The sequence below is a fragment of the Mesoplodon bidens genome (assembly GCF_964165515.1).
Source record: "Mesoplodon bidens genome assembly, chromosome: 8".
NCBI lineage: Eukaryota > Metazoa > Chordata > Mammalia > Artiodactyla > Ziphiidae > Mesoplodon > Mesoplodon bidens.
Genome location: NC_138165.1, coordinates 20288039 through 20538874, shown reverse-complemented (window position 1 = coordinate 20538874; position 250836 = coordinate 20288039). Strand labels below are relative to the sequence as shown.

Genomic DNA, 250836 nt, shown 5'->3' with positions numbered 1-250836 from the left:
TGTTCCAAAGGTCCCCTAAGGTATCTTTGCTTTTTAAAATCCTTTTTTTCATTTTGCCGCTCTATCTGGTTGAGTTCCATTGCTTTGTCTTCCAGCTTGCTGATTTGTTCTCCTACCTCATCCAGTCTGCTGTTGAACCAGTCTGGTGTATTATTCAGTTCAGTTATAACTTCCTTTTGGTATTTTCTTATATTTTCTATATCTTTGTTGTAGTTCTCACTGTGTTAATCCACTTTCCCCCTTAGTCTAGTGAGTATCTTTACGACCATAACTTTGAACTCTTTATCAGGTAAATTGCTTATTTTCATTTTGTTTAGGTCTTTTTTCTGAGGTTTTCTCTTGTTCTTTCTATTGTAACATATTCCTCTGTCTTCTCATTTTGTGTAACTCTCTGTGCTTGTTTCTGTGCATTAAGTAAATCAGCAATCTCTTCCAGTCTTGGAGTGGCTTTATTTAGGAGATGTCCTGCGGGGCTCAGAGGTACAATCCTGACTGTACACCAGAGCCTGGTGCTCAAGGGGTGTCCCCTCTAAGGGCTCTGTGTGCCTTCTTGTTGTGGTGGAGCCACAGCTGCTGCTGTGATGCACTGGTGAGTGGTGCTGGCTCCCAGACAAGCTGCAGGGCCCAGCCATGGCTGCTGCACTTGATGGTAGGTGGGGCTACTGGTTGGCTGGCTGAGAGGACTAGCTGAGGTGCAGAGGTGGGTGATGCTCTCAGTGGGGCATGCCTACTGGCACTAACAGGTTAGAGGGAGAATTTCAAAATGTTGCCTGCCAGTGCTGCATTAGCAAGGTAACCTGAGGTTGCAAAAATGTCTGCAGGGAGAATTCCAACTGGTTCCTGCCTCTCTGGCAGATGCTTCAAGATTAGTAAGTGTGTCCCCTTCACCTATGATCCATGCACTTTTCAATCTGGTGGGTTTTTTTTTTTTTTTTTTTTTGGTGGTGGTTTTCAAGTTGAGTGAGTCTGCAGGTAGGCCCGTTAAGAGTGAGTTTTCCATTCTCTGCAGTCTATAGTTTTCTTGGATATATTCCCTGTTGGTTTTCAAAGCCAAACGTGTTTTGGGGGCTCATTTCTCCAGTGCAGGATGTAAGGGTTGAGATGCCTGGTGTGGAACTCGAATCCCTCACTCCTCATGGAGAAGATCCATAATGTTGTGATCCCTCCTGATTGTGGATTGCTGTGGCTGAGGTGTGGTTTTTTCCCCTTGGTGAGACCTTATCTCAGTCCTCCTACCTGTCTCAATGCTGTCCTTTTATCCTGTGTTGTGGAGGCTCTGCCCATTCAGTTTTCAGGTAACTTCCTGAGGGAATTATTCCATATGTAGTTGTAGATAACTTGTTGTGTCCATTGGGAGGAGATGAGTTCAGGATCTTCCTATGCTGCCACCTTGAACCCTCTCCTCTTGCATTTATATTCATCAGGGATACTGCCCTATAGTTTTCTTAAAGTGTTTTTTGCAGTATCCTATAGATTTTGGTATGTTGTGATTCCACTTTTTTTTTTTTTAGGGCATTTTAAAATTCCCCTCTTGGGGCTTCCCTGGTGGCACAGTGGTTGAGAGTCCGCCTGCTGATGCAGGGGACATGGGTTCGTGTCCCGGTCTGGGAGGATCCCACATGCCGCAGAGCGGCTGGGCCCATGTGCCATGGTTGCTGAGCCTGCGCGTCTGGAGCCTGTGCTCCACAATGGGAGAGGCCACAACAGGGAGAGGCCCGCATACCACAAAAAAAAAAAAAAAAAAAAAATTTACCTCTTGATTTCTTCTTTGACTCATTGGTTGTTCAGGAGATTCTTCTTCCTACTTTTAAAATCACTTTTGTCTACTTTGGTTTGTAGATACCTGGACAAGACAGGAGGGTGATTTGGCTGTATCATCAGCCACCCATAGGTCACAGGGAGATTTGACTGAATGGGCCAAACAGTCCAGGTCAAACAGGTGGTAGAACAAATAATACGGTTAATTTGAGTTATTACTCAACTCAGGAAATTTGAGTTATTACTGCAACGTGATATCCCCTCTCACCATTAGCATCCACAGACGGGTTAGGTTTGAGGACACATGAGTTATGTATTTGGACAGTTTCCTTAATTTTCTCCTTCATGGCTGTCAGGAGGCCTGGATAAGTAACATGGCTGAAGCAAAGGCACATTCTAATCAAACTGAAGTATGAATTCAAACTCATTTCTTTAAAAACAGAACTTTGAGATTAAGGAATTGGAAGGAAGCTTTTTGGTTCAGAATGTATGCTCCAGAATAATAATGAATAGGGTGTATTTTATTTAGAATCTCTCCACAGAATTCCATCTCCTAAGTATATTTGGATGTGGAAATTTTGCAGAATAAAACAGGCAGACCAGCTCATGGGGGATTGCAAGGCAGAGGTCTGTTTTTGCACCCTCACAGTCTCTGCTCCTTCCTGGTCTCCTCTGCACACCACCTACCATGGGCCCCTTGCCTCAGTGCCATCCACTTCTGCCCTTACCTGGTTATTAACCATTTCCCATCAGGGGGTTCTTAATCTAATGTGTTAGTTGATGCTGACTTAAACTATGGCTCCTTTTAGATGAAGCTGCATTGAGAGGAGTCTCTTGACAAGAAAAGATGGCATTTTTACATTCAGAGAGTAGACCCTCAGAAAGCAAACCTGTGGTCTTGTCCTCTCTCTCTCCCCTATCATCATACTTGTATCCCTTATAGAAAAGCCCTGTAAAATGGTCAAATGGGTTAAAAACAAAACACAACAAAAACTTGATGGCATATTAGATTCCATGCAAATATTCATTAATTTTTTCAACAAAGCACTTCTGATGTTCCAGGCATTGATTTAGGCACCAGCAAAACAATGGGAAGGAGACCCATGGGGTCTTTGCCCTCAAGGAATTTGCAGTCTAGGAAGCTCACAGAAAAAAACTTTCAATATAGGGCACTGCTCATGTGCCAGCTAACCTCTTATTAAAGAGTTTATGATTTCATATAATTACCAGAGAAACACTTTCAGGTATTTCCTATTGTTAATCTCATTTTATTAGGGAAATTGACCTAGATACATTAAATAACTTATCCAAAATTATGAGGTTAATATGGCTTAATTCATGTCAACCCAACACCAAAAACAAGACTGTTAACCATTGGCTCTTGTATAACTCCAAAGCATACTTACAAACTGAAAACTTATACAGCTAACCCATAAACAACATGGGTTTGAACTACATGAGTCCACTTACATGTGGATTTTTTTCAATAAATATGTACTACAGTATTACAAAGTCAGCACTTGGTTGAATCCACAGATGTGGAACTGTACATATGGAGGGCTGACTGTAAAATTATATGCGGATTTTCAACTGCAGCAGAGGGTTGGTGCCCCTAACATGCATATTGTTCAAGGGTCAACTGTATATTAATAATTTCCAGGTAAGTGCTACACTTGCAAATTCTTTTTACCATCAATCTGACCACAAGAGAGAACTGGTTGTGGTTTGCTAGTCTGGGGACCTGGGTTCTTGTTTCAGTCTATTTCATCTGTCATTAATGTTGATATAACATGCTGTTCTTGTACATCTTTATTTACCCCATGGGTTGGGCCTTGTTATATGTGTGCTTTACACTTTATATGGAAATATTCTACTATAAATATATTTTATATATTTATATTGTAATACTACAATCCTTATTCTCTTCTTCTTGCAAAACTTCATGTTGTTTCTCCATTTTCTCCTACCCTTCCATTTTCACTATTTTCTGGCTGTTTTGTACTTCTCTCTTATACTTTTTCTTCTCTGCAGTCTGCATACCAATTTGTTCTCTCTCTCCATGCTGTGTACTGTGCCCATTCAAGTAACACAATCTATAGCTACTGCTTCTTCACTTCCCTTCTTCTTTTGTCTTAATCATCTTTAAGCATATAACCTTTTCTCTTCATTCCTTTAAATCTGATGACACCTATACTCATCCAGGGATTTTTTTCTTCATTTACTTATGCCATGAAAAAAAATTCTTTCAGTACAAAAGAGCTGCTTCTATGTGATGCTATTAAAAAGAACTTTTGATTTCTGTTTCGTTTTGAAAGCACTCCTAAAAGCAGTGTGGTACTGGCAAAAGAACAGATACACCAATCAGCAGACAGAACAGCAAGCCCAGAAGCAGGCCCAGGAAGCTTAAGAACTTATTTTCAAGGGAGTATCAGAAATCAATGGGAGAGATAGATTATTCAATGAGTAATGTTGACAACATTTGATGTTTGGAAAAATCTATCATATTAGATCATTATCTCATATAATGTGCCAATTCTTTTGTATTTAAAAGTGAAAAATTAAAACTGTACAAGAGGAACAAAATTTAAGCTGAAGGAGCAGGATTTAAGCTTTAAGGCAATGTAAGAAATCAAAAAGAAGACTGGTTAATAGATTTCACCATAAAAATAAACATACTAACATCACCAAAATTCATAAAGATTAAAAAAAATGACAAACTAGGAACATTACTGCTCCAAGTATGATAAAGGATTATTTAAAAACTTCTACAAACAAATAAGAAAAAAGGCTAAGACTCCAGAGGAAAAGTACACAAAAATAATAACAGGCAAATCATCAAGGGGAAACACAATAAATGATACCAAATTATTAAATTATTTTCAGCTTCACTGGCAGTTAAAGAAATGTAAAATAAAATGCTTCTTTCAAAAATTTGCAAAGACTTTTAATAAATAACACTTCGTGATGGAAGGAGTGCCGTGAAATGGGCACGCTAGCTTTTGATGGGAAGCATAAATTTGCTTCTGGAAAGCAATTTAATCATAGCTATCAAAAGTCCTAAAATATGGATACATTCCAATCCAATACTTCCACTTTAAGGAAGCAATCTCAAGGATAGACGCAATCACAGTTAAATACAAGAATGTTGACTGCATTACTTATCAAAGCATAAAGAAAGAAAGAAAGAAAGAAAGAAAGAAAGAAAGAAAAAGAGGGAATGAACTAAAATGTTTTGCCTAATAGTAATAATAGTTAAATTATGGTATCATTGAATATTACACAGCTATTGACTTGCACTGGAAAAAAATTAATAAAGGGAAATTTTTATGTTACAATGATTGTAAAAAGCATAAAATAAAGTTGAATAATTGTATAATATTGTTAGGTAAAATACAAAGGAAATGCATCAAATATAAACTGTATATTTTCTGCATTGCCAAATTATGGGCAGTTTTTAATTTTTAATATTTTTCTCTATTTCCTAGGGTACTTTTTAAAAACAATAACTATACTTTATTCTTATATTTAAACAGAATTTTAAAGAATAAAGCAAAAAGGGACAATTGACCACAATCATCACTCAGTTTCCAACTAATGAATGAGATATGTTCTAAAAATTTACTGGTAGGTCAGTTGTTCATAAATTGCAACATACAATAATATTAATACTAACTAAGTTTCTAGGTCATCCAACAGAGTAACTTGCTTAATCCACAATGTAGCTAAAGAAGACCAATTGCATTTTAATCGTTTTGGTGGGAAAATATGTCCCCAGTTCTAAAAGAATACTCTAGGAAAGCCTGGTCCTGTCATCACTACAGGACTTCCCCAAAGATTCAACTGTGTAGACAAATGGGTAGAGCAAATAGTCCTATTCTGAGAGTATTCTAGATACAAGAATAAAACAGATTAGAAAGACAAGAAAGTCAAAAGTTGCTGCTGACTCTTTCAGGTTCCCTCCCAGACTTTATTTTTACTAAGGATAGACACTGGCAATATTACTTATCTTCAGGGATTTGGAGGAACGCATCATCCTGGGATTGAGGTACTTGACCCTTCCAATACAGGCATGGCTTCATTAGCATCAACCTGCAGCAACAGAGTTACCATTGAAATCTTCAGAGTATTTTCTTTGCTTACCCATTCTTAAAATGGATCTTTGTCCTATACAAAATAATTTGTTTGAAATAGACCTGAAGAGAGGCATGTAAGCAGATTTAAATGCACATTGTTTTCTCAGGGTATTTAAACCCATGATGTTATCTTCTACATATCTGAGGTATTAAGACTTCAATGAGATTTACTTTTTGTAGAATTTTGAAAATAAAAAAGGTATATTGAGGGCTTCCCTGGGGGCACAGTGGTTGAGAGTCCGCCTGCCGATGCAGGGGACACGGGTTCGAGCCCCGGTCCGGGAAGATCCCACATGCCGCGGAGCGGCTGGGCTCGTGCACCACAGCTACTGCGCTCTAGAGCCGGCGAGCCACAACTCCTGAAGCCCGCGCGCCTAGAGCCTGTGCTCTGCAACTAGAGAGGCCACAGCCATGGGAAGCCCGTGCACCGCAGCGAAGAGCAGTCCCCGCTCGCTGCACCCGCTCGCCGCAACTAGAGAAAAGCCCATGAGCAACAATGAAGACCCAACGCAGCCAAAAATAAATAAATAAATAAAAAATTAAAAAAAATTGTTTAAAACAAAACAAAACAAAAAAAAAAAAAAAAAAAGGTATATTGAGTTTTAAAATTCTATCCCCCCAGATTTTCATATTTTTTTCCTGCTTCACCTTTGTTGCAACAGATATTTCAGAATATACTTACTAATACTTGCTAGACATTTAATATTTAAAAGCTCTTTAAAAATACCCATTTTAACAAAAAAAATCAGAAAATAAAAGTAACAAACATAAGAAAATTATGATGACCTATTAATTCCACACCTCAAAGATAACTTATTCAAGTTCTAAAAAGTTATTTTTATTTTTAAAATGGAATAATATTTCTATAGTTTTGGAACCTGCATGTTTTCACCCAATAATATACCATAAAATCTTTCAATAGACTTTTACCAATTTCAAAAAACATACTTCTGTAACAACAACATAATACTCTAACCTTACAGAATAAACTTATTCAAACCTTTGGATTCTTTGCAATTTTTTATTCTTATAAACATATTTATAATTAAATCTTTTCAAGATTAGACTCTTTAAGTGGAAGTTAAAATTCCAAAGGTAGCTAAGTTACAGTTTGGTGCAGTGCAAGGCTATTTAATAAGGGAGTATGATTTACTAACCATTACACTTTATTTAATCGTGGTTACAAACTAACTTTTATGCTTATTGTTCACTTCTTTTCCAGTTTTTCCACCTATTGTTTTTTAGATACTTTTTTTGACTTCTTCCTATCACTGTAATTCTCTTCCTCTTGGTCCTGGCAAAAACTGGGTATTTCTTGTGCTTATTTTAACTTTCACATAAGAGTTTATGCTTATGAGAATACTTTTGGGTAGATTTTATGCAGAAGGTGGAACAACTTTGTGGATACATGTGACTAATGGGAAATCTAGAGATGAGGGTGGATACTGTAACTAGTAAAATGAAAATATTAATAATAAAGGTACATTCTTTTTCATACACATATTCTGCTTGTATGTTGAACTGTCACTCAAATGTACTTAAATTCATTGGACAAGGTATAAGGCATGCCAACTTCCAAATTCTGGCAACTCTAAATTCCTGGTCATTCTGGAGCTGCTACTATGTATAGCATAATATGATTAATTGTGTTATTTTTAAACACAGCTAACTTTGTTCTAATATGCATTCCCCAGCCCCAAATACATATTCACCTTTTCAGTCTTTAAAATGGACTCCTTGAGGGACTTCCCTAGTGGTCCAGTGGCAAAGAATCCACCTTCCAATGCAGGGGACGTGGGTTCTATCCCTGGTCAGGGAACTAAGATCCCACATGCCCCAGGGTAACTAAGCCTGCACGGCACAACTACTGAGCTCGCACACCTCAACTAGAGAGTCTGCTTGCTGCAAACTACAGAGCCCACGTACCCTGGAGCCTGCGCACCACAACTAGAGAAGAGAAAACCAGGACACCACAACTAGAGAAAAGCCCGTGAGCTGCAGTGAAGAGCCCATGCGCCGCAACTAAGACCCAACACAGCCAAAGATAAAAATTAAAAAAAAAAAAAGGACTTCTTGGTAGGAACAAAAGAAATTTAACTACTACCTACCATGATAAGAACCTAGCAATTTCTGACAAAGTAGGATTTAGAGAAAGCCCTGAGTTTCTGTGCCAAGCTTGTGGGAAGGTAGGATGGGGGCTATTGACAAGGGAAGGAGAAGCACAAGGGAAAGTGTGCTTAGCCTCTGTCTTCTAAGAGTCCAGATTATTTCAGAATAAAGGAGTTACATTTTTGTTTTAATCAAAGATTTCAGAGAATATTGCTAGAAAAAATTTAAAGTTAAAAAACTATTTTTTTTTTTTTTTTTTTTTTGCGGTACGCAGGCCTCTCACTGTTGTGGCCTCTCCCGTTGCGGAGCACAGGCTCCGGACGTGCAGGCTCAGCGGCCATGGCTCACGGGCCCAGCCGCTCCGCGGCATGTGGGATCCTCCCGGACCGGGGCACGAACCCGTGTCCCCTGCATCGGCAGGCGGACTCTCAACCACTGCACCACCAGGGAAGCCCAAAAAACTAATTTGAATAGATTCAGAAATGCAGAATTCATCAGATTATGTTATACAGACTAGTATGACTTAATTCTCCCTAGATGGCATGAACAATCTTTATTAACAGAAACCAAATTTACTGTCCAAAGTGATAACATACAAAGAAATACATATCAAAATCTGTTGCCATGAATTATAGTTTTTAACATTTTTATTACATTTACAATGTGTGTGGAACATTATAAGGATTTACAGTAGAAGCCAAATATCCCAGCCCTTAAAAATCAAATAGGAAAGACTGGATGAATCATACATAAATATCTTTGAACACAAGCATTGGAAACATACGTATGATTATAATTTTATAGCCTTATACAGGTAACCACTATATGTAACAGAACAGGCAGGAAGGGTAAGACAAAGGGGATAAAAGTCACTGGGGTGTGAAATAACTATAGCTAGGTGGTACAGAATAAAAAGACAATATTGAAAACATGATTTGTAAAGGGGAATGACTAGTAGTTCATGTTCTTTACTACCACCATTGAACAGAATCTTTTCTGTTCAGTTATCAGTCTTATTTTACCTACTGAAAATGGGTGGCAAAAGTAACATAAACTAATGTTGTTTCTTCTAGTTAATATATCACCATGCTTGGGTAAGTACTTTAATCTTTCAAGGGATAGGAACCATTTGGGGAGCTGTTTCGGGCAGACAGGCATTTGCTTCCCTCAACACCAACTGCCAACCGTGAAGAATGCCATTTCTACCCCAAACCCACTTCTAATACTTCAAATATGGGTCATAAAAATAGTTTACACCTTTCTACACATTCAAAATATGGTGAAAATCCAGGACCCAGAACCACCACAATGAAAAAAGGTATGGCAGTTTCTTTTAAAACTACCCTGTGACACAGAAATTCTAATCCTAGGTATTCATTCAAGAGAAATGAAAGATTATGTTCACATAAGACTTATGTTAAGAATAATCATAGCAGCTTCATTCATAATTGCCAATTCTGGAAACTGCCCAAGTATTTATAAATAGGAAAGTGAATAAATAAACTGTAATATAGTCATAGAATGGAATACTTCTCAGCAATAAAAAAGGAACAAACTATTGATACACCCAACCACATGGATAAATCTCCAAAACACAGTAAATGAAGAAGCCTTCTAGAAAGAATACATGCTGTGTGACTCTACTTATACAAAGATCTAGAATGCACAAATCTGATTTACAGTAGAATAAAGAAGAGGTTGCTTGTGGGGACAGGGGGCGGGGGGAACAAGGACTGACTGGAATAGCCATATGGGAATTTTCTGGTAACATTTTATATCTTGATAGCACTGTATGCATTTGCCAAAACCCAGCAGATACACACTTAAGATTTATGCATTTCACTGTATGCTAATTTTACATAAAAGTAAAAATGTAAGCAAATATTGAATTCTAGTTAATGATATGTATGCTAAAGTATTTAGTAGGAAGTGTGTAGATTTCTGCAATTTAAAATGCATCAAAAATAATCTGGATTGGTGAATTGATAGATGGATAGGTATGTGATAAAGCATAATGCTAACTTGCATCTGGGAGGTGAGTACACTGTAAATTCTTAACTTTTTTATGTTTGAAAAATTTTATAATAAAATGTTGGGGGAAAAAATCCAGGGTGCAATGCTTGACAAATAATGTCACTGAGAATTTCATCATTGATCTCATAGCAACATAACCATCAAATTCATCCAAACAGTGTCAACTTAGAAACTTAAGAGTTTGTGAAAGGATATTCCTGAGTGTGAGGTGAGCAATCAGTTTTCAAATCTATGCTGACTGAAAATTGTCAAAGTGATACTTCGATCTCCTCATACTTTAATAAAAATAATACATACATTGATAGTATATTCTGAGCAAGTTTGTTGGCTGTGTAGACTAACATAAGAGTTAAGATGAAAAAGCATTAAGGGAAAAACCAAGCATAGACATTTTTACTGACTTCTAAAACAACCAGGGTAACAATAATAGAAGAGATGTGTAGAACCAAAATGTGATGTGAGGCTTGATCATAGTGAACAGGTCTCTTTTTCTGAATGGAAGGACATCTGAACCATCCTCCTGCCTCTTCAGGGAGCAACACATTGGGGACACCCTAAAGAGATGGCATTTGACTTGTAAATACTTCTAAAGTGGCACCTTGAGATTCACCAAGAATGGCTTCAGAATTTAGCCTTTTGACAGAAATAGTTTTCTACATGCCTTGGATCCATAACAACGCTGCTCATAATACCTAAAGCTGGTAACTATTTTTAGTTATTTGCTAAGAATTGCTGTATCATGATACGTGGGTATTATGTGTATTGCCTCCTAAGAGTTTTCTAACAAAAATAATCTTCTTTTAAAATTTACTTACTGCTTTCACACTACGTAGTCAGGGTTGTGGCTTTCCTGTGATCTCTTAAGTTCTTCATGCTCTAGTACAGGCTCTGCTTTTTCTTGAAGCACACGGACTAGTTTTGACATGCTTTCAAGTCTGCTTTAAAATATTACGGTCATGTTATTCAGCATCATATCTAGGAGGATTTTCAGTCTTAAACATTCCCCCTTATTTATGCTATCTCATGGAGCACCCTTTGTTCTCTCAGCTTCTATTACAGGACCAGTCTTTTTCTGTTACTATCACCGCCCAAGTTTACCAGGATTACTCGTCTAACCGTAACAGCACTAACGGTGGTCAGATTCATGCTCTTGTTTCTATAGGTTGCTGCTGCCTCACTAAGATCCTGAGTATGATTTTTACTTACTTTCTTACTTATTGATGGAACTGTGCCGTGTCCTGTCAACCTCAAAGTAGATGACACTCCTCATTTGTCCTCCATCTGGCTGGCCTATCATCCTGTCATAAAAGAGTTTATTTGTCAGATTTAAAAGGCTTGCTATTTACTGCCAAGCTCACTGACCCCACCCTTGGCATTTTCAGTGTACAGAATGGAGGGAAACGGAGCGTTGGGAGGTGAGCAGACAAGGTTCCCTTTCCCCCAAGACCCCATGCTTGCCATCTGTGACAAGAGCAAGGTTAAAGAATGCTCCATTTTCTATTCTGAAAAGATAATACCTTCCACTTTGAATGACATTTTGGCTTTCAATACTTTAACATGATTGTACTTCATTCTTAAAATTATTTGATATGATTTCTCTATTTTACAGATCCAGAGAAATTTAGTGATTTTTTTTTTACCAAGGTCAGTAAATGGCAAAGCCAGACTTTGAAGTCAGGTATTTAAACTCCAAACTCTTTGCATTATATTCACTATAGTTCTTATTTTAGCCTTTATGATCCTTCCTCTACTATTCTTGCCATTATTCATGTATCTCAGCTAAAACTAGATTTACTGTAGCATACACTAAAGTCAAGTAATGTCAGGTGTTACATCTGTGCATTTTGCCTCATCAAGGTATTCATTGCCCTACATACCAAAAGCGTATTTTCCACTCCCATCTGGAGCTTTTTATTTTTAGAACTGAAAGTTAACACTGGTTAAGTTTGCTAATTAGGTTAACTGGTCAGCTATGTTCCAGCCCATCTTCTTAATCCTAGAGATTTTTTCCTTTCAAGGTTTAAGCAAAGACACCCCAATCATAGAACTCTTGTCATTGATGATATTTACCGACGTTAATTTCCTCTACCGTTTTCAATAGGCTCAAGATGGGGAGGACTTTAGCAATTATAGTATGCTTGGTTTTTAGTAACCACAGTATTTTATTATGGTCCTGTGAGGACGGGAAAAGTACACAGTAATTTCCAAACTCTGGCAGAGAACTTACAGTGTAGTAGAGAATTCTGAATTCTTTCTCCAAATGCAGATGGTACAGTGAGACAGGTTCACAATCAATCATGACATTTGTTACAGTGGGTTTATGAATGATTTACTCAGCACCATCAGAAAAGTAACTGTCACGTTCACATTAAGGAGAATGCACTAACTATAATAATAATACACTAAATAGCACACCCCACACATGAACTGACAGGGTAATGAAACAAACAACAAACACGTTAATACTAGGTAACGCTTTGGAGCACTGGCCAATTTAAAGGCCTGTGAAGTGAGAGAAATATCCAACCTTCTACACAGCAAGGAAGTCTAGAACTGCCATTGATATCTTAGCTGGCAGGCTGAGCAGTTTCAGCAACATGACCAATGAGTTACCATAGTAGAACAAGGTCACCACAATGTGGACTGGGAATAAAGTCAATTTCATCTGAAATGAAGTTATAATCTTCACATATCGTAACTCTGCCGGGTTAGACATGTGTGAAGAACAGAGGCCAAAACTATCCTTAGATATGGCGCTTACACGGGAACAAATACATGACATGAAGACAAAAGGAAAAAACAAAACAAAATGAAGCTGGCCGAATTAACATTTCAGTAGTTCCCTGAGATGAGCTAAAGTAATGTGGAAAGTTGTAGCATATACCAATTAGAAATGATGGTTCTTTCTCCGTTATATCTGCGGGGCTAATGTTAATTTATGATGTACAAAGAACTTGTCATTTCAAACAGACTGCAGTCACTTCCTTCACAGGTATTCCAAGTGAACTATGACCCTATGAAAAAAATCACATTAGGACACTGTTGGGTTTTCATTCATAACTATGTGTATATGGAAACACAAATAGAAAGTAGCAGCAAAGTTACAAATGAAAAGCAACAATATTTATTATGTGATAAAAACATATTCATCTTCATTTGAACTACTCAAATTACAAATATTTCCAGATGTGCCTTATTTCACTCTTGCTGTAGACTGGATAGCTTAAGGCATATAAAATTAACTCATTTGACAATCAGTAGGCGAGTTGATGGTAGAACTAAAGAGTCTCTTTACTTACAAATTCCTTTCTGGCAAAGTCTTAATAAAAACATTCGAATTCTGTGAAATTCAGTAGGAGAAATAGATATTGAATACAACTAAGTATCTAAATTAGCCAGTATTTAAAATACCAAATGACTTCGTGATGAATAGATTCACTAATAAGTCAGTTCTAACTTTAGGAAATCTGTTTAAAACATACTTCAGACTACAATACAAGAGGGATTATTGCTAATGCTTACAACAGACCATTCACATACAGGGGAACTGAGAAACTATTATGCATGAGCAAAAGGCTGGGAACAGAAGTCAGGCCCAAAAGATTCCTTCCCTCAAAAGAGCTTATAATGGGGCTTCCCTGGTGGCGCAGTGGTTGATAATCTGCCTGCTAATGCAGGGGACACGGGTTCGAGCCCTGTTCTGGGAGGACTCCACATGCCGTGGAGCAACTAGGCCCGTGAGCCACAACTACTGAGCCTGCGCGTCTGGAGCCTGTGCTCTGCAACAAGAGAGGCCACGATAGTGAGAGGCCCGCGCACAGCGATGAAGAGTGGCCCCCGCTTGCCACAACTAGAGAAAGCCCTCGCACACAAACGAAGACCCAACACAGCAAAAATAGATTAACGCCTACCCCCAACATCTTCAAAAAAAAAAAAGAGCTTATAATGTAGCAGGTACAGACATAAACAACTGTAGCGCGTGGTTAGCACCATCATGAAGACTGAAATAAAGAATCACAAACGTTTACACTCACAAAAGTTAAGCCCTAAAAGACTGAGGATTATCGAATATAGAAAAACCTTCCTGGATGTTCTCAGAGCAGTGGCAGCATGAGAGGGAACAGCTGAACGTGGCCCCAGATTTTCTGGCATGTCTGATTATTTTAAAAAGGCTGCATTTTTTACCAAAATTACTCCAAGAGGCGAAAGGTGGAAAATATGATAAATAACTTCACCTAGGTTGGAATGTCAAGTAGGTAGCTGAAAGTACAGGCTTAGAATTTTGGACCAGATACGTAACCCAGGACACTGGGATAAAATAGAAACCCTAAGGATGAGATACTTCCAGAAGCATTCTGAAGACAGAATCAGAGAGAGCACATTTTAGTAGATGCATTTTAAGTAAGAGTTATGTGACTGGACTCAGTTACAGCAGAGGATAACATCTTCAAGGGAGGAGACACTGTCTAGGAAAAGTTGCTCAATGGTATAAATGCTGCAGAGGCAAAGAAGGATAAGGGATGCAGACTGAGAAAAAAAAAGTCATTCAATTCGGTAACTGGGAGCCCATTGAGAACCACTGCATTGCTGGTCTGTGTAAAACCAGACTGCAAGGTGCTGAGCAGTGAGTGATGAGGGTGCAGGGTCAATGGATATGGATTTCTCCAAGATGTCTGGCAGTGAAGAAGGCTGGAAAAACCAGCAGGCTCAGAGGGAGCTTTTTGCATTAGAAGATACACGAGCATTTGTGTAGACAATGAAAGGAACCAGCATACAATTCTTTGCATAATTTTGTATTGATCACAGACTACAAATTATTTTTAATCTTTCTCAAAAACATTTTCTGAAATAAAAATTAACAAAAAATTATGTTTTTACCATTTAAACTTAATATAAACTTAAAAGCACTAACATTTTATAAATTTTATTTCTAAAAGAGTTGTACAATTTTTGTTATCATACTACTTCAGAATCTTGCTTCTAGTCTATCTTGAGAAATTAAATTTTATTAACAATTGCTATTTTAGTTCCTGAAAGATTACTCTGATATAAAGGATGACACTTAAGTAACTATGTAGGCCTTCTTTCCCAGCCCTCCTCCCCCAGAAACAAAATATCTTCAGGGTAGTTAATAATTTGGATAACATTTTTCAAGTTGAAGAAGAGAAAAATGAGAAATAGTATTCCATTATTCGTAAGTTCTTAAAGATCTAAATTGTTCTTCACAATAATTTTTCATGATAAAACATGCTTATTTATTATATACACATGCTTACATATAAATTTCCTGGCTAAAATACATGCAACCAACATGAAAAAGACAAATACTAAACCATCCTCACAATGCTAAGAATGCCCTTTTAAATAAGGCACTCATGTTTGGAAATAGATATAACCACCAAATTAAATAAGATGTTTAAAAGAAGCCTTTTATTAAGCACAAACAACTTTTATACATTATCAATACAAATAGGAAAATGTTTTTTAATGAATATGATATATCAAAATTCTGAAGGTTTTCTCCATACTGACACAATAAAAATAATCAATTTTGAAGGAGAATTACAAAGTAAAATTTTGAGGACACCACTGTCTACTAATAACAGTTTAACTATAGTCTAAATTTACTACATCACTTGGGGAGGAAGGGCAACCATTTTTTATAGAGAGAATTTCTAAACTCTTATTAGCACCATTCAAAGCTTATTATCAGTTATTCATCTACAAACTGACAGGTCAGGTAAAGCTTTAAAGCAAGTTTTCAGTGCAATGTTTACAGTTCCTTCTTTTAAGATACTTGGAGTCTATGGTCTCAAAGCATGTTAAATAATTCTGCCTTGGTAGTTACAAGATGTTAACACGTGGAGAGAAGTGTGTAATAGAAAGAAATGAGGCTTATCCTGGCTGTGAAATGCATCTTAACATCGTGTAGCTGATGCTGCAGTATGCCAACGACATGCGGGATTATGAACTGCAGATCTCCGGGAAGAAGGCAGCTATTAGCTCTCTGTAGTCATCATTTCGGGATGTCTCAGCTGCTGCCTTTTGAGACTAACTAGTTTCATCCTGTCTCTGATGTGTTCTGCAGTAGAAGCCATGTCACTTGGACTCCCAAAATATTGTTCAGTTCTAAAAATCAAAACAGAAAAAGCCCAGTCAGATTAATACAAATCCATTGACTGTAGTGAATGCAAAAGGAAGCAAAAATTACCATAAAAATTACCTACGTGGTATGGTGTTAGTTCTTTTTGCAGACCATACTGTTTACCTCTGAGTAGCAATTTGGTAGGAGAAACATTTTTTAAAATGGCATAACATATATTAAGACATGTTGAGAAACATTTATTAGAAGTATAAATGTCCTATCATGTACACTTATGATAATCTCAATAAACCAAACAATTCAACAAATAAACAAAACAATGCAACAGTATAAATGTTATACTTTTAGCTTGGGGCCCATAAGCATACACAAATATAAAATTTGTATGTGTACTTCAGTGCTAAGGGCTACGGACACCAGTTGTCTAATATAACTAGCAAGTAAAATATCCATTTAATGTTAAGCCATCATTTGGGACATTAATAGATAAAATTATTTAATTTTATCCTATCGGCAAAGACACAGTATTCAGAGTCACAGAATCTTTTAGAGCTCTAAGAGTTCTTGGAAATAATCTGGTTAAGCTCCTCATTTTTTAGATCAGGAAACTAAGACCTAGAAAATTAAATGACTAAGATAACACAGTGGAAAAAAACAGAATTTGAACCTGGGTCTTCAAGCAGTGAATCCAGAGAGACCACCTAATTTCTTTTATTGTTCTAGGAGAATATTACAAAAGATAAATCTGACTAAGCTTACTGTCAAACTTTACACAGCATAAACAAATTATCATATAAAAGGGAATGAAATAATAATTGCAAATATTAAAGTTGTGAAATTAGAATATACAGCCCTAACTTGCTCTTTTATCTTAAAAATGAAAACGACACATGAACTATTTGTAGAACACAGGAGGAGAAGCCCAGGCAAAAATACCAGGGGTAGATGCTCCTAGGATGACTTAAGTAGAATGAGACCGACTTTATGACAACTGGTTATGAAACACAGAAATGAGATTTTGGCGGGGGGGCGAGTCCTGGAATGGAACAACCAGAAGCACCCTACTAATACTGTTACCAGCTGAATTTATAAACTTTTAGATTTTATTCTCTTTTAAACATTGGAGATATACATGCCTTTAAGCTACTTCCGATTGTTCAAGTTTAGGTACGACTAGAGATTATCTAAGTATAGACTATGAATAGTATTTGTTCATGGGCATAAAGTTATATCTTCTCAATATCAATTCCAAATAATCATTTGAAGTTCATGACACAGTAGTAGTGGCACTTACCATGTGTCACAATTGTTTTAAGTAGTTTATATACATTTAGCTCATTTAATTCCCTCGCTCTTGTAACCTGAGGAGGTATGGAAAATATATCCCTATTTTTATTTTTATTATTTATTTATTTATTTATTTATTTTTTGCGGTATGCGGGCCTCTCACTGTTGTGGCCTCTCCCGTTGCGGAGCACAGGCTCCGGACGCACAGGCTCAGCGGCCATGGCTCATGGGCCCAGCCGCTCCGTGGCATGTGGATCTTCCCGGACCGGGGTATGAACCCGTGTCCCCTGCATCAGCAGGCGGACTCTCAACCACCGCGCCATCAGGGAAGCCCCATATATCCCTATTTTTAGATGAGGGAATTGAGGCACAGAAAGGTTAAGTGGCTTGCCTAAGACGTCATAGCTCATAAGTGGCGGAGCTGAGATTTAAACCCAACAAATCTGGTTCCAGAGTCCACAATCGTACCCATTACACTATGTTACAGTGGAAGGATACCTGTACTCAATGGTTTGGTTTCTCTATTGTCTTAATTCAACGTCCTCTGGATTACTTCTAAATTATTTTTACTGAGAAGGTCTAGCTCCTTGTAGGTAAAGCTCCTTCTGATTCATTTACTGGTCTGTTTATTTTCAAGAGGCTATTTCATATTTTTATGAGCAACTACTTGAAATGGAATGTGAGAATCACGACCCCATCATTTTACAAATGAAGAAATTAGGACTCCATACAGCACAGTGAAAAGAGAATGGATCTGGTGCCAGACAGACCTGAAACTATATTCTAATTCCACTCAGAAGCTGTGAAATCCTGAGGACCTTACTTAATCTTTCTGAGCTTTAGTTTCTTCACCTGTAAATCAAAATAATCATACTGCTCTAGCCCTGGTCAAAAGTAATTAAGGTGAAATGTTTAACTTGGGGCTTGGTATATATTTTAAGTTACTAAACATTAGTTCCCTCCCCGTCCCCTCCATGAATGAAGCCCAAAGTCACCCAACTCCTTACCATCAAAGTCAAGGCGAGAACCCAAGATGTCAACCTAGTCGATGATCTTTATTCTACAACAAGCTATCAAGAGCAATACATCTGACAGCAGCAAGTACCAATTGCTACTATTGTTAAGAGCCCAGTATGGATTTCTTTTCATTTTAAACTAAACTTTTGTAGAAATTGAAAATGTGAACCAAAGCTAATTTACCAGGACTTTTAAGAAACAGACTTTCTTCTCTTGATATCCCTTTAAGACCTTACTGATAAAAACACAGATTATAAGAACATGCACCATACCCATCAGGATAAACCACAGGAACAGTTAGTCTATCTAAAAGTGATTTCCCAACTGCTTCAACTTCATCAAATTGCTCCTCATCATTAATAGATTCAGGCTCTTCTGGACAGTCTTGCAAAATCTGCAACAATAAAAATGCAACATCAATCAAGAGACACAGAAAAGGAATCAAGTTCATGCAAATTTAGTAGATTGAAGGTGCTTTTGCTCTGTTCTTAGCATCTTCATGTACACCATTATAGAAGATTGATCAAAGCTGGCCCAAGAAATTCAAACAAAATGAAATACAAAATGAAATACACAATCCCTACTAATAATATAATACTAATAATATAACTGGAGTATGAAGAGGTTTATAGTGATTTCCAAGAAAAAAATAACACTAGACTACTATTTGGAATCTAAGCTCAAACTGTGCTTAAGTAACTATTTATTGAATACTTACTTACTTTATGTTTATGTAGCAGCTTGGGATATGAATGAGATACAGATTTTGACCTCAAAGAGCTTATAGACTTCAAAAATGAAAGAAAATATAAATACATAACAACATATGCTCAGAGTACAAACACATAATTGATGTGATTACCTAGATAGAAACTTTACAGTTATTTAAAAAAGTGATCTGCTGACCTGAGTTAAATGATGTAAGCAAACAAACAAAACAAAAATAACAACAAAAAAGATGTAAATTGATAAGGTTTTAATTCAAACACTGGGAGTTCTACAGTCCTTGATATTATTTTTTCCTTAACTATTACCATTTAAAGTTAAATGGTACAAAAGAAAAATGGTACAAAACAAAAGAAAGAAAAAAAATGCTGTGATTTGTAATAGTTATGTCTACAAGTACAGACCCACACATAGTAGCCGCTAAGTACATGTGGCTAGTGAGCTTTTGAAGTATGGCTAGTCCCAAATTGAGATGTGCTATGGGTCTAAGATACACTCCAGATTTAAAATAATAATACTAATTTAAAAAAATTACCTCCAAGAAAAAAACCTGCAATATTCGGGGCAGAAGAAAGTATTTATTTTTACAACTTTTTTTGCATTATAGTTTACTTAATCCAACTATGTTTACTTTAGCATTACTCATAAAGGACATTTTCATATTGTAAAATCCTAGATTCAATTTAAATATTTTCCCAATCACTATCATTTGCTATACAATTTGCTTATAGTTGTGGTTATATTTATGCTTACTGGTATAAAATACAACACACTCAAAAGAAAAATAACATCTGATAACAAAAGGCTTTACATAGGTTAGCACAATAAAATAACCTTAAATAGAGTTTATTATAAGCATGATAAAGGCCATGTACCAGAAAAAATAAGAACATTAATTTTCTATGAAAAAAAGTCTCAACCATATTCATTCTTACATAACTTCTTAAAGAGATCTAGGTTTTAAAATGTCCTTGCAGATGCATTTTAAAGCATGATCCTAAAAAGTTATCAGTGGTGTTAGAAACCAGGCCAGTGGTCACCCCGGGATGGGCAGCAGAAGCAGGGTGATTAAAAGAGGGCGGAGAGCCTCTGGGGTACTGGTAACGTTCTGTTGTTTGAATAGTGCACTGATTACACAGGCATGCTCACTCTATGAAAATTCAGTGAGCAGAACATTTGAGCTGTACACTTTTCTATGTTAATATTATACTTCAATAAAAAGTTTTCATTAAAACAATCAGTAGATAAACAAGTCAAGCCATTTTGTGTACTTTCATTCATCATCACCAGGCCCATTTTACACTAAAACACTGACCTGTGGAGTTCAGTGACCAGCTCAAAAAGAGTTAACTGTGGACATTTCCTAACAGATGTACTGCATAACACAGACAGAAACTGCTTAATTCCTGAGGTTCCTGGCAATTTCTCTTCTGTCCTACAGACTAAGGCTATCACATTTACATCTTAGGTTTCTCATATCTTAAATTGTATTGAACATTCCCTACATATAAACTGTGATCGTTAAGAGATCAAAACAAAGTTAACTACTTAGTAAGACTCCTCTTTGGAATGGAAATATAAGGCTTGGGTGCTATAAATTTTCACTGTGCAGTTGAGAAAAAGGTTCTATTGAAAATTTGCCTGCATATTTCATTTTTGGTTTCTGGGACTAACGAATTCATTAAATAATAAATTCTAGAATGAATCTTTAAAGATAACACATTAAAAAAGAGGTTTTATTTTTATCCTTACTCTCATAATTTTAGCTGGACAGTCTCTAAACATTATAAAAGTCACAAATGACCTTTTAAAAAATTTATGACAATTAGTAGTAGTTGCCAAAGCAAAGTTTCCTTTCCTGGCATAATGAAACAGATGGGAGTCATGACACCTGAAAGAACAGACAGTACATTCTGGGCACCAGATCTGGTGAGGAGAGACGTGCTGCTGAGAGACGACTACTGGATAGTTTCAACTCCTCTAACCATAGTACTCTAGCACTGGTATGGCTTACTAAGAATCTGATTTGAACTTTCTAAGACAATACATTATATCTAAACAAGCTTTAAACAATGGAATTAATATAAATTTTAAAAAAACAGACTAATAACAAAATTACAAGGTTAACACATTTTAAACAAACACTACTGAAACTACATTTTTTAAAAAGCGAACCTTTTCAGCATTTGAGTGAAATGCAATAGCCATTTCCAGCCTATGTACCCTCTCTTCAGATGCTATTGTAAATTGTTTCCATACTCTGTTCAGTCGAGGAAGTGTATCCCCAGATGATCGAGAGGTGCAGCGCAAAGACTGGCACAGCACAACTGTGGCCTGTAGCAACTGTCTTCCATAGTCATAAGTGCTCTAAAAAAGAAAAAGTCAACATGAAATTATAATAAAAGAATTCTGAAAAGAGGGATGGGAAAGTGTGCAGGAGGACTGAGATTACAATTAGGCAACACTACTAGAAATCAATAATGAGTAAGTCCACTGGCACTTATTGCTACAAATTGTCTGCATGCATAAATGATAAAGGGGAAGCAATACTTCCAGTTAATTTTCATTAAGTTTATTTCTTGTCTGGCTTCCCTCTCTTACTCTGCTTTCCCCACCTCGGTCTGCTCAACCATGACCCCCCACCCCACAAAAAAAAAAAAAGGTTTGCTCCTTCATTGATCAAAATGAATGGGTGGCAAGTGGGCACTTTATATTACATACAGGAAACCACACTGTTACAGTGTGAACTCAATAGTTAGGGAAAATAAATTAAGATACTTTTCACATGCAAAAAAAAAATCTGTGTTGTTATGCTAACACTAGTGAGATGCAGAAACTAGGGTTTGTCATTTACTGATTTACTTTCGTGAATGAACAGTTACTGCCTAAAAATGTCATAATATATACCATAAATCAGAGGAAGCATACAGAACCTGTATTCAGGAAAACATAAACCCTCTCAAGTTTATGCAGGCTAGTTTTGATTCACCCACTGACATTTTCTTAGTTCTGTAATATTTCTGGATTAACGTAACCAATCTTCTTGGACTTGGAAGGTTAAGTTACATTACAATCATGCAGAAAGCTATGCAAACACAGAGCCTGTAGAAAAGGAAGATAACCAGTTCTGCACCTGTGCAACATCAACAAATTTTCTATGCTTCTCCAGTAGAACTTTCGTTTCCTGAGCATCATCACCCAATCTGATGTGGGTCTTAAGAAGAGCATCCAGAAGTTCACTTAGCCATTCTACTGCCTAAATGAAAATAAATAACAGTGAAGCTGGATTCATAACTCTTTATGTCTTATATCAAAACATCATATTTATATAAAGAAAGATTACTATCATGTGATTAATTAATCCATTAGTTATAACCTTAATAGCTTATTTCATTCAATGCCAAGCTACATGAATTAATGACCTCTTCCCACTCAGAATTTTTAAAAATCTAAAGACTAGACCTATTAAAGAGAAGCACTCATTTAAAGTTAACATCACGATTTATATTAATAGAACATCATGTGTTTATGTAATATAATCTTATTGGAATCTCATTATAGATTTATGTTACTACTTAAAATCGTAAGTTTCTTCTATGTCAAGCTGGAATCATGTTCTTTGATGCTAACTACACAAAGATAGCAAATTGTTTATCTAGCTGAAAAACCTTCTTGTGGGTTAAAAAGCAATAAGCTACACCAGCCTTCATCCTGAGATGTGTAACTGACAACCAAATCAACAGTAATAAGTAACAAATAATCCCAATTTCTAGCTCAATAGAGCATTTCATTGAGAAGATAAGTCAAATGAGACCAGTAAGGGCTTCCCTGGTGGTGCAGTGGTTAAGAATCCACTTGCCAATGCAGGAGACACGGATTCAAGCCCTGGTCCGGGAAGATCCCGCATGCCATAGAGCAACTAAGCCCGTGCACCACAACTACTGAGCCTGCACTCTAGAGCCTGCGCACCACAACTGCTGAAGCCTGGGTGCCACAACTACTGAAGCCCACGCACCTAGAGCCCATGATCCACAAGAGAAGCCACCACAGTGAGAAACACGCACACTACAACGAAGAGTAGCCCCCACTCGCCGCTATTAGAGAAAGCCCGTGCGCAGCAACGAAGACCCAATGCAGCCATAAATAAATAAATTAAAATAAATTTTTAAAAAATGAGACCAGGGGGCTTCCCTGGTAGTGCAGTGGTTGGGGGTCCACCTGCCGATACAGGGGACGTGGGTTCGTGCCCTGGTCTGGGAGGATCCCGCGTGCTGCGGAGCGGCTGGGCCCGTGGGCCATGGCTGCTGGGCCTGTGCGTCCGGAGCCTGTGCTCCGCAGCGGGAGAGGCCACAGCGGTGAGAGGCCCGCGTACCAGAAAAAAAAAAAAAAAAAAAGAGACCAGTAATGTAAGTGGGAATACAAAACTTTATTATTTTGACAGGATAAACTAGAATCTGACAATCAATTTATTTGCTTAGGATCATGAAAAGTACACTTTTGTTTATAGTTAGGTGAAATCAATCTTCTAAGAAAAGACAAGTGCATAATGTGCCTGATTGATCTTTACCTGGGCAGCATCTTCTTCACATTTAAACAACTGCACCATCTGAAGCATCTTTAACCTTCGCACATCTACCATGTCTTCACATCTAATAAATCCAAACATAAATTTAGGACATTTCAGTTTTGTTGTTAACTAGTATAACACCACCATCTGGCACAAGTGTTTTACAGTATACTAAAATACTCAGTCCTACACTATGGAGACTGTAACTATTTTGTATTGATTTGTAAGAATTTTAAGGATATCTGTATCTGTGTTATATCAAAACCTTAAAATACCTGAAATGGTACTAAATCACAAACCCTTCTGAGTATAGTATGGATTCTGCAAAATACTGAAGCAAAGCACAAACACAGCAGTACACTAAAACCTGAAGCAATATCAACTGCCAATTAACATTACACAACCTTCAAAGATAAAAATGTAACGTTTCTAAAATACTAATGTAGAGAATGATGCTCCAAGGGAATAAAAAAAAATAAAGCTTTTCATTACATTACACATTACCCAGAGTAATATCTAATTTTGAATTTTAAAAAACCTCCATCTATGTTCTTAAGAAAGAAAAAAAATTCTGTTGATCTCTGGGTGGAGAGAAACACAATTCAGAGTATTCTTAAATTTTACTGTGGTCTGCCTGGATAATATACAGGTTACAATTTTAAGCTGACTTGATCTAGCTCAGCTCTGATCCCTTCATTCTGATTCCCTTCATTCCCATGCAATTCCATGAACTTTAGATGGGAAGGTGGAAACTCAGTGCAGTACCAAATACCAGTAACAAGCTACCCATGAGGCACTGGACTCCACTATAGTTGATATTCTTAAGGAAACTTGATAACAATAGGTAAGTCATTGTCACAAGGCTATTTTTTATAAGGATGCCCTCAACAAAAGCCCATAACATATTGTTAAAATGCAGCTTGGTTAAACAATTCTACAAGGGACTGAAGGGAAGTAATCATGATAAGTATTTTTACAATTTGAAGCTAAAAGACAATGTAAGACACTTCAGTGATGAAGATGGTATCATACACATATTCAACACATATTGTCAGGTATGAATAATGTGCTTGAAAAGGATAAGACATGGTTTCTACTATTAAGATGATGGTCTCATTTGGGGAGATGGACTTTTAAATAAACAATGTGATAAACACTACTGCGGAGCTGTATGAGAACAGGGAGGAACAAGTAACAAACTTGCCTTGGAAATCTAAAAAGGTTTCCAAGGATAAGTACCCCTGAGTCTTAAAGAATAAGTAGGAATCCACTCGGCAGAAAACAAGGAAAGACGTATTCTAAGTCATGGATGCATGAAATAGCATGATGCGTTCAGGAAAGTGAAAACAAGTGTGTGGTTTTGTAGAAAAATTAAAGGAGGTAAGATCATGCAGGATTGGATTATGAAGGGTCTCCTACACTATTCCAAGGAGACTGAACTTCATCTGAGAAAATAGGAAGTCACTGAGAGGGGTTTATACGAGGAAGTTGGGGATTAGATGTGCACTTTACAAAAGACTGCGCTCTTGCACAACAGACTGTAGACAAGCAATGCCAGAGGCAGCTAAGATCAGGAAGAAAGAAGTGTTCCTGATTCAGAGACAGCAGAACTTGGGCATCTGATTAGGTTGTAAGGGATGAGGAAGAGTAAGGATTTTAAGAAATCCTTGGGATAAATTCCAAGTTTGGTAGCTGATGGTATTTGGAACCTGGATAGGAAACTAAAGGAGAAGAGCAAGTTTTGGAGGAGAATGATTCTGATCTGTCCGTATTAGTTTTTTTGAGTAGTGTATGGGGCATCCAGGTGGAGACATTCAGTAAGTAAGAGGAACTACGGGTCTAACATACAGGAGAAGGGTCTGGGTCAGAGTCATAACTGCTCAATCACGGTCATATTAAAGAAGGTCATTAAAGTAGGGAGAAGACAAAGAGTGAGAAGAGAATTTGGCCTCAGAACAAACCCTGAAAGCAGTGAAATTAGCTAGAGGACAAGAAATCAGTGAAGAAAACCAAGAAGAAACAGAGTGCCAGGAGGAGACTCATAAGGGTGTTTTCAAAGAAGACAGGTTGTCAGGAAGTTTCAAGAAGAAAGAAAAAGTCATTTGTGCCTAATTCTATTCAGAGTGGTCAAGCAACGTCAGGACCAAAAGTATTCCCTGCATTTTGAGCAAGATCAAGCATTTATTACACATGGCAATTACAAAGTCACTTGTGACATCAGTAAGAGTATGTCCAGTGAGATGGTGAGGGGCGAGGGGAGACTGAGAAGTGATGAAAAGTAACTAGAAGCAGTGAGGAAGTATGAGTGCAGATTAGACCATCAATGACAGCTGTCAGGAAGGAGAATTCTAGGGCTAGAAGACAAAGGGTTGAAGGTATATGCATGTGTGTAGTTGTCTAATTTTTTTTTAATAGGAGAGATTTAAGCATTTAAATGAAAGGCAGGGATCAGAGCAGAGAATGGGAATTGATGGAGTGAGAAGATGATGGGGACACACGGCTTTGATAAGAGCAGACTTGTGATGAGAATAAATAATGAAATGGATACATTTGCAGATATGAGGATAGAAGGAATTTCTGTCTAATGACTATTTTCTCTGTGATGTAGGGGAAGAGTTTCTGTGAGGTTTTTGTTGATGACCTTAGAATTTCTAAGTGTACAAAGATTTCACACAACCGTGCTAGCCTATATATACTAGCATATGTTAATTTAATCCTTTACTTTGCAATACTCTGCAATTGCTATTGCAAACTGAGTTTTCAAAGAACCCTTTAAATTCCTAGTTCTGCATCAAAGGAAACTAAACATCATCTTACCCAGAGTTTACTGTCTAATCCTTCTACAGCAAATATGAGAACAATGGATGCATGAAAATTTCTGAGACATTTAGATGAAGAAACACATCAATGTAAATGACAGATTTAATAGCAACTCTAAACTAATGAAAATGGAAAAGCAAAATTCTCCAAAAAGAGTTTTCTTAAAAGATAGAAGAGTCATAGGCTACACTGGGGATATGGAATGTGATGTACTTGAGCGGAACCGAAATTTTTACCACTGAGTAAAAAGGGAAAATGTACCCATTAATTGAACAAACTGCCATTATTTGTTAGTACAATTATATACAATAATCATTACATTCACCAAAAACCTACTACATGCCTACTATATAACAGGTAAGAATTTTTACTTTGTATGGAAAATATAATTACATCACTTTTCATTTTAATTAATATTAGGTTGTCTTAGCAAAAATTAACATGAACAGTCAAACTTTGCCTTTGTTTCCTAAGCTGCATATCTTCCATCACTCCTTGTATGTGGTCCACATTTTCTTTATTTTCAATGGTTACATCCTTTCCATAGGCCCAGGATGCCTGATTGGAGATCTGATCCAGAAGACCTTGACCTTTTTCACGTAAACCTTGCAATCCTACATCTAAAACAAAAGTTACTATATTTAATCTCTTAAACCAGAGAAGCTTTCCCTCCCTTAAGTAAATCCTCTCAGCAGATACTATATTTGGATTCCAAGTATAACAACTTTGTACATTAAACTACTTTGGGGTGGAGCCCTCTGAATATTTTGATCAATAAAACCCCTTTAAATGTGGCTCAAACTGGAGCTCCCTCTCATTCAAATTCTCCCTAAAGAGAATTTCCAAAAGGTGAATTTCCACAGATAACAATTACTTTTCAAAACTGCAAATAGGAAGTGTGAGAATTTCTATTTTGATAAGATTTTCAATTTTTTCCTTTCTGTTTTTATGTAGTCCAATTTTTAGGAGAACAAGGCAAATATTCTGTTCAAAAAATGTGTGAGTTACAAGACATTAAAACATTCAAGCAATGTATTCTCACTGTAAAGGACACTGAACATTTTGAGTATAGGCGCTGTCCAGCTTACACCCAACGAGAAGCAACACTTAGGATATGTTTACAAGACTCTAAATTAGGTACATATACCAGAATTCTTTTAGCATTTTTAAAAGAAAAATATGGTTTAAGAAAACTTGTGACATTTTGAAATAAATTTCATTTGGCATATTAAATACTAAACATGTATTACTCATATCATCTGTTAAAAATAACGAAGACTGTAAGCAAGTAAAATGCCAATACAAACGTGATTTTTCAAACCCATTCCCTCAAGTCCTTTTCAAAATTAATTAAATTGGTTCAATCACATGTCACCATTTCCCACTAAATCTCTGCCTTAAGTTACTGCTTTCCTCTCCTCCATTCTCCTTTGCCCTCCTGTCCCACTCAGTACAACCCCCCTCCCATTTTCACATCCACTATCCACCTCTCCCAGTCACATCTTAAGGAAATTCACTGTATTTCCTACTGTAGTAAAATGTAAAAAGCCTTGGTGTCAAGTAAGGGTACTAGCTTAATGAAACTGGACCACCTCTCCTTGGAGAGTATGTAACCTTGGCAGTATTCCCAGTTTGGAGAAACAAATGCACAGAACCAAATCAACTATTTTTTCACAAGGTTAGGATATAGCAACAACAAAAATCATTGCATAAAACACAGTTTGGGGCATACAGGGTTTACCACAGAACACTTCACAGCTAATTACAGTTTATGCATGCACTACAAATAACTGTTCATAGAATATGCAAGACATAGCACCTGTAGATTCGGCTGGGTAAATAAGAAAGGCTAAAGGCCCTGTGAAGGAAGGGTGACTGACCAACAATGAAAAATAAAAACTGTAGCATAAATTACACCCTTTAAGGGGATAAAGCCTTTTTTATACCATTTTTTCCTATGGTCCCTGTAAATAATTATAATTAGATCAGTGTAAGTTGACTTGTCTAACCATGGTAGTGATATTTTTAAAAAAAAGAACCCTTATGTTTCAGCATTTTTAAAATCTGCTTACCAACACTTTTCAGCTTCTCTTCAAGCAGTTTTAAAGTTTGCTGAATCGATGCTCCATCAGCTGGTGCTACATCTACGCACAACATCCCTAATAAGCCATCCAACTGCTGAGACAACTAAAGCAGAGGGACACCAAAGAGATAACCCTGATGTAATCAGCATCTAAAGTGTTTAATGATTAATGAGGTTTATATCTAATGAGGTTATCACAATTATACTTGAAAAAGACTCTGCTGTTAAAAGACAAGGACAAATAATTAGAATACATGTTATGTGAATGACAGAACACACAGATGCATGCACCAGGAAGACAAAGTATGTCCAGGTCAGCAGAATGTTAAAAAGTATTGAAACTTCCATTTCAATCTATGTTATAAAGCATGAAGATTGAAAAACTATCCAAATGAAATATATCTAAGAGGTTGGGACACTCTATTTAGACACACACAAAAAAGTTTAGCTGCATGCAGAATGACTTAAAATTTTTTAAAAAATCAAAGAAGTGTATCTTATTTCCCCCACCAGTAAATTTTACTGTTCCAGAAAAATAATTAGGAGACATGCAAACCTGCAAAAATGATGTGCAGATAAGTATTCAGATAATTTGAAGAAAAGAAAAGCAATCAGAGTAGACACTTACATCTTGGGCAACACCATGAAATTCAAGAGCTGCTTGTAAGAGATTCTGCCTAAATTCCAGCTGACTGGCCTGTCGATAACAAACATCACTAAGTTGTTGCTGCAGCGACTTCAGTTCCACAAGATCTTCCTCATCCCCAGCATTTAAGAGTGCTGCAATTTGCTGATTAAGTTCCACATAAACTGCAAACCATTCCTGTAATATAGACGTTGTAAAGTAAATTAAGGATCAAATCAGTTCCTGAAGAATACATTACATTTTACAATATCTCCAGACATACTAAGTAACATATATGAGAGTTTTCTAAAGCAAAATTATTTAAATTGAGGATGAAAAGTCCCTGGCGCCCAAATCCTTCCCCTGCTATCCCTGGAATTCATTCCTGCCAATAGCAGGATCTATTTGCTCATCCTGGCCTCTAAACGTCCCCTTCTCTTTCCTGTTGTATGTGAAACCTGTCACGCTCAGAGGAAGCAGTTAGCTCTGCAGCCCTTCTGACAGCTGTTTTTGCTTGTACAGCCAGCCTACCACAAGCCTGGAAGTGGGGGAGATGGCTGCCTCACTCCTCATTACTCTTTCCAAACCATTTCTTCTGCTCCTTCTCTCAAAAACCACATCTCCAGTGAAATGCATGTAGTTGGATTACATCCTGCCAACCTTTTCTGTTGCGTGCCCTCATCTCAGAGCTAGCGGACTTCCCTGAACTTCCTCTCAGTGCCAGTCTTCTTCCTCACTTCCACTGAGTAGACATCCAATCAACACTGAACTCTTAGTTCCTTGACTGCCTCCCTCACTTCCAACTATCCTGTCCTCACCCCACCTCAGCTACCTACTCCAATAGACACAAAATTTTGTCATTATCATATACTATTATACAGCCCCCAAATCTTAATGTCAAGAATCCCATTCTCTGATCACCAGTTGCTGACTCTCCAATTTACATCCTTTAGTATGCCTGCTCCTACAGCCCCATGAGGTCCACCAATCCATTGATCTCAGCACGTTCTACTGTCCAGCACTCAGGAGCCTCATGTCCTCCCTTCGACCCTTTGTCAGAGGCTATAACCACCTCCCAGGGCACAACCCATGCTCATGCCCTGTTCTCTTTCCTTCCATCAGATTCACCTGTTAAAAATGAAGAACAGATGCAGAAAAGGCATCCATTTATGAGAAAAACTCTCCAGAAAGTGGGCACAGAGGAGACAAACCTCAGCATAATAAAGGCCATATATGAAAAACTCACAGCTAACATCATACTCAATGGTGAAAAGCTGAAAGCATTTCCTCTGAGATCAAGAACAAGACAAGGATGCTCATTCTCACCACTTTTATTCAAAACAGTTTTGGAAGTCCTAGCCACAGCAATCAGAGAAGAAAAAGAAATAAAAGGAATCCAAATTGGAAAAGAAGAAGTAAACCTGTCACTGTTTGCAGGTGACATGATACTATACATAGACTATCCTAAGGACACCACCAGAAAACTACTAGAGCTCATCAATGAATTCAGTAAAGTTGCAAGATATGAAATTGATTACAGAAATCTGTTGCACTTCTATACACTAAAAACAAACTATCAGAAAGAGAAATTAAGGAAACAATCCCATTTACCATTGTACCAAAAAGAATAAAATACCTATGAATAAACCTACCTAAGGAGGTAACAGACCTGTACTCGGAAAACTATAAGACACTGATGAAAGAAGTTGAAGACGACACAGATGGAAAGATGTACCATATTCTTGGATTGGAAGAATTAATATTGTTTAAATGACCATACTACCCAAGGCAACCTACAGATTCAGTGCAATCCCTATCAAAGTACCAATAGGATTTTTCACAGAACTAGAACAAATAATTTTAAAATTTGTATGGAAACACAAAAGAACCCGAACAGCCAAAACAATCTTGGGAAAGAAAAATAGAGCTGGAGCAATCAGCCTCCTTGACTTCAGAATGCAAAGCTACAGCAATTAAAACAGTATGGTACTGGCACAAAAAAAGACCCATAGATGAATGGAACAGAATAGAGAGCCCAGAAATAAACTCATGCTCTTGTGGTCAATCTGTGACAAAGGAGACAAGAATACATGATGGAGAAAAGACGGTCTCTTCAATAAGTGGTGCTGGGAGAACTAGACAGCTACATGTAAAAGAATATAATTAGAACATTCTCTAACACCATATACAAAAATAAACTCAAAATGGATTAATGACCTAAATGTAAGACCAGATACTATAAAACTCCTAGAGGAAAACACAGGCAGAACACTCTTTGACAGGAATCACAGCAATATTTTTTTGGATCTGTTTCCTAAAGCAAAGGAAATAAAAGCAAAAATAAACAAATGGGACCTAATGAAACATAAAAGCTTTTTCACAAAAAAGTAAACCAACAAAAATTACAACCTACTCAATGGGAGAAACTATTTGGAAATGATATGAAAAATAAGGGGTTAATATCCAAACTACATAAACAGCCAATGTAACTCAACATCAAAAAATAAATAGCCTGATTAAAAAATGGGCAGAAGACCTGAACAGACATTTTTCCAAAGACATACAGATGGCCAACAGGTACATGAAAAGATTCTCAACATTAGTAATCATCAGGGAAACTCAAATCAAAACCACAGTGAGATACCACCTCACACCTGTCACCTCACACCTGTCAGAATGGCTGTCATCAAAAGGAACACAAACAACAAATGTTGGCAAGGATCTGGAGAAAAGGGAACCCTTGTACACTATTGGTGGGAATGTAAATTGGTGCAGCCACTGTGGAAAAGAGTATGAAGGTTTATCGAAAAACTAAAAATAGAATTAACATATGACCCAGCAATTCTACTCCTGGGTTTATACCCCAAAAACCCCTAAAACGCTAATTCAAAAAGATACATGTACCCCAATGTTCATAGCAGCACTATTTACAATAGTTAAAATATAAAAGCAATCTAAGTGTCCATATACAAAAGAATGGATAAAGAAGATGTGGGATACACACACACACACACACACACACACACACACACAATGGACTACTACTCAGCCATAAAAAAGAACAAAATGTTGACATTTTTAGCAACATGAATGGACTTAGAGGACATTATGCTAAGTGAAATAAGTCAGAAAAAGATAAATCTATATGATACTGTATGATAATCCATATAAATGTGGAATCTAAAAAAATACAACAAACTAGAAAATATAATAAAAAAGATGTAAACTCACAGATATAGAGAACAAACTAGTGGTTACCAGTGGGGAGAGGAAGTGGGGGGAGGGTAAGATGGGGGTGGGGATTAAGAGGTACAAACTATTAGGTATAAAATAAGTCACAAGGATATACTGTACAACATGGGGAATATAGCCAATATTTTATAATAGCTATAAATGGAGTATAACCTTTAAAAACTGTGAATCACTATATTGTACACCTGAGACTTATATAATATTGTGTATTAACTGTACTTCTATTTGAACAAACAAAACCTCAGACCTGGTTTCTCTGCCTGCTGTGTGCTTCCAGCAGCTGAAGGTGGCTGGATCAAATCAGCTATGTGGATAGGTGTCTTTTTAAAGTTGTTACCAAATAACCTCAAATGGGCCTTCAGAAACCCTATTGTATTTCTCTAGTTATTTCACCTCCCTATTCTTATGTTTTTTTCACTTCTTAAATATCCAACTCCCTTTCACCTCTTCACTCTAGCCAAAAATCCAACTTCATAATTCACTACGACGCCATCAGAAGAGAACTCTTTCATCCTCTCACAGACAAATCTATGACCTTCCTTGCTTCTGTAGCCCTAGGCTCTGCCTTCTCTGCTAAAATAATGAAGGAACTCTGCCTGATTCTAAGGCCAACTGCTCCACTGCACTCTATAGACTAACCTCTGCTGCCTATGCAAGGCTTTGCTCTTGCAATTATCTTCTCTTTTCAACTGGATTACTCCCATCAGCGTACAAATAAACTGCATCTTCTACTAAAAAACAAAATATATACTTAAGATATGTGCATTTTAATATATGTAAATTAAAGATAAAAAACCTTCCCTTAAAGGAGATCGTTATATTCACTCTATCTTATTTCCTATTCTTTTTTTAATTCACTCTGATCAGGATTTTGTCCTTCCCACTCTTATAAAAAAATCTCAGTCTTTATCTTATTGGACCTCTCAGTTGATTTTAACAATGGTGACCACCTCCCCCTCCTTCTTCACTTCATTCCTGAGCCACACAGATCCTTTTCGCCTCTTCTGCTGGCTCTCCTTCCTTTCCTTGCCCTCTAAATTTAGGAGTGACCCAGGGTTCAGCTTTCCAAAGGCTCTTTTCTTCTAAACCAATACTCATTGGGTTTGGATGATTTCATCTTGTCCCACGCCTTTAAGTAACATCTATAGACTAATAGTATCTTCAACTTTGACCTCTTCCCCAGATACTGATTCTCCAGCCTCCCAAACCTACTTCTCTCAGTTTTCCCCACCTGAATAGTCATTAAGGCTAAACACATGACTCCTCCAAGAGCCAGTCCTGCCGGCTCAACCTCCTAAGCCTGACAACTTCTCACCACTTCTGTTGCCTCCATTCTGTTAGCCCCCTGTCTTCCTATTTCACTGTTTGTCCCTACTCCCTATCTCCTATACAATAGCTGGTGATCTTTTAAAAACATAAATCAATTATCTGCTCAAATACTTCTCCAATGATTTCACATAATATTTAAAACAAACTTGAAGTTCCTTTTTCTGGGCTAAACTCACATGACATGTTTTGGCCCCTGACTCCCTATCTGGCTCACTGCACTCCAACACTGCCAACGTACCTGCTGTTCCTCTATCATGGCAAGTAAGCTCCTGCCACAGAGTGTTTCTACTGCTGTGTCCTCGATCTGAATTGCCCTTTGCTTGGATTACTCCTTCATATCATTTCAAGGTCTCTGATTAAATGTCATCTCCTCAGAGAGGCCCTTCCGGAAAGCCTTACCTACACTGCTCTCCACTCCCTCTTTCCTCAACTTGAATGTAAGTTCCATATGATAAGACAGTGCTATATTCTCAAGAGCCCAGAACAACAAGTGACATTTAGTATGTGCCCTACTAGCATGTACTGAGTGAACATATAAAACACTTTTTATATTAGGTATCGTAGATTTGCTGACATTAAATTAGGTAGGTAACAGGTACTGTTCCAAATGTGGTCTCTCTTATGCCCTGTACCTAAAACTTGGGTTTCCCTAATTTGTCATATTGTCTTATTGCCTGAACTACTATGGGATTTTTGAGTATGATTACAGAGATGATGTAGTCATACGTAATGCAAAGAACACTAGACTTGAAAGACAGACTCAAGGTCTGTCTTTTTCCTTCCTAAGGGTGTGATCTTCATCAAGTCACTTAATCTCTCAGAATCTTTTTCTTTCTTTACAGCAGTATGTTCAACTGGTGGCGATTTTGCTCCCTAGAGAACATTTTGCTATATTTAGAGACATTTCTGGCTGTCACAACTGGGAGGGAGGGATGTTACTGCACCTAGTGGGTAGAGGCCAATGATACTGCTAAACACCTACGATCCCAGGACAGTCCCTACAACAAAGATTTATCAATAAATAAATCAATAATGCCAAGGTTGAGAAAACCTGTTCTCTACAGCTGTCCCTCCGTGTCCTTGGGGGATTGGTGCCAGGGATTCCAAATTCCAGCCATGCTCAAGTCCCAATTTATGTAAAATACTTTCTAACCACACAGTGATTATAAAGCTTAATGGAGACTGACTGATTTAAAGCAGAAAATATTGCCTGAGAAAGTGATCACTGTTGTGTTCTAAATAGAAAGGGATTTCACAGTCTTATCTATAGTACTTACAAATTTAGTTAATGCTCTAAATAAGTTGGTCTAATTCTTTGAAGAAGTAATCACAGTGATTCAGAGAAAAATAGTAAACTAAAGGATAAAAGACCTGAGATATAATTTCTTGCAGTGAGAACTCTCTGCATCAGATCACCTGGGGTGCTTATTAAAAATACCTAAGTGCCCCCCGACCTACCAAATCAGAGTCTGTGGGGGTGGGGCTCTGCCACAGGCCTTTTAACAAACACATCAGGTGACTCTCATGACCATTAAGGGTTAAGAACTACCATCCCCAAGCTGATTTTTTTTTCCTGGTTTAAACTTGCAAACTATAGGCCCTAATAACCAGACCAGAGATGCAAACAATTTAAGAACTGGTATGTCTCATGAAATTAACACCTGAAATTAGAACTGATGTTGTCACAGAGAAATAATCAGTCTCTCTGGGATGTGGGGAAAAAAATCATACACACACACACACACACACACACACACACATTTTAATCAAAATGTTCCTTCCTAGGAAATTGGGGAACATAAAATTTATAGAACCTCAGATGAACAGGCTGCATTCAGTTCAGTTATGGTCATTCTCTGGTTTACCTCTCAAAAACATTTAACTGTATAGAAAATGATTATTTCTAGCCCCACCCCCCCGAAACACACACACACACACACACACACACAGAAACAAAAACAAACTTAAAAAAACAATCCACCATCAAGATATGGGATTTGGATTAAGATGGTAAATAAGAAATGAACCTGGATGTTCACATACCAGGAAAGAGCAGTCATCAGGACTGACACTGGAAATGTATGTGAATTGGTGGTGATGCACAGTTGGTGAAATGATGGGTATTTATACTTTATACTATGATATAGGAATCTCCATCTAGGAGGAAAGAAACCCTGCCAACACACTTAGGCTAATACCTTAGGAAGAAATGGGGTCTTGATTCTTTATGCAGACCTGTTTTGCTGCTTACTATAAGGCACAACACACCAGTATTCTCCTCGGAGACCAGAAGTCAGTACTGTGGGATGGGGAGACACTGACAGAATCTAAAGCAACGTCAGAGATTTATGCTTCTGCACCTTCCTATTCTGTGCTTTTCCTACCGCTCACCTAACTCCACCTAAAAGCTAAAGTAAGATTACTGGACTAAAATACTTTAAAAATTATTTTAAGTTATTATAATCATTTTCATACACCTTAATATTCTTTCTGTTGTGCTTCCCTACTATTCAAAAACCAAGGAAACTTCTCACTGCCACTCCTTGACAAAGAACTATATATTAGTAGTATTTTCATTTTCTATATATTAGCATTGAATATCCTAATCAATTTGGGTTTATTTTTAGCTTTATTTCTGAATTATGGTTTTATAAAGAATCTAAAATTTAATACTTGACAGAGTGCTTTAACACAAAATGGTATATTAAAAGTTTCTCCAAATTCTACCCATATTAAGCAATCAATACACTAGAAATTTGTCATTATAGTTTCATAAGACCTGAACAATTCCAAAATAGGCTTTAAAGTGTTGACTTTTATTTACAAAGAGAAAACTTTTAATAAAATATTAGAACGTCTTAAAAATCATAAGCTGATATACATGTCCTGCAGCAAACAACCTATTCTCAAGGTGACAATGCAGTGCCACCTATTGGTTAAAACAGCACAATTCAAGTTTTGCCTTTTAGAACTTCATGGAATTTTTTTTTCTGAATATTTTCTCTCTCTGGTTGGTTGAATCCTTGGATGTGCGTGGAACCTGTGGATACGGAGGGGCCAACTGTATATATATTATCTTTGCAATTTTCCTAGTTAGTACTTGTAAGAGACTTAAATATGAAATTCCATAATTGAAAAATCTATATATTTTATGCGTTTCACAGGTTCCAACATAATGGTTTTCCCTTTTATGCTGAAAAATACCCTGAATACTTTGTATTTAACTTACAACTCCTGTACCTGAGGTTATACTTTTTAAATTCAGGACTAGATAAAGGTTGTATTTTTGTACTATCACTCTTTCTTCTGTTACAGTAGTTCTTAAAATTTCACATGAATTGTGTTTCTATAAAAATATATAATTAAGCTATACTGGAGACAAAACCAAAACCAAACTTCTAATGAATATGTACTAAGTGGTCAAAATGTACTTGATAGCCATTAAACATACTGTACTTTATGCCCCTAAACCAAGGTGTACAGCAACTTATCACTTACTACCACACATGCTATTAATTATGCACATTAATAATAGCTCTGTAACTTGCAGAGGAAAAAGCCTCTCACACTGTGCTGGCTCTCGATCTCTTCATGCTTCTGCTGTAGGGCTTGGGAAGCCCGAATGGAGTCTCCAATCCCCCACTGGGCTCTCAGCTGTTCTGATCCAGGCCCTTCAAGCCAGTTCACAACCTATGAACGGAAGTTGAGATGAAATTTTAAAATAATCAAAAACTTTTCAAACTTTCATTCTAATTGGTTTTCCCTTCCCAAAGTTCCTCGAGTATTTTTAATTTAAATTCTTTAAATTCTATTGTATAGGCAGTAAATGTTTCTTCTGGAACTATACAGCTATAATGTGACAACTTTTCCAAAACCTAAATTTGATAAAATGTACACTACAGCACCTTAGGCTTTCAGTTATCTGATCACCTGCCAGGCTAAAAGAAATGTGACATGCTCCCATAAGAGAGGCTTAAAAATTAACTTATGATGATAAGAAAATTAGAGAACTATAGGATTTAGAATTGGAAGGGACACCAGAAATGACATTGGTCAAATTTCTTATCTAATACTTAAGAAAACTGAGTTTCAGAGAGATTAAGTGACTTGTTCAAGGTAACATAATTCATTATTAAAAAACTAGGACTAAAAGCCATGTGTCCTGACTCATACTCTAAAGTTCCTTCCAAAGCACTTATAAAACAGAATCAATTAACTGATATAAAGTTAAAATACTATTTTTCTCACTTTGAAAAGAAAATTAAAAACTGTAGAATTATACTACTACAGTACCCTCTAGGGGGTCTTCTTAGGATCAGCCAAACATTCAGACCCACAAGACCATCTGAAGTCCCCCTGGCACCAAGTCTACTCAGAAGGATGAAGGTTAGGGACTACAGTCTGCCAGGGTAACAGCACTGGGTGTTTCTCTTCTGCCGGGTCCCTGAAGCAGTCCAACAGTTCAGGAGATGAGATCCATATGGGACAGATACAGGAGACACACTGGCATCAAAACCTCACACCACACAGGCATCATGCCCATTATAAAAGTCACTGAGCTCCAAGATGCCCGAAGTTATGCCTTCCATCAAGTATTAAGAGTTCTCCCAGTCCAGAGCCAGAATAATTTTTACTACAAGCAATGTCGCCTGGTAACACAGTTGGCATTTTTATCAGGTTTTCAAGGGAACAGACCTAGATAGTTAAGCAAAGATCAAATTCTCATGCAGAAGAAAGGGTTTTGTTTTCTCTACCCACAAACATATATACTCTAAAACTACACAGATACAGTGAAGTAATTCTAACAGAAAAAAATATTGCCCAGCTTTACCAAGCTGAATTATTATTTATCAAGCTAAATTACAATCAGGAAGTCAACAGCAGCTAAACTTAGGATAGGTCCCAAGAAGTGAATGAGAATGTCTGTGCAGCATAATATTAGAGACTCAGTGGATAGACAGGCTTACCTTATCACAGACCCACAGTGCATTCCATAGTTATTACCAGGGTAAAATATATTTAAAATCTAAGAGTTTATGTAATTTAAATAATCATATAAAAGTACCACATCATAGGGGAAAATCGTGTGTGTTTCCTTCCATTAATTTTTCACATGCACTGCATTTTCATGTTACTCCAGATTTAAGTGCTGCAGCCAATTGTCAGAGTACAAGTAATTTCTATCCTGTGTTTTTCACTTCCTTGTGACTACAGTTATTACCATTTTAATGGCTCAAAACCCCTTTTTTAAGAAGGCCAGCCTCCTTGCCTGCCTCCCTCCTTCGCTCCCTCTCATCTGTCCGAACAACCAACCAACCCACCCAACTAAGAGATAAGTAAGCAATGTTCTACCTCAAGTAACTATTATACCTGCTTTCACAACTCCAGTTCTCTATTGTTGAGCATCTAAGTAATTTTAAGATGAACATATATATAGCAGTTATGCAACAGAATTTTTCTCTAATTCTCTATTGCTTTCCTAGAAAACATTTTCAATTGTGATCTTGGGTCCAGTGATGATACAATGTTAATTGCTAATAGTATATATTATAAAATTACTCTCTAAAACACTTGTTTCTATTTGAAACATCCAAGTCACGAAAGTTTTAACTGAGAATAACCTTTGCAAGGTATATAAACTGACTACTGCTTTTACTTTATTTTATTTTATTTTTATTTTCTGAGATTCTCAGTGCAATTTATTAAGAAACACCCACGTGGGGGCTCTGGGAGAAACAGTATCTCTTTCTAACAACAAATGTATTTTGTCATTTCCAAAAAAACTCTGGAAATGGGGTTCTTGCCCTCAGTCTACTTCAAGCTTAATGTAAGAGATGAGGTGGGGAGTCAACCAAAATAATGCAGCAATGATTACATTTAATTTGAAATCATTTATATTTATTACAAAAGTGGGTTAGAAACAGTAACTAAGAAAAAAGTTGCTTAGATCATAAGAATGTTGGTAAGTTCCTACGTGAATGATACTAACTTTGAGTAAAATTAGGGGAAAGTTTCCTGGAAAACAATGTAGACATGATCTACTTTTGGATTTTATATCTTCTTACATAGATTGGTAAAAAACACCAAGACTTCTTGTTTTCTTAATAACCAGAGGGGAAAAACAGAACTACATGCTAAATAAAAATCTTTTCATGAGGACCCAATACTCATCTTTGTTTAAATATTTCTCCCAGTGAGAAATCCTACACTGCTTCTGCATTACATTCAGGAGGAAATGTGGCTATCTGGCATGGCCATACTATGCCATGGATGATGGGGCCCTGCCTATCCTTCTCCATTTCCTTCTTTAACCGAGCCCGCGTTGAACTTTTAGTGCTCCCCAAGGGCGCCATGTTATCTCACTAGTTTTGCTTTGACATGGGTTGTCCTCCTACCTGAAATCTTTTCAGCCCCTTCTCTTCGTGACCTCTTTTTCATCTTTCAAGACTCATCTCGTGCTATAGATTTTGATGATTTTGGTTTTAAGTTTTCTACTGAACTGTTTATTTCTCTTTTGATCCATTTTTTTAAATGAGTTATTTTTCATTTCCAAGGGGTTGGATACTTTTGATCTGTTTGAACTTACACTATTGATTTCTAGTTGTCAAACAAATTCAAATAAAGATGACATTCTTGTGATTATTCTCGCTATTTCTTTTTAATTTTGAAACTGCCTACATAATGAGAATACTTTAAAGAGCATTATTATAAATTATGCATTTTAGAGTTATAATTTAGAGCAATATTCTCAAACCAAAAACCCTTAGAGTCATTCTTAACTCTTCTTTTTTTCCTTTTACACCCTGCATACCTGATATCCCTGGAATCCTGTTGTTTTGACTTTCAAAATAAACCTGTTCCAAGCCTACTTCAGGCCTTACTTAGATCCTTGTGGTAGCCTCCAAACCAGGCTTTCTGCTTTTAGTTTTGCCCCCTACATGGCTGACTATTACTTTTAAAGTACTTCCACCAAGTTTAAAACAGAAATGTCTTCAGGTGTATTTCTAAATATTAGTGAGAATGAATAAATTGCGAATGCTTGCTTACTAACAATATATGATCTTTTGGGATTTCTCTCTTTATGTGTGTGCCCATTTATGTCCTAGTATCTTAAATATTAATATATTCTTAGCTTCCATCTTCTCTTTACAAGGTTTTAATACTAAAGAGCAAAAACTCAAAAACAAAAAAGTCCACGTATTATTTTTGACTCACTGGAATAGCCTAACTGCTATGATTTTCTTTGCTAAATTCTGTTTTCAGAGTCCTAAATTCATCTGCAAACCTCTACTGCCAGGTACTCTTTAGAATACAATGCTTTGTTCCTCAACATCTCCACTTTTTCTGCTTTACTCTTTTGTATGAGCTATATTTGGAGGGGCAGGGTACTAGGATCCTGTTTGTCTCTGCTGGCCTGTGGAAAGTATCACTCTTTCACAAAAGAGACAGATGAGCAGTTCCATCTTAAGGAAGCACTAGGCATGACTGAAATTCTGGCTCTGCTCCTAGGAGTTGAAAGACTTTGGTCCATCACCTTTGAAATGGTGTTAATGCTACATCTACTGTACAGGGCTATTGTCAGGATTATACAGTCATTATACGTAAGACACTGAAGCACAGTAGATGATACCAATAGTTGTTAGCCTCTTTGTTTTCCCCACTTTTTCTGAAGAAAAAAGCCTAGCTCCTTCTATTTATTCACTCTTTATAAACTATGTCTCACATCTGCATTTTACAGTAAAATCCATATGCTTTTTAATCCTCGAACTAAGTGTTTTTAGTCTATGCTTTTAAAAAATGGAAATAAAAAGAGTAAGTTTTAAGAAATCTCATGTAAACATTTTGAAACAAGTTTCTACTCCCTTTGGGGGACTTAATTGCTTCTCACTGATTACTATGTATTACGAATATGAATATAGAAACAGATGTACAATGGCATTTAAGTATTTTAAACAATTAATATAATAAATTATTTCACTAAAAATGTCTAAATTCTAAAAATAAGGGTGGAATGAAAATAACTCAGAAATTTTAACTAATTAAAGTGTTATATATTATTTTTTAAAAAGTAAGGCAACATTATTTAAAATTTAAACTTTGAAACTCTAGAAAACTTTTAAACGGTAGAAACAAAAGAAGCAGGTTAATATAAATCATGATAACTGGGGAAAAACAATTCATTAGCAGGAAACTTTCAAAGAGTTATAATTTAAAAATAAATTTTTTTCTCTCTCTCTTTTTTTTTTTTTTCCGCGGTACGCGGGCCTCTCACTGTTGTGGCCTCTCCCGTTGCAGAGTACAGGCTCCGGACGCGCAGGCTCAGCGGCCATGGCTCACGGGCCCAGCCACTCTGTGGCATGTGGGATCTTCCCAGACCGGGGCACGAACCCGTGTCCCCTGTATCAGCAGGCGGACTCTCAACCACTGCACCACCAGGGAAGCACCAAAATAAATTTTAAATAAAGCAAAGACATCTCCTTGGCACACACACACACAAAAACAGTTACACAGTCAAGTGTACATATAGTTTTAACGTATGCTGAAAGTAATTTCCCTTGGAATGCAACATCAGTAATGTAAACACCATAAATGTATGACTATTTCTAATAAAAATGATGCAAATTGAGGTTGATGCCCCAGTAAATAAATCTATTTAAATGTATTAATGATGGTGGTTTGCCAAACCGGGTTATAAAACTTAATTTCAATCAGGACATCTTGCTCATCAGTCAATCTGAATATTAACTTACTGCAAAAACAGTTTCATGCACAATCCATATGAATGTGACCTCTCAAACGGTTACATTTATATGCAAAGTATAACCTTGGAGATGTGCTCTTAGAATCCACCATGACAAATATTTGCAGAGGCCAAAAATGCATGTGACTGTCCATCATTTTTCCCTGGCCAGGCTGATTTCTAAAGACTGCATGAGAGAATATCTAGAAGCATGTTAGGTCAAACAAGGTAGAAGGGCATATCAAGCAGATGTCAAGCATCTGACCAGAAGAAAGAATATGGAGAGCTGGGATCACAGCCTCCAGCTGTATACTTTAGCAACTCAGAGTTATCCTATTTTGCATCTATGGTTCCTTTCTACAAAGGAAGAAAATCACATGGATGATTCTAGAAATAACATTTGCAATGCTGGCAGAAATTACTGCCACAATAAATAATGAGAATAACGATAGCTTATTTCAGTGAAGTGGCATCATCTCCTATCCAGAAGTACGTGAAATCTGATTTTTTTTTTTTTTGCAGTACGTGGGCCTCTCACTGCTGTGGCCTCTCCCGTTGCGGGGCACAGGCTCCGGACGTGCAGGCTCAGTGGCCATGGCTCACGGGCCCAGCCGCTCTGCGGCATGTGGGATCTTCCCGGACCGGGGCACGAATCCGTGTACCCTGCATCAGCAGGCGGACTCTCAACCACTGCGCCACCAGGGAAGCCCGAAATCTGATTTTTAAGTGTAGCGGCAGCAACATGGAGAACTTCTGCATTCCACATGAAGTCTAATGCTACCGATTTGAACTGTGGGGAATAAATGGCTGACAAACAATGGTTATTACCATATAGTTTATCTATTAGAGCTATTGGTTTCTTCTTCATTATGTTCTGTTTTCAGTGATAAATCAGTAAAAAAAAGAGATGTGGAAAATTTCAACTTTCATTAATTTTACACAAGCAGAGGTAGTCAACTTTATGATTATCTTTACATAAACATCAAAAAATTTCATTTTCCCCCAAATTTGCAAGACTGAAGATGGTAGTTTATATTCTGTGTGTGCAGACATGGTCAATATATGTTACTAAATAGCTAAACTTAAGTAATCATTTTGGCAAGAGAAATAGATCTTTCCCTAAAATGTGACCTGTGAAAAACAGAGTGTAGAAACCATCACCTGATGAATATTAATGCTCTAACCAATTCACATGTAACGCTTATAAAGAAAATTGAATTGCAATGAGGTTTATTTGTTTTTAACAATAATCTCATGACCATCACCACCATCACTGTAAGTATCATCATCATCTCCTTTCTCTAGTTTCTTTATTCTTTATCCAGTTGAGCTGGTCCATCATTTCAAAAATGCATGCCAATACATTAACTCCTTTGCCCCTGATGTCACATAGCAAAGCACAAATGCTGGGGGAATCCCATCACCCACGTTCTCTGGTGCCTGCACATCAACAGCCAGCCACGAATTGACAGGGTCACATAACAGGCTAGAAAGTTTTCACCATAAGTTCAAGATCAGCACTATCTAAAAATACATCTATACTTCCATGGTAATTTCACTCTTCCAATCCCCAAAATGAAAATTTTGAATCATTTCCACTCCATTTAAACCTCTAACCCTCTTTAACCACTGCCCTCCCCATCCCCACCCTGCCTCCAAACCTCCACCACCAAAGAGATTCCCTTTGTCTCTTACTTAAAAACAAACAAAAAACAACCAAAAAAACCTAATCACTCAAGAACTACTTCATCTTCTTGATGCCTGACTTATATATATGGAGGCAACTCTGGATCATCCTACCATCTCCCTCCTGTTACAAAGGAAGAGTTCTCGCTCCTCCATTCTAAAGCTAATCCCTTCAGCTCTGCTTTGGAGTCCATTCACTTCCACCTTGTCACGAACTTGATAGTATTAATTATTCTCTCTTCCATGCTCAACTCCTCCTTCCAAACATATACTTCCCCCCTAGAATTTAAGCCTCTTAGTTTTCCATATTACAAACACAAACTAACAAAAATAAACTACACTTGACCCCAGCTGTGGGCTGAATTGTGTCACCACACTCCCCATATGCTGAAGTCCTAACTCCCAGTGCTTCAGGATGTAACTATATTTATTTGAAGACAGGGTCTTTAAAGAGGCACTTAAATTAAAATGAGGTTATTAAAGTGTGCCCTAATCTTATATGACTGGTGTCCTTAAAAGGAGAGGACATTTGGACACAGACAGGTATAGAGGGAAGATGATATGAAGACATAGGGAGAAGGCATCAGTAAGCCAAGGAGAGAGGCCTGGAACAGATCCTTCCCTCACTGCCCTCAGGTGGAATCAACCCTGCTAACTCCTTGATCTTGGGCTTTTAGCCTCCAGAAAAATGAGGAAATACATTTCTATTGTTAAGTCCCCTAGTCTGTAGTACTCTGTTACAGCAGACCTAGCAAATTAATACACCCTCACTTCTAGGCATTGCTCTGTTTCTCATCTTTCCTTCAGAGACAAAATTCTCAGCGAGTTCCCTACACTCCACGTCTCCTTCACCACACCTCACTTTCATTCCTGAATTCACTCCAGTGTGCTACTGGCCCTGCTACTCCATACCCTGGGATCACCAACGACCTTGACCTTGTGGATTCTTAGTGAACATGTTAAGTCTTCCTCTTTTCCAATCTTCCAGCAGCATTCGACAGGGTTCCCAACTCCTTCCCTGACATGCTTTCTTCTTTTGACTTCCATGACACAGAGCTCTTCACACTTGCCTTCTTCGTCTCTGGCCAATCCTCCACTGCCTTCTCTTCAGGACTATGCTCCTCTATCTTGTCATTAAATGCTGGAGCTTCTCAAAGCTCAGTTACAAAGCCCTCTTCTCATCTACTCTCAGCTCTTTCCTTGGGAAATTCTCACCCACATCAATGCTTTAATTACCATTCATACACAGATGACAAACAAGTATGTCACCAGCCCAGACTTCTCATTTCTGGACCTGTTTGGGACTACCTTTATATATCTTCTCTTAGATGTCTCAGAGTCTCCTGAAATTCACCATGTCTAAAACCAAACTCATGATTTTCCACACCTTTTCCATCTGCACGTAAACCCAAACCTGTCCAATTTCCCTAATTAGACAACACCATCATCCATTAAGTCTTGCAAGCCAGAAAAATGCTTCATCTCTGATATTGTCTTCTTTCTCACCCTTCCTCCCTCCACTCTCCTTGGGACTTGAGTGGTTGCAATTTTACAACTATTTGTGTAGTTATGTAGCCATGCACCAAAAGGTGGGACACCCTGTCTGCTTTTACTCACCATTACATTCCACCGAGCACAATGTCACACTATTGTAGATATTCATTTCTTTAACGAGTGAGCAAATAGATAATACTAATAAAAACTCGTATGTGCCAAGCTAAACATTTTATTAAAATTATCTTCTTAATCTTCGTAACAGCCCTATTAAGTAGGTATTATTATTATTATTGTTTTCCTCACTTTACTGAGGAGGAAGCTAGGGCATTGAGGAGTACACTTCCTTCCCAAGAACAAACTTGAAAGTGACAGAAGAGAGTGGACTCAGGTTACTGGGGTACTTGTATACCACTATGCTATTCCATCTTTATGGTTTTCAAAGATACTCTCAAGCTATTTAACTAAAGTTTACCCGAGTTTAATACAAGCTATCTTTAATTTATGAATATATTATGTAGAAAAAATTATATATAATTAACATATGCTCAGAAATCTTGAGTTTCTATGTAGTTATCATGAGATAAAGCCTAAATCCTGTTGCCTGGAATTCAAGATCTTCCATGATCCAACTCCTTCCCTCTTTTCAAGCCTTTTTCCCCATGACACCCTGATGCTCTAGTCAGGCAGCGTTCAGCAAACTACAGCTTGCAGGCCAATTCTAGCCTACCACTTGTTTTTATAAAGTTTTACTGAAACAGCCAAACACATCTGTTTACATAATGACTATGCATTACAATGGCAATTAAATAGCCACAGGTTCAAGAAAAACTGTATGGTCCAAGAAGCCTAAACATTTACCATGTGGCCCTTTACAGAACAAGTTTTCCAACAGCTGAATTAGAATTCTAGGCTACAATCTAGTTCAATGGGAACAAATATAATAGCTTCCATTAGCTGAGTGCTGGGTTCTTTCAACAAATCTTTCAAAAGAGGTCCTGTTACCTCTGTTTTATGTAATGAAAGGAAGGAAGGAAGGGAGAGAAAGAGAAGAAGGGAAAAAAGAAAGAAGGAAGTCAAACTGAGGCTCAGGTGGGTGAATAATGCGACCATGATCACACAGCAAATAAGTGGAAGAACTGGGATTCAGAGCATGCTCACTGACTATGTTCCATGACTCAAAGGCTAAACACTTTCCCTGGTGCCTACTGCTGCCTGTTTCTTCAGTAGAACTTGGGATTTCATGTTATTGTTTATTCATGCTATTCTTTCTCCTCCACAGAATGCCAATTCTCCTTTAAAACCTAAAGGAGATGCCTGGTGAAATCTTACACATTCTTGGGGACAAGCTCAAGCATTACCTCTTTCCACTAAGTATTCCAAGATCACCTGCAACCAGGGGAATAATCCCTCCGTTGAATGCCCACAGCACTTCAGGCATTCCCTTGTGACACCTAACACTTTCTCTCCCCTCTTAAGTTTAATGTAGCAAAACCCAAGTTTACCTTTATATCCTGTAGAAAAAGCAGAATGCCTTCTATATAATAAGTACTTAACAAATACTTATCTAATGAATGAATCTAGATTAAAAACTTTGGGACACTTCTAATCTGGATTTTTAAAGTGAAATATTTAAGATTTACTTCTTAATAATTCAACAGATCAAAATTCAGAATGTAGTCTAAATACAGAAATGTCTTCCTTAGTATCGATTTTTAGCATTTTTAGCCTACTTATAAAAATCAATTTTAAAAGGAACTAAAAATTCATAAGAATTAAATATACTTAAAGTTTCCTATCAGTATCATAAATAAGGAAACTTAATATTATAATTACTTATATTACACATTAACATTTTGCTAGGATAGAAAAACTCTTCATAATGCCCAAATTACCACCAACAACAACAACAAAAAACTTAAGTCATTAGAAATTTAAAATAAATCTAAGGTCAACAATAAAATGTTATTTATTACAAGAATACAGGAACCACAAGTGATGTTTCCAACAGCTAGTTATTTTTGAAATTCTGATAGAGTGAGCTGAATGCTCAATGTCATCACTGTAGAAATAATATAATTTAAATGCAAATACTAATTGTAAAAATAGTTTGAGAGTCTGGTTTGACATTTCTAAAGTTCTCTATATAATGTAAATAAGGCTTAGTATAAAATCAGGTACAGAGTAGAAATTACACACACACATAAAAAAATTTAGATTTTAAAAAGAGTTTAATATGTTGGAATCAGACACCTACCTGCATCACCTTCTGTTGAATCTCTTCTAACTGTGTACGCTTACTACGTTGCCTACAAACTTCCTGGTAGCGGGTATATTGCTCTCGCAGTGAATCTAATAATTTCATAACCTGTGGCTGTGCTAGCAGCTCATCATCCATAGGAGACCACGAGACCCCTCCATCTGAGCCATTAAATCGACGCTGCTGTAGTTCGGATAACAATTCATGTCCTTTAAGGAGGAAAGATACTTATAATTAATATCCATAAAGAAATATGAATCTTACTTCTCAATCTTCTCAATTCTAATTCCTTATTTTTAGAACGTATCTGCCTATATATTTACCTACCAGGTCTTAAGTACTGAAATGCAATTTCTCAATTTATATAGAAATAAATAGGAAAACTGCATGCATACATATACATATGGATATATACTATGTCGTATATCATAGCTCTATCATATACTGACAGTCCTCGATTAAACGACAGTTTGATTTACAATTTTTCGACTTTATGATGGTGCATTCAGTTGAACCCGTACTTCAGCTTTTGAATTTTTTCTTTTTCTGGGCTAGCAATATGCAGTACGATACTCTTTTGCGATGCTGGGCAGCAGCAGTGAACTGCAACTCCTAGTCAGCCACATGATCATGAGGGTAAACAACTGATAGTAATACTGACAACCATTCTGTACTCATACAACTGTTCTGTTTTTCACTTTTAGTACATTATTCAATAAATTACACAAGATATTAAACACTGTATTATAAAATAGGCTTTGTTTTAGATGATTTTGCCCAACTGCAGTCTACTGTAAGTGTTCTGAGCACGTTTAAGGTAGGCTAGGCTAGGCTATGATGTTTGGTACTTTAGGTGTATTAAATGCATTTCAACATGATATTTTCAGCTTACAATGGGTTTATCAGGATGTAATCACATTGTAAGTTGAGGAATATATATATTCTATATACACCATACCAAATAGTAAGTATATAGTATATATGGCACATATATTTTCTAGACCTATCTTTCTATCTATCACATGCTTGTTATTGGTGGATTCACTCCTCAGGACATTGTGCCAACCATTTCTCTGTAGAGCACAATTACAGTCTGGGATTTCTGTCTGATGGTACTAATTAGTATGTTTTGTCTGATAGTACTAATCAATACTAAGCGTTATGTTGTAGGATTTCACTGTTAATCCATAACCTTAATCATAGCACCTAAAAGAAATGTTGGTGTGTAACAAATGTATGATTAAAGGGAGAAAGTCTTTACTACTGGTACAAAATAACATTTAAATAATCTCTATTTATATAAATTTCTACAACATATTAACTGTGAATCATGAGGGGCCACATTAATGTAAGAACTGCACTCAATGTTATTTGATTACAGCAAACTCATGGAGAAAATCACTCATGCACAAGAAGTTAAAATTATAGAATGTGCAACATCTAAAGCTGTAAGTGTAACATTAACAATTTTACAAGATGACGCTGGTCAGACCACTGATGACCAATTTCAAGATGACTGTCAGAGCTGACTGTGCTGTTTCTGCATGTAGCTCCCTCCCTCCATCTGTAATAGCTCCTGCCCACTGATCATCAGTGGGGGAAGAGGGAGTTGGCCTTTGGACAGGAGTCTGCCCCACCCCCCAGTTGCCGGCATCCAAAACAAAGAAAACTATCCTTTCCACCAAAAAAAAAATTTTTTTTAAGTAAATAAATTGCAAATTGTTTTTCTAGGATAATACTATTCCAATTATCATTAAGGAACCCAAAATATGCAGATATTTAAATTCTCTTCTCTTCATCTCTATTCAAGAAAATGTCCTAAACTTAAATGGCTTTAAATAATAGAAACAGTTTTTATTATGATTTGGAGGTACTTCCAATTTCTGAAGAATATCCAAGATTGTTTTAAACGTCCCCATTTTATACTCTTTCTACTTTAAGAGTCAATAGCATATTAAAAAGGACTTAGTGACATATAAAGATAATTCTAAAATACAAATGTAACAAGTTTCTGAATTCAATGGCTTAAGCAGCTTTTAAAATGTTAAATATAAACAGGGAACTAAGTTTTGAATCTAAAGCAATATTTTTACTGACAGTCCTTGTACCTTCTAAACATGTAGTAATTCACAGATTACAATTATTTCTTTGTTCTTTCAGGAAGTAAGATCTAAATCGTACTGAAAAACCTCGGGAAAACTGAATCGATACAATGAAGATATTCAGAATTTATTTCTTTACTATTTATTACACTTCATAATTGGAAGGACACCTGTTTTGAAGACTTATGGAAAGTCTTTCTATACATATATACACACACATTCATATTCTTTATATATATATTTCCATAAAAGTCATTAAGATCAGAATATATATTTTTTTCTTCTTTGATGACTGTTACCTTTAATGTTTTCCTTGTGGATACCATTTACATTAGAGAAGCAGCACCACATAATGATTTCAAAGACGATACTTCGAAGCCAAACTGCCTTGGTTAAAGTCCCAAATCTAGCATTACTAGTTTGTAATCTGCCTAAGTTACTAAACTTTTTTTTTTTTTTTTTTTTTTTGCGGTATGCGGGCCTCTCACTGTTGTGGCCTCTCCCGTTGCGGAGCACAGGCTCCGGACGCGCAGGCTCAGTGGCCATGGTTCACAGGCCTAGCCGCTCCGCGGCATGTGGGATCTTCCCAGACCGGGGCATGAACCCCTGTCCCCTGCATCGGCAGGCGGATTCTCAACCACTGCGCCACCAGGGAAGCCCTACTAAACCTTTTAATGCCTCAGTTTCCCCATCTTAACACTGGGATGACAACAGTACCTACTTCAGTGGGTTGTAGTGAAGGATAAATGAGTTAGCATACATAAAGTGCTTAGAATAGTACCTGCTATGCAGTAGGATTAGAACTATGCCCTATTAGAAAAATACATTAGAAATAAAATTAAGGTATTTTCATTTAAAGAATTCCAATGTGTTCTCTAGAATCTGTGAAACTACTACTAAAGCTATTTGGGCTGGAATATACAAACCATGCAGCACTGAACACACACTACGTGCAAGGCCATTGCAAGGTGTTAAGTGTTTTTACACAGATGATTGTAAAACAGTACAACTAGTGGCTTTGGATTTAGACCTTTTTTTAGTGCTATGGTGGTAGAACTTAATAGTTATTTGATCTTGAACAAGTTTTTTAATATCTCTAAGCCTTGGCTTCCTCAAGTAGAGAAAATAATACTAATTATCTCAAGGAGTACTTAGAAGAATGAAATATGAAAATACATAAAAGTACAATGCTAGAAACATAATGCATATTCAATAATCCTCATAGCAAACCCATCAAATAGAAATTTTTATCTTCATGTCATATATAAAGAAATAAATTCAAATTCAAATATTTCAAGATAATTGATCATTATTAATAATTTTTAATACTGTAGAGTCTATTAACACACTCTTAGGTTAAACCAAAGAGCAGTTTGAAATACTTCTCCTTCAGTTTCTACGACATAATACATACTCAAATCAATGTTTATTTCATAAGCCAGTTAATGTATGGTTGGTTTAATGGATTATGATTATCACTGATAAATATATTTTTTCATCTTACCTGTCTGAAGAACAGTTTCAGGATCAACTGATGGAAGAAAGTTTAAATCCACAGACCTGGCAAGCACCAAAAGAGTATTTTTTTAAAACTATATGTATTTCTATTTATATAACTTAAAAAAATCCTTTACATATACTTACCAAAACAGGGGCCTACAAATATGACAATCTGAAGCATACTGTCCTACCAGGCTAATTTCTCTTAAGCATCGGGAAACCCATTACAGATAATTAAACACTAGTAGCCAAAGAAATATCTATGTGATAAATAACAAAATATACTACTTGGAAAAATATAATTTATCGTTATTAACTACAGTATTATTTCAAGTGTATCAAAGGAATCCATTTTATTATTTTTCCACTGGATATCTGCTTCAAACTGAAATTTGTCACTATATAATAATCCAGAAACGTTAACATTAAAATCGTGTGCAGCCATCCTCCAATCCAAAGTTTACCTATCTATAGCAATCTTGATATTCGTATGTATGTGTACCCTAGCAGATGTACACTCTTTATGTACTAATTATGTTTCATTTGCAGCTGGACTATGGGCTTTACTTTCTTAAACATAATGGAAAGTGCAGAAGATGAAGGAAAGATAGAGTACCTGGCAAATCAAAGCCTAGGGCCTTGCTACTGTAACTGACAGGTCTTGCTCTATACCTTTCACTTTTGTCAACTGATCTAGGCCTTCACCTCTTGTATAGCCCAGATGTTTCCTGAGGACTGACATAAAGAAGGTGATGAAAATTTGCAAGAGGGACTTCATTGTGTGGGGTTTAAAAGAGACTAAGTAATAACACTTGAAAACTTAGGGAGGGATTGGCAAATACAAGATTTCACTTGACACTTCATGTAGTCACACAAACCATCGTTTCCCAGTGTTTCCCAAAACACTGAATGAGATACTACTGAGCAGAGAAGATGGGGTTCCACTGTCATGTAAGTACAAGAAATTTTAAGAAAGCAATTAAACAGGTTTCTTTACTGCAACACTTCTCAGAACATGTAATCTGTAAATGTTTACAGTCATTCCCAGGGAAGGAAACATAGTAAACAGCATTAAACTCTATGACCATGAACTCATTTTCTACCAGTACCCTCTTAGGATGTCTTTCCTGGAGAACATGATTTTGAAAAACACCAGACTTACTCTGCTGGACTACTCAGAAAGCAAGAGGTTTGGCAAATTTTTGTCAAGTAACCTGAGTGATATTTTCAATTCCATAGTATATAAGTGTGTGTGTGTGAGGTCTATACACACACTCACATATTTACATATATGTAAAATTGTTATTTACATTTTATATGGCCTCTATCTATAAGACAGTAATGTTCCTAAATGTTTGTTGTAACTTTAGATATATATTCAAATCATTTGTTTTCATATTTTTACTTTGTTTTAAATCAAGATTTGGTGTTAAACTATGATCTTCTCACATCCCTCCTATATTATTATCTCAGTTAACTGGTCTGTGACTATATTTGGATTCATGGAATAACAAGCTGCATTCTATCAAGGTTCCATTGTATTTTCAAGGTCAGATTCAAAAGAGATAGACAAGGATGAGTGCTGATCCTTTCAAATTTCCTAATGAAAAATTACTGCCTAGTGACTACTTTGTTACTGAGGATTAATTTGCTTTCTACAGTACTTTTTACCTGGGGAAAGGAAATTGGTCTGAAAACTGTTGAGGTTGAAAAGTTCAATGGAAATCTGTAAAATGATAAATCTAGGTAGCTACAATTAGATCCAGTGTCATGAAATACTAAATTCCTGAAGTTAAACTCATGAATATCAAATATTTTACAAGGACGTAGGAGTTCCACAAGATAGGCATTTAAGTGCTAACATATTTAAATAAGGTTATAATGATTTTATTCCAAGCTGCAACCTTTTCCATATTCTTTACAAGCAAAGTAAAACTCTAAAAAGGCAGAAAATTGTTTCATTTTGAAAACATGTTCTTGAAAAATAATTATTTTACAGTGTCAGAAAAGGTAAATATATTATTATTCAACAAAATTAAAAGTCTTCTGTAAAGAAACCTGGATTCAAATCAATAAATTTTATATGTAAAGCAAATTCTCAAGTATTAAAAAATAAATTTAATACAACTTTTATAGGCCAAGTTTGACTGAATGGAGGCTTGCTTACCTTAGTTCTCTTGGCTTGCATTAACAACAGAGGTTATCTTTTAACACACTAATCATAGCTTTGCAAAGGTGTAATGGCAGGATACTAGACACTTACCTTTCTTTCTCTTGCTGATTTCCTTTATCACTTCCATTGTTAATCAAAGCAAGTTCATCTAATAATGATGTAGATTCCTTTGTAAACTTCTCAAAAACCTAAAGTATGAGATTTTATTAACATGTTAAGGATGATCTTAAAAGTTGATATGTACATAAGGATTTTCAACTAAGAGCAACAGGATTAGTCAAGCAGGATTCTGGTTCCCTCTCTGGACCTCACAGCATAGACAATGCAGACAATGAAGACAAAATTAAAACAGTGAAGACAAAACTGCTTCCTAAAACAATCAATAGTTTCAATGGATAAAGAATTTTTTTAATTTAAACACATTAAGAAATTATTTTTATTCCTGAGACAAGTTTATATTTATTCCTGTTCCCTTGAGAAATATGTGTACCAACAACAGTTTTAACTACATGAACATTATTCAGACCAGTTCTAACCCTCTAATTCCAGTTAAAGAACTTTTCTTTATGTTATTCTATTAATCATTCTGGTTGCATGTTAATACTTAAAAAGTTTTATATATAAGCATGTAGCATAAAAATAAGTTAGTTGTAATCTTAACATGATTTCTTAAAATATTTCAAAAAAGGGATTTGGGCAAGTCTGCTCAGAATAAAATAGACACTCATTGGTTTTATATCATCGTTCAAATACGGTGAAAATAGAACTGGTTATCCATTCTCAAATATCCAAAAGTTCATAATTCTTAAAAAAAAATTAGCATATAATCTAATGTGAGTAAATTTTATGTTTTTTCTTTTAGTCCCAGGCAGTTCGATTAAACAATACTATATTATACAGAGCGGCAAATTTCCAAAGTCAGCCCTGAAAAAGAAGATATATTTTCAGAAATGAAAACCTTAACCTGTCAAACTGCTTTTCAACTCAAATTGATATATAAATATCCTCTCTGAAAATGGTGTATCAAGGGCAGACAGAAGAAACAAGAAGAACTACAATCCTGAAGCCTGTGGAATGAAAACCACATTCACAGAAAAACACACAAAATGAAAATGCAGAGGACTATGTACCAGATGAAGGAACAAGATAAAACCCCAGAAAAACAACTAAATGAAGTGGAAATAAGCAACCTTCCAGAAAAAGAATTCAGAATAATAACAGGACCTCGGAAAAAGAACAGAGGCAAACATCGAGAAGATGTAAGAAATGTTTAACAAAGACCTAGAAGAATTAAAGAACAAACAAACAGAGATGCACAACACAATAACTGAAATGAAAAATACACTGGAAGGAATCAATAGCAGAATAACTGACGCAGAAGAACAAATAAGTGACCTGGAAGACAGAAGAGTGGAATTTACTGCCACAGAACAGAATAAAGAAAAAAGAATTAAAAGAAATGAAGACAGCCTAAGAGACCTCTGGGACAACATTAAATGCACCAATATTCATTCAAATGCATTACAGGGTCCCAGAAGGAGAAGAGACAGAAAGGACCCGAGAAAATATTTAAAGAGATTATAGTCAAAAACATCCCTAATATAGGAAAGGAAATAGCCACCCAAGTCCAGGAAGTGCAGAGAGTCCCAGGCAGGATAAACCCAGGGAGAAACACTCCAAGACACACAGTAATCAAACTGACAAAAATTAAAGACAAAGAAGAATTATTAAAAGCAACAAGGGACAAACAACAAATAACATATACGGGAACTCCCATAAGGTTAACAGCTGATTCTCAGCAGAAACTCTCCAAGCCAGAAGGGAGTGGCATGATATATTTAAAGTGATGAAAGGGAAGAACCTACAACCAAGATTACTCTACCTAGTAAGGATCTCATTCAGATTTGATGGAGACATCAAAACCTTTACAAACAAGCAAAAACTAAGAGAATTCAGCACCACCAAACCAGCCCTACAACAAATGCTCAAGGAACTTCTCTAAGTGGGAAACACAAGAGAAGAAAAGGACCTACAAAGACAAACCCAAAACAATTAAGAAAATGGTAATAGGAACATACCTATCAATACTTACCTTAAATGTGAATGGATTAAAAGCTCCAACCAAAAGACACAGGCTCACTGAATGCATACAAAAACAAGACCCATATATACGTTGTCTACAAGAGACCCACTTTAGATCTAGGGACACATACAGACAGAAAGTGAGGGGATGGAAAAAGATATTCCATGCAAATGGAAATCAAAAGAAAGCTGGAATAGCAATACTCAGATAAAATAGACTTTAAAATAAAGAATGTTACAAGAGACAAGGAAGGACAGTACATAATGATAAAGGGATCAATCCAAGAAGTTATAACAATTCTAAATATATATGCACCCAACACAGGAGCATATCAATACATAAGGCAAATGCTAACAGCTATGAAAGAGGATATCAACAGTAACACAATAATAGTGGGGGACTTTAACACCTCACTTACACCAGAGGACAGATCATCCAGACAGAAAATTAATAAGGAAACAAAAGCTTTAAATGACACAATAGAGTAGATATATTTAATTGATATTTATAGGACATTCCATCTGAAAACAGCAGATTACACTTTCTTCTCAAGTGCCCACAGAACATTCTCAATGATAGATCACATCTTGGATCACAAATCAAGCCTCAGTAAATTTAAGAAAACTGAAATCATACCAAGCATCTTTTCCGACCACAATGCTATGAGATTAGAAATAAATTACAGGGAAAAAAAAGTAAAAAGTACAACACACGGAGGCTAAACAATACCTTACTAAATAACCAAGAGATCACTGAAGAAATCAAAGAAGAAATCAAAAATACCTAGAGACAAATGACAACGAAAACACGATGATCCAAAACCTATGGGATGCAGCAAAAGCAGTTCTAAGAGAGAAGTTCATAGCAATACAATCCTACCTCAAGAAACAAGAAAAATCTCAAATAAACAATTTAACCTTACACCTAAATGAACTAGAGAAAGAAGAACAAACAAAACCCAAAGTTAGTAGAAGGAAAGAAATAAAGATCAGAGGAGAAATAAATGAAAAAGAAATGAAGGAAACAATAGCAAAGATCAATAAAACTAAAAGCTGGTTCTTTGAGAAGATAAACAAAACTGATAAACCTTTTGCCAGACTCATCAAGAAAAAGAGGGAGAGGATTCAAACCAATAATATTAAAACGAAAAAGGAGAAGTTGCAACAGACACCTTGGAAATACAAAGCATCATAAGAGACTACTACAAGCAACTCTATGCCAATAAAATGGACAACCTGGAAGAAATGGACAGATTCTTACAAAGGTAGAAACTTCCAAGACAAAACCAGGAAGAAATAGAAAATATGAACAGACCAATCGCAAGTAATGAAATTGAAACTGTGATGAAAAATCTTCCAACAAACAAAAATCCAAGACCAAATGGCTTCACAGGTGAATTCTATCAAACATTTAGAGAAGAGCTAACACCCATCCTTCTCAAACTCTTCCAAAGAACTGCAGAGGAAGGAACACTCCCAAACTCATTCTATGAGGCCACCATCACCCTGATACCAAAAACAGACAAAGATACTACAAAAAAAGAAAATTACAGACCAATATCACTGATGAATATAGATGCAAAAATCCTCAACAAAATACTAGCAAACAGAATCCAACAACATATTAGAAGGATCAAACACCATGATCAAGTGGGATTTATCCCAGGGATGCAAGCATTCTTCAATATATGAAAATCAATCAATGTGATACACCATATACAAACTGAAGAATAAAAACCATATGATCATCTCAACGATGCAGAAAAAGCTTCTGACAAAATTTAATACCCATTTATGATAAAAACTCTCCAGAAAGCAGGCAGAGAAGGAACCTACCTCAACATAATAAAGGCCACATATGACAAACCCACAGCAAACAGCATTCTCAATGGTGAAAAAATGAAACCATTTCCTCTCAGATCAGGAACAAGACAAGGATGTCCACTCTCACCAGTATTATTCAACATAGTTTTGGAAGTCCTAGCCACAGCAGAGAAGAAAAAGAAATAAAAGGAATCCAAATTGGAAAAGAAGAAGTAAAACTGTCACTGTTTGCAGATGACATGACACTATACATAGAGAATCCTAAAAATGCCACCAGAAAACTACTAGAGCGAATCAATGAATTTGGTAAAGTTGCAGGATACAAAATTAATGCACAGAAACTCCTTGCATTCCTATACACTAACAATGAAAGATCAGAAAGAGAAATTAAGGAAACAATCCCATTCATGACTGCAACAAAAAGAATAAAATACCTAGGAATAAACCAAGGAGGTAAAAGACCTGTACTCAGAAAACTATAAGACACTGATGAAAGAAATCAAAGATAACACAGATAGATGGAGAGATATACCATGTTCTTGGATTGGAAGAATGAATGCTGTGAAAATGACTATACTACCTAAAGCAATCTACAGGTTCAATGCAATCCCTATCAAATTACCAGTGGCATTTTTTACAGAACTAGAACAAAAAATCTTAAAATCTGTAAGGAGACACAAAAGACCCTGAATAGCCAAAACAATCTTGAGGGAAAAAAACAGAGCTGGAGGAATCAGACTCCCTGACTTCAGACTATTCTACAAAGCTACAGTAATCAAGACAATATGGTACTGGCACAAAAAAAGAAATATACATCAGTGGAACAGGATAGAAAGCCCAGAAATAAACCCATGCACCTATGATCAACTAATCTATGACAAAAGAGGCAAGGATACACAATGGAGAAAAGAGAGTCTCTTCAATAAGTGGTGCTGGGAAAACTGGACAGCTATATGTCAAAGAATGAAATTAGAACACTCCCTAACACCATACACAAAAATAAACTCAAAATGGATCAAAGACCTAAATGTAAGACTGGCCACTATAAAACTCTTAGAGAGGAAAACATAGGAAGAACACTCTTTGACATAAACCACAGCAAGACCTTTTTTGACCCACCTCCTACAGTAATGGAAATAAAAACAAAAATAAACAAATGGGACCTAATCAAACTTAAAAGCTTTTGCAGAGCAAAGGAAACCATAAACAAAATGAAAAGACAACCACCAGAATGGGAGAAAATATTTACAAACAAATCAATGGACAAGGGATTAATCTCCAAAATATAGAAAAAGCTCATACAGCTCAATATTAAGAAAACAAACAACCAATCAAAAAATGGACAGAAGACCTAAATAGACTTTTCTCCAAAGAAGATATACAAATGGCCAAGATGCACATGAAGAGCTGCTCAGCATCATTAATTATCAGAGAAATGCAAATCAAAACTACGATGAGGGGGCTTCCCTGGTGGCACAGTGGTTGAGAGTCCGCCTGCCGATGCAGGGGACACGGGTTCGTGCCCCGGTCTGGGAAGATCCCACATGCCGCGGAGCGGCTTGGCCCATGAGCCATGGCCATTGAGCCTGCGTGTCCGGAGCCTGTGCTCCGGAATGGGAGAGGCCACAACAGTGAGAGGCCCACATACCACAAAAAAAAAAAAAAAACTACAATGAGGAAAGAAAAAAAAAAACTACAATGAGGTATCACCTCACACCAGTTAGAATGGGCATCATCAGAAAATCTACAAATAACAAATGCTGGAGAGGGTGTGGAGAAAAGGGAACCCTCTGGCACTGTTGGTGGGAATGTAAATTGATACAGCCACTATGGAGAACAGCATGGAGGTTCCTTAAAAAACTAAAAACAGAATTACCATATGACCCAGCAATCCCACTACTGGGCATATACCCTGAGAAAACCATAATTCAAAAAGAGTCATGTACCACAATGTTCACTGCAGCACTATTTACAATAGCCAGGACAAGGAAGCAACCTAAATGCTCATTAACAGATGAATGGATAAAGAAGATGTGGCACATGTATACAATGGAGTATTACTCAGCCATGAAAAGGAACGAAAGTGGGTCATTTTTAGAGACGTGGATGGACCTGGAGACTGTCATACAGAGTGAAATAAGTCAGAAAGAGAAAAGCAAATATTGTATGTTAACGCATATATGTGGAATCTAGAAAAATGGTATAGATGAGCTGGTTTGCAAGGCAGAAATAGAGACACAGATGTACAGAACAAACGTATGGACACCAATGGGGGAAAGCGGGGGGCGGGGTTGTGGTGGGATGAATTGCAAGATTGGGATTGACATATATACACTAGTATGTATAAAATAGATAACTAATAAGAACCTGCTGTATAAAAACAAAATGGTGTATCAACTAGATTACCTCTCAGGAAATTATGCTGCTGTTATTCAACTCAAAAGATTTACATCTTTTACTATAATACTGCTACTAATGACAACAGTAATAGCTAATATTTGTGAGTCTGACTCCAGAGTATATGCCTTCAAGCATTATGCTATCATGTGGTATGCATTATATTTCTTTAGCTTTGTAAAAAGTAAACTATCTACCTTTCAGTTGATTAAAATTAAAAAGCTATCAAAATATGTCTTATTTATATATAATAACATGTTTCTCATTGTAATATACCAACCAGCCTCTTATTTAACCAGTCCATATGATCATAAGTGAGACTCCCACCAAAATCTTCTGTTAACTGGCATGGTTCTATATAACGAGTCAATTTATTAGCAGACACTAAAATAACCTAGAAAGGTAAAAAGAAAGAAAGAAAAAAACTTAGTCACTATTAATGTCCATGAAAAGTAATGAGGAGGTTAAAATTGATTAGCATATGCAATACCATTTCCAACATGATGAAATATTACATGTTTATTTAAATAATACAACAGCATTTAAAATCAATTCAATAAATTGTGGCTATCTGTTAAGAAATAAGCTATCACAAACCATTTATAATAACACATTATAGAAAACAAGAGACATTAGTAGCTCAGATGAAATATTTTCAAACCTTATCAATATGAATAATTTCTTGGTAGTAAAAATCAATTCCTTTAGTACAAGGATGTATTCGTCAAAGAATCTTCACATTGTCTTAAAATTAGCTAGGTACACTACAATAATAAGTACAAATGAATAATAAATCTGGAAATCAAAAAATTATATACTTTTCTAATATGAAATTTCTCTATCATTCCTTTGATTATATATTAACAAAACATATCCTCTAAATAGTAGAGTAAAACTCAGAATAACATATACTAATATTTAATTTGAAAAACAGAACTAGATAGTAGGGAGAAGTTCAGAGAATTCATAAACTTGAAACTTACCTGTTAAAATGATACTCTTTAAACTTTAAAAGATTTCAAATAAAAATTACAAAATGAACAAAGATACCATTTCAGCACTAAATAAAACTTCAATGAAGATACACATGAGTATTAAAAAAATACATATGTGGGAGAAAGATATTCAAAGTAGTGTTAATGCAAAAGACTTGATAAGAGAAATAACGTGTCCAACTGGAAAGAGCACCATTCCCACCCTAAACAACAACAAAGTCCAGATAATCTACAAAATTAAAACTTTTCTGAAACTCCTCAGAGAGCTGAGGTCACAGAAAAACCAACTAGTCTGAATATGCAGAGAAGACAGACACCATAGAGAGAGTGGTAGAAGGAGTGACTATCAAATGTGAGGAGCAAATCTTTGGGGATGATGGAACTATTCTGTATCTTAACTGTGATGAAGGATTTATGACTATATCTGTTTGTCAAATCTCAAGATTGTAGGCTAAAAAAGGAATTTTACTGTATGTAAATTATACCTTGATAAACTTAACTTTAAAAAAAAGAGGGGGGAATAAACTCAACAACATAAGGAGGACTTGTGAAAGAACTACCAGAGAAAGAAAGAAGGAAAAGAAAAATTCAGAAACATTCCCAATATGCAAAACTAGGTATATCCATACTATATATGAAGTTGTAATGTTAACAGTAAATAAGGGGAAATAACCAAGACTACAAAATTTGCTAAAAGGGTGGAAGGGGAGTCACCTTAGGAAGATAACAAAAACATGGTATCAAAAGTTCATAAAAGGGGACTTCCCTGGTGGCACAGTGGGTAAGAATCCACTGCCAATGCAGAAGACATAGGTTCAACCCCTGGTCCGGGAAGATCCCACATGCCGCGGAGCAACTAGGCCTGTGCACCACAACTACTGAGCCTGTGCTCTAGAGCCCATGTGCCACAACTACTGAGCCAGTGCGCCTAGAGCCCGTGCTCTGCAACAAGAGAAGCCACCGCAATGAGAAGCCCACGCACTGCAATGAAGAGTAGCCCCCACTCAATGCAACTAGAGAAAGCCCACACGCAGCAACAGACCCAGTGCAACCAAAAATAAATAAATTAAAAAAATAATAAAATAATTTTTTAAAGTTCATAAAACTATCAGAGAAAAATAAATCCTGTCATAATTAGAGTTCATAACAAATTGCTATTGATAACAACACATTAAATGCCTTGGATGCTTATGTTAGAAAAGAAAGGCTAATGAATAATAAGCTAAGTGACCTACCTAAGAAGTTGGGGGCAGGGAGTGGGAGGAGAACAATAGAATACATCTAAAGAAAAGAGAAGGAAGGGGAGAAATTAAGAAATTAATAAAGCCAAAAGTTGTTCCTTGAAAAGACTAAAATGAAATCAACAAAGTTCTGATAACATAAAGCAAGAAGAAAAGGAGGGTACACATAAATTACACTAAGAATAAAAAGAACATGGCTACATAGACAGCAGTGATTTAAAAGATACAGATGGACACAGGACATGCTTTTGTCAATAACTGCAAATTTAGAAGAAATGGACAAATTCCTATAAAAAAAGTAATTCATCAAAACTGACATTAAAAAACCCCAGAACACCTATAATCAATGAGGTGAAGTGAATCACTAGATTCTTTTCATTTTCAGTGATCATACTGTTAGTGGTAGTTTTAGCATTGCTATTCAGGGATCACTTGATGAAAAAGACAGAAAATGATTAATATGGGTTATTCTTATTCTCCTATCCCTCATGTCCTTGAGAAAACAGAATTCTTGAGAAGGAAGACATGAAAGGGAAAAAGTTACCCTTATGGTCTTCAATTTGAATTGGAAGTATCAGATTAAGCTCATGATGTATTTCATTTTAAATAAAAACATGCACACTCACATAATATAAATTTTCTAATTCTGTCCACTGAAACATTTAGAAATAATGACGAAGGCATTCTGTAGAAACGCACACTCCTAGAATCCCAGACTGTTGTCTTCAAATACTGTTTCCCCCAAATGGAATCAAGGTTCCTTGGAGAAATGGCCAATTCTAGGTCTGGGGCTGGAAATACACATGGTGAGCTTGTAACATCTTCCCATTCAAGTATCAAGAAAGCCATCCAAGATTTTTAGGGTTGTGCCAAAAGGTCCGGAAAAGGCTTCCATTGGCCAAATAAGTAACAATTTGCATATCAATTCAAATTCTTTAATAAACTAAAGGATCTAGGCATTGAACATCAATGGCTGCCAATATCACAAAAAAAGAAGACAACTATTACGAGCCTCATGATCAAGGAAACATCATCACCAATGAACAGCCTTGGAGAAAGAAATTCAGGTCTTAATCTAATCAGCTGTTTGAATCCAACTATGAATTCATGGAAATACAGAGATGCAAAAGAGGAGAATAATATGTTAAACTATACCACGTGTATGCTCACTGAAACAAAAAATCCTGTAAAACACATATCCTGGTCTCCCCAAGGAAAAAAAAATTGGATAAGAGAAAGAGAAATTAAGATGAAAAAGCTTAATTTAATGGACTAACACAAAATTCCACAACCAATAATAAGAGAATTACATATTCTTTTTAAGCGAACAAGAAATATTTAAAAACTTGAGTGTATATCAGGTCATAAAGAAAACCTTGGTACATTTCAAAGGAAATAACTCATAACGTTCTATCACCACAATGAAACTAAGTTAGAAATCAATAACCAATCAAATCAGAAATCATTAACAAGATTTTAAAACCTATCCATTTGGAAAGGCATCTCAAACCAATCACAATATCTAGACAGTATCTGGATCCTATTTCAAAGAAATAAATCAATCTGTGTGCATTCACAATTTATGTATAAATTTATGAATAAATTTTAAAATATATTATTTATACAGAATATTTTTATATATTACTAAATCTTTTTATAACATTCATCAAATGTGAAACCAGCTGGCTCTTTGATATTAAGGAACTGTTTATTTTAAGGCATGACAATGGTCTTGGGCTATATTTTTTTAAAAAGAGTCTGCAGACATTCAAATGTCTTAAATTTCCTTCACTATAACATCCCCAGCCTTCCTTGGGCGCAGTGGATAGGGGTAAGGATGGGGCAGGTGGACCATGGGTTGACAGTTGTTGGAACTGGGTATAGGGATACATGGAGTTAACTATAATATTCTGTTTACTTTTTGATGTGTTCATAACTCCTTATAATAAAAATACTAAAAAACTAAGACACATATAAATCTCTCTTTTAAAAAAACCTTCCCAGAAAGAAAATACCAGGCCCAGCCAATTTACAAGTGAGTTTTAAAAATTAAAGAACAAAGGATCAATCAAGATGGCCAAGGAGGAGTATGTGGAACTCACTTCCCCCTCATGAACACATCAAAAGTACATCTACATGTGAAACAATTCTCACTGAAGATGAACTGGAAACTGGCAGAAAGACCCCCATACAAGAAAGGCTATAAGATCCACATGGAATCAGGTAGGAAGGGAAAAGACATGATAAGGTCGGGAACCTGTGCCCCTGAAAGGGGACACAGAAGAAAAGAAAGATTACATGGGTGGAGACCCACCCTGGGGAGTGAGCAGTTCAAGCCACAGACTGGGCAACTCACTCTTGGGGTCCAACACAGGGGAGACAGGCCCGTGGTTGGCTGGAGGACTGCTGGGACTAACTGGAGGAGTATGGGAAGCCTGGACTCCATTTGTGAGAAGCGTGCATGCTGGTTTGCCCATGAGGCAATGAGGAGAGAACAGAGTGAGGACCGTCCAGTGGCTGCAGGGTTTCCTGTGACTGCCTCAGTGCATATCCCAGCTGAAGCCAAACAAAGGTTCCAGGCCTGCTTACTCCAGGTTGCAAGTGGTACTGGATCTAGGGGGTCACATGACCAGGAGAAAGCTCAGCTGTGGATTCAGAGGCAACTCGGTTGCAGAGCAGCGACAGCCACTCTTGGCACTTACTCAGGCAGTGCATCAGAAGCAGCCCAGAACTCTGACAGCAGCCTCTCCCCTACAGCTCACCTCCCAATACACACTGAGGCCACAAGGCCCCACCTGCCCTGTGGTGTGGCTTCATGACAGGGCAATGGTGGCAGAGGCTGCGGGTGTGATTGGCTGACGCTGACAAAGGGGACTTGGACCCCAAGGCTGTGTCTGAATGAAGGGGGAGAAACAACTGCTGGCACCTGCAAGGCGTTGCAGTTTAGAATCTGTCTGCAGGCAAAACAAGCCAAGAGAGCACACAGGCCCCACTTGCTTCAGCACTCCCCCACTCTGGGTCAAGGGTCATGGTGCTGGGAAAGTAGAAAGCACACACTTAAGGGGAACAAAGTCAGAGCAGGCCTGACCTTCAGGGCTTCTGCTCCACCAACTTGGGATCAGACCCCACACCTGAAAGGCCAGTGATGGCCACTGAGCAGAGGAGAAGCCTCGTCTCATACCTAGCTACAGCTCTGCAACCTCCATCTCCAGCACCACCTCTTACCAAGGTGATAGTGGCCAGCATACCCTGAGGAAAGACAAGACTGGCATCCACGTCAAATCCAGCTCTCCAACCACTGGGCACTGGGCATATGCAGTCTGTACATGAACGATCCCACATAAGGACAGCCCTTTAAGACCCAATAGGTAACTATTTCACCAAAATTCATAGAGACAGAGAAAGTTAAGTAAAATGAAAAGGCAGAGGAACTGGTCTCAAATGAAATAGCAAGAGAATAACCAGGAAAAAATAATGAAACAGAAATGAACAATTTACAGAAAAAGAAATCAAAGCATTAGTAATAAGAATGTTAACTGAACTAGGGAAAAGAATAGATTAACACAGTGAGAATTTTAACAAGGAACTAGAAAAAAGCAAGAAAAACCCAATCAGAAATGAAGGATTCAATAACTGAAATAAAAAACACACTAGAAGGAATGAATAGCAGACTAAGTGGTGCAGTCTTCTGCACAGAATAATGGCAATCATCCAGTCAGAACAGCAAAAAGAAAAACAAATATTTAAAAATGAGAGCAATTTAAGAGATCTCTGGGATAACATTAAACATATCAACTTTCACATTATAGGGGTCCCAGAAGGAGAAAAGAGAAAGAAGAGGATCAAAAATGTATCTGATGAGATTATGGCTGAAAACTTCCCAATCCTGAAGAAAGAAGCAGATATCTATGTACAAGAGGCACAGAGGGTCCCAAATAAGATGAAACCAAAAAGATCCATACCAAAACATACCATAATTAAAATGGCAAAAGTTAAAGAGAGAATTCTAAAGGCAGCAAGAGAAAAACAGAGATTCATATACAAGGGAATCCCCATAAGGCTATCAGCTGATTTTTCTGCAGAAGCTTTGCAGGTCAGAAGACAGTGGCATGATATACCTAAAGTGCTAAAAGGGAAAAAACTGCAACCTAGGATACTCTACCCAGCAAGATTATCATTGAGGAACAAAGAGGAGACAAAAAAAAAAAAACTTCTCAGACAAGCAAAAACTAGAAGGGTTCATACTAAATCAACTCTAAAAGAAGTGTTAAAGGGTCTTCTCCAAGTGGAAAGGAAGTAAGAATCCATGGAAAAGGGAAAATCTCACTAGGACAAGCAAATATACAGTAAGGGCTGAGGAACAACCACTTAAATAAGCTAGTACAAAGATTAAAACACAAAAAATTATAAAAGCAACTATAACTTTATATAAACAGTGAAGGCATAAAATGAAGATATAAAATGTGACATCAAAAACACAAAGTGTGGGGCTTCCCTGGTGGTGCAGTGGTTGAGAGTCTGCCTGCCGATGCAGGGGACACAGGTTCATGCCCCGGTCTGGGAAGATCCCATATGCCGGAGTGGCTGGGCCCGTGAGCCATGGCTGCTGAGCCTGCGCGTCCGGAGCCTGTGCTCCGCAATGGGCGAGGCCACAACGGTGAGAGGCCCGCATAGCACAAAAAAAAAAAAAGAAGAAGAAGAAGAAGAAACAGACAATCTGAACAGACTGATCACTAGTAGCAAAACAGAATTTGTAATTTAAAAAATTCCTAGCAAACAAAAGCCCTAGACTGACTGGATGGCTTCACAGGGATATTCAGGGATATTCTACAAAACATATAAAGAAGAACTAATACCAATTCTTAACAAACTATTCCAAAACACCGAAGACGAAGGAACAATCCTAAATGGATTCTACGAGGCCAGCATTACCCTGATACCAAAACCAAAGAAAGACACTACCAAAAAAAAAGAAAATTACAGGCCAATATCTTTGATAAATATAGATGCAAAAATCCTCAACAAAATACTAGCAAACTGAACCCAACAATATATAAAAAGGGTCATATACCATGATCAAGAGGGATTTATTCCAGGGATGCAAGAATGGTTCAATATTTCAGAAATCAATGTCATATACCTCATTAACAAAAGGATAAAAATCACATGATCATCTCAATAGACACAGAAAAAGCATTTGACAAAATTCAACATGCATTCACGATTAATACTCTCATCAAAGTGGGCACAGAGGGAACATATATCAACATAATAAAAGTCAGTTATGATAAACCCACAGCTAACATCATACACAATGGTAAAAAGCTGAAAGCCTTTCCTCTAAATTCAAAAACAAGACAAGGATGCCCACTCTCACCACTTTTATTCAACACAATTTTGGAAGTCCTAGCAATAAGTGGTGCTGGGAAAACTAAACAGCTACATCTAAAAGAATGAGATTAGATCATTTCCTCACACCATATACAAAAATGAACTCAAAATGGATTAAAGACCTGCATGTAAAACCTGAAACCATAAAATCCTTAGAGGTGAACATAGAACATCCTTTGACACAGATTGTATAGCAATATTTTTTTGGATCTGTCTCCGAAGGGAAAAAAAAGAATTAGTAAATAAAAGCAAAAATAAACAGATGGGACCTAATCAAACTTAAAAGCTTTTTCACAGAAAAGGAGACCATCAACAAAACAAAAAGACAACCTACTGAATGGTAGAAAGTATTTGGAAATGATATGACCAATAAGGAGTTAATATCCAAATAATATGACCAATAGGGTTAATAAACAGCTGATACAACTCAATATCAAAAAACCCAAACAGGGCTGCCCTGGTGGCTCAGTGGTTGGGAGTCCACCTGCTGATGCAGGGGACATGGGTTTGTGCCCCAGTCCGGGAGGATCCCACATGCCACGGACATGCCACGGAGCGGCTGGGCCCATGAGCCATGGCTGCTGAGTCTGTGCATCCGGAGCCTGTGCTCTGCAACGGGAGAGGCCACAACAGTGAGAGGCCCATGTACTGCAAAAAAAAAAAAACAAAAACAAACAAAAAAAACCCAAACAACCTGATAAAGAAATGGGCAGAAGACTTGAATAGACATTTTTCCAAAGTCATACAGACGGCCAACAGGCACATGAAAAGAGGCTCAATCTTGTTAATCAACAGAGAAATGCAAATCAAAACTACAATGAGATATCACCTCATATCTGTCAGAATGGCTATCACCAAAAAGACCACAAATAACAAATGTTGGCGAGACTGTGGGGAAAAGGGACCACATTACATTGCTGGTGAGAATGTAAATTGGTGCAGCCACTGTGGAAAACAGTATGGAGTTTCCTCAAAAAAACTAAAAATAGAACTACCATATGATCTAGAAATTCCACTCCTGAGTATATATCCAGAAAAAACAAAAACACTAATTCAAAGATACATGCACCCCAATGTTCACAGTAGCACTATTTATAATAGCCAAGATGCAGAAGCAACCCAAGTGTCCATTAACAGATGAATGGATAAAGATGTGGTGTGTGTGTGGATATATGTGTATATACATGTGTGCATGTGTGTAAATACACACATGCACACACATATATACATATATAAAATGGCATATTACTCAGCCATAAAAAAAACAAATTCAGCCATTTGCAGCAACATGGATGGACCTAGAGATTACGCTTAGTGAAATAAGTCAGACAAAAAAAGACAAATACTCTATGTTATCAATTATTTGTGGAAGTTAAAATATAAAATGAATGATTATACATAGCAAAACAGAGACAAACTCATAGATACAGAGAACAAACTAGTGGTTACCAGTCGGGGTGGGGGGACAAGATAGGGGTGTGGAACTAAGAGATACAAATTACTATGTATAAAATAGATAAGCAACAAGAGTATATTATACTGCACAGGGAATTATAGCCATTGTTTTGTAATAACTCTTAATGGTGTATAATCTCTAAAAATACTAAATCATTATGCTGTACACCCAAAACTAATGTAATAGTGTAAATTAACTATACTTCAACCAACTGATATCAAAGAACAGATCATTTCAATCTTTAAAAAAAATTTTTTTTCAAGTATTTATTCATTCATTTATTTATTTATGGCTGCATCAGGTCTTAGTTGTGGCAGGAGGGATCTTTCATTGCAGCACACAGGCTCTCTAGTTGTGGTGCACGGGCTTAGTTGCCCCACAGCATGTGGGATCTTAGTTCCCCGACCAGGGATCGAACCCACGTCCCCTGCATTGGAAGGTGGATTCTTAGCCACTGGACCACCAGGGAAGTCTCCCAGATCATTTCTATCTTAAACAAATGCTTCCAAAGAATAGAAATGCAGCGAATATTTCAACTCATATCATGAGACTAGAATAACATTGAAACCCAACAACAATTTGAGAAAAGAAAAAACCATAATGAATGGCAAATATCCAGGTTTAGCTGGTATCAAGTGTCAGCAAAGCTGCTGGGCAGCATGAATTCTTACACAGCAGAAATGCATACATAAATTAAAACACCTTTGGAAAACAATTTGGCATTATCTTGAAAATTTGAACATTTCTGTAACCTATGCCTGGATATTCTGCAAGCAGAAAAACCTTATACATATTTATCAGGAGACATATGTAAGAATGTAAACATCATTCATAATGTCAAAAGAATGGAAACAACACAAATGTCCATCAATAGGAGAATAAGTAACTTGTTTTTATTCACAGAATGGAATAACATTCAGCAGTGAAAATGAACCAACTACATCTACTGCAAGAATATGCATAAATCTTAAACATATAATGGTGAGTGAGAAAAAGCAAGATACTGAAGACTAAAATCATGATATTATTTATAAAGTTCAAAAATAGGTGAAACTATTTAAGAATAAATAATATCTTTAAATGGGAACTCTATAGAAATAGATATAAAAGAATAATAAAAGCTAAACACTCCCTATTTTCTTCTAAAGATTCTGTCTTTCCCATTTATGTCTTTAATACACATACACACACACACACACACACACACGAGAACATGAACAAAGGATGGGTGGACACAAGTAAGTTAGGTGTTAAGGGATGGGGGGTACGTGAATGAGATCAGGGAGGGGTACTCAAATTTATTTCAAGCTGTTGATATTTGGATTCTTAGGTTGGGTTGTGGGTACCCAAGTGTTTTATTATTAAGCTTCATGTTGTATGTATTTTTTAAGAATATGTTCTAAATACTATATTAAAATACTAAAAACAGAAAGAATGAACAGAAGTAGGGAATCATGACGGAAGGGGCACCACGAGATCTCAACTCACACTGAAGGAAGGGTAACTCTTCTGAGGAAGCAAATAAGGAGGTTAGAGAAAAAATGGACAATCTTGTGGTGGTGATGACAGAAAGCAGAAGAAATTTATGTGCCTCTTTTTTTCCATTAAAAAAAATAAAAAAGATATTGAACATCAAATTACATTTTTGGTTAGTTTAATAACAACAAACTATATTTTGCCTAGCTATTTTAAAAGGCAATTTAATGCTATCTCTACTATGAAGAGTTTAGCGTATCAATTTCACTGTTCTCCTGTTTTGGTACTAATGGGAGCTAATTTAAGATAAACAATAAAAAGAACACAGAAAATGGTTTTCTCTTAGTGAAAAACTTGTTAAAGAGGGCCTCTATTTCATCCTCTTATTCTAATGCAACTTCTTTAGACTAGTTCTTAGAGACAGGTATGATGTTAAACATGAAATAATAAGTGGAGTTAGGCCACGGAAACCATTTAATCTGCCACCAACTCTTTTGGGGATCAAGACAGAAACTTCCACACTAAGAAAATTAAACACAACCAGACCCCAGGGAGGGGCTTTGCCTTTCTTCAAAACTGTCAATCTACTAAACAGAAATATACTAATACTGAAACAAAGAAATATGTATTTATTCCATGAGGAAATAAACTACTTGCTAAATTGAGCATCAATTCACATCTGAAAAGGTAACATTTCCATAGCACTCTCTCCTGAAAAGAGGACTGAATAGAAAACTTAAACAACATAATGAATGGTCTTTTTGCTCTTCTGTTTCTGCTCTCCTTATTTGGCACAATATTCACTTCAAGCAGTGAAAACATCTCTCTTGAGAAACTGCTATCATGTCCCTTATAATTTGACATTTTAATGTCAAATGTTCAACATTCATTATTTACTGGACATTAAATTTATTTATTAGAAGTATTATTTATTAGCAGTTATGTGTTCTAGTGCTGGGAATATAAGGATAAATAAGTCATGCTTCTACAAAGTAAATGAGCTTTTTATTTCTGCAATATTCCAGAGAGAGTTGTGCACGTTTGTATAAAAAAGAAATAGATTAAAGTTTTCTGGTTTGCTTCTAAAGCCTTTACTGAAAATACTCTAAATAAATTTAAATGTTGTCCCTTTGGTCGTAGTAGCACAGAGGGCCAAAGGCTTTACTAGAATACGCCAAATGATTTCCAAATCCCTTTCCTTGGTTAAACACCATTCTATGATAATTGGAAGGATACTGAGCCAGGAGCCAATCATTCCACGTTTGTGCCCTAGCTCTGCCACAAATTCACTGACCTGTAGAAGTCAACCTAAAGGAATTCACTCCAGGCTTATCTCCCCATGTGCCAAAGAAGGCAGCTGCATTAAATTATCTGTGATGTCTCTTTAAGCTCTAAGAGGTCATAATTCTAATGAGTTGTCATCCTATACATTTAATCTGGGCCATTTTCTCTAATATATGACCTGTCTTGCCCAATGAAAAGAGCACTTGTCACTTGCTACCCACTCTGGTTAATCTCTCGATTATACTTAAATACATTAAAATCATTTTGCAGTTGAAGTTCCTAAATACAATAAAATCATTAGCAACAGATTTCAAGTTTAATAAGCCAAAGGGAAAATTCGCAGTTATTGTTATATATGGCAAAAGTTTATTTACATCTGAATATTCCTCTTGAAAGCTTTTTCCTAAAAAATCAACTTAAATGTAAATAGTACAGATTCTTTCATGATGTAAAATATATTTGAGAGTATACTAGCCCTTACTAAATATAATTTTTTAAATAGTTGGCTAAGATTACTCCTATTATATTTTTACTTATACAAAACAAACGTAAACAAGGGAACATCATAATTATAGAGACCTGAATATCACAAATTTTCTCCATCATCACAAAAATTTTATAGAATCCATATTCTTATAAAATTCACTGGTGGCTGTTCAAAGTGAAAACAGTAGATCTGCCATGTAGATATACAGAATTATATCAATAGCAAAGGTATCTCAAAGCTAAATAATGTGAAAAAAAAAAGCGCAATAGTTTAAACAGTCAGCTGACTCAAAACTACCATCACTTCAAATTAACAATTTAGAGAACTATCTACCATGGTGAAATAGCTCAGTTTCCACTGCAGTAATCTCATCTTTACTTGAGAGGAAAAAGTGTAGAGGAGGCTGGCAAAACAGCTATAACTGCTTCTATTTTATTGTATAATACATGTTTCAAAAAGAATGAGGGAAACATTTTAGGAAGAGTTTGCAGTAGTAGGAAAGAATCTTACTGTATGAAAATGCTGTATACCTAAGAATCACCTTTTTCGAAGGGAGTCAGGAGTGGCATCCTAAAGAGGAAGGAGAAGCCCTACTCCCAGCACACAGCAAAAGTACACTCTGTTTACAAAGGTAAAGAACTGTTCACCGGCCTTTGGAAAATGACACCACTTGCCAGAATGCAATGTATAAACTACAGACAACTGCTTCCAAGAGGATAAATCAAGTTTGGACAGATAATTTAACTCTATTCTTAAGTGATAGCAAATGTCACAGAGAGATGTGATTTCACAAAAAGAATAAATTCAAAGGCACAAGCAAAAATAAGACACTGCGTTTTTCGGGGGTGGGGTGGGGGAGAGTGGGAGTTTCAGGCCTGAAGTAAAATGTTAAAGAAATGCTAAAAAAAGAAGTTGTGTAGAGAAAGATTTCTGGACGTTAGAAAGGCACAGAAACATTAGAAAATAGATAATCTACATGATAAAAAAAGAGAAATCTGACACATTTCAGAGCCAATGTGGCAAAACAGATTTGGAATACCACACTAGGTTATTTTCTCTAAAATCATTCATTGCAGCTTCTTAAATTACAAAATACTAGTAAAATTTTCTATATTCCCTTCTGTTACAGTTCTTAAAGAAGCCACTAATACAGCAAACCTGTACAAAAGTTTAAACATAAAGCAATGCAAATCAGGGAGTCACTTTATCTTATAGGAAATGTTTTATTACCGGCAAAGAGGAAAAAAATGATAAATAAAAAATCCAGTCCCCCAATGCAATGATCACCAAAATTAAAAACAAAACTAGAAAATAAGAGTCTAAAACATAATATTGAGGTTACATGTATTATGTCTGACCCCTTTTCACCTATGATTCTAAATATGAAAACACAGAAATAATGACATAACTGCTGAAAATTCTAAAGAAATATTTTCCAAAGCTATAGAAAAAGCTAGAATCTTTAGTTAAGTGACTCCTTAACGAATAAGAAATAACACTCTGAATTAGAGCAAAAATATTAAAAAGTACAAAAAGACTCTAGGCATTAGAATATTCATTTAAACATTATAGTCAGTTGTTTATTATCTACTATAAAACTTCCAAATATCTATTGACATTGTCATCTACTCTAATTAAGTGGTTAATTGATAGGAAGACCATTTTTCTAGCTCAAAAGCAAATCTCCTTAAAAATCACACAATGCCTTGCTTGTGGAGAAGATGGAACCATGAACTCAACATTTCATTTTTTTCAAAAAATACTTAAAATAATACATTTTCCAAAGGTACTGTACATTTTAGAAAACAGTCCACTGCATCACTCTAAAGCAGTACTTCCCAAACAGGTATGAAAATCTTATATCATTCTACAGCATTTTATCACTTTTTCCCAGAACATAATATAGAATATACAATGAGCTTGTTTTAAGTTTAAAAAAAGAATTCACTAAATTATTAATACTATAAAATACTGAATTAAAGTGGACTTCATAATACCATCTTAACATATACCAAGGTAAAAGAAAGACCAATTCTGGCTCTTCCCATCTACAAATGGAAGTCATAATCTTTAATTTTAAAATAGTTATGTTAACATACAGAATGAATTGTAAATCATTTTCAAAACTATGTACTTTCATGTTGGATTTTAAGACTACATATAAATAAGGATGAAAAATGGTATTATGCCATCAAAAACAGAGGGGGAAGCTATTTTTATAACCTGATCTTTGAAATTTAACTTTTACACTTAAAAAAAAAATCCAGCTGGTTTATTTTTATAATTTTTACATTTCTTTTTAAGCAACTATATATGAGAAAATGTCTGCAAGCCTGGCCTGGTAGACAACTCACTGACTGTGTAGGAAGTCTTTCATTCCCCATAAATGAAGATCCAAATTCGATTTAATCACATTATATACTATCTTTTTTACCATAATTTTTAGAGTACTAAAGACATTATGATATTGAAATAATTTTGATGAAATGAGTACAATTTATTCATCTGGGGATAATTGTCTTGAGGCAAATTTTCAGGATTACCATTCTTATGCTCCTTATTAAGTTGTTATATATAACAAATATCAGTGAATTTTATGGTTTCTGTTATTGACGGGTGTTTCATTTAAAATAAAACCACCGTATCATTTACGATTTCTAGCTGAGTGATAAATCTTGAATGACTGACAGATCTCCAACTAACTAGTCAACTGATAATATTAGAAAGATTTTAAACTCAATTAAATTAACTCAAAATGGTTTAAAGATTTCAACGTTAAGACCTGAAACCTTAAAACTCCTGGAAGAAAACATATGCTGTAAGTTCCTTGACAGAGGTCTTGGCACTGATTTTTTTTTAATCTGACACCGAAAGCAAAAGCAACAAAAGCAAAAATAAATAAGTGGGAATACATCATACTAAAAAGCTTCTGCACAGCAAAGGGAACTATCAACAAAATGAAAAGGCAACCAACTGAATGGGAGACAGTATTTAGAAATCATATATCTGATAAGGGACTAATATCTAAAATGTATAAAGAACTCATACACCTTAATAGCAAAAAAGCAAACATTCGATTAAAATATGGGTAGAAAATCTGAACAGGTATTTTCCAAAGAAGACATAAAGATGGCCAACAGGTTCAACATCATTAATCATCAGGAAATGCAAATCAAAACTACAATGAGATATAATCTCACACTTGCTAGAATGGCTATTATCAAATAGACAAGAAATAACACGTGTTGGCAAGAATGTGGAGAAAACAGAACCCTTGTACATTGCTGGTGGGAATGTAAACTGGTGCAGCCACTATGGAAAACAGCACGGAGCTTCCTCCAAAACCTCTGCACCTCCTGGTTAAATCAGAAGGAGAAAGAAAAATAGCATCTCTTATATGTGGGATCTTAAAAATTAGCAAACAAAAACAAAAACAAGCTCATAAATACAGAGAACAGCTTGGTGGTTGCCAGAGGTGGGGTGGGGGGGTGGAAGAAATGGGTGAAGGGGGTCAAAAGGTATAAAGTAAAAAAAAATAATGCATTTTAAATGAAAAAAATTGCTTATATTTTTAAAAAGGGGAATATTTTTTTAAATGAAGTCTTCCTTTAAGCATTTAACAATTTGGAAAATAATATGAGAAAACACTAAAAAAACACTAGTCCTGGCTAGGAATACAAAGCTTAAAGAGAGATTGATATGAAAATCATAGTATCAAACTTCAGAAAGTAGTTTCTATTATTCTGCAGTGATATGAATGTTCAGTATGTCACTAATGTCCAAATTCAAATTTTACAAAATATAATCCTATAAAAAATATAATTCACATATCTGAAAAACTATCTAAATCTTAGGGAACGGTCAAAAGGTAATACTGGGTGTTAGTTCATGCAGTGCTGAGCTCGTGCCTTCGACTGACTTTCTACAGACTAATCAATAGGTACTAACATCTGTAGGGACAAGGGTTAACTTTTAGATTTTGTCCAGAAGAAATGCAAATAATTTATGATCTGTGCAGTAAATAAATTTCTGTCCAGTAGGATAACAGAGAACCTCGAAGTTTAGAATTTATGGATCTGCAGGACATTAACTAGTTTTGTATCTAATTTGGCAATCTTATCTGCCTATAAAAATCCTAAATTCTTCAAATGCTCTTTGAACCACACCTCACGAATTACTGATAACTTCATTAGTTAATGATTTGCATAATATGTTTAATTTACACTTATTTTATATTTACATGGGAGTCATGATTTTACCCTTATGAAAATCACACTGTAATATATGCTTTATCTTATCTGTTCAGGGATGTGGTGGGGATTATATTCTAATTTTTATCTAGTAAGCAATTGTTAATTATCTTCAAATATCCACCTCCATGAATATCCTAATATGTATGGATACAATTAAATTCTTGAAGAAAACGTTTATTGGTTAGATTCAAAGCAGCTATCATTTTAATAATCAGAAATATAAATTTCAGATCTATTTCCAGGGAAATCTGAAACCTAGTAACAAGCACAAACAGAACCAGAGTAAAATGGAGAAACTACAAAAAGGAGGGAAAAGGACCACTACCTATATGAGTTTTTGCCAAGTCTTTTCAAAGGAAATAAAAAAAACATAATATTTTTAATATAGTAAAGTCCTACATAAATATTGCTTTTTCCTTTATTTTATATATGTTAGAGAGGTTAAGACAAGACAAATTGAACTAAGCCACAGTATTTATTAACTAGCACACAGCATTGTTCAGCAAGTTTGAGGAGAAAGATATTTATCATATGGCCGTTAATCAAAACATCTATGAAGGTTTTCTGGAATTCAATTTACAAAAAGACTTAAAACTTATTTCTCCTTTACTCCCACTCTTCCATCTGTAACTAAAACACTTATCCTCTCCTAATGAAACATTCCCAAAGAACCTAACACTGAACCTTTCACTCTGTAGGCACTCAGATGTTTTATTTTTTTATTTTATTTATGCTAACAATGTGTGTGCAAGATCTAAAATGAAAATGTGTCTTTGTATATATCTCTGTGTGCTTAGTACAGATTCATGTGTATGTGTTATACACATACTATTTCAAAGTGTATGTCTGCTTATATCTGTTTGTGGAAGGATCTTTTTCTCACTAAAGGAAATAACTTTCTGCAAAAACTACAAAGAAGTCAGAAGAGATGGAGCCACGGGTATTCTTGACAGAGAAACATGAAGGAAGTCTTTGGTTCTAGATCCTAACATTAGTATGGCCTCAAAAAGAGAACAGGATCAGATGTAGTAATAAGACGAGGTAAGAGAAGAAAACAACTTAGAATGGTGGCTTGTTATCATTACCAGTAAAAAAAAAAACACTTTGACTATCATGAATGACAATCAAGAATGAGAAGGTGAGATCATTTTGATTATTACTTTCTCAATTTGAGGATAAGGTTAACGCCAGTACTACTTCAATTTTACCTTGTCATTAGACAGACTATAGATACTATTATCTAACCAGCAAAAGGTATCAAAGCCACCAGGTATAATGTTGCTGAAGGTCAGAAAGTACTGGAATATCTGAGTTGCTAAAAAGGAAAATGAACAGGTAGGTATCAATTTCAGAGACAAGAAGGATATATAAAGAAACATTTAGGTGACCAATGAGAAAGGAATATTCAGTTGCTGATGAAAAACATTAGGGAAGTGAACAAGAGGAAGCCCATCTAGAAGAAAGAATTTAGAGAGGATGATAGGCAAGAAAATGTGAAATCATGGGAACAGGTTGTCATTAAAATGACAACTGGGTGTTTATTTATTTTTTATTTTTTTATTTTTTTTTCTTTTTGCGGTATGCGGGCCTCTCACTGCTGTGGCCTCTCCCGCCGCGGAGCACAGGCTCCGGACACGCAGGCCCAGCGGCCATGGCTCACGGGCCCAGCCGCTCCGCGGCATATGGGATCCTCCCAGACCGGGGCACGAACCCGTATCCCCTGCATCGGCAGGCAGACTCTCAACCACTGCGCCACCAGGGAGGCCCCTGGGTGTTTATTTGATGAATATTGTGGACAGCTAGTAATAAGTCTTTGTTATGAGTAATTCAATAAGGTAAAACACAAACTTTTGCTTACAGGAACACCAGTACTCATAACAAAGTTATCCTTTTAAAAATATTTAGAATATATACAAAAACATAGGCTTAATTACAACAGCCCAAATGATCCAAAATAATATCAAGGAAAATAATTATTAATCAAATAAACATCTATATTGAATTTAAATATATATAACTCTAAGTATCATTTAAATGGCTGGTGTTGAGTTGCCCCTTAAAGCTGATTATGTTTGGCGGTATATTAGCCAGCATTTGAAATTACTCTCGTCTCATTAGGACATTAGGCTTTTAAATAAGTGTCTAGTGCTTATTTACTTGAGAAGAATATTCTAACTGAATCTCTCTAAAAGAAAATATAATGACAGAAGAAGCTTTAACATCTGAGTCTTAAAACATCAATCTATGATATCAGTTCAAGGCAGACAGGAATTCTCTGTCTTCCATTTTTTCCTCCAAGATGCAAGGTATTTAGCCACTACAAATTCATATAGCATGAGACCCAACTAGGCATACGTTTCTGATCAGATGCACACACCTAAGCAGGATGTGACAGGTTCCTCACAAAAAGGATCTTTGCTTCTATTTGGAGTTCACAGAGTTAGTTTCTGAACCACTGGGCTCCGTACACTGCATTCCTTCAGAGCAACATTTCCTGCATGCCCCTGGCATGAAAGGTAGACTTCGCTGCCTGTATGAAATACTCATTCACCATGGCAACATCCAGGCCTCCTACATTCAGCTTTTGCTTTCTTCCCTCACTACACTTTTGATTCTCCTCCTTGGTATGCAGCTTCCTATCCAGCAATCAGGGTAACACCTTTCCTAACATAATCCAGCAGCCAGGGCTGCCTTCCCTTACACTGCTGGCACACAGCTTCTAATAAGTCTACATCACAGTCAAGTCAACCAATGACAAAAGTTTGCAAGATAAAACTGAACAACAAAACAACTGTCTTCTGCTTAGGATATGTAGAAAGATGGAAAGAGCATTGTTCCAATCCTTACAACAACAAAATAATGCATATTAATCTGAAAAATGACAACTTTTCTTGAACCCATCAGAGAGTTGTAAGTCCACAGGAAAACCAATTAACCTGAAATCTAAGGAGAGATGAAATCCAAGGACACATGGAGCTGGAGCACTTGCTTACCTGGGGAAAATACCAGGTATGATACAAGCCAGGTAAGAATTCAGCTAAAGTTTTTAATGAATTGCTTAAGGCCACATGTGGTTTAGTATGAAAGCATAGAACCTGTGGGAAGCAAAGATACAAGAAGAATTCAAACTCACTTGTAGACTCTTCTCCACAGACCTCCCAGGGACTCATAAGAAAGAATGGGGGTAGGGAGGATAAGAAACTTCAAAACAGGTCTGGGGGAAGGGAACAGCAACCACCAACCACTGTAAAGGCATGAAGCTGAAGCACAGCCCAGATTCTTCAACTCTTTCTCCCCTAGAGAACAAAAACCTTCAGGTCCCGAGGGAAGGCAGCAAGCCTGGATGACCTTAGAGCACAAATAAAACCCCACTGTTGATATAGGAAGGGGAAAGACAGGCCCTCTATCCCAATGGAGGCAGGAATATATTATGAGCCCAGACTACCATAGGCCTCCTAAAGCTGGGGAAGAGGGCCCTATTCCCTAGACCTTGGGTCACAGAGCCTGCCTAAGACTGAGGCTGAATCAGAACAACAGAAAATGCCCTACCGACAAACACTGAGTAACAAGTAACAGCACTCTATTCCTGAGGAGGGTCAACAGTGCAAAGAGAGACCTTTTCTAAGGTACAGGTGCAAAGGAAAGAACTACAGCTGAGTGTGAGACAAACACTAACTCTAGAGGAATCTAAAGCCTGTGATACACTGAGGAAAAGAAGAGCAACAACAAAAGCCAAAGCCAATTCAACTCCTGGCTAGCCTAAATCAACCCCTCCCCTGCCCCACTAAAATCCTAGCACAAACCAAGATGGGTCCATGTGCAGGCAAAAATACGATTTATCTCAGTCTTTACTGTCCTAAACAAGATGTCCAACACCCAACATACAAAAAGCAAGAAAGAAAACAACCCACTGTCAGGAAAAAAACCCAAACAACATAACTAGAGTAAGACAGACCCAGATATTGGAACTATTAGGTATGGAATTTAAGATAACTATGATATATGCTAACAGTTCTCATGGAAGAACTGCAAGACAACATGCAAAACAGATGGGGATTACAGCAAAGAGACAGAAACCATAAGAATCCAGTAGAAATGCTACAAACCAAAAACATGGTAAAAGAGATAAAGTGCATTTACAACTGGCTCATTAATAAACTCAACATAGCCAAGGAAACAAACAGTGAACTTGAAAATGGATCAACAGAAAATACCCAAACTGAAACACAAAAAGAAAAAAAAAATAGAGCACTAATCTAGAATGGTGAGAAATTTTCAAATGGTCTAACATACATGCAATTGGAGGTTAGAAGGCGTAGAAAAACAAAATGGGGCAGAGGAAATATTTGAAATGAAAATGTCTAAGAATTTTCCAAAAGTGATAGCAGAAGTCAAACCAGAGATCCAAGAAGTGCAGCAAACAACAAACAGAATTAACACCAAATAAAACATGTCTAGACATTACAAAATGTCTAGATTTGAAAAAAATTTTCATATTTTGCTGAAAACCAAAAACAAAGCAAAAATCTTGAAGGTGGACAAGGAAGATAAAAGATATATAACATATAGGGGACCAAAGTTACAAATAATAGTAGAGTTCTCCTCAGAAACCAAGGAAATGAGAAGGCAACGGTGTGATACAGTTAATGTGCTAAAAGAAAAAAATCAAACAAACAATGAAAGAAAAGTCTATACCGACAGAACATAACTTTCAAAACTGAAATAAAGACTTTTTTCAGGTAAACAAAATCTGAGAAAACTCAATGCCAACAGACCTGCAATGTAAGATATTTTTAAAGGAAGTTCTTTAGGCAGAAGGAATATACCAACCAAAAAGCTGAAAAGAAATGAAGAACACTGGGTGTTGTGAGCAACCATACTTCCAGGAGATGCTTCCCAAAGGAAGAACCCTGGGGAAAACTAAGTATGGGAAACGCTATATGTTAAATGTATCTTATGATCATTCACAACACATATTAGCAAAGTAAAAGTTTGTAGTAAAGAAATGTTTAATTAAAAAAAATGAAGAACACTGGAAATGTCATAAATGAAGGTAAATATGAAATTCATTTTTTATTATTTTAATTGCTATAAAAGACAAGAGACTATAGCAAAAACAGTAGCAATATATTGTGTGCTTACACTATAGTAAAAGTAAAATGTATGTAAACAATGGAAGGAAAGTATTAGAGATATACTGTATTAAGGAATTATCAGTGTTAAGTGGTATATTATTTGAAGATAAGACTCTGTTAATAAAAGATGTATATTGTAAACCTAGGGCAACCACTGGAAAAAAATACTGAAGAGATATAAATTACCAGTCAATAATGGAGATAAAATGTAATCATAAAAATACTCAATCCAAAAGAAGGCAGAAAAAGAAAAAAATACATAAAATCTAGCAAGGCGGAAGATTTTAATCCAACCATATTAATAATTACATTAAATATAAATGGTCTCATAAACCAATGAAAAGACAGATTGTCAGACTGGATATGAAAACAAGATCCAACTATACTATACTTATAAAAAATCCACTTTAAATGTAAAGAAATAGGTAAATAGATGATATGTAAACAGGTAATATAGAAAAAGATACAATATGCAAACAGTAGTCAAAGGAAGCTGGAGTAGCTACATTAGTATCAGACAATGTACACCTCAGAACCAGATTATTATCATGGATAAAAAAGGGACATTTAATAATGAAATGATAAACTGGTCAACTCAGTAAGAAGACATAATGATTTTAAATCTATGAACTCAACAGAAGAACTTAAAAATACATGAAGAAAAAACATAGAAATGAGAAATAAATCCACAATTATAGTTGAAGAATGCAATATTCCTCTTTCAGTAATTGATAGAATAAGTGGACAGAATATTACAAAGACTATAGAAGACCTGAACAACACTATGAACAATCTTGACAATTACAGATCACCCACAACAGCAGAATACACATGCACAGTACATGGAGAACACATGTGCATAAGGAAATCACCAAGATAGAGCATATACTGGGTCAAAAACCAAACCTTAACAAACTTAAAATAACTGCAATCATAAAATACATATTGTCAGACTATAATTTATACAAATATAAACTCAAAATGGATAGATCTAAATATAAAACCTAAAATTATACAACATCTAAAACAAAACATGAGAGAAAATCTTTGTGACCTTGGACTAGGCAAAGATTTCTCAGCTATGATACCAAAAGCCTAATTCATAAAAGAAAAATTTAAAAATCAGACTTCATCAAAGTTAAAAACTTCTTTAAAAATGCTGTTAAAAGAATGAAAAAGTGAACAACAGATGGGGATGCAGTTTTTGCAAACGACATATCTGATAAAGGATTTCTATCCAAAATATATAAATAACTCTCAAAATTCAATAATAAGAAAACAAAAAGCCTTAATTCTTTTTTAAAAATTGGGTAGAATTGAATAGACACCACCAAAGAAGGTACATGGATGGCAAACAAGCACTTGAAAATATACTCACGTCATTAATCATTAGAGAAATGCACGTTAAAACCACACTGAGATACCTCTACACACCTACTAGAGTAACTATAATTTAAAAACAAAGAAAACCTGACAATGCTAAGTGCTGACAAAGATGCAGCTGGAACTTTCACACTATGCCTGTGGGAATGCAAAATGATACAGCCACCTTGAAACTGTCAATTTGGAAGTTTCTTATAAAATTAAACATACACTTACCATATGACCCAAGAATCCCACTCCTAGGTATTTTATCTCTTAAAATAAAAACTTCACACAAAAGCCTATACAGATGTTTACAGTGACTTTATCTATAATCACCAAAAACTGAAAACAACCCCAAATGTCCTTCAACTGGGGAATGGATAAACAGACTGTGGTACATCTACATAGTGGATTACTACTCAGCAATAATAAAGGAACTACCAGTACATCCAACAACATGGATGAATCCCAAATGCAAATGCATATGTGAAAGAAGCAGATTAAAAATGCTAGGTACTTTATCATTCCAGTTACATGGCATTCTGGAAAAGGCAAAAACCACAGGAACATAAAACAGATCAGTGGTTGTCAGGGACTAAAGATGGAAGAAGGAGTTGACTTAAGAAGAACATTAGAGAATTTCTGGAATAATGAAATATTCCTTAGTTTCTTGATTATGGTGATGGTTACAGACCGGTTTGTGTTTGTCAGAACTCTCAGAACTGTACACTAAAATGGATGAATTTTACTGCAGTTAACTTTTTTTTAAGTGCAGAAAAAAATCACACGTTTTAGAGACACTTTGTACTACCTCATTTAAAAACTTTTAACTAGATTTTTTTTTTTTTTTTTTTTGCAGTACACGAGCCTCTCACTGTTGCAGCCTCTCCCATTGTGGAGCACGGGCTCCGGACGCGCAGGCTCAGCGGCCATGGCTCACGTGCCCAGCCGCTCCGCGGCATGTGGGACCTTCCCGGACTGGGGCACGAACCCGTGTCCCCTGCATCGGCAGGTGGACTCTCAACCACTGCGCCACCAGGGAAGCCCTAGATTTTCTTAAATCTTTATCTAAGACACCTTGGAGACTTTTCCTCCATAGCAAATAAAAACTGACTTTACTGAAAATAAAAATGACTACTGTAGTCTGGCAAAGTCCACAATGAGTCTTTATTGTCTGACTCCTGTAAACATTCCAAGGCTAGATTCTACAGGGTTGAGTTAGGTTTTGCACCCTTCAGTGCTTCCACACTTTAACTAATGTAAAGTTTAGTATCTATCAACTCTCCTACTAGGAAGCTGGGATTAATAGGCTGTGGAAGGAAAAATATGACTGAATTGTTTAAATTTGTATTCCATCTTAGGACTTCTTTCTGATCTACAATAATATGTATAGCCCTCCCTCAGTATCCACAAGGGATTGGTTCTAGGAAACACCATGGATACCAAAACCCACAGGTGCTCAATTCCCTTATATAAAATGGCAAAGTACAATGAATACAGTTGGCCCTCTGTATCTGTGGATGTTAAACCCAAAAATAGGGAGGGCTGACTGTAAAAATCTACTTGTAAGTGGACCTGTCTAGTTCAAACCCATGTTGTTCAGGGGTCAACCAAGCTTTCACATAAGAAAAGTAAGAGGGAGAGAGTAATGCCAATAGGAAAGGATGGATAACTGTGTTCATGTATCAAAACCAAACCAGATACTAAGAAATAATTATGACATCATACAAAATAGGCTCTAACTTCAATTTCTAAATGTCTAGGATTTCCTAGTATTAGTTAAATGTCTTCTTGGTAATGTAATAAAAATGTTTTTATTTTCATTTATTTATTTATTTTTGGCTGTGCCACACAGTATGTCAGATTTTTAGGGAAGTCCCTAAAAATGTTTTTAATAAAAAGCTTCTATTTATTCCAAAGATTCACAAAAAGTGATGAAAATGAAAACAAGAAAGCATTTGTGGCCTTGACAAAGAATCATAATTCATTCAACAAGTATGTGAATGCTGACTAAATATTAATCATTACTTAGGCACTGATTGAGCATTGCATAAGCACTTCTTAGTATCCAACGCTGAACAAACAAAATAATACCAGCAAAATGCTGTTTTTAAAGATATAACACACTTCTATTTTTTTATAGAGTATATTTACCTCAAAGCCAAGTCTGTCCTTTTCCTTCCAAAAACAAAAATGTGTTACTTTCTTATCCCAGAATTCATCTGGCTTCACTACACAAACAAGGGACACTTCAGCTGGAACAACATTCTATAGAATACAAAAAAAATTACAAATTATACATGTAAAATGAATAATTTATTAAAGTTATAAATATTAGATATTCATGATTAGGCTGAGTAATTAGGAGACCTTTGGAAAATAATTAAAATAATAAAATAGAAGCAATACTGTAAACTTCAAAATGTACATGGCAATACAGAAATACTTGAAAGACAAGCTGATTCAGAGAAGATTTCAAAAAACAATGTAATACAGACAGTACATGTGAATTATTTTTGTATTTTACTGAATCTCTCTAACAGGAATCTATTTAAGCTGCAAGATAATTTTTAGTTGAGAAATTATTAAATTTGGTTTTTCTATGACATGAAAAACATTTTTTATAACACAATCATCTTAGAGAATTTCCTCCAATAACATAAATCAATATTCTCACAAAATAAGTTTCTTACCAGCCATTATGCAAAAAGGTCAAGATTCTGCGTGACTATTAACTTGAAGAAGAGGACAAAGCTAAACCTCGACAAATACAATTTCACATTTACTAGATGCAGTTATTCATATCATCTAAAGAATGGAAATTAACATTTACTGAGTTTAACATATATTCCACATATATTTTATCAACAAGTCCCATGAAGTTTATCTTTAAAATATATCTTAATTAAACTTACCCATTTTTACCACCTACACTGCTAACACTCCCAGACTAGTCAGCCTTTTGAAATACCCTCTTAGCAGGCCTCCCTGCTTCACGTTTTCTCATGCTCAGAATAAAATTCAAACCCCTTACCAAGGCCAAGAAGGCCCTCCAAGCTCAGGGTTCCATGACCTCAGACCTCATCTCACACCTCTCCCCTCTCAGCTCACTCCTCTAACACAGCCACACTGATGTTCTTGCTGCTCCTAGAATGTGACAAGTCTGCTCCCAGTTCAGGACTTTGCCCTTGATGTTTCCTCTACCTGGAATGTTCTTTGCCCTATACCTAGGAGTACTTCCTCAGTTTATTTAGGATTCTACTCAAATATTCCCTCTTCAGAGAGACCTTCTCTGACCACCCTATCTAAAGTAGCAGCATCTGACTCAGTCTCTTTTCACCAATTTATTTTTCTACATAGCATTTATCCTTATATGATGTTACATTACTTAGTAATTCGCCTAACTGCTTATTGTCTGACTCCTCAAACAGAATATAGGCTTCCCAATGGCGGGTACCTTATCTATAATGTTACTCCTATATCTCCAGAGCCTATGACAGTGCCTGACATATAGAAGATACTCCATAAATCTTTGTTGAATAAATGAATTCACATTAACAAGTGGATCTCATCCTTCCAATTTTACAGAAAAGTAAACTGAGCTTGAGAGAACTAAAGTAACTTGTCCAAGGGAACAGAGTTGTGAGGGATGGCACTGGATTAGAAGCCAGGTCGGTCTGACGCTAAAGTTCTACCGTACCATTCCAAATGTTCTAGACCGGGGGTCAGTAAATTCTTTCTGAAGGTCCAGATAATAAATATTTTAGGCTTTGCAGGCTATACAGTCTCTGTTGCAACTATTTCAATTCTGTCCACATAGTATGAAAGCTGCCATAAACAATATGTAAACAATCAAACTCTATTTATAAACTCTATTTATAAAATAGTGGCCAACCACTATTCTAGACCATAAATGGCACTACTGAATAATAATAATGTTATATAATTATAATAATAAGTATTGATTAGGGGAAAATAGGAAACTTTTCAATTTAAACATGTCACTGTGCACATCACAAATCTAGCGCCTCCTGCAATGACTGGGTTGTGAATAAAGTTAAAAAAAAACTTCAGTGTTATCAAAACTTTTATCAAAGGGGCTGGGAAATTTAGGGTAGAATGAGGTTTATTTATATGTTGATTGTGTTAGAATATTATTTCAAAATCATCGCGTATTAAAGCTGTGAGAAACAAGAGAAACCAAGCCACTCATTTTAGAGAATATTTGTTACAGGCAGAGCCAGCACTAAGCTCTGGGCTCCCAAACAGCCAGTACCAGTACCTTCTGAAATAAAAGCAATGAATAACTTTGTATGTAGATACTGTTTGACTAGGAGCAAACAACAGGCCATTGCAACTTCTGAAAATCTTAACTATTAATAAGTCCAAAAGTTGTTAAAATACCTATCAGAAAAGAAATCGCAAGAGGGGATTAAATCATCCATTGATTGTTCTTCAAAAGTGCCACTGATCAAAGTCCAATTCAAACAGCAAGTCCCAAACAGCTCATCTGTGACACAGTTGAATGGAAGAACACAAGGTCATAATTAATGGATTTCTCATCTAATAGTTATTTTAACAACTCGTACAGAGAAGAGTTCATCTTCAGGGTTTGGAATACAAAAGTGCTGGGAACATATTTGACAGAAAAAGTTATTATGGGACACCAATCTGTGTTCCCTTAAAAACTGATCCACTGGAACCTCTGTCCTTTCCAACCCAAAGGAGTGATTCTAATGATGAAGGTTCAGGCCAACCAGTTAAGAATAAGGTAATGGGGAGATAATTTGGGAACTACCTCAGATACATCCCCACTGGTAAATGTACACTTTTAAAGGATAAAAACCTGGGGCTTAGGTTGTGCCAAGTTCCAATCGTGACTCTCTCCCATGTTCACCACGAGAACCTGGGTACATTACTTAAAATCCTTGAAGACCTTTGAGGATCGTAGAACCTGCCTCCCAAGTTTGTGAGGATGAAATTAAATGAGATCATTTATACAGCAAGCTTAGTGCACAGTACTTGAACCATACTAAGCACTAAAACTAAAAACTGAAATTACCAGTTCCCATCCCTTGAATTTCTTTTTCCTAATTATCACAAATAAAAAATAAACCATTAAGAATCATTCTCCCTAGTTATCATTTAAATTTTTAAATTATATTCCTTTCCACAGAACCCTAAAGCGGCTACCAATTATTTCCCAGTTCATTTAAAATTCTTGATCTTTCCTTCAGTATCACTGATATTTACCCAATTCAATGTTCAACATCCCACATAACAGCCAATATATTGCCCCAAAACTGGCCTGTCATCAGCTCCTTTCATTGTATTCACTTAATTTTTGAGCTATCACTGGATCAGTGCAGTGTCCCTGCCAGGAATGCCCTTTCCACCTTCTTTCATTTAAATTAGATAATCTCTCTTATTTAACTCACTTAACTCTTACTTTCTATACAAGCCCTTCTAAGGAAACCCAGGTACGTAAGAGCAATCTGTCCCCTTTCAATCACTCAAATACTATATTTTTCTCGTTCAGATCACAGTATCCTCAATACTCTCACAATAAACCAACAAATATTTACTAGGTACCTACTATGTGCAAGGGATTACAGAAACATTTTGTGAGGAGCACAAGGAAATATAAACATAAGACTAGGACCAGATCAGGGATTCTATAATCATAGCTGTTTATGAAATGCTTATCTGTGAGCCGCTAAAGCCCCCAAGGACACAGCTGTCGAGTACGTTTCTTCTAGATCAGAGATAAAGACTATTATGAATCCTGGTGATTTTTGAAGGAAAAAGGGTAACAGAAGGGAGAAACCTATCAGAACCACCTGAGGAGCTTTTTCAGATTAGACTTACCCAGTTCTACTCCCTACCTGTGGTATTAGGAGGGGGTGGAGGTGGGATGAAGCAGCTACTACAGTGTGCTAAAGCTCCCAGATGAGTCTGATAACCTCTGCCCTCACACTTTGAGACTCATTGGCCTAGTTGTTTAAATTACTTAAACATGACATATTATTTTTGGTCATTTACAAACCTTTAGAATAAGGTTGAAATTTATTTTACTACTCAAGTAAAACCTATAAGAATTGAATCTAAACAATCCAATAGTGACCTGTGCATTTCAGAACTCAGTCACTGCTGAGAAGCTTGGGCACAGTCCAACAAACAAAATGCATTTGCCACTATCACCCCACCTGTTGCTGTACAATAAAACCACTTCCTAATAGTCAAAAATAAAATTACCTGTAGCATTAAGACTACTGTTTTCACCACATTCCACTGGGATTTTCTGCCATCCACAATCACGGTAAATCCTCTAGCCTTACATTTTTCGCTGAAATGAAACAAAATTACGGAGTATTAAAACAAGCTTCCTATTTTATTCTTAATAATCCTAAGTAAAGTTTACAGTGTAATCATACATGGAGCAGCATTAATCTCAATTGACTTGATTTGCACTGTCAATAAATAAAACTCTTCAGCGTCCTTTCAGTTTTCTCAAGCAATTAATTTTTCTCATTTCAGGAAACACTGACAATCTATAAGCTAATTTGGTAAGAAAATTACTCTAAAAGCATGTAAATTCAATGTCTTAAAAAGAGAAGAAATCAAAGCAACATTCAAATAGTCTCACTAGCCTCTCAATCTCTTCATCTGTAAAATGGGATCACAGTGAAGTAGGTAACTAATGACTGCCAAGTGTGGACGTACTTCTTGTCTCTCCTTCCTGCCAGAAGTGTAAGGTTGTGAAGTGATATTTCAAAACAGGTAGAAAATAAACTAAGCTATTATTAAACCATTGGAAATAAGCTTCTTGGTGTTCTTTTGGGGAAATTTAATGAGGTGAAGTAGCATTGGTGTATATTAAGAATTCAAAGCTTGAACACACCATGTCTGACCCACCTCTGCTTTCACTTTTGCATTCTTAGTCACTTGACCAGCACAATATGATCTTGAGTGTTGGAAAATGTGTTATTGCTATATATTATATTCAATTATTCAAGTACCAACTAAACACTTCTCAGAAGCCTGCCCTAGTAAAATGCAACAACAACATGGAAAAACTGTACCTATGACCAAAACTACATAGCTATATTATTATTATTTATTATTACTATTACTATTTGTTTTACTTATAAAATCAACTTAACGTAAAGATCTCAACTGCCCTCCCTCTAATATAGTGGAAGAAACTGCAGCTTTGCTTAGCAGAGCAAGGATTTGTTAGTGAAAATTCTCTCCACACAAAGTTCTCCCAATTGCCTACATTATAGGAAAGGTCAATAGCAGGCCCTTTCCTGAGATTTAAATCCAACAGTCCAGGAAATTTTACTGATCCTCCCTTACTCTCTCCAAACGTGCACATTAACCTCAAGAGGATTACTGGAGAAGGATATCCAATTCTATTGAGAAACAGTAAGGTCACAAGAATGAGGATGATATTGCTAAAGATTTGGAAGAAGAACAGGTGCCTCTGTAGGCAGGGACAGAAGCTGAGCTTCCAAAGAAAGCAGAGAAGTGTTCAAGAGGTGAGGCAAAGTGAAACATATGTCCATACAAAAAACCTGCACACAGATATTCATAGCAGCATAATTCATAACAGCCAAAATCCAAAACAACTCGAATGTCCAACAATGGATGAATGGGAAAAAAAAATGTGGTAATCCATTCAATAGAGTATTATTCAATCATAAAAAGAAATGAAGTACTGATATATGCTACAACATGGATAAACCTTGAAAACATGCTAAGTGAAAGAAGCCAGATTCAAAAGTCCGTATCGTATGATTCCATTTATATGAAATGTCCAGAATGGGTAAATCCATAGAGACAGAAAGCAGACTAGTGGCTGACAAGGGCTGGGAGGAGGGGAGAATGGGATGAGGAGGGACTACCAATGGGTATAGGCTTCTTTTTTGGGCTGATGGCAATGTTCTGGAATTAGAGAGTGATGGTCGCACAACCTTGTGAATATACTGAAAACCACTGAATTGTACGCTTTAAAAAATGATGTTTATGATATGTGACTTATATCTTAATAAAAAAATGTTGAAGTATTCTATTTTTGGATTTTGCATTACAAAATAAAGGATCCACTAAGCATTCGTGGGGGTAAGGCAATACAGTGATCTCTTCTGCATCAGCAACAGCATATAAAGACTTGTGGGGGAAGCAAATCTGACATCTAACCGCTCGTTGTGGGATCAGGTAAGGAGAAGACCACTCTGACTTAGGGAGGATACAAGCCCAAGAAAGACCAGCCTAGTAGAGTAACTGTCAGTGAGCAGTCTTCAGAGAAGTGGCGGCAACTCAGGGACTCTACCAGTGCAGTGTGGAAATTTGCAGGAAGGGGAGCTAAGATACATGGAGCCAGTGGAGGGCCTTCCCTGGTTGGGACTAGAGCCCAAGCGAAGTAAGTCATCCCCATAATTTGGCACCTGTGTCTATGAGGTACAGGTTATACAACCATTTTGTTAAACAAGTAAGTTTTACACAAATGAGACATCTATATTTCAAAGCACACTAAATTAATCTGTATATTAAGACAAAGAAATTAATGAAGCTTGCAAATACCATCTGCAGTGATCTTAAGGGCATAAAATACTCTAAATTTATCTGTTAGAGTACTTAAAAACACCCTTAATCAAAATTTTGTCACATTTTACTAAGATAGATAAAGAAAATACACACAGTTCAAAGACACTACATATTTGAAAACTGTAAGACCAAGTGATCTTTCAACTACTTGAAAGGAATAGTTTGTTTGTTTGTTTGTTTAAATTTTTTAGCTGTGCCACGTGGCATGTGGGATCTTAGTTTCCCGACCAGGGATTGAACCCATGCCCCCTGCATTGAAAGTGTGGATTCTTAACCACTGGACCACCAGGGAAGTCCCTTTTTAAAAAAAATTGCAATCCTACAAGTGGAGTGATGGTTTAAACTGTTTTTAACAAGAACATACTTCGATTTAGAAGCATATTATGTCCCTTATAAACGGTGTGTAGCTGCAGTGCTATATTAGTAAATTCCTATACTACTATTAACATTTTATAATTTTAAGACCGCTAACCAAAAAAAAGAAAAATCTATTAAGACCCCACTTCCTTGTTCTTACTCTGTTAGAGCCTTTCAAGGGTGACGTGGCTAAGTTAAAACAGCTATTAAAGGAGGAGCAGGTCCTTAATAAGCTCACTCACTTTGGCTAGAAAGAGACTGTCAAAGGATTTTCTGTAGCTCTTCACTAATTTCTTTGATTACAACCAGGGGCTCCTTCTTTCCACTCAGAGAGCTCTGCTTATACTTACTTAATGGCACTAATTTTACTTATGCTTTTATTATAATTGCTTGTTTATAATTCATCTTCATTAGATAACATGCTTCCAGAAAGCAAGGATATTATTGTCTTACTGATATGTTGGCAGCTTCCAGCTTTAAATACAGAGGGCCTCTAGAAATGTTAGAAGACGCAGATCATATCCCTCCTCAGTAGGAATGTAACAATGGCCTTCCTTCTCATTCAGAACTGAAGCCCTTACCATGGCCTATGAGGTCCTCTAAGGTCCGACTGCAGCCCCTCTGAGGGCTCTCCCAGAATCCTCCTTCCCTCAAACTGCTCCACCCACACTACCCTCCCTACTGATCGCACAACACACTGAGCCTGCTCCTGACTCAGGGCCTTTCACTTTACTGCTCCCTCTGTCTAAGATACTCTTTCTTAAATGCTCTTTCATCAGCTATCTGTATGGCCTGGCCCTCACTTCACTCATCTCTGGTAAAATGTTACCTTCTCATTTTATAAAATATTGCCACATACTCCTTGTCACTCCATCCCTCCCTTAATTCTTTTCATGATCTGTTCTATAGACTTATGAACCTCCAACATACTATGTATTTATTTATAATATTCATTTGATCATTAGGGCATCAGGCCCATAAGGGCAGGGACTGGGCCTTTGTTCACCCATTTCCTCGGCACCTAGAATGATGAGGAACTCATTGTAGGATCTCACATATTTACTAAGTGACTGAAGACTTATGAGTAATCTCTGTGTGATTCTTGGCAAGTCATTAAACCTCTGTGTTCTGTTGTTTCTTCTGTGACGTAAATGAGTTTTTCTACAATTAGGAGGAACTGACCTAAAATCCAAATTTGAAAAAAATCAATACTTGAGAGAAACAGAAAAGTAACTTCTATAGATGTTGACTCTCTACAGAATTAGATTAATCTGGGCAAGTACTTGGCAGCATTTCTATAAAGAGGATTTAAGTATGGGTAAAGTGGTTAGTCTAGATGACTGAAGATGTTTGGTCTAGATGGCTGTTAAGGTACTTTCTAATCCTGACATTCCATGATTCTATAACTGGATGATCAACAATTTCCCTTTGAGCCAGAAAAATGCTGATTTTAAATATACGCTGAACATACTGTTGAAAGAAAATGTTAAAACAAAAAAGATTTCCAAGATTTCCATTATGCTCAACTATGTTCACCATAGTTATTTTCATATGTCAATTCTCAATTGTGATAGATGCAGGTTAAATGCAAATGAATATTAAAAGTTATCAATAGCTATGGCACTGTGATTATAACAGAGGTAAATACAACAGTGGCTAGAAACACAGGCTTGGAGTCAGACCACCAGGTCCAAATCCCCCTCCAACCCTGGTATGACACATGTTCTTGGTCAAGATACTTAAATTACCCACTCTTTCTATGCCTCGGTTCCCTTATATGTGAGGAATAAGGATGATAGTGCTCGTCTCATAGGGCTGTTATGAGAATTAAATGACTTACTGTTATCTATTATTTCCTTAAGTATAGGATATTCTTTTTCACATATGCCTCCCAATCATCACCCATAAGTAAATTCCCAGGTCCATTTCAAATTTAATGTCTTCAAAGGAAAGCAAGACCAGCCTAGACAAACTTCTTATCCATCAAAATAGCTTCTCCTGAGCTGCAACTTCTACATGTTTGATTTTCCAACAAATGTGAGATGTTCTGAAAATGATCAGCCAGCCTGCATTTGAGTACACAGAGCTATGAAGAAACTTAAGTAAGATAAAGAGCAGAAACCCATATCCACTGACTACTGATTACTAAGTATCAATATGAGGTACTGCACAGGATTATGAAAAAATATGTATTATACAACACAGTTTCTCCCTTCAAGAAGCTTAAGATAATTTAGAAAGGTGAAAAGGTAAAATAAAAGTATTGTAATTAGTGTCTACTTTACACTCACTGACGTCACCTTTTTAATGTTACTAGGGAAACATATATCTCTGAAAATTTTTTAAATGTAAAACTTAAATAATAAATGTAAAAATTCAAGAATTATCATTAAACACATTATGATTAAATGCCTAAAGAGTCAGAAACGGCAAGTGCTGTATGTTTGGAGAACAGCTGGAAGACTCTGGGAAGTACCTACATAAAGGAGCTAATGAAACTTAACATAAAAGTATACAGAGCAAGAGGAATATAAGCAAAGGTACCACTTGTTAATTTGGGTAAGTTTCTTAAATTTCTCTGCCCTCATTTTTTCATCTATGTAATAGGGATAATAATATTGTTATTTTGAAGACTGAGTTAATACAAGTGCTACAAAACTAAGTGCCTTGCATGATAAGCGCTCAAGAAATATGAAATGAAAGGGTAAGTTAAATCACACAAGGTCTTGGCATAGCAGTTAAGAAGCTGAAAGACTGTCCTTGAGAGCACACACCTAGTCTTTCTTGTCTTCACAATGCACGGTGTACAATGTCTGCACTTGGTAGCAACAAAATAAATGACTATTGAATTAAATTCATTGTGTGGAAAGGAGAGGAGGTCCTAGAAAACTGAGAAGGATGATAGAACTGTTGTTTTGGTGACATTTATCTTGTCCTTGTGTACAAACTGGGGAGAGACTGGAGATAGAGAAATTAGCTTGGCTATTGCTGTACTATCCAGCTTGACGACTCAGCCATCCCTTGACCTGAACGTAAGCATATGAAGAGGGAACAGAGGAGACAGGAAATTTAAAAATTCGTGGTAAAGAAAGGAAACACTAGCGTAGCTGTCACATTTTAAAATGGACATTATAAGTTTTCAATACATATTCATTGAATGAATGAAGTAAATATTTAAAAAGCACTCATCAACAGCATAAAGCATGTTCAGAGCATTTAACTACAGTGCTTTGAAGTAACTCTAAGATCAACACAATTATACCGTCATTTGCCAGAAGTGCATCTGCTAAGGAGGAAAAAGGAAGGCACTGCCTTAAACTTTCTTAGAAGCACGTCCCATAAAAAAAATAAAATAAAATAAAGAAGAGCCATCCCAATGTGTATAAAGTAGATAACGAACAAGAATCTGCTGTATAAAAATTAAATTAAAAAAAAAAAAAAGAAGAGCCATCCCAGTCACACTCTCACAGACTATACTGAACCAATCAGTGTTATATTCATATTCAAATTACCTTCTAAGTCCTGTAAGCTCCAAGGAGGCTCCTTAAAAGCAGGTGAGGGGGCACTGCAGTGGAAGTGGAATTTGAGAAGGCGGGGATGAGCAGGAATGGCTGTGGGCCTACACTTCTAGCTCTTTTATAAATTTAGTTTCTCTGTAAGATTTTCTTTGAATAAAAATGTCCACAGATAAATTTTTTAAAATTCTGAATGTACAGACTATATGCCCCATAGAATTCTGGCAGTTACAAAACTACTTGTATGGGATTCAAATGATATTTCACCATACACAGATGTTATATCTCCTTTCATAATATATTTTAAGTTGTTTCTATGACTTTATTGCTAAGTCTGGTTGGTTCCTTCAATATCCATATAACAAACACCTAAGGTCTCCAAATCATTTTTATTGGCCTTGTGAATATGGAGATAAATGAAACATGGCTCTGCACTCTAATATCAGACTGATTTAACAGTAAACTCTATGACATCAAGCAGAAGTGAATAGGAAAAGCTGCCTAAAAAGGCTCCTTACAAAGATAACAATGACAAAAAAGGTTGAGAAACACTGATGCATATGTTTTTCCACGCTTTTAAAAAGCTGGTAGTCTCAATATCTTATAATCATACTTTGTGTAATAGTACTGATACAAATTTCATTTTATACTTTGAATGTGAATATGCTTCTGACTTAAAATTTTGAAATATATAAAGAAATGATATGAGATAAAGATCTACTTGTGAGGTTTTGTTTAGTGCCAATCTCAATATTTACTTTTTTAATGAAAAGATTTGCAGATTAATTTATATATCTTTTCTTTATCTCCATAAGGTAATCTTGAATTTGATTCTGCTTTCTGAGTCATGGACTCATAATTTCTAATCTTGTTGTTTATGTCTAAAATGTACAGCAATCACTGGTATAACAAAAGAAAAACTCCATTTACCTCTCCTAAAATTTAACACTCAGGTTGGCCCAGCTGTGTCAGTCTATGTTATTTTTTATTAAAAACCCTTTGTAGAAAATGGAGCAGTAATGGTTAGTCTTGAACTCCACACAGACCTGGACATGAGGAGTTACCTGAACATAAATTTAGTATTCAGGTCAGGTTACGATTAACCTGAACTTCTCCTTTCTTCTCAGCCCTCTGCTCAAGAGTCAGAAACCAAAAACAAGCTTAGGACCGAGCTGTGTGTAAAGGAATCAGGAAATGACCCCATTTTCAACTGTACTGGGTTACCCATTTAAAATAGGTATGTATCACACCTTGCTCCAGGTCATGAAACTAAGCATAAAATATGGGTAAGAACTGAATAGTTTCTTTCCATTTTTAAGTAACTTTTAAAAAGCTGTTACTATATTCAGAATGTTAACATTTTCACTGCAATGAAAGACTACTTTTGGACATCTCCTATAACGAAGAGGCCGCATTAGCTAGCTACACTGCTGGAGCTGTCTGGAGACATTCACAGTTGGGAGGAGTTAAGCTTTAACAGCAGGGTCTGGGAGAAACAAGTCACACCAAAAAAAATGCAGACATACTAAAAGAGGAAAAACCTTCTAGACCCAAGCTGAGACTGATATAACAGGGTAAACTTAAAAACAGTTCTGGGATGGAAAGAGGGGTGGATGAACATATAGATATGTGATAAAGTATTACAACATTAGTTGCAGGCTTCTAAGTGATGGGCACAATGGTGTTTACTGCGCTATTCTTTCAACTTTTTTGTGTATTTGAAATCTCTCATGATACAATTTAAAAGCAGTTTTGAATGGCAGGCATTCTGAAGGAGAAAAATCAGTTTTGAAGATTGCACCTAATAAACTACTCTTCCAGAGTTGGAATGAAGAGCTCAAAAACCCTCTAGCTCTCTAATGAAATGGCAAGCACTGATATAAAGCTGCCAGCTACGTTTTTAAACGCCAAAGTTATAGGAGGTTGATCCAAGAAAGCAGAAGGCTAAAAAGTCAGGGCGTTCACAAACTTTAGCAGAACAATTATCAAAAATAAAGTATCCAGGTATCTATTTTGTCTTGCTAAATTAAGTTCTTTCATCTTGCTTCAACTTACATCTTCTCTATTAGCTGGCAGGTAGGTATGTGTAGCTCTGCAGAAACTGATTCATAATTTACATTGAAATAGTACTACATGTGTATCTATATAAGAAAGAAAGAGAGAGAGAGAACGTTTAAATAGTGTAGGCTATTTTGCCCTCCACTCTACTTCCTGTTTGCACACCCAGAGTGAGCAGACAGGCTGCATGAGTGAAACTGGTCGTTTAGCCTACAGTGTGAACATCCTGGCAGGCTGAGTGTGATTCTAGCATATACAAGCCTGCTTTTCTTATCACAAACCTAACCACAAGCCGACTGTGTCTTCCAGAACTCAGCCTCAATGACTGACATGTTCCAATGCTGGAAGAAAATCTAGCATGTTCATGGAAAAATAGTTCATAAGTGTCTAATTCTTCCTTAGGCAGTTTTCAAGGGTAATTTTTTTTTTTTTTTTTTTTTTTTGCGGTACGCGGGCCTCTCACTTCTGTGGCCTCTCCCGTTGTGGAGCACAGGCTCTGGACACACAGGCTCAGCAGCCATAGCTCCCGGGCCCAGCCTCTCCGTGGCATGTGGGATCCTCCCAGACTGGGGCACGAACCTGTGTCCCCTGCATCGGCAGGCGGACTCTCAACCACTGCGTCACCAGGGAAGCCCCAAGGGTAATTTTGACTATCAGTAATTTTTGCATTACATTCTAACTTCAGGACCTCACCCCACATAAGATGCAACTACACTGTACTCTATTCATTTGAAGTATGAGGAGCTCTGGATTGGTGTCAGGAACTGCAGATTCTAATCCCAGCTCTACTGCTAATTAGCTGTGTGATCTTGGACAAGTAACTAACTTTCGAGTCTCAATTCCCTCAACTGTAAAATAAGGCAGTTGATTCAGATGGTCTCTAAGTTCCCTGAACACTTCTAACCATCTAAGAATCCATGAATATTTTTTCATAATTTGTTAGCTATATGTTTAGCTAGGGTCATTTACCTAAAAAGCAGTTCGTTATCTAATGATGAATAATACAGATTGGCAATCAGCAGCTCAGAGAATTAGCAAGGTTATTCAGTACTAATACACTGTGAAGTCTGATAACTTTCTTTTCCAGAAAGTAAAAAGACTGAAAATTTTCACTTTAAGACCTCTATTTTCCCAATATTGAAAAAACATTCAGCAACAGAATCATTATATTATACACCAATATTGGAAGCAGATGTGATTAAAGTCAGTTGTTCTAAAACATAATTTTAACCCTGTATTCTTCAAGGTGGTTTAAAATGAAATAATCTATTATGTCAATAATGCAAATATCGGAAAAGGATACAAAGAATTGTTTGCTCTGACTAAAATGTTTAAAATTCACTATTTCGAGCTTAAGAGCATTATGTAAAAGATAGTTTTGTTCCTTTTACCACCTCTATATTTTACAAACACACACAAAAAAATCTGCCCTCATTCTTGCACTTTGCTGCAGGGTTTGCAAATGTGACTGCATATTAGAATTATCTGGGAAGCTTAAAGAATTTTTTAAAAATTGGATGAGCAGTCCTCCCAAAAACAATTGAATCAGACTCTCTGGAGGTGGACCCACAATCATTAAAATTTTGGAAAAAAATCTCCAGATGATTTTAATGTACAGTCAGACTTCAGCCCCCAAATATCACATATGGGAAAGGAAGTTGGGGAGGGGGTTTTTCTGTTCTTGTTGAAATGATGGGTAGGCTCAAGCAAATACAAAGGTTTAAGTTTTGTCTTCACCAAAGAAATATAAAAATTAAAAATCCAATGATCTTTGGATTAAAATATAAACATTTTTTGCATTTTTTAAAAATAAAAATATGTTTTAAACTCCAAATAGCTTTCATTCAATATATTAAAACATACAGATGTATTTATATCTATTTAGTGAAATAGCTACATAAATACAAGAGCTTTCTACTGAATTCACTTTTCTAAGTTTTCTCAAATTATGTGGTATATAGACAGATGCTCAATCTTTGCATTCCTTAAAAGTTGACAGTATATACATTTTAGAAATCGGTATCATTTAGTGCATCAAGAATATAAAATGTCTTTATTTTATCTGCTGTGGCGTCATATATTATTGATTCTTGTGTTTTCAATTATAATTTCACTGCTAATAAAAGCAGATAAGATAGCAATGTATACTTTAACAATAGCAGGAATCATTCGTAAGTAAATGAAAACATATTGAAATTTAAGAAAAGACACCTTTAGAGTCACCTTGGAATGCTGAGTAGGTAGTCTAAGGTGACACTCAGCTCATCCATATTTGTCTGTTCCAGGCATAATGGAATTGTCAGAATGAGGCCACTTCGTCTGTCCTTTCCTCCTATTAAAGAAAAAAATATATAAATTTAACATGTAAGAGATATTAAAGCACTAAGTGAATTAAATATATTTGCATCCAATGTTACTACAACAATTACAAGTTTCAGACATCAGTAAAAAACAATCAATGGCTGTTTATTTTATATATTGTAAATGTTTACAGTAGTACAGCAAAATTATACGAAGTTTAGAAAAAATAAGAGGAAAAAAATTCACCAATGAAATATTCACTTAAACATAGCAATTCTCATTGTTTAATTTCTTCCATTTAGTCTGCTTCTGATTGTAATCAATTCATCAAACACCTATTGTGTGCCTAGCACAGTAAGCATTTGCAAGTAAAATAACAAATTTCTTATCAACCTAGGAAGAAAAACTTTAAGTCCTAAGAAATAACAGTATGAAATATGACAGATAATTTGCTAGGCTGTGTTGTACAAAGTATATAAAATATTATAAAAATGGATTTAGAAAATGGAGAAAATGATAAGAGATGTAATAAATGTAAAAAACTTCATAGAAAAGTTAAAACTCAAGAAAAATGAATAGAATTTATAAACCAAGTCAAAAGAGCATTCCGTGATGAGGAATGATCTGAGTTAACTCACAAAGGTCAGACAGGCATTCTTTGCTCATGAGGCAATAAAGGGAAAGCCCTGTCCAGCTGAGAAGAGTGCACGGGCCCTGGATATAGAAGTCTGAAAGCCAGGAAGTGGAATGCACTTACATTTCATGGATGTTCAAGTTCTCTTCGATTTTCCATAAGCATTAAAATATTACTACTTTTATACACACACAGCTTCTTTGAAAGCTTCCCACATGATTGATTTTCACACTGAAGTCCATCTTTTGATCCAACCAACATTTATGGCAATTTTAGAAACTTAAAAGCCAGCAAACACTAAAGCAAACAATTTTATATTATCTCTATCACTAAAAACTTAAAGGACTGAATTGAAAAAAAATGATTCCTATGAATAACATGGATGCAATTCACAAGGTACCAACCATAAATGATCTTTTATCAGATTAACCATGTAAATTACTGATAGTCAACCACTTTGTTTAATCTCAATAAATGGTAATTTCAAATGGTTCAACTTAATCGATAATCAATAGTGACTTCAACTGCAAATGTTGTTTTGTTTAGAATACAGGTTTGTTTTTTTTTTAATAGACTGCAACCATGGTTTTCAAACTGTATCCGCTGAATGATTTTGTTGGTTTGAGAAGTTTTTCTCTATTATTAAAAAAGTTTGAAAATTACTGGTTGAAATAATTAACGGTCAAGAGCAAGTCAAGAGGAATTGGGTTCAGAGAAGTCTCATTTTCTCCTCAAAAATCGCTAAGCCCTGCATTAAACCAAACTGCAAAAAGGTTCATATCTGAACTGCAGCACTCTGACCCACTGTGAAATTGTCTGCAGAGCACAGGTCTAACATACAGGATTACATTTAACCTCATGCCCTCAGCTTTCACTAAGGAACAATAAAATAATCACCAGTGTAGATGCAAAAGAAGGCAGATGTCAAGAAGAAAAAGACTTTCAAGATAGGTATGGTCACCAGGGTCAAATGCTGCACAGAGACAAGTAAAATAAGAATGCAAAAATGTCACTGATAAAGATTTTTTAAAAATAGTAATATCCACTCTTGGCAACAGTATGGGCAAACTGGCTTTTTTTTTTAATTGAAGTATAGTTGATTTACAGTGCTTCAGATGTACAGCAAAGTGATTCAGTTATACACATACATATATATCTATTCTCTTTCAGATTCTTTTCCATTATAGGTTATTACAAAATATTGAATATAGTTCCCTGTGCTATACAGTAGGTCCTTGTTGTTTATATATTTCATATTTAGTAGTGTTTATCTGTTAATCCTAAATTCCAAATTTATCCCTCCCCTCTTTCCCTTTTGGTAACCATAAGTTTGTTTTCTATGTCTGTGGGCCTATTTCTATTTTCAAACATGCATTTTCATACACTGGTGGGAGAAACAACAATTGACACAATATTCTTATAGGGCAATCTGACAAAACCTTTACATGTAAATGTAAATTCTCTTTAATACTTCCAGTTGTAGGAATTTATACTGCTGGACTTGTACAAAATGCACAAACTGTGAATAAGAACGTTTCCTACAATACCATTCATATCATAAAAAAACAGAGAGAAAACGTTAAGTGTCAACTGGTAAGGGAAGAAGTTTTTTTAAAAAAGAAAACACATATTAAATAAAGAACTAATATTACTGGTGGAATTCAATATCTTATTTTCTCCTTTATAATGTACACTAGAAAAACATGCCAATTTACAGAGAGATACAATATACACTGAAAGGGACATTAGTAGCCTAAATATCAAGACAATTCTGATAGGACAATTCTGATAGGATGAGAGAGAAAAAGCAAGATAATATAACTTAAATAATCGTCAATAGGTGGGTCACAGTACCTATTCTAAAGCATGTGCAAATTTACTCAATGGTCCAAAATTCCAGAAAATTGCTATACCCAGCGTCACCACTGCTTTCACACTAGTAACATATCTCGAAGCTTCTCTTTGACTCTTCTTAGTCAATGAAGACTTTGGGTTAATAATGGAAGGTAAATTCAAGCCTTATAACCAAATTCGAGCAGTAAAATGTGAAAACCATGTAATTTATATTTCATAACTCCCCCTCATAGGAAGATGGAAGACAAAAGCTAGGATGGGATAACACAAAAATGAATTACTCTATATTTCAGAAACAATACTTTAGATGCTGATTAGTCAATTATTCTCTGCCTGTATTAATTATTTCATTTTTATATGAGAAATGAGATGTCATGACATCTACCTTGTAGAGGTCATTTAATCAAATTACAGAACAGAATAAAAACTGGCTGCCAAGCACCAACAGTGACAGAGTTGGCTTGCACCGCTATCCATTCTGAGTAAAAGGTATCTCAGAAATACCTTTAAAACAAAACCTTCAGAGAAAAATGAAATGCCTTTCTGCCAAACTTATCAAAGAAAAAAAGATTAAACAAATTTATACATCAAACACTTCCAATTTTAAGAAGAAAACATACCTGAAAGGAAGGCTAGTTTTTTCTTCAGAATGGGTAATATTACTGAGGCCTCCATTTTACTCCAGTAAACTTCCTTCAGTAAATTTTCCTTTCTGAAAACACAGAAAGTTAAATGTCAACTACACGATAATAATTACTCTATGAAATATATACAGGCATACCTCATTTTATTATACTTCACTATATTGTGTTGTTTACAAATTGAAGGCTTGTGGCAACCCTGCATTGAGCAAGTCTACTGCTCATTTTTCCACCAGCATTTGCTCATTTCGTGTTTCTGCATCACATTTTGGTATATCTTGCAATATTTCAAACTTTCTATTATTATATTTGTTATGGTGGTCTGTGATCAGTTATCCTTGATGTTACCACTGCAAAAAGGTTACAACCCACTGAAGGCTCAGATGATGGTTAGCATTTTTTAGCAATAAAATATTTTTAATTTAAGGTATGTACATTGTTTTTTTAGACATAATGTTATTGCACACTTAACAGACTACAGTATTACATAAACATAACTTTTATTTGTACTGGGAAACCAAAAAATTCATGTGACTTGCTTTATTGCAGTATTTACTGTGGTAGTCTGCAACTGAGCCAGCAGTATCTCTGAGGTATGCCTATACTTAATGGCTTTCGCAGGGTTTCTCAATCTCAGAATTACAGACATTTTGAGTCAGATTATTTATTTTTTTCTGTAAGGAGTTGTCCCATGCCTTGTAGAATATTTAGCAGCATCCCTGGCCTCTACCCACTAGAATTACTAATACCATTCTCCCTTCCCAGTTGTGACAACCAAATGTCTCTAGACACTGCCAAATATCCTCTGGCAGGCAAAAATCACAGCTAGTTGAGAATCCCTGGCTTAACTGTTTTTTGGAGCAATGCTCTTGGGCTAGAATAGTGCCTGGTACATAGCAGTAACTCAATAAATTATTTGTTGAATAAAGGAATGAATCAATTAATCAAACTTGCAATATTCTATTACTCTCCTTATTATTTATGCAGCTTAATTCCAAATATCTGATTCTTTCAGATCCACTATTAAATGGCTTTCTCTCACTTCTCATATTTTTGCTTCCCCATAACACATGATAACTCACCTTATCCTCATGTTTACCTCAAGTTATTTCCCAATACACTATTTCAATTTTTGTCCTCACTGTTAACTGTCTCTATCTCTCCACATTTTATATTTTAAATTTGCCAGGGAAAAATCTGATTAACCTAGTTATCTTTTTGTACCAAGCCATAATTCACTGATCTTGGTTTAGTTTTTTAGTGTCCACTCAGGTACCCCCAGGGGTTATGGAAAATACAAAATGGGACTATTCATACAGCAAGGGCTAAGAGCAAGACAGTTTCCTTTAAATGGGAGCTTTGGCATGGCAGGCATCTGTACGCTTGGCCAGCCCAATATATCATCAAAGCAGGATTTTAAGAAAAGCAGGACCTTCAAAACAAAACAGAACAAGAAAATCAAAGGTTCAATTATATTAGCCACCTAAACTTAATTTCATGTCTGAGAGAGTATTCTCCATCACATTTATCCCTCCTTCCCTTTTCCTACATCCGCGTACCATCCTATATAGTGACAGTTCCTTGGAGGACACTATAAAATTGCATTGCATTTAGTGAAAGTATACTCTTTCATAAACAGCCTCCTCTTTTTTTTATTGAGCTATAACTGACATAGAAAATTATATTAGTTTCAGGTGTACAGTATGATTTGATACTTGTATGTATTGTGAAATGATCACCACAGTAAATCTAGTTAACATCCACTACTATAAATAGTTGCAAACGTTCTTTTCCTATGATGAGAACTGTTAAGACTTACTCTCTCAGGTCTTTCAAATATGCAATACAGTGTTATTAACTACAGTAATCAGAAAGCACACTCTCTTGAAAATAATTTTCCAGCAGAGCAGAAAATGTGACTCTATATTACTTATTCAGCAAATACTTGCTATGAACCTATCCCATTTCAAGCACTGTGCTTTCAGCTGGAGCTAAAAACTCAAGTCACAGCCTTGCCCTGAAAAAAATGTAGTCTTTTGAAAAAAATCCCAGATTACTTGGAAAAAAAAAGATGTAGTCTTATTACTTGTCAGATAATGACTACACAAGCAAGACTACTTAAAGAAGTATATTATTTTACAGCTTTTGTATATACAACTAAAAAAATCACTACTATTTGTATATATCTACAAAAGAAAACATGTTGTCAAAGTAAATATGATATGTTCTCTTCAAGTTTTATCCTTGAATATTTGTTTGCAATTTGTTCATTCAGTTTTGTTCTACATCAGCCCAGGCTAACATACAATTAGTAGGAAGAATGAGGGAAAAGCTCATGTTTTACATGTTTAACCTAAAATAGTAGCACTTCATGTTTCCAGATCAGTATCTTGACCTGATGAGTTTTTTCTCCAGCACTACAAGAACCAGACAGTTCAGACTCATGGCTAGGCTCCCTTCTCTGGTGACCAGCTTGTCAAAGACCAGATGTAAAAGTCTGATAATGATGATTAAGCAAGTTAACATTTACCAAGTGTTTACTACAAGGCATACATTGTTCTAAATGATTTACTTATATTAATTTAATTACTCCTTGCAACATTTCTATGATAACTACTATTATTAACCCCATTTTATAGAAAAGTAAAATGGGGCTGAGAGAGGTTAAATGTGGCCCAACATCTCAAAGCTAGTAAGTGGGGAAGTTAGGATTCACACCCAGGCAATCTGGTTCCAGTAATGATGTTCTCATGTCACATGATCAGCTTACCAATAAAACAGCCCTGAAAATATCCAGTGACATCTGGCCAATTGAACAAGATGGAGTTCTAGCTTTTGCATTATCGGTGCAAATGTCAACACAGTGAAAGGGGCATTACTAAGAATTATTATTAAAATAGTTTTGAACTCACAGACCCCCCGAAACCTAGTAACAAGAGAACTGCTGATCTAGGCTGTCAATGGGATGCTTCAGACAACTTCTCAACTGCCTTTGTGTCCTTCCTATTTTCTGAGCCTATTTCTCCATCGTTCTCATAAATTCTGAGTTATATACATCTTTCTAATGAACCCCTTTCTGCTTAAGTTTTAGCTAGAGCAGCCTTCTCTTTTAGTCAATGGAGAAACTTGGTACAGGAAGCAAAACTGCAATTCAGGGTTTGGTAGGTCATATCTGCAATCACTCAGCGCCGCTGCTTCTTCTTTGTAGGTTTTTTTTTCCCCCAATCTGTTGCCATTTATTCTGAATGAAAATGTCCATCAATACACTGAGGGTTAAGCCTTGCCACAATAAAACCTAATTAACCAGTATCCAAGAAAAAAGAACCTCTGGAATTCCTAAGGCATAAGAAATGATAGCTGCAGGTAACCCTTTGAATAATATCTGTGTTATCTAAGCTTTGCAAGTCAGGTTATCAATTTTATGCCAGCAAGTGCCAAATTTTTCACCACTGTGTTTTCCACATACTTAAAGTGCAAAAGGGAGACAGTTTCAATCTCTGGTCTAGATTTACCTTGGCAAACTATAGTACCCAGAAGCAATCTTACATTTCATCACTGTCTCCTGAGACACAGATGCTCTTTCCAAACTTTCCATGACTTCACAAAACCACCTCAGCATGGCAAAATACTAATTTTTTTTAATCCAACAGCCTTTTTCTTTAAGAACATTTTGAAAGTGATGAAAAAGTAATTTAAAGTAATGAGAAATATAGATTTTTGGCTGTGCGGGCCAATATCAAATGAATTGATGAATAAAATGTGAAGCAGTCAAGAGATGAAAGCTGTAATGTTTACTCTTTATATCTTCCTCCCTTCTACAGTCTCCTTTACATCAATCTCTTTCATTGTTATCATAAAAGAGATGGGTAATAAAAAGTAATGATTACTGTACTACTAGTTCCAATTAAATGTGGTTTTGCAAAAGTCATTTGTTTTACATTTTTCAAGTCATTAGCACAGCCATAAGAAACAAAAGTCTGCCAATTTCTAGTTATATAGTTCATAGAATAAAATAATGTACAAAACACACAAAATAAAGAGAAAATCCTTCAAAAGACAATACAACCATTCACTACCATCACCACAATAAATGTTAAATAACATGAGGTATCTGCTCATGCTCTTCTCCAGTGGGTAGATATAGATCATTATTTTTCACAAGAAGCTTATTCAACCTAAATATATCTGAGTGAATTATATTCTCAAACAAGGAATGAAGTCAGTGGCAGACATATACCTGATATGAATCAATGGAAAGTGACAAGGAAAACACATTTTTCAAAAAATGGCAGAAAATTCAACAATTCACAACATGCTTAACACAAACATGTCATATTTCATATATGGCTATTTAAAATGATCTATTTTAAGTCACAATTTATAATACATAAAAGAGGCAGAAAGCCAGACTTTATAGCAGGTGAAGTGCCTTGGAAACTGGTGAACATAAAGGAAAATGTGCAACCATGACTGCATGTTGCTTTCAGCCAAAAGCAAGAAACAGCAAAGTAAATAAACATCGTTCCTAGGTGCAAAATAAACCCTACCTAAAAACAGAATCCTACGTTAGGGATGATGAATTCTGAGAAATTCTGAAAAATGTAAGGAGACTAGGTTTCAACTGATATTTGTATCTATCTTCTAGTTTGAACATCTTTCTCAAGATCTTGAAGAGTTAAAAGAGGAAAACTGGGGTAACTAAGTAGTTAGAGACCAAGTCCTATTTATCTTTACATTTATTTACTCATTCATTCACTCATTTAACAAATCTACAATAAGCACCTACTAGATCGAGTCAAGGCAAGGCGCTGGATATATTTGGCATTCAAAAAATATCTGATTAAAAAAATCTGATTAATGAATGGATAAGTGAACGAACAAATGAACAAACATATGAGACCAACAGTAAAGTGAAACACATACCCTAGGAAACCTAATGTTATCACAGCTACCTGACAGTCAACACCTTGTGGTGTGATCATAGACCACCTGTGCATACTTTTCCTTCAAAGCGGCTCCTCCCAGCTCCTTCTACTGGGACACTCTCCCACAGATCCAGCCGCTACGTAAATCACTGGATGCCAGAGGAAGGCAGGTCTATGATGATGGTAAGGGGGACCTCAATGGGTGCTACCAATGGGCAGCCATTAGAGGGCAGCAGAGGATGTGTTTAAGGAGCAGGAAAAGAGAACTGCAGGCCTTTTAATCAAGACAGGGCAAATTACACTTCATAAGAGACTGTAATTGATGATGTGAGTGGGTACACTGGAACTCCTCCCTCAATAAGTATAAATCAACCAGTTTATTTGGAAAATTTAGTTAGATTCTTCAAAGAGGCATTTTTAACAACCAGTGAAAACCCATTAAGATAGCCTAAGGCTAACTAAATCATCTCTAATGAGTCTACATCATGTAGACACATAATGGCAATGAACACAATCAGAATGCATGCTCCTCAGCCCTGCATTTTCAGAAGAAATACTAGAGCTGTCCTTAAATTCAGATTAGAAATACCTTCAACTATTGTGACAGAGCAAGAGCAACCTAGGTGAAAACAAACAAGCACACATAGGTACTCACTACTACCTAACTGGGCTCATCACACTATGTATCCATATATAAAACTATGCAGAAATAAACATTATTCAACGTTAGGAAAACATATCAGTAAAGCAGATCAACAGTTGAAAATATCTGTCATTTTTTTTATTATTGTAGGTGCCGGCATATGATGACTAATCTGGTTTTACAATAACATTGACAGTTCTAAATGAAAGAAAACCAATCCTTTTGGACAGACTTTAAATGAAAATGATAAAATAATTATTAACTTTCATCAAAATACAGATCTATCCAAAACAGTAATTCTTCTAAATAAAATTGAAAGCTGAAATATCAAGTATTTTACAGATGCATCAGGACCTAGTTTATTCAGTGAGGGAGGGAGGAAGGAAACAGAAAGTTCTGAGGTTTCTATGAAAATATAATCTACCTTGAAAGACAAGAAAATTCTGTATTAAAGGTCCAATGGGACATGAAAAGTCCTACACTGTATTTAAAAGTCAAAAATTCAAAAGCTTATGGTAATGATAGCCTACCACTTAAAAACCCTTTTCAAAAACAACATAAGCCAACTACCCCTACATCACCCTCCCTGTCCTGCCCCCTCTCCACAGGAGCCAGACACCAATATCTACAAAGTCAAAGGGAAGTCAGTTCTTTAAGGATTTCCCCACCTCTCTAGCTAGTCTACCAAACCCTTAGCAGCGGCAAACTTTCATTTTTGAAGGTCCAGTTTCAAGAAGTCCTTTACTCCATGACTTTTTCAAATCTTTGGCTTTTCTTGTCTGTGTTAATTTATAGATAAATCCTCCTTCACCAAAAGTGGGGCAGCAAAAGGAAAAAGGAATATTGCTTTAGAGAAGTGAATCAGGCTGATGGAATTCCAATAAGGTAAAGGTATTTCTGGCATCCCCAGCTATAGAGTACCCTATAGCTAGAGCTTCTTCACCTGCAGTCAGAGCTCTCTGAGGTGAGCTCTCTTCCTGCACGGCTTCTGCATCTGAGTATTGCACTCCAAGAAGCCTGGACCGCTTCCTTCCCCAGGGCAATGGATGTGTCCACTGAGTTCCCCTGCCCGGGTACAGGTCTTCCTCCATTATCAGGGGAAGCACGTGATAACTTTACAAACTCATGGTCTTATTTCTAGATCCCAACCTCTCTTGACCTGCTGTAGGTGTCTCCTCCCTTCCTCTTTATCTCACAATTTCTCTGGGTCATCACTAAACCTGTTCTCTACTGACCTTTATCCTAGAAAGAAATGTTCCTCCTCTGCACTTGGCAAAGACATACATGCCTTTCATTGAGCTAATCTCAGGCTAAATCTAATTCAGACATACAATAGTCTAACGGATTTGAACAGAAGTTCATATGTATCATCAAGTTCCTAATTCTAAATAACTGGCATACAAATTAATTTTTAGTACCAAATTGTTTATACGTTGGATACCACACATATACAAAAGAGTACTTTTGTTCAAATGAAATAATATATATAAAAAACATGAATTAAGACTTTGGCACTATTAAGTTTTTTTGTTTATATAATGAAAATATTTGGTATATACCAAACACCACACTGGAAAAAAAGTTAAAAATATAGTACAAAAGAAAGTTTAAAAAATTTAAGTTAACTAAAGAGACAGAAAACTGCTCAAAAAAAAAAGGAAATTATTATGGCATTACCCAAGCAGTTGAAGCCAGTGGAACATGTGAAAGTTGTCTTCCATCAGATTAAAAGTCCATTAAAAAAGCCCATGTATATTATAATGTATTTTTGAGGTAAAACTACAAAAACAATACTGAACATACTGCAAATCCTTTAACTTGTTCAGTAACTAAAATGTCGTATCACAATCACATGGAACAAAGTAATATAAGACATACGGAAAACTGTGAACCAGCACCTGTTATCCCTCAAAAGGATTGTTAGCAATACTAGATATCTTTCCCAAGCAAAGTTCTCCCCCACTGAAGACCTTTCTGCCATGGGATTCTGTTCCAAAGAGCTGTTCTCCCTGAAAGGCAGTCTGGTGCAGTGGTAAACATCATGGTCTTAGTTAGAGCCAGGGTGTGACTCTGAGGCAGCCACTTACTAGCTAGGTGGTTTGGGCAATTCCTTTACTTTCTTTTATGGGCATAATCACCGAACCCACAGGACCCAGGATTAGGTGAGCTAATGTATGTATAGTCTTTAGTATACTCCAGAATGTTAAACACTCAATAAATGGTACCTATTATTAGCAGCTAAATTTTCCTTCCTCCACCAATTACTAGCTTACTACCACTGATTCTCCACGAAGGCCACAGCCAAAGCATTCCCACTAAGGCCTTCTTGCTCCAACAAACTAAAATGAGCACAAACATATTACACATAGCTTAATATATCCTGGCATTTTTTATGTTCCAAGAATATTATTTCATCCTCAGAACAACATATAATTATATTAATATCCCCATTTTTTCTGATGAGAAGACTGAGGCACAGAGAAATTAAATAATTTGCCCAAGGTCATACAGAAATTAATAGATTTATAAGCAGGGACTTAGAACCATGGAGAGCATCTACTTCAATTTTTTCATTTTATTAATAAGGAAACTGTCTTAGTACATTTGGGCTGTTATAATAAAAATATCATAGGTTGAATGGCTTATAAACAACAGAAGTTTACTTCTCACATTTCCGTTCAGGCTGCTACAATGAAAATACCATAAAGTGGGTGTCTTATAAATAAAAGAAATTTATTTCCCACAGTTCTGGAGGCTGGGAAGTCCAAGATGAAGGCACAGGTCCACACAGGGACCCACTTCCTGGTCCTCAGAGAGCCATCTTCTACATGTGTCCTTACATGGTAGTAGGGCAAGGGAGCTCTCCAGGGTCTCAATACTAATCACCTCCTAAGGCCCCATCCAAACACCATCAACTGGGGATTAGTTTTCAACATATGAATTCTGGGGGGATACAAATATTCAATCTAGAGCAGAAACAGATCTACAGACATAGATTTACCCTTCTAAGGCCACAAAGCACGTGAGTACTAACATGAAACTCAGACTCCTAAAACCCTGCACAGAGCTCCTCTCCACTATATTGTCACATAATAAAATCAAAATTAAAAACACATGAATAAAAGAGAACCAATATTTCTACATATGTTAATAATTTTTTAAAACAATTATGTCCCCGTGAAAACTTACACACAAATGTTCATAGCAGTATTAGTCAAAACACTAAAGACATGGAAACAACCAAATGTCCGTCAATTCTGAATGGATAAACAAAACATGGCACATCCACATAATAGAATATTACTTAGCAATAAAAAGGAATGAAATATAGATACATGGTACGACATGGATGAACCTTGAAATGTTATGCTAAGTGAAAGAAGCCAGACACAAAAAGTCACAAATTGTATGACTCCATTTATATGAAATATCCAAAAGAGGCAAATCTATAGAGACAAAGTAAATTAGTGGTTGCCTAGAGGTGGGGTAAGTATGGGGAATGACTGGTAATGGGCAGAGGATTCTTTTTTGAGGTGATGGAAATGCTGTGAAATCAAACTGTGGTGATGATGCTGTAAATCTATTTTAAAAAATCACTGAATTGTACACTTAGATTGGGTAAGTTTTATGGCTATAAATTTTACCTCAATAAAGCTAACAAAAAATAATTTAAAAAACAAAAAACAGAATTGCTCATTTTGTAAATCAGGAAAATCTGCATGAAAGTGATGAGCACTTTAAGTATTAAAAAATAAAAACTAAAGATGTGTAAGCAGTATGTTCCAGAAAGTCTGTACAATGAAGTGCATATGCTAAGCATTTTATCCCCTGACTTCCACTATAATTAGAACACACTACTATGAAAGAACTTCAGCTGTAAAGACAAATATCCTTCAACATTGTACATTCTGGATGGAGTAAGATAAGAAAAAAGATTAAATGGATTAAACAGAGGGAAGAAAGGAGAGTATAAGCAATAATACTGATACCACTTTTATGTTCACAGTTGCCTGAACTATCACTTTAGGTAAACCGGCATTTAGATTTGCTTTTTATTTTTAACCTATATGGAGATCTATAAATAATGGTCTTATCTCAGGGTATCTGAAAGTTTTCATACCAACACACGTAAAAATATCCAAGATTTAAGTAAAGGTTAAATATTTATTGCTTTCAACAGTATCAAATGTCTTAAAACAAACTGTTTACTTTTGAGAAAAGTGTAAAATATACCTTTGAATTAAAATAATACTAAGACTTTTCGGCATTCCCTAAAACTCAAAGGCTTAGAGGATCACTGAATGCAAATCACTTTGAAACATCACCTACACTAAAAGGTGGAATGTGAAATTAGTTATCTGTACATTTCCTTATACCTCCAAATAAAATAAAAACAATGACTAATATTATTGAGAATGTTCTATATACAAAGCAGTATCCTAATCACTTCATGTTCATTGCTTCATTTATAACTCACAACTATCCTATGAGGCTAGAATTACTGTTATTACCATTTAACAGCTAAGGAAACTGAGGCTAAGTGAGATGAAGAGAGGTTAACGTGCCCAAGGTCATGCAGTTAAAAAAGAAGCAAAACTGGCATTTAAACCTAAGGTTGAGTCCAAGGCTTAAGTGACATTACTTCTCATGCTCTTGTTTAACACAGTGACCTGTATTATGATATGAATAATAAAGGTCTTTAACATCTCTCAAATAGAATTGTTCATTTTTTCAGATGTAATGACAGTAAGGTTATATTTATTAAAAAGAGTACATTATCTTTTAGTGACAGATACTTTAATATTTACAAACAAAATATGTCTGGGATCTGCATCAATAATGGGGAGGGGGAACATACATGAAATAGGATTGGTCACACTGACAACTGTTGAAAGTAGACAGATGATGGGTGAACAGTGGTTCATTTTACTACTCTCTCTGCTCTTGTATGTCTGAAAATGTCCATGATTAAATTAAGAAAACTGAGTCTGTAAACATACCAATACTGTAAAAGAGGAAGCTACAATCCTTTACTTTTTTTACATTTAGCAATATTTTATTTCAAAATCAAGAAAAAACAGGAAACAGACCACATACAATTTTTTTTAATATTCACATATTCACCAACATATCCCAAAGCTCTTTATGTAGAAAGATCTGAGTATTTGGTCCCCACGTAAAATTGCTGAGGAGGAGGAGACCAATTCTGACACACAAAATAACCAGAAGATAAAAAGAAGCAGATAGGCAGGCAGAATCCCTGCTTTCACCGCTGCGTTGGCACTGGAGACTTTTGTTTCCTGTCCCTTTAGTTTTTTCTCACTTTGTAACTGGAGTCATTTTCTCAGCAGTCTCCCTCTCACTTTCATACTCTTTTATATATCACTATATCATACTCTTTTATAAGAAATTAAATTACTAAGAAAAGCAAAAGCTTATGTCCACAACAGGCATTCACTGTGATGTAGTGGCTGGTTAGAAGACAGGAAGATCTCTTAGGTGGAAGACTCAATTAATACCATACTGTTTGACTCAGAAAAGAAAGAGAGTCCAAAGGTTTTGCATGTAACACATATTAACACTTAAGAGCATGTTCCAATTTAATAACAATTTGTTTTACCTATACAGTCAACAGAGCCAAAAAAGTTATTTCTGAAATCTTAAGTAGGTGTTAGCTCAGTCATTTAAATGCATCCACTTGTTTGCCCAGGACAAAGCCTGGCACATGACCAATGCACAATAAATATTCATTGAATAAAATCCCTTCTCACAATCCTGCCAGCTTTCTCGTTTAAGTGCCACTGGGCAGAATAATTAGGAAGAAGGAGAAGAAGAAAGGGAAAAACAATCAGATAATTTTAAATTTGACAAAGCACTATGAAAAGAGCATGCATTTACTCTGAGGAGAATATTAAATTACATAGTTCAGGGACCTTTATTGAAACATCTTGGGACCTGGCCCATCGGGATCATGAATGAAGAGAGGCATTTTATAAAGCCTTCTTTATGCTGAGCCAACTCTAAATTTTGGCTTTTAGAAATGGCTTATTTAACTTTACTACATTTATAGCCTAAGTGAGTTTTCATTATCTATTTTCAACACTTGGAAAAAGTCACTATTTAAATGAACACTTTTTTCATTTTCTGAAATTGCACCTTCACTTTTATTACAGCATTCACCATCAGCCCCTCCTCCACCTCACTTTCTCATTTTAATATCTATAAATACTTTCCAGTTCCTAGTTCTTTCTTGCAATATTTAGACGGCTCCTGATCCTAGCACCCACAGTCTCACTTGTCAGGTCATCTGATCTGTAGAATCCACAAAACAACCACAGAGGAAACTTTGGGATTCCTCTGGACAGCCAAAAAGAAGCTTTTGACAGCAAGTATTTTGAATAATTGAAGCAATATCATGTCTGCCATCAACTAATCCTATATTTTGGAAGGGAGACTATGGCAACAGCAATTAGAAAGAATACTACTTTTTTATTGGAACACACTACATACAAAATCAAATTTTTTTAAGTGAGAAACTGTTTACTTTACAGAAAAATGATTTAAGTTTAAAAGGGCTTTCTTGAAGTGGCCCCTGCTTCTAGTACAAAGCATACCAGGTTAGGTAGGAGGCAACAAAGCAACACTTCCCATTTTTAATGACTTCTGTACTGTTTGTGGAAGCCCTGAAAATAAGCAGAGGCAGAAGGGTATCATAATTAAGAACTAGAGTCAGACTGACCTGGGGTCAAATCCTAACTCTGCCCCTTATCAGCTGTGTGACCTTAAGCAGGTTGCTTTACCTCTCACCCTGGTTTTAGTACCTAAGAGGGCCCAGCTGCCATTCTGTGTAGGGTGAAATCCCAGCTTTCAATAAATCCCATTTTAGCTTAAGCTCATTACACTGGCTTCAATGCTTAAAATTAAAGGGACTAAAAATAAGACAATCATCCTTCCTGAACTCCATCCTTAAGATCCTCCCCGCTCCCAGGAATCTTCCTTGATATCGATATCTATCAACCAACCACTGAAGCAAATGGAGAGGCACACAATCCTTTCACCTACCAAAGGTAGGTACTCTGCTACAGGAGGTACTCTGCTACAGTAATGGAGGAGGGTACTCTTAAATTAGTATTCTCATAAGTCCCTAAAACATCAGCCTTGCTCACATAAATGCAGAGGCATGAGCAATTTTCATCTCTATAAAACTACTACAAAATTAAATCAGAACAATTACACTGATGAAAAATACCCCCCAAATCGATAACAAAGCAGAAAACGTTAATAAACATTCCAAACTCAATTGTATCTCCTTAAATACAAATTTGGTATATGAAAAAACACGTTGGATCACAAACTTAAAAATGAAAAACAGAACGAACAAAAGCTAACAGAACTGAAAAAAAAGAGGTGAATGAAAAAGATAAAATTCTATCAGAATTGAAGACCAAATTGCAAGGTGCTCAAGAAAAAATTCAAATAAAAACTTAAAAAAAGACACTGAAGAAAACAGTAAAAGAACCAAGAGGATGAAAATGAAATAATGAAGTAAAAATAGAAGGTTTCTGAAACGGAAGATAGACAAAGAAGATATAATTATGTGTAACTAGAGTCCCCATAGAAGAAAAACAAAACATTAGAATATTTAAAACTACAATCCAAAAAAAGCTTTTCAGAAACAAAAGGCCCAATAATACATATTAAAAGGATCCAGTAGGTAGAAGGGAAAACTGACCTGCTACAATAAACTCTAAGACATATCCTAATGAAACTATTAGACTTTAAAAATAAAAGGGAAAATAAAACCGAGCAAAAGGGTCAAATAACTTATAAGGGCAAGAAAATTAAGACTGGCAACAGATTTCTCAAAAGTGACATAAAAAGCGAGGGCACACTGTAAGCAAGGAAAAAAAGTGTGAACCAAGCTGTCCTTCCAGTATCAAGGCTATAGAAAAACAACTTTACATATGCAAGAACTTAGGGAAAACTGTGCCCACAAGCTCTTCTTAAGGAATCTACTAAAAGTTGAGATATATCTACCAGTAGGTGACTGAGAAACCTCAGCAAAAGACTGATGGTGAGGATTTAACACATTTAACTGTAGAACTAAGAGCAAAACAAAGTTGCAGTTAAGTTTGAAGAGAAAGTAGACATAATTCAACTAAAAACATGGGAGGTGAGAGAAAAAGATCCCAAAATAAACTCATTGATTGTTCAAACAGCAATAGGTAAGAATCAAAGCACACCATTAAAAACTAAAATAAAGGATAGTAGAAAGTTAAACAAGAAAACAAGGAAGAGGGCATTTTAAAAAGGCATAAGTACACAAGTAGCTACTATAACAAAAACAAAAAACAGTAACTCCAAAATACCCAAAGAAATTTTTTAAAGGGAAGTGCAAAGAAAGCACATCACAAAGAAACAAAGAAAAATATAACATAATGCATATAGTAGTATATATATAACATAAAATGACAAAACTGAGATTGAGCTCAACAGTCATTAACAGAAAATGATTTTTTAATACAGCTTATTAAAAAAGACCTAATTAAATGCTGTATGCAAGAGATAACCTAAGAAAGGAGGGGCAAGATAGGGGTAGGGGATTAAGAGGTACAAACTACTATGTATAAAATAAGCTACATAGCACAGGGAGATCAGCTCGGTGGTTTGTGACCACCTAGAGGGGTGGGATAGGGAGGGTGGGAGGGAGAGAGACGCAAGAGGGAAGATGTATGGGAACATATGTATATGTATAACAGATTCACTTTGTTATAAAGCAGAAACTAACACACCACTGTAAAGCAATTATACTCCAATAAAGATGTTAAAAAAAAAAAAAGCTACAAGGACATACTGTACAACACAGGGAATATAGCCAATATTTTATAACAACTAAAAATGGAATATAACCTTTAAAAATTGTGAACCACTATGTTGTACACCTGAAACATATAATATTGTACATCAACTATACCTCAATTAAAAAAAAGATAACCTAAAACAAGGTAAATCAAAAAGACTAAAAATTAAAGAGATAGGTAAAAGCATATCTAAGCAAATAAAAACAGTAAACAAAAAGCAGGAGTAGTGATCCTGATACACAAGAATTCAAGTCAAAAAAGCATTAAATGTGACAAAGAGAAGCAACATTTAATGTTAACAGCCATATTACACAATGAAGATATAATACTTAAGAATACTTATGCTTCAAATACCACAGCAATTACCTTTAAAGGCAGAAACTACAAGGGATGCAAAGACTCAGAAAAACAACTTTAGTAATATGTAAGACTAACACACACTCATGAACTTAACTGAGAATATAAACAACTTACATAACATAAAAAGGTAAATCTTATATATCAAACTTTATACCCCAATAATAAAAACTCCTCCTCAAGTGGACCTGAATACTGACCAAAAATATGGGGGTGGAGAGGGATCATATGTAGGTCTTAAAGAAAGCAACAGTATATTTCATGAAGTAGAAATAATGCAAAGGCTGATCACAGGTCTAATAAAATTAGACATCACTAACAGAATCAAAAATACAAGGGCATTCTACTCCGAAGTTTTTAAATTGTCTACTATTAAACAACTTGACTTACACAAGTAAGTATAAACCAAAATTACAGATTTTCTAAAAAATGATACATTTAATGTATTGAAAAGAGGAGAATCTGTACATCTGAAAATTTATATCAATAATAAAAATAAATTCCTAATTCAAAAAGAACAAAATAAACAAAGGAAAACACAAGCATGGAAATAATAAAGATTAAAAAAGAAATTAATGAGGTAGAGAATTTCTAAAAATTTATCTAATTCACAAATCAAAATCTTAGACTTTTTTAAATTAAGAAAACAGACAGGGTTAATCCAGAAAAAACAAAAGGAGAAAACATAAATATACAAAATAAGGGGGAAGATACACTTTCAACAATATAAACACAAATATTATGCAAGATTATTCATTGCAGTATTACCTGTTATTGAAAAATACAATTAGAAATAACGTGAATGTCCAAAGTGTAAGAACAGTTGAATAAACAGTTGGTATAGCCACACAGTGGAGCACTATACAGCTCTAAAAATGAACGGAGATCCCTATGAAATAATATAGATATCCAGTACACATAGACAAGTGGAAAAAGCAACGTGCAAAAGAATGCCTGCAGTGTGCTACTTTTTGTGTAGTAAAAAAGAGGAAAGAAGAATATATATAGGTACATGCTCATCTTGTGCAAAGAGAAACAAAAGATAAAAGAGAAACTTAGACTAATTGCCTATGGGAAGTAGGAGAGAATGGATGGAAAGGATGGGGGACTGGAAAAGCAGTAGAAGACATGGGAGGGATGACTAACATTTCTCTTTCTGTATAGTTCTAAATTTTGGAACTATGTGAATGTTAAAATAACATTTATCAAAAATAACAAAATTAACGATGAGAGAAAAAAAAGAACCCTAAAAAAGAAATCAAACAGAAAGAAATGTCTCTAATGGCATTTCAAATGACAAACACAATTACACTAAAGAGGAAAGGGGGAGGGGAGAACTAACCCAAGTAACTTTTGAACACAGTATTTTTAATAATACTCTCAGGATATAAACAAACACATGACATTGTAAAGCAACTATACCCCAATTAAGGAAAAAAAACCAGGAAACTAAATAAACACTGAATTCCAATAAATGTTTTGTTTTGTTTTTCACAGTGTTAAAGATTAGCAATTCTGAATTACTTTCTGTGTATTCTAGGGTTGAGCAAATAAATAAGTAAACTGTGGATAATGGGAGCCGGAGTTCTCATGGTCAAAGAAGAGAGTTACAAATATGTAAAGTGGGGAGGGAGGCTACAATGAGCCCCATAAAGATGGCTGAAGAAAAGTAATATGCACTCATAGTTTTCACTTAATATAGGTGTATGTGTATCCCCTAGCTCCGCCCACTGAGCAGGCTCTGATGGTTGATTTTATGTGTCAGTTGGCCCAGAGTGACCAGATGTTTGATTAAACATGATTCTGAATGTTTCTGCAAGGATGTTTTTAGATATGACTATAACATAATCATATGTAACATATATACATATAACATAATCATATGGAGGGCAGCTTGCCCTCCATATCATGGGTGGGCCTCATCCAAACAGATGAAGGCCTGAACAGAACAAAGAGACTGACCTGACCCTCCCCAAATGTGAAAGAATTCTCCAAGTAGACTGCCTTCAGACTTAATCTGCAATATCGGCTCTTCTTGCCTGATGGCCTTGGAACATTGGTTCAATGGACCATCAAACATTAGTTCTCCCTGGGTCTCTAGACTGCCAGCTCACCCTGCAGATTAGACTTGCCAGTCTAATCACATGAGCCAATTCCTTACAATAAATCTCCTTATACATATTTCCTATTGGTTCGTTTCTCTGGAAAATCCTAACTGATACAAGGTTCTAAAAATCAATGGCCTCTCAGTAGCAACGAGCACAGTGCCTAGATCTTGATTTCTAAATACTACTGCCACTAAAATGAATCAGGGCTCCTTGAAAAAATGGCAGATTCCAACACTGGGTAGGGAAAGTACAAAAGAACTCTGAAACACCTTGTTGCCAGAACAGAAGGAAGTGCTCAAAGATTTATGAGTACGTGTCAAAAGTACACAATGATTCAGGTAAAAATTATTATTGTGTGTTAAAACTATTAGGCAAAATTTTAGGAGAAACAGGATATTTGCAGAGTTTCAAAGTATTTCCCCAAAAGACACCTATTAATTACAAAGGGAAAAAAAGTAATTTTATAGGGGAAAAACCTGGAGGACACTACCATACCAGGTGATAAGAATTTCCATCACCAGTAATGAAACAGTAGTATGGACCTTCAGATATGATACACTGATACACTTTTGTAGTATTCCAGCCAAAAATGCATAACCTAAATCTAATCAGCAGGAAACACCAGACAGACCCAAATGGTGGAATATTTCTACAAAATAATTAAACTGTAGTCTTCAAAAATTTTTTGTCAAGAAACACAAAGACCAAGGAAGTGTTCCAGATTAAAGGAGATTAAAGAGATACAGCAATTAAAAGTAACAAATGATCCTAGACTGAACCCTATACCCGGAAAAAAATTTTTTTTCTCTTTTACTCAAAAGGACATTAGGAAATTCAGCAAAATTTTAATTAAGCTGATTTAGTGTTCTATCAATGTTAATTTCCCAATTTTGATGACTGTACTGTGGTTATATAAGAAAATACCCTTGTTTTTTGGAATGTGTAAACTGAAGGGTTTAGGAGCAAAGGACAATAATTTAGCAAATTACTCTCAAATGGTTCAGAAAAAAATATTTATTTATTGTTTTATGAAGAGCGACTGTGGTAAAAAGTTAACATTTGGGGAATCTGGGGTGAAGAAGAGTATAGGGGAATTCTCTGAATTATCTCTGCAACTTTTCTGTAAGTCTGAAATTATTTCAATATTTTTAAATTAGGTAAAATTACAGTAGTATCTGATAATAAGCTTTCCTACATTATTCCCCTACAATATTTGTGCACCCACACACACATATTATAAAAACCAAAGCCAAAAACCTAAGAGAGGTTTTTCTTTTCCTATACCCTCTATACAAATGGTTACATAACCTGCTGACTCTATCTTCTTCTCTTCAACAGCACTATTGATTCAATTACTGTATAATTTCTAAACGATTTCCTGACTCCAGACTCTCCAGTTTCACACACTTGCAAAATTAACCACCTCACTACTCCACTTTAAAACCTTTAATGGTCTCCATGGCAACCCTTTTACAAGACTTAAGTCTTCTCCAGATCATGCCCTTTCCGCTCTACTTCATGCCCTTCTCATCAGGAAGAAAGCAATTGCAGTTCTCTGAACCTGCAATGCTCTTGCATTGCTTGTGCTCTGGCATATGCTATCTATGCTGAAATATCCTTATCTATCCAGTCAAAGAAATTCCTATTTATTCTTTAAACCTTATCTTAGCTTCACCTTCTCTGTGAAACCTTCCCTAACACAATACACAACGTGAGGGTGAGTAACCATTCTCTCCCTCCTTAGTGCTACTATTTTATCTTATACTATCTCTATTACACTTATCACACAGTGTAAGTCCCATTTTAAGGTGAATGGGGATTCACTGACAGAGGGACCAAGTCATATTTATTTTTGGAATTACTTAGAATACAATAGGTCCTCAAGGGTAGAAAATGTTAGGAAAGTCTTTATCTACATGATGAAAAAATAAAAGCTAAAACAAAATGAAAATATAATTTTAAGACTGATGTACCTTTCACAGGGAGATGACATATGCTTTTGCTTCTTATTTAATATAAGTTAGAACAAGCCCTAGACTTAATATTTTGCACTCATCTTTGGAAAACAAATAATCTGATGCAGTTTTCCAGTTTTTTATTTTCTGTAGTTTATTAAGAACACTGTTGTTCACAGCCAAGTTATGAACTGGGACTAAAATAAACTTATGTATATGAAATAATACAAAACCAAAAGTAGTTTTACTTTATAATACTTAAGTTCAAGAATCATCTTTTTGCTCTAAGTGCTTTAAATGCAGTAATTCCTGATTTAAACTCAATTCTACAAAAATCTAATCACTGCTTAATCTTATTTTTCTTGATATAAAACTAAGCCAATTATATAATTTTCTATCAGAAAGAAATTTAAAGGAAAATATTACAAATGGTTCACTTGCCCTCCTTTCCAATATATACATTACAGGGATAAATAAAATTATTTTCTCATCTTAAGAAATGGATCCTTAAATTATTAATCACATAACAATACATGTGAAAGATTCCATGAAGAAAATGCTATTACATACAAATATGCAAAATCATAACTGTTATTGATGTCTTCTATACCTCACCCCCCCTGGTTTTCCTGATGGCTTTCTGATGGTCACTTTATCTTAAACTTTTTGGGGGACCTAGCATGTGACCGACCCTTGTTTGCCTTGCCCTTCCTACATGTTTCTTTCATAACCTATATTTCCAAGTATAAAGTTTAGCATCTAGTAAAAGTATATGCAATTATACTCTCATAAAGATGTTAAAAAAAAAGTATATGCTCCAGAAAGTCAGGGACTGAGCCAATTTTACTATTATGCAACTGCTCCTTCCCTACAAGTGCCAAGTACAGTGTCTAGAGCATAGAAAGAGCTCAATAAATGTAATAAATGTAAGACAAATAAATGGCTGAGTTAGTCTGGAGATATTTTAAGTGGTAAATTTTCACAAAGATTTAATTTATTTTCTTTAGGAATAAGGAAAGTAATTATTTTCCATAAGAAGCACTGGTAATCAGACATGTGTGCCAAAAATGGCAATAGGCATACCTTCAGTAGCATAGAGAATACATTCAAAATTTCCCCTCAGTGTTTGGGAGTACAGAGACTTCCCCTAGCCCTGTTCACCAGACAAAAGAGTCCATGGGAGTTGGCACCTTTATTTCCTACCAGAAGGACCAAGATACAGCCATGGTAAATAAAGTTTGAAATGAATCTATACATATAATGATACTAATAAGTCTCTAGAAAACTGTTGGCATAATGAAAACTAATGTCTTCTCTTGATTTTCCCTTAGGTATCCTAGAATCATTAATTAAATTCCTTCAAAATTCTTAGAATCCATTAAAATATATATTAAATAAAACATTATTTAGAAAAACAGATCTGACAAGTATTAATACTAATTTGACAATGAGCCAATAACTTTGTCACTGTCATTCATTAAAATTAGCATAATATAAAGTATCAGTTCTTTTGCAGTAGTGCCCTCAGTCATGCCAGTTCCTGTATGAAACTAGAAACTTATTACTTAATAAATTACTAACTGTAGGAAAAAAGTCAGTGTCATTTTATAATTCTTTCTGTATCTTGCTTATAGAGGTCATACATAATACAGTAAACTGAGTAAGTGTCCCTAAAATAAAGAACGAACTAGAGCACCTAATTTCTTCTTCCTCAGAGGAAAGGCTTTGTTGTCACAAAAGTTAATTGAATTCTTGTGTTTGATCCTATTTCTTTTCTCTACATTCTCTATTAACTGACCTCTTTTTCTTTTTCTTCCTTTGACTTGCCTTTCTTTCCTTAGCTGTAACCACTTTTATTATTGAAACTAAAAGTCCTGTTAACCTTTTTAGTCAAACATACTAACTACCTAGATGTCAAATGTCTACACCAATTTTAACATAAGACATTCAATAGTGCTATACTTACTAATCACTACCAACGTCTGATTTCTCTGCTCTAGTGGCAAATTCCTTGTTTACAACTAGTTAAGATACTATATTCTTTCTATGTATCTTAAGTGTTTGACAAAAAACACTCAAGGTCAGTCTACTTTAAATGGACTGTATAACAGGCTGCTTCATTATCTTACTGTTCCTACAACCATCTTTTTAAAAAATCAATAAAATAAAATAAGTTTAAAGAATTAAAATAAATCTTTGAAAAAATCTTAGTAATTTTAAGTGCCTAAAGAAATATTTTCACAAAATGTTGTCTTCTCTTTGCAAACCAAATCATATTTCATATAACATACAACATGGTTTTTAAACATCTGCTAAGGTAAAAACTGAAAGACAAAGTTCAAAGCTGCACAGCTGGAAGCATCCTGGGACAAAACTTTAAAAGTGACTGAAATCACTGGTGTTCACTTATATTTTTTAATAATCTGATTCTAGACCAGTGGTTCTCAACCCAGCTATGTATTAGAATCACTTGGGGAGCTTTTAAAAAACATCCACTCCAGGCTAACTGAATCAGAATCTCTAGAGTCTGGACCTAGGCAAAAGAATTGTTTCAGAGCTACCCAACTGACCATAATATGCAGTTAGGATTCCAAACCACTGGCTGCGTCTTTATAATTATTAACACAGACTAAAATACTAAGGCATCATTTAGCACTAATAGCATTTTATTCTGAAAGAACTGTCATTCAACTAAATGTAAATCTTTAAATTACCTAACAGTATTCCAACATTTAAGTCGATTATTCAACAAAGAGTAGGTCCTCCACAATCATTTGTTGGTGATGTAGATATTTTAACAATTAAAATTACAACAATCCCTGACTTTAGAAGGAATATGTAATTATTATAATACAGAATGTATTATTTTGACATTTTACAATAATTGCAGCTTCAAATCCTCTGGAACAACTGATGATGCAGTCAGTCACCAGTTAAGGTGATGCATCACCTTAAGATGAAGGACTGGGGCATTTCAGGCCAAAGAACAAATTGGTGAAGACCATGGTACACAGACAATAGGAGTACAGAATCTATTTATAACAGAGGGGAAAATTCAGTATGATGGTGTGACGGAGACAAACAGGAGTAGTCGGAAATGGGAAGAAAAGCGAAGATTGTGCACAGACTGAGAAGGTCTCTGACAGACTAAGAAACTTAGACATTCATCTACAGGCAATAGAGAGTCATTGGAGGTTTTTAAAAAGGAATGACAGGATGTTCTACTTCCAAGATGATTCAGTAAAGGTACTTCACCCTATTCCTCCCACTAAGTGCAACTGAAAGCCCTAGACATTACACATAAAATAAACATAAGAAGTCTGTGAAAGGTGGACAGACGAAGGCAAACGCTTAGGAACCTCAAGACCTGAGCAACAAGTCAGTGGTGAGATCCCTGGGTTTTCTTTTTGCCTCGTGTATCTCAGACTTGCAGCTGAAAACCTGGCCACACCAAGAGGCAAAGACAGGGACTTCCCTGGTAGCGCAGTGGTTAAGAATCTGCCTGTCAATGCAGGGGACAGGGGTTCCAACCCTGGTCCAGGAAGATCCCACATGCTGCAGAGCAACTAAGCCCATGTGCCCCAACTACTGAGCCTGAGCTCTAGAGCCCGTGAGCCACAACTACTGAGCCTGCATGCCACAACTACTGAAGCCCATGCACCTAGAGCCCGTGCTCCACAACAAGAGAAGCCCCTGCTTGATGCAATTAGAGAAAGCCCATGCACAGCAATGAAGACCCAACGCAGCCAAAAATAAATACATAAATAAATAGATTTATTTAAAAAAAAGAGGGCTTCCCTGGTGGCGCAGTGGTTGAGAGTCCGCCTGCCGATGCAGGGGACACGGGTTCGTGCCCCGGTCCGGGAAGATCCCACATGCCGCGGAGCGGCTGGGTCCGTGAGCCATGGCCGCTGAGCCTGCGCGTCCGGAGCCTGTGCTCCGCAACGGGAGAGGCCACAACAGTGAGAGGCCCGCGTACCGCAAAAAAATAAAAAATAATAAATAAATAAATAAATAAATAAATAAATAAATAAATAAATAAATAAATGAATGAATAAATAAATAAATAAATAAATAAAAATAAAAAAAAGAGGCAAAGACAAAAAGGCCCCAACAAAAGCTTGGTCTCTTTAGCCAAAAGACCAGGTAGGGACAGTCCAGCAAGGCAGAAAACTTTTAGACAATAACAGTCCTACTCTAGCTAAACACTACACAAAAAAACGTGACCCCGGGCTTCCCTGGTGGCACAGTGGTTTAGAGTCCGCCTGCCAATGCAGGGTTCATGCCCTGGTCCGGGAAGATCCCACATGCCACGGAGCGGTTAGGCCCATGAGCCATGGCCGCTGAGCCTGCACGTCCGGAGCCTGTGCTCCACAACGGGAGAGGCTACAACAGTGAGAGGCCCGCGTACAACAACAACAAAAAAACCGTGACCCCATTCTCATCCATGCCAACAAAGGCTGAATGGGGAGCCTAGACTTCCACCCTCACAAGGTTATAATGAGGCATACCCAGCAGAGTGGTGTCATAGAAGGCCAAGGAGGAATTCAAGGCTTTCATCTGATAATGAGCCCCCACGTTCCAGTACTCCCCCATCCTTGTGTCAGTGGAGGCCACGTGGAACGCTGTTAGAATTATCTGACAAAGATCTTAAAGCAGCCATAATGAAAATGCTTCAATGAGCAATTATGCTCAAAAGTAATGAAAACACAGAAAGCCTCAAAAACGAAACAGAAAATCTCAGCAAAGAAATACAAGATATAAAGAAGGACCAAATGGAAATTTTAGAACTGAAAAATACAATAACTGAATAAAAAAGCTCAGTAGATGGACTCAAAACAGAATGGTGGGGACAAAGGAAAGAATCAGTGAACTAGAAGAGAAAGAGCAGAAATTAATAAAGAAAGAAAGCAGAGTGAAAAATAAATGAAGGGATCCTCAGAGACCTGCTAGACTACAACAAAAGATCTAATATTTTTGTCACTGGAGTCCCAGAAAAAAAGAAAAAGGGACAGGGGGTGACTGAAATAGTACTTGAAGAAATATGGCAAGAGACATAAACCTATAGGTTCAAGAAGCTGAGTGAACCCTAAACCGGATAAATGTAAAGAAATCTATACCAAGTCACATCATAATTAAACTTTTGAAAACTTAGGACAAAGAAAGCATTCAGGAAAAAACCAAAACCTTCCCTGCAAGGAAAAAACAACTCAAATGACAGTGATTTCTCATCAGAAACCATGCAGGCCAGAAGCAGCCATGGCTGCTGAGCCTGCATGTCTGGAGCCTGTGCTCCGCAATGGGAGAGGGCACAACAGTGAGAGGCCCGCGTACCGCAAAAAAAAAAAAAAAAGAATCTACCTGCCAATGCAGGGGACATGGGTTCGAGCCCTGGTCTGGGAAGATCCCACATGCCGCGGAGCAACTAAGCCCGTGCACAACAAATACTGAGCCTGCACTCCAAAGCCCATGAGTCACAACGACTGAAGCCCACATGCCACAACTACTGAAGCCCGTGCGTCTAGAGCCCGTGCTCCACAACAAGAGAAGCCACCGCAATGAGAAGCCCACGCACCACAACGAAGAGTAGCCCCCGCTCGCTGCCGCAACTAGAAAAAGCCCGCATGCAGCAACGAAGACCCAACACAGCCAGAAATTAATTAATCAATTAATTAAGTAATTTTAAAAATGTGGAACACAGCTATAGTGCTGAAGGAAAAATTATTACACTAAATGCATACATTAGAAGAAGAGAAATCTCAAATCGATAAATCTAAGCTCCCATCTCAAGAGAAGAGCAAAAAACCTTAAAAAGCAGGATAAAAAAGGAGCAAAGAAAAAAAAAGAAACACAAATTACCAATATCAGTAATGAAACAGGGATATCACTAAAAACTGCAGACAGCAAAAGGATAAGGGAGTACCATAAACACCTCTACACACTTTGAATTGACAACTCAAGACTAAATAGGCCACTTCCTCAAAAAATACAAATTACCACAATTCACCTAATATGAAACAGATAATATGAATAGCTCTTCAAAGGTTATCAAGAAAAATACATTTATAAGACTCAAAAAAAACCACAAAACTCTGAGCCCAGAGAGTTTTCACTGGAGAAATCTACCAAATGTTTAGAGAGGAATTAAAATCAATTCTACACAATCTATCTCAGAAAACAGACGAAGAGGGTACACATCCTAATTCATTTTCTGAAGCTAGTATTACTACCAAAACCAAAACCAAAGAAAGACACAAATATAAACATAAGAATCCTTAATGAAATAATAGCAAATAATATTCAGCAATATGTAAAAAGATGAAAATCAACTGGGATTTATTCCAGGGATGCAAAGCAGGTTCAATATTCAAAAATCAATGTAATCCACCATATTACCAGGATAAAGGAGAAAAATCCCATGATCATATCAGTTGTTACAGAAAACACAACTGGCAAAATTCAACACCCATACATGATAAAGAAAAAAAAAACTCTTAAAAAAAACATGAAAAGAGGGGAACACACTCAACTTGATAAAGAGCTTGTACAAAATAAACCTTACAGCTAACATACTTATGGTGAAAGACTGAATGCTCTTCCCTATGATAAGGAACAAAGCAAGTATGTCTACTCTCACCAATCTTATTCAATACAGCACTGAAAGTTCTAATCAGTGCAATAAGACAAGAAAAAGAAATAAAGGGCATACAGATCAAAAAGGAAGAAATAAGACTGCTCCTCTCTTCAGGTGACACCTAGGTAGGAAGTCCCAAGGAATCTATAGAAAATTCCTAGAACTAATCAATGAGTTCAGCAAGGTTGTGGGATACAAGATTAACACAAAAACCAACTGTATTTCTATATACTAGCAATAACATGTGAACACTGAAAAAAAACACCATTTATAATCACCCCCAAAAATAGAATACTAAGGTATAAATCTAACAAAACATGTAGAATACTTCCATGCTGAAAACACAAAATGCTGATGAGAGAAATCAAAGGAGATCTATAAAACTGGGAGAAACATACCAGTTCATGGATTGGAAGACTCAATATATCAATTCTCAAGACATCAATTCTGACTTTCATGCAATTTCTAACAAAATCCCTCCCATCAAGATTCTTTGTAGATATAGAGAAGATTATTCTAAAGTTTATATAGAAAGGCAAAGGAACTAAAATAGCTAAAATAATTTTCAGAAAGAATAAAACAGGAGGAATCAGTCTTACCAGATTTCAAGATTTATTATCTACCTATAGCAATCAAGACTGTGACATTGGCAGAGGGATAAACACACAGCTCAATGGAACAGAACAGAGAACCTGGATATACAACACAAGTATGCCCAACTGTTTTTTGACAAAGGTTCAAAAACAATTCAATGAAGAAAGACAAATGGTGCTGGAGCAATTGGATATACATAGACAAAAATAATAAACCTTGATCACACCTTATACAAAAATTAACTCAAGGGCCTCCCTGGTGGCGCAGTGGTTGAGAGTCCGCCTGCCGATGCAGGGGATACGGGTTCGTGCCCCGGTCCGGGAGGATCCCATATGCCGCGGAGCGGCTGGGCCCGTGAGCCATGGCCGCTGAGCCTGCGCGTCCGGAGCCTGTGCTCCGCAACGGGAGAGGCCACAACAGTGAGAGGCCCGCATACCGCAAGAAAAAAAAAAAAAAAAAAAAAATTAACTCAAAATGGGTCATGGACTTAAATGTAAATAGAAAACTGTAAAGCTTTTATTTAAAAAAAGTTTTCTAAAACTTTAGGAGTGAATTTTCAGGATCTAGAGCTAGGCTAGACTTGATACCAAAAGCACAATCCATAAAAGGAAAAAGTGAAAAATTTAAGTCATCAAAATTAAGAACTTTTGCTCTGTGAAAGACCATGTTAAGAGAATGAAAAGAAACCACAGAGTGGGAAAAAATATTTGCAAACCACCTATCTGACAAAGAATTAGTATATAAAATATGCGAAAGAATGCTTGAAATTCAACACTAAAACATAGACATTTCACCAAAGAGAACCTACAGATGACGAATAGGCACATGTAAAGATGCTGAATATTGTTAGCCACCAGGTAAATACAAATTAAAACCACAGTGAAACGTCACTACGTACATGTGAGAATGGCTAAAATTAAAAGTCAAAAAGCAAATGCTGACAAGGATGCAAAAAAAAAAAGCTAGATTATTCACTGCATTAGTTTGCTAGGGCTGTCATAATAAAATACCACAGACTGGGTGGCTTAAAGAACAGAAATGTGTTTTCTCACAGTTCTGGAGGCTAGAAGTCCAAAATCAAGGTGTCAGCTTGTTTGGTTTCTTTTGAGACCACATTCCTTGGTTTGCAGATGGCTGACTTCTCATTGCATTCTCACATGGTCTTTCCTCTTGAGTGTGCATATCCCTCAAGGATGTGTGTCCAAATTTCTTTCATATAAGGACATCAGTCAAACTGGATTAGAACCCACGGTAAAGCCCTCTTAATCACCTCCTTAAAGGCCCTATCTCCAAATGCAGTCACACTGTGACATCTTTGGGGAGTTAGGGTTTCAACATATGAATCGGGGGGTGGAACAATATTCAGCCCATAATACACATGCACTAATGTAAGAGTACTGCCGCTCTGGAAAACATTTTCACAATTTCTTTTAAAAAGTAAACAAGCAACTATCATACGACCCAGCAATTACACTCCTGATCATTTTTCCCAGAAAAATGAAGATGCATGTTCACAAAAAAACCTACAGATAAATGTTTACAACAGCTTTAGTCATAACAGCCAATAACTAGAAACAACCTAGACGTCCTTCAATGGATGAATGTATAAATAAACTGTGGTACATCCATACTACGGACTACTACTCAGCAATTAAAAAGGAACAAACTACTTAAATATGGAATTAAATGAATATCCAGAGAATTATGCTGAATGAAAAAAATCAATCCCAAAAGGTTATATACTATAGATTCCATTTATATAGCACTTTTGAAATGATGAAATTATAGAAATGGAGAATGGATTAATGGTTTCCAGGCATTAAGGAGAAAGGGGGTAGGTGGGAAGGAAGTAGGTGTGGCTACAAAAGGGAATTCTTTATGTCTTGCTACAGATGGGTGGGAAACTTCACTGAAACCTTTTTCCACTTTCTAATATTTGAATGATGTGCTCCAAAATAAATTAGATAACAACGATCAATGGGGAGATATTAGTTACCACATGTGGAATGATTAAGGAGGGCGAGGCTCTGTGCTAATCCAGACTCATCCTGGCTCCAGCACTGTGCTTTACTCCGCCAAGCTGCACTCAATTCTTAAATGTCACCCAAAGTTAACAACCACAGTGTCTAGCATGATCCTGCACAAAAGATGTAAATTATAAAATTACCTCTCCTCTTCTACCAACATGCTTATTTCCTTAGTATCTGATCTCATTCAAGAATTAATGAGAAAAGCAATAATTATCTGCTTAAATGATTCACACTAAGGTATAAGTAACTGATAGGTTTAAATATTGTCACAATGTACAAAAGCAGGTTAACTCAAATGGCATTTTAACAAAAATTGTATGTTTAAGATAGAATTAAACTGTAGTCCAAGTGTTGTCATCTGTTTAATTCAGATGCCCCAAAACATCACTCCCCATCCTGATCTTGGAGTTCTTAGGTATTTTGGAAGTAAATTAGACACAAATCCTAAATTCAAAGTAATAGTAATAGCTTCCATCTCACCACAACTCAAGATGCATGTCTGGTTAGCTGCCTGTCCTACAGGGAGGAAATATTTGTAACAGAGCTTTTAATTGTCTGTGAATAAAGATAATCCAAGACCGGTGAAACTTGTAAAAATCCATGTTTGTTTTCTCAGCTGCCTCTACGCATCCCTTTCTCCTGGCTTCTAAGTTCTCTACCACTCCCAGTGCATCCTTCATACCTCCTGCTTTCAGGAGGCCATTATCTTCCAGTTTCTCCAAAGCAGTAAAGGACGTAAGCAAGGGCTGAACTCAGTCTTTCAACAGACTGATTTGTAGTTTAAGGCAGCCAGGAGAAATGTTCGCCTTTTGGTTGACCTGGATTGACTGAAAGCCTAAGGGCTTCGTGTGTTTTTATTGTGCTTAGTCCAGTAGGAAAGCTGCCTTAGTACTGATACCATGCCTGGGGGGACTGGGTCAAAAGAGTTAATAGGTCACTTGAGCTCTCCTTTGCCCCGTTCACTCTATTAACCTTAATTATTCAGAAGCCAAGAATCTCAAATTCCAAGGACTCAGATTCCATTTTCAGGGTGTCTACTACTCCCTTCTGCTTTGATATCCCTTTCCTTCTTTCAGAATGGTGGTCATTTTCTCAGAATGGTGGTCATTTTCTCTTGCCCTTCAACTCCTAGCAATCTGTTCTCACGCCCCAGGGTTCTTGCAGCCTCCAGTGTGTGAGAGGTAAAGAAACTATGGATGTCTGGAGTGGGTAGGCTGGGCTCATGGACTCCCAAACATGAAACTCAAACTAAGGAAAAGAGCAAAGGACCATCATCACCCCACTACCACCCACTTCCAGCTAATGTAAAGTTAGACTTAAGACTTTTTTACAGTGTAGTTGTGGGGGATGGGGGGGTACTTTAATGATAACAACAACTGTGCACAATACATGATATCAGAAAAAACTACCAGCTGGCAATGACTGTACATACTGGGGAATGGATGGAGAAAGAAACACTTCTAAAACTGGATGTTAAAGTTAATTACATGTTGTGACCTGCTTTTAATTTCTGTCTAATCATTACACAACATAATAAACATGCATCTCACAAACGATGTGTCAGATTAACTTTCAGTTTTATTTTAATGTAACCGCAGCCTTTTCTTCCAACCTCCACCCCTGCAGCTTCGTTCATTGCTGGCTGCAAATGTAAGATGGAGATTCCTTCTAAAACAACTGCCAAGACACCATGCTGCCACACCGGAAGAGAGGCCAGCAGTTGGGTGTCCCACTTCACAGATTGTCCATCTTGCAACAACTGTACTTCTTTTAGTCTCTCCCAGGTCCAAACTATGCCTCTTCTAGTTACTGTAATTATTTCCCCCAAACAACAATTTTTTACATCACTTCCCAGCCTATGAAGCACAAGCTGTTTCACAACCAGCAGCATCAAAATCTAAGCTCTTAAATGGCTCAATGAAAAGATGGTCAAATTAATTCAAAATATAAGATATGCATCAATGGATTGGCAAAGATCAAATAATTTGGTAAAAGAGACACAGAAACACAGATGTTCTCATATATCCCTGGTGGATATATAAAATGATTCAACCTCTATGGAGGGAAATTTGGCAATATCTATCAAAATTACAAATGCAAGTACCCATTTGTAGGAATTTATCTTACACTATACTTGCCTGTCCCACCACTGTGTTGAAATAACAAGTTATTCATTGCAGTATTATTTTAAGGACAAAAAAGTTAATAATGATAATAGCAAACACTTATCTAGCACTTAGTATAGCGCCAAACACTGTTCTAAGCACTTCACATATGCTCATTTAATCTTCTGAACAATCCCATGAGGCAGGTGCTATTAACATCCATACTCTACAGATGGAGAAACTGAGAGGCCAAATAAAATTAGCCCAAGACCACATAGCTAGTGTGAGCCAAGATTTGAGTAGCTCCAGAGCCTACTATCTTAACTATTACGATATACTAAATCATCTAAATATATATCAGTAGGAGAATATTTGACTAAAATATATGATACGTCCGTCTAAAGGAACATTACATTTTTAAAAAGAAAGCTCGTTAAATTGCCTCTCCCACTTTGAGGGTAGGTTAAACTTAGTGACTCACCTCTAAAAATAAAGTATGGAAAGGGAAAAACAGCAATTTTACAGTGGAGAAACCTGGCAAACACCACCTTAACCAAGAGATCTAAGTTAAACATCACCAGTGATGTCTTGTAAATATCAGGTAGTACTCCCTTGCTGAGGCACTGAGAAAGACAAGTCAACTTTGTGCAGTATTTCCAAAAATCCATAGCCCCATTCTAATCATGAGGAAAACATCAGCCAAACTCAAGTTGAGAGACAGTCTATAGACTGGTACTCTTGAAAACTGTCAAGGTCATTAAAAACCTTGAGAAACTGTCAAAGGAGACTAAGGAGAAATGACAACTAAATGTAATTATGGTATTTTGGATGGGATCATGGAACAGAAAAAGAACATTAATGGAAAAACTGGTGCTATCCAAATAAACTCTGGAGTTTAGTTAACACTAACGTACCAATGTTGATTTCTTAGTTTTGACAAATGTACCACAATAAGATGATAATATTAAATAAAGGGAAATGAAACTGGGTGAGGTGTATATGGAAACTATTTGCAACTTTTCTGTAAATCTAAAATTATTCCAAAGCAAAGTTTATTTAAAAAAAAAAAAGAAGAAGGAAGAAAGCTCTTTGTGCACTGATATGAAAAATAATCTCCAAGAAGTGAAAGATGTAAGGTAAAGTGAAAGACGTAAGGTAAAGAATAAAGGACTTCCCTGGTGGCACAGTGGTTAAGAATCCACCTGCCAATGCAGGGGACACAGGTTCGAGCCCTGGTCAGGGAAGATCCCACATGCCGCGGAGCAACTAAGCCTGGGTGCCACAGCTACTAAGCCTACGCTCTACAGCCCACGAGCCACAACTACTGAAGCCCGCACACCTAGAGCCCGTGATCCGCAACAAGAGAAGCCACCACAATGAGAAGCCCGCACACCGCAACGAAGAGTGGCCCCTGCTCGCTGCAACTAGAGAAAGCCCACATGCAGCAACAAAGACCCAACGCAGCCAAAAATAAATAAATTAATTTAAAAAAAAAGAAGAGGAAAGTGTATATAGTATGGAAGAAGCAGTATGTGCCTAAGTACAGAAATATCATTTGTGTAAAATGGTTGGGAAAGCACATACGTATACAAAAATTATTTCTGGAAGGATACATAAGAATCTGATAACACTGGTTGACTTTGTAGAGAGAACTCTGTAGCTGAGGAACAGAAATAAAAGACTTTTGATTGTGTCCTCTTGCACTTTTAAAATTTTAAAACATATATTACCTACTCAATTAACTTTTAAAATTAGAAGTATGGGGCTTCCCTGGTGGCGCAGTGGTTGAGAGTCCGCCTGCCGATGGAGGGGACATGGGTTCGTGCCCGGTCCGGGAAGATCCCACATGCCGCAGAGCGGATGGGCCCGTGAGCCAAGGCCGCTGAGCCTGCGCGTCCGGAGCCTGTGCTCCGCAACGGGAGAGGCCACAACAGTGAGAGGCCCACGTACCGCAAAAAAAATTAAAAGTATGACAAGGACCTGAACTCAGGCAAAGCCCTGGAAATAACATAGGGGAATAATTAGAGAGAATTTTAGGAGATTAAAAAATCTAATCTCCTCCACCTACCAGTTACCCACCCCCCAACTTTTCCCACCAACCTCATTTCTCCTTATGTAGTGCGAACATTTTATTCTAGCCAAACCAATCTGACTCCCAACCCCAACAAATCAGCTTGTTCCCCAATTCCTTATCCCTCCCAGCAAAACCTAGCTCTTAAATTAAAAGCCACCCACCTGTTGAGCTATTCAGCATCCTGTAGAGTCTGTCTGTAACAGGGATAGCAAATACAGACACTCACGCCATCACTACTCCTACATCCATGACAACAACACTGCTCAATGATCACGGGAGCCTTTCCCACTAAATCTACACACTGCCTCCAACTACTTTTTAACGCGGTCCTCCATGCAGCCATCAGTATCAACCAAAGCTGGTCCGTGAAATAAAACCTATTCGCCATACTACTCTCTACTATATTGATCTGTTTGCCTTGATACGTTCCTTCATGAATTTCATATATATTCATTTACATATACCCCTATTTTGTTCTGAAAAGGATTAACGAGGCTTACAAGAATACATGAACTACAAAAAGTTAATAGATTTAAAATATTAGCAGAAGAATAAAGAAAACACCAAATATGATGCCACGAAAAAAGCTGAAAAAATGTACAGCATAAAACCTATATGCCTACTCTGGGGTAGGCCACAAATCTGGCTCTGGCTTTCTAACAGCCATCACAAAAAGAAAAACCCAGTCCACAGCCCAGGAGATATACAGAAAAGTACTCGGAAGGGGAACTATTCTGGGTACTTAGGCCAAACAGTAATTTTTACAAAGCAAAGAGAACACTATAGAAAGAGCAAGACATACAAGATACACAACTACCAGTTTTCAAAGAGTTGGGATGTTTCTGATAGTATCCGTCAGGAGAACCTACAGTGTCTCACCAAAGCCCAATGCAGCAAAACTGATTTTACAAGGAGCAGACACAAGCTTTAAGAACTCTCTGTGTCCCTTCACTTGGTCTCCTCCTTCATTGCCCCCCTAACTAAATATAAACTCTTTGAAGAGTAGAACCATGCTGTGTAACTCTTATAAAGCTCACAGTGTTCTGTATCCTGCAAAATAGCAAGCATTCAGTATCAGTGAGGATTTACCGAGAACAATTCAAGCCTATTCTGAAAAAATTCTCTAATCTAAACATAGGAATTCCCACTCATACTAAATAGGATAAAAATGATACTGAAGCCTCAAGAGATAATCTCTAAACCTTCTATACTATTACTGAATCGCAATTTAATTTATGATGTCTCAACAGCATTTTTTGTTCTGCATACCCCTGGCACAAGGCTTGCAGAAATGCCAAATCAGTATCACTAAATCTGATCAAATAAAATGGCAACCCCTATCAAATGAAAGACAATATTACTATCTTTCAAGAATATAAGCAATAGCTCTTTACAAACCAGCTGACAAAGGCAGTTTCATTTTTTAAATGACTCTGCAAGTCCTGTAGCAGACAATGAATTATAATGCAGATATTCTCTACTTCTTTCCAAGAAACTGTAGTTTCTGTAAATGCCAAACTGCCAGAGAACTATACTTCCCAGCTCTTCCATACATAGGTCCATTCATAAATACATACACACACACCACTATCAAACACTGGTGTAAAGCTTATCTTTCTCTTTACAAGCACTCCCTACCCCCTCTTCTTTTACCTGGTCAAACTGAAAATGAATGAAGCCTAATAAATTTAGGTAAAGCGATTATGAGCAGCATAAGTATTAAAAAACTTAAATTACTACTCTTAAGCAGAGGCATTAGGACACATTAACAATCTCTATATTTTATTAATGGAAATCATTAATAAATAAAAAGTCTCATCCTACATTGGTTTAGCTTTTTTAATACACTCAGTATTTCAGTTTGCAGAATGCTCCTCATTTGGTATTCCCTGTATGCAGGGGAACACCCTACCGTCCCAGGAGGGGATAGCTGTAATGAGTGAAAGAACATGGACAGGACTGCGGGGTCCACCAAATGGACCTCAGAAAATCTAATTCCTGTGCCTTTGTTTCTTCACCCATAAAATTGAGAAATGACAATCATCTCTATCTGATAAGATTACTGAGAGGATAAAATGAGGTAAGATTTGTAAACTGCCTAGTAAATTGCATGTAAACTAGATCCTCAATAAGTGTCAGTTCTCTTGCTCTTTTCTTATAGGTAAGGAAACAGAAGGAGCTTAGCAGGTGACTGGTCCAAGGTCAATGCCTAGTCAGTGTAATACGTAAGCTAAAACTCTAACTTAAGGATTCTTGCCACTACATCACACAGCCTTAAAATAAGAGAACCCAATACCTCATGTTCATCACTGTTGGGCACTCATTACATGAAAAGAAAAAAAAACCCTACCAATTTGTACACCTATTAGATGCCAAGCACTATATTAACCTCTTTCCTCATGACTACCTACAAAGTAGGTGTATTTATCCCATTTTACTGAGAGAAATTAATTCATCCAAAGTCACAAGGCTAGTAAGTGCAAAATTAATCCAGGTCTGTTTACTACTTTCCCCTACCATCCTGCCTCAAAAGCATACAAGTATTTAAAAATAACTGTCTACCAAAATTAAATTCTAAATGGCCTGGAAATGTTTATAGATCCTTCCAATTTATTAGTGGAAACTGTCCCTAGCGTCACCATCCTTTCTCCTTAAATTTGTTCTTGTTAGGCTAAAACAATTTACAGTAACCTCAGTGACAAATTTACATTTGTATAGCATATTACAGATTAGTATTATAAATTTTTTCATTCTTATTAGATGCAACAACAGAGGTTTTTCATATATTATTAGCTCACATCTCCTTTAATACTTTCAAGATTTCTGTAATGTGGAGATTATTACCATTTTACAGATAAGGAAACAGAAGTTTGAAAAAGGTAAGTAACTTGCTTAGGTTATACAATTAGTAAGAGCAGGACTCCACCTCGGATCTCTCTAAGAGAAAAGCGCATATACTCCTGCATCCATCGATTCATTTAATCATTTGCGTTTGTCAATTTACTCATCAGAGCTGGGGGAAGGGATGTGTGTGGGGGAAGAACTTGTTTACCAAAAATGTAACAGAAAATAAAGGCCAAACCTTGATAAAACAATAAAAACAGGAAAAATCAGAAAGGTTGTCCCAGATCTCTTCCCTCCTTGCAAGGTTGCCAGGTGATTGCCAATAAATGTTTACAGGGCAGTTTCAACTATTCCAGAGCACAGAGGAAAAAAGGAGAGTTTCCCAATTCATTCTTAGAGGCTACCTTAATCTTGACACCAAACCGCTCAAGAATAGTAAACTAAAAGTGAGACATAAATATTGTTTATCCTTTGTGATTATAGAGGCAAATGTCTTAATAGATTTAAGTGAAAAACAAAGAAATATGTGTAGTATGATCTCTTTTATATAAGAAAAATCACTGAATACACATGTATGTACTAAGTATGGCATACAGGTGTATTCAGTGTGTATTTGTACATATATACACATAAATTCAAAGGTACAGGTTTGGAAATATAAACCCCAAACTGTTAACAAGGTTACCTGGGACAGAATTGGTCTCTGGGGTGAAAGAAGGGAAGGGGACAAATCGTGAAGTGAGATTTTTTACTTTTACTCTATATATTCCTGTGTTAGTTGAATTTTTATGATTAACATGTATATTTGACAATTAAAATACACAAATGAAAAGCAGGGCCTAATAGCCATTTGATGTATCTCCTCTACTTGTTATAGTGAAAACTAATTCTTTTATTCACTCATTGGGCATTCATTTATCTAACAAACACTTAGGGTACAATCCTACATGGGGGCACTGAGCTAAGTAAGCACTTGTGCCAGCCACCAGGTACTCAGAGCCTATGTTTTTAATCCCAGGACGGAACATGTACTTCCTTCCTTTTTAGGTCATATGCCAGGGATAAAAAATATTTTCTTTATCTAGAATTTGTATTGCCTTTATTCTAAGAAAGAGTACTGGATAATTTTTTATTGAATTTGTTTTCTTTGCAATTAAAAAATGCATTTGTATTCATTCATTCAACAAAGGTTAGAGTACCTCTTATGACATGTCTGAGCACAATGGTAGACAATGGATATGCAAAGATGAATAAATAACATGTGGCCTCTACCTACTCTCTAGGGAGCTGAGAATTTCACAAACCTGCTATGTCTGATACAGAGTAAGTAGCACATAGAAACTGAAATATATACCTTAGTAATCCTGCACTTCAAAGTGAATCTGGCAAACTGCCCTGTTCAAAAATAAAAGTTAATCTGTGTAACCCAGAAACATCTTTATTTATTTTTTTTTTGGACTATGGTCATGTATGTCATCTAATACTCTATCAGATCACTTTTTTTTTTTTTTTAAAGATGTTGGGGGTAGGAGTTTATTAATTTATTAATTTACTCTTTTTTTTTTTTTTTTTTTTTTTGCGGTACGCGGGCCTCTCTGTTGTGGCCTCTCCCATTGCGGAGCACAGGCCCCGGACGCGCAGGCTCAGCGGCCATGGCTCACGGGCCCAGCCGCTCCACGGCATGTGGGATCCTCCCAGACCGGGGCACGAACCCGTGTCTCCTGCATCGGCAGGCGGACTCTCAACCACTGCGCCACCAGGGAAGCCCTAATTAATTAATTTATTTATTTTTGCTGTGTTGGGTCTTCGTTTCTGTGCGAGGGCTTTCTCTAGTTGTGGCAAGCGGGGGCCACTCTTCATCGCAGTGTGCGGGCCTCTCACTATCGCGGCCTCTCTTGTTGTGGAGCACAGGCTCCAGACGCACAGGCTCAGTAGTTGTGGCTCATGGGCCTAGTTGCTCCGCGGCTTGTGGGATCTTCCCAGACCAGGGCTCGAACCCGTGTCCCCTGCATTAGCAGGCAGACTCTCAACCACTGCGCCACCAGGGAAGCCCCAAAAAAATCTTAATGTTTATGAAAACTGTGAAATTACTCAATAACTCTAAGGTAAAAGGGTATAAATTAGTGGGAAAATAGAGAACATGGAAGCTCTAGGGGAATAGACAGTGTGATGACTCAGTGAACAGTGGGTTCTAGGATTAGCTATGCCAGTAAGAAGCTGTTACTAGGTTTGTTACCCAAAGAAAACATGGAAATCTTATCTACCTTATTAGGACAGGAGAAATCAAAGAATTTACTCGAAAAAGTATAACAAAACCTGGAAAACATGAGGCAGTGTGGCCACAACACCTGCTTTTTGTTGTTGCTTGGTCTCATTTATTTTATTTTGCTCCTACTCTGTCAATGATTAGCCAAGCAAATCTGCAAACACAATTTAACCTCTGTATGCCTCATAAAGTGGCAAGAATGCAGGAAGCAGAATCAGAAGACCTGAGTTTACATTCAGACCCTGACTCTTATTAGCTCCATAAGGAAAAAAATAAGCAAATTACTTAACCTCTTTAAACCTTAGCTTCCTAGCATTAAAATAGGGATAAATATTTTACAGTGTTACTTCAAAGACTAAATGAGAAAATACGTGTGAAAACATAAACTTAGAAAGTACGAATTTGGTTCAAGATGGCAGAGTAGAAGGACGTGCTCTCACTCCCTCTTGTGAGAGCACCGAAATCACAACTAACTGCTGAACAATCATCGACAGGAAGACACTGGAGCTCACCAAAAAAATACCCCACATCCAAAGACAAAGGAGAAGCCGCAATGAGATGGTAGGAGGGGCGCAATCATAGTAAAATAAAATCCCATAACTGCTGGGTGGGTGACTCACAAACTGGAGAACACTTATACCACAGAAGTCCACCCACTGGAGTGAAGGTTCTGAGCCCCATGTCAGGCTTCCCAACCAGGGGGTCCGGCAACGGGAGGAAGAATTCCTAGAGAATCAGACTTTGAAGGCTAGCGGGATTTGATTGTAGGACTTCGACAGGACTGGGGGAAACAGACTCCACTCTTGAAGGGCACACACAAAGTACTGTGCGCATCAGGACCCAGGGGAAGAAGCAGTGACCCCAGGGGAGACTGAACCAGACCTACCTGCTAATGTTGGAGGGTCTCCTGCAGAGGCAGGGGGTGGCTGTAGGTCACTGTGGGGACAAGGACACTGGCAGCAGAAGTTCTGGGAAGTACTCCTTGGCGTGAGCCCTCCAAGAGTCCACCATTAGCCCTACCAAAGAGCCCAAGTAGGCTCCAGTGTTGGGTTGCCTCAGGCCAAACAAGCAACAGGAGGGAACCCAACCCCACCCATCACCAGACAAGCGGATTAAAGTTTTACTGAGCTCTGCTCACCAGAGCAACACCCAGCTCTACACACCACCAGTCCCTCCCATCAGGAAGCTTGCACAAGCCTCTTAGATAGCCTCATCCACCAGGAAACTTGCACAAGCCTCTTAGATAGCCTCATCCACCAGAGGGCAGACAGCAGAAGCAAGAAGAACTACAATCCTGCAGCCTAAATCCTGCAGCCTGTGAAACAAAAACCACATTCACAGAAAAATAGACAAGATGAAAAGGCAGAGGGCTATGTACCAGATGAAGAAACAAGATAAAACCCCAGAAAAACAACTAAATGAAGTGGAGATAGGCAACCTTCCAGAAAAAGAATTCAGAATAATGATAGTGAAGATGATCCAGGACCTCAGAAAAAGAATGGAGGCAAAGATCCAGAAGATGCAAGAAATGTTTAACAAAGACCTAGAAGAATTAAAGAGTAAACAGAGATGAACAATACAATAACTGAAATGAAAAATACACTAGAAAGAATCAACAGCAGAATAACTGAGGCAGAAGAACGGATAAGTGACCTGGAAGACAGAATGGTGGAATTCACTGCTGTGGAACAGAATAAAGAAAAAAGAATGAAAAGAAATGAAGACAGCCTAAGAGACCTCTGCGACAACATCAAACACAACAACATTCGCATTATAGGGGTCCCAAAAGGAGAAGAGAGAGAGAAAGGACCCAAGAAAATATTTGAAGAAAAATTCCCTAACATGGGAAAGGAAATAGCCACCCAAGTCCAGGAAGCGTAGAGAGTCCCATAAAGGATAAACCCAAGGAGAAACACGCCGAAACACACAGTAATCAAATTGGCAAAAATTAAAAATAAAAAAAATTATTGAAAGCAGCAAGGGAAAAACGACAAATAACAAACAAGGGAAATCCCATAGGGTTAACAGCTGATTTCTCAGCAGAAACTCTACAAGCTAGAAGGGAGTGGCATGACATATTTAAAGTGATGAAAGGGAAGAATCTACAACCAAGATTACTCTACCTGGCAAGGATCTCTTTCAGATTCGATGGAGAAATCAAAAGCCTTACAGACAAGCGAAAGCTAACAGAATTCAGCACCACCAAACCAGCTCTACAACAAATGCTAAAGGAACTTCTCTAAGTGGGAAACACAAGAGAAGAAAAGGACCTACAAACACAAACCCAAAACAATTAAGAAAATGGTCATAGGAACTTACATATCGATAATTACCTTAAACATGAATGGATTAAATGTTCCGATCAAAAGACACAGGCTCGTTGAATGGAGACCCATATAAAAACAAGACCATGGGCTTCCCTGGTGGCGCAGTGGTTGAGAGTCTGCCTGCTAATGCAGGGGACACGGGTTCGAGCCCTGGTCTGGGAGGATCCCACATGCCGCGGAGCGGCTGGGCCCGTGAGCCACAACTACTGAGCCTGTGCGTCTGGAGCCTGTGCTCCACAACAAGAGGTCGCGATAGTGAGAGGTCTGCGCACCGCGATGAAGGGTGGCCCCCGCTTGCCACAACTAGAGAAAGCCCTCGCACAGAAACGAAGACCCAACGCAGCAAAAATAAATTAATTAATTAATAAACTCCTACCCCCAACATCTTAAAAAAAACAAAACAAAAAAAACAAGACCAATATATATGCTGTCTACAAGAGACCCACTTCAGACCTAGGGACACATACAGACTGAAAGTGAGGGGATGGAAAAAGATATTCCATGCAAATGGAAATCAAAAGAAAGCTGGAGTAGCAATACTCATATCAGATAAAATAGACTTTAAAATAAAGAGTGTTACAGGAGACAAGGAAGGACACTACATAATGATCAAGAGATCAAACCAAGAAGAAGATATAACAATTATAAATATATACACACCCAACATAGGAGCACCTCAATACATAAGGCAACTGCTAACAGCTAGAAAAGAGGAAATTGACAGTAACACAATAATAGTGGGGGACTTTAACACCTCACTTACACCAATGGACAGATCATCCAAACAGAAAATTAATAAGGAAACACAAGCTTTAATGACACAAGAGACCAAATAGATCTAATTGATATTTATAGGACATTCCATCCAAAAACAGCAGATTAGCCTTTCTTCTCAAGTGCACGTGGAACATTCTCCAGGATAGATCACATCTTGGGTCACAAATCAAGCCTCAGTAAATCTAAGAAAACTGAAATCATATGAAGCATCTTTTCTGACCACAACACTATGAGATTAGAAATCAATTACAGGAAAAAAAAACGTAAAATACACAAACACATGGAGGCTAAACAATATATTACTAAATAACCAAGAGATCACTGAAGAAATCAAAGAGGAAATAAAAAAATACCTAGAGACAAATGACAATGAAAACATGATGATCCAAAACCTATGCGATGCAGCAAAAGCAGTTCTAAGAGGGAAGTTTATAGCAATACAATCCTACCTTAAGAAACAACAAACATCTCAAATAAACAATCTAACCTTACACCTAAAAGAACTAGAGAAAGAAGAACAAACAAAACCCAAAGTTAGTAGAAGGAAAGAAATCATAAATATCAGAAAAGAAATATATGAAATAGAAACAAAGAAAACAATAGCAAAGATCAATAAAACTAAAAGCTGGTTGAGAAGACAAACAAAATTGATAAACCTTTAGCCAGACTCATCAAGTAAAAGAGGGAGAGGACTCAAATCAATAGAAATGAAAAACGAGAAGTTACAACAGACACCACAGAAATATAAAGCATCCTAAGAGACTACTACAAACAACTCTATGCCAATAAAATGGACAACCTGGAAGAAATGGACAAATTCTTAGAAAGGTATAACCTTCCAAGACTGAACCAGAAAGAAATAGAAAATATGAACAGACCAATCACAAGCAATGAAATTGAAACTGTGATGAAAAATCTTCCAACAAACAAAAGTCCAGGACCAGATGGCTTCACAGGTGAATTCTATCAAACATTTAGAGAAGAGCTAACACCCATCCTTCTCAAACTCTTCCAAAACACTGCAGAGGAAGGAACACTCCCAAACTCATTCTATGAGGCCACCATCATCCTGATACCAAAACCAGACAAAGATACTACAAAAAAAGAAAAATACAGACCAATATCACTGATGAATATAGATGCAAAAATCCTCAACAGAACACTAGCGAACAGAATCCAACAACACATTAAAAGGATCATACACCATGATCAAGTGGGATTTATCTCAGGGATGCAAGGATTCTTCAATATACACAAATCAATCAATGTGATACACCATATTAACAAACTGAAGAATAAAAACCATCTGATCATCTCAATAGATGCAGAAAAAGCTTTTGATGAAATTCAACACCCATTTATGATAAAAACTCTCCAGAAAGTGGGCATAGAGGGAACCTACCTCCACATAATAAAGGCCATATACGACAAACCCATAGCAAACATCATTCTCAATGCTAAGAAACTGAAAGCATTTCCTCTAAGATCAGGAACAAGACAAGGATGTCCACTCTCACCAGTATTATTCAACATAGTCTTGGAAGTCCTAGCCACGGCAATCAGAGAAGAAAAAGAAATAAAAGGAATACAAATTGGAAAAGAAGAAGTAAAACTGTCACTGTTTGTAGATGATGTGATACTATACATAGAGAATCCTAAGAGGCCAGCAGAAAACTACTAGAGCCAATCAATGAATTTGGTAAAGTTGCAGGATACAAAATTAATGCAGAGAAATCTCTTGCCTTCCTATACACTAATGATGAAAAATCTGAAAGAGAAATTAAGGAAACACTCCCATTTACCACTGCAACAAAAAGAATAAAATACCTAGGAATAAACCTACCTAGGGAGACAGAAGACCTGTATGCAGAAAACTATAAGACACTGATGAAAGGATGATACAAACAGATGGAGAGATATACCATGTTCTTGGATTGGAAGAATCAATATTGTGAAAATGAGTATACTACCCAAAGCAATCTACAGATTCAATGCAATCCCTACCAAATTACCAATAGCATTTTTTACAGAACGAGAATGAAAAATCTTAAAACTCGTATAGAGACACAAAAGACCCTGAATAGCCAAAGCGGTCTTGAGGGAACAAAACGGATCTGGAGGAACCAGACTTCCTGACTTCAGATTATACTACAAAGCTAGAGTAATCATGACAATATGGTACTGGCACAAAGACAGAAATATAGATCAATGGAACAGGATAGAAAGCCCAGAGATAAACCCATGCACCTATGGTCAACTAATCTATGACAAAGGAGGCAAGAATATACAATGGAGAAAAGACAGTCTCTTCAATAAGTGGTGCTAGGAAAACTGGACAGCTACATGTAGAAGAATGAAATTAGAACACTCCCTAACACCATACACAAAAATAAACTCAAAATGGATTAGAGACCTAAATCTAAGACCAGACACTATAAAACTCTTAGAGAAAAACATAGGAAGAACACTCTTTGACATAAATCACAGCAAGATCTTTTTTGATCCACCTCCTAGAGTAATGGAAATAAAAACAAAAGTAAACAAATGGGTCCTAATGAAACTTCAAAGCTTTTGCACAGCAAAGGAAACTACAAACAAGACGAAAAGACAACCCTCAGAATGGGAGAAAATATTTGCAAACGAATCAATGGACAAAGGATTAATCTCCAAAATATATAAACAGCTTATGCAGCTCAAAATTAAAAAAACAACCCAATCCAAAAGTGGGCAGAAGACCTAAACAGACATTTCTCCAAAGAAGACATACAGATGGCCAAGAAATACATGAAAAGCTGCTCAACATCACTAATTATTAGGGAAATACAAATCAAAACTACAATGAGGTATCACCTCACACCAGTTAGAATGGGCATCATCAGAAAATCTACAAACAACAAATGCTGGAGAGGGTGTGGAGAAAAGGGAACCCTCTTGCTCTGTTGGTGGGAATGGAAATTGATACAGCCACTATGGAGAACAGTATGGAGGTTCCTTGAAAAACTAAAAATAAAATGACCATATGACCCAGCAACCCCACTACTGGGCATATACCCAGAGAAAACCATAATTCAAAAAGACACACGTACCCCAGTGTTCACTGAAGCACTATTTACAATAGCCAGGTCATTAAAAAAGAAAAAAAAAAGAAACTACTATAAATTAAACAGACATTTTTCCAAACAAGATATATAAATGGCCAATAAGAACATAAGATGCTCAACATCATTAGCCATTCGGGAAATGCAAATGAAAACCACAAGATACCACCTCACACCTACTAGAATGGCTATCATCAAAAACACAACTTTGACATGTGTTGGAGAAAATGCACCCCTCATACTTTGATGGTGGGAATGTAAAATGATGCAGCAGCTATGGAAAATAGTTTGGCAGTTCCTCAAACAGTTACAGTTACCTTGTGACCCAGCAATTCCACAGCTAATTATATACCCAAGAAAACTGAAAACACATGTCCACACAAAAACTTGTAAATGAGTGGTCATAGCATTATTACTCATACTAGCCAAAAAAGTGGAAACTTAAATGTCCATCAACTGATGAATGGATAAACAAAATATGGCATATCTATACAGTGGGACATTATTCAGCCATAAGAAGGAAGTATCTTGATACATGCATAATATGCATGAAACCTGAAAACATTACGCTCAGTGAAAGACACAAAAGGCCACATATTGTATGATTCCATTCATATGAAATGTCCAGAATAGGCAAATCCATAGAGACAGAAAGTAGACTGGTGGCTGCCAACTGTGGATGAAGGGGAATGGGAGTGGCACTAATGGGTACAAGGGTTTCTCTTCAGGATGTTCAAAACGTTCCTTGAATTAGTGATGAGGTTTGCACTACCTTGTGAATACACTAAAACCACCAAATTGTACGTTAAAAAAGTGAATTCTACAGTATGAGTTATATTTTAATAAAAGAAAACTATTCTAGAAATTTAAGTTTCTGCTACTTTATTTATTTATTTTTGACCATGTTGGGTCTTCGTTGCTGCGCGCGGGCTTTCTCTAGTTGTGGCGAGCGGGGGCTGCTCTTCATTGCGGTGCGCGGGCTTCTCATTGCAGTGGCTTCTCTTGTTGCCAACCATGGGCTCCAGGCGCTTGGGCTACAGTAGTTGTGGCATGAGAGCTCAGTAGTTGTGGCTTGCAGGCTCTAGAGCGCAGGCTCAGTAGTTTTGGCACACGGGCTTAGTTGCACCACGACATGTGGGATCTTCCCAGACCAGGGCTCGAACCCGTGTCCCCTGCATTGGCAGGCAGATTCTTAACCACTATGCCACCAGGGAAGTCCCTCTGCTACTTTTTAATAGTTAATATCCTACTTTTTTCAGGAGGCTCTTCCTGCTGCTTGTAACAGCTATGAAAGGTCTTTGAAGTTAGATGTTACACAGATGAATGGTATTTTTAGTAAAGTGAAACTACTAATTACGCCAGAGAAACTTTCTGCAGATCAGATTAATTTGGTATTATTTTATTTCTTCAAAAGAAAAGTCCTTATTAATATCGTTTGTTTTTAGGGAGTAGAGAGAGGTTCAAGGAGTCTTTATAGAGTACATTAAAAAAAAAAAGCTAAAATATAGTATTTTGTTTTTAAATTAGTGGACATTTAGTTTTCACACATGCCCATCAATCAACTAAAACACAAGCAGATGGAACTTTGCAATCTCTACCTCTTTCCATGTTCTGCATTCTGCTGTCAGAGTCTAGGTCCATCACCAGCTCCTTCCAATTACTATTCACAGGCGTTTCAATGCTTGGTAAACTATTTGAAGTGCAATCAATTCATTCGCTAATGCTGGGGAATTTACAGAGTAGGCTCAATTTTTAAGGTTAAATTTAGTCTAGATTGTTTGAAGAAATATACAACAAAACGATTTCCTCGAATTTGGAATACAAAAACAATCTATAGAGTTGTGTAATGCTTTCTAAGTCCTTTGGGAATTTTTTCCTGAATTCGGTCATGGGGTAAAGACAGTCACTAACTTTTGTCCACACCAAGTATTATGTATAAAAGCTTCCTGGTTCTAGAACAAAGAAGTACTTTATTGCTCAAAGCAGAAGGCAGATATTTTCCTTCCATTTAGTATTGTTATACTAAAATAGCATACCAATGAAACCAGCTAGGTAACAGCATGACCCAAGGTATGTAAACAAAGATATTGTTCTTCATTTTGTATTCTTCCTTGGGGGGGGGGGAGAAAAAGTTTCTCACATCTAAGCAAATAAGGTTCATCAAGCCAGAGTAAAAACTACGGGTTACTATTTCCCAATATGGGGGTATTTTGAGTGGTGATCTTAATTTGAGGGTCTGCCAACCTATGCTAGCATGCATGGTGGGTATACTTGGCACAGACAAAATGCGAAGAAAGAGGCGACCTGTCAAACAGCTGTATCGAGTTACTCCCTCAACGGCGCTTCCAACTTCTTGGGTGATGTCTGTGTAAGAGAGAAAGATGTCAAAGCACCAAGAAGAGAACCACGGCAGCAGTCGCAGCAGCAGCCAGGTCCAAACGGTGCATCCCAGGGTGAAATGCCACAGGAACCCTCAAGAGCCGGCCAGACTGCGGTTCCTTTCCAATATGAGTCTACCTCACATACAAAAATAAATACACAGCCAGATAACCCTGCCAACCCGCTCTCCCTTCCCGTTGTGACTCCTCCAAAGGCTGGAGGAAGGTTAACAGCCCGCAGGCCCGGGAGAAGCCAAGCCCCACGCCCCGAGGGAGGCGTCCAGGAGCCTCGGTGCAGCCCGGGGGCCTCGGGCGGGCGTCACCCACCCGCCGGCCAGGGCCGGTCACCGGCCACACAAAGGAGCAAGCCGCGGGCGCTGGACACGGGGACTCGCCCGGGAGCCGGGCGCCACATTTGGTCCCCGCACGCCGGGTGGACAAGACCCGCCGTTAAATAAGGATTAACGCCTGTACCTGTTGCACGATTCGGGTCCCTTTCACCCAGAAATGAACAAGGGCGCTCAGGAGGGGAGACGCGCGGGCCGCCCGGGCTTTGCGGGCCGCGACCGCACCCGGCAGGCGGCGCGGAGGCAGGGGCCGCCCGCAGGGCTCCCACCTCTGGCGCTTGCTTTGTCTGTGGTGGCGGCGGGGGCTGCGGCGGGGCGGGGGCGCCCCTCCCTCAGTCGCGCGGCCCACACTGGGGAAGAAAGCCGGGCCCGCCACCGCTGCCTCCGCCGCCCGCCCGCGCTCCCTGCCCGGCCGCTGGGCCTGCGCGCTCCTCCCGCCCGGGCCGCGCGGCGGCCACACTCACCTGGCTGGCGCTGGCGCTGGCGCTGGCTGCCCGACGTTCCGGGGCTGTGGGGAGGACGCGGGAACGCGAGCAAGGCTCGAGCGGAGGCGGAGGGCGAGGCGGGAGGAAGGCGGACTGAGGGCGGAGCGGGCCCGGGCGGCAGTGGCGGCAGCAGCGGCTCCAGTCACTCGCGGCAAATCGCGTCCCGGCCCCTCTGTGCGTCAGGCAAGGGGCGGCGGCGCGGGAGGCTCGGCGACCTCCCGTCACCCTCGGCCCGACTCGCGTCCGTGCTGCCCCTCGCGCGCCCGGGTAGCAGCGGCGCAGCTACACCGCCCGCACGGGAAGGGGGCGGGGCTGGGAGTCCCACGGGGGCTGGGGATTGGGGGTTGGGCGAGGAGGGGGATTCCGACGCCACCAGGCGGACCCCGCTCTCCTCACCACCCGCCGAGCTTCCAGCTCCCAAGCCCACAGGCAGCGTGGGATTATGGAAGGAGAACTGGGCCTAGAGTCGGGAAGCCTGGATTTAAGGACACCCCCTCCCCTTGACGCCTTGCCTGTCATTTGTTTTCTCTGTCCTCATACTGAAATATGTATGTTCGACTATATGGTCTCCAAGATTTTCAAAATGCTAACGTTGTCATCCTGTGTTTGTTGGGATTCCTTTACCCCCAAGTACCCACTGCCAGGAGATGCCAGGAGATGGATCTTCCACACAGAGATGTGTGATGTGTCTGAAGGATAAGGCAACTGCAGGGGAATGGGTTGTAGTGAGGAAGAGCTGGATTCAGGGCATTTGTTTTCCTTTGGGGATCTTTCCATTGGACAGTCCAAAATGTATCCACAAATGGCCCTCTGATAATGGCTACTTCCCCATCTTCACCGACACTAGTTATTTTTCTCCAAATGTAGTGACTTCAGAGTCCTTGTTCTTCCAATTTTCTTGCGCAAATCGTTTTTATGTCATTTCCTGAATTCAGTTCAAAAGAGTCATCAGCTAATACACACAGGCTCGGGGCAGCATGTGTTCCCAATCTCAGGCCTTATTACTCACTGTGCCACTCACTTCAGTATCACCTGATTTCTTTAGGAAAAGAAATTTACCATTCCAACAACTAGGCAACTAAGTTTCTCTCTGCTAAAGTTCTCTGATTGAAAATCCCAAGGATTAATACTTCCTCTTATTTCTATGACTGATAATGTCTCCACTACATCAGTCTCTGCCACCATTTAGGTCAAGCCTTGCTAATTTCACTTCTGCTTGTGTTCCAAAGGACTGCTAGGAATGCCCCCAAAACACAGAGCCTCCCCCTTCAAAGGCTTTCCACCTGGATAATCAGTTTCAAGCAATTACCCTGATATCCAAGGCCATTTATGATCTGATCCACAGATCTCTTCAGCTCCAGCTTTAATTCCCACCACATCTCACGCACAGGCTCTGTCTCTGTGCCTTTGTATATTTTCCTCCATCTGAAATTCATCCCTCATTTAACCGGGTGAACTTCCAGTCTCCTTCAAGATAATAAAGATAATGCATCTTTTCCTCCGCTGAATCTTCCCTGACATCCTGAGCTTTTTCCACCCTCACATCCTCACCCCACACACTTACACTGAATTATTCATTCTTTTCTGCTTTCATGTAAACTTTGATCTATTCTCTATGATAACCCTTAGCACTTTCTTTTTTTCCCATTGCTTTGCTTGGTGGTCTTTTCTTACTAGACTGTGAGTTCCTTAAAAGGATGGAGATTTTTGTCTAGTTCATTTTTGGCTCTCAGACATAGCACAGTACTCAGCACTATGAAGGTTTTCTTTAAATATTTGTTCAAGTACTGATGTCACTATTCATTCCAACAAATAGATGTTGAACATCTACTCAACAAGAGGGAAATACACTGCAATCCACAGTCCCTGCTTTCCTTACTTAACCTTCCACAGTATTCTGTTCTTCCTTCCTTTACCATGTGGCATTCTCTGTTTATCATTTTAAACCCTCTCCTATTACCACTCGCATTCTTGGCTTGTTTTAATAAAGCAAGTTCATGCCAAACAATCTATTATAGTAATTCACCAAATATCCCTGCCCTTCCTCTTTCCATACCCTCTTGTTCCACAACAGTGTGGACCCAGTTATTAGATAAGGGGCAACTGCTGCAACAGAAAACACATTATACTATAAATGCAGAGAACAAAGTTTGGGTGCTGTATTTTCCAATAACTACTAAATGAACACAGCTCAATCACTTAAATTCACTAAGCCTCCCCTCTGGAGTTCCTTTGGCTCTTATGATTAGGCTTCATTTCTAGTACTTTGTTAATAAGGTAAACATATCCTTCTTTATATATGTATAAATTGAAGGGACAACCAGATCCTTGCAAAGTAGCTGTCCAGCATATGCTTGAACTCTTGAGTGATAAGGAACCACTCACTACCTCATAATAGTATTCATCTTTGAACAGCCCTGCCAGTCCCTACTTGGAACTGAAATGTGTCTTTTTGTAGATTTGGTAGGTAACAATGATATTAGTAGAAAACACCACTGGAATTAAACTCCAAAGTGGTGTGGTCAGATCGTGGTTCTGTAACTTCTAGCTGTATGACTTTGGACAAGCACAAAACAGCTCCAAGTTATGAGTTTGCTCAACTCTAAAAGGGGGAAATAATAACACCTTAAATCATTATCATTAGTATGAATACAATTGTATTAAAGTACCCAGTGAATCTGAATCTGGTACTCAGGTGTATTGAATACAGAACAGCCCAATTCCCCTTCCATACACAGCCTTTAAACATCTGAAGTCAGCAACCAGAACATGTGCCTTCTGACACCAGCCTCCATGCACAAGCCCCATTCATCTCCTCCATACACTTTCATCTAAACACACCCTAGTGCCTCTTACAATGTGGCATCTAGAACTGAGTCCAGTATTCCAGGTATACAGAGAAGAATAGAGAAATACAGTTTTCTACATTCTTATGATGTTTCAAAATTCAGCTTGATATCACATTCATATCTTTCTACCACGCCACACTGTTCATAAAACAAAAACCCTCGAGTCTTTCTTAGGACTTTAACACATACACACCTGTAAAACCATATCTCCTCCAACCTGTATTTATGCAATTTGTTTTTGGAGACTGAGTGTGGATCTTTGCATGTATTCGTCTTAAATATCACTTTGGAAGTTATGCACCAGAATCCCCTGCCAAATAGAAATCAATGTGAAATAAGAATAACACTTTAAAGACATTCAGGACTGGGGTGTGGGGAGAATCACAAAAGCACTTTAAGCAACTCACTCTTAAATTCCTAAATTCTCTCCTACAACTTCCCTTAGGCTTTTTATTAAATGCCATACTTAAATGTCATCTGAATTTATATAACATCTCATTCATTTTATTTTATTTTTATAATAAGTTAATATTTTATGTGCATATGTTTCCCAAACATCATTCTCTGTAACTTCTGAAGAACTCACTGAGATAAGGTAGACCTGCACTGTTAATGCAGTCTTACTGAAGCTCAGCAGGGTCAGGTAACTTGCTGAACACTCACTCTGCACCAAAATAGGCTTCTTGGAGAAAATGCCCCACCCACACGCCCTGCTGAAGGGGTGGCCCCAGGCAGTACTCTTTTGTGCCTCTGTGGACTACTCCTGGGAGGGCACCTGACCTGTTAAACAGCCAATTCACACCCATTCAAAAATGACCTGGGAAAATAACTCAATCCAAAAGAGCTGGTCCAGGGACTTCCCTAGTGGCCCCGTGGTCGAGACTCCGTGCTTCCAATGCAAGGGGCGAGGGTTCGATCTCTGGTCTGGGAAGTAAGATCTCACATGCCACGTGGGGGGCCCCCACCCAAATAAAAAAGGAGAAAAAAGGGTTGGTCCAATCAGACAATCAACTGGGGAAGCTGGACCCAAAGGGAGGCACAGATGGTAGCCATGGGTGAGAAGGGCTCTGACACATCACCAGTGAGCAGAAGACAATGTCAGCCAATGACTAAGCAGAAAACATCCATTCACTCATCTGCTCAACAAATATTTATTAAGAATTTCCTGTTTTAGGTTCTGGGAATGCAGTATGCAGTATGGACAAAATACACAAAAATTCTGCATGGACCTTGCATTCTGGTAAATGGGACAGGCAATAAACAATAAATAAGTAAATCAAATATTGTATTAGAAGGTGGTAAGTGTTGGATAAACATTATGCAGGGCAGGGAACTAGAAAGTGCCAGGGGCTGGGGTACAACTTTCAACCACAGGAATAGGGAAAGCCTCACCGAGAAGGTGACATTTGAGCTAAGCCTTGAAGGAGGTGAGGCACTGAGCCTATAGTAAAGAATCTTGAGGGAATCAACTGGTAGTGTGCTGCTGATCAGGAAGCAAACACCAAGAGAAGAGGCGAGCCAGGCAACCCAGAGAGCAGGGCATTCAAAATCTAGCTGGGATCTTTTTAAAAACAAAGCATTCCCAGCACATACCCAGGTGTACTAGACCTGAGCCTTTGCAGATGGGACCTCAAAATCTGTATTTTTAAAACACTCCTCAGATGATTGGGATGCTCCAGCAGGATGAGAAGTCCTACTGATACATTGGGTTCTGAATACCCTTCAAATTCTGTGTTCCAAAAAGCCCAATTCAACTGGCATTCCTCTCCTCCTAAGAAGCTTTGTTGTTCAACTTTCCTGTTATTCCTAGGAAGGAAGCCGGATATCATGGCTGAGATTTCAGTTTTTCTGATTTACATATGTATTCTTTACAAACCAAACAAACAAGAACAAACCCCAAAACCCTCTTCCCTGAGGTCACATGTTTGGGTTTCTATATTTTGCAACCAAAATTGCCTAACAAACCACAGTCACAAAGCCAAACCTGCAGCACTGAGCTAGTATTCATTCTGCAACTCTTGCCTTTGGGAGTGTTTACCACTTCAAAATCAATATTTGAAAAACTGTCAAGGTACTGTATTTTTAAATCTAAAGATACATAGCATATATTTTAATAATGTACACTTAATACATTAGTGAATTTTTAAGAAAAATCTTTAATAATTTTATTTAAAAATTACTTTGAGTACTTATTTTATTAATATTTGACATTTTAATTCCAAGCTCAAAACTTCTTTCACTGAGGAAGTTAAAAAAGATCTGGTATTTTTTTAAAATGTACTTTTATGGTTCTGAAATTATATAAATAACTCTTTTAAGGGTAGGGTTGTATTTTGTTTTGTTTGCTTTGTTTTGTTTTGTTTTGCCACCTATTAGTTCAGCATCTAGGCCAATGTATTTGGAGTCCTTTAGACAACAGAACTTTTTCCAAGGCCAACATAGTTTGCATTCATTTGTATCAGGTGGGTTTTTTTTCCCCCAATGACACTTTCACACAATGTTTTTAGTAAACAGGCCAAAGGAAAGAGTAAAGAGCAGTGTTTGATTTTTTCATAAAATCAGCAAAATCTTTTTCTAACAGAACTGACTGCTTTTTCTACTAGTGGAATCTTAGGGTTTTAAAGCTGGAAGACACCCACCTATTCCAACATCCTCATTTTCCTGTGACCTGGAAAAATTAAGCAACATACCCAACACTAGACTTAGTTAACAAAATATCTAGTGTCCAGGCCTCCTGACTACTAGTTGCTATAAACTGAAAGTTTATGAATACTTGCAGTATCATCTGTATGTGTGTAAATAGATGTGGTGCATAATTTAGGCATAATACAAGTTTTTCTCTTGAACATCAATAGTGCTTTAAAAGTATTCTGAATAATAGAAAATGAAATAAAATTTCAGACTAAGGAAAAGTCCCTAATTTCAGCAACCAACTTACTGTCACTCTTAATTAATATAAGCTTTGTAATAGAGATTAACAAAGGAGGTCAAGTTAAAGGCAAATGGTTTTACGTGCTTCTGGCAATATACAATACATTACATAATAGAGTACAGTAAACTGGCTACGCCAGTTTTTATAGTTCTGTCCAATAAATTTTCTTCCAATAAGTACCACTAAATGTCAATACAATATGTGCTCCAGTAAGTGTTCCTGAGTCAGAACTCTTTGGTTGCAAGTACCAAAGCTAATCTGAACTGGATTGGGGTGGAGGTGTGATGGATTTTCTGGAACAACACTGAGGTAGCTCAAGAGCACTGATGGAAGAACAGCATTTCTGAGGACCTCAGGGACCAGAACCAGAGACCAAAGCAAAGTCAGTATCTTTCTCAGCCCCTTCTCCCAAACCTGTTTCTTTTTGACTTGTCTTCAGTCTGTACAATAGCTAAAACTAGTGTTTTAGGCTACAAGAAGAGCCACAGGTTGCACTGGGTGCACAGCCTGCATCTGATGGATAGTTCATGTAGAAAAATATCAGGGTGGGGCTAATACTTTGGGTCACATGAATGTTCAAACCCTGTGAACAGTAGAACAACCTCCTGGGCGGTGGAGCACTGGGTATCATCACAGGCAGCTCCCATCATGGGAGGAAGTCTCCTCCAAAGGACATAGGGGCATTACCAGCCAAAGGGGAGGGAGGAGAACCAGACTGACAAAACAGTAGATAGTCCCTGCAGGGTGTGTACATCTCTAAACCTTGCACTGGAAAGACAATTTTTGTGAAATATTTAATTACCCGCCCAAATATTAAAATTATAATGTTAATTTCTTCTAGTCTCATGATTGGATATTAAAAATGTACATTCAAGTACCCTATTTTCTGGTTTGTTGATGTGCCTTTAAAACCCTAGCCTAGAAAAATTCTTCAATTTATTCATGATTAGGATAGAAAAATACAATTTTGCTTAATCAGAATATTTTTACTTATGTGCATTATAGGTCTAAAAAAATTTAGATTTAAAAATAGTTTATTCAAAGCTGAAGAGGTAAAAGCACTTGATTGTCAAGTTTAATCTGCATAGTGAAAGAATCAGGTCTCATTTAAAAGGTATTATTAGTTAAGTTATGGAGAAAGTTCTTTAGTTTCTGTTACATGGTATTTCAATATGGGGCTAGGTCCCAGTTATTAGTAAGACAGAAAAGAATGTTAAAAACAAGCTTGGTCCAAGTCATAAGGTTTACTTTTGTTTTTCCAATGTGTTCCAGTCATCACCCTGATTACAAAGTCAACATTTACCTCAGTGATCAAGCAATGTGTTTTGCTCTAGACTCTCAAAATCTGAGGCCAGAGACTAAAGTGTTCCATCCTAGCTTCAGTTCTTCCATGCTCAGAAATGGCTTTCTTGTCTGGGTGTTTGGTTGTTTGCTTTTTGTTCATTTTTTTTTTTAAATCCTGTGTTCTTGAACAAAATAGGGACAAACCACGTTTGAAAATAACCTCCAGCCATTGTCCAGGCTCCTTTCACTCCGTCACTCTCTCCAGCTGCTCTGGAGAGGTGGTAAAACTCGGCTGTGACTTTAGCAGCTGAATGGCAGCTTGGGAGAAGTCCCAATGCATAAAGTTGGAGTAGGCACTAGTAACACAAAAAGCAAAGGACTGATTTGCTTATGGTATAAAGTGGAAAATGGAAAGAACTGCCTTTTGTATCAGTCCAACTTTTCCTCTCCCTCTGAATAAAACATTATTATGTAACAAAGGGCCTTTAAACAACTTTTTTAAATTGGCAATTTGACAAACACAGATTGTGTCATCCTGGGTTAGAGCCACTTCTTAGGGTGTGGAGTTACTTGATTCTGGCACTGTGGATCAGTGCTCAAAACACGTCATGCAAGCTACGTTCATGCCTCAGTAATATTATCTTAGATTTAGGGGAAGAAAGGAATAAAAAGCATGTTTCCCTTTGGGGACTTGAAGAAAGGGAGCCACAGGGTCCTAGTTGACCATTTTATTCCGAAACCTTAATTTTTGCATAAAAAAGTATGCCAATAAGCCAATAAATGTATCTTATCACCATTCCTAAGATGAAAACACTTATAGTTTAGACTTTTTCATTGTAAAGTATGGCAGCAAATTTGGGACAAGAGCTGTTGCTGACGCTCAGCTTACTCTCCTGAGAAACGATCCTGCGTATTCTGTCTGCACAGAAATTATGCTTAGATGCTTCCATGGTCATTTTAATGTTATACAATCAACTTTTAAGCATTTTAGTTGGAAAAAAGGTGGAAGTGAACAGAAACATGGGAAAAGACATTCAATGATTTATTTTTTCATACAACCGAAAATGTAGCGCCAGCCTTGCTCTCTTGCCAGAGAGCTAGAGACAAGGTTGAGGACATTATGGGTTTGCTCTCAGTCTCACTGGGAGACAGGAACCCAAACAAACACTCAGTGCAATGTGACACATACTCATCATTAAATTCTACACGAAAATGCTGTGGAGACCCAGAGAAGAGTCACTGCCAAGGTGTCTAATGAAGGCCTCATGGAGGCTTTGATGCTTGAACTGAGTCTAGAAGAAAGAGTGGGCAGTGTCTAAGCTGGAAAAAGGGAGAAAAAGCAGAAGAAACAATATACACAGTGGCTAAGAGGCACTAAAGAACATGCTACTTGAAGGAGAATTTTGAATATTCTTGCTGTGGCTACATGAGCAGAGAGAGGGTCATTTCAGGGAAGATCAAAATGAGAAGTACCTGTGGGCCAAGGGTAGCAAATTCAACAGACTGCAGAGGCCAGGCAGGTAACGAAAATGATCGAAGCTGAGCAGGTCTAGGTGCAAATGCATTCACTGTGAGTGAATGGCTCACCGGAGAATGAAAAACCTCTAAAAATATTGCGCCAAATTATACTTACCTCCCCAAATGTGAGAGATTGCGTCTCTCCCCATACCCTTGCCAAGAATGGGTATTTACAGCAATATTTATCGAGTGCCTTCTATTGTGAGGGATGGTATTTAGGAACTGAGGATGCAGCAGTGAATAAAATAAAATTCTTATCCTCATGGAACTTATACTCTAGTGAGGGGCAGACAGACAAAATAAAGAAGTAAAATGTGTAGTTTTTAGATAAATGCTGTGGAGAAAAGTAAAGGAAGGACGACAGAGAGAGAATGGGAGATAGGTTGGATTTTAGATAGGGTAACCAGGAAGGCGGCGCAAAGAAGGTAGCCATTGAACAAAGACTACAGAAGGTATAAGAGGAAACTATGCAGAAGTCTCTGGGAAAAGCATTTCAAGCAGAGGAAACAACAAATCAAAGCCCCTGAGGGGAAGCCGTACCTGCCAGGGCAGGGAGGTGGAAGGGAACAGAGTGAGAGGGAAAGAGATTGTGTTGGGTCTTTTAGAGAATTCATTGAGGCTTTTCCTCTGAGCCATTTGAAAAATCTTTGAATGGTTTTGAGCAGAGGGATGATAGCCAGGACTTGTACTTTTAAAGACTCATTCTGGCTGCTGAGTGTAGAACTGAATGCCTTGCGGGGAAGGGTATAAGCCCAGAGACCAGCTAAGAGGTGAGAGATGCTACTCCAGGCAGATGTGATCGTGGCCTGTCCCAGTACGAGGGAAGCAGGTGGTAGGCAGTGGCTAGATTCTAAGTTAAAAATAGGGCCCCAGGATTCCATGACTGATTAGATGTGGGGGGTCAGGAAAAAAAAGAATCCAGGGATAACTCATGGGTTTGGGGCCTGAGCAATTAGAACAATATTCTATTTACTAGGGGGAAATTGTGGGGAATAGCAGTTTGGCTTGAGGGGGATGGAAAGGGAGGAGGGCTTAATAATTTGGTTTTGGAAATGTTAACTTTGACATATGTATCAGATAATAAGCATAAATTTAGAATAAAGCAGCTGGAAATATGAGCCTGGAGTTAAAGGGAGAGTTCTGGGCTAGGAATATACATTTGGAACTTTTTGGTATATCAGCATAAAGATAATGTCACAGCTATGAGACTTGGCGAGGTTAACAGGAGAACAAGTATAGAGAAGAGGTCTAAAGACTCAATTGTCAGTTCTGGAGATCTAATATTTAGGGACTGGGAAGATGAGGAGGAATCCACAAGAGAGACTTAAAGGGAAAAAACAATGAGGTTGGAAAAAAACCAGGAGCATGTATTATCGGAAATCAAGTAAAGAAATATTTCAAAAAGAGGGGAATAATCAACTCGGTCTAATACTACGAACAGGCTGGGTGTATTAGTCAGGGTTCCCAGAGAAACAGAACCAATAGGTAGGATGCCTGTATGTGTTTTAAGGAATTGGCTTATACAGTTACAGAGGCTGGCAAGTCTGAAATTTACAGAGTGAGCTGGTAGCTTGGAGACCTAAGCAGGACTGACTGTGCAGTTCAAGTCCCAGGGCCTTCTGCTGTGGAATTCCTTTTGTTGGGGGAAACATCAGTCTTTTGTTCTATTTAGGACTTCAGCAGAATGGATGAGGCCCACCCATATTACGGAGGGCAATCTGCTTTATTCAAAGTCCACCGATTTAAATGTAAATATCCTCCCAAAACACTTTCACCAAAACATCCAGAAAAATGTTTGACCAAATATCTGGGTACTATGGCCCAGCCAAGTTGACCCCTAAAATTAACTGTCGCGGCAACAAAGATGAGGCTGAGGAAAGGCAGTTGTATTTAGCAACATACAGGCTATTGGCAACCTTAGGAAGAATAGGTTTGATAGAATGACGGGAGAAAGCTTGATCGGAAGGGGTTTACGAGAAAACAGGAGGAGGAATGTCATGCGCTTCTGGGTTCACAGGACATGGGGGAAAGAAAACACCGCAGTGTTAAACCACCAGGGCAAACCGACCTGATGTTGGTTGCCAGCACCCAGAGAAGCAGCCTAGGCACAAGAGAGGGAACTAAGGGAGATCAAGCTCTCTCCTGAAGCTGGAGACCTGAAAAGGGGCTACAATGGTCCCAGGTCACTAGTGTGGCATGCGGCTCCACGAACAGGATTTTGGGAGAAACACATCTTTAGTTTAAGTCTTTGAGTATCCCACAGATTAATACTGTATCAACTAAATGAGAGTTCATAATCAATAGGCAAAATATTCAAACATTCAAGTTACCAAACAAAAAATATTTTAAAAAATTACTATGAAATGTTGAAAAACTTTTTTTTTTTTTTTTTCTTTTTGCGGTATGCGGGCCTCTCACTGCTGCGGCCTCTCCCGTTGCGGAGCACAGGCTCCGGACGCGCAGGCCCAGCGGCCATGGCTCACGGGCCCAGCCGCTCCGCGGCATATGGGATCCTCCCAGACCGGGGCACGAACCCGTATCCCCTGCATCCGCAGGCGGACTCTCAACCACTGCGCCACCAGGGAGGCCCGAAAAACTTTAAAAATTATATAAAAGATGAGTAAGCAGTAAGAGACTTGCCTATAAAACCAGGCAAATTTGAAAACAAACCAAACAAAGCTTTTAAAAATATAAATAGAATGCTACTCAACACTCTGAATGACCTATATAAGAATAGAATCTAAAGAAGAGTGGATACGTGTATATGTATAACTGATTCACGTTTCCGTACAGCAGAAACTAACACAACATTATAAATCAACTATACTCCAAGAAAAACTGTAAAAATAAAAATAGAACTGTTAAAAATAAAAATAGAACTGTTAAAAATAAAAATCTCAATTGATTAGTTAAAATACATATTAGGCACAGTAGAATACAACTATTGGTAAATTAAAGGACAGATCTGAAGAAATTATACAGAAGATAAGCAGATGGAAAAAATGAAAGGTTAACATGGGAATTCCCTGGAGGTCCAGTGGCTAGGACTCTGTGCTTTCACTGCCTGGGTTTGATCCCTGGTCAGTGAACTAAGATCCCACAAGCCCTTCAGTGTGGCCAAAAAATAATAAGGTTAACAGATATGGAAATAATCATATGAGATTACTAGGAAAAGAGAAAGAGAAAGCCTGTTTGTTTCACATGCCTAGCCACCAGGTAGGCAAGCAGAAGATAAATAAAACCCACAGGATTCACATACACTGACCCTGAGCCTGACTGGTGCCATCAAATTTTAGATTGATCTGATTAGTAGTTCCTCCTTTGGGGGAGGCTAGGAAAGGGGTTGGGAAAATGGCAGAACCAACAGAAGCTCCTTATCCAAGTTACCAATAATAAATGTGATGCATAAACAGTGGAGCCACTTAACAATATTCATATTTTAAGATCAGACTAATCTTGCCACGTGACATTAGAATTTTCTTTTGGGTGTGGTTTCTTCTTCTTTGCCTACAAACATACTTAAATTTCGATTTATTTATAAAAACCAAAATTCAAAGAATTCTTTTAAGCTGTTATCTTTTCTTTCCCCTTCCATTTAGTAATAAATTTCTTGGGGAAAAAAAAAATCATCTAGACTTGAAACGATTATTTGTTCACTATTCATTCACTACTTGCTCCCTCCCAGTTAATCAACTGAAACAGTTCTTTCAAAGTTAACAATGACTACTTATCATGTTCAATGAATTTTCTTCCTCTTTCCCTCTTTGTAGTACTTGATACTGTTAACCACTCATTCCCTTCTTTTTTTAAATCTACAAACATTTATTAAGTTTTGCTAGTCTCTAAATTAGGCCCTGGAAATAAAAATATAAGAGAGTTCTCTGACATCAAGTGGTTTACAGTTTACTTATCAAAGAAGACATATGCACTACAAAATGAAATAAGGCACTAAAAGAAAAAGTGGAACCACAATGAGGGGGTGATTACTTCTACCTGGGGTGGTAGAGGGTATGGTCCAGGATTTTACTTTCCTCCTCAGTTGAGTTTTTGAAAGATAGCGTGTGTTGATCATGTGGATGGGTGCAGACTCAGGCATCACTAGAGGCAGAGGAAACGTGAGCAAAGGTACAGAGGTATAAAGCATCCAGGTGTGTTGAGAGTACTGTAAACAGCTCAATACGTGTGGGACAGAAGACCCAAGGTGAGCATTAAGGGCAGAATGAAAGGCAATGCAAAATCACGGAAGGCTTTTTACTCATTCAAAGGAGTTTGGACTGTATTTTATCAGTACTCTACAAAGTGCTGAAGGGATTCTCCTTCTCCTTTTTCTTCTCTTTACTGTTTATAATTTAGAAATAACAACCTTGAAGGAAGAAAGAGGCTTAACTGGAATGCTCTAAATCTGGAGGAATGAGACATTGACAACACTGACACACTGATGAACATTAAGATTGACTTCTGTTTTGCCATCAGATATAAATGTTGTAATACATTAGCATTATATCACTCTGATTATTTCCTTGGTAGAAATTCCTGGAAGTAGAAATTACAGTATCAAATTTATTAACAATTATAAAATCTCTTGATACACATTGACAAACTGCTTTCCAAATACAGTCTCAATTTATGTTCCCATTAGCACTGAGAATTGTGTTAATTTTTAAAAAAATTTTCTAAGTGTATAGGCAGAGATTTCTTCTCCATTTAATTTGCACTTCCTGAATTACAAGTTAATACATTTACTGGAAACTTGTATTTTCTTGTTTTGGGAATTGTCCCTTCATGTTCTTTGATCATTTTTCTATTAGAATGTTGTTTTTTCTGGATTTATGTTAAGTATATTGATCTTTTCTAATGTCATGTTTTTTTGCAAATATTGATATGCAAAGTTTTACAACTATTTTATAGCTAAATATATTGAGCTTTTCCTTTGGAAAACTTGATTTCCTTCTCAAACACTTTTCTTTCAATGTCTGTGACACTATTTTATCCTGTTTCCTATTGCTTAGTCCATTTTGCTATAGTGTCTAGCTGATACTTCTGGAGGGAAGGAGGCTTCAAATAGAGATATTTGTCATGGTCTTTGGCCTTTTTATGTCAATGTCCTTACACTCAGAGATGTAACCTATTTCAAATGTTTCACTGGTTTTAAATATTGACCCTCTTAATCTAAAAATATTTTTTCTGAGTAATATATGTACACAGTATCAAATTCAAAAGTATGAAATAATATACAGTGAAAAATAAGTCTCTTTTTCTTCCTGACCCCCACCCATCCAATTTCTCTCCTAGGAGGCAATCATGATTACAGTCTCTTCAGAGCCTTCTAAGAATTGTCTATGCATTTACAAATATATGAGTTTGTGTATGTACGTGTATATGTATAATTATAATATATATAATTATGTGTATATATATAATTTTCCCCACATACATATTAGCATGGAATGTACCCTGTTCTACACATTACTTTTTGCACTTAACAATAGATTTTGGAGATCTTTTACGACCAGTACACAAGACAGCATTGTATTTCATTATTTAAATATAATTTTTATAAACCAGTCTTCTAATGCTGAATATTTAGTCTGCTTCAAGTCTACTACAATCTATTAGAAACATCATTTTGTACTTATAGGATAAGTGCTTAGGACTAGAATTGCTAGGAATATGTGCATTTGTTGTTTTGACTGATTACTGTGAAATTGCCTTTTATTGAGGTTATACCAATTTACAGCCCCTCCAGCAATGCTTGATAACTGTGTTATAAAAAGTTTTGGGTTTTGACAGTCTGATAAGTGAAATATTGCATCTAATGTAGTATATAATTGGGTGAGGATTGGTGTCTTTTTTATACATTTAAGAGCAATCTGTATTTCCTTTTTAGTAAACTGTTTTTTCATATCCTTTGCCCCACGTACTCCTATTTTGTATCGAATAGTTGGTCTTTTTTCTTATAAATTTATAGGAATTGGCTTCTAATATATGTTGTATATATTATTTCTCAAATTTTAGTTTATGTAAGATAGTTTTGTTTCCTATAAAATTTCTGATTATTATGTAAACAAATTCACCAATCATTTCTTTATGGCTTCTGTGTTTTGTGTTATACTTGTAAAGCCCTTCTCGTGCTGGTATTACTTAAAACAAAATTTTCCTGGCTATTCTTGCTTATGTATTTTTACATATGAACTTTAGATTCAGATTGTCTATTTCTAAAATTTAAGTATTCTTATTGTTACACTGATTGGGATCAGGTTAAATGTACAGATTAATTTAGGAAGAATTGACATTTTTATGACGCTGGTTATTTCAATCCAAGAACATAAAATGTTTTTGATTTGTCCAAGTCTTCTTTTGTGTCTTTCAGTAGTGCTTTTTTTTTCGTGTAAATGACACACATTTATCTTAAAGTATTTCATCTTTTTGTTGCTATTATAACATCTATTACTTCTATGCAAATGACTTTCAAATAGATATCTCTACCTTCACGTCTTTTAAGAGCACCACACATACATGTCCAGCTGTTTTTTAGATTGTTTCCACTTGAAAGTTTTGCCGTTATTTTAAACTCAACAAGTTCCAAATATGACTCATCACTTTCCACCAACAAAATGCAGTCTGTCTTCTTCAGTTTTGCATTAGTGCCTAATATAGGGCCAGGTGCTCGGCACATAGTAGATTTATATACATCTTCTGTGTGGAAACACTTGGATGTGTGCCTTCTCTCTTTACCCCTTTCTACTTCTCTCTCTCTCTCTGTCACACAGACACACACATACTGAAAGGCAGCTACATAATTTGTGGGGCCTTGTGCAAAATAAAAATGAAGGACCCTTTGTTGGAAAAGCAGGAAAAAAGGTACTACTAAAGGTATTAAAATAGAAAGTTTTTCCTTTTTTCCCATGCTCTTTTAACTTGTGGTATTTTTATTTGATATTTAATGTCATCCTACATAAAAAAATCAAAATTTGTAATAATTAGCATGAATTTTACCATTCATCTTTATGTTGTGCAATGCCAATTTCAAACAGAAATAGAACATTTAAAGTATGCAGAATCACAGAAATGACACAATTTGTGTACGTGCATATGCATTTTGTTCTTAACAGAACAGTGGAAGTACTGCACAAAACTAACCCAACTGATGTTTCACTTCTTGATACTCATGCATCCTACCCACACTGTGTGCTTTTGGCCTACTGATAAGTAAGAAAGGAGTGACAGGAAATGAACTATCTTTTCCTTTCCTTCTACACCATCATTCTCAGCTTAAATGGTTGGTTAGTAAAGGAAGTAAGATGAATAAGAAAGTATATGTAGTTTTCCTTGCTCATTTGAGTTTCTAAGAATGCCACTGTCTTACTTCTGCATTTGAAGCAAGTTCTGGTTTACAGGGAAGGTGTGGTCTCTTGGCAGCTGTCAGCACCCCGACTTACTCAGGTGTAGGCGTAACATGCTTACCTTTTACTTGCTTCAAGTCTCGTTGAACTCCGTACATTGCAGGTCCACCAGAACTCTGTGCCCATGCGGCGCCTGAAGGCAAATAGGATGGCAAGGAGCTACGGTCAGACATTTGCATGTATCTCCTCTGCTCATAGGCATGCTCCATTGCCCCACTGAACTCTATTCACAAAAGTCCAAAGATGAAATTGTTAAGAATTTCAAGACAGCAGAGCATTAAACTATGCATGGCTCCCTTCTGAGAGTGACGTCCTGTTGGGCTACACAGGTTCTATGCCCACGAAGCCAGCTCTGTATACACCAAGCTTCTCTTTCTTACTATTTTATTCTCACTTTCTAGTAGTGGCAAGCAGTCATGCCAACTGAGAATTCTGAAGTTAGTTTTGGCTTTTTCCTCCCTCCTGTGCTGCCTCACCCTCATCTTTCACTTCTACTTTCCAAATCCTGACTTAAGTTCATCTCTAGCATCTGCCTTTCCTTGTTATTCCTACTTTATCACCCAAATTTAGATAATTGTATTCTTCAATAGTATTTCAGTAACAGTAAACCACATGCTGCGGACTAAATTGTGTCCTCTCTAAATTCATACATTGAAGCCCTAAAATCCCATGTGATTGTATTGGAGAAGAGGGCTTTCAGGAAGTGATTAAGGTTAAAAGAGGTGGAACCCTAATCCAATCTGACCGATGTCTTTGTAAGAAGAGACACCAGAGTTCTTTCTCTGCTACGTGAGGATGACATAGCGAAAGAATGGCCCTCTGTACACCAGGAAGAGAGTTCCAACCAGAACTCAACCATACTGACACCCTGATCCTGGACTTCTGGTCTCCAGGACTGTGAGAAAATAAATTCTTGCTGTTTAAGCCACCCACTATGGTATTTTTGGTGTGGCAGCAGGAGCAGACTAATACATCACCTATCTCTTTCTCCTTATTTTCAGTTTTTATCTGCCTTTGTCAGTGCACTTTTAAAGAATTATCATCCTAAAATTATGACTCAGATCAAAGTGCTACTCCATTTAAAACCACTGATGATTGAGTTGAATGTCTGCCTCTCAGTCTGGCATTCAAAGACTCTACAGTGCCTTCTACCTACTTTTCCATCTTTGTGCCGCAAGAAAACTGGACCACTTGCGCTTTCAGAAATAGGCCCCTGCTTTCCTGCCTCAGTGCTTTTGGAACACTTCCCCTCCCATCTCTGCCTGTTGAAATCCTTCCTTTTATTCAAGGTCCATTTCTTAATGTTGCTTCTTCTTTGAAGCTTTAAACTTACCTAATTGTATGTTATTTCTCTTTATTTTTGGTGGGGGGATGAATCCCCTTGGTATTTTATTTTCAATCCATGTGGCATTTATATAAAATTCAAGGATCATTTAGGCATTTTTAAAAATCTTCCTTATTAGACAGTATTTTCTTATGGATAGTAGCTGGGTCCAAACTTAACCTTCTGATAACTATGTGACTGTTGTGGAATCTCTATTTTTCATATATTATTTTAGATAATGATTATCTAGCCATAGAGAAATCCAAAGGATGTTCTAGTGTAACTACTTGCTTATTAGCCTGCCTCTGCCAACAGAGGGTGAGTTCTTTGAGGGTAGAAATATTCAATTGCCTTTTTTGCAGCCCCCCCCCCCAATTTAATATGGATTTAGTAGTATCACCTAATATACATTCCAGGACTCAAAAATGTTTTATAGCTGTTTGAGATCCAAGATCCATTCAAGATCTATCCATTGCATTCTGTTGTCGGATCTTTTTTCTCCTTTAATCCAGAATACTCTTCACTTTCTTTATTTTGTCTAGAGTCTAGGTCCAATTATACTGAATGCCCCATGGTTGTGATTTGTCAGGTTATTTTCTCATGATTAGATTCAGTTTAAACATTTTGGGCAAAAATATTATATAGGTAATGTTTTGTCCTTCTCATTGCATTATAAATGGAGGCACATAATTCCAGTTTATTCCATTCCTGATGACTCTGCATTTGATCTCTCTACTGAAAGCTTTATTTTTCCTTTGTAGTTAATAAGTGGATTCATTTGCAGGTCATATTTCGAAATCCAGTGAGTATCCTCTTCCTTAACAACTATTAATCTGATGATTTTAATATCTAATTAACAATCAATTCCTGAATCATTATTACATTTGAGATAGCAAAATGATATTCTTCTATTGTTGGAGAACAAGAATGTCTGACAAAATCTAAATGCTTCTTTTAGAAACTCTAATAACAAAAATGCATTGTCTTTTCTGAAAAACAATGCGAAATTGGCACCCAGGGTTTTAAACCCAGGACTGAGAATTGGTTAGATAGGCAAAGAAAAGGCTATAGATTAAAAGCCATACCAAGGAGTCTTTTTCTTCTAAGAGCTGTCTGCACATGAGTGCAAGAATAGTAGCCATTTCCTACTAAACTGAAGCTGTGCTCATGAGCAGTTGTGAATCCTTTGGTGAATAAAAAAAAAAATAAAGGTATAGAACAGGAGTCAGCAAACTATGGCTCATGGGCAAGTCCAGCCTGCAACCTACTTTTGTAAATAAAGTTTTATTGGAATAAAGCCTGTTCACTTGTTTACATTGTCTATGGACGCTTTCCCAGTGTAACACCACATTTGAGTTGTTTTGATAGAGACTGAATGTCCCACCAAGCCTAAAATATTTTCAATCTGGTCCTTTAAGAAAAAGTTTGTGAACCCCTGGTAAATTGTGTCTACAAATGTGTGTCCAGTAAGATGTGATTTCTTTCCCCCCAGGCTTATAAAGAAGGGCTCCAAGCAAGTGAAGAATTAAGATGAAGCTCTTTAGATGAAAAGTAATAAAATCTATTGCCTACCACTGACTCTGGAGCCGGCCTGCCTGAGTTCAAATCTCTATCATATATTAGGGGTGTGACCTTAGGAAAGATCTTTAACTTCTCTGTGCATTATGTTCTTTGTATAATAATAATAAGAATAATGATGATGATCTAATACAATAATAATATAATGATAATAAAGCTAATAATTATACCTACCTCAGGACTGGTGTGAGGATTAAGCTAATGCATATAAACTTCTTGGACTAGAATCTGTTACATAATAGAGTTCATTAACAACTATCATTATATGTTAAGCAATTCTGACATAATTTTGTATTTCCTAAAGCATTTAAGACAATAAAATAGAGAAATATAATATTGAATTAGTATGCTAATAATCAAAAAAAGTGGAACCTGACTGATAATGGCCCAGGTGTAAAGAGAAATTGTGATATATTTTGAAGTCCATAGCCTGAGATCTGTCTGGTTTTGGATAGGTAAAAGGACAACCATGAAGTGTTACCTAAACTCTGAAGCAGAAGGAAAATAACAAATTGCATAATTGAATATTTATTCGTATTGCTATGGTGAAGTGCAAGTCTAATTTTAAGTAATTTTTTTTCTAAGAATTTTCATTTGGTAATTTAAATAGTATCTGATACTTGTTTGAAATCACTGGATGAGCCCAGGTTTCTGTGTGTATAGCTACATCTATGAAATTTAAGTATAAATATAGAAATTTAAATCAATTAATTATTTGTGGGCATTACTGGCTTTAAAAAAATTCCACATGATTTAGTACAATAGAAGGAAATATCAATCCACTGTTGCTTTTTAGCCTCATTCATTCATTCAACAAAAACATATTGAACACCTAAAACGTGCTACACTCTATACATTAGAGGATTCTGTTAGGCTGATATATTTCTGTGTGTGCATTTGAATGTATGTGAATATAAAATGTTTTCTAAAAAGCTAAGAGTACTTTATATCTGTATTACATCAGTTAATTTCAAAACTATGCTCTACTGTGGGGAGAGAATACATGGCTTTTACTTGCATTTTAAAATTTCAAAAATGAAACATAACACCTTGTTCCTTCTGGTTGTCAAATCATGCTCATAGCTATGAATACATGTACCCAGTTCTGAGACAGACAGTATAGGTATCAACCCCATCAAACTGATAAGGTAGGGGCTTCCCTGGTGGTACAGTGGTTAAGAATCTGCCTGCCAATGCAAGGGACACGGGTTCGAACCCTGGCCGGGGAAGATTCCACATGTCGCGGAGCAGCTAAGCCCATGAGCCACAACTACTGAGCCTGTGCTCAAGAGCCCACGAGCCACAACTACTGAAGCCCACGTGCCTAGAGCCCGTGCTCCGCAACAAGAGAAGCCACCGCAATGAGAAGCCTGCGCACCACAACGAAGAGTAGCCCCCACTCACCGCAACTAGAGAAAGCCCGCGCACAGCAATGACGACCCCACACAGCCAAAAATAAAAACAAACAAATTAATTAATTTACAAAATTGATAAGGTAGACAAGGCTCTGAAGGATTAGGGGATTTACTAGAGGCTGAGGAACTGTTTAGGGAGACCCAGAATCCACAGTTGGGTCGCCACCATTGTCCACTTTTTAAATTAAATTCATGTGGAAGAAATATTCAAAATCTGCTTGTTTTTTAGAACCTCATCATCTTACAGGACCTCTAAGGTCTGTCACACCTGAATCAGTTTTAGAGTCAGGAATAAATGCAGATCTACTTACTCTCAAACACTGTACTTTCCACAGCTTTTATAAATATTTTATCAAGTAAAAAATCCTTTTTATTTTCATTTCTGAGTCTGAACAGCTAAGACTGTACACACAGACCATAAACACAATTAACCATAAGTCAGCTCTAAAAAATTTTAATCATATAGAAAATTCACAGGTACCTAGAAAAAATTTGTATGTCAGGGAGACTTTTACACTGAAAGAGTTTGGTAAAAACAACACTTGAACTGAGGGACAAAGGGCCTCTGTGTGCACATAATAAAGAGTGGAGCTACCACCTACTTTATATTTTCCTATTCATTGTTTTCCTAAGTAATATGAATGTGGAGGCTACTGTTTACCTAGAAACTCTTCAGTGAAGCCTGAAATATGAAAATGCTGGACATAATAAATTCAGCTAATACTTGTTCTGGGTAGCTGGACATTTAAGCGGCTGTGTGTGACTAGAAAGAAGGAGATTGTTGTTTTCCCATTTGGTGTTTCCTCATCCCCCTTACCACTACCCACAATGCTGGCTCCACAGGAAATTAAGGTCCTGAGGTATGCTGCAGTAAGCCATTTATTATTGAACATTTTCAATAACGTGGATCAGAGAGAGTAGAATAAAATCCTTGAGGGCAAATATTTCCCCTTTTCTTGTTGCACTTTGTTGTACCTACTTTACTTAAAACAGCAACTGGAGTCCCAATAATACAATGGAATTCAATGTATGATGTAATCCATCTAGGAATATACGAACTGCTCTGCATCAGCTGAAGAGTTGGTCCATCCACTGCCCACATTTTGAGACAAAGAGGGAAATGCCAGCTATTCAGCAAACCTAAAATTTCTGGTTGGGTTATAACCCAGTTCTCCCATCCTATGCAATAACTGCAACAAAGTTCAAAAGAATAATCTGAAATAGGCAACTAAGAAAGTTCTGTATTTTTAGATGACTAAAGAGAGAGAGAGAGAAACTATTTCCGGGTTCAGTTCCTTTCAAAACACTTCAAAGATTTTACCTGTCTCTCAAAATCACTTTCAAGGCCTGTCTTCGCTTGGGTTCACTAGACACAGTTACTAAAATGGAGAGTTGCATCTGGAAAGTTTACTGGGCAGTGCTCTTAGGAAACATACCTGTAAGGAAGTGAAGCAGAGGGAAAAGATGAATTGCAGTTGGTTGCAAACGAGACCTCAGCCAATTTTAGCAGGACGTCTAAGCTGGGGTGGACCAGGTGGAGGGGAGGGGGCCAGGCCACTGTATTCCCACATTAGCCAGTCATTAGTCATGGGCTGCTCCCTCAAAGAGACACAACCTTGGGGCAGGCTGAGGTCTCCAAAGCTGAGGGCAAGATCCCTGGAAGGAACATGGGTGAGCCTATTGTCAGCAGCTAGGGATGAGTGCATCAAGCCTGAGGGGTGGGTTCTGGTGAAGGGCTACTGCATCCATTCCAAGGCCCTACATGATGTGATCCTTCATAGGACAGAACTCATCTCCTCTTTAGCCACACTGGCCTCCTTACTAGTTGCTGAAACTGCCAGACATGCTCTCCTCTCAGGGCCTTTGCTCTTCTTTTTCCCCTATCTGGAACATGCCTCAGGTGATCAACTGTCTGGTTTGCCTAGGCTGGGACTGCCCTGGTTTCAGCACCAGGATGCATCCTGGGAAAATGTTAGTCTCAGACAAGTCAGGATGGTTGGTCACCTGTACCTCCTCCAGATACCCACATGCTTCACTCATCTTTTCTGAACATCCTACTTATAACTGTACCCTCTAAACCTCACATACATATTCCTAACTCCCTTTCCCTACTTTTATTTTTTTCTGTATCACTTAATACCTTCTAATATACTGTATCAATTGTTTTATTTAGTTTAGGAATATAAACTCCTTGAGGACAGTTTCTGGCATATAATAGTCACTTGAAAAGTATGCATTGAATGGATGAAATAAATATTTCTAATATTTTATAGAAAATAAATAGTTCCTGGTTGTATAAAATGTATGCTGTCCTTTAACGATTAGTTAAAAATTTCAGACGGTAATCGTTTACCATTGTTAATTATTTGGCAATTATGCTGCTGAAAGGTCAAATTGATCACAGAATCATTTCTTCGGTAAGCAAAAGGAGAAGGGATTTAAAATTAAATCATTCTACTGAGTGGCTGATGGTAATGACATGTTATTTTTAAATTATGTGAAGTAATTTAACAGACTACTTTAGAATTTGCAACTTGAAAAAATAGACTGGCAAAAATGGGGCAATCTAACTGACTGGCAGCATTGCCCACTGTGAAATTAACACATGGTAGCAGTCATTTCCTAAACACGTCTTTATAAGCAAATGTTTAAACCGGAGCACAGGACAGCTATGAGACTAAAATTCCAACAGCTGTAAAGTCAAAACATTAGATTTTGCTTTATCTTCAGTGATCCACATTTTCTTCAATAAGAAGGGCAGAGGAAAAAAAGAACAGGTATCTTTTGGAGAGATAAGTAATGATTTGCACTTGAAAGAAAAATTTTTAGAAAAGATAAGATATTAAGATATACTCAAACACACATTTCCATTTCCATGAAATGTAATAAATACTTTGACTCCTATTCCAAAGAACTTGGCCCAAACTATAGTTCCTTCTGCACCACAAAGAGTGAAATATGATGAGAAATATTAAGTGGTTTCACACAGTATTTTAAATGAACTTTTTTTATTTTTAATTTTATTTATTTATTTATTTATTTTTGGCTGTGTTGGGTCTTTGTTGCTGCGCCCGGGCTTTCTCTAGTTGTGGTGAGCGGGGGCTACTCTTCGTTGCGGTGCACGGGCTTCTCATTGCAGTGACTTCTCTTGCTTTGGAGCAAGGGCTCCAGGGGCGCAGGCTTCAGCAGTTGTGGCTCATGGGCTCTACAGTGCAGGCTCAGTAGTTGTAGTTGCTCCCCAGCATGTGGGATCTTCCCAGACCAGGGATAGAACCCGTGTCCCCTGCATTGGCAGGCGGACTCCCTACCACTGCGCCAACAGGAAGTCCTAAATGAACTTTTTTGCTTCTGGTTTTAGTAGAGAATTAAGATCCTTCCAAACTAGTTTACCAGCTGATCTTTAATACAGACATAATTATTATTCTCAAGCTGTGAAGAATTTTTAAAACCAAAAATGTGGAAAATTCTCCTTTAATTTTATTTCTGAAATATTTTATCCTGAGACGATGTAATAAATGAAACCTAACTGAACATATTGTATCATGATAGGAATTATGCATTTAGCTTCCCATGATTTATACATGGATTCATACATAATACTGTAGAATTAAAATAGATCCTGTATCTTTGTCTGTTTATAGAACAATAGAAGGAGCTAATTAACCTAAGTAACTTACCTAAAAAAAACTATGGTTGGGACTTCCCTGGTGGTCCAGCAGTTGAGACTCCACGTTTCCAATGCAGGGGGAATGGGTTCGATCCCTGGTTCAGGAACTGGGATCCCGCAAGCTGCACAAAAAAACATACATGGCCTGAAAGCTCATTTTGCTAATCAAACTTTTGTCTCCTAGTGATGAAAAGGTAGTGAGTTCATGCAATGTTTACTGTACCTTTGTTAAAATTCTACTAAAGATGAAGCATTTTACTTTGTTTCATTAATAAGTTTGCATTTGTAAAGTTGTAAGTTCAACTCTAACACAGACTCAAGGAATATATAAAGATTTGTTAAAATATTAAATGAAATTGGTTAAGTACTGTCATGGATTGAATTGTGTCCTTATGAGAAGAGAAAATCTGGACATACAGAAAGACACCAGGGGTACATGAGTCAGAGGAAACACCATGTGAGGATACAGTAAAGACGGCCATTTAAAAGCGAGGGAGAGAAGCCTCAGAAGTTAACTCTGCCAACATCTTGACCTTAGACTTCCAGCCTCCAGAACTGTGAGAAAATAAATTTCTGTTGTATAAGCCACCTAGTCTGCAGTACTTTGTAATGGCAGCCCTAGCAAATTAATTCAGTGTACTTTTAAAGCGTGGTAGTTGTTAACCCTGATTGTAACAGCTAAGTCCGTTTCCGTTTAGTCCCTGATTACATGCAGTTTAAACTTTTTCTTTGTTTGTTTTGTGGATCCTGGCGTGGGGGCTGGATGAATTTTGTTTGCCCATCACCCTCACCAAGCATCCCTTGTTTCCTTCCTCTCATCCATTCTTCCCTCCTTTTTTGTCTTGCCCTTTGTTTCACACCAGTGCTTCTCCTTCCAGTGCTTTAGAAATGCCCTACATGCTGCAACCAGATGTCTGCATTATGAAAGGAGGAAATGTCAAGTCTTATTTTAAATGGAACGCAGAGAGAAGCCGAAAGGCTAGGGGAAATAGATGGTACCAGAGCTCTTGAAAAGAATTGGGATGGCATTCTTCATCATCTTATAAACAAATTTCTTGATATTTGAATAGATTTCTAATTAAATTACCTTTTTTATAACCACTTAATGATTTTACATTTCACTATCTTCATAAGCATTTCCGTCTCTTATTTTCTTCTCTGAAGAAAAAAAATTCAGCTTTTTTCACACCTCATTTTTACTATGAATCTTTCTAGACACATTTCGGACCATTTTCCCCCATTAGCAACCATGACAACTAGCAGACACTCAATAAATGCTTGATAAATTAATATATAAATATCAGAATGCATACTGACATTCTCCACCATCTGCACTGCTGTGGCCCTGCTCTGAGCCTCATCCTCTGTCTCCTGGCTCATGGTGGAGGCTCTTAGCTGGTCTCCCTGCTCCTCTTATTCCTGGTGGTCTATTCTCAACACAGCAGCCAGTGACTTAGAATATAAAGTAAATGTGTCACTACCCCCACTGAAAGCCCGGTCACGATTTTCCATTTCACTCAGAGTAACACATCAAGATCTTAAAATGGCCTGCAAGGCCCTACCTAATCCCCCTTCCCCTCTACCCTCACCTACTCCACTCCACACTAGCCCCTGCTGTTCCTCAAGTACCTCCAGTAAATTCCCATTTTAGGGCCTTTGTACTAGCTGTTTCCTCTTTGTGAAATATCCCTACTATGGGCTGAATTGTGTCTCCCCCAAATTCATTTGTTGAAATCCTAACCCCTAATACCTCAGAATGTGAGTGGAGACAGGACCTTTAAAGAGGTGATTAAGTTAAAAATGAGGCAAATAAGGTGGACCCTAATCCACTTTATAAGAGGAAATGTGAACACAGACATGCAGAGTGGGAAGGCTGTGTGAAAACACGGGGAGGAGATGGCCATCTATAAGCTGAGGTGAGAGGCTCAGAAAAAAACAACCCTGCTGACACTTTGATCTTGGACTTCTAACCTCCTGAATTGTGAGAAAATACTAAATCTCTGTTGTTTAAGTGGCCCATCCTGTGGTACTTCATTACAGCACTGCGAGCAAACTATACAATCCCTGAAACTCCCTTTCTTACTTTCTTCAAGTGTTGTTTTTTTTTTTGTAATGTTACATTTTCAACAAGCCCTACCCTGATTACTTAATTTTTTAAAAGCAGTATAGCAGTTTTATTTATTTTTAGTATCTTAAAAATTGAAATATAGGGTTTCCCTGGTGGCGCAGTGGTTGAGAGTCTGCCTGCCGATGCAGGGGACACGGGTTCATGCCCCGGTCTGGGAAGATCCCACAGGCCACGGAGCGGCTAGGCCCGTGAGCCATGGCCGCTGAGCCTGCGTGTCCAGAGCCTGTGCTCCGCAACGGGAGAGGCCACAATGGTGAGGGGCCTGCGTACCGCAAAAAAAAAAAAAAAAAAAAAAAAAAAATTGAAATATAGTTGATATTCAGTATTATTTAGTTTCAGATATACTACATAATGATTTGACATTTGCATACGTTATGAAATGATCACTGTAGTAAGTCTAGTAACCATCTGTCCCCATACTAAGTTATTACAATATTATTGACCATACGCATTTCTTATGCTGTATATTACATCCCCATGACTTATTTATTATGTAACTGGAGGTTTGTATACCTTAATCCCCTTCACCTACTTCGCCCACCCTCCTACTCCCCCACCTTCTGGCAACCACCCATTTGTTCTCTGTATCTATGAGTCTGTCTTCATTTTGTTTTGTTTGTATAGATTCCACTGTGAGATCATACAGTACTTGTCTTTCTCTGTCTGACTTATTTCCCTTAGCATAATATCCTCTAGGTCCATCTGAATTGTCACAAATAGCAAATTTCATTTTTTTTTTTTTTTTTTTCAGTACACGGGCCTCTCACTGTTGTGGCCTCTCCCGTTGTGGAGCACAGGCTCCGGACGCGCAGGCTCAGCGGCCATGGCTCACGGGCCCAGCCGCTCCGCGGCATGTGGGATCTTCCCGGACCGGGGCACGAACCCGTGTCCCCTGCATCGGCAGGTGGACTCTCAACCACTGCGCCACCAGGGAAGCCCGCAAATTTCATTTTTTATGGCTGAGAAATATTCCTGCGTGTGTGTGTGCGCGTGTGTGCATGTATGCGTGTGTGTGTGTATATCACATCTTCTTTATCCATTCATCTATGGATGGACACTTGGGTTGCTTCCCTATCTTGGCTACTGTAAATAATGCTGCATATATGCATGGGTGCGCATATATCTTTTTAGAATTAATATTTTGGGGTTTTGGGGGGTAAATATCCAGAAGTAAAATTGCCGGATCACATGGAAGTTCTATTTTTAATCTTTTGGGGAACCTCCATACTGTTTTCCATAGTGGATGCACCAACTTACTATCCCACCAATAGTGCACGAGGGTACCCTTTTCTCCACATCCTTGCCAACACTTATTTCCTGTCTTTTTGATGACAGCCATTCTGACAGATATGAGGTGGCATCTCACTGTGGTTTTAACTTGCACTTCCCTGACGATTAGCGATGTTGAACATCTTTTCATATATCTGTTGGCTGTTTGTGTGTCTTCTTTGGAAAAATGTCTATTCAGGTCCTCTGCACATTTTTTAATCGTGATCACAACCTCCCTTTGTTCCCCCTCCATTCTCAACTCCCAACTCCACTCACGATCCCCTTTACTCTTCTCTACCATTTTTTTGTTGTTTGCTTTAATAGCATTAATCACCTTCCAACACACTCTAAAATTACTCATTCACTGTGTTTATTTTTTATTGACTATCTCCTCTGCTAAAATTTAAGCTCCACAACAGTGATCTTTGTTTTTTGTGGTCATTCCCTGATTTATCCCCTGTGCCAAACACTTGGAATAGTGTTTGGCTCATAGTAGCTGCTCAATAAATATTTGTTGAATATTGGATGAGTAAATGAAACAGGATGTTTGACTTTTGCTCATAGCTGACAGTATATTTTCTTTGATAATGTATGTTCTCAAATTAATTTAATGTATTTCAAAATGTATCTCCTATCATATAAGAATGTCTGTATTATTTAATCCAGAAATTGGAAAAAAATTCAAAGGTCTATGCTAGCATTTATTGAGTATTTACAAAGTATCACTTCACATGGATTATCTCATTTAATTTTCATAAAAACCCCATGAGATAGATGCTATTTAAATGACCCCCATTTTACAGATTAGAAAACAGAATGATAAAGAGATTAAATAACTTGTTCAAGGTTCTTGTGCTAGGAATGATGTAACAGAATGTGAACCCAGGCAGTCTGACCCCAAAGCCTGTGCTCATAACTGCTATCTTGCACTGCCTTTTAGAGGAATATTGATTTCCAGTTCAATGTGTTACAGCCCCATACACTTCTGCCCTCTAATCTCAACTCTTTTAAGATTTCCAAAGTTATGGTAGGAAGTATATCTACATATATATTCATATACTGTTTATACAAATAAATAATGGGAGTATAATTAATGTCTCATTTCAAAATTTCTTTGATTTAGTCTTCAATTTCCCCTTTAAGTGGACTTTCTCACTCTTTATTACTTTTTTCCCCCCACAAACACAGTCATGCCTAAAAGCATTATCACACTTTAATGTTTCCATTTTATACTCTGGAGTCCAGTTGTAGCTAAAAAACAAACAAACCTTCCTAACTATTAGAAAAGAATTTTCACATCACTAAATTTTAGGTTGACAGTATTCAACAAGGTAGGTAAAAATATCAATCATCTAATCAGATAAAGTCACAATGCAATGATATATATTACCTTGAGACCATGACCCTTGGCTAACTTTGATCTTCAAGTCCACAGGATTAAGGCTACTTACTTCCTCTTCTGCACACAGACTGTACTTCAGGTATCAGCAGGATCAAGTGATTAGTGGCATTTTGAGTTACAGATTGCTCGAAGTTACTGTGCAGGCTTACCTGAGGTGTGGGTAATTAACCAAAACTTAGACTAGCCCAGAAGCTCATCAGTTCTCTATAAAAATTAGCTCTTTGCTTAAAAGCCAATCTTTGCCTCCTAGACATTTAAAGAGAATGGACCAGTGACCCCTCAGCATCTTGGAGTTCCGCTTTAGCTGGACCATCAGTGGTGCACATCATTCTATGAGTCCACTGTGGGTGGCTCCCTCATTCATTCCCTGCAACATTTATTTGTAAATCTTTCCTAGTCTAGTTAAGTCCTCTGAAGTACAATACCCTCTCTTTGTTTCAGAAAATAAAATTGCTTCTATTTTACAGAGAAAAGATAGGATTTTCAGGGGGGGAAAATCCCCAATTTCCTGCCCTCCCAAGTGAAGTTTATCTGTGACCCTACCCACTTTCAATCATTGCCTATTTCCCAGCCAACTCCAGAATTGCACCTCTTTCTCCTGTATTTCTTAAATCTCTGTTTTCTTTGCCTGTTTATTCCTCCCCCCGCCCCGAGCTCCTAGTTTGTAAGTCCATAGACATATCAGTTCTCATCTTACATCACTCCCATCTCTTGGATCATTCTCAGGTCTCCTTGGTTGGTGTCTTCTTCTTTTCCTGCCCTCAATATTCTGTGTTTTGAACCTACTCTTCTTTCTGTGCATGTTCCTCGGAGAGAAGCTCATCCATTTAATAACTTTAAACTCAGTACCTATGTTATATGCTAAGGATTTCCAGATTAATATCTCTAGCCCAAAACCTCTCCTCTGCACTCAACATGCATACATCCAATTGTCAACTTGCCATTCTCTTGAATGTCTCACTTAACACGTCCAAAACATATTTTCTCCTAATCCTGCTTGTCTCCTATTTCTGTAGCTCAGAGCAGGGCAATGTCATCTACCTAGATGTTTAAGCCAGAAAACTGGAAGTTATCTTCAATTCCTCCCTCTCTCTGTCTACACCCATACCATCTCATCTAGTAGCAAGCCTGGGATATTATCTCTAAAATAAATCCCACACACTCCACTCTCCATTCTCACTTTCATCTCCTAGTTCCAGGCCGCATTCATTCTCTTGGGAGGAAAGGCTCTACGCTTCTATTCTTGTTCCTGTGTCATATTTCAGGCCCTCGTCACTTTTTCCTTGGACCACTGCCATAGCCTCTTGCCTTCTTTCACTCTAGTCCCTTCTCTACATTGCTGCCAGTTAGATCTTTTTTAACATGTGAGATACAGATCATTAGCACTGTATACAAGGCCTTTCATGATCTGGTGTTTCTCTGTGTCTCCAAACTTATTTCCCTGACACATTCCCTATCAGCAGTCAGACATATTACATACTTTCCCTGCTTCTATGCTTTTTCTGTGCTGCTCTCAAAACAGCCATCCATTATTTACTGCCTTACACCTATTTGCCCCCAAAGAGACTCAGTTAAGATTTTGTCCCTTCTAGAAAATTTCCCTTGATTTCTCACAATTCAAGAAATGTGACCCTTAAGTTCCCTAACTTCTGTCATGGCACTTATCAGAGAATGTTCTCTCTCTCACACTAGACTGAGCAATTTGAGAGCAGAGACTCAAACTGTGTATGGCTGGCACAGAGTCAGTGCTCACTGAATGGTCACTGAATAAATTTACAGATGGACAATACAGTTTTGAATAAATTAGGGAAGTACAGATATCTGGGCACAAAATAACAAGGCAACAAAACTATTAACTCTGGAGAGAGATGTGGGATGAAGGGTTGAGTAAAGGAAGAATTTCAATTTTTTTTCTTTATGTGTTTAATTGAAAAAAAAAAAACTGACCTGTTGCACGGGAGTTATGAGATGAAGAGAGAATGTCACAAGTGCTATCAGAACTGGGCTCTCGTCCCACACTAGAGTCCTAACTAATTGAAAAATCCCGGATAAACCACTTAACTGATCTGGGCCTCAACTACCCCATCTGTAAAATCAGAGGATTGGCTAAATGAGGTGTTATTTTAAGAATATTTTTCCGAGATCTAAAATTTGATTTTATAAATGGAACAAATGAAGTACTTTATAATGGAACCCTGAGTTCCCGTCTTCTGTTTTAAGGCAATTTTTATATACTCTTTGAATGTTAAAAAGCTATCCCACAATTCCCCAGAACCAGAGTCCCAAATTTTCTGTCTGCAAGATATCAAAGAAAGTGTTCATTTGCTCTCTTGGCATGCCTGACTTCTGGGGGGAAAAGTCTGAATAACTACATGTTTCTTTTTAGCTGCATTGTCCAAAAAAGTGTTCTAGGAGATTGAAATAGGTCACCTCAGTAGAGGTCAAGTAAGTTTGGGAAATTGCTGCCTCCTAAAGCCCTTTTTGAGGTGCACAATCTATCTTGGTCTATAGAAGGTCAGAGAAGTTCTGCAATGTAGAAATGTGCTTAGCATTTCCCTAAACGATAAGCGTGGAACACTTTGTTCATGGCACATGTGCTCGTATCCTGTGGCAATTTGTTCTGATGGAACCAACCTGGGAAACTGACTTAGGGCCACCTTTCTACTGCTTATTTTTGTGTTTTTATTCATAAAGTTCCTATGACTTTATAAGCATAGGACTAAGCATATACGGTATGCATAAACATACTGACTTAAGCAGCTTGACTTAAGCTATAACTATTTCATGGATCGATAAGTGCCCTTGACAATTCCTTTCCAATCTGATCATTATCCCCACATAATCCATTTTTCTCTTTTGGGCTACCACAATGTAGAAGTTAATTTCTATGGAATTTCTTAAAGGTAGCTACACAGCACTTTATAAGACTTCCATTTTCCTTTCTTCCTACTGATTAGAGTGGCTGTAAGTTTTTCTTTATAACATTTTAAAACTCATTTGATTTTTTAAAATACATCTTTATTGGAGTATAATTGCTTCACAGTACTGTGTTAGTTTCTGTTGCACAACAAAGCGAATCAGCCATATGTATACCTACATCCCCATATCCCCTCCCTCGAGCCTTTGTCCCATCCTCCCTATCCCACCCCTCTAGGTCATCACAAAGCACCGAGCTGATCTCCCTGTGCTACGCTGCTGCTTCCCACAAGCTAACTATTTTATGGATATATAGTTATACAACATTTCCAAGCTAATCCAGTTGGCACTTAAGCTTTTCTAAAAAATACATGATCTTAGAAATTGCTTGAATTTCTTGTCTTATCACACTGGAACCATATCTTATTGGTAGTTAAAGCACTTAAAGTACAGAATATATTCTTTCCATATCTCTTTGCACATAATAGATGCTATTCTGAGAAGTCCAATGAACTCTGAGTATGGTATGTCATCCTGCTGTCAGCAGTACAAACTGAAAATCTTTTAAAATGTCTCTCTCATGTTTTATTATTCAAACAACAGCCTTTCACTTCTTTTCTAAGCAGATCTACTAATGCTTCATCAACTTAAGATCAGAGTTGAGTCCCCAGGCTGAAAAGTTACAAAGCTTCAATTACTTGTTCTACTTTATACGGATTTATTTTTAAAGCAGGCGGGGAAGAGTTTTTTTATGGTCTGTGCTGCTGCACCTCACATGCTCAGCGTGACTGCAAACAGCTGCAACCAAAGTTAGTGAGAGTCTAACGGGCTCTGACCTGACCGCTGAACACCATCAATAACCTGCAGCAAACGCTGGGGGCTCTGGCCAAAGGAGCTGACAGCTGTCTCCTTAGGAGCATTTCAGAACAATTTCAGAGAGCCTGATTGTAACCTCTTTTTAAAATCCTCCAGTTTCAAATTTGGGGAAACAGAGTCGTTGAATACAGCTAACATGAATAATGTCATAATAGCTCCATGAAGAACTCAAATGAAACAATACATTTGAAGGAGCTGTGAAATAAATACTGTTTAGAGAGGAAGCAACATATCTTTATTAGTAGTATTGATTTTGAATAACAGACTCAGCTCTAAAAATGATACCGTGGTTATAAGACATATGGGTAAAACAGACTGACCTAAGTAAAAAAAAGAAAGTCATAAGTATTTTAACATATTATTTGTAGTTAGGTCATTTTATAGGTATGATAATTAAAATAGAGTATTAGCCTAAGAATAGATAAATGGAATAGAATAAATAAAACAGAAATTAATGGTATAAGAATTTAACATCCGATACCAGCAGCAGCACAAATAAAAATGGGATGAGAAAGAAATTGAATAAATAGTATCATGCTAACCAGATAGCCATCTTGTACTATATACTAGTGTTTCTGGTAGGGATGAGTATATTAAAACTAGGAAGTTTTTAGAGCTAAATAAATAAATTAATTAATGCCAACATAAACATTCAATAATGGGAAATTGCTTATATAAATTGTGGCACATTTATGTGATGAAATTGTAAACAGCCATTAAAAATTATGATTACTGTCTTAATCTGTTCAGGCTGCTATAACAGAATACCAGAGACTGGATGGTTTATAAACAACAGATATTTATTTCTCACAATTCCAGAGGCTGTCAAGATCAGTGATGAAGAGGGTGAGGGAGCTCTCTGGGGTCCCTTTTATAACGACATTCATGAGAGTTCCCCATGACCTAATCACCTGTCAAAGGCCCCTCCTTTTATAATACCATCACATTGGGGTTAGGATTTCAGCATATGAATTGTAGGGACACAACCACTCAGTCTACAGCAGTTACAAACAATATTTGGCAACAAAAAATGTATCATATAGTGTTAAATGAAAAGGGTGGATTACAGCAAAATCCATGCAACTATATTACTTAAGTACAATGTGTGTGAAGAAATTCCTAAGTAACAGTGGGTTAAAGTAGATAGAAGCTTATTTCTCTGTTAAATGAAAGTCCATTTGGCTGTCCAAGGCTGGTATAGTATAATATATAATATTATAGTATATAATATATAATAACACGCAGATACTACTTTTGTTGTTCCGCTGTGCATGGACTCAACCTCAAAGCTGAAGATGGAAGTATCAGGCAGCAGGATGAAGAAAGAGATAAAGGGAAAAAAGGTAAAGGGCACTCATGCTGTTTCTGAGGCCCAGAAATTGCTACATGACTCTTCCACCTGCTTAGATCCCTCTGGCCTGAACTCAGCCAAGTGGCCCTTCCTCACTGCAAGGACAGCTGGGAAATGGAGTCTTCAATCTGGATGGCCATGTGTGTACCCAAAAAGTCAGGGGCTCTATCACCACAGAAGAAGGGAGAAGAGATTTTGGAGGTCAACCAAAAGTCTCTGTTTTAATACCATCTTATAACAATATAAAAAAGCAAAGAGGGAAAAGAATGGAAGGAAATAAACCAATGGGAGAGAATATGTCGCTGGAAAAAAAGACACCCAATTTCTACTTTTGCTTTTTTTGTTTGTTGATTTTAAAGTCCCTTCCCTGGTCGTGCCACCAAGAGGAATTCCTTTCTCCTGGATTCTTCTCTTCACATTGTCCTTACATTCCCCAGGTCCTGTCTTCTGGGTTTCCCTCCCCGAATACTCAAATCCTATATGCCTTCTCCTCTCTTTTATTTGGCAGAGCAGTTAATCTCTGCCTCAGTTTTAGTCCTCAGTATGTATATAGGAGTTGAAGCACAAAACAAGCTAGAGGGTAAGGGCACATCAACTCTTCACAAGGCAGTGGTATTTTGTTATTTCAGTTTACAGGCAGTATTTTCCCTAAAAGGAAGCGGTAGCAAGTCACAGGGATAGTACTACACCAATTAATCACTGTGCCCAGCTTACCTATAAATTCTGTTTGAGGAAAAGCTGCCCTACTCCTAACCTGGAGCTGAGGCAGCAGTTTACAGATCTTTGACCCCATTTCCTCCAAGTCACAGCTAGTTGGGCCAGAGATAAGCATCTGATCTAAGAAGAGCCTGGAAAGAATAGTACAGTCTAAAAAGGTGATAATAGATAGGAGTTGGGCCAGTTAGAGAACACATTCTAAAGGCAAGCAGAAAGCTCTGAGGAAGTAAGTGCTATGAGGCCCAATAAAGATGCATCAACAGAGAGAGGGGAATTGGTTGGTCATAGTATTTCCTTGTGGAAATTCTTTCCCAGCATTTCTCAGGAAATCTGTGTGTTTTTAATGCTGAATCCCTAGAAAAAATCAGTTGAGAAATTGAGAACACAGGGACAAGTATTACAATTCTCCTGTGGAGAACTGAAGCTGAAAAATCAACCTGGAGATACCACTGGATACATGGAAGCCACTGATGTAAAGTTGAACAGGAAGGAACAGGAAATGCTGACATGTGGAGTCAAAAGTTACGGCTAGCATTTCCGGGAACAGGACAGGAACATGTAGAAGTAGAGTGGTTACAATCCAACCAGTCACTCCTGCTTGTAGCTGTGGCTAAGTTATAAGTGTATTTCTGTGGCTCCATCTCTTGTTAATGAGTTATTCTTGCAAATTAAAAGAAATTAAGAAGTTTATATGCATATACATTTAATACAAATTCTGTGAGAAGTGTCCCAAGAAATAAGTTTTGGAAGCAAAATGAGTCCTTAAATTGGTAATTTTCATGCATAATCCTATGAAGTGTTATGAACCTTGCTAGGAGATCTGAATGTTAGCTGATTTGAATATGACCTAATAATGTTTGCTGGTGTTTTCAGTGTTGAAATATTTACCATAAGCTACAGATCTCTGTAAATACTATAACAGAAAAATACTGAGAGAAAAAGATGTGTTATGTTGTGGAATACTGTTATATGAAATCAGAAAAAGATCCAAGATCTGAATTATCAAAAGCAATATTGATTTCAACAGCTAAACCAAAATCAGGGCAAGCAGACAAAATATTTTCATCCTTAAACAAAGACATGAATTTTATGAAACAAAAGTACCCTAATACCCAACTTGAGGATACTTTTGGACACACTTTGAGCAATTTGACCAATACCAATGCAAAATAAATGAAAAATTTCTATGTTGAACAGGCAATTAATTCTAGGTGGATTTTGAAGTTTTACTTTAAGAATAATAATTTTAAATATTTGTCATTCTATCTTAATTTTTTTAATTGCTTTTATTTGACATTTACTTTGTGTTATCTTGCCTTCTTTTAGTATCTTTTTTATAATCAGGTAGAGAATATTTTAAAATATTTTATATTTTTGCTATATATATTTACATATTAATATATACTTTATGTATATTTATATTTTATATACTTTTATATATTTTCATGTTATTATATATTTACATGTTATATATATTTACATATTAGTATATTAGGCCCGTAATAATGGGAACCCCAAATTTTTATTTTTTATAGAAAAACTTCTGAGAATTCTTGTATAATTCTAGCACAGAAAAATGATTCACTGTCTATTATTATGATCATTTATTATTACCTAACAGCACATAAGTAAAGTGGAATGGAAAACGTAGGTAACCTACGATTTTAGGAATTCCTGAGACTTTCCAGGAATTCTGATTCTTGCTTCTGAATCCTGAAGGTTAATACCTGTTGGGAATTGAGCAATTTGTGGCAAGAGCCACAGAAACTACAGAAGGAAGTGAGCCACCATCAAGGAAGGGTGTGCAGTGCCTGCTGCGCTGATGCAGTGACCCTTGCCTTATTCCGGGAGCTGCTGTAGGTGCTGTGATTAGCCAAGCCTCTCTCCTGTCTCCTCGGGGCCCTCCTGTAATGCCACTCTTATTCCCTCAGTGAGAATTCCTGTTCTCTTTGTTGCCACATATTACCTTACCGTAAATTACTGGAGGTAATCTGAGTGTGTCAAAAGACCACAACATGCAAGGACATTTAGAATTATAGGATCAATCGGGGTGTGACTGAAGAAATATTAGAAATATTATTTTCAAGTAAGTATAGTCAATGCACAAGAAGTGATCTTATTTCCCCTCCTGATTGACTAGCGTTCTTTGCATGAAAATACCTATAATTCTAAACTCTGCTATCTGAGAACACTGCTCTACCTCAGAAGTGCAGGTGTGGCCTCAGCTTAATGTCAGTCTTGTTAAACAGGTTGAAGAATCATGCTGATTATCCAGGTAGCACTGTAAAATGTCTACTACACTTAGTAGAATACAAAATTATTTCTTTAGTCTATAGTCATTATCAGAAAGAAAGCCAACACTTCCAAAATAGAACTAAACGTTGAAAAACTGTGCAGATGTATGGAATTCAGGAGGCATTTAACAACTTCACTAAACATGTGTCTGCTATTGTAACTCACTCAGCTGTGTTACTAATTGTGTTATCATTTATCTCTCCATATTCTGGAGTTACCTCTTTACTCATTTTTTCTGTCTTTTGCTTTTTTGAGTTACAGCCAAAAGAAATTTGTATCATAAGTCAAAGTGCCCCAAAATGAAAATGATGTACAGATTCATTTCCACATCTATTTATAATTAAATATTTTTATTTTGTCAAAAGGGGAATTAACTTCATTTAAAAATTACCTGTGTATCTACTCTCTCAACATGAATATTTTCTCTTTGGAATATTAGATCTTACATGTCCACATACTTTAAACGTATTTCAATCTCAGACAACTTTATTTTCTTTTGTATTTCATTTTAATCAAACATGAATACTGTTCTTCATTGTTGGGCTATTTACTATTGGGATGCAAATCACTTCATACATTATATGTAAGGTTTCAGTGAACTTTTTTTGTAAAGGGTCAGCTAGTAAATATTTTAGGTTTTGCAGGTCAGACAGTTTCTGTCAAAATTACTCATCTCTACCTTTGCAGCGTGAAAGCAGCCATAGACAGTATATAAATGAGGACTGTGGCTGTATACCAATAAAACTTTTTTATGGACAATTAAATTTAAATTTCATATAATTTTTATGTGTGACAAAATATTATTTTTCTGTTGAATTTTTTCAAGCATTAAAAAATGTAAAGGACACCTTTGTGGGTCATACAGAAACAAATGGTGGGCTGGATTTGCCCTGCGGGCCATAGTTTGACAGCCCATGTACTATACACTAGATTCGTACATACTATAAATATTTTCAGTATGATGTTTCTATTCACTTCTATTGGTAAAGAATGAACATTACAGTGTTAGTAGTAGACAGAAATCCAGTTTTAAAGGTAAACCTCTGACAATTTGAATTCACCGATTTATATATTCCAACACTTTGTATTAGTATGATAGGGAGATAATAACTAGCTTTCATTTGAGTCAAAGTGGTTTAGTTAATCATATATAGAGACAAAAGTGGATTAATGCTTCCCTCTCAACCTCAAAGGAGAATTGGAAGAAGTAATTAGTGATGTGCCATCAAAGAAGTAAAATTCTTATACAAATACTGAATTTAATAAGGCATGTGGACATGGCTTTAATCAACCCCGATTAGGAATGTGTGGATTCACACGAAGGAGACTGCAGGGTGATTGCTGAGTTTACCAGAGAATACGTGCTTGTATCTCTTTGTTCAACGTGCTCAATGAGTACATTTAAAATATAATTGGGTTTGCACACAGCTTTCCCACAATTAAAAATATAAAATGAAGAACTGTAAAATGATACAAAAACATCTATAAAATTTTCACCCACCCACTCTCAACCATGCACACTGAAAAGCACAAGTTGAAGCCTAAAAGAATGTTATCATCTGGTTTTTACCTCAAAACCATCAGTGGAACCCTGGAAGGCCTCTAGCTGTCACCTTACAAAGATGTTTCTCCAAGCATCAGAGAAGCCATTTGGTATACATGATGCAGAGTTGACCCTTGAACAATGTAGGGGTTAGGGGCTCAGACTCTCTGCCCAGTTGAAAATCCAAGTACAATTTACAGTCTGCCCTCCTTATCCATGGATTCAATCAACTGTGAATTGTGTGACACTGTAGCACTTACTAATGAAAAAAATCCCAATATAAGTGGACACACACAGTGCAAACCCATGTTGTTCAAGGCTCAACTGTATATTGAATCTTCATATTTAGAAAATTCCAAAACGCTAGAAAACAATCTTTTTAGTCTCATTGCTCTTGAGTCTGTCTTCTGGACCAGGCTTTCCTCTCTTCTGTACTCGGCTTCAGCCATTGTTTAACTCAAAAACCTTTTGAGCATGGTTTGAACTACAAACCAGGGACTGAACTTCAAACCATGGATGATTTGTTCCCTTTACCTCTGGAAACATAAGGTCTGCAGCAGCCTCTAGACACCATATGTGTGTGCTTGGTAAGAATTAGACGCTTTCTCAGTGGTGGCAAAATCTCTGCTCCTCTTTTATGATTTTACCATGAGTTGTAAAGTGGAAACTGCTACACATATCAAGTGTGAGTATAAAGCGACTAGTCTGAATATGGGCTGGGCTCCACTTGTTCTTATGTGGTAAAGGAGCCATGAGTTGTGAATTGGTAGTTTTGGAGTCAAACCCTGCCACATATCTTAAGGGTTTAATTCTAGTGGAAAAATCTCAAACATCATAAATTTCCTTGCATGCTTCCAATTAGATATTTTGTATTTGCTCTATTGAGTCTAATCATTTCAATTCTCTTCATTTCTGGCTTAGCTATGACTAGGATCATGCCAATAAAAAACTGACCTAGTCTCTAGTGGGATATTAATTTACTTTCTAAAGGAAAATTAGATTTTAAAATTCCAGATTTCCATAGTTTTCCACAGAGCACTTTATCTGACATTAAAGCTTACCTTTATTAAAGTCCTTACTGACAAATAATTTTACAGATGTGCAGTGTATCACAGGAAAATAAAGTAACTTTCCCAGAAGTTGTCAGGGAATCCTAGATTCCTTGAATTTGAATATTTTGCTTATCCTTTTGAGCTGTTCCCCATCTTAGATTTTAAAAATCACTTTAAATTGTTGTTAACTTAAATAGATTTTCCTTAAGGTTGAGTCAAATCTCTTCAAACATTACAGAATATTTCAAAAACAGTTAGAAATAGAACAAATTTTTTTCCTCTTGAAATTTTTATACTAAATTTTCATCTTTTACCTTAAAGAATATCCTCTTAAGTATAGTTTCCTCAACTGGAATTTCACTGTTTTTCTCTTATCTTCTATTTAAAATGATATTTCAGATGGTTTTGGAAAGGTTCACCATTACATCAACTATTTGACAGGACTCACTTTTCATTTTCCAGATGAAGTCAATTCTACACAGTGAGCTTCAGAAACAGACTTAAAAGTCAGCTCTTATACTCAAAGCTTAGGCCACTGAACCATATAATCCTATAAGGCATATGGAAAATGATGTACATAGTAATATTTCCTTTAAGTAAATATTTTTGTATGTTTCTATAATGCCTATAAGAAACACTAAGTTCTCAATTTTTAATTCATAAGTTAGCACTAGTATTAATACCCAAATATATCTCAAGATTAAAAAAATGATTAGATATTGAGCCTCTTACTAGACCAAGGACAAGAGAAGATGATACACAGATACCTAACTTTACAAATCCTTAGGGAAGAAAGGAAACTGTTGTTATGTAGAACTGATCACAGAAACATGGAGATGAACAACATAACCTAGAATATTAATGTTAATCAGAAGACTAACCAACGAAAGTCAGGCAAGAACCAGAATTGCAAGTCCTAATTACAATGTAGTTTTCTAAGAAGTAAACTGAACAGCAACTACTCTATTCATTCTTTCCATCAATAAATAAGGATTTCCTGGACATCCACCATGAGCAAGGCATTGGAAATTCAGAGTCACATGTTGCTCTCTATGAACTCATGATTGAACAAGAGAGCTCATAACCTGTAAGAACAAAGCATCTCCTACCATTTGTAATGAAATACTTCTCATTGCCCAATTCAAAATTCCACAGGATTTCTTAACTGTATTAACAAAGGTATATCAATTGTTCATAGAAGTTGCTTTGGGTGTGGTATAAAATGACAACTTTCCAGTCTCAGTGATTAAGGGTAAGATGCTTTATTGCATTCAGACGTGCAGGTTACTGCATCTGGGATTAGAAAAGTGTTCAGACATATTGAGGTAAATTCAAGGAAGAGAAATGTGTGTCTTCCCAGACAGTAAAAATATTGGTTATATGTCTGCATCCATCACTGAGGCATTCTACTTAGGCTCTTGGTGCTTCAATTTTCTCATCTATAAATAAGATACTTGGATTAAATCTTTAAAATCTCTCTCTAGAATTTAATTCAATATATTTCAAGAATTTTTAAATGGGAAGAAGTTGGTTTATTCATCTGACTGATATGAACTGAACAATTGCAAGTTCTACGGTTAAAACGACCAAGAAACTATGATAATCAGAAAGAAAGGAAACAACATAGAAAGGAAGAGTGTTTGTTTCCAAGGATTAGGAGACAGATGGAAGACATTAATAGCAATCCATAGCAACTTTTCTGGACAATGCTTGAGTTCAGTTTGTAGGACATACATCTTAACCAAACCAAACAAAATTCTTGACTACATATCCCCTTCCTGCCTCAACCCTATTTCTTTGCTTCCCATTCACAGCAAATGTACTGAAAAGAGCGGTCATTATTTGCTAGCTCCATAATCCCATCGCCATTGGGTTTTTGACCTTTTATTCCACTAAAACGGCTCTTTTTAAGTCACCAGCGCTTCCCACATTGCCAAATCTAGGGATTACTTCTTTGTCCTCCTCCTCTCCTCTCAGCAGGACTGACACACTCCACAATTCCCTTCTTCCTCTTCTTGTCCTCTTGAGCCCAACTCTCCTGATTTCTGCCGACCTCACTGTAACTCTGCAGTTCCCATCTCTAGTTCCTCCCCCTCTGCCTGTTCTCTAAATATTGGAGTGTGATGTAATTCAGGCTTCTCTTCTCGACCAACACTACTTTCTGCCCCTAGATGATCTCATTGGCCCTGTGGCTTTAAAATGCAGTTATGTTCGATGACCTCCAAATATTTATCTCCAGACCTGACCTCCCGCAGGTTCCAGATTTGTAGTTCACTGCACACACTGCTATCTCTCCTGGGGTGTCAATAAGTACACTAAACTCAACATGCCTAAGAAGAATTCTGGAAACAATCCTCCATCACCATTTCCGGGAAAGCTGTTCCTCATGTAGGCTTCCCTATCTTAGAAAAGGACACCTGCAAACTCTGATTGCTAAATTAAAAAATCTGGGCATAATTCTTGATATTTTTCTTTCTCTCATTCCTACCATCCTCACCCCTGCCCCTGGCCACCTAATCATTCATCTAGTCCTGTCAGCTCTACCTCCAAAATATATCCCAAATTCAATGACATCACTTCATTTTCACTGTGACCATACTATTCAAGCCATCTCATTTTTTACATGGGATATGGAATAATCTAACTGGTCTTCCTGCTTCCATACTTATCAATCCAAGCAATTGTTTTTTCATTGAAAAGTTCAAATTTTTATTAGTTTTTTGAACTGTGGATCATACTTGACATATTTTAATTCCTCTATGCCTTATTATCAAGAAATAAGTTACAAGTCAACTTTTTAAAACTTATTTTGAAACAATTTTTTATTTACAGATGAGTTGCAAAAAGAGTACAGGGAGTCCCTCTACACCCTGCACTCAGCTTTCTGTAACGTTAGCATCTTATACATAACCTTAATACATTTCTCAAAACTAAGAAATTAACACTAGTACAAGGCTATTAACTAAACTGCAGAGTTTATTTAGATTTCACCGGTTTTCCCACAAGTGTCCTTTTTTTCTCTTCCAGGTTCCAGTCCAGAATACCGCCTCATATTTAGTCATCACATCACCTCAGTCTCCTCAAATCTATCATATTTTCTCAGTCTTGTCTTACTTTTCATGACTTTGGCACTTTTGAAGAATGCTGGTCAGGTGTTTGGTGGAATGACCCATGCCCCTCAGTTTGGATTTGTTTCATGTTTTCTCATGATTAGACTGGAGTTATATGAATTCAGGGGAAGGATATCACAGAGGTGAAACACTCTTGGCCTTCTTGTTCTCCAAACATACTAAACTCGGTTCTCCCAGGGCTTGTGTACTAGCTGTTTCTTCAGCCTGGAGTGTTTATTCCCTTAAATATTTGCATGGCTGGCTCCTGGTTTTCATTTTCATTGATATAACAGCTCAGATGTCACTGCCTAAAAGAGTTCTTCCCTTAATTCTCTAAGATTACCTTCCCTTTAGTCCTTTCCTATAACATTACAGTTGACCCTGAACAACATGGGTTGGAACTGTGTGGGTCCACTTATGCCCAGGTTTTTTTTCAATAATAAATACTACACGATCCCTGGTTGGTTGAATCTGTGGATGCAGAGGAACCCAGGATACAAAGGAACCGTGGATCCAGAGGGCCGACTATAAGTTATATGCAGATTTTCAACTGTGTGGAGGGTCAGCATCCCTAATCCCCTGGTTGTTCAAGGGTCAACTGTATTTTAGGGGTTTTGTCCTTTCATCTCATCTGTTACTATTTTAAATTTTATATACACTTAACTTGTTTATTGTTGATTTCTCTCTGTAGAATGTAAAAAAGGAACTCAGGAGTTCATTATTACAATTCATGTCTTAAACAGTGGTTGGCACATATTGATAATCAATAAAGAGTTGTTAAATAAATAAGTGAATATCACAAAGATAGACTCATAGACCTCAAATTTTAGAGCTCTAAGAGACTTTAAAATTAACCATTTCTACTTTTTTATATCATAGATGTTTTAAGTTCCAGAAAGGTGAAGGACAAGTAAACTGGTCACTTAACCTAGTCACGTAGCTAGTTAGTGGCTGAGCTAGTGATAGAATCCAGATTATTTGACTTCCAGTACAAGCTTTAAAATATACTCCAGGGACTTCTCTGGTGGTCCAGTGGTAAAGAATCCACCTTCCAATGCAGGGGACATGGGTTCAATCCCTGGTCTGGGAACTATGATTCCACATGCCGCAGGGCAACTAAGCCTGTGCACCACAACTACTGAGCGCACGTGTCTCAACTAGAGAGCCCACGTGCTGCAAACTACAGAGCCCACATGCTCTGGAGCCCGCACACCACAACTACAGAGCCCATGCTCCCTGAAGCTCACGTGCCACAACTAGAGAAGAGAAAACCCTCACACCACAACTAGAGAAAAGCCTGAATGCTGCAACAAAGAGACTGTGCACTGTAACGAAAGATCCCACATGCCTCAATGAAGATCCCGTGTGACGCAACTAAGACCCAGTGCAGCCAAAAAAATAAGGAAAAAAAAATACTACATACTTCTTTGATATTTTTGAAGAGGATTTCAAGCCCAACTTTGGCTATTATTGGTTTCCTATTCATTTTTTGAAGTCATCATGTTATAAGTAAGGATGAATTCATTCTAATCTTTCCCTGCTGCTACGGTGCCCCTGAGCCGCTAGAGGAACTTGTACAGTGACATAATATGGTGCCACTACAATTTGTATCTTCTAGTCTCACCTGGGTTCTCAAAGCTCTCTAAAATATTTCTGTTTATTCATACCTCTCTTTTTTCCATCTGCACAGCAGCTGTCCCAAACTTTCAAATTTACCCCAAGTATATTTATTAAACAATTTTACCTTCAATTTCTCATGAAAAAGGAAGTGATGTGGTAAATAATTCATCAACTTCCCACAATCCTAACTATAAGCGTCCCGTTATTTTCTTTGGTACTTCCTTTCTTTGTAGTCTCAATATGAACCTACTATACATTAAATTTTCTATCCAAAAAATCCTTTGATAAGGTAAGCACCCTTCCTCCTTCTTGGAACTCTGTTTTCCCTTGAGTCCCCTGTTACCATTACCTCCTGCTTTTCTTCCTACCTCTCAGACCACTTCTCAGACTCCTTCTCTGAGCTGACCTACCCCTTAAAAAGTGTTTCACTCTGGGATGACATCGTTGCCTTTTTCTAATGTTTAACTCTCTCTCTCTCTCCATTCTATATCTTTGCATAACACCTGTAGATATGACCCATAGTGCCAGTAGAGATGTGAAGGTGATCAAGCTATATTTTCAGCTCTCATATTTTATCTGAACTTCATATTTATATTTCTAACCAGACAGAGTTATAGGAGAGATCTTCTTACCATGTGGGTGGTGATAGGGAGCTCAAAGCACTATTTCTGCACCACATCTTACTGAGATTTGTCTGGAGATATCAGTTTTCTATCACTACCATAAAACTAATCAGCAAATGCTTATTAAAAATCTACCACACAGAATAGAGAGCTCAGAAATAAACTCACACACTTATGGTCAATTAATCTACAATAAAGGAGGCAAGAATACAGAATGGAGAAAAGACAATCTCTTCAATAAATGGTGCTGGGACAACTGGACAGCTATGTGTAAAAGAATGAAATTAGAACATTCTTTAACACCATATACAAAATAAACTCAAATTGGATTAAAGACCTAAATGTAAGCCTGGAAATCATAAAACTCCTAGAAGAAAACATAGGCGAACACTCTGACATAAATTGTAGCAATATTTTTTTGGATCGGTCTCCTAAGGCAAAGAAAACAAAAGCAAAACTAAACAACTGATACCAAGTTAAAAGCTTTTGCACAGCAAAGGAAACCATTGACAAAATGAAAAGACAACCTACTGAATGGGAGAAAATACTTGCAAATGATATGACCGATAAGGGGTTAATATCCAAAATATATAAACAGCTCATACAATTAAACATCCAAAAAAAAAACCCAATTAAAATATGGGCAGAAGATCTGAAGAGGCATTTTTCTTTTCTTTTGTTCTTTCTTTCTTTTTTTTTTTTTTTTTAGAGTTCTGTTTTATTAGGGAAACTTACTGAGGACTATAGCCAGGAATCAGCCTCTCAGATAGCTCTGAGGAACTGTTAAAAAGAGGTAAGGGAAGGGCTTCCCTGGTGGTGCAGTGGTTGAGAGTCCGCCTGCCGATGCAGGGGACACGGGTTCGTGCCCCGGTCTGGGAAGATCCCACGTGCCGCGGAGCGGCTGGGCCCGTGAGCCATGGCCACTGAGCCTGCGCGTCCGGAGCCTGTGCTCCGCAACGGGAGAGGCCACAACAGTGAGAGGCCCGCATACCGCAAAAAAAAAAAAAAAAAAAAAAAAAAAGAGGTAAGGGAAGAGCTAGGATAACTCAGAAACAGCCAGATGGAAGAGATGCATAGGGCAAAGCATGAGGAAAGGGCACAGATCTTTGATGCTCTCTCCCCAGGTCACCACTCTCCACTAATTTCCATGTGTTCACAAACCCAGAAGCTCTCCTGCATAGACATTTTTCCAAAGAAGACATACAAATGACTAACAGGCACATGAAAAGAGGCTCAACATCACTCATCATCAGAGAAATGCAAATCAAAACACATTGGGATAGCACCTCACACCTGTCAGAATGGCTATCATCAAAAAGACCACAAATAATAAATGTTGGCAAGGATGTGGAGAAAAGGAAACCCTTGTACACTGTTGATGGGAATGTAAATTGGTGCAGCCACTATGGAAAACAGTATGAAGGTTCCTCAAAAAACTAAAAATAGAACTACCATATGATATAGCAATTCCACTACTGGGTATATATCCAAAGAAAATGAAAACACTAATTTGAAAACGTATATACACCTCACTGTTCATAGCAGCATTATTTACAATAGCAAGATATGGAAGTAACCTAAGTGTCCATCAATAGATGAATGGATCAAGAAGATGTAGTATGTATATATAGTGGAATATGACTTAGCCATGAAAAAAGAATGAAATTTTGCCATTTGCAGCAACATGAATGGACTTAGTGTGTATTACATTGAGTGAAGTCAGAGGAAGACAAATACTGTATGATATCACTTATATGTGGAATCTAAACAATACAACAAACTAGTGAATATAACAAAAAGGAAACAGACTCACTAATACAGAGAACAAACTAGTGGTTACCAGTGGGCAGAGGGAAGGGGGGAGGGGCAAGGTGAGTAGGGGATTAAGAGGTACAAACTACTATGTATAAAGTAAATAAGCTACAAGGGTATATTGTACAGCACAGGGAATATAGCCAACATTTTATAATAACTATAAATGGACTATACCATTTAAAAATTGTGAATCACCATGTTGTACACCTGAAACCTATATAATATTGTAAATCAACTATACCTAATAAAAATAAAAAAAGAAAGAAAGAAAGAAAAGAATCTACTGCAGTGAAGGTGTGCTAGGTCATCTTCTGCTTCTAACAACGCCAGCAGGATCTGCTCAACTTTGCCTACACTAATAAAATTAGTTAGAACTTTGATAAAATTGATCCAGAGGAAAAGAACACATAGAGATATAACTCCTAATTAAGTGCTAGAATATCTGTCCTTTTCCCACCACAATTATTGTGAGTGAAAATTGATGTGCGCTGCATTGTTTCTGAACAAACTCTGAAGAAGTTCCCACATTGTGACTTGAAGCAAATGAGCACATTATAAAAACATCAGAGGGACAATGATTCGACTGATTTTAAAATGTCCTAAGAATGCATGAAGCAGGTACACACAAAAGATATAAAGATCTAAGACTGCATGTTTACCTTGTATTCTGATTCCATGTCTTCACTTACAAAGTTCCTAGATTAATATTTTGCCCATTCCTATCAGACAAAGTGCAAAGCAAACCTCAAGATGGGAATTCCTGTTGGAAGGGCTTTTTTCTCCATGAAGGAATCTTCTTTGTCCTAGTGAAAGAATATTACTTTGTAATTCAAGAGAAAAATATAGTAAGGCAGGAGAACATTTGATCAGGTAGAGAAGGAATCCTGGAACAATTCAGTTAAGAGCACAATACTTACAATAATTAAAGAAAAGGAAGGGGATAGATTAATGTCTAGTGTAGATTGGCAAAAAGGTTTTATGCTGAGATTGCTTTAGTAGCGGATGTCTGGTATGTGGCATTGAATTCCAAGTTTAAATACAGGCTAAACAGGAAGAATCGATGAGTGATGCTTGCCTTGGGTGTGGAGTTGGGGAATGATTGCACCCACATATGTATTTACCAACCTGAGTCTAATGGTGTTACCATCACGCTGAAATGGAGTCTGGAGTTTACGATGTAAACATGATTCCTGAAAATGGAAGGAAAAAACTGATTTTACAACCCCCAAAATATGTAAAACATTGGTGAGATAAAAGAAAATGTCTGCTATGGGAATAGATAATAGCCCTTGGAGGAAATTCTACATCCTAGTAATGTTTGGAATTTGTGAACTTTGATATGGCTGAAATAGCATGATACAAGAGGTTAATTATCAAATAAGTAATGGGAAACCTATAAATCAAAACAGGGAAAACGCACATTCCTATTATCCAGAAATGTACAACCTAAACATCACTGATTTGTTCCACTAAACCTAAGATTCAAAATCTTGAATGAAATCCAGTGTAAGCCCAAAATTTAAACAAATATTTGATGTTCAGGCTCTTTTTCTAGTTTGTCTTTATTTTAATGCTGATTCCATGTAAAGCTTTTCCCCCAGCTTGTCAATCAGGATCTCTCTCTACCTTTCCCTTTCAGTTTAATGTGGTTTATTTTATGTAAAACGACTCTGAGATGAAATGTAATAGAAAACAAAGAAAAGACAGAGGAAATTAAATGAGTAATCACCTAATTAAATTAGAGGCTTATCTCCTATCTCTTCCCTTCTTCTAGCTGGTTGACACCTATGCATTTATGAAGAGTTCAGCATACTTTGCAGAACAATAATGCCACAATTAAGCTAATCTGTTTATTTCACTGTTAGCTAAGTAAAATCATTTAGGAAATAGATGTCCCCTACCACAATTTTATGGCTTAATTTATGCACTTAAACTGGCTATTTTCTTAAAACAGGGAGATTATAAAAGTGCATGTGTTATTATGTCATGTTTGATGAATAAAGTTTCAATTCATCTCTAGAACTCAGAGAAAATTTCTTCTATTCATTTCGTGAAACTTTTTAAAGAGTCAGTTTACTAAAGATTACAAAGTCTTCAAGCCTAGTAAAATTAACTTGTGCTCAACCTTTCCCTACATCATTGATTTGTGCCTTCTCTCTTCTTCAAGGAAGAAGGCACAAATCCAACTTTTGAGAGGGTAGAGCTTTGTTTCAGAAAGGGCAGGGTCTTGGCTTCTTGAAGCAAATCCTCAAGGAACAAGTGAAAACACAGCTCTGAGGTGAGGTTTCTTAGGGAAGAAATGGAAAGTTCTTCCCAAATTACTTGATTGGTTCTCATAATACCAGCGCACTGTGGCTAACCATATGGGGGAAAAAAGTGTATTAATAAATGTGATTAAATATTTATTGAACACCTACTTCAGTATGTGCAAGGTACCAAGGTACTATAGAGAAATACCTGGATAAACAAAAGACAGACTTTGTTATTAAAGAAGTCATGGCTGACGGGGGACTTACACATTTATATAAATCTATCAAAAATTTGATAAGGGTAAACAAAATATATCCAGAGAAGTGAGGTCAGAGAATGGTCTTGCTTAAGATGATTTATCGGGCAAGTGATGGAGGTAGGTTTTGACTCCAGGTTTACTAATTGCAAAGGCATCTCTTCACAAATTAAATAATAGTTAAAAAAAGAGCCCCATCAAACAGTAGTAGGGAAATGGGAGTTGGGGTGTGGAGGAGGGAAACAATGAAATTAGATGACACTGTTACATTATTTACTTGGAACAATAATTAAGGAAAAAATTCCAATTTGTAAGCAAGAGAATGGTAGTAGGTTACATACATTGATATTGGTATATATATATGTGTGTGTGTATATATATAGTATTTTCTTGACTCTGATGTGCATGTTTTTCCACAGTTTAGTATTTCTAAATTCAAGATTCATCTTCTGATTAACATTTACATTTAAGCTGTTGTTAAATTGATGTTACTTCTTATAATTAACGACATCATAGATGAAGAAACCTTGGTTTGGCTACACACTGAGCGTATGATTCTATAAAATGGAAGTGACGGTATCCCATAGAGTTTATGAAGATTTAATGACATAATGTATATAAATCACTTAGCAGTGCCTGGCACACAACAGGCCCATAGCTAAAGTCGTAATTATTGTCGTTTTTATTGTTGCTGATGTTTACCAGTTCACAGACTGAGCATCATTCATGGTGAAGCATCTACAAAATAACTTTACTTTCTGTCAGAATTTAATCATCATACACAAAACATGACAATACTACAGCCACAAACCTACTTCTCCAAAGAAAGGGATTATGATAGAGGTTAGAAAGAGGAGACAAATTAGAGAGAGAGGGTTGTCAAGCGTTGAAAGCCTTCTTTCATAATGTGACCTCTAAGAGAGGAACTCTTTCTCTGAAAGCACACAGATGCATCGTAAGAACATGTCAATTTTCTATTCTGTGGAAGGATGAGCAAATGGTGGCTTCTCATCACTGAATTCAATAGCGACAATAATAGGATGACAGTTATCCGATGACAATGGCTGCCATGAATGGGGAAAAAATCTTCAGAAGAAAAGCAATTATATTTAGACCACAAGAAGGAGGCCAGAAGAATGAAGAAAGTAGAGAGCTACATACAAAATTGCCCAGGTTACCTAGCAACAGGTTAACATTTTGTTGCTGTTGTTGTTAGAAAATGGCAAAATAGAATACCAAGAATAGGATGTGACACTGAGCTCAGGAGGGCTAAAATGCATGAATATTACCAATGAGTTTATAATTACATCCATATAAAATGGTGATTTGTGGCACATGCTTCAGGGGACTGGTTGCATAACCAGGTGTGTGTGTGTGTGTGTGTGTGTGTGTGTTATAATTTTATAGCAACGTCTATAGGAAGGAGGAACAGCCCAAATAAAAAGAATTCAGATAATATAGGGGAAAAAATCTTAGGTACCACCCCAGCTGGAATGTATGACAAAAAATTAAACTCAAGGAGAAACCAGATGTGAGTTGGCTAAATATAAGGATTGTCCCAGTAATATTTACATTTTAGGAGGCAACTCCTGAAATGAATTCTTCTAAGCTGTGAGGTATAGGGGTAGGGATTTTAGCACCTGCGAGGCAGAATCTTTGCAACAGCTGAGATGAGTTTACAGCCCACAGTCCGCTCTTCTCCTGTTCAAGGTCAGTGTGCCAGGTGAAACACTGCCCTCCTTCGGAAAAGGCTAATACAGTCTGCAGCAGCAGCTACAGAACAGCATATGCTGTCAATCCAAGCCAGCACGACGAAAATTATTCAAATCAATTAAAAAGAAACTCACATACATAATGCATTTGCCACCCAACTTTGTTCTGTTTTCCTGGCTGAGTTCATAATCAAGGGAGTTAACGTTCTTTAAAATGCAAATATTCATGTTTTTAATCTTGAAGACCTTGCTAAATAGACAATAAATAAAGTTCTACCAAGTGTAGTTCATGAAAGCCTTTAGAAGGGAAGCATTTGCCAGACAGATTTCAGTGTAAGTCAAAAGGAGATCATTCAAGAATAAATAAAGTAATCTCGATTTCAGCCTGTGGTAGAGTCCAGGGTCTCCTGAGTTTTAAAACCTTCACCTTCGTTATTCTTTAGTTCTTTCTTCACTGTGCTAAAGCAAGCACAAACTAAATTCTCTAATTCATGTCTAGAAGGGCACCAGCCAAAACGTACCCTCTTCAGTCAGCAGCGATAAACAGCTACCCTGTAAGTCCCCATGCAAATCTCTCAGCACACTGAATCTCTACATCTGGAAAATATTGCTTGCTGCTTGAAGCATCACTCCAGCTGTGCGCTGCTGGCAGCAATTCTTGCTGCTCAGACTTTTGGTATTTATTGGGAAAGCCCCACATACTGGCGCAGGATGCCCAAAGGGAGTCCTGGAAAATCCTTTGGAGCTCCACAGCTGGGCTCCCTTTTCAGGCTGCACAGCTGGTATTATATGTGGGCAGCGTGCCTTAGCTTCTGTCTGTGGGGATGAGGAACCAGCCCCCTGTGCTGTCTCAAGACTATCAAGCTCTTCCAGTACCCACCTTCTATCTTCATGAGAATTCTTGAGTTGGTTCGTTCTTAAATGCTTTCAAATTGCTCATTAATGCTCAGTTCTAAGTATGGTAGGCTTCACTAAAAAATACTATAGCTTAAATGGGTATTGTTTAACTCCGAGAAAATGGAATTGTTAAATTTAAGATGATTTTATTATGTACCAGCTATGGAAAGAGAATCAAAATGAAATTTTCTTGAGTATTCACTGAAATTTTAGTGGATCTAAAACTCATTCCCAAAACTCTTCTACATGTCAAAGTTCAGAAAGTTTGTTAGATTTTATAAAGGATATCAAAGTTGTCTCCCAAACATCCTCCCTGGCTCCCTCATGCTATCCTGTCGGAGTAGGTATTACACCATTTCCAGGTCCGGAGTTTAGACCTGGTATAGCTAAACTAATCGGAGTAATCCTGTACCCTTGACACCTTTATTAGTTCAGGTAACTCAGGCCTAGGCAATCAGCACGTGAACTTTCCCTTGTTAAGTGGTTGGGGAAGCCTGCCTCTTCTCTTACCTCGGATGTGAATGAGGAACAGCAGCTGAGGCTGGCAGCCATCTGGCGAAGCCAACCTGAGGGCAAAGCCAACCCGAGGGCAAAGCTGATGGATGAGGGAAGGGGGACTCGAAGAGCCATTTCTCACAGGTTCCTGCACCTTGAATCTCGCTTCAACCCACACACAGTCTCTGGACAAAGATTTAGCCCTTTGAGCCCCAAATTCTCATTTACTCTTTAATTCAGTTTGGGTTGAGTTTTTTGCTACCTGCATCCAAAAGCATTTCAGCTGACCTAATTTAAGGTACAAACTGAGTACACACAAACTTCTCTGACCTTCCGGAGGCATTCTTTCTTTTAATACCATAATTCTGGCCCTCATCCTGGAAGACTGCCAGAAATGCCATGTGCTTTCCAACTGCTCTGAGGATGGCCAGGAAATGATTCTTTTTCCTGGTGTTGTCTTGTCACCTTTTCTCTCGCGGCTGGGGCCGCTCTCATAATCTAAGTTCTCCCTTTCCCTCTTTAGTTTCAGGATGACAACTCTGTTTCTAGGACAATGACAACCCCAACCAGGAAGTTCCAAATTAGTTATTACAACAATCTCTACATTTGTGGAAGGCAGTTAATCACGGAGAGAATTATTAGCTCTCCATAACACCTCACAGTCCTAATATTCCCCCAACCTCAAAAACACCACTTCGGCACCAAGGTTTGGGCCTTACCTTGCCTAACCAGAGATCCAGTAAAATATTTCTGCACAGAAAAGGACAATTTTCCTCAAAGAAGTTGCACTTACCCTCATTAATACAGAATACACTTCAGTTTTTTTATGCTATTACTTACATATATTAAAATTAGGCAAAAATGGTGATTTTGGCCGAGCTTTTTCTAATGCCTAAAATTGTGTGGGCATTTTAAATAAACATGAATAAGATATGTGAAATCTAGCAGAGGATATAAGCTATGTCTTGTTGACTAACGCTTACGACACAGTGCAATAAAATGCAGAAGTTTAATAAATATTACTTAATGTTTAGGTATAAAGTCAGTAAAACAACTTATTTTATTGTGATACTCTTTTGGATATAATTTAGCAGATACAATTCTTTCTACTCTTCCTATTACATTATTTTCTCATTAAGAAAGGCTTTGGTTAAATCTCTCTACTCATCAAAAATGCCTTTACCTGACTTATTTTTGCATTTCATCAGTGAAATTCTAGGCAAGTAAACATCACTGGGGAAGTATTTGAGTCTGAAAGATAGTATTATAATTAATATTATGCTTTAATTAAGTTACATAGACATTCATAATAGATCTCTATCTGGCTAATAAGAGCTAATATTTTCTTGGATAAAGAGAAATGCAAATTACAGACAGACAGTGATCAGCAACTAGTGTTTGATTTTAGCAGTTCAGATAAAATGGATCATATTCTATGGGGAAATTATAGAAATAATTATGAAGAGTAATGACGCTCTGAAAAAAATACAGATTTTCAGCAGGAGCTAATTATAACAGTTACTGATAGATCTAAAATTTTTAATATCTAAAACTTTTCATGAGTGGGTTGGATTTTTACACTGTAATTTTCTCTTCAAGCTGATTGGATAGCTTCCAAAATAACTCAGTGTGCAACCGACTAACAACATAAATTGATAGGATCAGATACCATCTCTGCTCATGATGAAGACCATTCCAATAGGTCCACTTCTGAGCATCAACAAAACTCAAGCCAACCCAGCCCCAATAATGCAAAGCATCTTTCTTTCCCTACAATCACCGATTAACCGTAGATAGTACGAACGAGTGGAATCACAGCAGAGCTTGGGGCTTCTGGGCTCATTACACTGTGCTCTCATGTTCTCTCCACCTTCCCCGTGCCCTCCACCACACAGAAACATATCTATTCACTGAACTTTTGCCAGTATATTTTTTTTTTTTTTTTTTTTTTTTTTTGCTGTACGCGGGCCTCTCACTGCTGTGGCCTCTCCCGCTGCGGAGCACAGGCTCCGGACACACAGGCTCCACGGCCATGGCTCGCGGGCCCAGCCGCTGCGCGGCATGTGGGATCCTCCGGGATAGGGGCACGAACCCGTGTCCCCTGCATCGGCAGGCGGACTCTCAACCACTGCGCCACCAGGGAAGCCCCAGTATATTTTTATACATACCCCTCTCAACCTTGATCAATGTGATACAGACACATTGATATTCTTTTTGTTCCTTAAACATGCCAAACTTGATCTTCTTGCCTTGGGGATTTTTTGTAGCTGTCCTCTACTGGAAGTCTCTTCCAGCAAGGCTTGCTCGGCTAACACCCATTTGGGTCTTGAAGCAAATGTCATATTCTCAGAGAGCCTTTGCCTGATGGTTCATTCTAAGTTTGCACATGTTCCACATGCATAATCACATTATCCTGTTCTTCCTTCTCCTAGAACAGAAGTAATCTTTATTTCTTTGGCTGCTGTCTCTCTCCGCTTTAACGTTCTAAAAGTCAGTTTCCCCAGAGCAGAGACCTTGTTTGTCGTTTTTCTTCTATATCCCTAGCATTTAGAAGGTAGTCAAAAATATTTGTTGAATGCATGAATGAAAGAATGAATGGATGTAAAAATGAACTGAAAGAAAACTCACAAGGTTGCATCTTTAGAAAGGAGGAAGGGGTATTCCACTACTTAGGCTTTAACGGTAGGGAGAATTGTATGCACTGGTTTTATAGCTGCAGTTATGAAAACCTCCTTCTTGAGTTGCTGGTCAGCTACCCTGTAAGATTTCAAGGATGGAGCCTGGGAGATTCGCCTCCGCCCAGGAGTAACCCCATCAATTAGACTCGTCTTTCCTCTCAATATATTCTGGCACCAGAACTAATGGAGAAACCATTCAACTGTAAATTGATGTGCAGTGGGTGAATGATTGGAAAGCACACAAAGCCTACAGAGGCAGGAGGCCTTAGATTTTAGACTCTTTGGAGCAGTCTATTGCTTTCTCGATATCCTGCACTTGGACCTATGAAAAGGGAAAGTACTGGAGTATGCTTTTTGGTGTTGGCCCTACTTCCTGAAGTATACACGTCATTTTTAATATCTGTCTGGAATAACCTATTGATTTTTAGGCAAGGAAACACAAGTGGGTTTTATGCTTTTACCTTGAGTGCCCTAAGTCCTAGATGTTCCGAAACCAGTGAAATGATCAGAATGTGAACACTTTCTTGCTCAAACTCTGTCTCAACCTGTACGTGGCTTGCACACCCAGGGTCTTATATTAGTAGAAACAGACACTAGAAATATGGAGGAAGGCCCTGGAAAAGTTCACCTGAATGTGTCAGAAACATTTGAACAGGTATGTGTACATGTGGAGACATTTATTTCCTGTCTTGTTACAAAAAGATTTGAAGCAGTTGATACTAAAAGGTACAAATAAACCCTCACCTTCCATCAAACTGACAAAATAAAGGATGGCAAGAACACAGAAACAGTGTTAGGAAATACGATTTCTCTGTGTCTGAATGGTTTATTCATTTAACTCTACATTTGTTGAGCATCTGCTTTTTTTTCTTTTTTTTTTTTCTGTGGTACGCGGGCCTCTCACTGTTGCGGCCTCTCCCGTTGCGGAGCACAGGCTCCGGACGCGCAGGCTCAGCGGCCATGGCTCATGGGCCCAGCCGCTCCGCGGCATGTGGGATCTTCCCAGACCGGGGCACGAACCCGTGTCTCCTGCACGGGCAGGCGGACTCTCAACCACTGCGCCACCAGGGAAGTCGGAGCATCTGCTTTTTAAAGCAATGCTTTAAGTGTTGGAAATGCAGTTTTTTACCCAAGTCGTACTGTTAGAGGAGGAACTGGGATTCAAACCTAAGAAGTATGACTAAGTAGTAGTAGAATCTATGGCAAATATACTTCTTCAAAATTATAACTATGTTGGCCCCGTTCCCAGAGAGGGAAGAGTAGCCAAAGGAGACCCCAAAGCTCTGAGCCTAAGTCAGTGCTTCTCAAATGCTAACGTGCATAAGAATTATTTAGGGAATCTCGTTAGAATACAGATTCTGATTCGGAAGGTCAGGGATGAGGCCAGAGACTCTACCTTTCTAACAAGCTCTCAGGTGAGGTTAATGCTGCTGGGCTGTGGACCACGCCTTGAGGAACAAGGGCTTGGGTAAGGAAGACCTGTGCCAACCAAATTGGCTTCACAGTCATTGATCCGCTGCCCTCTTGTGGCTCCTGAAGTAATTACCCTCTGCGCTAGCATTTTCTTTATTCTTGAATTTAAATTATTCTTGCAGTCACTCTGTAGTTACTCCAGGTAAACGCTTTTCAAACTTTAGTCTTCTCCTAACAGTTTCACATTTTTTCCGTATTCACATGCCACTACATGTTACCTCATAATTTTTAACATCCTTGTATAATCCCTTCTCCAAACTTATTACTATTTTACTTGACTTTCTTTTCCTTAAATAGATATTTTCAAAGGAATTTTTATATCATTACCTCATAAGCATTACCTCAAATGGAAAAACCAATATTGTTTATCACAAATACAAGGTAACTGTAAAACTAACTGAAAGGAAAACAAAACAATGTTTAAAAGTCCAGGTAGATGTCCTTCAAATCTCCAAGCCTAAGTCTTCGTTAAAGGGAGATTTACAGGATGGACCTAGAGTTTGTCATACAGAGTGAAGTAAGTCAGAAAGAGAAAACCAAATACCGTATGCTAACGCATATATATGGAATCTAAAACAAAAACAAAATGGTACTGATGAAACTAGTTGCAGGGCAGGAATAAAGATGTAGACATAGAGAATGGACTTGAGGACACGGGGTGGGAGGGGTAAGCTGGGACAAAGTGAGAGTAGCACTGACATATATACACGACCAAATGTAAAATAGAAAACTAGTGGGAAGCAACAGCATAGCACAGGGAGATCAGCTTGATGCTTTGTGATGACCTAGAGGGGTGGGATAGGGAGGGTGGGAGGGAGGCTCAAGAGGGAGGGGATGTGGGAATATATGTATGCATATGGCTGATTCACTTTGGTGTACAACAGAAGCTAACACAGTACTGTGAAGCAATTATACTCCAATAAAGATCTATTTTTTTAAAAAAGGGAGATTTACATATGTCAGAGAGTGTTAAAGACTCAGCACTAAACTGGCTCTTGCTCTGATACTATCAGGAGGATTGAAAAGGAGCAGAATAAAGATTAAGTCCTCAGTAATTCAAAGTTATTTAATGCAATGGATGTGCACCACCTAAATCATCTCTTGGGGAACCAGCTGTAGATAATATGTTTAGGGTCTTGCTTTTCTTCTGCATGTTCATGTCACCTGTCCTTGAGAAGTGTGTTTATAGATCTAAGTGAATCAGTGTCACTACAGAATTTGTCTAAGGCAAAAGTATGTGTGAGAGAATTTACTCTTACCACTCCTTTCTGCATAACCAATGGCATGGAGGCATTGTGGGCTCTGAAGTCAAACAGACTTAGTTTATTTCTGTGACAATTCACTATCTCTTTTCTGGATATTACTAGAATTTCCACCTGTAGTCACAGATTAGCTTGTTCTCTCATTCATCCATTTAAGAAGTGGTAACTGAGCCTTACAATATAAAGCTTTGAGGAGGGTAGTGGACAAATTCTACTTCCCTTCAGATGATTAATCAAATCAATCCTGAAAATTTATCTCTCTTTACCAGTGAATGGTTCAGGGTGGGCAAGCTGAAGACAACATGGGTCAAGACGCAAGGAGATGCAAGGAGAGATTAGCTGACTGACCACAGTTGAACCACAGGGAGTTAGCCTTCCTCTCCTCTCAGATATAAATGAAGTGTGATTACTGCTGGGTATTGTAGGCGACCATAGCCCTCTTCACCAGTGAGGGTAACAAGCCTTAGGGTGAAGCAGATCCTGTCCATGGTGGAGCAGAGAAAAAGATTCTAGCTCCTCATGACATTGTCGATTGTTCAATCAACACCCTTCAAGCCTGCCCTGACCATCCTATGTGAGGTAATTGATTTCCTTCCTGTTTAATTCAATATAAATTTAGTTTCCAGAACATGTAATCAATAACATTCTAACTGACACAAGGAGGATACAAAAGGTGTATAAGTCATAGATTTTTTTTTCTGGGGGAACTATAGCACATATAAAAAAGTTCAGTATCAGTGTATTTCAGTATAAGTAAAGAATGATATGGTCATGTTTTGATACTTAAGCACCTAGTATGAGCCACACTGTGCCCCATGTTTTACATACATTATCTCATTTAATGGCTTTAACACAGTAGGTAGGCATTGTTATACAAATTTTAGAGCTGAGGAAATTAAGGCCTGGTCAACTGTGTACCATGACCAATTACACAGTGAATGATTAAAGAATACAACTCCAAACTTTACACCTTCTCCATAGAGTTACTGAGAATAGGAAGTTAGATAGAGGTCAGTATAGCAGACTGGTCAGCCAAACAGTGGAAGCAGAGTGGCTCTGAGTTCTGGTAGAGCAGACATCTGTTTCATACTGTCTTATAATCTTAGCTAACTTACCTTTTTTGAGCCTCAGTTTTCTTACTGGAAATATGGGATAATTATATCTACCTCAAATGGTTCTAACCAGGATGGGTAAGATAATAATATATTTATAATGAGACCATGCTACTCAAATGGTAGCTGGCATGATGATTTGGATACGGGAAGGGTTTGAAGAGGAAGCTGTTGAAATATCAGACACATTACTTTATGGGAAGCCACCCTGTGTTTCGGTAGGACCAATACTCATTTTAAAACTGTTTTTATTTTGCAATATTGTTGATTCACAAGAAGTTGCCACCAATATCCATTTTTAAAAGCTTATAGCATCAAACTTTTTCCTGTATATCCTTCCTACTTCATTCTTTTTCTTAAAAAGTTTATTTTAATTCAGTAGCCTTTGGGAAATATAAAATAGAAAGTTCAAATGTATCTAGACTGATTTTGAAGCAGTGGATATTTGAAGATCAACAGCTAAATCCAGGTGTCCAAAAGCTCAGAACTCTCACACACTCATCCTGTTGGTACCCTTCTCTTAATGGGAGGAGCAGGTCATCTTCCCATTGAACTGGTGAAAAACTGAAAGGTAGAGGCCAGTAAGAAAGGATAAGAACTCAAGAGAACCCTCTACAGTCCCAGCCCAGGGCTGATGCACTATCTCCCTGCTGCTAAATAAGGGAATTTTCCACTCGCACGCTTTTCATTTATGAAATATGATCTTCCACAAACTGTGTGAAAAGGACTTTGTGCCTTTTACCCTGCACAAACGTCTTGCCCACTTTCCTAATCCTTCTGAATTTGCTCACTCTTGAAAGAGACCTTTTAAGTCCTGGGAAATGATTCTGTTTTCTCAGTTGGCTACTGCTGCCCAGTTCACTACTGCTGCCCACAGCATATCTCTTGCTCTCTTCAGTGACTCAGCACCTTAGAGAGAAAAATTGTTCTGGAAAGAATGTTAAGACAGGCCGCACTGCTTTTTACAGGAAAGAGAGAGATCAAGTGCTATCTCCAAGGAAAGTTGAAACACCGTACTTAAATATTGAATGGAAAAAACAACAGATGATGGAAATCCTGTGAGGACAAGGTAATGGGGAAAGCAACTGCAGAAGCTCTCTTAGGTATGAACAGGTAAATTTACTGGTACCAGGAGCAGGTGGGCTCTGGGCAAGTGACACTGCTGTGGGAAAGGCAGAGCTTGCACTCCTTTGTTCTAATTTTGGGCTTTGTCTTCACTTTTCTGAAGCTGAAAGTTTGTAAAGGAGTTTGTGAAACAAGTAGATGCAATGGAGAATTTGACCTTGGAAAATTGCAAAGAAACAAAAAAAAAAAAGTCACTCTTCCCTGCCTTTCTGATCTGTTCACTTGAGACCAAAGCTGCTGGCCTATTTCCTGAGAAAACAGTTCATTTTAGGTGTCTTGTCACAATGGATCTTGTCAGAGCTGTACATGTACCTGGGACTTGGACTCTGTCATTCTTCTTTAAAACAAATAGTGGGGAAAAATCTTCCATTTGTCATATTTTCATCATGTCAGCAACTCTTGAATCACTGCAGATTGTTCTAGAAAAGCAGATGAAGCAAGAAAACTCTGATCATTGTGTTGATTTGAAATCACAGCCATAAGTTCCCATCACAAATTTGCTTTTATTCATTTATCTTTTATTGTTTATTTCTTCCCTCCCCCTCTTATATATGCTTTGAAGGAGCATAAAAAATTGGGGGGAAAAAAAAAGGGAGGAATCAGTGCCAGAAGAAAATCAGAGATCATTTCAACAAACACACATCTGGACTTTTGTTAGAGGAACACCACATATTTGGCCCAGGGCTTTATGGCAGCTAAGACAGAGGTGTGTGTGTGTGTAGCCTGTAATTTTTAAATTGATAATATAAATTACAGTATCCATAAAATTAAAGCAAACCCATTGCTTATAAATATCATGGTGATTTTTGACTTGGGAAAAATTCCCTTCTATAGTGTAAGATATGGTGAACAACTGTTTCAACAGCACTTCTACATTTAATGCAATTATGGTTTTCATAGGGTTGTTACTTACAGTTGTTACTTACATCAGCTCCCTCATTGCAAGCTGATGGTTTCACGGCTAAATTCAGCTCAGTACATGTAATTTTGTAAGGAGCTCAGCAATGTGACTGTAGGATACAGATGTAAGATTCAGTGGTAAAATGTCGTCCCAGAGAAATAGACTATATGGCCATCTGGTAGTTTTACCTGAATATATATATATTCAGGTATAATAATAATATATATAAATATAATATGTAAATATATATAATAAAATAGTCAAGCTCTTTGTTTTAGCACAGTTCAAGGTTACGCTCTGTGGAGAGATGCTGGAGTATAGATAATCTATAAGGACGATGAAGGACACATCTATCAGTGTCAGTTGAGCTGGTGGTAGAATTGGTGTTTTCTTATGAAAACTAAGGAGTCTAACCCAGACAAAGGGCTGGATAAGAGGCCACCTACCTCTGTGTAGAGGCGAGCATCACTGTCTCAGGCAAAACAAAAACAGACTCCTTTTTCTTCAATGCTAGAAATTAGGAGAAATTAATTTTAGAAATTTTTATGCTTCATTATACAGTCATTTTTGGAATTTAACATATGGCCACTTCAAAAAATTTAGAAAATACAGAGAAGCAGGGCTTCCCTGGTGGCGCAGTGGTTAAGAATCCGCCTACCAATGCAGGGGTCACGGGTTTGAGCCCTGGTCTGGGAAGATCCCACATGCCACGGAGCAACTAAGCTCATGCACCACAACTATTGAGCCTGCACTCTAGAGCCTGCGAGCCACAACTACTGAGCCCGCGCGCCTAGAGCCTGTGCTCCACAACAAGAGAAGCCACCGCAATGACAAGCCCACACACTACAACGAAGAGTAGACCCCGCTCTCCGCAACTAGAGAAAGCTCACAGGCAGCAACAAGGACCCAACGCCGCCAAAAATAAATAAACAGGTAAATAAATTTATAAAAAGAATCTGGGCCTCCCTGGTGGCGCAGTGGTTGAGAGTCCGCCTGCCGATGCAGGGGATACGGGTTCGTGCCCCGGTCTGGGAGGATCCCATATGCCGCGGAGCGGCTGGGCCCGTGAGCCATGGCCGCTGGGCCTGCGCATCCGGAGCCTGTGCTCCGCAACGGGAGAGGCCACAACAGTGAGAGGCCCGCATACCGCAAAAAGAAAAAAAAAAAAAAAAAAAAAAGAATCTGTCTGCCAATGCAGGGGACATGGGTTCGAGCCCTGGTCTGGGAAGATCCCACATGCCGCAGAGCAACTAAGCCCGTGCGCCACAACTACTGAGCCTGCGCTCTAGAGCCCGCGTGCCACAACTACTGAAGCCCGCACACCTAGAACCCGTGCTCGGCAACAAGAGAAGCCACCGCAATGAGAAGCCCACGCACTGCAACGAAGAGTAGCCCCCGCTCACCACAACTAGAGAAAGCCCGCGTGCAGCAACGAAGACCCAACACAGCCAAAAATAAATACATAAAATAAATTTAAAAAAATACAGAGAAGCATAAAGAAAAAATTAAAATTACCTTTCATCCAATTGCTAGAGACAAGCAGCAATGACATTCTATTATCTATTCTTTTTATAGTAAAAAACTGGGATTTTACTGTGCAGTACTTTATTGAATACTACATTGTGAGCATTTTCCCATACCATTAAATATTCATAAATTCATTATTATGTTTTATAATTGCTTGATATTCATTTCATGGGTAAACCATAACTTACTAGTCATTCTACAATTTGAGGCATTTAATTTTTTTGGAAGACATTCTGGTCAGGGGATCACATCTTGACTTCTGCAAAGATACAGTTTCTGCAGTCACACTGATTGGGTTCAAGTCTCAGTTCAACCACTGTGTGACCTTGGGATAGTTACTTAACCTCTCTGATTCTGTTTCTTCATCTGTATAGTAAGGCTAATATTGGTGCCTGTCTCCTAGAATTTTTGTGACAGATGATGTCTGTAAAAGAGCTACCACATAGGAAGGGCTCATTTAGTGCTAGCTATTCTTATGATTACCTTCCAGAGGAATCTATCCAGAGCTGTGACATCAAAAATCTAAGTTCAGGTTGTAGGTGCCAGACCCCAAGCACTGCAGCCTGCTTCAAGAGAATAGCATCTCACAACTGAAGCTTCAAGAAGAAGAGAAGGAGGAAGCCAACACAATGAACATTTCAGTGTTTAAAATAAAGGTACTGGATGAAAGGCAAAGAGGAAAGCAATTAAATACATTTGCATTCTGTATTAGTTTGCTAGGGGTGCCATAACAAAGTACTACAAATTGGGTAGCTTAAACAACAGAACTTTACTGTCTCACGGTCCTAGAGGCTGAAAGTCCAAAATCAAGATGTTGGCAGGATGGGTTCCTTCTGAGGGCTGTGAGAAAGGCTCTGTTCCAGGTCTCTCTCCATGGCTTGCAGATGACCATCTTTTCCCTGTGTCTCTTCGCATCAACTTCCCTCTATGTGTGCTGTGTCCAAATTTCCCTTTTCATAAGGAAACCAGTCATATTTGATAAGGGCCCTAAGGACCTCATTTTAACTTGATTACCTCTGAAAAGACCCTATCTCCTAATAAGGTCACATTCTGAGTTCATATGACTTATGGAAGGGACACAATTAAACTTATAAAAAGTTCCAGGGCTTCCCTGGTGGCACAGTGTTTAAGCATCCGCCTGCCAACGCAGGGGACATGGGCTCGAGCCCTGGTCTGGGAAGATCCCACATGCCGTGGAGCAACTAAGCCCATGCACCACAACTACTGAGCCTGCGCTCTAGAGTCCGCGAGCCACAGCTACTGAGCCCGCATGTCACAACTACTGAAGTCCATGCGCCTAGAGCCCGTGCTCCGCAACAAGACACCGCAACAAGCCCGTGAATCACAATGAAGAGTAGCCCCCGCTCACTGCAACTAGAGAAAACCTGCACGCATCAATGAAGACCCAACACAGCCAAAAATAAATAAAAATAAAACAAATAAACTTATTTTAAAAAAGTTCCAAAGTGAGCTTCACCTTACTTCACTCTTTGGAAGAAAATCCCTTCATCAAGAAAGAAAAGACCACATCTGTTCTAACTTTTAAAATAGCCTACAATAGCATTAAAAGCACATATGCACAATGTAAGCTCTCTGTGAGAGCCACAGTAGCTGGTGAAGGAATGGATGTGAGGAAAAGACCTAGTTTAGATAACAGAGAGGGCTGCAGGGCCACTTTCTCAAATTCTACCATTCAAATTGTCTCTTCATCAAACAATTCTTTCATGGGTCCTCGTGTTCATTATATTCTTGCGTTAGCTACATGGACATTTTACAAGACATACAAAATACTGTAGGGTGAAACTCAATCCTGTTTCAAGTCTTAAGGGACCTCGCTGCCATGATAAAAATCAGAGAATGAAATTGAACTCCTAATGGGACCAAACAATGGCTTAAAGAGATCAGAGAAAACCAGAAAATCATGAAGAAAATATTTCCTTTACTATACTAAAACAATAAACAAATGTAACTGTAAATTTAATTGGCTGAAGGAAATAAGCATCCCGGAAATAGATCACATAAAGGACTCAAATATTTCAGGAATATAAAGGACCTGGGGTTGAGGGCAATGGAAGCCCAATGGATCATCAATAACTGACAACAAACATCCTTGGGAGGGGAAATGGAGACTCAACCTTACTGAGTCTATCCCACCCGAGGTCATTCTTCTTAACTACCAGGTAATAGAATCATTATTCAAGTTAAATCATCCATGGATTTACAGAACTGCAGAAACTGAAGAGGCATTCGTTAAATGTAGAGGTGGCAAACAAAGAACTACTGGCAAAATTTTAACTCAGAGTTGAGTCCTCACATATTTGAAGACTGTTCTAAATTTTGGACCTGATACTAGACAGGGACTCAAGCTCTAGTGTTCCTGCTTTAATTCCCAATCTAAAGGCTCAAAAAGAATCCCATGGAGTCCGGGAACAAGACAGATCCAAAAGCTTCTCCAGCAGATCAGACTTCCTTTTCCCTTGGAGCAATTGTTCACAGGCTAGTGTCTAGGATCTCCCTGGTCTGTGCAGAAGTTTGGCATGCAGCATTACTCAGGGAGGCATTTCCCCTGCAACACTGGCCAGCATTCCTCCAGAAGCAGAGCTGAAAAATGAAGAACCTTCAGAAAGGACAGGAAACTGGAAGTAGGACAACACTTGAGAGTACATTTGTCCCAGTGGCTTTTGGTGTGTTGTCAGATGTCATGGAAATTCCCAGTTTGAGAAGTTTTAGTGTCTTCTAGACTCTCTACTTGAAATATAGTTTCCTCCTTTTCTAAACATCAAAGGATGAGGTCACCAGCCTTCTAAGTCATTTAGGATTAAGGCAGAAAAGTAGGTTTTTGGTAATGTTTCACCCAGAGTTAGATAGAATTGGACAGCAGCAAATTATAGTTCTTCCTGAGAAATGTTTGCTTTTGGATTGTGCTTCCAAATTGCCATTAATTCTGATATATGCAAACATTGAGGCTGTTGAGGAATTTTCTTGTTTCTAAGACAAACTTCTTCTCGGTTTGGTAATAAGCCAAAGCATAGACATCACTTCCTAGCCTTTGAAGTGATGATATTTATAAATACCTCACGATTTATTTCAAATGCAACAAATTTAGTGGATGGGCAATTTAAATCTCCTCACCAGAAGACTCAAATGCAGAGGGATCAACTCGAATTTTAGTTTCACACTTGTGATAGAAACACACTCACAAGAATATGTAAATAAAGGGGTATGAGTAATTCCATGTCATAAATATTTTATTTTCAAGTTTATATTTCTCTCTCCATCACATACACTTGTGATATATGGCTCAAATATGCATCTGTAACAAACCCTTCTAACAGATACTTGACATGAGTAGTGAAAATAGCTTGGTGCGTTCATTTGGTTTTTGTTATTATTTTTTTGTAAGGTATCAAGGACTTTGCTGAAAAATTGGTCCACTGCATTCTTAATATATTTAAGAATAAGAATGAGTTAGCTATTGCCTCCTGCTTGAAAATCAAAATTGGGATGTCTTTCCACTAGTAATTTATATCATGCCAAAAATAGTATTTGCTAATAATATTAACAAAGAACTGACCTACTTCCTCTTCTTAACCAAGAGACAAAAGGTAACTGACTTTCCAATTACTGAGTACTGGTCTTGCTATCTGCTTGTCTCATTTCATAAATATATTGAAAGACTTTAAATTCTAAACCTCGGGTATAAAAGCCCAGTAGAATTAAAATTCCCTGGCTTTCTTATCAGGATGAGCAGGAAAGTATGACTAACACTACAAGTGGCTCCTGGGCATCATAGTTCCAGAGGAAATATTTGGATGTTTCCAATTAAAACCCAACAAAAGATAAATTGCAGCATGAATGACAGAGAAAATCAAATACCAATTTTATTAGAAGGATCCCATTAGGGAGACGCATCAAAACTAGGAACTTGTGGCAACTTACGGTTCTAGGGAGACAGAAAGGGGGTCTATTGTCACTCAGAAAATATTTCACAGCTGTATAAAATTAATTCAACAAGTACAGATAATACAATTAGACATCTTAGTTCTTTGGATGGCCAGGGACAAGCTGTACTGATCAGCTGTATCACACTGGATTTGATACCTGGGCTCTGTGCACTGTGAGCTCCCCAAGGACAAGGGGTACATCTTTGAAGTTCCAGAGGAAAGAGATAAATGCTTATTGTGAAAATTAAAGAACAGGACAGAAAGCCCAGAAATAAACTCACACACTTATGGTCAATTAATCTACAACAAAGGAGGCAAGAATATAAAATGGAGAAAAGACAGTCTCTTCAATAAGTGGTGCTGGGAAAACTGGACAGCTACATGTAAGAGAAGAAATTAGAACACTGCCTAATACCATATACAAAAATAAACTCAAAACGGATAAAGACCTAAGTGTAAGACTAGATACTATAAAACTCTTAGAGGAAAACACAGAACACTTTTTGACATGAATCACAGTAATATCTTTTTGGATCCACCTCCTAATGAAAATAAACACAAAAATAAACAAATGGGACCTAATGAAACTTACAAGCTTTTGCATAGCAAAGGAAACCATAAACAAAACAAAAAGACAACTCACAGAATGGGAGAAAATATTTGCAAATGATGCAGCTGACAAGGGATTAATCTCCAAAATATATAAACAGCTCATGCAGCTCAATATCAAAAAAAAAAAGCCCAACCCCCAAAATGAGCAGAAAATCTAAATAGATATTTCTCCAAAGACATACAGATGGCCAAAAAGAACATGAAAAGATACTCAACAACGCTAATTATTAGAGAAATGCATATCAAAACTACCACGAGGTATCACCTCACACCAGTCAGAATGGCCATGATCAAAAATCTACAAACATAGATGCTAGAGAGGGTGTGGAGAAAAGGGAACCCTCCTACATTGTTGGTGGGAATGTAAATTGGTACAGCCATTATGGAGAGCAGTAGGAGGTTCCTTAAAAAACTAAAAATAGAACTACCATATGACCCAGCAATCCCACTCCTGGGCATATATCTGGAGAAAACCTTAATTCTAAAAGAAACATGCACCCCAATGTGCACTGCAGCACTATTTACAATAGCCAAGACACTGAAGTAACCTAAATGTCCACTGACAGAGGAATGGATAAAGATGTGGTACATATATACAATGGAACATTACTCAGCCATAAAAAAAAGAATGAAATAATGCCGTTTGCAGCAACATGGATGGACCTAGAGATTGTCATACTGAGTGAAGTAAGTCAGACAAAGACAAATATATGATATCACTTATATGTGAGTCTAAAAAAATGATACAAATGAAGTTATTTACAAAAAAAAAGACTGACAGACTTCAAAAACGAACTTATGTTTACCAAAGGGGGAAGGCTGCGGGGGGAGGGATAAATTAGGAGTTTGGGATTAATGTACACACACTACTATATATAAAACAGATAATCAACAAGGACCTACTGTATAACATAGGGAACTCTACTCAGTACTCTGTAATAACCTATATGGGAAAAGAATCCGAAAAAATTAGATACATGTATATGTGTAACTGAATCACTCTGCTGTACATCTCACACAATATTGTAAATCAACTATACTCGAATATGAAAATTAAAAAGAAATTCAAAAGTCACTGAAAATACCCGATGCAGAAAATGAAAGTAATCCATGATCTACTCCCTTAGAGACAGTTTACTGTTGACAGTTCGGTCAATTGTCTCCTAGCCTTTTGAGGGGCTATCCACATCTATCATTTATTTATCTATATTAGACAATAAGGTGGGAATATTTTTATCTTAACTGCTGACCTGAAAATTTGTCACAGATTAAAGCTGGAAAAACACCTTAATAAACGATTGAGTTGAAAGGTAAACCCTTAAAACGTATTGGCCAAGGTGTAGGTTGATACCCGAACTTCAGAGAATAGGGCAGAATTGCTCTTTGTGAGACAAGGAGAGGAGTTCCTCCTTTTTCATTTAAAAATGGGTAGAGGGCAGAGTTGAGAAGAAATAATCAGGGGGAAATAAATGAGGTGGGGGAAAAAGGAAGTTGTGAGACTGTATGGAGGAGTGAAGAGATTTCATGGTGCTGAGGTAACAAGAAGCACAGAGACCAGGGTCTCTCATGGGGTGTTTCATGCCATTTGTGTGCAGTGGTGGTGCCATCTCTTCCATGGCCCCCAGTAGTTTAGTAAAGATTGTTATATCCACAGGATGCTTCCTATGAGCGAGCTTTCCTTGTGAAAACAGGTCCTGGGGCTGAGTGTCAAAACCATATTGAAGCTATGGAGGGAGTCCACACCAGAGGGGGCCATGAGACGTTAAGTCCCTTCCTTCTTTGCTGCCTGATCCCCTTGAACTCACAGAACACTCGGGGAAGTTTTAGAATCTATAGGACTTGAAATTGGAGACGGGTGTTGAACCACTTTACCTTTAAAGGTCAGAAAGACCCCAGATAACATCTGGGTTATAATTAGTCTGATCCAAACCATGATGGTGAGGCCTCTCCTCAGTCTTCTTTATTGATTAAGAGGGAATCCCCTACAAAGACTGTCCCTCAGATATTTCTAACAGTTTTTTGGTACCTAACATCTGCTAAGGAACATGTCCCTGGGGTTCTTCCCTTATGGTCCTCTCTTCCTGTCAAAGTGCCCCTCCTTGCTCTGGGGATGAAACTCACCATCTTCATTTCACAGAACATAGGAGCCCTCTGGCAGTGACAACTGGTGACTAGCATGGACATATGCTCTCCAGTAATTTCTCCTCGATCTGCTGACCTTACAGAAGGACAGGGACTAATGGAAGGGAAGTCCAATATGAAAAATAAATTGCTGCTGCAGCTCGTGTCCAGCCTGCTTTGAGTCCCCTGTGGGCTGAGCCAATTTCCTGACTTACCAGCTTGTCTCCATGTGATAGGGCGCAGGTCAGGGCTCCTGGCCTCACATAATCTCCCATTCTCAAACCCAGAGAAAAGAGGAAATTTTTCTCCTTATCTCAGTCTAATTCTTGCTCACTAAGTCCCCATTTTCCGTCTCAGGATGAATCTCTTCCTAGTATGGAGAACATCCATTGCTTGCAGGGAAACCCAACTCCTATATATACAAGAATGAGATCTAACTCCATATCACCAAGAAGACAATCACAAAGACGATGCTTTTTCCATCATATGGGTTAGACAGACTTACCCTTGGTTAACTTGATGTAATATTATTTTTATAAAAGAAATATATAAAATAACTATAATACAATTTTCCACTTCCATTTCCTTTCATTAGACAATGTATTTTGTACATCATTCCAAATAAGTACATATTCACATCATTCTCTCAATAGCTGCATGCTATTCCATTAAATGGTTATACTATAATTTTTTGATGAACATTTTGGTAATTTTTTGATATTGCAACAAGTATTTATTTCAAAAATACCTTAATAGATAATGTAAATTTAATATGTACTCCATCATATACCATCCAATACTTTTTCATTGTGGTTAAACATACATAAAATTTACCATTTTAACCATTTTTTAAGTATATAGTTCTGTGGCATTTAGTACATTCGGTGTCATACAACCATCACCTCCATACATCTTCAGAACTTTTCATCTTCCCCAACTGAAACTCTATGTCCTTTAAACATTAACTCCATTCTCTCTTCCCTCCAGATCCTGGCAACCACTAATCTACTTTCTGCCTCTATGAATTTGACTATTCCAGGCACCTAATATAAGTGGAATCATATCATACTTGTCTTTTTGTGACTGGCTTATTTCTTAGTATAATGTTTTCAGGGTTCACCCATGTTGTAGCATGTGTTAAAATTTTCTTCCTTTTTAAGGCTGAATAAAATTTCATTGTATGTATGTACAGTTGGCCCTTGAACAACTCAGCGGTTAGGGACACCAACCCTCTGTGCAGTCAAAAATCTGCATATAACTTATAGTTGGCACTCTGTGTCCAAGGTTCCTCCATATCTGCCATTTCACGTCCACAGATTTAACCAACTACGGATCATACAGTACTACAGTATTTACTACTGAAAAAAATCCATGTATAAATAGACCCAGGCAATTCAAACCTATGTTGCTCAAGAGTCAAACTGTAAAATATTTTGTTTATCCATTCACAGATGGACACTTGGGTTGCTTTTACCTTTGGCTATTATGAATAATGCTGATATGAACATAGGTGTACAGATACCGGTGTGAGTCCCTACTTTCATATCTTTTGGGTATATACCCAGAAGTGGAATTGCGGGATCATGTGAAATTACCATGTTCTATTAAGTTACTATGTTTAATTTTTTTTTTTTTTGAGGAGCTACCATACTTTTTTCCACAGTGCATTTGGGTCATTTTTAATAATATAAAAACAGCTTTAGGGGACTTCCCTGGCAGTCCAGTGGTTAAGAATCCGTGCTTCCACTGCGGGGGGGCATGGGGTCAATCCCTGGTCACAGAACTAAGATCCTGCAAGTCATGCGGTGCAGCAAAAAAAAAAAAACAAAACCAAAACCAGCTTTATACATGTATCTCTGAACATTCATGCAAAGTATTTCTGTAGAATAAAGTCCTAAAAGTGTAGAAGTGAAATTACTGAGTCAGAAATATTTTAATAAATATTGCCAAATTTACCTCCCAAAAGATTATATTAATTTACATTCCTAACTACAGTGCCGAAATTTCTACTTTACAAATTTTTCATTATCAACTCTTTTCATCTTTGCCAAGATGATCAGGTGAAATTTTTAAGCCTGTTTAGATTTATGTTTCTGTATTTATTAATGAGATTGAACAAGATTTTTCATTGTTTTCTGCCCATTTGTATTTGTTCATCTGTGGTTTCCCTATTTACATCCTTTGCCAATTTTTCTATTGGGTTGTCTTTCTCTTAGTGACTAAGGAGAGCTAATCCCTTTTTGCTCACTAATGCAAAATGTCAATATTAGCATTTACTAAAATACCACGTATTACTGTTTGTTTTCCTATTCCACTGATATACCTCTCTTTTACTAGGCTGTTAACATACTGTTTTATTATGGCTTCATATCACTTTTAAACACGTTAAATCTAGTCCTTCCCTCTAGTACCCTTATTTTAATTTTGTTGTTGTTCCTGGCTATTTTCACTTGCATTCTTTCAGATAAACTTTAGAAACATTTGGTCAAGTATATTAAAATTCTACTGGGAATTATATTCCAATAAAGATGTTAAAAAAATTCTACTGGGTTGTCATTGAATTTATGGATTGATTAATCTAGGGAAATTGACATCTCAAAATACTGAGTCTTTTTATGCAGAAACAAGACATTTTTATCTATTTGTCATTTTAATTCATGGTTATCTCTTGATTACTCTCAGTTGCAGACAACCCTTAATTTCAAGTTTTTGTTGAGAATCACCTGTTCTGCTTGATTAGCTCCTTTGTTTTCCTTAACTGCCTTTATTTTTTATTTTTTTGCGGTACGCGGGCCTCTCACTGATGTGGCCTCTCCCGTTGTGGAGCACAGGCTCCGGACGCGCAGGCCTAGCAGCCAAGGCTCATGGGCCTATCGGCTCCGCAGCATGTGGGATCTTCCCAGACCAGGGCATGAACCTGTGTCCCCTGCATCGGCAGGCGGACTCTCAACCACTGAGCCACCAGGGAAGCCCCTTAACTGCCTTTATTGTCATCATCTACATACAAACTGTAACTGATTAGGAATTTGGAAGCAAGAAGTTTGGAAGAAAATACCTAATTAAACCTCTACCTGAGAACTTCCCTGGTGGCACAGTGGTTGAGAATCCGCCCGCCAACGCGGGATACACAGGTTCAAGCCCTGGCCCCGGAAGATCCCGCATGCCATGGAGCAACTAAGTCCGTGCGCCACAACTACTGAAGCCCATGTGCCTAGAGCCCGTGCTCCGCAATACGAGAAGCCACGGCAATGAGAAGCCCATGCACTGCAACAAACAGTAGTCCCCACTCGGCGCAACTAGAGAAAGCTGGCGCACAGCAACAAAGACCCAACATGGCCAAAAAATAAAACAAACAAATAAATAAATAAATTTATTAAAAAAAAAATTTCTACCCGAGAAGAATGTAGATAGAGACATAGCAACGATCTTGGCAGATGTTCTTTCAAAATGTGTTTCTCCTCAATTTAAAAATGTTCCCTGGGCTTCCCTGGTGGCGCAGTGGTTGAGAGTCCGCCTGCCGATGCAGGGGACACGGGCTTGTGCCCCAGTCCGGGAAGATCCCACATGCCGCGGAGCGGCTGCGCCCGTGAGCCATGGCTGCTGAGCCTGCGCGTCCGGAGCCTGTGCTTCGCAACGGGAGAGACCACAACGAGAGGCCCACATACCGCAAAAAAAAAAAAAAAAATGTTCCCTGGTCCTTCTTGAAGTAGAGAAAACAGAGTGAAAAAGGCAGGAATAGTGGACAAATTCCTAGTTCCTATAGAATCAGAAGTTCCATGGGTGGCTTCTTTATTTTATTTCAAATGTTGTGAATTCTGAGAAAATGAGATGTACTCATGACTAAGCATGAGTAAAAAGGAACTCTAAACCAAAATATAATGACATTTTGGGACATGTAGAATTCTATATAACTTCCTCCAGTGGTGTGAATAACTGCCTACTGACAATATTCCAAATGGAAGACAGGAAATTAGAACACTTTTTAAAAGTGGAATAAAATTTGGGTAAATGAAATGTGAGGAAAATGAGTCAATCTCCTATGAACCTATTTTTGATGCATTCATAAACACCAAGACAGTGTAATGCAAATGATTTACATTATTTGTATCTCCTTAAAGATTGATAAATTTCTTTTATACTGTACAATTTACAGTATAAATCCAAAGAATTAAATATATATATTTTAAAGTAAATATATAGTAATTTTCAGGAAAAGGCCAAAGAATGAAATAAAAATATTTTTAAGAATGTCACAATCACCACTAGAGGGTACAATAAGCAACCTTTCTTCCACATAGTGGAGAAGAATATTACCAAGAAATAAAAGGCAATTTAGAATCACAGTACTTAAAGCAACCTCCATAGGTCATCTGGAAGAGAAAGGGTGCTTAGAAATGTTCATCGGATTTGACATCTAACCAAGGGCAGAAGGTACCAAGTGATTTTCAAGGGCAGTGTTTATCGTAGGTAAAAGTAAAGTCAGTTTATCAAGGCATACAGAACTGTTTCTAAAGTAATTAAACAGGGAAAAAAAAAGCCTTTTATACTTACATGTAACTGTGCATCCATCTCACTCGGCAAGGCTGTTGATTAAAGCTTCTCCTAGAGTGATTTTACTCTGCAAAGATAAACTCCATGAGGACTTAGAAAACAAAATGATTACACAGACTTTCAGAACCTCAGCAAGATCCACGTTGGCAATAAAAGAAAAGAGAACATTTTCAAACCAGCTAGTGATGATTGGCATGACCAGATGCAGGGAACATGAATTCCTCACTTCAAATATTTCACCAGGCTAGTGGAGCCCATGTTATGAAAAATAAACACATTCCTCATTAGAATTCCAAGAAGAGCAGTTTTTTGTTTAAGTTGAACCATCTCATCCAATAAACCACCTAATCTGCTGTAATTGTTCTTGGGGAAAAAAATCCTTTCTTTAATACAGGATTTCCCCTACCTCCCATTATAAACATGCTTCCAACCTTCAAATTGTGAATGCTATTCTGTGTTCCAGAATAATTGTGCTTAAGAGAAACACACCAATCTTTGCAAAATAGGAGAAAATAAGACAAGCAAAGCTCATTATAAGGAGGAAAATTTGAACATTTTTTCAACTATTTTTTCTAAGCGTAACATTGCTTAACAGGTATACAGCACTTTATAATGTATAATGTACCTTTACAATAATCTTTTCATCTAGGCAGGTAGGTATTTTTATTCACAGCTTCTGAGTGATGAAATGGAGACTTGGGGTGGTGAAAGCCTTACCCAAAGTCTCTCAGTAGAGGATGGAGCTGGGAGAATAGAATCTGGACTCCTTAATCCAGTCCTATTGCCACGGTACTCTGGCCCCCATGCATCTGTAAGGATTCAGTGTCAGAAAACCCTTTAACGGCACATTTACATTTCTTTGAAGGAAATTCAGACTTAATATGTGAAGGATATTCTATTTGGCTGAGAATGTTCCTGTGTTTGTGCTCAGAGTGTCCAGTAACTAACAGTTTTGACTTCTCGGTCATATTAGCTTCCCAGATCCATTTCATCATTTGGGTGTGACACCCCAAGCAGTATATCACTGAAGGATTATTTCTTCAGAGGCTGAAATCCCTTGGCCTTCATTATTACCCTGCTTTAACCTGTCTTGTTTTATTGATTACCTGGAAACCATTCTCAAAATGTACAAAGTTGTTGAGCGTATGCTTAAGTCTTTTTAGCATTTGTTAAAACATTAGAATAGTTTACAGTGTTTGCTTATATTACTCAAAAATTTTAATGCACACGTATTAGAGGTAGAAAAATATCACATTTTTATATTTTAATATCTTGAACAGCAATGACACTAGTGAGATCTAGGAAAAAATGCAACAATGTCTTCTACACATGAATCATAATACGTAGATAGACTGCTGTAGACCTACTCTTCCTTAAAATATTTGGTTTACATCCAAATCTTGAACTTAACATGGTCACTGGATCACTTTTAAGAGATTTTCAAGATGTTGTTCATAATTTGACATGAACTTGATATGATGAGGGTTTAAAACTTTGATCATCTCTAAGATTTTTGCCATATCTATATGCCATCTGTACTATTTACTCTATACATGTATATACATGTTCATAAAATTTGATTCTCATTATTTTTCTAATGTATACTAAAATAAATGTGTAATTTTAAACTTTAAAAATGTTTTTTCATAATGTATTTAAAATAATCTTGGATAGCATATTTGATCAGTGTACCACATTTTGTGAGTCACTGGTCTAGCTGAAAGAATTTTGAACTAAGAAATAGAGGCCTGGATTGTGTATAAACATTACCATTTTCTAACTTTGATCACTGAGCAAGTCAATGGACCTCCCTGGGTCTGAACCTTATAAAGCTGTGAGGATTAAAGAACGAATGACATAGAGATCTTTGCACATGCCATGTACTTAAATGTTAGTTTCCATCCTTTAAAGGGAATTCAACTGATTAAAGACAATGTTTACCCAAGTTAAGACAGTGTGATATGAGTCCAAATACCTTCTTCGTGTAATTCTTATCCACAAGATAAGCAACAAAATACTGATAAAAGACCCAGGAGCTACTTCAGAGAGGCCAGGCTATTAATAAAACCAGGTGAGGAGGCAGACCCCCATTGTAAATGCTTTGTAACACAATTATCCATCACATTCTGTGAGTAACCCTACTTTTCTTTTCAAGGTTGCAAGAACAGAGGTCCACTAAAAAGCTCACATCAGTGGGGAATGGGGCTATGCTAGGTATTCAGAGGTCTCATGGAATACAAGGACACCTAAAGGCATTCAGCTAGGTCTCCTGTCACCTAGAACTGGAAAACCAACTTCAGTCTTTCAGAGGCCTTGTGGTCTCTTCTTCTCTGTCTCATGTCTGCTCCTTTGGGATTTTTTTCTCATTGCCGTTTCCTCTGCTCACTCATCTTTCTCATGACTCCAAATTGGCAGTAAGAGGAATCTATCTGGTCAAGCTTATATATTTACATGAAGCCAGAGGTCTCTGGCTAACCAATGGATCAGCTCTTCTGAAAATCCACTTCAGGAACAATGAGCTGTGAGGGGAGGAGAGATGTACTTCATTTATTCAGTCAGGAATATATAAATTCCTTCCACTACCCAACCCTCCCACCCAAGGTATTAATAACATTTTGCTAGGGGTTGGTCATGGGGCATACCGAAAAGACCTAGAGGGGAGCATGATTTTAAGATTGGTGTTTTTATATGATACATCACATGTCTGAAAAATATCCTGTCAGTACATCATACTTTACTCTTTTTAAGGATGTCACCCCAGATTGTTTTGGCTCTCAAGTTAAATCAGTTAATCCTTTCCTGGGCCAGGTCACATTCATACCTTAAAATTTAAAAGAAAAAAAATGTTTTTCAGAGAAATCGTATTTGTGAATCAGACTCCTCTATCTGGAGAAACACACCCCAACAAGACTTTTCTAAAGTGGGAACTAAGTAAATAGTATTAATACCTACTATGATGGCTCCCTGGCTTTGACAAATGTTATAATGAAATATTTCTTAAGCAATGAATCAGTAGTTGTTCTTCTCTCCCCACCCCCCACCCCCCCACGAAATGTTGATATCCCATCATGCAGATAGAGGCTAGTAACACTCAATACTGTTACTGAACTCAGGTCCAGCTGCTCACTGCTCAAAAATCAATACCCAAGAGGCAAGTGTTGGTAGAAATGGAAAACGTTGCTTTTAATCAGAAAGCCAGCAATCTGGGGAGCAGGTGGACTCAGTGTCCCCAAAAACTAACTCCAGAGATTCTGCTCAGTCATTAAGGTTTTTAAAGGGAAAAGGGCAGTAATCTCAATCATTGAGATAAGGAGTCAGAGTTGTCGCCATCCCCTGCTGCATACAGGCTTGTCAACCTTTTGTGATCTGTCTTTAGTTGCTATCTTGTTCACACAGTTAGTTTGGAGATTGCTGGAAGGGGAAGCTAGGGAAGAGATATGGTCATCTGTTAATTAATTATTCTTCACTGCTCCTTCTTTGATCTATGGAAAGAACCAACAGGTTAGGCAAGGTATTGTGTGATCAAAAGATCTGAAAGGTGAGCTCGGGCAGGAGATGAGTAGAGCATGGGGGTGCTGGTTTAAGGTTAGTTACAATATAGATTTGCTAAAGTGACAAGACAAAGGGGCCTCCTGAAGAGAGCTCTTTCCCACAAAGAGCTCTTTCCTGCCAAAAGCTGCTTACAAATACCCACTTGTCAGAATATCATTCCATTTCTATGGGATTATGGGTGAAGGTCCATCTTCTGTAATTTCTTCATGCCGACGTAGGATACTGTATTCTTAAGAGTCGGAAGAGGGCTTCCCTGGTGGCGCAGTGGTTGAGAGTCCGCCTGCCGATGCAGGGAACACGGGTTCATGCCCTGGTCCGGGAAGATCCCACATGCCACGGAGCGGCTGGGCCCGTGAGCCATGGCCGCTGAGCCTGCGCGTCTGGAGCCTGTGCTCCGCAACGGGAGAGGCCACAACAGTGAGAGGCTCGCGTACCGCAAAAAAAAAAAAAGAGTCGGAAGATATCGATATGGGTCTGTAGCATCTCTTTGCTGACAGTTTTAGTTGCCCATTTACATATATGGGCAGAACAAGTTAAAACTATTTTGATGCCCACAAAGATAGACTATTATGAGCAATAGTATTAATCCCATTCTCTTAAGGCCAGTTCTTGGAATTGTGCTAGCCGTAGATTCAGTACTGCTTAAGACAGAAGAGATTATGTCATGGATGCAGTCTGGTCATCATGCAGCTTTTTCCCTTTGGTGGCAGTTATAGTATCTGTAAAACAACTCAGGAATGTGCATCAGACACTGAGTCTGTGACTCTATTGTCCTAATTATTAACTGCTTGAGTCTTCGTTTTGTGACTCAGGGAGGCCTGGGAGACTTTGGCTTTTCTACAAACAAGAGGCAGGGCACATGCAGGGTTCTGCTCAGTTCTAATGCCATCAGTTAAAGAAGTGAATATTCATATTTTCAGTATTAATTTATATATACTGAGTGAATTCAATGCAAAATAAGTAACTTCCTCATGCAAAATTTTGCTAGACTCTTGACATGAAGATATGGGTCTCAAACTCTACATGCCTAAGAATCGACTTAAAGATTCCTATCCACTAGGTCTGAGAGAGCACCAAGGAAACTTTTAATAAAGTTTTGCACCCAGATCTTATGGGTCCAAGTGGTCTGAGAACCACACTTTGAGAAACATTTTCGAGGAAACATGTACATGAATGAGAAGAATCTAAACGAGTTCCTTTGGGCATGATCTGGTTTCTGCTTTCTGCAAAGAGATCATCACACCATGTACTTTGTATCTGGGACCCTCAGGCACTAGCTGTACTTGCTTAAGTCCCACTTACCTACTTTGAAATTCTTATATAACAACTGATTTTTCAAAAACAGGGTTTCTTAGTGCCTAGGGAGAGAGCCTGGATCCTATGTAGTTAAGCATAACCAGGCCAAGCTGGTGCAGTGGGATTCTGGTGTTGGTTTTGTGTTAGTCCACAACCCTTTAACATATATCACTTCAGTGATGTGCCATGCTTTCACAGTATGCTGTGAGGAAAGGAGCTTTGTTCCACTTTGAAACAGGTGTTTTGCCAAGGGAAACGTGTCTTTTGAAATCAGGTACATTTTCTTGGGTGTTAGAATACATCATTGTAGCAAATGATTATAAACATGCTATGACAGTCTTGGGGCTATTTTAAAATGTCATACCGTACGATTTTGAATCGCAAAAACTTCCTAGTGATACCATAATATTGTATGACTGAAGTCCTTAAGATATTCTGAAGTCCACAGGGGTTTTTCGTGTCTCTAAAGGGAAAATTGAAGGTATGAGAGCAGAAGAGACTCTGGGTTGTTTATCATAAAGATCTCCTGGGTTTTAAATGGAATTTTTTAAATGATTGTTCTAACCTGAAAAAGAATTTAGACAACAACAAAGGCAAACTTATTTTCCAAAGTTAAGTCTGTGCTTTTACATCTAACACTTCCTGCGTGCTGGTGATAATTCTCCTTTATTCTTTACCTTTACATTTAATGCTCATTTGGGGTCCTTAAAAAGCTCTTTTCTGCTTTAAATCTTCTCTTCTTAGCCATGGCCAAACTTGTCTTTGTGCTTTTTATTTCTCTAGACTGTGAAGAAAGTTAGATTCTGAACTTCTTTATTTTTCTTGATTTTCTCCTTGGAGATTTATGTTATCAGCCATACATTTTTGAATCAAAATTTCAGAAGTCTGTAATGATTTTAGATTTAACTCCTAATTGTTCCATATACTATTAAAGGAAATCACAATTTATTTTCTAAAACTAATTAGGTTTGTACACCAAGTATGCTTTTTCATGGTGTCCCGGCTATGAAGTCTGTTCTTCTCCAGCCTCCAGTCTGAAATATTTCTACTTAGCCACACAGTTTCAGCCCAGAGCTCTTTCCTGTGAATCGTTTGCCAACTTTGGTGTTCTGTGTCCTATTTTCCAATCTCTAGTCCTACAATTATCCTATGGTAATGTGATTGTTGACTTATCTCCACATTAGATAGTAGCTCACAGAAGGCAGGGAACTTACTTTGAAATCCACAGTGCCTAGTGCATTGCCTACTGCGGATAAAATGCCAAATAAATATATGAAAAAATGTATCTTTATGAATTAGACTCAAACCCATATGTTCTGATCCAAATAAACATTTAAACTTTTATTTTGGACAAGAAACACCTCTCTTCAAATGTAAGAAGTCATAAATTTGCCTGAGAAATGGGTTGCCAAACCACTTATTCAAATACAATTGCCTGTGGTATTGTAGAACACAGTTCCTCAACTATGGCACTATTGACAATTTGGGCTGGATAATTCTGTGTTATGGGTGACTGTCCTGTCATCATGTTTAGTAGCATCTCTGGCCTCTACCCGCTAGAAGCCAGTAGCACCCCTAACCCCAGCTGTGACAACTAAACATGTCTCTAGACATGGCCAAATGTCCTCTGGAGGGCAAAATAACCCTTGGTGAGATATACCACCCTAGAATGTTAAGTATACCAACTTCATAGATTTCAAATATTATTAGAAATATAATCCTATTAACTCTGCAAAATGTTCATTTTTAAGTTGTAATTGCCCTTTTAAACTTCCAATTAGCTCACAATGTAAACAATGGCTCCTTAGCTTATATGACTGGTGTATGAGCTGGTATGGCTGGAAGTGTGGGGCTGGCTGGACATCTATCTCTCTCCAGGAGGCCAGCTTGTGCTTCCTTACAGCAGGAGAGTCTCAGGGTAGCCAGACTTTTTACAATTTCCCAAGAGCAGGTGTTTCAAGAGACCTGGACAGAAGCTGCAAGACTTCTTAGGACCTAGCCTTAGAAGTACTGGAATGCCACTTTTGTTGCATTTTCTATAAAAGAATTCACTAAGTCCAGCCAGTTCAAGGGGGCGGGTAGAGAAAGAGAGGAATAGACACTACTTCTCTTGAGGAGAATGAAATATATTCACAGGGAGGGGAAGAAATTGATGGTGGCCATCTTGGAAACAAGCTACCAAATCCACCCAGGTTTAGGCAAAATGCTCTCTCTTCTTTTCCATCCTCCCAGAATAGGTGTTTCCACTCCTCACAGGTTTGTGTCAGCTCGATTTCCGGAAATGGACAACAGAAGACAAATGCTCCATTCAGATTCCTAAGATATTCCTTCACTTTGGACAACAGCTCTTTCTTTTCCCTCTTTTTTTGACAATTAAAATTTGGGATCCTAATATAAAGACATCCCACTTTAGGGGAGGCATGCTAAACTCATTTATACAGTTTTGTTCTAATTCTTCTGAGATATCTTTCCAGAAATAACATTTGTCATCCTGGGGTAGGGAGAGGTGCATAGTAAGCTGATAGAAATTTTCCTTCTAGAAGAATTCAGTCATGAGTTTTGTCTTGTCATAAACACAGACCATAAACAGGCATGGGTTTTGAGAGTGGTTTGGTGGGGAGAAGGTATGGAAGGAGAGAGGTCTAGGTATAAATTCCAGCTGCACCACTGTGAGGCCTAGGGTGAGTTCCTTAACTTCTCCGACCCTCATCATTTCCCTTCTCTGGAAAGTGAGTGAACTATGCCTATCTTGAAGGTTTTTATCAAGTATTGATTACTGGCTCACAGTCCTCTATGGGTTCCATGTTTTTGTACATCTTAGAGGCACTTACTGCCTTTGCTCCAGACTATCTTTTCAATAGCAAACAGATTTGGGGGATAGCAGCTCCCTCTGGGACAGAAGGCAGATTTCTTTCTTGACTGGGATAATAAGACAATGTTTATTTCCTGGGCAAAGGTCAGACAGGCTCACTGTCCATTAAAAAGGATTCAGGTTTCCTAAGCTTGGAAGTACAGTCAACTGCATTGCAGGAGTGAGGTGGCCGTTTCCTGTCACACTGTGGGCATCCAGGCTTGAGGAGTTGATGCAAACGCTGACACTCTGGCTACTGCTACTGCTATGATTAATGGAGTCCTCTGTTTCTGACCCAGGAGTCTGTGCTTTGAGGTTGGGTAGAGGCAGTGAAAGCAGCGGGCTTGAAGCTTCTCCTGCTCACTCTGCTTCCTTCTACTGTCTACAGCACTTCCTAATCAGCCAGGCCATTCTAGAATGGGTGTTTTTTTCTTGGTCTTCCTCTCCTTGTGTTGATGGCATCTTCCTTATGCAAAATACCATGACTAGGATTACCAGTCTCACCTTTCAAAAGGAGGAGATAAAGCAGTTTAGAGACTGTTTGCTCTATTTTTCTCCAGAAAAACTTGCTGAATTTTGGTGTCAAAAGCTGAATAGTAACACAGTTTTTCCCTCTTTCCATTCCCATTTTATCAATTCTAAATCTCCCCTAGGCAAACTTTTGGCAGAATGGAAGCAAGACTAGGATAAGAAAATGCATAACAGAAAATCTCATGAATATTTTTTAAAAGTCCCCGTTATTACTAGCTCTCAAGAATTACAATGGAGGGAGTCTCATCTCCCAGTAACAGAATCATTCAGTATATCGTGGTTAAGGTTGGTAGCACTCCCTTTGCTCAGCACTTTTTTTTTTTTTTTTGGCAGTTGGCTATTTCAAATCCCACATTTCTACCCTATTAAAAACCTCAGTGTTTTCCATGCCAGATAAAGGAAATGAACTTATAGAAACTTATTGAGCATTACAAAGGCATTCCTGCATATATTTCTACATACATGCTCTCTACAGCCATATCTGAGAGCTGGAAGATAAATCTTACCTAAATTCCCAATGGCATGGTCAGTTTCCTTAAGCACAGCTCAGATTGGTTGAAAAGCAGCTGAAAGAGAAAGGACACTCTCTAGCAATGTGATAAAGTACATTTTATTTCTATTTTGAGGAAGGTGTCACTTCAGATTTTCACCAGGATGAAGTTGGATTAATTCTCCCCATTTATGTGTAGTATTCAAACTAGAACTCGTATCACCTGAGACTGAAAATTTCTTTATGGACTCCACACTGCATCCTTTTCCTGGATCTAAAGCAAATCAAATCATTTTTCAAAAGGTGGAAATAAGGGAGGTCAGTCAGTATGTCCATCAACAACACTGAATCACCTTCTCCCTTCCCTTCTCAGGTGCTTACTGAAAGTCATTTGAGTAGTTATTATTGTTCTCAATTTATCTCAGTTCAGAATATTGATCATTTACTAGGCAATTAGCTTGGGCTGAGCACTGTGTGGAATATTAAATAAATACCCGGAGTTTATAACCTTGCTGTGTCAACTTGACACTTGAATGGAAAACAATATAAGGCAAAATAAAAACTGTGCCAAAATATATAGTAAACCAAAAGAAATGAAAACATACACACACACACACACACACACACACACACACACAAATACTTCTATACAAATGTTCACAGCAGCTTTACTTGCATAGCCCCAAGCCTGAGATAACCTATATTAGTTTCCTATTGCTGGGTAACACAGTACCCTAAAATTTAGTGACTTCAAACAACAAACATTTATTATCTCACAGTTTCTGTGGATCAGGAATTTGGGAGCAGCTTAACTGGGTGGTTCTGTTTCTGGGTCACCCATGAGGTTGCAGTCAAGCTGTCAAGGGGTTACAGTCATCTGAAGTCTGGCCTGAAACTGGATTTGCTTCCAACATGGCTCACTTACTGCTGTTGACAGGAGACAGCAGTTTCTCATTACATGGGTCCATAGGGCTGCTTGAGTTTCCTCACAGCATGGCAGCTGGATTCCCCCAGAGTAGGTGATCCAAGAGAGAGTAAGGAGAAAGTCCAAAATCCTTATATAACCTAGTTTCGAAAGTTGCAGGCCTTCACTTCTGCTTTATTCTATTCATTAGAAATGAGTCACTAAGTCCAGTCCACATGGCAAAGAAGAGTGAAATTAGGCTCCACCTCTTGAAGGGAGCAGTATCAAAGAATTTGTGGACGTATTTTAAAACCATCACACAACCTAAGTGTCCATTAACAGGAGAATCCATAAAGAACTTGTATGTATGTCATACAATGAAACACTGCTCGGCAATAAAAATAAATGAAGTTTTGATACATGCAACAACATGGGTGAATGTCAAAATAATTATGCTAAGTGAAAGAAGTCAGGCACAAAAGATGACATACCGCAGGATTTCATTTACATAAAATTCTAAAAACTGCATACTAAGCTATATATAGAGAAAGTAGATCAGCGGTTGCCTGGGGACTGGGTTTGGGGAGATGGAGTGGTGAAAGGAGGGAGGGAGGCATTTCAAAGGAGTGCAAAGAAACTTTATGAGATGATAGATATACTCATCTTGTTTATGGTAACAATTTTAGAGATGTGTAAATATGTCAAAACACATTAAATTGTAGGTTTTAAATGCATGCAATTTATTGTATGTCAATTATACCTTAATAAAGCTAAAAAGATGTAGAGTAAAGAAAAATTTTCATTCATATGCCAATTATATTTTCCATAACTTTACTTTTTAGCTCTATCTCTTTAGTGACGAATATAATAAATAAGTCTGGAACTTTTATCCATTGCAAGATAGTTTTCAGCATGGAAGGAACTTATTAACCTCTTTTAACATAAGGTAATACTTTTGGGATTCTGTGTTCTTATTTGGTAAATCAACACATTGCAAATTATTTTCATTTCAAAACTACTCCTTGAAGAATTTTTATAAAGCCAACAGTATCTATTTTGCTTTGTGTGTTTGTCCAAAATCAAACTAATTTCTTCCTCCACAAATATGCTTCTCTAGCTCAGTTTATTAAATCACCATTTACCCAGCACCATGACCCAGAAATATCTACTGCTTCTCCTTCATTGAAATCTTCTTCCCCAACCCATTTCTCACAATTTGTTTATTAATTCAACAAACATTCATTGAGCAACTACCACATGCCAGACTTTGTACTACTGTTAGGTATACAGTGGTGGGCAATTGTACCTGATTCCTCCCCTTATGCATCTTCCATATTTTAGTGGAGGATACAGTCTCTGAGTCTGGTCAATTCTATACTGGAAATGCCTCTTGTGTCCTTTATGTCCTGTATTCCCACTGCTACTGATTCAGTTTACATACTCATCATCTCTTGCCTAAACTGATTTTCTAACTGGTCTCTGTCATCTTTCTCTCCTCAGACTACTTTGTCCTCCATATGGCTGCTAAAATCTCCCTTCTGAAACTCAGTTCTGATTACGTTATTCTCTGATTCAAATAATTTTTGATGGATGCATAGTACCAGCTGCATGAAATCTAAGTTCCTTCATGACTTGACTGCTACCAACTTACAGCCTCAGTTTCACCAACTCAGTTCTCGAATTCATTCTAGCATACTGTACTACTCAAAGCTCCCCATCATGCTGTGTGTGCCCACATCTGCTTGCACACTTTGCTTCTGCTTGGAAATGACTTCTGACCTCTCCTTCACCCAGTAAATTCCAGTGCATCCTTCAAGACACTGTTCACACAAAACTCCTTTCTCAAGAACATCTATTTGTAAGCAGAAATTTACAGTTTCTCAAACTCCCACAACATCTGTATATTCTTATAATTTAGCACTTATCAAGGCACAGTGTAACTCAGTAATGAGAAAGAAAAAAGCAGCCCTATCTCCCAGCTAGGCCATGGTGTTTTCCTGCTGAACATAACCTTTTCAGAGAATACCAAAATACTTTGAGGTTATTTTGTGGCTAATCCACTTAATGGGTTGAAACAAAAACAAGAACCTTCCATAAACACATCTGAGCACAGACAAAAACAACACTGTGCTAACCACAAAAATGGCCACATCTCCCTCTTTCCCAGCTAATGTGAGTTGCTGCTGATTCTTAACCAATTATACGTTTAACCACATTCCATTTCTCTCTCCTCCTAAACAGCATTAAGATATCCACCCACAGAATTGCTTCCACTTTCTGGTGGCACCTAATCCAGAGCAAACCTCTGCTTCCTTGAACCTTCCCCCAAATTATTAACATGGCCAATATCCTATAACAAGTCTCCCCAACACCCTCTGAGACTCCCCTTTGCTACATATGATGTGAGACTGAGGTGTCCCTTGCTGCAGTAAATAATACACCCAATTTTGTTTAAAGGCAGGTATATTCTTGGTAGTGCTTTGCTGTTGGGCAGCAAAGCATTTACAAATTTGATCTTTCTACTAGACTATGAAGAGCTTAGAGATCTGGGACTTTTATCTATCTATCTATCTATCAGGCATCCCCTGTACAAAGTATAGTGGCTGTCTAGATACTGAGTACATGTTTATAGGATAAATGAATGAATGTGTATTTTATGATTGAAGGCACACATTTTAACAAATAGAAGAAGCTGCTTTAATAGAACATATTATTTCTCATCAAAGTACTCTGCCAGTCTGCTACTGACTGAGCTTGCTTTTACATGTGAAGGTGCTCCTGTGGTTTTGATGTTATTGCCTTTGGTCAGTTCCCACCATCAGCAGAGCTTATGTCTTTGTTTTGAAGTGACGATGGCTTGTATTCTACCTCCACAGTCCCTCACCATTCCCAGCATGCACAGCTACATAGCCCACTAGGTGTGAGGATGCTGTTATCCCAACCATACATTACCGGAAAGAAGTCACAGTAGGAAAGCAGATTAGGACACTTTAAAGTGTGGGGAAAGAGAAGCTATGAAAAACTAGAAAGAAAATTGATTTCTAACTACAGTTAGCTCTCATAGCTGTTTTCACTTCATAGATGATTCAAGGTATAGTATAGTTGTCCTCTCTCTCTAGGATTTATTTCTACCTGTAGATTTCCAGAGCCCTCTCAACCTTAATCTTACGGATCTTCCTATTTTGTGCTTTAGTAACATATTTTTCCAAGTGGCATAAAAAGTGCTAGTTCTATTCGAGGCACTTACCTCATTTTTGTCCCACATAGCAGAGTGGTTAAGAACTCAGGTTTCTGCATCAGAAAGATACGGATTGGAATCCAGGATCACCAACTTCCTGAATATGTGATTTTCATGTCACTTAACCTTTCTCAATCTTAATTTTCTCATCTATAAAATAGGGATATTAATAGTAAATAACCTGTAGAGTTGTGGTGAGAATGAAATGAGATAGCATAAAAAAACCTTCCCTGGCACATAAATCTTTAGCTCAAAAATTACAGCTGTTATTAATGTAATTAGCTCATTATTTTTCATTAGCAGAAATTGCATTTATAAATCCAAGGTAGAAGTTGGATACTCTATGCCATGCAATATTTATTATATAATACACTATTTTATATATTATTGATATATATTATGAATATTAAAGAACATAAACTAAAATATAACAGTTTGTTTCAGGATTTGGTCAAACTTGTTATGTCAGTAAAAAAAACTTTGCAAAACTGATTTGTGTATATTATAGCTTGCCTGAAATAAACGTCTAAACGTAGAAAAATAAAATAAACTCTTCATAATACCGATCACAGTGGGAAGTTTAGTGATTGGATTGGATGACTTTCAAGGTTCCCTGTTGTCAGAAAGAGAACAGCGGATTTGATAAACAGCAGGACAGACTAAACCAAGTAGAAAAAAAAGCAGAAACTAGACTGGTCCTTGGGAAGGATAAGCATTATCATATCAAGCTGCAGATGACAAAAGGAAGTTCAGTTAAACTGGAAGTGTTGGTGAGAATGATGACAGGTAATTGGTTGGTCTAAGCAGGCAGATAGTAGCTGAGAATTCAAGAAAGAGTTGGAACACAGCAGAGCAACTGGGTGAAATATATAAATAAGATATATTACTGTTGTCAGGGAGGAAGAAATCTTCCTCTACCTTTCTAGGTTCTTCCAGATGGATGAAGAATTAAACTGACATGAGACAGAATAACAGGAGAAAAACAAACGAAAGTTTAATAACAGGTACATATGGGAGAGACCCAGGAAAACTGAGAAAATTGCCAACATGACCAAAGCCCTCACCTTAAAGACCATCTTTAGCTAAAGACAAAAAATGTTGGGATAGTGGTTTGAGACTTCAGCGGTGAGGAAGGTAATTCACATGGAGATGGAAAAGTAAATGTCTGGTAAACAAATGTCTATGCCATAGAGAGACAATGGGACACAGAATGAGCCTTGCCAAGTTTTTCTCCCAACCACATCTAGTTCATATCTTTCGTAGCTCTCTCTGATGATAGCTCTATTCCTGGAAGAGGCTCTTTATCTAAATTCGTTTAGGCAGTTAAGGGGGAGGTAACAAGAAAAATTTCCTGCGTCTTCCGTTTTTTAAAAATAATCAGTCTAAATTAATCCTCATGCCAGAGAGATACATTTCGATGTGGCAAATTTTGCTCCCCTACACTATTATTAGTAGCTAATATTAATAAGTTATTTTTATGTCCCAAGGGTTTTTCTGAGTTGCACTTGTTAGCTCATTTAATCCTTAAAACACCCAATATAGTGGATACTATTAATGGGCACTCTTATGAGGAAATGGAGCTAATATGGATAATGGTGGAACCTGATTCCATACAAAGGTATTATTTGCCACTTCTCTTCAGGTTGCAGTTTCTTTCAGGTATTTTTAATCTCTGACACTGTATTGTTTATGTCTAAAAGATCAATTTGGATCACTTTAATATCTTTCGTGTCTTTCCTTAACATGCTTATGTTTTCTCCACATTTGTGAACAAATGGAATATAGTTGTGATAGTTATTTTCATGTTTATGCTTAGTAATTCTATCATTTGTATCATTTCTGGTTCCATTGTGATTGATTTAATGATTTTCTATTTATTAAGGATCCTATTCCTGCTTCTCTGAATGCAGGTGATTTTTGATTGTATGACAGACACTGAAAATTTTACTTGGTTGGCTGCTGAATATTCATGTACTTAAAAATATTCTTGAACTTTATTCTGGGACATAGATCAATTTTTAATAGATAAACTTTGTAACAGTTTAGTCTTCTGAGACTTGTTTTTAACCTTTGTTATGTGGAAACAGATTAGCCTTTAGTCTAGGGCTAATTTTGCCCACTAGTGGGTCAGTGCCCTTCTGAGTACTTCACCTGATGCCCCGTGCATTATGCCATTTGTCTCCTCTGACTGGAGGAGACACCAACATGCCTGGTGCAAGGACCAATGACTGGGTCTACTTGCTCCCTTCAGGTGGTTCTTCTCAGGGCATTAGGTAGGTAGCTTCCTCATAGACATACAATGATCAGGACTCAGGTGAAGATTTGGTGTCAGTGGGGAGCTCTCTTTAACTGCAGTTCTCTCTATCTCTGATGCTCTGCCAAAACTTTAGCTTCCTTGGCCTCTGTGAACCCCAAGTTTTGTGTTTCCAACTCAGGAGAATGCTGGGTTCTGCCTGGCTTCTTCCTCTCTACACTGTATCCTGGAAACCTTCTCTAGGCAGTAAGCCACAACAATCTTAGAATTTACTCCGTTTCTGTTTTTTTTTTTTTTTTTTTTCCTCTTTTGGAATCACTGTCCTGTGGTGCCTGCTGTCCAATGTATGAAAACTACTGTTTCTTTTCTTGTAGTTGTTCTTATTTCTTAGTTGTTGGAGGCAAGAGGACAATTCTAATCTTTGGTATTTCATCTTGGCCAGAAGCAGAAGTCCCCAAGCATCTTTTTTACAAAGTTCCCTGAAGCTACAGGCTGGGTAAGCACATGATTTGTGTCCCTAAACAAAACACACATAAGTTTAATCAACTGTTTCATGACCACGTATCATTCTACCTCGACTCAGTCAACTCCTCAATTTAAGGCCTATTGCCTGCCATATCCTATTTTCACGTACAAATTTATGTATTAGCCATGGCTTTTTCAGTTGAAAGTAAAAGAAATTCTACTCAAACTAGTTAAGGAAAAAAATCCTTATAGCTTATTTAGCGAAAAGTCCACAGAACAGAAGTAATTTTAGGCATGATAAGATAGGGCGTTTCAATGATATTATGAATGTTCTGTATTTCTAGTTCTTGGAAATTTTCTCTCAAATGACTCTCAAAGGCAGGCAGGATTGCTATCAGCACTAGAAGACTTACATCCTGGCTGTTAACTACTTCACAACATATAGTTTGTGAGTTTAAAACCCCTCAAAGAAAGATGTCTTTTCTGATAGCACTTATGGAAAAGCCTTCACATTGGGATGGATGAGCCAGGCTTGGGTCACATGATCATTTCTGATCCAATCACGCTGTCCTGGGGCAAGAGATTTTTTCATTGGCCAGGACTAGTCATGTGCTCTCCTGAACCGTATGAAATGGGTTATCCATAGGAAAGTGGGGTTCTATTATCAGAAAAAAGAGATGAGTCCCTTTGCAAGACAAGGATGCACATATTAGAGTTGGGGTATAAAACAGGAGCTTCATTTCAGGAATGACGCAGAAACCCAATGCCATATCTAATACACAAAATAGAGAAGATTTATCTCAAGGTGAATGTGTCAGCTGAGCTACTGAATTAAAGCCTAAATCTCTTGGACTAAGAACAGATTGGTCACAGAATCTTCACTTTGGTGAAGTCTACTAATTGGGGTCAGGTAACCTCATCTATTTTCATAGAAGATACTATCAGAGCAGGGATAATACACTTGTACCTTTAATACTGAGAGTCTATAATTCTGTTACAACAAAATATAGAAGTAGCGCTTTCATTAGCAAAATATTCCTGGCAAATAAACTCTCACAGGTGAAATGTTGTTACTGATGTTCAAATTAGAGAAAGACAACACTCCTGAGTGTCTTGCCATACAAGTTTACTAACATCAAGTTGTTTAGATAATTAAAAATAATTTTAAACATTAAAATGAGATAGAAATCTTACTCTTAGGAATGGGATTAATAATTGTATTCCTTGTTATTCAACCAACAGAACTTTCTGATCAAATATAGTTTGTTTCTTTAAAAACTCCAAGAAATTTGTAGTGACTGCTTGGTGTATTGTTAGTAAGAGGATTCTGAGGTTGTGTTTGGACTCAGCTGGAAAGAGTAACTCTTCCACTGTGAACTTCTGTTCCAGTATTAGCTCTTGTGAGTATTAACATGACTTATGTTCTGAATCAAGAAGGAGTAACTACATCTGGCCCTGGTTTCAACTGGTTTTCTTGGCCTTGGGTAAATCATACAGTCACCTAAGTTTCTATTTCTACAAAGGAAAAAGGCTTATGACACTTACATATCCCACAGAGATTGACTAATGATTAAATATGTTGCTTAGGGATATACACATATACTATGATATAAAACTATTTTTTTAATCAAGGGGAAAATTAAATTTGTGATAGTAATCATCTTTAGGGAGGGGGGAGTGAGGATAATGACAGAGGGGAGGGCCTCATAGTTAGATGCAAAACTATTAATAATTATATAGTTCTTAAATTGGGTGGAGGGCTCAAGTGTTTATTTCCTTCATAATTTATTACCCTTCATAACTTATATAAGTAATACAATTACATATACCTTTTAAATGTATCAAGTATTGAATAAAACACAAAATAATAATGAAATAAATTACTTTGGAAAAAACACTCCAACACTTTGAATAAAGGGCATTCAGAAGAGCAACACGATTCCATTCAATTTCCCAACCCTATATATCTGAATTTTAAATAAGACTCTTTTCAAGTTTAATACATACTAAAGAGGTTGTACAAGGTATCATGGGAAATGGTTGACATAAGCTGACTCTGACTCTCTTGTGGACACGATTTATTTAAAACACAAAATGTACATATGTCTGTATCCTCAAGTATAGGGATATAGAAGCCATAGCAAGCATAGGATTCCTACACTTACTGTTTCTGCTTTCTTACCATTCCATTCTATCTTCTTGGACTTGATTCTTTATCACTCCATTAAGTAGCTCATATCAAGATCACAAACAATTTCCATCTTGCCAAGTTCAATGGTTGGTTCTCTGATTTCATAGTATTTGACCTCTCGGCAGCTCTTACCACAGATGAACACCACTTCTTTCTGGAAATACTCTGTTCTTAGAGTTTTTCTTCCATCTCAATTGTTGCTAGTTTTGAATGTCTTTTGCTGGCCTGACTTCTTCTCCACTTGATTTCAAAAAGTTGAATGACTTAGGCCTTGTCCTCAGTTCTCTTCTTTTTCTATAGTTTTTCACTAGGTGATCTCAAAATGTGCTGGTTATCCTAAATCTCTCTCTCTAACTGGGGCCTCTCTCATCAGCTCCAAACTTGTGTATCCAACTGCTAAACTGACATATTCCCTCAGGCATTGGACAACCTCTAAAAGGCCACTCATCCACCAGATTTTCCCCTCAGAAAATGCTACATCCACGCTGCCAGCATCTCAGGCCACAAATGTCTCTGATTCCTTGTTTTCTTTCACACCTCACAACCTATCCTTTATCAAGTATTGTAAGCTCTATCTGCAAAATACATTCCAAACATGATCACTTCTCATCAATTCCAGTGATATAATTGTGGTCTAATCTTCCATCATAATTCACTTGGATCCTGCCTGCCCCACACAGCAGCCAGAGTTAACTTTTTAAAGGATAAATCTGATTACACCAAATCTCTACTGGCTTCCCATTGGAATGACAGTAAATTTCAAGTGCCTAGCCATGGCCAAAAAGGTCTCCCTGCTAGCTCTCAGACCTAATCTCACACCAATCTTCCTCTTTCCCTCAGTCTCCAACCACCATGGCCTTTTCTATACCCCATAAATGCACAAGGCTCTATCCCTTCTTGGGGTTTCTGCATTTGCTCTTCTCTTTGTTTGGAATGTCTCCCCACTCTCCATCCCATTCAACACTGTCACATGGTTTCTTCTTTGCTTTTTTTTTGTTTTTTTTTGTTTTTTGGGGTTTTTTTTTTGCGGTACGTGGGCCTCTACACTGTTGTGGCCTCTCCCGTTGTGGAGCACAGGCTCCGGACGCGCACGCTCAGCGGCCATGGCTCACGGGCCCAGCCACTCCGCGGCATGTGGGATCTTCCCGGACCGGGGCACGAACCCGCGTCCCCTGCATCAGCAGGCAGACTCTCAACCACTGCACCACCAGGAAAGCCCTCTTCTTTGCTTTTTCAAGTCTAAACTCAAATGCCAACTCTTTTTTTTTTTTTTGGCGATATGCGGGCCTCTCACTGTTGTGGCCTCTCCTGTTGCAGAGCAAGGCTCCAGACGCGCAGGCTCAGCGGCCATGGCTCACGGCCCCAGCCGCTCCGCGGCATGTGGGATCTTCCCGGACTGGGGCACGAACCCATGTCCCCTGCATCGGCAGGAGGACTCTCAACCGCTGTGCCACCAGGGAAGCCCTCAAATGCCAACTCTTTAGAGAGAACTTGCCTGAGGAGCTGGGGAAAGTAGAACTTCCTCTCTTCCCCACCACCAGTCGTTTTCTAACTCATTGTGCTGTTTAATTTTCTTCATGGCACTTAAAACTATTTGAAGTGATCTTATTTATTTGTTTCCCTATGTGCTTATTTTCTGCGTGTCTCCTCATTATTATGTCAACTACATGAACACAAAGACTCTGCCTGTTTTTTTGCCTTATTCCCAGTAAACTGAGTAGTGTCCAGCATATAGTAGGTGATCAATAAATACTTATTGAATGAATTATTGGTTGTTGAATGAATAAATGAGTAACTAGCTTAAAGTCACATAGGCCTTGTCTGTTATGCAGACCCAGATTACATTATGTATTATATAACTTGATAAAATAGCCTCAGTGTGATTTTTTTTAATAAACACAGGGTGCATGCATATTTTTTTTCACATAGAACAGGTAGGTTACACCAGAATTCTACCAGTCTTAGTCCCATGCGCTTTTTTTTCAAAATTAATACACAGAAATCTTTTGCATTCCTATACACTAACAATGAAATATCAGAAAGAGAAATCAAGGAAACAATCCCATTTACCAACACATCAAAAAGAATAAAATACCTAGGAATAAACCTACCTAAGGAGGCAAAAGACCTGTACTCAGAAAGCTATAAGATACTGATGAAAGAAATCAAAGATGACATAAACAGATGGAGAGATATACCAAGTTCTTGGATTGGAAGAATCAATATTTTGAAAATGAAAATGACTATACTACCCAAAGCAGTCTACAGATCCACTTTTGCATGCTCTTTAATCTCACTTTGATGAGATTTCCTACAAGATACTTAAGCCTAAACAAAAAGAAGGAATTCTGCTTCCAGCCAATTTATCCTGTTTGAAAAAACCAAAAAAAAAAAAAAGGAAGAAAGAACAAATGAAAGAAAAACAGACAAACAATATATATAAAAAACAATTTTCAGTTTTCAAGATGTTGAACATCAGGCATTGAAAGTCAGTGATCCCTGAGACAGAAAACAAAAGAGGTCCAGCCTATGACTACCCAGTTTACTGTCCTGAGGATGTCTAGGCTGCGGCATAGCCAGGCAGAATCTGGCAGACTCCCTAAGTAATGCCAGATTACCCCCTAGAAATATTCTGGCTTATCTGTTTAATAAATGGGTTGTGTTGAAGATTTAATGGGAGTAACCTACTTACTAAAGTGTGTCTTTTTCTTCTCTGTTTTTTAAGAAGGTCCCTTTTTCTGACCTTGGGCGGAGGGGCTGGGTACAGGGAAGGGTGGAATATTTTATCAATGAGGAATTAATACGCCCATACCTAACCCTAGTTAAGCAGGGGTTTATACTTCTAAACTATGGACCCCTCCTGAGAGCAGTTGGGTTGGCATAGTTAGAAAGAGCTGAAGAGTTGAAGGTAAAATGATAAAAAGTTTTGCTCTCATAACATTTTTGGACAAATCCTTTTGGTCTGGTTATTCTACCCAAGGCAACTGGGTATTTCTGCAGAGGCTTCTGAGGACCGGGTGGTGAAAGGGGCCAGGGAAGTGGAAAGGAAACAGCAATTTTGTGTTTTCCTTAGAGATATAATGTAACATGTATGGACTTGCTCTCCCCAGGAGGGTACACTCATGGCAGGAATTTACCAAGCTAATCTAATTTTGCCATGTAATTCTCAGATTTAGACACATCACCTCTCTTCAGACCCTCCAAAGAAACCTAGGATTTACAGCTTTTTCTGTCTGAGGGATTTGGAGTGTTTTCTGACCTAAATTCCTGGTCTATAGGAGATTACTTTCACAATTTATTAAACTTAGGATTTGTGTCTCTAAAAACCCACAAGACTTCAAGGAGCTAACAAATTCTCAGGGGCCTCTTAACTGTGGGGTGCCAAGTGCTTTGCTAACAGAGCCAGTGGCTGTACAAATCTTACATTACAATCCTGTCATAGAAACGCAGTAAAGGACCAGGTGAAATTAAGTGAGACATCAGCTATATATACTTAAATAGATTACACCAATGGAATCAACAAAAGCATTTTGTCTTTAAATGTTTAGAATTTTGCCTGTGTAGGCATAAACCAAAGGAGTCTGTCAATGTGGCTTGTCTTCAGAGCTCTAGTAAACAAATGAAGCCCAGGTGAGTGAGACAGGTATCAAAAGACTTGGGTATCATTTTATTTTTTAAAAAAATATATATTTATTTATTTATTTGGCTGCACCGCGTCTTAGTTGCAGCATTTGGGATCTTTAGTTGTGGCATGCGGGATCTTTTAGTTGAGGCATGTGGGATCTTATGGTTGCGGCACACTGGCTCTTAGTTGCAGCATGCAGGATCTATTTCCCTGACCAGGGATGGAACCCAGGCCCCCTGCATTGGGAGCATGGAGTCTTAACCACTGGACCACCAGGGAAGTTCCTATCATTTCATTTTAAAATCCTGTTACTTCAGAAATGTTTACTTAGGGCTTCCCTGGTGGCGCAGTGGTTGAGACTCCGCCTGCCAATGCAGGAGACACGGGTTCGTGCCCCGGTCCAGGAAGATCCCACATGCTGCGGAGCGGCTGGGCCCGTGAGCCATGGCCACTGAGCCTGCGCGTTTGGAGCCTGTGCTCCGCAATGGGAGAGGCCACAACAGTGAGAGGCCCGCGTACCGCAGGAAAAAAAGAAAAAAACGTACTTAGAAGTCAAAGATCAATAATATATGCAGTTGGTTGAAAAATCAAAAAGTACCATTAAGCTTAAAATGAAAAATAAGACCCTGACCAACATTCATTTCTTGCTACTCAAATACAATCTTTTGACATTTTTAGTCGTTTCTTCTATTCTTAAGTCTGTATTTCTAAATGACAAACTTATGCTACTATTTCTTCAAGTTATTAATTTTAGTCATCCTGTTATAACAGATGTTATACTACCTTACCCCTCCTCCTACCCATCTTCTATTATACACTACTATTTTAAATTAAATCAATAGTGTAAAATCATTATAACCTTGTAAATATCATTTACTGTAGAGCTAAAGCATATGCTATGATACTTTCCCTTTTTGCAGTTTTTTACCCTGTCAAATTTTTTCACTTGTAGCACTTGCTATCTATGTATCCTCCCCCAACCAAAATGCTCCATAGTAGAAACTAAGCTATTGAATAGTTATTTCCAGAAGGTATCTGATTGAAGTCTCTGTTGTCTCACTCCAATTTGTGCTGCATGGCCAGTTACCTGGGAGTCCTCTTTGCTGCTTTATTGGAGTGTTTCAATTTTTCCTCACATTTTATATTTTCTTCTTTTTCATTTTGCTCCCTTTTTTTTTTTGCTGCAGCCCATTCTTCAGTGGCTCATTTTTGAAAGAGTGCATGGAAGGTAAAGCGCCTTATCCTCTGCATATCCAAATATGTATTTATTTTTATGCTCATATTTGAATGATAATTTGAGACTGAAAATTATTTTGTTTCATCATTGAAGGTGTTGCTCCCTTGTCTTTTAACTTAGAATGTTTACTGAGAAGTCAATGCCATTCTCAGACCCAATACTTTTTATGTGACCCAAAGTTTTCACATTGGAAACTTTTACTATCTTTATTCCTGATGCATTGTTGTGGGTCTTTTTCCATTTAATGTGCCATGCATTTGGTGACCTCTTTAAATCTGGAGACTCATATCCTTTCATTGTAGGAAATATTCTTATATTGTTTCTTTGACTATTTCTCTTTCACAATTTCCTCTGATTTCTCTTTCTGGAATTCATCTCAGTTGGATGCAGGAGTTTTTAGCTTAAACCTCTATGCCTTATTTTTTTCCTTTAATGTTGTCAATGTTTTGTTTGTTTGTTTAACTTTCTGAGAGTTTTCAATTACTTTATCTTCCACTTCCTTGAATTTTGATAATAATATTTTTAACTTCCAGTATTCTTTTGTTTCTTTTTTCATATGATTCTTTCTTGTTTTATCCATACATTGTTTTCTTATTTTTTGAGGATTCTAATTACAGGTTTTCTTTTCTTTTCTTTTTTCTTTTTGTTTTCTGCATACTGTTTTCTTTATAAAATTTTTTAAATGTTTTATTAAAAAAAATTTTTTTTTTACTTTAGAGATGTCTGAACTGTCTGGTAATCCATTAGTGTATATTCCTATTTAAGAGTGAAGCATTACAAAATCTGATTAAAAGATTCTAAAAATGTGGCCATTATCTTCTGGCAGGTTTTATCAAACAACCCAATCAAAAAATGGGCAGAAGATCTACATAGACATTTCTCCAAAGAAGACATACAAATGACCAGAAAGCACATGAAAAGATGCTCAACATCACTAATTATTAGAAAAATGCAAATCAAAACTGTATTGCCTCACACTGGCCAGAATGACCATCATCAAAAAGTCAACAAACAATAAATGCTGGTGAGAGTGTGGAGAAAAAGGAATCCTCCTACGCTGTTGGTGGGAATGTATAATAAATTGGTACAACTACGATGGAGAACATTATGGAAGTTCCTTAAAAAACTAAAAATAGGGGCTTCCCTGGTGGTGCAGTGGTTGAGAGTCTGCCTGCCGATGCAGGGACACGGGTTCGTGCCCCGGTCCGGGAAGATCCCACATGCCGTGAAGCGGCTAGGCCCGTGAGCCATGGCCACTGAGCCTGCGCGTCCGGAGCCTGTGCTCCACAATGGGAGAGCCCACAACTGTGTGAGGTCTGCGTACTGCAAAAAAAAAAAAAAAAACTAAAACTAAAAATAGAACTACCATATGACCCAGCAATCCCACTCCTGGGCATATATCTGGAGAAAAGCATAATTCTAAAAGACACATGCACCCCAATGTTCATTGCAGCACTATTTATAATAGCCAAGACATTGAAGCAACCTAAATGTCCACTGACAGAGGAATGGATAAAGAAGATGTGGTACATATATACAATGGACTATTACTCAGCCATAAAAAAAATTGACATAATGCTGTTTGCAGCAACATGGATGGACCTAGAGATTGTCATACTAAGTGAAGTAACTCAGACAGAGAAAGACAAATATCATATGATATCACTTATATGTGGAATCTAAAAAAATGATAAAAATGTACTTATTTACAAAACAGAAACAGACTCACAGACTTCAAATACAAACTTATGGTTACCAAAAGGGAAAGGTGGGGGGGAGGGATAAATTAGGAGTTTGGGATTAACATAGACACACTACTATATATAAAATAGATAATCAATGAAGACCTACTGTACAGCACAGAGAACTCTATTCAATACTCTGTAATAACTTACATGGAAAAGAATCTGAAAAAGAATGGATGTTTGTATATGTATAACTTAAGCACTTTGCTGTACACTTGAAAATAATACAACATTGTAAATCAACTATATGCCAATATAAAATAAAAATTAAACAACAACAACAAAAAAGAAAGTGATGATAAAGTAGTAGAAAGAACAAAGCAAAGGAAAAAGAAAGGAGAAAGCAGAAATGCTGGGTTGATGCAACTCTCATGCTGAAGTTATAAAGGAAGCAAAACGAATTTTGGGTAGAGAATAAAGATAGGTCATCATTTCTTGGATATGTGTTTAGGCCATATTTTGAATACAGACAGGTTTGATTAAGGTTAATTTCTTTTATAAAATGCTTCTGTCATCTACCCAGAAATGGACAGTGAAGGAAATTTATAATTATATTTGCTGGTCTATCCAAGGGGCATACATATGAATGATGCCCAACTGGGGAACTGTGAACTAAATCACAATTTATTTGTAATAGAGAAGGGAAATATATTCTTTGAAAGAAAGGGGTGAATATTTTCAGTGCTCTGGAAAGAGTTCTAATTAATTTAGAGATTTAAAAGGCCACTCTGACTCAGCCTCATAATTTGAGTAATAAAACTCTTCTAATGGCTTTACAACGGATTTATAAAATAAATGAGCAAACTTAATCAAGCCACAGTGCTTGGCAATACAATGTTTCTGTGTCAGCAAATTACTCTATCAATTGAGAGATTTAGCCATGAATTTGGGTGGCTACATGCCTCATGTTCCATGAATATATTAGCTGGACCTTCATAAACGTATTCTCTATAGTAAATTAAGAAGGCATATACTTCAATCAGCAATCAGCTGAAGTTTAAAAAATTCTGTTTTTATACTATTAAATAATTTCTTGAAGTTCCATAGAGATATATATTAAATTATTTTTAAAAGAATCTCTAGGATATTATATTTAAAGGAGTTAATGTTTCACCATTTACTATCATTTCAGTTGACTAGAAGAAATATATAGAAGTGTCTATTTATTAGATATTTTATGTATCTGTGGCTTTAATTAGGAAATACAAAGTCAGAACAGGTTACTGATTTATAATTTACATTTAAAAATTATAGATTAGAAAGATAATTTGTCGTTTATGTTCTATAGTTGTTTCCTTGAAGAAATAGACCCAGACTGTGCAAGGGGGCTGTCTACTGTGAGGGAGAGGTAGTAAGGAAACACTCCTGCCCATCAGGCTCCTCTGGGGCTGACTTAATCCATATGCACCTGACATTCATTCAATAAGTAAGAAGTTGGTTATACATTATTATAGGGTCATGGACTTCTTTGAGAATCTGATGGACATCATAGACTTTCCACCTACTATAATGCACATACACACATAGTGTATATAATTTCTGAAGATCAGCTCTGAAGCCCAGAATCTTTGGATCAAACTAAGTTTTTCATGTACAAAACCAAGGAATGGGGCTTCCCTGGTGGCGCAGTGGTTGAGACTCCGCCTGCCGACGCAGGGGACACGGGTTCGTGCCCCGGTCCGGGAGGATCCCACATGCCACGAAGCGGCTAGGCCCATGAGCCATGGCCACTGAGCCTGCGCGTCCGGAGCCTGTGCTCCGCGACGGGAGAGACCACAACAGTGAGAGGCCTGTGTACCGCAAAAAACAAACAAACCAAGGAATGGATATTTCCTCTAGAATACATGTTGAAATGAACAGGTAAAACAAGACCAAAGAGGACATATAGATTAATGTATCGATTTAACTTGGGAAGTCACTTATGTAAACATTTGACGAATTTTATTCTCAAGAGAATTCCCTTTAATAAAAAAGAGCTAAAAAGGAGAAAAAAACCCCAAACTACATTTATTAGGTGGTTGGGACATTTTTGTCCATTGAGTCAAGGGAAAATGGGAAGTGGTAGAACCAACCATGTACCTCTCGTCTCTTAGAGGTTTTCAGCTTGTGGGAGTAGAAGACTTGGAGGATGGTGACAAGATTGTGTGGAGGTTTTGGGGTTGGGACTTGAGAGGAGGAGAGATTATTTGGTGAAAATCTGTAATCCACGTGGAAGCTACTGAGGGGGAAGCCAAGGGGAGAGGGAATCTGTTTACTGTGCATAAAGAAGGCACTACCTGTAAATTTTATATAACAACTTCAAATAAATTTGTCAATGTTTAATAATGCTAAAAATGCAAATGCTCTACAGCTTAGCATAGCTACTCCTACAGAAACTCTTGTACACATACACAGAGAAATGCTTAGAGCAACATTGTCAATAGCAGCAAAAAAGTGAAAATATAAATGTCCATCAATGTAAGAGTGGATAAATAAGTTGTGAAATGGTCACAAAAAGGAACACTACACACCAGTTAAAATTAGTAAAACAGAGCTATATATATTAACATGACAAAATCTGAAAACATAGTACTGAGCAAAAGAAAGCCACTTAATATTATACATAAAACACACGTATTAAGTTTAAAATATAAAAACCCATGTCATTAGGGATATTTAAGTATGTAGTAAAAGAACAAAGAAATTCATGGGAACAATCAACACCAAATTCATGAAAGGGGTTACTTCTGGGAGGGAGGGAAGGGTATTCCATCAGTGATGAGTACACAGGTAGCTTCAACTCTATTAGTACTTTTTTCTTAAGATGGGTAGTGGGTACATTTGTGTTTGTTGTATTAGTCTTTGTTCCTTTATGTATGCATTACTTATTTTGTAAGGAAAATTAAAGATAAG

The 250836-nt window shown here is 37.4% G+C and overlaps 1 protein-coding gene across 8 annotated transcripts; it reads right to left on the bottom strand.

Moving 5' to 3' along the window:
* Positions 1-9974: 9974 nt before the first annotated feature.
* On the bottom strand, positions 9975-150230 carry SESTD1 (SEC14 and spectrin domain containing 1). 8 transcript variants are annotated; one of them, XM_081241865.1, is made up of 19 exons: positions 149936-150023; positions 103134-103225; positions 99948-100056; positions 89440-89530; positions 85339-85452; positions 60382-60495; positions 53889-53986; positions 51630-51685; positions 48021-48232; positions 37411-37533; positions 29266-29460; positions 28627-28741; positions 27015-27174; positions 23735-23816; positions 22301-22423; positions 21343-21534; positions 18714-18835; positions 11241-11332; positions 9979-10972 (listed from the first exon to the last, which is right to left on the bottom strand). In XM_081241865.1, exons 2-18 carry the CDS (start codon positions 103186-103188, stop codon positions 11245-11247), a joined length of 2049 nt encoding a protein of 682 aa, XP_081097991.1. In that variant the 5' UTR covers positions 103189-103225; positions 149936-150023; the 3' UTR covers positions 9979-10972; positions 11241-11244. The 8 variants fall into 8 exon arrangements, with proteins under 8 accessions (XP_081097990.1, XP_081097991.1, XP_081097986.1 ...); XM_081241860.1 differs by lacking the exons at positions 9979-10972; positions 11241-11332 and adding exons at positions 15922-16163; positions 149057-149116 and having other exon boundaries at positions 149936-150025; XM_081241862.1 differs by lacking the exons at positions 9979-10972; positions 11241-11332 and adding exons at positions 15922-16163; positions 149057-149116 and having other exon boundaries at positions 149942-149982.
* Positions 150231-250836: the final 100606 nt, after the last annotated feature.

What these genes read in the sequence shown, in the direction of transcription:
- SESTD1 (XM_081241861.1), bottom strand. Translation starts at nt 103,188, where the DNA reads ATGGAGGCCTCAGTAATATTACCCATTCTGAAGAAAAAACTAGCCTTC. An exon ending in ACTGGTTAAATAAGAGGCTG is followed by an intron (nt 53,987 to 60,381) that starts GTTGGTATATTA and finishes CTCATACTTTAG; the next exon opens with GTTTTTGAGAAGTTTACAAA. An exon ending in ATGCAGCTTAGGAAACAAAG is followed by an intron (nt 23,817 to 27,014) that starts GCAAAGTTTGAC and finishes TGGATTTATTAG; the next exon opens with ATGTGAAGACATGGTAGATG.